Source organism: Podarcis raffonei, chromosome 12 (genome assembly GCF_027172205.1).
Source record: "Podarcis raffonei isolate rPodRaf1 chromosome 12, rPodRaf1.pri, whole genome shotgun sequence".
NCBI lineage: Eukaryota > Metazoa > Chordata > Lepidosauria > Squamata > Lacertidae > Podarcis > Podarcis raffonei.
Window position 1 is genome coordinate 57,104,404 of NC_070613.1, and position 248,503 is coordinate 57,352,906.

Here is a 248,503-nt window from a genome sequence, read left to right on the forward strand (position 1 = left end):
TATTTTGCTTTGGAAACTGTGTGTCCCTTTGCATTAGTGCCCACACTCCAATTTTAAGTCCTAGGAGGAAGCAGGATTAAGTATCCTCAGAACCTTTTTCTTAAGTGTATTTCTGTGAATGAACAGTTAACATTGGAAGCAGCCCAGAGGATGGTCCATTAGTTCAGTAAAACGAATACTTATCAGTGTTGTGAAGGGTGAAGCTGCATTATTCTATTTGTGGGAATACAGCAATGGAGCCCCATGTTGTTCAAACCACTGATCAAAGCTTGACCTGGAAGCTTTTGATGGACCCACCGTCCAATTTGCCCTGTTGTCAGAAGCCATGCTTACTGGTCAGTTAGAGGTCCATGGGCACTCTGCCATCCAAGCACTTTTCTCAGCTGATCCAATCCAGTTATCTCTGGTTCTCAGTCCAGCTTTCATGTACTAACAGAACTCCCCTTTCTGCAAATGGCGGCCCATTAGAATTTGCTTTCATTTGTATGGTTGTGTGTGGGGACACTACCATGTACTTATATGGAACTGTTCTCTCTCATAGCGTTGAGGGACAGTTGGCACGCTCATGAGCTCTCTGTGTTCATCAGGACATGCATGGGGTTCTGGGCTGGGGTTACCCTCTGCAACCCATAATTTCACAGTCGTTGAGGCTCAGAACTTGACAATGATTATTTATAATGAAATTTGCAGCTTTCAATATTACCATTAAAAAAATAAAGATGGAAGCTGAGAACTTAAATACAAATGAAGTTTTTATTGACATTGTAAGAAACATTTTATTCCTCAGTACAAAAGGGCTAAGTGGTTCTGAAAGCCTAAGTACAGTTGATATGTACACAGTGCTAAGTTCCTTCAAGCTGATCTAAGGCTTGGAGAACATCAGATCATAAATGCAGATTTATCAAATGAAGACCACTAAGATCTGTCACATCTGAACACTATTCCTATTGTATGTAAATGTATTTACACATTTTTCTTTAAAAAAAGAGATTACACTTTTTATAAAAGTAAAAAAAAAAGTCGAGGTGAAAAAATGAACATGAGGTTTTTTAAAAAAATCTTACAAATATGCAGGCTGACAAAAGCGAACTTTCTCAAAGACGGCATTCGATTCCTATTGGACAATAACACATGAATGCCTAAGATTCACAAGACAATGTTCAGGCAGTTTTATTAACAGTGGTATGTGCTGTTATTGTAAGAGCAGCCTTACAGCTAAATTTGGCACTATTCCCCCCGCTGCTTTTAACCAAAACAACTCAAAATAAGGCACATCCATTGCAGGAATAGAAACACAGTTTTTTCATGGAAAAGGTCAAAGTGTATCGATTGAAGGAGGCCTAACCCATGACTTATCCAACATCATCTTAGAATTACTGGGAAAGGAAATCACATTTAAGACAGAAATAACAAAAGCTCAGAAACTAACCTTTATTACATAGTACCATATCAAGACCTTTCTTCAGCAGAGATAGAAATCTAAACTGCAGCTCTGATGCAGAAGTCCATAGAGTTGGGTTCCAACCCATTCTATAATGTTCCTTACAGCACAATCCTAGCCGTATTTACTTAGAAGTAAAGTTCCTTTGTTTGTTCCTTTGTACCTGCTTGTAATTGACAATGCAAAAGGATAACACAGATGGGGAGAGAAAGGTCCATGGAAGAAAAGTTAAACTGACGGGTATATGTATGTTTCTTGTTATGGTCAACAGAATGCCTTTAAGAATAAACTCTGGTCGTTACTGTTCTTTGCGCTGAAATAGATTAGGCTTCTGTGGTAGAAAGCAAGGATTTTTAGCAGTGCTTACCTTCCCTAGTTAAGGTTGCTGCTGTTCAGAACTTAGGAGTGAATTCAGGCAAGTGGGTTTCCCACTTCATCTCAGGGGCACCAAGCTGTCTTACAGAAGACATATGCTGGTCACCATTTAGACATGCTAAATTCTGGCTTATTTGGGGATGAAGTCTGAAAAATGATTTTTCCCTATGAACCTGTGGCCGAAGTGATCCTGAAGGACTGTGGCAGTTAGAATAGCCTCTAGAACAAATATAAAGTGTGGCATTTACATTATTAAGTAGGATAACTGGCACGCGAGAAGCCTCTTACTGTGCTTCTGAAAGATTCTCAAATTTAATGCATAACAAGGAGGAAGTTCCCATAACTCTGGGACTGTTGAGATGACTTAATTGTCTTGACTTTGACTGGGATAAAGAGGGGAGTTTCAAAAATCCCCATATACACAGTTTTGAAGTGTCCCTCCCCACAATATAGCCGAAGCTAAATTTAGGAAGTGGCCTTTGACAGGAGTGCAAGAAATTGCAGTTAAAAACCAAACAATCCAACATGAGCCAAGCAGCATATCATGTTATCTCTTGCTTCCAGTCTTTGTGCACAGGGGCCATTTTGTGACTTGGTGATGGGTTGTGTAAGATACAGTTGGGGCAGACAATGATCCAGAAATTCACCCTGTCAGGTTTTGCTTTCTAAGTCCTGTAGTATTTTTGGAGGGGAGGTGGCGGTAATGATAAGGGTCGTAATTATTACAGACTTTCAGAAGGCTCTGCTGATGGAATGGGCACCTATCTTCAAGCCTAAAGCCTTAGGCTGCTGCTTACTCCAGTCCATCTTACTAACTACTTAGGAATGATGTTATTGCAGTCGCACCCAGCATAAGCAAAGAATATGAACATCTAACCTCCAGCTTGGGTCTCTCTCTGACAATACTTCCAGGGTGGGAACTGCTACTGTGAGCAGGAAAGGCTACACTGCTTAGTTACAGGAGCATGTTTGCATGTGGAAGTTTCCAGGCTCAATCCATGCATCTCCTGATAAAAGGTCCCTGCTGAGACTCTAGACATGGCAGTGGGAAGATCTGTCCATTTTGGTTTCTCCCACTTTCTCCTATTTTAAGTTCAGTTCTCTACATTTCCATGTTAGTTGTGATTTACATTCCTCATCAATATTCACCAGCATTTTTAGTATGGGTGTCTGCTAATATACACATTTTCCCACACAGTTTTGCCTAATGTAGACACTTTTGCAAACACTTTGGGGTCTTATTTGCACTAATATGTGCATTTCTATGCACTCTTTATCCTAGTAAATGCAGTTTTTGTATACGTTACTTGGCTGGAGAACTGCACATGAACATTTTGAGAAGTGTGAATTTTGAAAGATGGCTTTGACTTGTTTTGGAAAGTGCAAGTAAGACTAAGTTTTCCTGTAAACAAAAACAGAACCATACTCCCCCCCAGCCTTACCCTGGAGTGCTTAGATCATAGTGGGCCAGACAGAGGAATAGTATGACTTGATGTAAGGTATGTGCTCCTTTGACAACTGCACCAGTAAATTTGGGAAATACATGGGCAATGCTGGTAATGAGAGGGCTGGGTTGCAGTCTCCTTGCACAAGTCCTAAATGTTCCACTATTACTATAGTGGTTCAGGAGGGACACACATTGCAGTAGCCTTGGTTACCCTGAAGGCAACCTTGGAAGAGTAGAAAAGATTAGCCTCTCCAAGTGATCCACTGCTAGAATTTAACTTCACACACAAGTACATTCTATAAGGAAACATTCCTCCAAACAGGACTTCAATGGTCAAAAACATTACAATAATTTTGGTTTCAATTGTTTTATAGGATGTTTGTGTTGATTGTTCTTCTAAGCTCAGAAACATGATAATGAATAGATGGCAAATTAACTTCAGTACTCCCAATTCTATGGAGAACCTCTACATCAGCAACTTTCAGGAATGTGTGATACTGAAGATGAGATTCTGCACACAATGTTAAGTTGTTTTGCAATGTTACAGACAACATGTGGAGGGTCATCATGTACCAGTGTTGGTTGGTGGCCTCAGTGTGTATACAATTGGACTGGTTTAATTAAAAACACAGCGGTTCAGGCTCTATTGGTAAAGAAACAACCAGGTGGGTTCAAATCATGGTACTATAATATTGCCCGAGCCCAAAGCGTAAGAAATCTGGTGCAGTAATAACAGCACATTGTAATTTTGACATGATTAAGGGTTGAAGAAGTAGTGCAGCTGTTTAGTTCCAGAAAAATGGGCCTTTTGGAATTTCATCAGCCTAGAGTTGGAGCAACAGGAAAAATAAAGTCCTGATAAAACTCAAGAGGTGCAAAGAAATCTCTAGAGTAACTTCTCTAGAAATCTCTAGAGAGAGATTCTGCTTTTCACAAACCAATTCTTCACTTATACAATGGACCGTTAAGAAACAGAGTGGGCTACTACACAGAATACAAACATAAGAGCCACAATCCAACAGAGCTAACTTGAGCTCATTTAAATGTATGGATGTAATTGTGCTTGCTGTTGTGTAGCATTGTGCAACAAGACTAGAGAAGTAACCAAGATGGCAGTGAAAAATGAACAGGTCAGGGATATGTAAATTGAACTCTAGATGGTAGGCCAACTCAATCTCCACAAACAGCTTAAGAATGCTATGAAGATTTTATAAACATTATGTAAAAAATAATGTAGTGTGAATAGCAACTTCTACATTTGGGATAGACCACCACTGATGGATATTGGTGGAAGAGCTATCAGAATAGCTGTTACTGGGTGAAATGTTCTTGTAGTACTGAACTTATTGACAGATTCCCTATCCCAAAGGGAACCCTTATTTTTCCGGGGGGGGGGATGATAAAATACACATTATGCACAAAATGATGTGATGTTCTGTATGTTCTGTCTGTGGATTGAACCTTCTTATCAAGGACTAGCGCCTCTCATTTTGTTCTGTTGTTTTGCTTTGTTCTCGCCTTCTTCTGTATCACACCATCCTACTTGTATGGCTCATTTGTGCTTGAAGTTTCCGGCCCCATGGCTTAGGGTGGTGAGGCAGTGGAAGGCTGATAGGGATATATAGTTGGAAATGGTGACATTCTTGCCCCTTTCTATGAATGAAGCTTTGGCCGTATCACCAAGCCAATGATAGAAGACATTTACAGCACCACTGGAAGGCAGTTATTGTTAAATGGAATTATAGTAAACAAGAACTAAACATTTTGAATATTATAGCTTGAGCTTTTAAACCACTTAGATCTATGCATATTGCACTGAAGTGAATGCCAACAATCTGAACTAAACCTTGCTTAAAAGTGCAACTTGTGTTTACATTTATGTCTCAGACAAGCAGACTTATAATAGCACTCGCATAGATATTGATTTATTTTCATACACGCACATGTTCAAGTTACTCCCCATTTTGTAACAAAAAATGTGAGGCTTACTCATTATGCAATGGAGGTTTTGGAAACTGAAGCCAATTTTTGACATAAAAATGGGCAGTCATTATTTTCTTTTTTAACCAACTTATTTTTATTGGAATATGCTTCAGAGTTATTTATTTATATGGTATTTTGTCTCTCCGCAGTCCAAAGCAGTGGTTTTCAAGCTGCATTCTGGAGAACCCTAAAATTTGTTAGATGCACTTCTACACGTTCTTAAGTGAAAACATCAGTAATGACAGACTTGTTCATTATCACTGACACACACACCCCACGCAGTATGTAGCCAATGTGGTCTTGGGCGGTTCCTCAGCTCAAGTAGGGCCATGATGAGACCCAGCAGGCCAAGGCAGCACTCTGCATCAACTGACTGTGCAGTCTAGAACATGACTGAGAAGATTTGCCTCAGGCAAAGCATTATGCGGAGAGAGAGGTCCTTGAATGCAGAAAACTTGAAAACCACTGGTGTAGAGCAATAGACGTGACAACTCAAACCATTACACGTGGGTTTTTTTGAATAAGTTAGTTGCTTTAAACCATTCACCCATTCCTCTTGACAGGGTTTGCGTGATCAGTGCTAAGAGGATGGAACCCCAAACTTCAATATATATATGTGCTCCTGGTAATGTTGTGTCTACACGTTAGAACCCGGCTGTATAAGAACTCCAGCAACAACCATATAGGATTGTTATTTCCTTTTGAGTTACAGGAAGAGGCAATGCCATTTTATCAGACCTTCCTCAAAGATAAACCAGCATGCACATCACACATTTACATTGGCTTACAATTACAAAAAATATATAAACAAACAATAAAATAAAAAAGAAGCATATAAACATTGGAAAAAAGGGGGACTGTGGGTGTAACAATACTGATTCAGAACTGAAACGGAAGACAGTTTCTCCCTAGAACACTTTAGGGTTTTTCAGAGTCCTTATTCCATAAAAGGAATATACTTGAAACACATCCCATTTAGGTGAGATGAGACTGCTAAAGTACTTAAAGCAACTAAAAAAAATGAATTACTTTTTAAAAAAATCTTTCATCTCCTAAGTTGTGTATGTCTATTGCATAACAGCAAGAAACTTGCTTTCTTCTGCAAGTGAGGTCAACAAAGAATTCATGTCCCCAATGGCCATGTTGTTTGTGCTTATGGGCATGGCTGGGAATGTAAGAGACGCTCGGGGAGTGGTGAGGCGGGAGGAGTTGCGGGAGAGGTTCTGAATGATGCTGGGACTCAGGGCTCCTGAAATTAAGCTGGCATGGTCACCATCATCTATGATAGCATCAAAATCAATCTGCACGCTTTCGAGGCTGCTGGTGTCAATGCTGTCAACGGTGCTCGTTACCTGGTTGGCTCCTGGGGAGAGAAGCTCTGACGAAGTAGCATCACTGGCCCCCTGAAGCAGGCAGTTAGCTTCTGAAAGAGGGAAAGCACCTGTTTTCAGAGCTTGCTGGCTAAACCCTGTGGTTTGGTCATACAACTGACCAGAGTAATTCTGCATATTAGAGCAGAACTGCTGTGACTGACCTTGGGATTCTACTTTGATGCCATTGACCCTGTGTGGCTGGTTGGCATCCCTTATGTGTCCTTGGGGCTGCACCAAGTTATTCCTTGACGTGTTTTGTCGCCTGCCACCCCAGTAGTTGGCACAGGGCTGGTACCCTTTTGCCATCACCAGACCTGATGGCTGGATCCCAGCATTGTGAGACAGTGGACAACTTTGTGGCCCTTGATAAAGGGTGGGTTGTGAGGGAGCTGAAACTTGCTCTATCATCATTTTATGGGAATGATTGACTTCTTGGCAGTAGATATCATCGGTTGACTGATTATGAAGGTACTCCTGGGCAACCACATTTCTGCCCTGCATCCTGCTAATTACATTGGGAGACTGCTCCTCTGATACTGCAGTGCAGCCAAAATTCTGCTGGTTTCCATTATTTGGCATGAAATTATTTCCCAGCTTTTGCCCTTGAATCACAATGTCATAGGTATTGCCCACTGGTTGTCTGCCAATACTTTCACCATACAGCTGTGCCTTATTTGACTGAAGGTGGTAAGAATGACTGGTGTCACTGTTGTTCATGACCATATTCTGCTGTAAACTGCAGGAGCCATTGTTGTCTAGAAGATGCTGATAGCCATTTTGCTGGGACACAGCATTTCTCTCCAGCCCATGGTGCTGCTGTTGGACGACCATGTTGTTATAGAGGCCTAAGGTTTGAGTGTGCTGGATCAGGGACCGTTGCCCACATTTTAATTTTGACGGAGACAAGTCGGAACTTCCTGAGCTTACTTCATTCCACTGAATTGGCAGGTCGTTTTTACTGGCCTCAGAGTTTGGTGGAGGAGACTGGTCAAAGTTGTTGCCGTACCCCAATGCTGAATTGTGATGCACTTTGTTGTGATCTAGTCCACCATTCGGCAGGTGGTTGTATGCGCCCTGATTCTGAGAATTCAAATATTGGACCACGTCGTCCGGTAGGAGATCCTCATCATTCAGACTGCCATCTGCTTCCATTGTAGCAGCTTCCATGGCCACATTCTCAGAGATACTAGGAGGACAAGGGGAACAGTTGCGGAACAAGCCACCATCAGAACGGGTGTAGTTCTGAAGGATGAAGTTACGCCTTTCCATAGATGGAGGCAAAACAGGAGGGTTAAAGCTATTGAGACTGTTGAAACGCTGGACTCTGGGAAAGGAAAGGTTATCGGAAACTGGTCTCACAGGGTCACTGGCTCTCCTTGTGCTGTTCCCCAACACATCATGGGGCAGTATGTGTCGCCTGTTGTAATTGTTTGTCCCACCATCACTACATCTTCGGGGAGAATTCATTGGGGGCAGTGGTGACATTCCAGACTCCCTACAGTCACCCAATAGTGCCATTTTTGTTTTCAAGCTCATCCTCTCCATATTAGGGAGTGGTGTGGGTGGGGGTCCACCAGTAGCTGCTGCATATTTTGCTTTCAGACGGTATTGCTGGGCGGGGGTCAGGCTGAGAAGACCTGGCAAGCCATCGCACTGGCTGGCTTCACTGGATCGCCGAGAGGCATCAGTTGAAATGGGGTCGTAGGAATCAGTAACACTGATGTTCTGGAGCCTCCCCTCGCCTTGGGAAACATCACTGGACCTCCGACTAGAGAAGCAAGGTGAAATCCCAGAGGATCTGCGGCTGCTCATGTAGGCTGAGCTGATGGTGCTGGTGTTGCTGTCCCTTCTGTTCAGCATGTTGAGCACAGTAATGTCCATGTTTGTGAGTTCATTTTTATTGGCTAGAATAGTCATGTTTCCTCCAATGCTGCAGCTGCTGCTTGAATAAGTACCTGGGGAGGGGGATAAAGAGAGAAGAAAAGACTCCAGGTTGATCAGGTGAAATAAATAAATGGTACAAAATGTGCTACAGGCGTTTCCAAGAAAATGCCATTATATTTCCAAAATGTTGATGATGGGGCCAACAAGACTTTTGGATTCAGGCACACAAAGAATAATGTTGCAAGATGAAAGAAAGCTGAAGGCATTGCCCAGACACTGGCCGCAACGCAACACAGAATGAACGATGCTGCCTGGTGCTGTGGACAAGTTCCCACTGAGGTTTACAGTGCTTCTTCAGTTGGTAGCTCACACAACTGAAGTCCACAATGCTGTTCTATACAAAAATTAAAAGACCTTCCAAGAGAAAAAAGCATGTTAAGAGTAGCACGACTACAACCCTAGAACTAGGTAAGAACTGGGTCTATGTTGGCTGGTCTCTCTCGTCTCTAGCAGGACTCCACTGACTGGATCTGTGAAAATACGCAGTCTTTTTTAAAAATGTAGATTACAGTCTTAATCAAACCATAGTGAAAGCCAAAATTGCAAAATATACAATTCCATAAATTATCTGGGATAATTTGAAAGTCATTCTTCAATATCTTTTGCATGACATTCCAAACAACATTATAAAATAAGCAATTATAATAATTTCTTTTCTTTTCTGTAGTTCCCTTTATTGGAATGAACTTAAACCAGAAACAAGAAATACCACAGATGTTTTGCATGGGTGGCTGCAGTTGAAAGAGTTTTGCAACAAAGTTGAAGGAAATAATCTTTGGGCAAAAATGGTGATGAGACCTGCGATGGACTCTGGGTATGTTTTGTTTCCCAGCTCCATTCACATCTGTCACCTACATTAACACATACTTTGGACTAAACACAAGAATTCTACCATACCATCTTTCAATAAAATATTAATAATAAGAATCTTACCACCTTCCCTATGAGCAGGAAATTAGGTTGCAATCCTATACATGCTGATCTGTGAGTAAGCACCACTGAACTCATAAGGTCTGAGTAGACATGCATAGGCTTAGAGCAGAGGTTTTCAACCTTTTTGGGTCCATGGCTCCCTTGACCAACTACATTCTTTCTGCGGCACCCCTGGGGGCCCAGGAGCCCAGTTATGTCACCCCTGGCCTGCAGAGCCGGCAGCCCCTCACCCCTTTTGGAACACCCTTCCTTGGGGAGTGTTCCCTCAGCCTCCTTTCTTCTCACCTCTCTGGGAGTCCTTTGGGCAGCTGCAACTGCCACCTCTGCTCTCTGAGCTGCCCCCCCCTCAAAGAGAGCTGCCCCACAGGGGCCTGGGAAGCACCCCCTGCCGAGCCCCAGAGGCACCATTTGCCTGGGCTGCTGCAACCAACAGCTGTGGGAGCCTTCGGGAGGCAGAGACATGAGAGGGCATGAGAGGCCAGAGTAGCCCTGTGGAACCCCTGACGATCATTCAAGATACCCAGGGTGCCACAGCACCCTGGGTGAAAACCACTGGCTTAGAGTATAAGGGTCTAACATGATTAAACAAATCTTATTCAATTGATCAACTGCTCTACCTACTTTAAATAATATACTTATTTAAAATTTGCATTTGAGTAGAACAACAGTTCTGAAGCAAGAAGCATACTTTGCTTTCAGAAACTGGATAACTGTGCTGCACCCGCATCATCTTAAAACAGTCATTCCACCTGTGAGAAAGAAAAGGAGGAACTATCTCTTTTAGGAGGTTTTTTTGCAGGTTTTATTTATAACAACAGTAATCTTTTCTTAATCACTGACTTAGTGCAGCACCTTTTAGTAGAGTATCTTGAATCAATTAATGTTCTAAATTGGTTGCATTCTTAGCAAAAACTGTATTCTGCATGGAAGAGCATTCAAAAAAGTGATATCCACTTGTGGTTTGAAATGCTGTATCCCAACTAAAGTTCCATGGCATAATTACATGGTGATCATGTTGTTCAGCTTTGACCTTGTGTGGTGTAGTGGTTAAGAGCGGTGGACTCATAATCTGGTGAATCGAGTTCATGTCTCCGCTCCTCCACATGCAGCTGCTGGGTGACCTTGGGCCAGACACACTTCTCTGAAGTCTCTCAGCCTCACTCACCTCACAGAGTGTTTGTTGTGGGGGAGGAAGGAAAGAATGTTAGCCGCTTTGAGACTCCTTCAGGTAGTGATAAAGCGGGATATCAAATCCAAACTCTTCAAATCCAAACTCTTCTTACTTGATAATTTTAGTCAGGGAAGGGCCTATCAACACTTCATGATTTGGTACTCTCAAATTAGAATGAGCATGCACTTTATTTAGTTGCATTATAATGGCAAAAGCACTAAAGAAACCCTGTGCAGGGTTGGGGGTTTTTTTCGGGGGGGGGGATAAAGTGTCAATGGATTCTAAAGGGGATTCATTGATTCATTATTTTATCTTATTATTTAGAGAACTTATATACCACTTAATTCCAATCTTCTTTAAGTGGTGTACATGGAATATAATACAATGAAAATAAAATTCAGTTAAAACTATAAAATCAGAATCCAGTTAAAATGTCTGCTGGGACAACAAGAAGAAGAAGAAAAAGAAGCATTTTGTAGGCAGACCAGAAGTTCAACAGGGGTGGGGGGTGGGACTCTGTGACCTCAACAGGAAGGATGTGCCATAAAATTCGGCTCACAATACTGAACACACATGGTGTACTGGAGCCATGCATCCATACCATGGGGAACACGGACAGTGACTCCACCAAACATCTCAGTAACTAGGCAGGGACCAGGCGGTCTTTGAGGTATCCTGAACCCAGTAATGTATGGGCAGTCAGTGCTGGCAACAGTCTGTCCCCATCAATGGTCCAGCTGCAGATTACATTAAATGAGCATGTCTTACCATTTCCTATGAGAGGCGGCAAAGTTGGGGCTTTGGAATGTGGAATGGGGTTCAGTCTTGGAAGCACTCCACTGATTTGTTTCAACCTTTCCAGCTTAACTTGCTCCATCCATTTGGTCTCTGTCATATTCCTCCTGGTCTGCAAGCCAAGTGCTGTGGTTGCTGTGGAAATGGTAGAGTCCATGATAGGGGTTTCATCTATGACACTGAGGTCTCCTACACTACCTCGACTGGTCAGATTAAGCTCGGTCCCATTGTTGGAATAGGTGCTGATGGGGGACTGCTCGCTGCTGCATGTAGACTGACCACCAGGGCTTGGCTGAGATGTCTGTTTGGAGGAGAAAAGATATGGGGGGGGGGGGAGAGGGAAACCAGTTAGAAACAGAATGCACCTAAGATCCACCATGCTTAGAGAAAGGCAAGGCAGAACTCGGAACTGTGTTTATTTCTCTGCCATCTTGCAAGGTACCTGTTATTTATTTAAATGAGGTACCTTGCAAGACGGCTGAGAAATAAACACAATTTCATTATTAAGAAAAGCCTTACTAGGTCAGAGTCATGCTGAGGCAAGTACAGGATGCTACCAAGGACTCTCATCTTACCAAACCACTTTAAGCTTCTGAAATCTAAGGTTAGGGCATGCTCTTCAAAAGAGTGTGTGCATTCTTCTGATGTTGGGCTTGTGCTTCTGGAGTAACATCCTTCTCCCACATCAGACGAAATGCTTAAAAAAAAGCTACTGAAAATGAGAGGGGTCTCGTGGCACAGCTGGAAAACATTCCCTTTGTGAGTTCAATACATTGGAGATGCTGAAAATAGCTCTTTAATTCCCGGCCAAAATGATCATCTGCAGCTGAATGGCACCAATATATGTATAGCCCCATCTCCATGGAGTTAGCCAGGTGCTAGTGTTATAAAGTTAATATTCAGAAGGGTCTGGCTCTCATTGCAGTGCACATCCTTAGTACTGTGCACTGGCCAATACAGTGGTACCTCGGGTTACATACGCTTCAGGTTACAGACTCCGCTAACCCAGAAAAAGTACCTCGGGTTAAGAACTTTGCTTCAGGGCAAGAACAGAAATCGGGCTCTGGCGGTGGCGCAACAGCACCAGGAGGTCCCATTAGCTAAAGTGGTGCTTCAGGTTAAGAACAGACCTCTGGAATGAATTAAGTACATAACCAGAGGTACCACTGTACAGTAAATAAAACAAAGCTGCTCTCAAAACATGGATTTGTACACGAAAAGCCTTCATCATGCCATCGGAAATATCCCACAGAGCAGCAATGACCATCACTAGATCAATACCAGCTTGCAGCTAAAGTATTACTCACTGCAACCATTTCCGTGAAACTTCCCTTCCACTGTGCCTCAAAGAAGAATTTACTTTTCCTGAAAATTCTGATGAGAATTATGGTTTTCTACCATGATAGTTTTTCTGCTGCCATGTTGACCTGTCACAGTTAAACATATCCGCTGCCCTGGAGAAGCTCATAGATATGCTTCCTAAGGTTTATTTTACTGCAGCGATATTCAGACTGCTTAAGAACAACACTGCAGTGTTTGCCATGTATTCAACAACCTCACCTAAAAGAGATCTTAGAGAGAGAAGCAGAGCAGTGCTTTTAGATGATGTTTCTTTTTAGAGGATGTTTCTAAATGTTTCTAGATGTTAATAAGATGGATGCGTATCAAGCAGATATTACCAAAATAACTTCATTAAAATCACTATTGTAATTTAACCTGAAATAATAATAATGATGATGATAATTATAATAATAATAAAAAATCATACAATCATAGAACTACAGAGCTAGAAGAAATCCTGAGGGTCATCTAGTCAAAACCCCTGCAAATAAATAAATAAATTTCCATAACAAGGCAAAGCAAAGGAAAAACAGGATTCATACCTAGGAAATATCTACATGTGAAATAAACAGACCTCTGGCTGTGTTGAGTTTGCTAACTGTCAGGGGGTGGGGCGGGTGCTATTGAATCGCCATATCTTAAAATAGAGCTTTCCAAACTTTCATGTCGGTGACACACTTTTTAGACATGCATCATTTCGCGACACAGTAATTCTGTTTTACTAGAAAAAGGGAGGTTAAACTAACACCTTATAAGAGATACGGACACACTGCGCAACACACCTGCACACGACACACTAACGTGTCACAACACACAGTTTGGAAAGCTCTGCCTTAAAATATTTACAAATAGTCAAAAAATAAATTCCAATCTAAGCTGTGATTTAGTTTGATTGTACCGCTTAAGCCACACAAAATGTGTGTTACTGGTTTTCGTTTTGTTTTCCTAATCAAATATTTCAATGCAAATAGTAACTATGGCTGTTGGGGAAATGTGTTTATATTTTTATTTTTATGCTACTCTGAAATTCTTTTAGAAATGTATATAGTATGTAAAATTAATACATCATGCCTTAAAAGTTTTGCTTGTTATGCAAGTCAAATAAACATGGTAAGGCTGTGATACATACTTACCTGGGAGTAAACTCTACTGAACTCAGTAGGACTTCTAGGACATTATAGTATCACATGGAAGTCAGATTCCAATAGACTTTGGGCACTGGAAAACTTCCCAGAAAACAGTGTGATTTAAAATTTTCTGGGAAATCCACATCACTGGCCATATACTTGCAAGTCTATCTTTGTAGCCTCAAGGCTAACTGCTGTTATTATTTTAATGAAAGGTGAATTTTGTGCCACATTGGACACAATTTCTGTGCTCCAGCAGAGTTGCAGTGTACACAGAACCCTGATTAAGGCATGCAAAATCATTTTGCTCTCAAGAACAGCCTCCTATATCAGCTTTTGATCTCCATGGGAAAAAATCTCAGCGATTTTAACAAAAAGACCTCCCGTTAAGTGAGCAATGAGCATGCAAGTGTTTTCAGGATCACCGGCAACACAAAATTATCTAGTTTTTGTGACATTATTAGTAATGTGTTGTGGACATTCAGCTGAAAACCCCAGTAGCAATGTTTAAATTAATTAATTCACCAGGGAAGCATCACTGGGGCAGTTACTGTTTCATGCTAGCTGAACAAAGACATTTGAGAGTCAGAAGCCTGTTCTTGTAGCTGACTAATTGCTCACAGCAGACACGTTCATTCACAAAACAGAGAGTGGTCACGGATGTGTATGTGAACACGTACACGTCTATTTAAAATTGCCATAATTCCAGTTGTACTACATGCCATTTGTTATGAAATGCCAATGGATGCGTTTGATGGAATGTTCCTGGGCAGCAAGCAAATGGTTTTCAAAAGTAGCATTGAAGGAATTGAGAAGAAGTTAAAATCCCCTCACCTTATTACCCACTGTCCTTAGGAAGTTAGAACAAGTCATTTAAGAGCATTAGATAGAAGAAATACCAGATTAGTACAATTAGAAAAGTCATACAACATGGTCAAGTCATAATTTATTCAACTATTTTAGCACCTAATTTTGATTAACATTTATTAAGCTCAATGTTATAAGTAAATTTTATTTTCTGCATGGTTCTTATAATCTTTGTTCTCCCTTTCCCCCCAAAGTCACTCAATTCAACCACATTGCTGAAATATTAACTAGGCTAGGAAATACTTCTGACACACCTGAAACACAGAAGGAACTTAAAATTTAGTCACTTGAGTCCAATTTCTGACCTGGGTCCAGGATTTTAAATACAAACATGGAGCTCCCCAATAGAGACTTTCCACCCCCCCCCCGGCAAGGTGTTGATACCTTTGCACAGCCAGGTCTACTCTCCCCTTGAAAAATATGGGGGATTTTTACATGTAGGATATCAGTGTGTGTATCTGAGTGCTCAACAGATTTCTAGACTGAGCAAATCAACATGGCACATTTTATTAAAAGTCATATTGGATATATTTTCCAATTTGGGAATCTCAAATTTGAAGTCTTGATCTACTTACATTGAATTGGTAAACCTATGACTTCACATAGAAAAATCATGATTGAACACTCCTCCATCCCAAAAATTGTCTCCACAGAGAAAATGAGATGTCAAGGAGAAGGTTTCTTTCACACAAACTTTCTGTGTGCAGGAATTTTTTTGTGGAGGTGCATTCAGTTATGAAAGCCGACCACACCTACAAACTGATGTGCTACACCCAGGTAAAGGTTTACCAACACCGTGAGAACTAGGTTGTGCAGATTATTTCCATTTTGACCCACGAACTCAGTGTTTTGACTTGATATTTAAGAATTTGAAATCAGAATTCTTCACAATTCATTCCACTTAAACATTAATAAACATTGTTGCAACTTTATTTGGTGATTAGCCCTTTCTCCACACATTTATGAATTTGAAAGAACTAAATTTAAACCAGATTACCACAAAATACATGAATGTGGGGGAAGTTCTCCTGTGCAATTACCATCAAAATGAATGGTGATAACGTTCCCTTCAATGGAACTTGCACAGGAGAGCTTCCTGCAGGATTGTGCCCTAAATAAAGCCTCATTTATCAGAATGGCACCGTGCGAAGAACCGGATCATCCAAACTTCAGACAACAGAGGTGCAATTTATTCAGGGTTATAATGGCACTGAATATCACAATATACATCTGGTAAATCTTGACCACAAGTCATTTTTAATATCAACGGAGTAACACATGCGAGTTCTGTTATGCCAACTTAAGTGTGAATGGATTTTAAATTTCCTGTTTTTTGTGGTGGTTAAATGGCATTTTGAGTCAAGATGCAAAGCATGTAAGTATTCAGCCTATCTAATCTACAAATAGCTTCACACTGTTTGATTTCCAAACGTTTCATTATATTAGAGCTGCCAGATATAATTTATTTCCATTCGTAACAGGTTATTGTAAAGAAAAGCAACCAAAGGCTTAAGAGTTGCAGTATTTCATAACCAATGAACCCCCCGCAACCTGAAAGGGAAAGGGAGATGGGGAGAAAGCACAAGATGTTGCATACCATGGGCTTCTCGGACTTGACCGCTTTCACTTGGAGGCATTCTTCACGCTTTGAGGTAGTGTTGCTGAGGTCTTTTTGCTCACCAATCGCGCCCTGAGTCTGGTGGCCTGGGGATCTTGTCTGAGAATGGCTGCCTTGGTCTCTCGGGGGTGGGTGCCTTGGGTGGATGTCTCCACGCTGCTTCTTGGTGACATGCGCTTCAGGACCATGCACCGTTTTCACATGCTTCCGGAGAGAACTAGGGTCTGTGTAGCGCTTTGTGCACCCTGGTATCTTGCAGACATAGGGTTTCTGCAAGTGGAAAGAAATGTCAGTATTGGTTATGAGTTCTTCCATGGAGCATTTAACAATGCTATGCAGTATACTACTGCTACATTCAGAGGCCACAGGCTGTGGATGTTATCTTTCAGCCAATGGCTGATGGGTTCTGAAGTGCCTTGTGCTTGTGGACAGGTCTGCAAGTTTAGACTCATAAGAGTGAAGCAGAATTAACAGAGGTTAAATCCAAGCTCTCTAATCTTGATACTATGGTGCCTCAGTGTGCTTTCCTATGAAATCAGTTCCTGATGGGCCACTTGTATGGAAATTCATCTGGGAGACTGCCAATTCTGTAGTTCTTTTGGCAGGAGAGTACCAAAGCAATATGGTACTCTACTGTGTATGACGCTGAGCTCCTTTCAAAGTACAATGTACATGCTTTGAATATGTGGAAGGGCTTTGGGGAAAACAACACAAATCCTTGAATCACTTCTGCACAGTTCTCATTCTCTACTCTGATTACTTTATCTTGATATTCACTAGGCTCTTAAGAGAATACTGAACGCCAAAGGGATTCCAATCTCACTTAACACTGTCAGTGACTAACCAGCAGGTGTCACTAGTAAACAGCACTGCAAGTCTCTGGGATTCTTCTTGTATGACATTTTTCCTTTGTTAATTCAATATATCTTATGATACACGAAGAGGAAAATAACATGTATATCATGTGACGTGGGTCCGTGTTTATTTTCCTATGGGGGAAAAATATGAAGTGGCCCTTAGGGGTATAAAATACCTCTAATCTTGAATGAGCATTGAATTGTTTCAAGTCCAGAAAACATTGTACACCTCAACTAAGTTCAAAAGAATTATGAAAGTAGTTCTGTGAGCCTAAGGGGAACTTTAGAGGAACAGCCCCCCAGCAGCAGTTTCAAAAGCAGCTTGTGATGTGGCATGGGATCAGCTTTGGCAAGATACAGTGGTACCTTGCAAGACGAATGCCTCGCAAGACAAAAAACTCGCTAGACGAAAGGGTTTTTTGTTTTTTGAGCTGCTTCACAAGACGATTTTCCCTATGGGCTTGCTTCGCAAGACGGAAACGTCTTGCAAGTTTGTTTCCTTTTTCTTAACACCGTTAATACAGTTGCGACTTGACTTCGAGGAGCAACTCATAGAACGCGGTGTGGTAGCCTTTTTTGAGGTTTTTTAAGACTTTGGTGATTTTTGAAGCTTTTCAGAAACTTTCCCGACACCGTGCTTCGCAAGACGAAAAAAATCGCAAGACAACAAAACTCGCGGAACGAATTAATTTCGTCTTGCGAGGCACCACTGTAAGTAAACTTTTCCGCTGGACTGGAGCAGGGCCTGCCTGCCCATGAGGCTGACTGAGGTAGCAAGTCTCAAGTGGCCGAATCCAAAGTGTGGGCGCCCCCATTCCCCCTAGAGAAGTGGGAGCAGCTTCCGATGAGATCTCGTGGACCTCTTGCAAAACTTTGCCGGAAGGTGCAGCCACATAATCAATCCTCAGTCCGCAAAATGGGATGAGCTGCCCGTGGACGAGAGCAAGTCCTTAAGTTGGTCCCCGTCCATATTTCAATTTGTTTATTTACTTAGGATTACTCATATGACCCAGTGCTTTGTTCTATTGTACTGGCACACGGAAGTGGCCAAATGCACTACAGAAATATTGTAAGATTTATAAACAGAGGGTTGTATCTAATGGTGGATTTGCAAGTCAGGACACCCAATTCTCCACCAGTTTCCTTCATGTTTACTGCTCCCACCCAGCTCCTGTAATGAAGCCCCCATCAGGGTAGTACAGCAATATGAAGAAGCAAGGGCTGTCCTTCGAAGTAAGCCGTGCTTTTTGTCTGTTGTGAGGCTTTGCTTTATGTGTTTTTGGCATCAGTTTTGAAGTGACAAAGGTGTAGACAAGAGGGCAAGCAAGCCATGGCACAAAGGAAGTTTGTGCCACCCTTCACACAACTTTTCTTATAGAATAAGAGGTTGCCTGGGTCGGCTGCGTTGCGCAGGATGTTTCTCTGGGTATGGCAGAACACAGGCCATTGTTTGTGGCACATCAGCTGAAGCGTATCCATTAGACATAGCGGTGATCTTAATAACAAGTACTTGAAATACGCTGAATAGAAATCAAGGAACTTTCTTTCAAGCAACCTTTGCTTTTTAAATATGCCTTTTAAAAACATACTGTTAAAATGATTTATGACCTTCAAAATGTATGCAATGTACTAGTTTTGCATCTTCAAAGTTGTGGGGTGTTTCTTCTTGGTATATATTCTACAATAAATTCTTTTGACAGGATTATGTCTGTGCATGGTTGGGGGATTTTACAGCCCATGTGCTTCCTTACCTCATTGGAATGAGTTCTGTTTTGGTGCTTGGCACGATCAGACGCATTTGAGAATGCTTTGTTGCAGCCCTCATGCTCACAGACATATGGTTTCTCTCCAGTGTGAGATCTCAAGTGAGTTTTCAAGTTTTCTAGCCTGGAGTAGGCCTTTGTACAACCTTCAAACTGCAGACGACATGCAAATATGGATTATTCTGAGCACTTGGTGTTACAGAAAGTAGAGACTGCGAGGGTGGAGGATAAGCCAATGAAATAGCACCACATCAAAGGGAGAGCAGCTTTCCAGGATCTAGCCATAATAGCAATGTGTTCAAGATTTCTTTCTTTTGTTTTGTTGAGCCCATCATAATCCCTGGTTAAAAGTATGTAAGATAAAAGCCTAGCTTGCATCAATATACAGGGAAGGGTTGTTTAGACAATGTAATGCAATTCTGTCTGCCTTCCTTTGCATGCTTACCTGGGAGTAAGCCCCATTTAATAAAGTGAGACTTACTTCTGCCTAACATGAACTGAATCAGGCTGAAAGTCCTTAATTTTCATTTTTTGCTTGTTTGGTTATAGTTCAGCACTCAGTATCTAAATGGAAAAAGTGATCAGAAGAGTCTGAACAACCAAAAAGCAAGTTTCCTAGGCAGTGAATTCTTACGTAATTCACTGTCACAAGGCTTGCTGATGGTAAAGCTAAACTGGCTTTGCTGAAGTATGTGGATTAATCCATGGAAGACAGCTCCATTTATTTATTAGAAATATTTATAATCTGCTAAATATCCCAATAAAACCATAAAAATATACACCACAATAAAAACTAAATGTAAAAACTAAAATGTAAAGACCAGATAGAACTGTTCTTAAAAAATCTCATCTAAAAAAAAACCTTTTAAAAAAAATCAGTTGCAATAGCTGGTTCTATATCTAAAGCCTCTGGACACCAGTTGACACACCATGTCTTCAGCTGGTTTTATGAAATGTAATCAAAAGGACAGAATTCTGACAGTCTTTAATAGAGAAGATGCTGTTTTTCTCCATCAACCAGTACTGCAGAGTGCATTTTAAATATAGGTGGCACGTGGATTTTAAAAAGTCATTTACAATATTCCCTTTCAACTTAAATCTCAAATGCCATTTTGTTGCACACAAGTTCAGAGAGATCTTCTGAACTTCCTTTGCAGCCTGCTCAGCCATGCTGAATGTCATTGAACATCTGGCTGTGCCACTGCCCACCTTTCTGGCACAGGGATGGGTGACTTGTCAGGATGATGCCTAATAATCAGGGATGGTGAAAGCTGTAGTCCAGCGACAACTGATTAGCCACTCCACTTTAAGATCACATAAGATTAAGTTAAATATCATTGGTTCCAGCACTGATTTCGCTGCTGTGCATAGTGCCACATTCTAGGCAGTAGTGTTTCACGAGGCAGCAAAACCTGCCAAAATCACGTTTGCGCAAAAGGGAAATGGAAACAACTCCATGGGGCCATTGGTTTGATTTGGGGCTGTTGACTCACAGTGCATTTGTGTGGCTTTTCTCCCGTGTGCCTCCTCATGTGTACCACCAGCATGTACTGAGCCTTGAATGGCTTCTGCTCTCGAGAACAATCCAGCCATCGACATACAAACTCCTTCTTCTCACCATGTATGTGATCGTTGTTGATATGCTGTATGGATACAAAGAACATTAACGTCACTTTCTGTCAATTCTTCATATATGCTTAGAAACATCAGGTCAAGTAAGTCTAACTGACCTGGAAGCAGAACAACACAATGATACTTTTGTGTACAGAATGGCCTTCATATTAACAAATAAGTTACACCTACTTCTGTAAGCCCATCAGTCTCGATGAAAGCCAACTGGTTTTCTATAAGCAGAAGAGTACCAGGAAATCCATTACTTTGGATAATTTCTAAGTGAATGTCTTTTTTTCACAAAGTTTCTCTGAGAGCCTCTTTCTTCTTCTGAATATTCTAAGTTGATCAGAGTTAAGTGTGTGAAAGTGACACAACGTTGGGAACTGCCATATGTAGCAGCTATCTGGCTATTATTTAATGTTCTAACATAATTTAATTTATTTTTCCTGATAGTTGCTGATGTACTTTATACCACATCACCTGCTATGGCATAAGTCCTCTATTCCAATTAAGTAATTCACATAAAATTTAACAGGTTAAATTAAATTCAACATGAGCTGACTGGCAGGATCAGACCCATATTGTTTTTGAAGTAACTGATATGTTTCAAAGGGTTCCAGATAAAAAACGGAATTTATCAACCCACTGTATTTTAAATAAAGCTGACATTCATACTGCTACATTTCCCATGAAATGATTGCAACGATTACACAATAGCCTGACTGTGTGAAAACAAACCACTATCATCAATAGTCTTCGTATCATGTGAATGCTGCATTTGGAAAACAACAATGGAGAAACTTGGTAGAACATGTGCTTAAATTGCCCCTAAATAAATAAATATATATATATATATATATATCTCGCTTCTCGGCCTTTTCGCTAAGATCAAGTGTAGTATATGAAATAAACTATGAAGATCAAACATTCAAAAGGAAAACAATATGAGAGTGCAGTAACAAAAATCATAGCAATAGTCCAAAGCTGTTTACATATATTATATTGCAATTCTTACAACAATCTTGTAAGAAAAGTTGGTGTAAAAGTTGGAGACCTCCTGGTACCTGATGGTCTCTTGGTCTGTCTTTAAAACTCAACTGTTCAGTGTTTTTTCTTCTCAAGGTGGCCAAAATGGCAACCTCAGTATGTTCTAAACAGCCTAGGGCCAGCATAAATCAGGGAGCACCTTCTTCTGTACAGCTCCCATGGCTCTTTAGATGTTGGCAAAAACACCCTGAGAGGGAGCAGGGCTGCAGCTTCTTTCTGGCGGAATCATTATGGAAGGCCCTCCCTAGATGGAGTGGGTCAGGTCCCAGGTCATTATTTTTTAATTGCCTCTACTCCCCCCCCCCCAAAAGCTTTTCCTCTGGGCAGATCTGTGCTGATTTAAATGGTTGCATGGCTTCCTGACTGCATGGATTTTAAAAACCACACTGTGATGTGTGCTTTATAGATTATTTGGAGTTAGGAGTACGGAGTTGTTTTCTTTTGTTTCATAAACTGCTGTGGGTGTTGTATGAATGGCAGAGAATGTGGCATAAATATTGACATAAATAAACATTCACATAAACAAACAAGAACACAATCACCACTTAGCCACTAGGTGGCTTCCTAGTTCAAGTTTGATATCAGACCCAAAAAGTTGGGCGGGAACAGTTAGTTCACTTAATACCTTCTCCCTAAGTAGCTCATGGAAAGTCAGTAGTTCATATTTGGCCACAGAAATATAGCCAACCAAACAGGCTTGCTGATCTTCACAATCATATGGCATCCCTGTGGCAAACAGATGTAAGCTCCTTATAAGAGACAACTTTTTTTATTACCATTTGTTCTGTGTGTGTGTGTTTTAAGTTACAATGGCACACACGGCATATGAACTGAACAGATGTGCTGGACTGAGTACAGCATGTAATCTTTAAGAGTTTCTACTTCAAGTGCATATCTCTGTAGTCCATTTATATTACATGGGCCTGCACTGAGAGTGTACAGATGGCAATATTTTGAAAGTGAATCAGGGCAGTATGGAGAGGTTTATGTGCTTTCCCATTTCCTGAAAGAAAAAGAAGTGACCGCAAAAAACCTCAATTTATTAAATGAACAGCTCAGCACACCTGATTTGTGTGTGTGTGTAAATTATGAAAAAGAAAGAACAGTCCTGTCCTCATCAGAATAAAGGAACAAAGTAAGATAATAGAATCATAGCATTGTAGAGTTGGAAGGGACCCTGAGGGTCATCTAGTCCAACCCCTCGCAATGCTGGAATCTCAACTAAAGCATCCCTTACAGATGGCAATCCAACCTCTGCTTAAAAACCTCCAAGGAAGGAGAGTCCACAACAGAAGTCATCCTACAGGGAGACCAAAGCAGTTTTGTGCCAAAACCAAGCCTAAGCCCTGACGAAAATGGATCTGGAAAATCTAGTTTCCTCCCAGAGAGGCTGGTTCTTTTCTGTGACCACCTGCTCAAGAACTTTGCCCAAGAAGAAGAGATTGGTAATCGGCCCGTAATAACTTAGATCCTCCAAATCCAGGGAGGGTTTCTTGAGGAATGATTTTACCACTACCTCCTTCATGCAGGCAGCCAACACCCCTTCTCGAAACGATGTATTAATCACCTCCCTGACACAGCTGGACCAGTGACATGTTGGGACAAACCCCATGGCAGTCATGAAGTCCTGAGCCACCCCGGAGCCAGCTGCCTCAGTGCGGATGTTAAAGTCCCCCCAAAACTAGCAGTCTGGGAGGGAGTGTGTATGTTTAATTGTTTAGACGCTTATTGTTAAATAGTTTTGGGATGTTTCATGGAAGGGAAGTAAATAAAACAGTCTTCATGAAATGATCAATATTCATCCTGAAGCTGCCTTTCTCAAAACTAGCTTGAGAACCATGTCCTCTAGAGGAAAGCCAAATGTTCACAAGCTTCTGTTTTCACTGCAAAACCTGCCCTTTCTGGGAGTAGGAAAATGCAACTTGTTTAATTAATTAATTAATTTCATGAAATTTTATACACTGCTTGATTGTAAAACACCTTAAAGTGGTTTACAGAAAGATAAAACAATAAAACTGAGAAACCAGACTTTAAAACATAATAAAGTTACAATACTAATTGAAATTCACTCCAACTTTCTAAAGCATCTAGGTGGGCTTCTCTAAATAGATAGGTTTTTAGCAGGCACTGAAAAGAGTGCAGCAAAGCACCTGTTTGATCTCAAAATGCAGGGAGTTCCAAAGTGAAGGAGCTACCACACGAAGCAATCCAAGTTCTCACGATGTGGAACGGGCATTCTGTGGCATCTGTGGCAGTGCCAGTTCTGCTGATTGAAGCAGTCCACGTGGGCGCTTGCGGGGTGAGGCAATCTCATAGACCTTGTTCCCACCTCACTCATTTTCCCAGCACCCACAAAACGAGTCCTCGGTGCTCATCATGAATTAACTTAATCTTACTTCCTTTCACATCTTCTATTTCTGCAAGGCTGACACCAGCTTTCTCCTAAGTTTAGATCTCTTCCTTTCCTCTCTGATATCTGCCCTTGTTCTTTTAAAAAGCAAATATATATGAGTGCACAGCACTCACATAGAAAAGCAATTGTGTTAGTAAGAATGAAGCTGTTTATCTATTTTATTATGCGTACGCTTTTTAGCCAAGATTGGCTGCACAATTTCAACACAATTAAAATCCAAGATACAACATACAATGCTAGAGGTGTCTCTGTGCTGGAAGAAGAGTGGGACTATTTACACCTCACAATCTTAGCTTCAGTTTTTGTTTTTTCCTTTTGCATTTTGCGTTGCTCTTACCAGATCCAGCTTGGCTATCCCTTCTCTTTAATTAAAACCACTTGCTGAATCTTCAATTTAAAAAAACACACCATAGGGTCAGTATTCTGATGTCTGCAGCAAGATCTACTGCAGTTTTTTCAAAGCGATGAAAGAAGTTACACAGAGTTGCCACAAATAGTATACAACGCTTCATTTAAATCCCATTTATGGGATTGTGATTTGAACAAATGCCAAAAAGGGATGAGTTAACTGGCTAAACTGTGCAGGCAGTCTAAAGGGAGCTTCAAGTATTAAACACACATATTACATGAACACTCTTATATACGCAACCAAAGCCTTGACAACTGAAGCTGAGAATCTTTTCAACTTTGACATCACAAGCACTATTACCGATTCACCACATTAGCCATAGACTAAGGATAGCTGCCAACCTTTCCCTTTTCTTGCGAGGAATCCTATTCAGAATAAAGGAATTTCCCTTAAAAAAGGGAAACATTGACAGCTCTGAGACTAAGCTCCACAGGATTGAATTCCTCCAAGGTTTGACTCAGAGTGTTATCCCCACCAGATCTCATGGTCAAGCTCTCTCCTCACTGTCCGTGTGTTGTAACTGAGAACAACTCTTGGTTACAGCCTGTAGTTACTGAGGTGAGCTTAACCTTGAGTCCTCATTTGGACGACTTGCTAAGCCAAACCTTAGCTTACCTCAGCATAGTGCAGCAATAAAAAGAGCTCCTCTCCAGGGGCCAGAAGATGCAATGTGGTCTTAGTGAATACTAGAATGTTAAGTTCTCTGGCATCAGAAACCAAACATAGAACCAAACAGAAGATTATCAGGTAGCAAAAAGCCTTTGCATTGGCCAGGCCTGTATCAGTACGTACCATGATCTTTGCCCAGCTAACACAGCAGTACTTTCTTCCTGCCACACACCTGCCTCTAGTTTAAGCTCTTTTTCTGTCTTGGTACAGGGGTGAGTTAGCTCAAATGGCAGAGTGTTGGATCAGTCATGTGAGAGGTAACAGGATCACTGTCTACATTCTCCAGCCATCCTCCCTCCTCTTCCTTTAGCAGGGGCTAAACACTTCCCAGATTCACTTCCTGGCATCTGCGGTTAAAAGCATCAGGAGATGGGACCCAGTAGACAATACTGGGTGAGATGGAGAAATAGGCTAACCTGGTATAAGGAAACAGCCTATGACTCCTCTGGCTCCAGCTCAATCCCTAGCACAAATAAAGGTAAGGTAAAGGTAAAGGACGGTTAAGTCCAGTCAAAGGCGACTATGGGGTTGCGGCGCTCATCATGCTTTCAGGCCTATAGGTGAGTGATCATGAATACAAACATATGCACAGTACACTAGATGCCTGTGACCTTTCCAACCCTTTGGGTAGATTTGTATATATTGGGCATTTGTATGCAACACTGTCCCAAGCATATAAACTCCTGATGCCTGGTCCCAGTCCCCACCATACAAAACACATTACTGAAGGCCCAGGTGTCTAAATTGGGCCAAGGTCTACTATAATCATTTTGCTGAACAAAAACCAGCAAGCAGCATCTAGGAACATTTCCCCCAACAACCACCTATACTGCATTTGGACAGCCATTACCTATATGCATGGACCTAAAGAGATCCTAGATGCATTTACAGCTGACATTTTGTTCTGCAACAACCTGCAATGTGTTATCCTATATTCTGATTCTATTCTCCTTGCGCTGTTGCTTATGCAACCAAAATGGCAACAGCTAAGCATAAGAGGGAGGTATCAACAGACTCAGGGTAACCATGAGGTTTTCAGACGTATCAAAAGAATCTTAAAAAGGAAATCGCTAAGGGGCAACAAGGAGGAGGGCACATGCTCAGAACCCACAGAATTCTGGCTGACTGTTGAGAGAACTGGAAGTCAGGGGGGAATGAAAAGGACTGCCCATTCACTTGTTCTCCAGCCTGCCAGCCCTGCCTCTTGCTCCATTGGCAGCCAACTCTCATCTGTTCAATCACTCTCTGCAACCTCCTGCTTGGGAATGGAGAACTTTGGTGGTGGTGGCTGGACCTTCAGACACGCAAGCAGACAGCATTTTGTTGTGAGGCTCCTCATGCAGTCTGGTTCCCTTTCTGTTTCCCTTTCTACAATTTGAGAGCTACCTTTCTGGAAAGAGCATGTATAAAAGAATGAAGTTGCCACAAATAACATGCCATATTTCAAACAACATAAAACTTGCAACAGAATTCCCTTGAAAACGTTCCAAAGTCTGTGATCTACTTCCAGGTTCTTTTATTCCGATAATTACCTTTGGATTTTTCATGGTGTTTTTGACTCCCTTGGTCTCCGCTATGGGAGAGAATGGCTAGATTTTAGTCTGCAAAAACAAAGAGCCTTCTGAAATAAGAGTATTATGTAAAACAGAAGCTTTAGTACAGAGCATAATAAGGATTTAGAGAGTTTCAATTTATAATGTTTTTAACCTTATTATACCCATGAAATGTCACATTCCAGGGACTAGATGAGGATTTTTTCCTCCTAACAAAATTTAATTTTGTGCCTTATGATTATTGGGGGAGGGAGGGTGTGTGGATTCTTTTGTATGTACTACACAGCTCATCATGTTTGTTGCCTCTTTGGGGCAAAAATACCCTAATGAAGCTGACTGACAATAGGTTCAAGAAAGTCTAAAGGAAGTACTTCTCAAAACACCGTCAGGCTTATAGAATTTGCAGCCAGTTAAAAAAACAAAACATTTTAAAGAGGATTCAACAAATTCACAGAGAATATGCTATTTGACATTTGTCAGACCCATGAAGGGTGCACAGCTCCGAATACAAGATGCAGGAGACTTTCCCTAAACATCTAACCTGTCATTTCTGGAAGCAGTGCTGGGCTGGATGAAGCTTTGGTCTGGTCTAATAAGGAAATTCTAGCCTATTAAGCAAAACCAGTGCTGGGAACAAACTAGTTTGAACCAGTTCAAAAATCTCTGAAAGCAGTTCCCATAATTGCCTTATAAGCGGAACGTGAACTTTCATTTGGGAATGGAACTTTGAACAATTTCTAGTTCATTTTCACGTTCAATTCTTTCACATTCAGCAAATATTTAAACACGGAAAATACAGACCATTCCTTTATTAATTTATTTAAAAACCGTTTATATACTGCCAGCTGATATAAATAATCAAGAGCAGAAGCCACAGCTAGTGCCTAGTGCAGCAGCTAGACTGCTGGGAGCACATGGCTGACAGCAAGGGCCATCTTTGTCAGAACATCTGCACTGGCTGCCCAGGTGCTACTGGGCCAGGTTCAAGGTCCCTGTAATAATACAAAAGCCATAGACAACTTGGTTCAGTAAGTGCTGCCTGGACTTACAATATATCATCTGGATCACTGAGCACTGATGGTTGCCTCCCATGTTACAGAGGCCTGACTGCTTTCAGCTACCAGTCATGTGGTGTCTCCAGGCTCATGCTGAGGAATACTCGTCCAGCACAGATTTGGAAAACATACTTGGCTGTTAAATTCCAGCCATCTCCTGTAGAGTTTTTTTTAATGCTGACAGGCCTATTCAGTTGTTTAAATTCTCTTAGGATTTGTCAGTCATTTTAATGATTCTTTTGTATTGTTTTATGGTATTTTAAATCTCATTGTATTTATATATGTGGTTACTCAGAACGCAAGGGAGAAACATGCTAAGAGGAAGGCACGCTTGGCAAATCTACACCGCGATTAACTGCCGCCCGGGAACCAATGTCCCCACTGTGGAAGGACATGTGGGTCCAGAATTGGCTTCCAGTCACTTATGGACTCATTGTTAAAACTGTGTTTATGGAAGACAATCTTACTCGGCTACGAGTGATCACCAAAGATCAGTTGGCAGTATATAAATATTTTGCATTTCTGTACACATCCACCCTCAGTGATTTATGTGATGAGCTAACATGATGCATGGTCTGGAAACCAAGTCTTATGAAGAACTGTTGAGCCTGGTATGTTTAGCCTGGAAAAGAGAAGACTGAGAGGAGATGTGATAACCATCTTCAAATATCTGAAGGGCTGTCACATGGAAGATGGAGCAAGCTTGCTTTTTACTGCCCTGGAGGGTAGGACAAGAACCAATGGGTTGGCTACAAGAAAGGAGATTCCAACTAAACATACAGAAAAACATTCCGATGCTAAGAGCTGTGGAATGGACTCCCTTGCGGGCTCTCCTTCCTTGGAGGTTTTTAAGCAGAAGTTGGATAGCAATCTGTCATGGATGTTTTAGTTGAGATTCCTGCATTGCATAGGGTTGGACTGAATGATCCTCAGGGTCCCTTTCAACAATTCTGTGATAATGTCCTCACACAAGCATACATTCAGAACACAAACTCAACTTACAATACTGAAAACTGTGGTGGCTCCGTGTTTGTGGAATGCTCTCCCCAAGAAGGCTTGCTTGGCACCCTCATTACATATCTTCCGGCGCCAGGAGGAAACGTTTCTCTTCAACCAGGTGTTGGGCAGATAAACATTCTATGGCCTTTTAAATGTGTGTGTGGGAAGGGGTTATTGGCTTGGTTTGCTTTTGTTTTATTTGTGTTTTGTGCTTTCATTTTGTATTTTTATGTTGTGAACCACCCTGTGATCTTCGCATGAAGGGGGTATGCATGTTTAATAAACAACAACAGACTAATTTAAGGGTGGAGAACCTATGGCCCTCCAGAAGTTGCTACATTACACCTCTCATCATCCATGACCACTGGGAATGCTGGCCGGGGCCAAAGGCTCTCCAACTCCCCTAACTCAGAAGCGGGCAAATCCCTGTATGCCCATCCAGTAATAATCTATTACTACAACTTTCACACTGCATAAACATGGAGTTGTGTGTGGCTGAAACAATGACATAAGGATTTAAGCCATTCTCGGGTTGTTAGGAGGCATCAGTCTTTACAAATCCATAAGGTGCCATAATATCTTAAGCTCCTTCAAATACTCAGGGATAAGCAGGGCCTATTTATTAGCACATTGTGAAAAGCAAGCACTACGGCATATCCATGCTTACGCATGCTTGGTCTGGCACTCTTCCTCATTTTCTGTGTATTAATTTTAACTACAGTACTTCCATAAACAGACCGGGCAGTTGATTTCACAGTCTGAGATACAAAAACAGTATTATACATCCCAGAAGCTGGTAAGTAGTTGATAAACCTTTGGATAACCACAGATGGCTGATCTAAATGATCAAATAAATCAGGTAATAAGAACTTCCTGGGAATGTTACACTTCAATATGTACAGTACAGGTACCTCTCACCTTCTGCAAGTTTAACTTGTGTGCATTCACTTGGCAAAAAAAATAAATTATTTTTAAAGAGGGGGTTGAAATGGGGGAGGGTGTCAGGGGGGGGAAGATTTTGAGAATCCCGCCTGCCATGTGTTTTCACGATATGCAATTTTGAATTTATGTGCTAACTCCAAAATGTAACCCCAGCATAAATTGAGAGTCACCTGTACTTCAATTGCATGTCTGAATATCCCCCCCCCCAATGTCAAAATATTCCTGACTGCAGGTTCCTTTTCCATGAAAAGGGTTCTGCTCCACTATTTCCCCTGACATGTGTCTCTTCTATGTGCAGAAACTTTTTGACTTAGAGAAAAAAATCAAATATGAAACAATCCACTTATATCCTAAAACAGTACAGCCCCCAAAGAGAGAGATAACATGGTATTTCTGCGTTTGGTACTTAGACTTACACTGATGGAAGCTATCAGCAAATTATGATATTTTGGAAATGTTAATGTCATGAATAATGAGTTCTTCCGCAAAGGGTAGAACACTGCACAAAGACCTCTTGCTTGAAGTCCTCATTTCTCTACCAGCAGTCCTGTCTCACCTTATTCAGTCCTTCCTTGCTGTCTAGCCTCCTCCATCTTCATTCCCCAACCCATGAATCTTTGAAGGTCAGGCCACTTAGATGACTCAGCAGGGCAGGGATGGGGAACATGTGGTCCTCCAGATGCTGTCGGACTACAACTCCCATGATCCCCTGCCCCTGGTCACAATGGGAATTGTAGTCCTGCAATGTCTGGAGGACAAGAGCCACACATTCCCCATCCCTGCAGTGAAGGATGGAGCAAAGCAGCAGTCAAGAAGTCGCTTCCAAAACACTGGCCCCAGATAAACTACCCCCCCCCCCAAGTAGGCAACCTGAGCAGTAAAATTGGCCTGTGGGTCATGAGCATTTTTTGCTGTGATGCATAGACCTTCGCACTGGAGTAAAAGGGTAAATCTGAGTGTGGTATTTTTCTTACTGGCGCCCCTTCAGTTTGCTGAAGTCAGCATTAATTTGGGCCATATGATGCCTGCTAACATTTTAGTAAAGTGAAGTAAATAAGAGAAGCAGATTAGCAGCTTGCATGACTCTTTTTTGAGGGATCTGAATACAGAAGTCCAAAATTCTCTTGATAAAATTTTGCTACTCTTTTGGCTTCCCTTGAAATTCTTTGGGCGTTTCTTTTGAGCTCCCCCCGCCCAAAAAAATGCTGAGATGTTTCACCCGGCAGGAATTGCCAAAGCAGCTTTGAATTTTGATGGCAGCTGTGTCTATGGTAGAAAGAAGGGAAGGGAAAGGTACTACCAGATGTGCTTTGAATAGGACCCTAAAATTACTCCCTGCATAAATCTTCCATAGAATTCAACATATTGGCCTTATATTTTTTTAAAAATGTAGCATATTGAATCCTTAACTTTAATATGCTCAATAGACACATATTAAATATAGAATAATTTTCTATAGATTATGGGCACGGAGGGTAGCTAAATAAAAAATAAACAAACTGTTTCAGTGTATCTGAATAAGTGTGCATACACATGAAAGCTCATACCAATAACTAACTTAGTTGGTCTCTCAGGTGCTATTGGAAGGAATTTTTTAATTTTTTATTTCATTTTATTTCGACTATGGCAGACCAACACAGCTACCTACCTATAACTGTTTCAAACTACTAAGTGGCCTGGCCATCAATAGCTGGATGCTTTCTTATATGGAACAACTGCAGGCCTTTATCTCTGTCTGCACATCTCATCATAAAATGAAAACATGCTAATGTACACATCAGCAGTGATTGGTCTTCCTTTGGCTCCAATGCTCCCGCAGAGCGCAGATTATTGTTCTTCACCTCACCATGTTTAAAATACCCTTACTTAATCCACTGCTACCATTAATGTCTCAAAGGGATGGCCTATTAATCAATCCTATTGGTGTTTTCATCACCCATCAATAGGTTAACCATGTCTACCATAGACATTTTAATGCTAAAGACAGAAAAGTCCCCAAGGATGCATCAATTGTTGGCCACTGTACAAAGAAAACACTGTATTCTCTGCCGAGGCTCTTTCTGTAGCAATTTAAACACAGTGAGGCAGACACAATATCCTGGAGAGGAAAACCTGCCTTATTACATTCCTGACCCACGAGAAAGGACCTACCCTTAGGACATACGCTCAATCCACTGGGGAGCTGCAGAGAGGAAGTCATCTAATCTTAAAAATAAAGACAGTCGTTCCTTTTAATCTCTGATAAATTATATACAGTATTTATACATGCAAAATAAATGCATTTTTCTGGCTGAGCCTGAAAGGGATTCCTATAACTAGATTTTAAGTCTCTGGGTGTTTGCGCAGGCTTTGAGAGCTTGCTAGTAGAGTATTGAAAGACTGGAAGGTTTTCATTCCAGTAAGATCACGTTGCTTAACTTGAGATACACGTCTACATGGAAAAGTACTGAAAGTCTGCTAATAGCAAAGCAGTAGGCCAGAAAGGCAGCAATTGTCACAGGAAGTGGGGCCTGAAACAAAAGTCCTCATGGTCTAAGGCCAGGACCTGGCCAAGTAAGCTACTTAGGACAACTCCATGTGCTCTGGCCCCAGAGAACTCTTCAGGCAAGAAGAGAGGTGGTTCTGCAAGACTGGCACTTGTGTCCAGCAGGCAGCGTGAGGTACCTGGATTGGCCAGGGCATGCATAAATACTAAAAATGTGGCTTTGCTATCTTTGGCGAGTCAATAGTATAGAAATCCCAAACCCCATGTTCCAATACCTGACTTTGTGGAACCCGGGTTAGAGAATAAACATTCCAGGTCTGGCTACTGGTCTGGCCACCCAACCAGTCATATCCATCACAATGGCACGGATGCTTGAACTGGCTTGTTGCTTTTGCTCTTCCCCAATCTCCTCTGCACAATCTGAAACTAAAGACACCCCAACCCACCCCTCTCTGAGAGCAGGATGTTATGCTGCTTTGTTATTAGCTCAAGGGCTAACAGAGGAAGCTGACATTTTAATGACTTCTGCGGAAATCGTCCTGAATTTCAAGTTTTCAGCAGTGGGCCAAAGTACTAAGTCAGAGTTTCCACACAACAAGGAGGCTCAAGGGGTGCAGTTCAGAGAGAGTAAAGTACACCTAGCCTTGAGTGGTTTCCAAACTTTGTAATTCCTTGGCTTGAATGTAACCACTTGTAATCCTCACCTCATCATGCCCCCCCCCCTACCCCTCATTGCTGTAGTATCACTTCAGGGATAGAAACCTCCCACTCACCACCAGAGGTAAGTTAACAGCTGTAAGTTAAGTGGGTGGGCAGTCAGGTGGGGGGGGGTGCTGATGGGTGGAAGGGAGCCTGGACACCAGGAGTTATGGAGTTAGGACTGGAATCACAGTTACCATGTTTTTCGCTTTATAAGACGCACTTTTTCCCTCCTAAAAAGTAAGGGGAAATGTGTGTGCGTCTTATGGAGCGAATGCAGGCTGCGCAGCTATCCCAGAAGCCAGAACAGCGACAGGGATCACTGCGCAGCGCTCCCTCTTGCTGTTCTGGCTTCTGGCTTAGCCCCTCTGTCCCTTCCCCCACCTCCCGGAAAAGCGCGCAAGAGCAGCGCTCCCTTTCAAGGGTCACACGGAGCGTTTGTGCGGCTCTTGGGGGCTTTTCCCCAAGGAGGGAGAAGGGCAGCCCGTCAGTGACTTTTCCTCGGGGAAAAGCCTGCAAGCGCCGCACACACACTCCACACGGCTCATGAAAGGGAGCGCTGAGCAGAGCCTGGGATGCATACAGGCTCTGCTCAGCGCTCCCTTTAAAGAATACTTTTTTTCTTGCATTCCCCCTCTAAAAACTAGGTGCGTCTTATGGTCAGGTGCATCTTATGGGGTGAAAAATACGGTAACTCATTCACTAATTCTCCCCCTCATTCCAGCTCTCCCACCCCCAGCAGCCTGGATTTCTGTGTGCTTCTCTGTCCCTGCTCACTTGAACCTAACTTTGCATGCCAAGCCTCTTAATCATCTTCTCTGTTCAACTTTAGAAATCTGTGATAGTTTACCGGCTCCTTTGTTAAACTTGCTGTGAGGAAAAAGACTTGATACTCTAGCTGAGGCCTATGTGCCGGTGAACACAGGTTTACCAGAAAACACAAGGGGAAAAACAGAGGTTTCATTTCTGAGTCAGAACTTGGATTTTATCACACAGACAAAATACAATTAATTGTAAAAAATAAATAAAAATATTTCCCTGTGTGTCTTCTTTTTCAAAGTGGTACCCAAGTGCTAATGATAACCTTTGTTGCAGTGTCATACCACATGATTCTATAGCCCATGGCCCATTAAATGAATAGCTCCTTCCATCATCCACTGGTAATACTGAGGACTGGTTCATGTATGCCATTTGATTTTTCTATATTTGATGACTGGAAGAGGAACATATGAAAGGACTTCAGTGAAAAACACTGTGTTGTAGGTGCTATTAAGCAATATGGACTTCCGCATCCAATAAGAGTGTGTGAATTCTGGCTTTCATGGTGCAGTCCCCAAGTGATGGAGCATGTGTATATGAACCAGTTGTTAGTTCCCAATACCCATTTTGAGAGCAGTTGTGTAGCACCATAATGAACAAGACAAACCTGGGACAGAGAGGAATAAATGGGAGCAGGGCCCTTTACCATCTGCCTGTATTTGAATTTCTCAAAGGCCTTTTCAGCTTGATGGGGAAGGTTGTGTCAGTGCAATACCTTTCACGTATTGTGTTAGCAACTCTACTGAATAGGAATGGCATTAATAGGGAACTGAGCTAAACAATTCTGCCACACTTGCCAAACTAATGAATGCTGCCGCAAACATGCTGATCACTGCAGTCAGAGGATCGTCAGATATGAGATTTCTTCTCTATTGGTCAAATTAGTATTAACGTACATCTTTGAATAGCTACAGCGTGTTGACTAAAAATAAAACAGATTTTCTGCTGCTCCAGTTTCACAATATAAATTCAATTTCTTTGGTATGTGGTAATGTACCCTAGGAATAAATTGCAGCCAAAAAGTTGAAGGTGGGGGTGGGGTGGGGGGTGCCATGGAAATGAATACACAAAATCGTAACATACTGCCTAAACTACGGAACTTTTTACTGTAAATATACAATACTTTTAAAGAATTTGCTCTGCAGTACAACACTGAGTTTTGGAAACAGCGCAGAAGTAAGGTTTCTACCAGCAGGCTCTTTGAGTTAAAATGTAACTCTATATTCCAACTGCTTTATATCATTTTATATTAGAAGAGACAAACTACTTAATCTCATGAGCCAACATATAACGTGGTTTGATGGAACAAAGCAGGGAAACTGAGCAAATTCTGTTTCTAAATAAGAATGTGAAACTTTCCAAACTCCCACATTTATCCAAATCAACATCCACATGGCTTAGCGGAAAGTTCTTCACAGCACAAAATAGCAAGCAAGAAGACCAACCAGATACTAAACTGTGCAGGATGCTGTCCGCCTGCCCCTTTATGTACACTCAGGTAGCCATGTTCTGTGGGACCATGAATGAAGCCTCATGATCAGGAGAGCATTTGGATTCACACGCAACTTGCAGGTTCAGACCTGTTAGAAAAGAGGCCTGGTGGAGGCTTCTTCCTGCCACTCCAAATAGACAATACTGATCAAGATGGAACACTGGCCAGACATCTCTAATGCAGCATTCATGTATCTGTTCATTTGGAGTGAGGATCTGTCCTCCTCTGTCCATGCTTACTACTCTGCCAGGATAAGGAGTGGCAATTGTCTGGCTGAAGTTAAGAGTCTGCGAGTGGCGGAAAAGTGCAGTGCCCATCAGCAGTTTCCTGCACTAGCAGGGTGTTGGACCAGGTGACCTTTGAGGCACAAGGTGACCTTCCAACTTTATGATTGTCTAGGCTTGCCATTTGTTAAGTTGGAATAGAACTTAAGCATGTAAACTCCAATGTGTCTACGCCCAAACTGAAGAGTCATATCCCAGACTGTACACAGGTTAAGGACTGCACTTAAAATAATGAGTAACAACCATAACTATCATTACTACTCCTACTACGATCTGCTCTTTGTCGTAAGGTCCCAAGGAGGGTTGCAACAATGAAAATATACAATACTGAAATCAGTTTAAACAATTGCAGCTGGAATAATAGGGTGGATACACACACACACACCAAGTGTTAAAAAGCTGGGGTAGAGAGGTGCATCTTCTGCAAGGAGGTGACACACAGGTGTTTGTAGGCAGTGAAAGGTTGGATGAAGACCAAGAAACTGAAAGTGAACCCTGAAAAGACAGAGGTGTTATGTGTTCCAAGTTCAGGAGGTGGGGGAACCGCCTGTTCCAGACAGGGCTGCAAGGAGAATGTTCATAACTTGGAGGTACTCCTGGATCCAACATTGACCCTTGAGGCCAAGGTAGGCTCAGTGGCTAGGAGTGCCTATTTCAAACTACTGTTGGTTCGCCAGCTATGGCCCCTTCTGGACAGAGATTACTTGGCCACTGCATTCCATGCTCTGGTAACTTCCAGATTGCATTATTGCAACGCACTCTACATGGGGCCACCACTGAAGGTGACTCAGAAACGTCATCTGGTTCAAAATGCAATGACCAGATTTCTGGCTGGAGTTGCCTTTAGAACTCACATAACCCCTGTTCTAAAACGCCTGTGTTGGCACTCATATTAGTATTACAAATGCTAAGTTAGCTGGCAAACTAGTCATAGCTGAAAACAAACACTTCACTGACAATACTGGATCCAGGAGTACAGCCAAGTTAAGGCCCTGTTCTTTCCAGGGAAGGCAACCTTTCTACCACTCAGACCCAAGAACTTGGAAGTCTAACACCTCTTTCTCTTACCAGGATTCAGAGGAGATTTACTAGCCCATTTGCAGGCCACCCTGCTTCCATGCACCAGTCTAGCACCTAAAACACCTTTTTTGATTCAGATCGAATGGAGAGAGAGAGCTGAGCATCACTGGCTTATGGATGACACCTCACTCTAAATCTCCTGGTGATGAGCTCCCAGTGGCTTCAAATTGACGTTAAATAGGATGGGGTGAAAGATGGAACCCTACAGGATGTCACAGAACAATTCCAATGATGCAGAGCAAAAATCAGAAGCTCGGTTGAACAGAAGTACATGATGCTGATATTACACATGCAGCTAACTAAGTTCGACTAGAGTTCAGAGCAGAATAAACTATATGACTTCAGACTGCAGGGTGGGTTTCAAATTCTTGAATGCTCCTTTGCATTAAAAAGCAAAGCATAGAGTGTGGCTGTGTTAGATCCTGATTTCTTTCTGGTTTGCATTTTTTAATTAATTAATTTTTCTTCTTAAAAACAAATGGGAACACTAAACAAATCGGATCATCACCATCATCGTCTGAAATGGCATAGCTCAAAGTTCAACTGCATCTGTAGATCAGACCTGTGTAATTCAAGGCCCCAACAATATAGGACAGAGCTTTCCAAACTATTCATGTCAGTGACACACATTTTAGACATGCGTCATTTCGCAACACAGTAATTCAGTTTCACTAGCAAACTGGAGGTTAAACGAACCCCTTTCCAGCTCTGGGAGGAGCGGGGGAGCATTCGTGTGACACACCAACACACTGCAGCCGACACACTAACATGTCGCGACACAGTTTGGAAAGCTCTGCTATCGCATGTGGTCTGGTTTAAAATCTGCTCCTGGAATTCTTAATGCTTCAGTATTTGAAGATTTATACTGACCTGAAATTATGTAGCCAATCCAAACTGAAAGAGAGCAACAGTGAAAGCAGCACTTAGGCAATTGTATGTATATACATCAATGAATGTAGAAGGAATTCAAGAAGAGAAGGGCAAGTGTGGAGTCTCATGGGCTCTGAAAAGTGCAAGGCGGGGGGAACTAATGAATGGATGGACATAGCTCAGCTGCTTAATCTTCTTCCATCTGAAAATTTAGCGTTTTCTTACCTGCCACTTCATTTCCTACTACTGTTCTGTCTTTTAGTGCTTTCTTGACACATGTAGGAAAGGGTAAAAGCTAATGAGTGTGGGTGTCAGCACAATATAAATTACTACGAAGGGAAAACTTGATGCATGGCTCAGGATCTGAAAGTGGAACGTCCGCCATTGTTTGCGATTATGGATCACATCACAATCTAATAGCAATTTTTATTTAATCAATAATTTCCATGCTGAACAGACAGGCCTGTTACAGAGGATCGACAAGCAGGTACTGATAACAACAAGGCTCGTTATTAATCTTTACCCTGCCAGCTTATCAGCCAAACTACTGTAAAAACCACAACCAAGATGGATTTAGAAACAAGATTCCCCCCACCTCGCCTCCACTTCATACTCTGCTGTTTTTCAGGTACCTAATGTTTCATACTTTATACACAAAATATATTTTGAGGAACCTGAGGCTTGAATTACATAGAAAGGCAATTCATATTAGGCAATTTCACAAATCAGTGGGAACTAGCCCAATGCTCAGTACCATTATAGGCTAATAAATCATACTTTCTCTTTGAGATGTCAATCGCCAAAGCCCTTTGTAAAAATGTTGGCATCTGTAATTCAGCAAAGCCTTTTCATCTTGAAATAAGATGCTCTAGACTGATAACAAGAATAATCCTCTCTTGATCAAAAAAAAAATCTGCATTTTACCAATTAAAGCTGCTGCCAGAAGCCAAATGGGGCAGCACTGAGACTCCACTGAAGTTTATCTCTGCTAAACACAAGGAGGAATACAGTTAAAGCTTTGTTTCATTTTCAGCCTGACTACTTTATCTCACTCTAAGAACTGCAGCATCTTGGCCCTGGTGATACCACAAGAATGGGATACGCAGACCTCATACCTACAAGCCACCGCGGCTCCCCACTCCTGACAAAGACACCACCCATTCATTTTCAAGATTAGACACCCGACACCTTGAAGAAAAGTCACAGCAGCCCGCAAGTTACCAAAAAAGGGGAAAATGCTGGATTTATTACACCCTGATAAAAAGATCAGATGCATCCTTCTATTAAAAGGCTGTACAAACAAAGGGCACAAGAAAGCTAAAGAAAACAAATTTCCACACACACACCCTGCCAAAAGTACAATGTGAACTTCAGGGTCAAACGTGCCTAAGCAATTTGAAATAAATACACATATAAGCTCAGTGTACTATATTAATAACTTTAAAAAACCCTGTTGGATCAGACCAAAAGTCCATTTAACCAAATGTTCTGTTTCCAACCATGGCCAGCAGCAGGGAAGAAGGCAACCATCATCTCAAACTGCCTAATTCCCTTAACTGGTATTCAGAGGTATACTGATTCTGATCTGAAGATTACATTTAGTTATAGTTACATTCATATCATCTGTGAATTCATGTATTTTTAAAGCAATCTACATTTATGGCCATCATTGTGCCCCGTGGAACTGAATTTTCTAAGTTAGTTATACACTGTATGAAGCAATACATTATTTGCCTGTTCTGAACCTTTTATTGTTTGTTGTTGTTGTTGTTTGCACTGGGCAACTCTCTGAGATCCAATGATTTTTTACTTCCTGTCCTTCATACCCTTTGTAATTTTATAAACTTGAATCAGGCATAGTGCCATTTTAAAAAATAGGATGCTGTGCATCAGCAGTGCACCGTGAAATATAGGAACCATGTATTATAGGCAAGTCCTGGACATTTGGACTGAAATGACTGGAACTTATTGCACTCCTCCCTCTACATTTTAATGGGGCTTGTGCAGACTTTGCCAGAAGATTGCGCCCTAAACAGTTATTTACCCAAGCAGAACTAACACATCCACGAGGTATGAGGCAACGAAGTACCTATGTGTACAAAATACTGAACTTGCAACTTTGTGTACCAACTTTTTAGCAGTGATGACTGCAATTTGGCCCTTCAGAGCAGAACATTCTTAGGGCTCTTTGCCAATTCAAAGGCATGGGAGTTAACATTAGTATATGAAGAAGACCAACCCTTCATAACAAAAAGGAGCACTTATATACTTATCCAGACATTTTGCTTACTCCATCCTGCGATCTCAGCCTCAGTAATGATACTTTTAGCTAAAACCAACTAGAAGACAAACAGTAATTGTTCTTTTCAAGATGAAGCATGTGGGAGAAGTTTTCTTACCACACCCTGTCAACTGAACTGCACGGAAAAGAAATTTGGCTGAACGATAAATATTACGATTAAAAGAACATAGGAGCAGCATAGGTCTGGATGAAATATGCTCTTGGTTAGGTCAGGTGTCATCTTAAACTAGTGATGCTCAAGGAATATGATGCATACGTATTCCAAAAAAGTAAACTTACCCATATGTAAGTAGGAATATCACACTTCTCTGAATTTTTAAGAGATGGTCTGAGGGCTGCATTAAAAAAACCCCAGTCTTGTTTTACAGGTAATACCTACTCCAAAGCAGCTCGAAGGCCTGTCTAAGGTTGTGACCGCTGTGCGCACAATTAAGGTGGCTCTGCAAATGCCCTCAGAAACGAAGAGACCTGACAGAATGCTGTCCTCCATCTGAGGAAAAGATGACTGACACAACAGCCAAGTGGCGACAACCATATTCTGTGCAGTATTTCCAGGAGGAATTTATTTATTGTTTAAAAAAACTACATTCCCCCATTACAAAATTCCAGGGTGGGTTACAACAAATATATAAAACAAGATATTAAAAGAACATCTACAGCATGTTTCACATCCTGTTGGCTCCTAAGGATGTTGTGTTCCCATTTTAAATGTGCACACAGTGGTTGTGGCGTTTAGCATGGGATTTTTAGCTGTTTTGAGTGTTATTATGGGTAAAACAAGACTGATTTTTTTTAATGGCAGCCCTAGGATGACGTCATAATACTAAGTACAAATTTATGGTTGTTTGGGATGGATTTTATAAACCACCAAAAACCCTGTATGGAAACAGAATGGAAAAGGCTTAGGAAGGAACGCATATGGAAGTGACAAGAGACTAGAAACAGACAGACTCATTTGCCCTTATTTTAAACCACTTCTGAGGGCACACTTGTCCATACAAAGGTGGGTGCTTCATAGATACTGTAATAAGCGATGCTCAGGTATCATTTGGAATCCTGGTTCAGTTGAAAAACTCCTCTGCAGGCAATACTTCCAAGGGGCATACTGATACTATATCTGCACGTGACGGAGAAAGTCTCATTATTACCCAATGAAAATTCAACGCAGTTTTCTGATGGATTCTGTGCTACCTGATGAAACAGACTTTTCTTCACTATTTTTGGAATTATATGGCTCCTTTTAAAAATCATTATAGGAAAGATGGAGTAAAAAGAGTAGATGATAAAGAATGCTGAACTAGCTATATATTGTTTTATAGCATTTAATTACAATAGTTCAGTTTTCCTGTTGATGAGGTACAAATTTTGATAACGAAACTAAAGCTATCGCAAGAGAAATTTTTACACGTAAAATTGCAAATGCATACTTAGAAGATTTGCAATTTTCTACTTATGAGGGGGAAAAGAGTTTTACCCAGTGCCACACTAAATTTGAGAATGTCCTATCTGATATACAGTTTTTCTCACACCTTCTCTTTCATTAATCATGTTCTACACAGGAGTGTTCAGAATAAGGTTCAACTCCTAAGTGATGCCAGGTGTGTAAAATAAATTTACATGTGTGGGGTTCTATTTGACCACATTACATTTAAACTGGATTAAACAACATTTGCCTATCAGCGTGGCAGGCGCACAGACCATGAATTCATGACCATCTCACACTGCGTACGTAAGAACATGTCCCCCTGCACAGGGAAGTTTATTTTATATGCACCGAGAAGCAGCAATACAACTGGAAGATGCTGAATTTGGAAGGAAACACCCAGTCCGTTTTGACCTGTGCAGCCAATTTTTGAGCAGACACCTGAAAACACCCAGAGCAAAGCCAGCTGCAGAGGTCTCACCTAAAAAAAAATAATCCACTACTGAAGCAACTGATAAGAAAGTCAAGCTTCTTCATACACCCACAAATGGGTGGGTGGGAGAGATTAGCTTGTAAATTCATCTCAAATCTCACTATACACCCCTCCCCCGAGTAAAAGAAGAGACACCAGTAACTGTGGAATTGCACCAGCAGAAGAGCACCAAAATGGAACAAAGCCCACCAGAGTCACGCTTAGGAGAAAGATGCAAAACTTCAATGGGAGGAAGCTTGCAGGGCGGGGTTTTTATTCAATACCAATGGGAGCATTTCCACTGACAACTGATCTTTTTATATTGTTCCCCCCATGAGCGGCAGAACTCGGCAGTGGTTGCGCTAGATGTCTCTCAAGGCCCCGAAAGGCACATTCCCTTTACAAGCACATTCTGGGCTTGCCTTACTGAGAAAGATGCATCCTGAAAGGGGACAGGGAAAGTGCCAGGAGTTGCTGGCGTCGTCATGGGCTGCACATGCAAAACAGCTGCAGAGCAACCATGAGGCGCGTCTGGAATTACTTACCCTGGAGACCAAGAACACTTACGCAGTTACTTTTGATGAGGGTTAGAGGTCTGCGATGCAATTTTCTTGTATATATTTTAACAGAAACATTCCACATTATAGTTCAGTGTGTGGAAGGGAAGACGGAGAGGGAGACACACACAAAAGGGGGGGGCGCAAACATTTGCCTTCAAGTTATGGATGAAACACTGAGGCACGTATGGTTGGGGTTTGGTTTTTTTTTACTAATCCTGATAGGGTGATTTTGGGAACCAATCTTGGCAAATTTAAAATCCAAGACGCTTCGCCTTCTTCTTGGAGCTGATGAAAGGATCGGTGCCTCATTCATGACGGTTGTTGTCTGGGACTACGTGGATGACTACAGAATCCAGAATAGGAAGTGGAAATGCAGACACACTAACATATACACGCTGGTCCCACTTTCTGAACATAACACATTATTGAGAAAAGGTTCATTAGGCAAGCATTTGCATAACGAGCCAACAATTTCTATTGTTTTCTATGGGAGAAATCCCAATAAATTCCTGACAGCCTGGTAAAACAAGAGGACAGAAGGACCATTGTGTTTAATTTGTATCTACACCGGCATGATCCAGTCACCCTCCCCAGATCTTCCACCTCTGACCTAAGCTACTGCCCTCTTCCTGGCAGTGGTCCGGTCCCTTTGATGCCAGTTTTTGGACCATCCCCTCCCCCCCCCCCCCGGAGCTGGCCAGCGAGTCAGTGGTGCTGCTGTGTGAGCTTGCAAGGGCTGCTCCTCCACTGGTGCAGCCACTGCCTGCTTCTTCCTCCTCCTGCCCAGGCACTGTGAAGCTGCCTCCTTGGTTGTCAAGATGGACGCTGAGCCGCTGCTGCCCCTGGGTGGAAAAGCAATGGAAAGTACATTGGAGCCAAGCCTGTCTGGCAACTGGGGTGGTGTGGATGAAGAAGAGGACAAGGGGGGCTTGGGCTTCCTCCTTGGCATCGCCCTCGCTGCTTCCAGGGCAGTGGCAGCAGGTCTTGTCATTGCAGCAGTGGCCGGAGGAGGAACAGCTGGTGGTGCTGCCAGTTTGGACCTCGCAGGTCAGAGGTGGAAGAAGGTCTGAGGGAGGGTAACTTTGTCATGCCAATGTAGGTATATAGTAGGAAAATGTTGGCCTTTCTTTCAAAATAAAATGCAGCATTAAGGAAAGCTGTTCTCACAGGTCTGGCTGCTCGGATATCTGAGTCAGCCATTTGTGTAATGAGGACTTGGGTACAAATTCCCCATGTTCAGATAAGTGAATTTTCACATAATGAGAGTTCAGAGAGTGGGACCTGCACATACTTCAAAATCTTGAGAAGGCAATTCCCCGTTGCTACTTTCTGTAATGTTTATTTCTCCTATATATCCCAAATTTGTTAAATGTGCAGGCCTCTGAAAATAATCCATATAGCTATAGTAGACTGAGTGCTCCATCCTGGTAGTCCTATAGGCGGTAAACCAAGCTACTGAGGATCCTGGAAGGGGCATTGCTGGTGGTCTGGTAGCAATTTAATAGAAGTTGTCTGGTGGGTGGGAATGCATCATGCTGGGAGTCACCAGCAAAGGCATGCAAACTAGTAATTCTACTATCCCTAAAAGGATTCTCCAGCAGCAGATGCTATTTGGTTGGTATTACCATCAGCACATTTCAATTTCACAGAATACAACGAATGCAGAAAAAGCACATGCATGCTCACATGCTCATCCTGTGTCTGTTATGCACAGAAGATGGTCAGTTAACCCCATGTAATCCCCTAGAGTGAATGAACAGAATAATCATTGAAGCAGCCTCCTGTTTCTAGTTTATGAAAGGCCATCTTTGCTGGTGATAACAGGGAGGATGTGAATCAGGATCACTGTTCCAGGCCCCACACTTAACTGGTGGGCCCCACCTGGAAGAAGCTCCCCCCCCCCCCCGGCAGTACTTAACAAGGTGGCCAAGGGCATCCACTGCAGTCTGGCGGGCCCCGTTGGCTGTGAACATCTTGAGAGCTGTGTGGGCACAAGACGGCCATCTGCAACATCCCCTGTGACCTTCAAGGTGCTTCGAGCGGCAGCCAACAATGAATCACTGCTATTGGGGCTGGCTGGCAGGTAGGGCTGGCAAGGAGGAGGAACAGAAACAACATTTGTTTCCCCTTTCATTTGTTTCCACTGGATTGGGGGGGGGACCCCACAAAATGGCTTATGAAAATAAATGGCACTAGCTCTGGCTGCTTGGAGGAGGAGGAGGAGAATGGAGGAAAGAATGACCTCAATAAGACCCCCACCCTCTGAAGGGAATCATACCCCCTAGTTATACTTTCAGTGGGGACCAGAATGTCTGAGCAGGAGCAAGGCCCTTTCAGTTCAGTGAGGCTTACCCATAAGTAACAAAAAGCCGAGGTAACAAAAATCTGCTTGCACTACGAACCATTCCAGAACCTATTCAAGTGTGGATTCATCACCCAGAATTAAATTAATTAGTATTTCACTCGAAAAGCACTGAAGTTTTCAGACATCTGTGACGGGAGTTCAGGGGTAAGATGTGGAGCGGAGGGCTTCTCACTAAGAACAACTGGCGTGCTTTCAAAGTGATCTAGCATGAGAAATGAAGTCCCTGAGAATAAAAATGAGGGCCTGGGATGTTTAGTCCAGTACACTTCCAGTCCTACGTCTTTATGCCCCTATTCTTTAATGAGTTGTTTTGTAAAAAGTTGGAATGTGTGAGTGAATTGTGGGAAAGATTTTTCTTCCTATGTGTTCCTTAAAATTCTGCCTCCCCCCCCCCCCCCGTCTTTAAATGATGTGTAGATTGATTTCAAAGAAATTAAGCACTTCCTCTGTTTGTTAATGCTGGGGAAGAGAAGGATTGCAACCTCAATTTAATTTAATTTATGAGGAAGGAACTATGTGGTGATTGATGAATGGGGGTAAATTAATTGAAGAGAAACTGATGGTTACAGATACAAATGCACTCATTTTGCATTGTATTTTATCAGAGGTTCCTCACTGAGGAGATCAGCAACCCCAAACCCACTTCTCTGAAAAGACAGTTCCTCAGCACCACCACCTTCCTGTGAAACATGCAGCAGCTGGTGGGGGGGAGCACTAGCAGTGTCCCAGAGCGCACTCCCAGTTTTGAAAATCTCAAGTTCATTTCCCAGCAGACATTCGAGGGTTTCAGATTGTGAGCCGGGGGGGGGGGGAGAGATGGAAAAGTACTGGCTTAGCACAAGGCACCATAAATGCCACAAAGAGCCGACACTGTAACCAGATAACTACGATTCACAATACAGTGAGTGTTAAATAAACAAGTTGCATGCACACAATATTTATGTACATCCAATGTAATTTTTTAGGTTCATTTTTGGTTCTCAACTGTGAGGTGCCTCACTTCCGATCTTAATGAAACAAGAACTGTAAGAGTCTTTCGTGACCACTTCCAACTGTTATTTTCCATGAGTCTTGATGGGGTTGGAAGGTGGAAATCCTGTGAGTACAATATGGATAGCTTTGCACTTTCCATTACAGTGGTACCTTGGGTTACAGACGCTTCAGGTTACAGACTCTGCTAACCCAAATATAGCACCTCAGGTTAAGAACTTTACTTCAGGATGAGAATAGAAATCGTGTGGCAGCGGCGGTGCAGGAGGCCCCATTAGCTAAAGTGGTACCTCAGGTTAAGAACAGTTTCAGGTTAAGAACAGACCTCCAGAACAAATTAAGTTCTTAACCCGAGATACCACTGTATTGTATTCAACATTGGTTGAGATCCTTTGTTTATGGGCTATTTGGTTTTTAGCTCCTCCCTGTTTAATGCATGCAGAGGACTCAGTGGTGTCTTTCTGCCCGCCAGCACAACAAAAATCAGGATTCTGAGGCTGAAACTAAACAACTGTCACTAGATGCTCAGATAGAGAATGGTGCCTTTTCCAGCTCCAGCTGGTTAACCAGCTATGATTCCTTTCAGACAGAGATGATTTGGCCAATGTAGTCTATGCTCTGGTAACCACCAGATCAGACTACTGCAACATGCTCTTTGTGGGGCTGCCCTTGAAGATGACACAGAACCTTCAGTTGGTCCAAAATGTAGCAACCCGATTACTGCTTGGGGTTCCATTTAGATCTTATGTACCCATTGTTTTAAAACAGCCGCCTTGGTTGCCACTTCATTTCCGGGCCCAATTCAAGGTGTCCACATAGAATCATAGAATCTTCCAACTCTTAAGATTCAATGAGTACACCACTGTTGTATTGTTGGTTGATGTTGCCCTGTTGGTACAAGTTTCCTCACAATAAAGCTGAGCTGATTGGTCATGAATCCACAGACCCTGACCCTCACAGACACCATCGCTTGACCCCAATGCACCGAAGACACTAAGCACCTCCTATTCCACAATGCCCAGCAAATGGTCCAGGGAGCACAGCAGGTGAAACCTGCATCAAGGAGAAACACTTGCATTAGGCAGGGTGTTGACCCTTTAAGCAATTACTCACTTAACATAAAGATATACCATATTTTTCCGCCCCCATGTATAAGACGCCCCCTATTTTGGGGGACTCCGATTTGGGGACTGCCCACTCTGCACTATCTGTGTATAAGACGAGCCCAGATTTTGAACATTATTTTAGAGTAAAAAAACATAGTCTTATACATGGAAAAGCATGGTAAATTGGGGCAAAAACCTGCTCTCAGCTAATCAGGCAGCAAACTTTTGACAATAAATATATTTTATTAACACCTGCAGCATCTTAAAGCACTCTCATAAAAAACCCTGCACCATCTTAAAGCACTCTCACGTTTTCTCCCATAGGAGTCAATGCTTCTTCTAAGATGTTGGCTTGTATCCAATGCTGCTGTCGCATTAGTTGAACAAATGTCTGCTCACACAACAGGACTTTCTCTTCCTTTTCTCCCCGCTAGAAACCACTAACCATGCACCCTAAAAAAATCTGCTCCTGGTTGGGTGGCTCTCTGGCCTGGAACAGCTTCTTGGGGCGCACGGAAGGCTGCAGGAGGGAAGAGATGTCCCACTGTCTGAGCAAAAGTCTGTTCTACTTGCACAGTAGCAGTGTTGTCTACAAACTTATGTCTGTTACAGGACACCATCTAAAAAACAAGGAAGTATGTCTCATTTCAGCACTATTGCACTTACCCAAATTCAAATTTAAATCAATTGATTAACCAAGTATCTCATTAAAGCTCACGACTGATTAGCTAAGGTTTCTTTAATTGGAATAACAGTCCTAAGCTGGCAACCTAATGACAAACTTTAGAATTTACGTGCGTATATGTGAACACACAGTTCACAGTTGATATGGGTGCATATGAAAATCTTCATGCACTTCCCATTGAACTTCATGGATGTGTCTGATGTGGACAGAAAGGTGTCTCATCATCCCAAATCACTAGCTTCATGCAACAAACGACAATCAGAGCTGGGTTGGGGCCACTCTGTCTCTCTGATGAAGGCAAGTTGGAAAATTAAAGCCTTAAAATCTGTGAGTTTGGATTTGTAATTATTGCTCTTCTGGTCTTTGCTACTATGCAATCAAACTTTCATCAAAGAAAGGAATTTTCTGCCACAAAATCAATAGGAAAGCATCAAGAAAAATAAATCTAATTTCTTTGAATTATGTATCTTCAAGTGTATTTTAAATAAAGAACAGTTATCACTAAGCCTTCATAGGAACAGTAAAGAAATACAGCACTGTTTCAAATTTCTGACTGCCATTGTATTCATACATAACAGTAACTTCAGTCTTTTTCCTTCTGGGGGCAATTTTCCTAAACAAACACTTATCTTGATGCCTAACTTAATCAATCTCTAGTAATTTGTATAATCTAACAGATAGCTGCAGAAAAAAACAAAACTGAGGTTCAACGAAAAGCAGACTAAGGGAAGGGGTGGAATATACAGCATCTTATTAGCTTCTGGGCACAGAAGTGAATTTATCACACACTTAAAACTAACGTGCTCAGCCCAATTATAATATCTTGTGGGCAAAGAAATTAATTAAAGAGTAGAATGATTAAGGGCCCAGCAGCAAACCAAGTTTGAAAAATAAATAAGGTCTTTTTGTTAGGGTTTTCTCAAAAGAAAGAAAGAAAGAAAGAAAGAAAGAAAGAAAGAAAGAAAGAAAGAAAGAAATTCAACTGGTAATATAAGTAGGTAATCTTTTTAGGGGTTCCGTGCATTGTAAATGAGACTGGCAGGAAACCCAGCAGTCCAGGTCATAGTTCTGCTCTCCAACTTTGTGATTTGCTAATGTGAAACACATGCATCCCTTTTGCACAAAGTTCAAATAACCCTGGAATTCCAAGAGTGTAGCTCAGTGACTGAACCAGAACAAGGGCAGAACTTGTCAGGATTTAAGAGCTTTCAGCAAAGCCCTTCAATTGCAGTCAGCACCCCATTCCTTAGAAGGATATCAATTATAGATAGTGAGTTGCTTTAGCAAGGGGAGTCAGTGCTGTCAGACACTAGATAGACAACCATGAAGAATCATGAATCTTTCTATTAACTGTAAAGGAGAGGGAGGCTGGTGGCAGGGGCGGGGGTGGTGGTAGAGGGAAAGGATGGATAGGTGCTATAAATAAGGCAGACCCTCTGAATAGTTTAACACACTGCCTGTTAGAGCATGCATCACAAACGTTTTAAGAAATTTCAGTTCTAAACAGCACATGGAACTTGAAAATTCGCTCCAACTAATGAAAATTGCTACAGCGTCAAAAACTACCTAAGTGGTTTGTATTGGTCTGTATATTTATTTTGTTTATCCACTCACAGGATGGGACAGTCTGGATATGAACTGGAAATTGGTGGCTCCACGCTGCATTTTTAAATGCTGTTTAAGAATCTTGAGACAGCAATGAATAAAAGTATCATTTCCTTCCGCCTAGGATGACCACTGCCAGCTATGTGACCTTTAACATCTAAGCTATGGCATTACCTGAAATGCTACTGAAAGATTCCGGTAACAGCAGGAAAAAATGACAACATCACAGCATATGCTATTGGCATGGTATTCAGCACTGAGATGGCCGTTGGCACATCCCACTTATTTGCTGGTGCAGCAAACTCTAAAGCTGTGATTTTCAAAACTTTTGTCCTTGCAGAAACCTTCATATATTTGGTCACCTGCTGCAGAACACTTGGAGATTGGGGAAGCCAGGGAAGCACCCATAAGCACCCACTAAATTTGTAGAGTGCACTGATTAGGCCCACGGAAAGAACGTACTAGAAGAGTAGAAGTTGGTCTGCTATTATCATGCTTTATATCAAAGAAAGCCTTATGAGCTTCCATGGAACACAGTTCGAAAACAACTGCTCTAGTGAGTTTGACTGCTCTAGGAGACTTTGACACTCCCTTCTTGGGGAAATACGTTTCCATTGGTCATTGATGGTCTTTCAGAGCCAGCTAAAAACCTATTTATTTACTTGGGGCTTTAGGTGTCCCAGGGGCCAAACTGTAATCATTTTAATGCTTGTGTGCTTAGCTATTTACTGTTCTTGTGGATCATTTTGCAATGGTGTTCTAATGTTATTAGACCTCCCTACCCTGGGCTCCTGTATGGAAGGGCAGTGCAGCAATCAGATAAATAAGTGTGACATGCTACAGCACTGGTCTGTGACTTGTGGGCCGTGGCCTGATCCAAGGTGGGTCACAACCACCATGCAAATTTATAGTAGAACATTAAGAAGTGGGTCTCCGAATGCATGTTTGAGTTAAAAGTGGGTCCTGGGTTTGAAAATGTTGAAGATACCTGTGCTCTAGTGAACAAAACATGATGTAATGTCATTGACTTTAATAGGCTCACACTCATGTAGGACTTGCCTCTCTGATTTGTAGAAGAAAGGAAGGTACTTGGAAGAGGAATCTAGAGCAGAGAAACAGCAGGCAGGGAAAGGGTTGTGCACTTTGCCCTTGATAGACTAGCAGGGCTGCAAGGAGGATAAAATGGCAGCAACTCTAGCCACACACTGAGCTCTTGTAGCTTGGAAAAGAAAGTTACAAATGGAATAAAATAGATCTCTGTAAAAAAACACCTTACTTGTCTATAAATCTCTATGAATCTAAGGTGCTGCTTTCAGTTCTTTGGAAGAAAGTACAGGAGGCAAACAGAACAAACTGACACATTCCAGCAAGCCAGGTAAACAAATGTCATTTTTTGAGATAAAAAGTATTATATTACTTGACTTCTATGTTATATAAAATTCACCTAATGCTTTTGACGAATGAGTGAATAACACCTGAGGCCACATAAATATCACTTAGTTCTTATGTAACTCTCACCTGGAAACTCTGATTATATACTGCATGTTACAGTGACTTTTGGTAAAATGTTGACATGCCTATGAAATCACCTATACTCTATGGCTTGCTTGCTGAGCATTCAAAAACCCTGAGACACAGTAGTGAACAGTGACAGTTGGCTAAAGTGGGGAAATTATGTTTGAACATTTTTTTAAAGAAACACCTGGGTTGTCAACTTTCAAGTGTGAATGTCATCTTTTACATACTTTTGGATGTCACTTGTAATGTAGATATCATAGGAGGTGTGTTAAGGAAGCAGAAACAATAAGATTCATTAATACATATTTACTTTTAAGTAGCTAGTATTAACTCTCCTGCCACTAATGCTATTGGGTTTTGCCTTCATCCAAGGGAACTACAATAACACAATGTACTCTTATTCTACCAAGTAATCCACTTCAGCTTACACACACAACAGAAAATTGATACATAAAATGCACCACAAATCCTTTAGGGTTGGGGGGGGCGTTTCTCAGTCTCCCCTTTCTATTGTTACAGTCCCATTTGAAAGGGAGGGGAATCAAACTTGGCAAGAGGTTAATAATAACTCATGTCCAGCTTACTATTACTCAATAACTATCAAAGCCTCTGATTCAAAATAGTATTTTGTGGCTTACAGGATCAGAGCCATTACACTCTCTATTGAAGACTTTATTGAATTTTACACTAAGCTTTAGCTGACTGAACAGGTCAAACGCTATAGCTCAGAGTTTTGCTTTATTCGCAGAAACAAACTCCTCTCCAGTCGGCAATGCTGTTTGCAAAGAAACTTGACTCAGCAAAGGGTCACAGAACTTGCCCCTGCAGAAAAGGTCACATACTTTTCAAAACCAGCTCCTGAATGCCATTAACTTACATGCACTAGCTGCTCCTGCGTGTCAAACTCTCGCGAACAGCCTTCCCAATGGCAGTTTGTCTCGTAGACCACTTCAGGCTCCTGCTTGCTTTCATCTTTGTCCCCTTCTTCTTTAACTAACGTCATTCCTTCAGGTGGCTCCTGGGGGAGTGGGGATGAAGACAAGAGGGAAAGGGTGTAAGAAAGAGGGGCAGAAACCCCTAGCTTCAAAAGTACCAGAAGGGTGTGGGAAGGAAACCTCATTCACTGCCTTTCAGCAAAACCCCAAAGCCCAGAGTTAATCGTGTAAAGCAAAGAATGAGAAATGGACAATTTCTGCACAGCTGTGTCATGTGCTCCCTAACTATTTTGAGAAAACCCAAAGATATGTGGCTCTGCTGTGTCCTATGGACTTTCCATTTGCTTCTAAGACGTTTGGCTAAGGTCCTGTCTGTCATGGGTGCAAAGCCTAAGTTCTCAACTTGTAAATGAGGATGGCAAAAGACAGAATTGTTTGGGAAACCAGTGGGATATGGAGATGCTGTTAACCAGTCCAAGCCTGATTGATTGGGAGGACCATAAATCAAGCCACAATTTTAAACAGGGCAGTCCTCTCAGGCGCAGGTGCCATAAGAACGGTGGTCAACAATCATCAGCAAAATGCAGGTGTTAGCCAGGCAGCATGGTGTTCAGGTGGCTGGTCAAAAATGGATTACATCCTCTGAGTCATGGCCTTTGAACTACCTGGAAACTGCAACCTTTCCACAGCAGATGTTCATTTTACCATGACTGAGCGACTTTGGAGTTTCCTTACCTATACGTTTTTTTGGTCCTTCCTTTCTAACAATGAAAACAAGAAGACTTATTGTAGTGATTCATGATTGCACACACATATGCAGCCACACAAAAGGAGAGCAGTCATTTTATATCATTTTAGTATTATGGACTGCTATGCATCAGGGTGTAAAACTTCAGCATTCAACTCTTCTTAGACAGAGAAATACGTTGAGTTAGCAAAGCTGACGGGGAAGATCCGGAATCAGCGTGACGAACTGTTTCAAAAGGACTGGAGCAAATTTATATTATATATGAAAGAGTATTGTAAACATCTGAAAACGTTTGTAGCTTTGAGTTGAAATGTTTTGTAATGACAAGATAAGGAACTGATTTACAAGGGGAAATATAAAAATAAGAGAGAAGGTGAAAAAGTGGTTATAGAAATGCTAAGATTAAAGTAAATATATATGGAAGTCAGGAAGAGGGGTGGGAGGAGGTCGATGCTCTGGTAAGAGCGAGGTTTGAGTTTATTGATGTATGTATGGATATTGTGATCACAAAAATTGAAAATGTAATAAAAATTATTTTTTTAAAAAAATAGACAGAGAAACAATTTTATATGTGTGAAATTCAATGCATAGCCAAGCAGGTTAGGGGTTGTTGGCAAACATCTGTCTTGAGAGACAATGAAGAATGCCTCCAGGGTGAAATCAAACCGCTGCATTAGCAGCACCAACGTGACCTCCCCAGGGCACAAGCCTGGGCAGTGTGTATAGAGATGCTGGGCTGCCCAGGCGACAAGACCCCCCCCCCCCGACCTCATTGATGTGGTCCAAAACAAAAGCAGGAAGGAAAGGAAAATACATTTGACAGCAGCTTGGCTGCAGGAGTTGCCAGAAGGAGGTGCACAAGGCACCATCCAACTGCCTTAGGGACTCCACTCCAGGTTTGTTTACTCTTCAGCCTTTTCTTCTCCCAAAGATATCCCACAAGGCAGTGGAGGTTTAGGAGCAGAGTTTTCCTAGGTGGGCTACCTTCCCAGCTTGATGAGCCCCATCTGACCCTCACTTCCCTCTACAGCATGTGCAGAAATCACCTTCTTGACCACTGAACCCACCATTGGTCTCATCTGTTCAATCTGCCAGAACTTGTTTTTGCATGCAGGGGAAATCCCTAACTCATCAAGGTTTGAGACCCATTGACAACCCTCACTGGGTTTAGCTGTTCCCAGGGTGTGGTCGCTGTTGCATTCTGACAGCTTCCAGAAGTCACAGGTGAAAGCTGAGTGCAGGGTGGGGACCAAATGTGGACAACCTACACCAGAAGAAGCATGATTTTCGCCTCCCCCCCATACTCCTCCTCCCATAACACCCCAGGATTAGGGCTAGGTACACGGTATGTACATTGAGGCCATAGCCTCAGAGCCAAAATGTGCCAATAATTTGTGGATGATGAATAGCTAAGAGAAAAGGGGTATTTGTGGACCCTCGTTGTTTTACCTGCAGGCTTCCTGCACCTGGGCTGGGGAGGTCGTCATCTGGTTTTATCTTTGAACGCTTGTTATGCATCGGGTCACCTGTGCTGCTCACTGCAGACTCGCTCGTGGGTTTGCTCTGCTGTACATATTTACGTCCCAAAAGATACAAACACATGATTTCAAACAGATACAAGCAGACCCTTCTGAGCAGATTTATTTGGACAATTTCCAGAATATTTGCCTCTTTAGCAAAAACAACCAAGTCTCATAGCACCTTAAAGACCAACAAATTTATTATAGCATAAATTTTATACAGATGATTTAATCAGATGATAACATGTCTTTCGGGGGGGTGTATGTGTATATATACACACACACACACAGAGGTATATAGACATACAGGCATGGGCATGTGTGTGTGTCTTAGAGGTGTGTATTAGGTTTGTGTACTTCCCAAACCACAAGGCCCATAGCGATGAGTCAGGTGAGGTTTTCATATACATAAGTTAAATTGCCCTCTTAGCCAGGCATCTTGTACGTGGCCACTTTGCTTACAAACCAGGATCAGCAGGGGGAGTTTTGCCACTAACTTCTGTGGGATATGAATTGTACTCATTTTACTTTACTTATTACCGCTTCCTGCACCCTTTGCTTGAACATTCTAAAACTGTCAGATCCAAAACACAGAAACTGAAATATTTATAAGGGATGGAAAGCACTCTATCAATCTGAAACCATGATACACTCTGGGTAATTTATAACAAAAGATTGCATATACTGCTGCCCCAAGGTACTTGTTAGCCAATCTGCTCAGTGGCTGTGGTGATTAATCGCTAACATGACAATGTGGTTGGCTTACAAAAAAGACCCAAACAAATTAGCAGGGTGTAAAACCTTCTCTTCTATATTCCCTTACCTGTGTGGATTCCGATGGGCCTGAACTGATCTGGACAGGATTCAAGACGCTCGGAATGCCAGGGATAGGCCTCTGCGTAGGAAAGGTTGGCGCAGGATGGATAAGTGGAGGGCTGTGTCCGAAGGCCGAGCCCAGGCTCTGCTGACGACTGAGGATTTGTTGGTGCATCTGTTGAAGGGACACCGGGGTGGGAGGGTAGGCGAAACTCAGAGCAGGGCTGCATTGCGGGGAAGGGAAAGGGGAGTAAGTAACATTAGCCACAGAATCAAGCAAAGACACGTGACATTTTGGCAACTTCAAAACATGGTTGAGGATCAATAGTTGTTCCAAACCATGGACTCAGCTATACAGCTGCAAATAAAACATTTCAAGTGTGCTTTAAGTGCAATATACAATGTGACACTAGATGGCGGGCCTTATGGAAAATTCGATGTATTTTTGAGATGATTTTTTAAAAAGCATTTTCAGAACACTGTTTTATATGTGTGTAGATTCCTAAAAAAATGTTGAAATATACATTTATAAAGAAACCAGAGGCCTTTCTTCTTGGAATAACAGGTTCGGAATTGCCCAAGAAAGATGTTAATCTATTTTTGTATGCCGCAACTGTGGCTCGTATTTTGTTAGCTAAAAAGTGGAAAACTCAAGAATTACCAACAGTAGAAGAATGGCAGATGAAGATGATGGATTGTATGGAGCTAGCCGATCTAACCGGAAGAGTCCGCGACCAGAAGGAGGAGGAACATCAAGAAGAATGGAAGAAATTTAATGATTATTTAGTTAAATTTGTTAAGCTAAAATAACTGGAAATAGCGTCTAGATACTTAAAGGGCTTAGGATTGTATTTATGTTAACTGATAAAATAATATGTTTAATACAAGAAGGAGAAGATTTAAAGATGTTAAGGGTATTAAAATTGGGATTTGGAAAACTGTTATAAGGATATGCAATGAAATTCAACTAAGGGGAAACGAGGAAGTCGTTTTACAAAGCAAATAACTGTTATTTTCAATAAGGTTATGATTTATGTTTGTTATGTTTTGTTTGTTTTATGTTTTTGTTTGTCACTGATATTGTAAAAATTAATAAATTTTTTGCATATATATATATATATATATATATATATATATATATATATATATATATATAAATAAAAATATATATAAAGGTAAAGGTACCCCTGCCCGTACGGGCCAGTCTTGACAGACTCTGGGGTTGTGCGCCCATCTCACTCAAGAGGCCGGGGGCTAGCGCTGTCCGGAGACACTTTCGCGTCACGTGGCCAGTGTGACAAGCTGCATCTGGTGAGCCAGCGCAGCACACGGAAACGCCGTTTACCTTCCCGCCAGTAAGCGGTCCCTATTTATCTACTTGCACCTGGGGGTGCTTTCGAACTGCTAGGTTGGCAGGCGCTGGGACCGAGCAGCGGGAGCGCACCCCGCCGCGGGGATTCGAACCGCCGACCTTTCGATCGGCAAGCCCTAGGCGCTGAGGCTTTTACCCACAGCGCCACCCGCGTCCATATATATATATATGTAGATTCCACCCATGAAACCACAGCTTCCCAGTTTGGATGAAACAGGAAAAATGTAGTTAATTAAAAACTCCCTGGGTTTAACTGCAGTGCACCAAGAAAGGTAGAGGAGATGATCTTTGCATGCAAGAAAGAGGCTCATGCATATCATGATGTTTTAACTGAAATATGACATTTGTTTACCTAGTTTCATGACGAAATACAGTTTGGCTGCTGAATGACACTCTTTTGGTAGATGCAAACATATATACAAAAACACTATATATGTCAATTAGTAAACACAAATAAGTTATTCAATATCAAGAACAATGTAGCTTTGATACTGATGGAAAATACTGATTTTTGGCAACTAATTATTGACTGGGCAAGTGCCAATTGCTCTGATGCTCCTTCACCTCCCTCCATTCACGCCATTCCTCTCTCTCCTCTCTCCACAATGACTGCTATGATAACTGAATACAGTTACATTTCTCCCTCTTCTACTAAGGTCACAGCCCTAAACCATTTCCACCATGTCAGTCTCATTAAATGCAGTGGGACAAGTTCCAGGGAATGTTTGTGGGGTTTCAGTGTAGCGTGTTTGGCTGAGGATGCAGTCAGCCAAGCAAGTTCTACTCCTCTCAGCCTTGATGGGCTGCTACTCATTTAGGGTTGGGAGACAGAATCAGGGCCTGAGCAATGCAGGAAGTCAGTTTACCACTACAACAGCTGCCTGCGTAGCTCAGAGTCTTACTAGCATTAAAGGGACTTAAATACCAATAAAGGGATCTTATTCCTGCAGCAGAAGTTAGGAGAAGGTGGGTCGTGCAAGGAGTGCTAGATCAGCTGCTGCTTCTCTACCAAATTTTTGATTCTATTAATCCAAAAGAAATAGGCCTCTATCTTTGGATTCATGTCCATGGTTTGAGGCAAGTTATGATTTCATTTATTCATACATCCCATATACAATAATGGTCCCTCCATATACTGGGCATGCATGATTTCCTCAACTAGAATAAAGCCTGAACACTTTCTGTTATGGGCACTCTGTTATTCCAGACCAAATTAATATTCCCTAAATAAAAAAGACTTTCCTCTCTAAGGGGAAATAAAATCTTACATTTGTGTGCATGACCTCCTTCCTTCCCCCAACAATGTCATCTGATAAGCACGTCCTACCTCGGTGCCATCTTGCCCAAGTGTCTGGGGTATGAAAAATATGCAGAATAACCTGGTTTGCTTCATACAGTATGTATTCTCCTACAAAGGAGGGTAGCAGGGATGGAGAACCTGTAGCCTTTCAGGTGCTGTTGACCTGCAACTCCCGCATTCAGGGCCACTGGCCATGCTGATGGGGGATGATAGCTGGAATCCAACAATATTTGGAGGGCCACAGATTCCCCATTCCTGTTCCGCAGAATTTAAGATTCCAAGTGATGACAGACTTCAGATACCATCTGTATGTAGCTGTGCTGCTGTATTATAGAAAGCAACGCTCAAGTTTCCTATTTTCCTATTAAACTGGAATCACTGTGAAATACATCCCCTTGAGAGACTGTGTGTTGCAGTGACTAGCATGGGGAATAACTGGGTTCAAATCCCCGCTTAGTCATGGGTCTCATTGGATAATTTTGCGAAAGTCACCATTTCCCCGACCCATCTCACAGGATAGGAAGAAGCAGAAAAGGAGTCCCAAACAATTTTAGTAGGAAACATCAGATTTCCCTTAGTAAAGAGATTCCTCAAAACATGCTGGGAACCAACTCTGTCTGTGCAACTGTATTATTTTACTCCTTGCTTTTTCAACAGTTGCATCTGATCCTCTCTACCGTGTTGTTGTGGGTGTGTAGACTATGTGTGGGTGGGTGTGCATGCCCCCCGACCTCGTTGGGGGAAATTTTTTTTAAAAATGTAATGTATGTATTTGTTTGTTTTTTAAATGACTTAATTTGGATCTATTTGTCCCTAAAATCATATTAGTGGTGTTTTTTTACAAGAGGGTTAAAATGATAGAACATAGGCATGCATGAGTTTGTATAGTATATTAATGAACCAAAGAGAGTAGTTGTACCACTCCAATCTCAGGTTTCTGAAAGGGAGTGTGTGTGTGTGTGTGTGTGTGTGTGTGTGTGTGAAATCATTGTGTTCCGTGATGAATGGCTTGTACACTGAAGAATAAATTGAACAAACTGGCATAGAGCTCAGTGAACATGAAATCAGCTATTAGAAGAAAGCTTGTGAACAAATTCTGAAGCTGATATGCATCTTTTGATTAATGTCCTATCAATCATCCATAGAGGCTACCTTAGCTAAGTCGCGCTGTAATCATTCATGGTTGCTTACAGGGAACATAGGCAAGGACTAAGGGCCTGCAATAACTGAATATTATTACCAATTTCCCTCTGACTCTTACAGTGAACAATTACTGTTTGGGGGACATTTCTGCCTCCTTTTATTAAAAAGATACAATGTGGAATGAAAAGGAAGTTCCTCAAAGGCTTCTAAAAATTTCCCTAGTATTTTTAAATTGGCAAACTATTACAACTGGGAGATCTTCACAGCAATAACAGTAACCTATTCGCATCGAACCTCCTCTTGCCACCTCTTTATGAGCTGTAGTCAATTGGAAAAAGTGCATAGTCAGGAGCGAGAACTGTTCTTTAGAAGAAATTCAAATTCTTTCACCTATTTCAGAGTAATGTTTTCAGCTAATGTGCTTAATCATAACAATAATTATTATGGCAGACTCTAAATTTGCATTAAACCCACCACTGACATTACAATGCACTTTGATTCCTGCAAATATGATACGTGTGCACATTTTTGTAGGCAATTAAATAAATTACAGTAATTTATTAAATTTAAAAAAGACCATTGGATCTTAATTTTGATGGTAAGCCACTGGCAAAAAAAACTTGCAATGCTCCATTATATTTTTCAGAGGCTTTGATCCAATCTGTTCATTTCTACATTACAAGACCTAGAGAGCGGTTTCCCAGTACCATTTTGCCAGAGCATGGCTGTTTAGGCTGGAGCATACTCTGGGAAATACAGTAGAGTAATGAAGTGATGACAGGTATTAGCATGCATAATGGGCTTTAATAGACATTTATTGTTGTTTAACTGGAAGGGGGAGCAGGGCTTTCCCACCGGAATATTTCTACATTGAGGCTCATTGATCACTAATTTCAGAGGGGAAAGAGGTTAATCCATCAGTTTCTGCAACCAAACGGCACTGATAGAAATTCTTTAGGTGACATTCTGGATGGTCTGAGCTTTCCATCTTTGCAAACAAATGAGTGATATGACAAGCATGGTGTTCAAAACACATTTAACCAATTGATTTTCTCTCCCCCTTGTAATAAGATCTAGAGACATATGAAAGAGTGGACCGTGAGCCAAGATTAAAGAAATTGCTTCACACAGAGGAACATAACACTGCAAGATTATCAATAAAACTACTGTAAAACACCATGTCATCCATTCTTTTTCTTTATCTAAAGTTTGTTATTGCAATAAATAGCTGTTATTGAACAGTTTGCCTTTTCCTACAGCTTTTCCAAATTTTAGTACAGGCAGGTTTCAATCTACTCTTAAAAAATACTGAGCAAACCATTTTTGTTATTGTGCTTTCTCTTTGCTTTCGCAGAAGTGACTAACTTGCAATATTCCTACAAGTCATAACGGGAGGCAGGCATAGTTTTTCTCAGGTGCAAAATGGAATGCAACAATATGCAGTGGGATCCTAAACTTGCTTACTCAGAAATAAATCCCACCAAGATCAATGGGACTTATTCCTTAAGCAAGCTAACACTGCAGCCTTATGGCTGCAAACCTCTGTGTTTAAACCCCAATTGGTATTTAATACTGAATTTTAAATTGTTGTAACTTGCCCTGGGACCCACTGGTGAAGGGAAGGTAATAAATATAATAAAATAACAACAAAAACAATATATCTGCAGAGACCAGGCAGCCCATGTTTTTGGAGTACAACTCCCACCATCCCTGACTGTTGGCCGTGCTGGATGGGCTGATAAGAGTTGGGCACAAGTAACCTCTGAAGGCATTCCATTGGCTACACTAATGCGTGTAAGAGCGTGTTTGTGTAGGGCGCTGTTGTTTGATGCTAAGGAGCAAAGAGGGCCTGTGGATCAGCAATGCAGAACTGAACTGCAAAGCCATTATAGGGCTAGTCCAGATACAGTGATTTCTATGGCCAGTACCCATACAGCATTGGCCCAGGTGTAAAGACCACTCACATCTGTATAGCAAGAGAAGGTGATAGTAAATAAACCTGTCCAGTCTTGACTAGCTAGCAAAAAGAGTATTTCACACACAGCCCATTTCAATTCCCAGGGTTTCTTGTGGAAAACCTGAGAATTAGAGCAGTTTATGCTTATAACACAAATGGATTTGAAATGCCAGGCTCACCTCATGTACCATATTGAGCGGGTTTCGAATAAAAAAAGTCTACAATGGCTGAGTATATGCAAATTTGTGTTTTCTCTCTTCTTTCTTTTGGAATGAAGTGCCTACAGATGCTTGTGCCACAGGGTGGTCTGCTACAATAGACCAAATGCCCCATTGCCCAGGGAACTTCTTCACTCAAGTTTTTTCTCCCTTAAAAATGGGTTTTGGGGAGGGGGTGGGAAAAGACCCCCCCCAATGCAAGAATGGGGCTCCACAGAACTAGGAATTTTCATGGAGGCTCTGTCTCATAATTTATGCTGCTCTTTCACAACATGAACACTCCAGGTAATATGCACTAGAGAAGAGTTAGGTGGCTATTGTTCTCCATGGGGCTAATTCTGTTGGATTGCGGAGAAGTTCTATGTACAGCAAAACCAGGAAGGCAAACACACCCACCCTTATTAATCTGCCCTTATGTTTGTTCCACATTTTACAGTGTGTTTCTAAAACTCTGCAAGAAGAGGAACAGACCAGGGGTTTTAAAAACTTAGGGAGAACACCATTAATGTGTTTGTGTTCAACTTTAACGAAAAACAACTCAGTTTTTTATTCCATTTCCAATATTGTAACAGATTTCAGAAGGAATGTGCCAGCATGGACTGGCTTTATATTTTATTCCTTTTTTCATTTCCCGTGAACTCTCTGCTCCTACGGCTGCAACCTTCTTTGCCTCTAATCCCCGTTCTCTAAAATTTTAAAACTGGAGGTAAAACAGGTCAGCAAATTACATTTCGATTACATGAGGGCATCATATTTTATGGAACTGACTTCAAGAAGAAGAAAAGCAGACCTTATAATCAAAACCAAACATTGTGGCTATTTTGTGGCTGTCCTCCTAAGTAGGTCACATTGTTGCTGGTCACAGTTGTGGAATTTACCTCAAAACAGCTGTTGTTAATTGTTAAGATATACAGTATTCTCTTTCGTGCACATTTGTCAAAACAGTTCATAACCGATATACAAGCCCCGGTTTTAAGAAAACTGTGAGAGCGCCAAAAAAGATCCATAAAATCTGGCTGTTGGAAAATGGCTGTTGGAAATGAAGAACCTCTCTCTGATTTTCATGTCTCAGTCATTCCCTTCAATTTCTACAGCATAGTAAGGTTGGGTGGGAAATTTTCTTTGATGGAAACTGCCATGCAAACTACCATGGCATTTTTATATCCTTTGATAAATTGCTCAGGTTTCCCTCACCAAATTCTCCTTGACAAGTTGCAATTTATTTAAATTAACATTTATTTTAAAATTTAGGTGGCGAGCCACCACCATATAGTTTGAAGTCTTTTCAATTTCAGTTGTACATGAGAACTATATGACATGTACCTGAGAGCTTAGTTGTGTTATTGTTACTTCTGACTTCCTCTCTGCTCTCTTAGTTGCAAAAGAAGATTCCACATAGCATGGGGTGTTGTTTGAGAAACCCAGCTCCAAGGGGCCCAAGGACACATGAAAGTATTTGTGCAGGTTTCTTAACCAGTGCCAGTGGGTACATAACTGTGCACAAAATTTCATTCCTCAAAAGCTTAGAGGCCCTGGTCCAGTGGTTCTCAAACTTCTTTTTCTGGGCCATACTTTCAGTATAAAAATGTGCTCGTGCCACACCAATTTTTTTATTGATAAGAAATACAGTGGAAAACAAAAAGTAACAACTCCTGGCATTGCTTGATTTATAACGCAGAACACAGCTACTTTATGATCATGGGACATCCAGAAAGTATTAAACAATGCAGCTACATAAGAGCAGGAATCACTCCCAAAAACGTAATTATAAATGTACCTTAAGTATCTATGCAAACTCAATGAGATGTGTGAGATGGCTTTTGCTCATTTATATTAGGTCTAATTTGAGACAAGCTCTTATCTCCTCATCAACATAAAGAAGCTTTTCTCTTTTCTGATCTTTCACATTTGTCAAAGTTGAAAATCCCTGATTACAGCAATATGTCGTGGAGAACTGTAGAAGAATGCCAGGGCTTTTGAATATCTATCCATATTCTGCATATGTGTGTGACACACACACACACACACTACAGTGAAATGTTTAAATGTTTCTTTGTCCTTGAATCTTTTTTTAAAAAAAGATATTTATTAAGATTTTCCAAGTTAATACAATGAAGAAAAAAGAATCAAAAAGAAAAAAGAAAAAAAAGATACCAAAAGGTAGAAAAATACAAAAAAAGTTAAAAACACATAAAGTTCACAATAATTATTTCCCATTGACATATTTCCCCGACCTCCTCCTACCTCCCCTTTTTGTATTCCAGTTCAATTAATAGTTCAGCAAATCCTTATCAATAATTCTTAACCTAATTCCACACCTTTTTTTTCCCCTATCCCTCAAAACATTACAGCTGCAAACCACTTAAATTCTATCCGACATCATTCTAACATTCATTAATTTTACAATATTTCTGTAAATAGTCCTTAAATTTCTTCCAATCTTCTTCCGCCGGCTCTTCTCCCTGGTCACGGATTCTGCTAGTCATTTCTGCCAATCCCATATAGTCGATCATCTTCAACTGCCATTCTTCCAGGGTGGGTAAATCCTGAGTCTTCCAATACTTTGCAATAAGTATTCTTGCTGCTGTTGTAGCATACATAAAGAAAGTTCTATCCTTCTTTAACACCAGTTGGCCGACTATGCCCAGAAGAAAGGCCTCTGGTTTCTTCAGGAAGGTATATTTAAATACCTTTTTCAATTCATTATAAATCATTTCCCAGAAAGCCTTAATCCTTGGGCACGTCCACCAAAAGTGAAAGAATGTACCTTCATTTTCTTTACATTTCCAGCATTTATTATCGGGCAAATGATAAATTTTTGCCAGCTTGACTGGGGTCATGTACCACCTGTATATCATTTTGATAATATTCTCTCTTAAGGCATTACATGCCGTAAATTTCATACCTGTGGTCCACAACTGTTCCCAGTCAGCCATCATAATGTTATGTCCAACATCTTGTGCCCATTTAATCATAGCAGATTTAACCGTCTCATCCTGAGTATTCCATTTCAGCAGCAAGTTATAAATCTTTGACAAAATCTTAGTTTTAGGTTCTAACAATTCTGTTTCCAATTTTGATTTTTCCACCTGGAAGCCGATTTTCTTATCCAAATTATATGCCTCCATTATCTGATAATAATGAAGCCAATCTCACACTTTGTTCTTTAGTTTCTCAAAACTCTGCAATTTCAGTCTATGTCCTTCTTGTTCCAAAATTTCCCAATATTTCGGCCATTTGGCCTCCATATTGAGCTTTTTCTGTGCTTTCGCTTCCATTGGTGACAACCACCTTGGGGTTTTATTTTCCAATAAATCCTTATATCTAATCCAAACATTAAACAATGCTCTCCTGACCATATGGTTTTTAAATGCTTTATGTGCTTTAACCTGCCTCTTTAATACTCTGGTTTCTCTTCAGATCGTATAAATCTTTCGCCTTTGTCCTTGAATCTTTCCACCACACTTGCCATCCTCTTCTGCCACACCAGGCTGGCGCGTCACACCCTTTGGAGAACCACTGCCCTTGTTCAAGAAGCCTCAGAAATAAAAACCACCTGCAAACCAAAGCCGAGTGAGGGGCAGCTCCAATGGCCTAAGGGCTGCTTTCGTTTTCCTTAACCAGCGCTAGCAACTGCCTGCCTCTTGTGTGCTGACTGCTGAACTGCAACCAGCAGAGCTGTCTTAGCAAGGGAAAGGAATCGGCTGTGAAGTTGACATGAATGCTCATTTGTTGTCGAGGTGCATCATGATCCTCATCCAGTCACCATTCAAGTTGATGGATGCACAAGGTGTATATGTTCTCTAGCCACATGCAGCAAAACGTTAAACCGGGATCAGCATCATAATGTTTTGTTTCATCTGCCCATCCTGCTGAATTCTGGTCTAATAGTTTTCCAAATGCCACGGCAGCATCAGCCAAGCAGAGGTTCTAGTTGGATAAATTTTATTTCTTTGCGTTTTTAGATAAATGCGTTGTTTTATTCAGCTGCTTCATTTGACAAATGCCTACCAGTTTGTAACATTTGTTTCATTTCAACAAATTTATTTAGAGGCATTCTGCATAGCATCGATATATTTAATATATAGCTCTGAAATGTGCTTTGTTCTATTATATATGCAATATTTATGCTGGCAGTCTCCTACTAAACTATTAACAAAAATTGTATACTCTTGACTCATCATGTTTGCACTGTGTTTAACACTCAGAATATTTTTACTCCTGAAGTCTTAAGTGTTCTTTATCTAACTTCCATTGGATGAACTTGATGTTTTCTACTTTATTTAAATTTGCCTTTCATTGCACTTCCATTGTAGTTTTCTTACTGAATAAGAGACAATAATGGTTTCTTTACAATTTCCACCAGTGCTTACCCATTATCTGTTTTATTTTATCTTTTATAACAAACTGTATTTCTCTTCCTGAAAAAGAGCATTGCTATACATAAACCATTGTTAACACAGGTTGTTGGTGCAGTACTGAAGACGGATGAACTTTCGTCATTTCAAAATTATAACCACTAGAATCTCCTTAAAGCAGAAGTTTTTAGAGATTATAATTTTGAAATGACAGAAGCACTTTTATTAGTTTTCCCTGCCTCCCTGAAGGAGTTGGTGGTGACGCCATGCCAGTTTTCTCTGTTGATTTTCTTCCCTTACTCAACAAGTTGCTAGATAACATTGAGTATTTAGACCTATTTTAATCTGACTTTCAGACTAGTTTTAGAACAGAAGCCACTTTGGTTGTTCTAGCGGACAATTTTCACTGGGAGACAGGTAAAGCATGCCCTGTTTACTTGGGCTTTTTATAATTAAGTTTTGGTGGTTAAATTTAATTTATTGTAGGATTTGGCTTGGCTTAACAATACAGTCATACCTTGGTTTTTGAACAGCTTAGTTCTCGAATGTTTTGGCTCCCAAACACCACAAACCTGGAAGTGACTGTTCCAGTTTGCAAACTATTTGTGGAAGCTGAACGTCCAACGGGGCGTCCGCGGCTTCCGATTGGCTGCAGAAGCTGCACTTTGGTTTCCGAATGTTTTGGAAGTTGAACGGACCTCTGGAACTGATTCCGTTTGACTTCCAAGGTACGACTGTACTACTCACCTGGTCTGATCTGCAAATATGGTTTATTGCATGCTGATATATTTAACTGCTGCTTTTTATTTATTTGTATATTGGTATGCTCTTATATAAAGAGTGTTTTTAAAATTTGTAATGCTCTAATGGAATTTTGTTGGGGTGTTAGGGGAGGGGCAGTATCTCTGGTGGGGGACATCGCATACTCTTTCTGGGTGCCTCATCCACCAGGCAGGCATAGCATCATATTGTATAAGGCTGAGCAAGCATCACTGCTGGTGATCATCACTGGCCACCTGCAGCTGAGACACACAGTCAGAAGGTTCACATATCACAGCTCTTTTGAGATCTGTCACACTCGGACAGGGGATGACACTTTTGAATGATCCCCCATGTGAATAACCAGGAGAGCATTCATACGTGCGAAGTGAGATGCACAGGTCAACCTATACACAGAATTCATCTCATGAAGCTTAGTTTGGAGCATCTATGAAATCTCAAATCTTCAAATGAACAAAAACAATGGGTTGATATGGCATTATTTAAGGCTTATGGGGGGAATCTGATGCTGGGAGACATCTGGTTCTTTTTTATGCTCTTTGTATTTTTAAATGGCTACAATAACTTAATCCAGCCCTTCTGTCTGTTTATATATTTTGCATTCCTTATTTCTAGGGCAAAGTATTACTAAATATGTAGAGCTTGTGTAAAATTCTGCATATTCAATGAGTGGAAACCTTTGCTGAAAAGCAATACAAATCACACAGCGATGATACAAATCGCACAGTCTCTTGCCCCCCAAGTCTCAGAAGTACTGCTGACCTGTTGCTTCTTGGGTAGCTGAGGGAATGCAAGACTTTCTAAAGCCTTAAAAGTGGGGGGGGGGGTTGCATAGCTCCATCTGGTATGGAAGATTTGAAAGAAAATGTACAAGGAGAACTCAAAGAGCTCATGGAAAACTACTGTTTTCAATGCTAGTACAAGTGCAACCAAATACTTTTGGGCTCAACAACATTTCAACCCAAAATAGTAGGAATAATTAGGGGAAAGCCCATTACTCGGAGCTCTACGGCATATAAATATTGTTCAGTATTATAAATTACTCATTAAAGGCATAAATTAAGAAATGTATGTGCCCATCCTATTGTAATACTGTGATGAGTCACCCTTCTGTAACGTGTGACCCACCCTTTCCCACTCAAACCTAAGGTGGCAAATCTGAGCTTCCGTTATCGGAATAGGAAAGAAAAGATAAAATTGGTTTGTTGCTGTTCAATATTCCCCACAAGATTCCCCACAATAACTGTAGAGTTGGAAGGGACTCCAAGGGTCCTCTAGTCCAACCCCCTGCAATGCAGGAATCTCAACTAAAGCACCCATGGCAGATGGTCATCCAACATCTGCTTAAAAACCTTCAGTGAAGGAGAGTCCGCCACCTTCCAAGGAAGCCCGTTCCACTGTCCTTCCTGATAGAATCTCCTTTTTTGTAACTTAAAGCCAATATTTGGGCCTACCCTCCGGAGCAGGAAAAACAAGCTTGTTCCATCTTCCATGTGACAGTCCTTTAGCTCCTAGATAGATTGTTCCCTTGCTGCTTTTTCCACCTTCTGGGAAATGAAACTGACATTTTATTAAGCCACTACATTGCCCAATTAAGAGTGGATCTGCACCCTTTGGTATGGTTGCCAAATCAGATTCAGAGGGCTAACGTACCTTTAAGGATTGCATAGAAGAGAATTTCGCCAGTATGGCTTACTGCATCACTGTAGCAATGGGATGCAGAAAGGTTTATTTGGTAAAACTCTTGATATCTTTAATGCAGCATTTCTAGTTACAGAAGTCCTTGTGCCATCCACACCTCAAGGAGTTAGAAATTGGTGCAATTCATTAAAAGTGGCCCAATTTCCTATCAGCTTTCCTATACATGCACAGTATACTAACACATGATGGGGTCTCTCTCTGTGTGTGTCCAACTCCCACAGTCCTTTTTATAGTTGGGACAATTTGATTTTTTGGTATCATTTTGATTCTTATTCCAACTATGTATTGCTACACATTAAGTGCATATAGATCAAATGGCATTTTAAAAAACCACAGTTACTGAAAGAATTCATCTGGTAATACAGTCATTTTATTTTATTTTTGTAGTTTTTCACATTTAGGAACAACTCAGTTATCCATGAGCAACACCTTGTGTGCTAAACCCATTTACTTGAGAGTAAGTCCCATTGGTTTCACTGGGATTCCAATGAAGGGCATAAGCCTGAGAAACATAGCAAAGGACTTGGGCCTATGCTCTTGCAATAGGAAGCTGCCCCTCAGCTTGTGTATCTGAAGAAGTGTGCATGCACACGAAAGCTCATACCAAGAACTAACTTAGTTGGTCTTTAAGGTGCTACTGGAAGAAAAAAAAAATTTGTTTTGACTATGGCAGACCAACACAGCTACCTATCTGTAACCTCAGCTTCATGGTTTTCTAGAATATAAATATCCAAGAAAGGTAAACTAATTTCTTCATGTAAATTGAGTCACTCTCAATAACACAAGTCAATTGTAGCAATCCCCCCCTTATAAACAGCTGATTAGGAAAGCAAAGCAAACCAAGCTGGTTTTTCTTTCCCTGCATCCAACCCCTTCAGGAGTGAGTGTTCTAGTTCTTCCTCCTGCTGTTTAAACTTGCCTCAACCTCTCGGCCCCCAACTGCTTAATCTCTTCCCAACTTTGTTTAGCTTAATCTGAGCCAAGAAGCAAAGTGAAAGAAACTAGATATTGCAAAAATCAGCCTGCAATTAACAAGACCTTATTAATGTCACATTTCTGCTCAGGTAGCCCAAAATGGGTCAAGATATAAGAAAAAAGTGATAGTTATTTTCTGAGCTTGATCCTAGGAAAAGTACATTGGAAATAAACACAGTGAGGTTGGTTCCATGTGTCATGTGTATCTTCACCTTGAGAATGGTTTTATGTCTACCTCAAAAAAGTCAACAGAACATGTGTGACTCGTGCAAAATCTTAGCTCACACTGCCTGTGCAATATGCGAAGGGGATGTGTGTGAATTTCACCTGCACTGACACACATGACACAAGCATGTGGAAATCCTTCACTTTTCAGATAGAAAGAATGAAGACACACAAATCATCCATACATCCAACAAATCAATAAATCTGACTTCAGGAATCACAAGAGAGAGAAGCCAGTAGGAGAACACTTCAGTCTCCCAGGACATTCAATACAGGATCTCAAAGCAGCTGTCTTATTACAAAAGAATTGCAGAAATAGACTTGAAAGAGAAGTTGCTGAATTACAACTTATTACTAAACTGAAAGCTATGGAGAGACCTGGCCTGAACAGAGATATTGGGTTCTTGTCTCGTTACATATGCTAAAGCTATTTTTGGTCACCTGCATACTGTCCCTTGCTTTTTCCTGTAGGACTAATTGCAGTCGTCAACAGGTTTACCATACCCATTGAGTCAATTACCCATCTCCTACTACCCTTCTGAGAAAAACCCCACCCACTCTCCCACTATATATAAGGGTCTCGTGACTTCTGTTTCTCAGTATCTGAAGAAGTGTGCATGCACACAAAAGCTTATACCTAGTTGGTCTCTAAGGTGCTACTGGACAATTTTATTTATTTATTTATCTCGACTGCGTCAGACCAACACAGCTACCTACCTGAATCAAAACATGAGGATCATGCATAAAGGTTGTAACTTAACAATATTAAATGAGCATATGGTCAAGTACAGGACATATTTAGATTAACCATAATCTACGGATGGTTATCTACGGATGGTTATTGAATCTATCTTAACCAGATTCCACCACATATTATGCTGTACCATATTTCCAGCAAAGATTCCAAACTGAAATAATTTTGGGGCTGAATTTCAGAACAGCCCTTTTGGAATTTCCTCCCAGGAAACTAAGAGAAAAAGAATTGGAAAGAGCAGTTTATTTCTTCCACCCCATTTTTAAAATTCGTTATGAAATTGTGCAATAGAACAATTTAAAACAAGAGGGATGCATTTTATACACACACACATAATCAAACATAGTTTAGCTCTATGTGATAACCAGGCCATTGCAACAAGTGATTTTAGTGGGTTTTGCAGATCAAGTTTTCCACTCCAGCAGCCTCCCAACATCCTTATATTTCACCAAAACTATGACCTCCAAAGCAGTTAGTAAGCGGTACATGCTGTTGAACTGAGGGCCACATGCATCCGTGCAAACATAACCAGAAAAGGGTTGCACAACTAGAATGCTCTTCAAAAGTTGTGCCCAAAGCATTTTATCCAAACACCTTTGCTTGCTGTGGGTCTTTTGTTTTTCTGGAAAGCTGTGCTATACTAAATGCACCTCAGAAATCAGCTTTTCAAAACTGCAACTTCATTTAGAAATTTTAATTTAATTTCCTTTTGATGGGACACGATAAAGAGTGGTTAATAAAAGTATCTAAAACACCAAATAAGGCGTTTCACTCTTGCACGATTTATATACATCAATCATCCCTGTATGTTGTCAGCCCTTACCTTATTGCACTTGCAGATAAATGGCCGTAGGAACCACTTGCTGAAGAACTGCTACGGGAATTGTTGAGAATTGTGACCAAGGAGTTTGGAGATGTCCGGATCATGGTCTGAAGGTCAAAGCTATGATCAGACAGAGGCGATAGGGACAGTGTTCGCTTTCGGCTTGGTCTAGATGGCAGCCTGGGACTTGGAAACCTGGCGCCTGTTATGTAAACAAAAACAATTATCTACCCAAGTACCTGAGCCTCTTTATTTATTACTACTGGCTATGGATATAAAGAGTCGCCACAGCAGTACGACGTGCTTTTGACAAGCCCACTCTTTCCACTTATGATCTACTGGCTACGATTTAAGAAAATTAGGAAGAAAAATTTATCTTTCCATTGCTTACCTCAGGGGAGCTCTGTTTATTAATGTGCAAGCAAAATGATAAATTGCTAAACAAAAGGAAAAGACTTTTATGTGTTATCCTTCTCATTTCTGGTGATTTATGAATCTGATGGCTGCTTAGACATTCACATCATTAATTCACTAGAAGCAAGGAGACGGAGTGGTTCAAATCTGAGCTACCGGCGAACCCAAAGCCCTACCACATTAATGAAAAAAGCCAACAAGGACTTCTAAAACACAAATGGAGATCAAGATTCTGTTTTCAGTTTGTTCATAATTTCTGTTTGAACAATGCTGAATTCAAGATAAGCGTGAATAAAATAATATCCTTTTTAAAGCATTTAGGACATATCTATCTCACCTTTGCTCCCAGGAGCTCCCAGTGGTTTTAAAGTTTCCCAGCAACAGGCTGGGAGAGTGATTTTCCCCAAGCCATGGCCAAGCCCAAACGGACAGACTGGGGACCTTTTTCAGCCCAAGGGCATGGGCGGTTTTCCAGGCGCCACATAGCAGGGATGGAAACAGTCAAATCAAGCAAAGCAATGGGTGTGTTTGCTTCATTCCAGCCACACAAAAGCCAGAAGACCATTCCTTGCCCAGCTCCCCCCTCATCCCCATCTGCATTATCTCAGTCCAGTGACACATTCCAGTCAGGCAGAATCACTCAGAGAGGGAGCAGAGTAGGGCTGGTGACAAGGCATGACCTATGGCGAGTCCTGGGAGTCTAACAGAGTCTCCTGGAGGGGCACATTCACTGCCCCAGATCTGGCATTTTGTAGCTATGCTTTAAACACTATTTTCACACCAGCTCTTTCATTGATTTGTGAACAGCTCTTTCACTATTTATTCACGTGACTGGGCTTATCAGCTGTAAGGCTTCATTACACAATTTGTAAAACACCTCTGGCATTTTATTATCCACCATTTGAAAAGTGGATATGAAACTATTTTGCAGGTTTTTAAAATTAAAGCTTGGAAGTTCTCAGAGCAACTGCAGTGGAATTCCCTTTCCACTAATAAATGCAGGTTATGATCCAGCCAAGGGATTTTATGTCCAGTTTCGTGGGGAAGATTGAAGGATGCAGTTAACCCTTGAGGGTCTGCATTTACATTTGTCTGACACGCCCAAAGTGGCATATCTATTCTACCAACCACCTTGGTAATGCTTTTCATTCAAGGGATTCAAAATCCCCACTTTAATGTTCTACTTTTTCCACTCTTCACTAGTATTTCTACTAATACTACTCCTCTCCTTACCTCAAGAAAAGAAGACTAGTCCTATTGGTTGGAACACACAACACACACCCACACCCCAGCCCAGTATGCTGCCTCTAATGATGTCTGGACCAAGAAGACTGTGGGGCGGCGATTGCATAAACATGACAGAGCACCAACAAAGTGCTGAGTCTCCTGATCTCCCCCTGCTGTGCATTTGTTCAAAGTCTTAAACTTGGTATTTGAATGCTTGCTTTATTGCTTCTATCACTACATGATCTGATCTCTAGTTACGTTCCCATCTGCACCTCATTTTGGGACTCTCTTTGGCCATAACCCCACAGATAAGGCTGCCAGCAAGAGTGTCAGTTATCTGCCATCTGGACTGTGGTTCTCTTCTTGCTTCTTCTACATCTGTATAACCAGCAGGCCTCCATGTTGTTCCAATCTTGCTCCGGATACCGCGTTGACGAGTCAGCATTTAAAAGTGAATGTAAAGATTTTTTTATTCCTCAGGCTCCTTATAATTTAACCTTTTTCATCTCTATTTTACAGGCCTGGCGGTTACTGTGTGCTTGTCTGCTACTTCAATTCAATACAGCGCTTTGATACTTGAGAATGGCGGTGTTTTTTATTTGCCTTAGATTTAAAAAGTTATTAAAGCTTACAACTAAAGGCCATCTAATTAAGGACACAAAGAAGTGCAGAAGCGACATTTAAATAGTTTCTTTTTAAATAGACAACGAACGAGGAAGATGCCAACACTGCCATGCAGTGCCAGCGAGCGCAACAGTCTCCAGCGAGCACCCAGTGGCAGTAGGGTGATCATGTCTGATGCCGATTTATTTAACCCATTTACATCCCACCCTTCCTTCAAGGGACTCAAGGGGGGCACACTTCTCCCCCCCTTTTTATCCTCACAATAACCCTGTGAGGTAGGTTAGGCTGAGAGTGAATGACTGATGCAAGGCTGCCCAGTGAGCTTCATGGCTGAGTGAGATTCGAACCCTGCTCTCCCAGGTCATAGTCTGACACTCTCTAACCACTAGACCACACTGGCTCCCTACTTCACTGAACACCAGACGTTCAGGGCTCTGAGCATTCTTAGGGGTGATGCTATGTTTTGTTTCAATCAGGTATGTATCATTTTGGAATGGTATGAATACAGAAATCGGAAGGGTGTATGTGTTTAAAATGCCATAGTTCATTTAAGCGTATTGACCTTAACCCTAAAATAAATGCTTCCTATTGTGAATATAACTAGATGAGTTCCATGTGAACTAAGAAGCATTTGTAAGGAACCTTTGACTTCTGGGTTAGGAGCTGCACCAAGCATCTGGGGCAAACCTCTCACAAAATAACAATTTTCTTGATAAAAAGTTGGAGAGATTGATCTGTTCCATCCTAGGCATGAAGGCCACTGCCGCTAGCATTATTCTTCCTTACAGCATGGCTTATAAGGCTGGAAATGAACTGGGGCCAACCCAAAATTCATCAGTGGTTCTAGCATGCTCAGTGGGAACACTACACATGCAGAAGCATGAAAGACTATATAAATTTAAAGATTTGGGGTTTTTTTATTTAAAAAACACACCTAGCCGAAGAAGCAACATTGAGGTCCAAGGACTTAAGGAATGGTGGTGGCTGTTGAACCGAGAAAGACAGAGAGGTTCTAAAGGAATCATAAACCAGGTAAATTTTAACTATACAACTGAGAACAGCTAAGACACAGCATGATACGGGATTAGTTTGGGGAGCAGAATGGAAAATTTTGGGGGGGGGGTGGCAGGAAGAATGGAAATGGGCCCGCCCCAGCTCCTAACAGATTATACTATGTGTTCATGGTTGGTGGACCATAAGATGATTATACTGGAATTGATTATGCTGAACTTAAATGTTTGGTGGAAGTGTGTCACAAGGTTAAAAAACTCACCCACCCCCAGCACTATATAGCAACATACACCCTTAAAGCAACACACACCCTTACACACCTTCCTATTTTGATATAAAATGCTGAGGTTCTGGGTTGAAGTTCTAGAAATAACACTGCAACTTTTTGTTGCAGATACTACTTGTTACTATTACTGGTAACAAGTACCAGGCGCTACACCAACTGTCTTCCATTGCCATCTGATTTCCCCTCTACCTCGCCTTCCTCAGCCTCTGCATCCATCTTTGCTGTTGCTTCAGACCCCGACCTCAGACCTTTGCCTCCTCCTCCTCTTCTTATTCAGAGGCTATTAAGAAGGGTAAGTTGATGGCTGGGTGGGTTAATGCCAGCCAAAATTTCTGTCTATGTCATTATCTGCCTTTGCTTCACCTTTCTTTATCTTTACACACTTTTCCTGCTATACAGTGGTACCTCGGGTTACAGACGCTTCAGGTTACAGACTCCGCTAACGCAGAAATAGTACCTCGGGTTAAGAACTTTGCTTCAGGATGAGAACAGAAATCGTGTTCCAGCGGCGCGGCAGCAGCAGCAGCAGGAGGCCCCATTAGCTAAAGTGGTGCTTCAGGTTAAGAACAGTTTCAGGTTAAGAACGGACCTCCAGAACGAATTAAGTACTTAACCCGAGGTACCACTGTAGTAGGAAAGGAAACTTTTTCCTGGCAGCTAGAGCTCAAATTTTTAGCATGCAAAGAGTTAAGGTGGCAGTGGATAGCTGACAACAGTGTCCTGGCTGATGGTGTTGCAAAATAAACTTCTTGTTCACTGTGGTGTCGCTCCTTAATGATGTTCCAAGAGGACTGTGCATCTGGATGAAGCTGGGGCTTCACCCTTCCCACTTTCCTGCCCCTCTCAGATTTCTTCGGGTTATCTTTCCTGTCCACAATGATGAAGCAGCTCAGGACAGACAGATTTATATATGGGCACCTGGAACATTCTTAAAGAAGATTACTAATACTAATTTACGTATCTGCAGCATCAAAAAGAGACCAGTCCCTGCCACGAGGCACTCACAATCCTAATTTTGGTGATCAACAGGGGTTATCCAAGATCAGCAGGGAGTATCCAAGAGGCTGGCCCACAGTAATCTGAAAACATATAATTAGGAAAACTACCAAATGCAATTTTTCTTGACAAAATGACGCAGAATGCATCTGACTTGTAAGACAGCACTGCACAGCACTGACTGTAGAACTTAGCTATGAAATGCAAACATGGGCATTCTCGTTGCTGTTTTTAGCATCTTAATCTTGGCTTCTTGCTAATTGTTTTGTTTTTCCTTTTCTCATCTAAAATTCTGACAAGGAAGAAAGGAGTTTCTTTGGCATGATGAATGGTAGGACATTCAGATTCCTATTTAATGACAATTAATTTACTGTACACCCATGCAAGTTAAGATAGTTTTAATTAGTTTTTACAAAGTAAAAGGCTAGCTTCATCCTCTGTTTAGATAAAAGAACCTATTGCCTGACTAAACAAATTCTCATCAAATAGGGAAGGTGAGGCTATATGACCTTCCCACGATTCACTCTTAATTTAATTCAATATTTACGGTTTAAAAACAAGCAATTTGCATAATGCTGCTGTGCATTTGTGTACGTTTTTAATACAGGAAACAGTCCTTAATAACAATATAAAGAGTTGATGCTGTAATGAAGCTCAAGTAAATGGTATCGCCTTAAGAAGCATCCCAAACTAAAGTCTACACTCAGCGAAAAGAGAGGGAGAAGGAGCAAAGCACTGCACACTGACCTCCCTGCCTGGCCCAGTTCCTACCACTAGGCTCTCTGACAGCAGTCACTAATCACTCTGCTGCAGAAGGAGGGGGAAAAGAAATCGTCTTGAGTCATATTTTCTTTTCTGCTGCTCCAGAGAAGCGGACACGGAGCAATGGATCCAAACTACAAGAAAGAAGATTCCACCTAAACATTAGGAAGAACTTCCTGACAGTAAGAGCTGTTCGACAGTGGAATTTGCTGCCAAGGAGTGTGGTGGAGTCTCCTTCTTTGGAGGTCTTTAAGCAGAGGCTTGACAACCATATGTCAGGAGTGCTCTGATGGTATTTCCTGCTTGGCAGGGGGTTGGACTCGATGGCCCTAGTGGTCTCTTCCAACTCTATGATTCTATGATTCATATGCACATTTAGGCACACAGGTGTATAGCGAAGTCCATCCAGTTATAAAAAGTGCTCTTTAACATGATATTTCAAATGATGTCTTCAGGAGCTGCAAATTGTATATGTACAGATGCTTGAAAGAGAGAAACTAAGGGGCCTGGACATCTCCTTTGCGCAGAGTTCCTGTACATAAGACTGCCCTCCTTCACACACAGACCTTTTGAACACGTCCCCTGCCCTGGATAAAGCATGGGCATTAAGACATTTGTCCTGCTGTGATGGATAGGAGGATGGTACATTAGCATCTTTGCACACATTCAGAGATGCCCCTTTATTGCCGCGGAGAGGGATTGGGCAATTAGACTCCATAACACGCGTGGATTCGATTCCTAATGACAGCTTTGTATCATGAGCTTGATAAGCACAAGAGACCAAAACCATATTCAGGCATTCCAAATCCCTCATGCAGTGAAGGAGAGCAAGGATGCGCAGGCTAGCTCTGCTTCCTCCCTGTCCCTTCCATGAGCTAGAGGGATCAGTTCAGCAGCAAGGAACCTTTCCTACTCAGGTAGCTCCCCTGCACAATTAAGATGCTCCAGGGTTCTAACACACTGGGAAGCTGCACAGGTAGAGAAGGCTCCCTGCTTTAGAAGTTATACCTCCAACTCATAAACCTAAGAATGCCAGAATGGTCCATCCAGTCCACCATCTTGTTCTCACTGTGGCCAACCAGATCCCTGTGGGAAGCAGCAAGCTTCTGGCTGTCCCTGTGGATTCACTTGGAAGGCACCAAGGGCTAAGTCTATTCAGTGCACGCAACAGTTGCCTTGGTAAGTGCCACCTCAGCTGTCACTGACACGTGCCTAATGAAACATAGCAAACAAAGCAAACTAGCTACCCAGAAGCTATTAACATGAATTGTATTGAATCTGGATGTAATCCCAGTCCTTCCTTCCTTCCTTCCCTCCTTCCTTATGGCATTTGTATGCCGTTCTTCTGAAGCTCAAAGCAGTTTTCTCAGAACTGAAACAGTATTTTCAAGCAATATAAAATACGTAATACACGAGAACTTATTGTTATTAGGCACAGATGAGCTCCTGGCTTGTGTATCTCCTCCTTTGCCTTCCCTTTGGAGCACACGTGCCTTCAAGTAGCCCTTTGAAAGGTGTGGGAGGGGCTGGAATCTCTCGTTATACTGACATATATATAACAAAACCATCTGCAATGCAGACCGATAGTAGCAACGCAGACTGCCTTGCCATCTCCCAAATCCTACAAAGTGGTTTTCTGTGAATCTCAGCAATACCCATATATTATAGTTGGTTTATCTTTGTATGAACTTGTCTAGTACCACTTCCTTCAAAATAAGAGTTAAGTATCGTATTCATCATCAGCCATTAGCAGCAAAGCAATTATAACTAAATATAAACAGACCAAATTATACTTGGATCTTCTCCATGGACTGAATGAAACAGTGTTATTTTCAGTTCCAAAAACGTATCTAATTCACGTGTGTCTTCTTTTAGCTCCATAACGGTTTTGGTGATACCTGGGTCAGTCTTCAGTGGCAACTCTAAAGATGAGCCAGCTCTTATGGCAGCAGAATGCCCATATGGTTTCTCAACCCTTTCCAACTCCAGGAGTTGAGAGCAATTACATTGTAAGGATATGCCTAAGATGTCGTAAGTATACATGTAAAAATGTATGACAGTGACATGGACCCTTCAGAGAGCAGAAATGGCTGTAACTCTCTGCACAAACTCAATAGCAAGTCCACTGGCCTATCTGTGCTAGCTTCTATGCAATGTGTAAAATGATACAGAACTTTAAAAATAATGTTTACAAGGAAAATGAATAATGGCACAAATAACAACTATTTAAATGCTACAAAATTGCCTTTGGGAAAAATTCACTTTGTCAGTAAAAAATGAATTTGGCAAACAGCAAACTGAAGAACGTTTTGTATTTTCCAATCGAGCCACAAATAAAAATGGCTTTTTGTGGATTTCCCTTTTCAAGACTTTGCCAAATCTATATCTTTACTTTTGAAGGGTCACAATTCTACATACAGCAAACGTTTTTACATGAGAGTAAGATCAAAAATGTTTGGGAACTCTTTTATGATTCCAGGAATGGCTCTACCCACCTATGGTAGCAGGTGCTGGGAGGTATAGGGCAGCACTGAGCTGCTGAAGAACAGATCTTTGTGTGTGATATGGCCTGCCCAGCACCCCGTCTGATAACCTGGGGCCCTCAGGTGTGGTGAAGGATGCAGTCCCCTCACCAGTGCTGAAGTAAGATTCCGTTGCCAGTCCTGTATATGGAATGGGAGAGCTGTCATCTTGCGCAGCAAAAGGTCTTGGGCCAGCAGTAGCTGTTGCAGACAAACACCTCCATGCAGACAATTCACGTCTGGGTGTTTCTGTCTGTAAAAGCTCCCCACCCTCTGTTGTCTTCTTCAGCAGCAGTGCCTGCGGTGGGGTGGAGCCACAGAACCACCCTCCCAACATTGGTGTAGATGTTGCTTATCTGGAGGTGGTAGCAAGGAGGGCAGTTGCAAGGTTGGGGTCATGTGGGTGCACCACTGTGGCCACCAGTTCACCCACACAGCCCCACGCTGGTCACTGTCCTGCCACACCCCAGCCACGTCTAAGTAAGCAGCAGCAAAGCCAATGTCAGGAGGGAGGCTCTGTCCTAACAGACATGCCACTGTTAGGACTTCTCCTCTGCAAAAATTCAGAATGTAAGTTCTTCTGAGACAGACTTCCCCCCTTCTTTCCTGGGGGAGCGGCTCACCGTTCATGAAACCTTGTAGAGTGTAATACTGTAGTAGTATTGACAATGTCATAGATTCAGGGGCCAAGAGAAAGAAAAGTGGGAAGAATCATTGCAGGCATGTGATGATGGGTCTCTCACTGGTTATTTTGGATCACAGACTAATATGCTGCCACTACGAATGAAAATAGTGGTCACCCCAAAATCCTTTCTGTTTAAACCCCCAGACCAGGACTTTTCAGCCTTTTCAGACCCAGAGCCCCTATGGGCCTTTGGGGGCTCATTTCTTAACCTTTTCCCATGTATTTTGCATGGCAGAAGAGCTCCCGTGGTCTCAAACCAGCAGCTGAAGGCCCGTACTCTGAGACAATATTAACAGGTCTCGTGTCTCCACTGACAACAGCTCCATCCCATCATTCAAATTATTTGCCGATCCGGCGTTTTCACCGAGTTCATAATTTTCAATTCACCTCTTTGGTAGCAACATCACTTACTATCCATAGCATGAAGATATTCCATATGAAGAGCGCTGGCTCCTGCCGTGGCAGCTGATGGAAGGATGTCGGCATATGGGCTGCGCTGCCCTGCCAGGAGAGCCATCTGATGGTAATATTCAGCGGGACTAACTCCAGCATGCGGAGCTAAAAACAGGACATAAAAAGCTTCATTAAATGACATGTGGCAAACAGGATGCAGAGTTTCATTTTCTTCTTTCTCTTGCCTATAATGATAGCAATTTGTGTGGTTCCCCCCCCCCCTTTAATATCATGCAAGCTGTGATAAGGTATTTGTTTTCAAAACACCCTGCAAAGTGGTAATGTGAAGAATTCACCAATATGTTTGCTGGCACACAGTCAGGTTGGGATCCAAAGAAGGTTAGTGGCTGTATATATTTATATTTCTCCCACCATTTTTTCCTGGCAGGGTCTCAAAGTGGCTTAGTGATAAAATAAGAATAGCTAAAAACATTGAAAAATCATTAAAAAGCAATTAAACATTAAAAGAATTAAAACTTACAAAAAACATACACTCACAACAAAAACAGCATGGCACTAGCCCCCTCATTAAAAGCCGTCAGTTCCCAAAAGCCCGTTGGCAGAAGGACAACAAGGAGGGAGCCAGTCTAGCCTCCCTAGGGTAGGAGAATAGTTCCAGGTCCTTTTGGCATTTAGGTCCTTTTGAAATCTATTTGAAAAGTTAGCTGTGTCTAATTTGTTTCCCACTGATTTCAGAAGGACCTAAGTGGATCTTGCTCTGGATCAAACACAGTACTTTTATTGCTATATGCATTTGTAAAATGAATTTCAATGGAGTGAATAGCAGAAGTGGGAACGAATGTCCTTCAGCTTGTTACTGAAAAGTTGGAATAGCAAGTTTCACCCTGGCTGGGCAGCAGCAAGAGGTACCACTGGCATCTGCAGCCTTGCCGCTCACCCAAGCTAGGTCAGAAGGTCAGGCAAATCCCAGACAGACTCAATGCTAGCCTGGATCTGGTGTAGTGATCATGCCCAATGTCCTCACCTGACGGCTGATGGGCCAACTTGGGATCCAGTGAAACCCAGGCTGGCTCAGTCCTTCCCTCTCCTGCTCCATTTGGAGACTTCCCATAGGCCACTATTGGTGGGAGTCCCACTAGCAGAACTTCCACACACCTGTACATTTGGTGCTGGAGGAGTGGTGCTGGCACCAATTGGGAGGCAGAGACTGGTGGAGTGGTTGAAGCCCCAACCGCCACATGCACAATGAATCGGGATTTCAGCTTCCTGCCTTAGGCACAAACTAAGGTGGTCTACTAAGGGTGTCAAAAAGGATGCCACTTACAAGAAAGAAGGTGTCTGGAAAGAATGGAGCTGAGCGAAAAGCAGTTTCTGAGCAGGAGGCTAAAGAGGCAAACCTCAGGGCAATTTTAAATGTGGCTTGTCTCTTTAGGAATCAGAACTGGTTCAACAAAAAGAGCAAGCGACGTTCCGAGTGTGTGCACAGTTCTTCCTCATACACAGCCCTTCTTTGGACCCCAGCCTATGTCATTGTGAGATTATGCCTTAACATTATGAAAGTAAATCTATAGAAAATCCAGTTTTCAGAATTTTATACTTATACTTAGGAATGAAAAGCAAACTAAGAATGTTTAATGTATTTTTGAATTACTAGTTGGATTTTCAGCATAAAACCCTTCTTATACCACTTCACCATCCATAAAATGTTGGAGAAAAACAGTGGGGCAAAAATCCTTCCAGGAAATCATTGATTTTAAAGTTTTACAGTATTAGACAACAGCAGTATCTTTCCAGACACACTTAAAATACTTCCTGAGCTTTCTGACATAAGTGTCTGGGTTAACTAACAATAACATTAGCTGAAAACTTTAAAAGGCAAGTCTGGCGAACCTGCAAGGGCATGAAATGAGCACATAAAGATAAATTACACTACTGGCATTCTTTTCCCTGAAAGATGCTTTGCTTCTGAAACGAAGAAACGCCTTCACTTTCCTTTCTTGCTCAAAGAACAGAGTGGGTAAGAAGTTAGCTTTACTGAGCAGGGTGATTTACAGAATTAGTGTAGTAAGAGCTAGCTGAATTCTGTAGTGAGGTGCTTTTCAAACAATGCTTCCCAGAGTTCCACAGCAAGCAGCTCAGAGAAGAAGAAGAAGAAGAAGAAGAAGAAGAAGAAGAAGAAGAGGAGGAGGAGGAGGAGGAGGAGGAGGAGGAGTTTGGATTTGATATCCCGCTTTATCACTCCCCTAGGAGTCTCAAAGCAGCTAACATTCTCCTTTCCCTTCCTCCCCCACAATAAACACTCTGTGAGGTGAGTGGCACTAAGAGACTTCATAGAAGTGTGACTAGCCCAAGGTCACCCAGTAGCTGCATGTGGAGGAGCGGGGAAGCGAACCTGGTTCACCAGATTACGAGTCCACCGCTCTTAACCACTATACCACACTGGCTCTCTTGAAAAGACAGATTGCCCATGACTACCAATCTTCCCTGCAATCCATAGCCTCAGGGAAGGGGCAACTGTGTTCTTCTGATCATAGGGGAAACCTAAACTGATTGCCTTAAAGGCAATGATCAGGAGATGGTGAAAAAGGAAACCAGCATGCAACTTGCTAAACTTCATTATTTGGAAAGTTAAGTTTTGTAGTACTGGAGTTATTTCTCTTCATTTTCACCTGGGACATAGAAAATGTCTTTTTTAATTTGGTTGCCCAACATGTACACATTTGATCCCCAGCATCTCCAAGCAGGCCAGTGAAGGACCTTTGCTGAAGCTCTGGAGAGCAGCTGCCAGTCAAGGTACGCAAAGTGTGGGGAACTTTTGGCCCTGCAGGTGTTGCTGAACTGCAACTCCCATCAGCCTAGCAAGTATGTCCAATGGCCAGGGAGGATGGGAATTGTAGACTAGCAACACCGGGAGTGTCAAAGGTTCCCCACACCTGGTGTAGACAAACCGAGCTAGGTTCCTAATGGCAATTCTTACAAAAATTATTAGAAATTACATACTTGCTATATAAATATAAAGCTGTAGATCAAGGGAGATCTAGAGACCAACAATATATAACTGATATCCAAATAGGATTTTTCAACAAATACCAAGGTACTGACATACACACACGCCCTATAAGTTTTGAGGAATTAACTAAATGTTTTAGACGAAAAGCTAAACTTTCTTTTTCACTATTACAAATGCCCTGCATATGTAATATAAATTCTGATTGACAACAGGTCATTAAAATTTATTCTCATAAGAACAAGCACCCATAAGTAATGGATTATCTGTAAAGGTATATGTTCTTATATGTGAGGATTAATTAGTTACGGTATTATCCATTTGGGCAGCGAGAACAGCTCATTTTTCAAATTCAGCTAAAGGCAGACTGTCGGTTTTGTAAATCTGCCATTTTCATATGTGGTGGGAAGCACTTTTCCCTTAATTAAAATAGTATTCTAATTGTCTTCCATACACACTAGCTAGCTAATTTGACCCATTATAGCTCAATTTAGCAGCAATTACCATTTTAAATACTCAAATTACAGTATTATTACTGTACAGTTAACAGAGCCCAGCATACATATTCCCCCCCCCCCCGTTACTCAGATGAAATACCTACCTTGGTTTTCTTTTCTCTCCACAGGAATTTTAGATGTTCCTACATTAGCATTATTTTATAACATTAACTTTGGGTGGGTTCACACAATCATTCTTTTTCTATTTTCCTCAACATCAGTAAACTTTTTCAGTCAGTTAAGAATGTTTATTCTAGATTTCTTGGTCTTGCGAATGGCTCAGGACGTGGCCAAATCATGAACTATCCAAGGTGGCCCTTTCTGAACATGCTAGCACACAGCTTGCATATATGTCACAGAGCAAGCTGGTCTGTAAATCCCACAGTTCAAAGTTGGAGTTAACTTTTTATTAGTGAAACACAATCTTTACAGCCTTGGCTGAGTTTCGGGCCTAATGAGCACAGTTGCTCATGCCCCGTAGGTCCTACACTATGAAATCCGTTGTGTGACTAAAAGCAGTCTAGGTCTCCTCCTCTTCAGGACTTCTTGCAAGAAGAAGAAGAAGAGGAGGAGTTTGGATTTGATATCCCGCCTTTCACTCCCCTTCAGGAGTCTCAAAGCGGCTCACATTCTCCTTTCCCTTCCTCCCCCACAACAAACACTCTGTGAGGTGAGTGGGGCTGAGAGACTTCAGAGAAGTGTGACTGGCCCAAGGTCACCCAGCAGCTGCATGTGGAGGAGCGGAGACGCGAACCCGGTTCCCCAGATTACGAGACTACCACTCTTAACCACTACACCACACTGGCTCTCAATTGGAGCAAGCAATTGGAGACGCTGCCTGCATGCAGACTGTCTTTGCTCCTCCTGTTTCATACTTCTTCTGGAAGTCAGGGCAGGGAGAGGAGCTTGTCATAGCAGCGGTGGGGGGCACCCGTGACTCTTCGCTAGCCTGACTCATATCTGCCTCTTGACCTCCCTCCTCGCCTGCTTCAGCTTCTGCCTCTGATTCTGAACTTCTCTCTGCCACAGACTCTCCCAACTCACTGAGCCCTGTTATCCCTTCAGCTTCTGACACCTCCACTTCCCTGTCTTCTCCCTCTGACCACTCATCGTTGTCCCACCACTATTGCCCAGGCTTTGAGCCTTCTTCGCTTGGTGATTCCCCAGCTGGTTCCTCCCACCATTCCTTGCGTCTAACCAGTCCGTGACAATATATATGGACCTGCAACTGGAAGGAGGGTTGCACCACACAGCAGGAGACAAAAAGGCAAAACCAGCTGGGGAGCAGCAGATGCATATACTTTTTATATGAAATTATTAAATGTTTCTGGAGTTTTGTTACATTTATGTAATTTTCGTAGCTGCCCCTGATGATGAACACATGTTTTAGAACATGTGAAATTTGCAAAACAGGTTTGCAAAAAAATCTTTCTTGCATTCACTTGTGCTGCTTTTCCCATCAATCTGCATATATGTGAAACCATTCTCAAGGCTGGATTTCTGTATTCTTATCTAAGCATGGGTTGGGTGAAAAGTACAACTCATAATTATAAAATCCAAACCTTGAAAGCAAGGCTAATTGATTCAGATAAATAAAACGGTGCTGATAAAATGGCCCCTCTCTAGTTTAAAGCTGGCTTAATATTAAGATGGTTCAACTAAAAGCAATGGGGAAAACTAGTTTACAACTAACTTGTTCCACTGCTTTCAATGGAAACTAGCAATGACTAACTTTAGATGGATTAAGATAATTTATGCTTTTAAACATAAAGAAACTCTTGGTTTATAACTCTGAATTCAAGGGGATCTGTCTTCATAATGTTTTGCCTACCAAAAATTTGGCACGAATTACATTTTTTTCCAAATTAAATTTAATACAAACAATCACAGTCCCATGGAATGAAGACAAAACGTTTGTCTCCTTTTAAAAAGTTCTGGGAAGAGACTATGGCTAAATGCCACAAACTGATTCCAATACATTGTATTGCTATCTTGCCTATTTTACACTGGGGTAAGCAAGAAGAAAGGCAGTCCATGGCGGCAGGAGTTAGAAGCAATAAATTTATTTCCTTATTTAAAATTTCAAACAAGATGGTACCTTTAGTTGATGTTTCAATGAAATGTACAAATGACCAGCTATAGGCTGATGAAGTATTGAAACATTTATGACATAATAAATGTTTGACAAACCTGCTGCAGCTGATTGGAAGGAGCTGGAGAGATCCTTTGACAAGATTAATGTAACTGCTGCCAAAATGAGAGCAAACAGGAAGCCGGTCTGAAACTCACCATCTGTAGGGCTGAGGCCCCGAGCCGCTGAGATCATAGACAGAGAAGGGCTGCTGTGCAGTGATCGGATATAGTCCATGTAAGGGTTAATGTAGGGGTGAGGGGGGCTAAAGGGAGATTCTGATGCTGAAGCAGGGTTCCTGTGGGGGGATATTCTGATGAACGGCAATTCCGAATATGTTGGGCTACCGGATAGAGCAGAAGGCCTAGAAGAGAAAGAGAACAAAATATACAATATGTTTGGTGTGTTTGTTTAAAAAAAATATATAGCATACCCTCACTTAAAGTTAACTGTTATCCACAACGAAGATCAATTCACACAACGTTGAATCCAGACTAAGCTGGTTGAAATCAATGGGACCTGAGTTGGGTTGTGACTAATTTGTCCCGAAGATTGTCTATGGGACCCAAGTTCAACTAGTTGACTCAAGGCATATTTCCCATTGCACAGATAGAAAAGCTGTAGGAAATATGTTTTTCCTTCTCCTTTGAAAGTGCTAGCAAGTGTGTCACCAACACTTTTAAATGAAAAAGCTGTTTGTCACCCTGCACCCTACAACCTCAAATATCATGCATCCTGCAAGGAATATGACAAGTATATTATGTCGTCTGTATGATTAACGACAGTTACAAATACAGTGGTACCTTGGTTTAAGAACAGCCCTGTTTACGAACTATTCGGTATACGAACTCTGCAAAACCAGAAGTAGTGTTCCAGTTAGCGAACTTTACCTCAGTCTACAAATGGAAGCTGAATGGTGGAAGGGCACCAGTGGCGGGAGGCCTCATTAGGGAAAGCGTGCCTCCGTTTAAGAACGGCTTTGGTTTAAGAACGGACTTACGGAACAGATTAGGTTTGTAAACTGAGGTACCACTGTACACAACACTTATGCCCAGTCGCATCCAAGAGGAACATAGGAAGCTGGCTGGTACGGAAATGGATCATTGATCCATCTAGCTCAGCACTGTATACACTGAGTGACAGCAGCTCTCTGGGATTCAAACAGAAGTCCCTTCCAGCTCTACCTGGAGGCGCTGAGGACTGAACTGCCACCCTTTTGCATGCAACCCATATGCTCTACCAGCATATTAGAGACAGCAACATTAATGGTGGCTGTTGCGATCAGGCCAGGATCACCTCAGTAATTACAGATCACAGATTTGATTATTCTGCGTAGTAATGCAGTTTACATATGCTTAACTCACATAGAAAAACAAAATTAAAGTATTCACTAGCAGTGTGAGAGGAGCCCCAGTAGCCTGTAGAAGAGAAATGCCTTCCTGAGGGAGCAGAGCTTGCTTTACCTTGACCCTTCTGAGCTACCAGTCCCAACATGTAGAGCAGGTATCCCCAAACTCAGCCCTCCAGCTGTTTGGGGACTACAGTTCCCATCATCCCTGACCACTGGTCCTGTTAGCTTGGGATGATGGGAGTTGTAGCCCCAAAACAGCTGGAGGGCCGAGTATGGGGGTGACTGATGTAGAGCCTTTGGATGGAGTCTCTCCCCCACCCCACCCTGTGCTTCTTTTTTAGTGGAACATTCCGGAATGGAGTACCATTCACCTCTGCTCAGGCTGCCACCGCTGCCTGCTAGCCAGAGGAGGTGCCTCCTTTACCCCATGTCAGGGCTTACGTAAAATAAAAATAAAAAAGCTGGGGAGGGAAGGAAGGAGTGGTAGAGTTATCCTTGCACGCTCAGGTTGCTGCTGCTAATGCCGGTGGCGGGTGCCTCCTTCAGCAGGGGGAGTGGGCGAGTTTCTCAGCCCTGCTCCAAGGGGCCCAAACCAATAATAGCAGTGTTGCACAACTCCTTTTCTTTTTGTGCCTCAAAAGGACTCTGAGGCACACAGTCTATGGGTCAGATGCTCACCAGGCTAGGTGCCAACCTTTAGCTTCCTGGTCTGAGCCCTGAAGTCACTGGCAGATATGTGCACTGGGCAGCTATGTAACATTTGCTCATCAGGGCAGTAATGGAACAGGACTGCATTGCAAGGGGAAAGATGGCAGCCATCTCCACTCCATCAAATTTCACCTAAGAGGAGGCATTCCATCAGGATGCAGCAGAGGGAGAGAAGGGGAGCACAATAATTCAATCAGATCAGTGGAGACATCAGCTCCATTTGGCATCTCCTCTCTCAGAACTGAATTCACTCCAGCTAGTCATTAGAAGAAATACTATGCAACTTTAAGAAACGGCGGCCGAAACTGCTTTTTTCCTTCCCTTCTAATTCTTTTTTCCTTTGTGTTGCATATTACATAACTGGATATTTTAAGTCTGTTGATTGGAACATTTTGTTTTTATTGATGGAATATAATCCGCTTTTCCGTTGAAGGGCAGAGCAAAAACTGTTTAAATTATTATGACAGTAATACAATTATTACCTTTTTCCTTGGCTTGCTAGCCCATCCTTATTGCAACTGTCCTGCTTCAATTAGGAACAAATTATATCCAGCTGATCCTGAGTTTGCTAACTATTACAAGACAGCTTTTGAGGATGCTTTTTTGATTGGGCAATTTCACAACCAGCCGACAATAGATCAAAGATGCGCCATATGTTTGTTTTTCTTCAACAGGGCAAAGCAAACCATTGTGGAGCCAGACTGACAATCCAGTAATTTAATTAACCACACAATGATTGCCAGGTGAAATGGGACATTTTTAACAGCAAACATGGAACTGTGAGAAAGCAAGAAAGAAGCCCTAAACCCAGGTGCTGCCCAAACGTAATGAGGAAGATTTCGAGAAGGAAACCACCTGCCTGGCGATGGCCCCTGACATGATACTTCAGTGACGGGATACTCTGGGATGCCAGCAAATGGAAAGCTGTACAGAGAAGCCATTTTATTAGGCTGCCTGTCTCAGCCAACTTGCTTGCTCTTTGGCAAAGGCTTGTCATTAAGCTTGTCACGAACGTGCAGCACCCCAACTGGCTGACCTCAGCTAAACGGTTTTTGGCCCAGTTTTCCCCAATTAATTTAGGACAGACACAGTAGAGTCACAGGCAGCAGCCAAGAGAACCACCAAGGGCAGCAAGTTCTTTTGATGTTGCTGACTTTAAGTATTATTTCTAAGGAAAAGAAAATAAGTACAAGTTTGAAAAGAAACTGAAGAGTCCCAAAGTGGGTTTCTCACCACTCAACAAGCAAACTGACTGCATTAAGGATGAGTTTTCTTCAACTCCCATTCGGGAAAAAAGCATTATATTCATTTTTACAGCTTCCACAAAACTAGGTTTGTACCAAAGTAAAACAAAATAAAATACGAGTTCTATCTGAAGGTATAGTAGCTAGAAGAGGCAAAAATGAAATCCATTAGTTCATAACCCAACCTGGTAGAGTCATTCACCTGGTCATCTATAGTGAGTTAGACTTTCTTCCAGGCAGCTGGACAGAGCAGCTTTTGTAAACTTGCTAAAATGATCAGGCAGGAAATTTGTATGACCCATTGACATATGGTCTTGCTTTCTTTAGAGCAGAAAGCACCAGACTCAATGTTATGTTTGTGAAATGTAACGGTTATAAACTAAAAGGTTGAAACAAAAAGGTTAAGAAAAAATACCGTATTTTACTTGAATCTAATGCTCAACTTTTTTGGCCAAATTACGTCGCAAAAATTAAGGTGTGTATTAGATTTGATGGCACATTTACACTCGCCAGCAAACACTATTTTTGGTTTCAGGGTCCTGAAAATTTAGGTGCGCATTAGATTCGATGGTGCATTAGACTCAGGTAAATGGCAATTATAACCTGCACCTTGAATTTGTTCATTAAATAAATAAATAAACAAACAAATTTCTATACCGCCCTTCATCTGAGGATCACAGGGCAATTTACAATATAAAGACACAACAATACATAACATAGTAACAAACAAAAACAAAAAACTTCCAATTTCTGAAGTATCCCCTCACACGACCCCATCCCATAATGTGTGGAACGCAGGGGGTCTGGAATAGTGAGGAGGAATGTTGGCAAGCATCGCTCCTCTCAGGTCTTGCTGTCCCCCCTCTGTGGTTAAAAGCTAGCTCTTCCTCTTATTGGGGAGCAAAGCTCTATAATTTCCTATCAAAAACTCCTTTCAACAGAGGAAGAGAATCTATTTTAACACCATAGCTCTCTGACAGCCTCAACCTACCCTGCAGATCAGTCTAGGCGATTGGGACCACCGTTTGTAAATAAAGATGCTTCATTAAAAGGATTTCGCTAAAGAAATAATTCAAGTAATTGAGCCAAGTCAAGACAGGAAGTCAACCACGATACAAGCAAGCACTAACTAAAACTGTAGGTTACTGAAACGCTTTATACATGGAGCTGCTTCTGAAGACGGTGCAGAATTCAGCAGCCAGATTGCTTCACTGGGGCAAGGAGGTTTGAGCAGATAACGCCGAACCTGGCCTGGCTGCTGATTAGTTTCTGGGCCCAATTCAAAGTACTGGTTTTGACCTATAAAGCCTTAAATGGTTCAGGACTGCAATACCTCAAGGACTGCCTCTTTCCATATGAGCCGACCTGGACCCTGCGCTCTCCGTTTGAGGCTCTTCTTTGTGTGACCCCTCCAAGAGAGGTGGGGAGGATGGCAACACGAGAATGGGCCTATTCTGTGAGGGAATGATCTCCCCAAGGAGGCTTGCCTGGCACCTTCATTCCGTCTCTTTAGGTGCAAAGCGAAAACATTCCTCTTCTCCCAGGCCTTTGGCTAATTAAACAATATATGGCCTTTAGAACTGGTGCAGGGTGGTGGTTATTGTTATGTTTGTTATTATGCTATGTCTTTTTTCTGTTTTTATACAGTAAACTGCCCTGTGATCCTTGGAAGAAGGGCAGTACAGTGGTACCTCAGGTTACATACACTTCAGGTTACATACGCTTCAGGTTACAGACTCCACTAACCCAGAAATACTACCTCGGGTTAAGAACTTTGCTTCAGGATAAGAACATAAATTGTGCAGTAGCGGTGTGGCGGCAGTGAGAGGCCCCATTAGCTAAAGTGGTGCTTCAGGTTAACAACAGTTTCAGGTTAAGAACGGACCTCCGGAAGGAATTAAGTACTTAACCCGAGGTACCACTGTATATAAATTTAATAAAAACTTTTGTGTCAGAGACCTATTCCCATATACCTGTCCCTGTATCGCTGGATGCTGCCATATCAAGCCACCTACTTGTGAAGACTTCCGCACATGAGATTTATCCTGACATTGTGTCTATGCAACATGCAAGAACTTCTTAAGGGGCCAGCTGTCACTTGAGCATCATGTAAACAGCAACTAGGAAGAATTATACTGAAAAACTCTTTGGATAGATTTGTATAGGAGCAGCCACTGAAATGTGCCAATCACACCAGAAGAGTGAAGCAGATGTAATTCTAGCAGTTTATGATGTCCTGGCAAAAGGGTTAAAGAAGCCAAACTGTAAGGCAGCAACTATGAGAGGGGCATCATCCAACCAAAACACAAACATATGAATTGCCCTGACTCAACTCTTGTAATAAAATCAGTGTGACTTGAAAGCACCGAAATTTTGGCACATTACTGATACTGAAACTTAATAGGCCTAACGCTATATGATGTCTGGATAGGAGATGATATATGTAAATGCACACATATGTAAATGATTCTGAGTAATTCGTGTCTATTAATTCTTTCCAATCACTCAGCCGCAAATTATATGGTGTCAAAGGCTCAAATGTCTTCTGCAGTGAGCTCAAAAGAACTGACATAATTCACACTTGCCCCCTCCAGTGGGCTAAACTTTGAAACTATTTATCCAATTCACCATGACTCAATCACAACAATATCAGGGTTGAAAAGCTTCTTTGTTAACCAGTTCAAGAAAGGCACCTTATATGACAGAATATATGTTGAAATTAGTGCATATGTGCGATGCGTTTTTCTGAAATATGTGTGTTCATTGTTTTCTCCTGCTGACACCTCTTGCTGGATTTAAGCAGCCTGTCAAGACTACATTAGTGTGCAGATATCCATATAACACCACCCCACCACCCCCAAAAAGGGAAGGTCAAAGAAATGTCTCTAACCTTCTCTCACTCCTAACTAAGCTAACGTAATATGCATTTGTTTAAGATGCCCTCTTGTTTCATTGATGCACTGAGAGAAAGAAAAAAATTCTACCCCAACCAGTTTTGGAAGACGCCCTGGCCGCTATCTGAGCAACTGATGAGCTGCATGTGGTCATTAAGAGTCCTCTGCTCTGAAATCGCACCCTGGATGGCGATAGGGTCTGCCTGGACGCTGATTGATTAGAAGAAAGCAGAACTATGTAGCCATGCAAACACACACACACAAACACAAACACACACAGCTACACTAAGCCACATATTTAAATGCTAAAGACCCTTTCACCGTTGACTTCACAACCATTAGAAGCTTCCAAATTAACAGCATTTCTCATATCCAGGTCTCTGCATTTTATCTTCTTTATTCTTTCAAATCCTGAAATTGCTTGGATAAGAGTTGAGGCTTTTTTTTTTTTAATACATACATTTCTAAGAGCAGCCTGAACTTTTAGGGGAAATTGAAGAGGCTTTCTGTCAACTACAGCTAAATCCTGCCTTTCTATATCAAAACCCCTTGCTAGAAAATTACTGTGCAGATGATAAGGCTGAAAGATATAATAAAAAGTGACTCTACTCAATTTACACTGCAATATTGGTATGACTGAATATTTTTCATTCAGGTGACTGATAAAATCACTAAACTGTATTGGAGATAAATAAAGGAGGCTTCTGTCAAGAATAAACACCATTAATCATAAAGTCTCACCCTCAAGAGTGGCTGTGCTCTGCCTCTGCACAAATACACCCTTGCAAGTGGCATGAAACTACTTCCTCTTCTCCCCCTTGTTTGCTTAGGGAATCTGCACGCTTGTTCTTTCTGGTGTACATATCCCGCTTCCCCACCTGCCGGTGTCTGGGGTACTAATCTGCAGACATACATGTTTGTTTGTTTTTGCAATGGGCTCATCTAAGCATCGTGTGTGTGTTATTGTTATCTGCAACTGACTTAATTGTGCTTCATGCTCATGATCAAAAGAAAACACCTCTTTCTAAGATGTATGACAGAGACCTGAATAACTGTAGCATCCCAAATGCAAATTTTTCATTCTAACTGGCAAAATGGCGCATCAGTTTGCAAATGTATTTGCTTCTATTCTCTTCTATTCTATATCGCTTAATGCCAAGGTGGCTTCTAAGCAGTTTATATCCAAGGCTGAACAAGAGTTATTCAAAGCTTTCCAATTTTCCCCAATGTTCTCCATTTAAATTGTCTATGACCTTATATGTGAGTTGTCATCAGGTTTCACTTCCACCATGTTTGGTGCCCCTAACTCCCCCCCCCCCAAAAAAACGAACAAATGCACCCATGACATTATATCAGAATGTTAAGATGCAAAGCACAGTCCTCTCAATTACTTTATTCTAGGAATCAACAATCAGGGGACTTCAGTTTAAATGAACTGCTACAGAAGCCTTTTTAATCTATTTATCTCCATGTCTAAAATATATTTACAACAATATTCACATTATGTCAACTTTGCTTCACTGTGTCCTTGAACCCTCACACCTAATTGCCCAGGTGACCCAGAAATTCAAGCCTGTTGATGTTGTGAATCTTCTAGAAGTATAAAAGCCAACACACAAGATTTATCATTCTAGAATGACCAAAATTGAAGACAGTGGTGGAGTTCTGAAAGGGTGGGACTAAACTGCTCTGTGATCCTCAGATGAAGGTCACTGTTTCAGAAAGCAAATTTAACATCCATTTCAGTCGTGTCCTTAAATGCACCATGTAAGTGGGTGAAGTTGCTATTCACTCCCTTTTCTTTAACTTCAATGAACTTTCTCAGTGTATCGTTGCAATTCTTCCTAACATTAATTTATCTCAATCCACATCTATGCAGAACACATTCTTGCTGATGAACGGCGTCATGGCACTTTGCTCCTGGAGGAGGCAGAAATATGGAGTAGCCTTCCGCTGTAACTGCTGTTTTCAAGTGGCTGGGCAGGGGGGGGGTGTAAGAGTTGGTGGAGCTACTAGCCTGGTGAATCCCTTCACAATAATGGGTTTGCAGAGACCCTGTCTTAAGTTAACTGATCTAAAGTCTCTCTAGCTCGGAGGGAAATAAGTAAAATCAGTCTACAACCCATTCCTAAAGCAAATGGTGGTTCAAGAAATTCACATGCTATTAAAATGGAGTAAAGTAGAGCCCTGTGCACTAATGAGGTTTAAAAATGTACTTAGGTCTTCATGTGCAAGACACTTAACAAGCTGTTCGCTTCCTTGGCACAGACCAATAGAGAGCTGGAGTTGAGGCATAATCATGCAGGCAGCAACCAAATCGACTGGAAGAATTAGGAGACTTGCGGCCCCCGAGGAATGCAATTCATGCGGAAAAGCAGTTGCCAGAGTGAGGCTAGGGAACCGCGTGGGAAGAAAACAAAATAAACAGTCCAACAAAGAAAACAAAGCCTCTGCAATAAGGGCTTTTCCAGTGCTTGAGTACACTGAAACTTCAGAGGGTGCCTAAGACAAAACCCCCATCAAACGCAAACCTCTCTGTGAGCAAAGACACCAGCAAAATGATGTCCTAGGTCAAAAAAGAGCCACAAAAATTCCTCAAGGTATTTTTGTTTAAAGCTTGTGTGTGTGTGTGTGTGTGTGTGTGTGTGTGTGTGTGTGGGTGCACAAGAGCCAGATGGAGCACAGATAACCCAACAGTGAGCCATTGTTATACTATAAGCAAGCTGAAGTCAAGTCTTGATAATTACTTCTGGTTTTTCTTTTTTCTGTCCTTCATATATCATGTAAAAATGACACCAGCAGACGAGTGAAGGATCTAGCTGGTCCTGACCACGTATCACAAAGGCAAAAAAGTGTATGCATGCATGTGCTATACAAACTTTAGACTCAATCCTAATTCTCTCAGGCAAAATTCTGATGACACTTAATTTCAGGTTTTGCCCCTATTGGTGTTTGTGTAGGATGCTTTAGATAAGACGGTATGGACAGATTGAGCTAAAAGAAAATAATAAAACACTGAAGCCAGCTTAATAACAGTTCCTCAGGTAATACTTTTGACTGGCAGGAAATGTTAACCAACAATTGTCAAAGCAAAGACTTTTGGCGTCAGCCCACAAACAGCAGTATATCAGCTCCCCAACAAGTAGATCTGCTTTGATCCATTTGTATTTTGTGTTTCTTTAAAAGATTTGGATATTATCTCCACTGCATTGCCCCCTTAAGTGCATTACTAAATCCTCTTCTCCCTCTGTACCATTGATAATTAAGAAGCAGCAGTAGCTATCCTTTGAAAATGCCAGAGTGGTTATTATTTCAACAGGTTTCAACCTCTCTGGCTTGCCCTATGTACTCTTGGCAGCTATGAAGGACTTCTTTATCCTGGCTAGCTGCCTACAAAGGCTCTCAGATTACCCTCCATGTTCTCAATGTCTGCTTTGTGATTCTAACATATTTTCAATCATTAAAAGGAAAAAAAATCCATTCCATTTCAAACACCTAAAATAAGTCATGTTCGCAATATTAAGCAACAACCCTCTGGGACTTCTGTTTTAATTACGATTTTACATGCTGTAACGTGAGCTTGTGAATTAAAGGAAAATAAATGAGAGAGGGTGACTGTAAATTTTTAAGGCAAATTCACTTCTCAAAACAGTAAATGTATCACTGACCGTATGTTTGCTGCTAAGATTCTGAAAGTGTGAATAATGCTGTGGTTTAAAAATATCATTTACAGGTTCGTAATTGTCCTTAATAATGGCTGGTAATGTTAATTATCCTGCATGCTTTTCATTTCTGCCCTGGAAATTCAAAACTAACATGCACTATACCATGCTACAGATTAGCAACTGTGTTGACTATCAGCAGCATCCCTATTAAACGTTGTTATGCAGACACAAAATGTATGTCAAATGTGTTTTAAAGTCACTGGTGACTCCACCCATCACCTTTCTGTTTAAGCATTGGGATCAGGGCCGGGTTTCTGTATAGTTTAAGTAGGCTGCAGCCTGGGGCCTCTAAATCTAGAGGGCCTCCCCAGTGAGTAGTCTCCCCTCTCCCCAAATTGCAAACCCAAGACCGTGTGAGGGCAGGGCAACTCGGGCCCAGCAAATATGAGACTCGGGGCCAGCCAGTGGGACCCAATTTGAAACACTGGGGCCCAACTTGAAGATTTTTTGTGGGGCCCTAGTTCACAGCCAGATTCTGCAAAATCTTAAGAGCTATAAATAAAACCCATCTAGATTGCCTTGGTGTGGGGGGGCCCCTAGGAGCGGCCCGCAGGATCCAATTTGGCCCAATTGCTCCAATTGCCTTTTGAAAGTGACAAACTTAGACAAACAAATTTTGACGAAGTTTTGGATGATTTTTGCTATGAGGAAGGCTAGAAAAAAACATTTGTAGCCTTACTTTATTTGATAGTTGTAGCTTACTTCTTAATATGTATTTTAAATCTGACTGTTTAATGAGAACATAAAGTAGATTCTAAAAGTGCCATACTGTCGGGTAATCATGATCATATTGTTTACACCTCTCAGGCAATATAATTTGTAAACTCAAGGTTTTTTAAAAAGTACATTACAATTTCATTTTCCTAAAAAGTAATGCTTATTCCACAAAAGGTTTACAAAGTTCAGTTACTGCAAAAGTTTTTCAGTGTTAATTTTAACATTCACGCATTTTTTAAAATCACCATGGTATTTAACAATAACATCTTATGTCCTTTAGAGGAGAAAATGGTGAGTTGCAAAAATTTTAAATACCCGTCATCATCCTTGGCTTCACTCAGTTTTGTTTATAACACTCTTCCATTTTCTTCTAGTCGTGAGGGTGGGGGGTTGGGGGGGCTCACAAGTGGAGCAGTCTAGGGCCGCTCTTCATCGAAATCCAGCCCTGATTAGGATGTCCTGCTATGCATCGTACAGTCAGTCCACGTTAGTGTCATGAGCCTACTCATTTGATCACCCTGTGCTAAAGGCCAATTGACTCGAGAAAAATGGGTGTGGGGGCTAAAGTCTAAGGCAAGAGGGTGACCAGTAAGGAGCAGCTTCAAAGCATCACCAGCTTTGCTAGGAGACGCTTGTAGGAGCTGCCCCTGAAACAATTGGGGAGAAAGCCAACGCCAATGGCCCACAGGGAGCCCCATGAGAAGAAATGTTTGCCTCTCCTCCCAGTTTCCCCAGAGCCATGGTTTGCTGGAGGGCTGATATGAAGAGCGACCCCTACCAAAGCTCCGACAGTGGTGGGGAGAGACCATGCCACTGGGCTAACTGACCCTGCTAGGAAGGTGGGGTTTGGCCTCCAGCTCCAGTTTTCCCAGCAGGGAGGTCTTCTCCAGCTCCAATTAATCTAGTTGGTGAAGAATTTGTGGATTTTCAATGCTGGCCTCTCCTCTGAGGTGAGCATTACCAAGTTCCTGATGCTCATTTCCATGCCTGAACCCAGTGAAGTATCCTGGCGCCTCTAGTTTGAATTTGGGAGAGTTTTGTCTTTTCTTAGTGAGAGGGTGACGTGCACTAATCAGAATGGATGAGCATTGTGTTGAAGGATGGTTGAGGAAGACATTACTTTCGTTTCACAGACGATATATGTACATTAGTGTCACTTTCACAAAGGTATGATTTATCTTTATCCTCACACAGACCATTGCTGTGCAACATGGACATTTTGATATTCGTCTTGAACAATTAAAAAACAACAACAACCTTAAGTTTGTAATTTTTAGTTCTCTTTAAAAACAATAAAAACCAAGAGTGTAAATTTTAGTCATCTTTGAAGCAAGACTTAACAAGAATGGAAGTACAGTATTATACTTTTTTTAAAAGGTCTGTCCCTCTTCCACTGCCTCACAGGCCAGCGCAACAGGTTTGACAGCAGCCTCTATAGAGCTGCCTTCCTTCCAGTTCACTGAATTTGAATACCTCAGTCAATATCTGCTCACTGCCTAATAATGCTGACTGCAGCACAAAGAAAAGCACAGGAACTTTGTTCAAGAAACTCCAGAAGCAAAAAATATCCCACTTGTTCATTCTTTGCCACAGATAGGTCAATGATGTCCTGAATTTTATATAGAACATAAATATTGAAGCACACTCAGTTCAACATTACGGTATTTTATCCAACAAGTGTACTAATCATCCCTCCACATTTCAAACTTTATATAATCACGAGGACTACACTGAAAGGGCAATTAGGCTCCACACCCCACCTATGGGAGCTATATATTATGGGGGTCATCTCTGTGGTAGCACCAATTGTTTAACTCCCTTTGATGTCTGCCTGGCGCCAACGGTGGTTTCTCTTTAGTGCCAGTTTAAGACCTGGTTGTTTCTCGGAGATTTAAGAATTGTAGTTTATCAGCATAGTCCACCATTTTGTTTTTTAAGATTATGGTAATCATTGCTTTATCTGCTCTGTTTTATTGGTGGTACTGTTCTCTGCCCTGAGAACAATTTGATATACATTCTTCAGTACTTTCTACATGGCCCTCAAATCTTTTGAAGAAGGGCGGTTAAGAAATATTTTAAATAAAATACTTCAGTATGTATGCATTTCATTTTTGGGGAGGGGTATTAATAGCTGCCTATTATATTATATTTAGGATTTTTTGTGTAACTGTGAAAGTCAGTGGGCTATTTAAGGTAGAAGAGGATTTTATGGCTTTATTTTGATTTGTTACGTCTTTGACATTTTGATTTGTGAACTGCTCTGGGCTTTTCCAAATTAAGCACTCTATAAAAATTAAGCTACTTTTTTGGGGGGGGATGAAGAAGTGGTTCAGCTGCAAATTTCAAATTCTAAAAGTGGCCTAACGCTCCACCCACACAGACCTTTTTTCTCTAAGCCTGTGCCTGGATTTCATCCGGCATGCTGTGCAGCTGAAGTCAGATGAATCTCAGAGAGTTGATGCAGACGACTCAGGCAAGCAAACAGGGGGAAGTGCTGTCTTGAAAGCCCCACTCAGGCATGGAACTCACAGGGCGGCCTCAGTTCTCTACAAAATGAAACAGTCTAGTACCTGCTGGCCTGACCAGCTTGAAGGAAGGCTGATTTGGCCTCAGGTCCAATGTATTCTGCCCTTAAGGAAATCCCTTGCCTTACATATCAGGCTGCCCCTATTTGCTCTATCCGAGGAAGCTGAAATCCCACCTTAAGGGGAAGCACGCACTGGGTTACTTGCAAGTTTTTCACAGACCCCCTCATTGAGTCTCAGGAACACAAACTAATTTTTGACCAGTTTTGCAGATATATTTCCAAATGAAGATTGATGAATTCCAGATAGAAGGATCCACATACAGTGCCAAAAAGGTCACTAAATCTATACAAAACTCCCATTGAGTTTTATAAATGATGCAATATCACTCCATACCTAAAGCAGGAGACCACAGCTCTGGTCTAGACTCCAGGCTTCCTCTTTCCTGGCTTGTAAGAGGCCAGTTACTGGAAAAACTCTTTCCAGCTGACTTTCCAGTCCTAGAGTAAGATGCATAGTGATGTACATCTGATCCAGCAAAACATCTTCTAAGCTACACTCAACACATAATGCCTAACACTTTCTAAGAACCATTTTCTTTCTCTTACTGAGGGTTCCATGCTAGTCTTTTCTCTGTTTAGTACTACTGTACTTCTTCTGGAGGCATCAGTATCAGAAACAGGATTTCATTCCATGTATTACACCAATGGCCCCATGTAGCCATAGTATGTCCAAGGTAAGAAGGGCCTGTTTGCCTCTTTTGCCTTCACAGAATCATAGAGTTGTAGAGTTGGGAGGGACCCCAGGGTCATCTAGCCCAACCCCCTGCAATGGAGGATTCACAGCTAAAGCACCCCTAACAGATGGCCATCCAATCTCTGCTTAGAAACCTCCAAGGAAGGAGAATCCATCACTTCCCAAGGCTGTCTTCTCCACTGCCTAACAGCTCTTACTGTCAGAAAGTTCTTCCTGATGTTTACTCGGAATCTGACTCAATATATCTTAGAAACAAAATCTACAGTCCACTTAGACCCTACGAATTATCTGCTCCCTCTGGAGAGACAGCGGGGGAGGGGGTTTGGGAATTTCCTCTTACACCATTCTGCTAGCAGACGCCTTTCCATCACAGGCATTCACTTTTTGATACCGCACTTTCTAAGTTAATCCCTGCATGGACAATGCAGAACAGCACAACTGCACTGAGAGCCCTGCGAAGCAAATGTTATGCAAAATAAAAGTGATCGTTATTTTAAGTATGTAGAAATACATCTTGCAATGGATATAGTTTAACAGTGTGTTGTACTGTATGCTAATAAAGTATACCAAAGGGACATAGATCCTATCCTAGACCTCTGGAATTTAACAGTGGAAGAACTTTTCTGTACATGCAGGTCTCGCTATCCGAACACAAGGCGTTCTCAGGAAATCGTTTGTTAGACAAGCATTTGCCTAATGAGTCAACAATTTCCACTGATTCCTGATTTCCAAGCACAGAATGTTGACCCCCCCCCCCCAGTGATGGAAACCCTTCAAAACCCTGCAAAAGAAGCAGGGGTCATGCTAATCTTCTCTGTATTGTTCCAATTTTAGTATATGGACTGCCGGGGCGAGCACAAAAACAAGGAAGGAAAAATGCTCTTTTATTTGTCGGATCTTCCTCTCTTCCCTCCCACCATGTTTTCTGTACTACACACAGCGCTGGTTGTTTGAATATCTGAATCTTTGGTGCATATAAGCAAGGTTTGGGCACTAATTCCTTGTATTTGGATAAGTGAATTTTCATAAACGAGCATTTGGGTAGCAGGACTTGCGTGTACTATGAGTTCTATTATACAGCCCCAATTTCTTTTGCCAAAGAAACAAAAATGTATATAATAGACTAAATAACAAACTGAAACCAGCCCAGAAATAGGGTTTGTTTATTAGACAGATGGGATAGCAGTCCCAATTCACTGCTTGCTAACATTGTGCTCCATGTCCCATTGTTCTATATTCTGCTCAATACAGTGTTCATTCTAAAGATGCATTATATGATCAAGGTAGTGCGAATCACATGGCTGGTTTATGACTGTCATGGCTACATCTCTCTGCGTGGAATGTCTACATATTCATTGCAAACCCAATATTCAATCCTGCTGCTCACAGGTAGCCATGTATTTGAGGTTGCCTACAGCCATTTCATTGTGGACAGCAAGGTTGTAACAAATGAAATTCCCTGGAGATGCTACAGGTGTTTCGTTTTAAATGTATTCATTTTATTGAAAGCTATTTTATCAAAATTGTCTAATGCCAAATGCAAACTAACATGGACATAATTTACTTCTAAGCAACTAAAACTATTTTGAATATTAAGCTCTGAGCATTACTTGTATTTAAGGCATTCAAATATTTTATGTACATGCAATCAGCCAGTGGTAAGTAGCTGTTATTTATAACAACAGAAGAAGACTGTAATTTACACAGGGCTAAACTGGGAAATAAAATAGCTGAAGGAGTTAACTGTTAAGGCCAATGAAATTAGAATTGAAAAATACACTATCTTTTTTTTGCTTTCTTCCACCCTGTTACATTTAATCTAATTAAATCTAACCCATAGTTTCTGCATTATTTCTTCCATGATCAAAGAAATGTGGAATATAAATTTAATAAAATAAATATTAAAACATAACTATAACTAAGAAAACAATCTGTTTGCTTCCTGCATGTGCAGTACTGCACACATACAAAAGTTGCAATTCTGCACTCACTTACTTGAGAGTAAGCTCCAATAAGCATAGTGGGACTTCTGCATGTTTGCAAACACAGAACTGCATTGCACAGAAGGAAGTGGTTAACAGTTCTCTGTAGAGTCCTGTAAGAAACTTCTATACATTGGCATTGCACCCATGGTAGAACTGGATCATTCCAAACTTACTTATTTTGCAGGATGTTGGGGCTGCAAAGGTTCAGCTGGTGCATATTACTGATGTAGAGTAAGTTAGTCTATTTGTGCTACTAATATAATTGTGCTTTAAATTTATTTTGTTTTATAGCTGTTGTTTTTAGAGCTGCTACAGATGTTGTGAAATTGTTTCTTATTGCAGATTGCCATGAGCCCACAGGAAGGCAGGATATAAATGTTTTAAATAAAACAAGCTGTTTTAATAGTACTCATCCCAAAACAGAAACGTGTCTTGTTTTTAGAAGGCAAGACACGCACAAATTCTAATGCTCTTTAAATGCTGCTACTGAAAAACAGTTTAAGTTTTACGTTTATTCATGCTAAGCTGTAAATTGAAGATGTACAATAGGAATACTAAGAAATCTAAACAAGTCCTAACAAACAGGTTTCATTAACTCAAAGTGACACATTTCAGTACATATTCATAAGGTTGGGGAGGGGGTTATTATCTGGCTGTAATTGCAGTTGTTCTAACACCTAATAAGCTATGGTTGGAAAAACAAAGGCAGGTTAATTTGTGATTTCCTCTACTCATTTGGAGGCAAATTAAGTGTCAAACAGCTAATACGGAACATATTTCATTTTATGAGATTCTAATTTAATTCTGCACCATATCGTTGATGCCTTAATATGGGGTGGTTTATCTGAAAGAGGAGTAATTTATAAACCTTTTTTCAACGGAATCTTTAATGATAGGATATGATAGCATAATTATAGCAGTGGCTGCTTGTCCTAAAGTACACCACAGCATCTGACAGCAATTCCATTGCCAAGCCAAGCCTTTATTCTGAAGGGCTTCTTGACTCTCTTGTGTATGCAATTTTGCTCCAGAGTTAAATGGGATAAATAATTTCTGTCCTCAAGTAATTAAAGTAACTTGCTAAGATACCATTTATCTTTCTCAATGGGAACATCTATTAAGAAAACCCCTTGTTCCATTTTTCTTTTCTTTTACTCTTGTCCGCTTCTGAATCCCCAGAAATGCGAAGGCTTTATTTATTTCTTCACCCGGTTTCACTGACAATAATGCTTACCATCCATTCAAGGAAGAAAGAGAGAAAGAAGCTGGCTAAGTAACAATTAACTTGGGAGAAGGACCAAAAAATGGTACGTAGCCGACACAAAGAATTTCGTAGCACAACTACCAATCAAGCCTTGTTTGCCTAACCTCCTGCTCTATCACTGAACACAAGACAAAATGCCAAGGCCTCCCTCCAAAAAACTCCAGCTCCGTTCTCTACATAGAATTTCTCCCACCTGCCACTTTTATTTCCCCTTTCTCAGCAGAAGAATCAGAGAAGGGTTTCAAATGCTAACCAGGAGTGGTTTGATGTCATGGACTGGCTGGATGTCAAGGAATGGGGAGAGGCACCAGCTAGGGAACCCCAAGGGAAGAAGACTCAGAGCCAGGGAATGGGGGGATGGAATGACAACGAGTGGACTGGGAGGAGGAGGTGTCGGAAGCAGAAGAGGAGACAGGGTTTAGTGAGCAGGAAGAGGCTGTGGCAGAGGGCAGTTCAGAAGCAGAGGCTGTCTACTTACTGCAGAAGTAGTAGTAAGTAGACAGAAAATGGTATTTCGACCTTGACAGAAGATGCAAAAAGTCTTGCTGGGGTTATATCCAATGCTAATCCTACTCAGAGAAGCGGGACACGGGTGGTGCTGTGGTCTAAACCACTGAGCCTCTTGGGCTTGCTGATCAGAAGATCGGCGGTTCAAATCCCCGTGACAGTGTGTGCTCCCGTTGCTCTGTCCCAGCTCCTGCCAATCTAGCAGTTCTAAAGCATGCCAGTGTAAGTAGATAAAAAGGTACCACTGCAGCAGGAAGGTAAATTGCGTTTCCACGTGCTCTGGCTTCTGTCACAGTGTTCCGTTGTGCCAGAAGCAGTTTAGTCATGCCAGCCACATGACCCGGAAAGCTGTGCACAAACACCGGCTCCCTCGGCCTGAAGCGAGATGAGCGCCACACCCCATAGTCGCCTTTGACTGGACTTAACTGTCCAGGAGTCCTTTACCTTTACCCTTACTCAAAGAAGACCACTGAAATTGATGAGTCTTAAGTTAGCCTGGCCCATTAACTCCAACTGGTCTGCTCTGAGTAGGACGAGAATTGGGTACAACCCTCCTTTCCCTTTTACTTCTGATGTGTGTTTATTGTGATTTTTACGAGGGAAAATAATTAACTTTCAAACAAAGATAGAAGATCTTTTAGGCCAATGCATACATTCAGCAGAATAAAATGTTAAGGCTTTTCTTGGAACGCACCACTGTAAGGAAAAGCAATCTGAACATCCTCTGTTCCAAATAAAACTTCCCTGCACATAGAAGAACAGCATGTGAGATAAAAGGCTGAACACTTCTCCTTGAGATGCTAATTTGCTTTCTAGAAAGGAGTTTTTTCAATGGGGAAATATTAAAAAATGTTATCTCCCACCTTCACTCTGAAAGGGTACATCCCAACAAAAGCTTTACTGTTAGATTGAATGTCTGAATGTCTCAGAGATGAATAGAACCTAACAAGTCACACCCAAGCTGGAGGACAATGTTAAGCGTAACATGAAAGCCACATAACACATTCGCTTTGGTCTGAAGACCTAAGAAGAGTCTGCAACCCTCGACTATGGATTAAGTCCCACTGAACTCAACAGGACTTATTTCTGAAGTAAACATGATTAGTTAGGCTCGTGTTGTAAGGTTAAGAAAAGGCACAGCAATCCATAGGCCTTCTTTCCAAGCCAGTTCTGCATGCTATTATTCTCATGGAGTGTTGAATTTTCAGCAATGAGTGCACAGGGGTGTCCTCAAAAAGAAAAAGGAAAAGCCTTTGAGCTAGTTTAATTCAGACCATTCAAATGCATTTTACTGCACAACCGAGTACAATCCAAATAATAACAGATGCAAATAACCTCAATGGAAAAATAAATCACAGTTCCTGGAAGTCTTCTCTCCCCTCCCACTACTCCAACTGTAAATACAGGGTCCCCCGCTTTTCAAGCCCAAGGAAGAATGCAACACAGATTTATTGCTAGCCTTCAGGCCAATTTCTTCTGAAATTACAATTTGGCTAATAAGAGACTGGTCCAAAATAACTGCTGGTAAAATATTGTGTATGTTCTTGGGCATACAGTTAGGATTGTTAATATCAATTAATTCTGCTCACAGAAGACGACTTGTTTTAAAACAAATTCATTTTTTCCCTGCAGTATATATGTAATTACACAGCTGTAACTAATAGCCATGGAGAAGCAATCTGCCATCTAAACAACTAGCATTATTCTTCAAAGTATTACTTGTGCTTTTCTTCCTTTATTTCCACACTGTGAGAGAGATTATTAGAGATGATTAAATGTATATATCAAGCCTTTTAGCAAAGGACTGAAACCACTTTGTGGATTTGGGTTTTTATGGATTATAGTAGTTCTTCTAGATTTTATAGTTGAAAAGAAGACACTGGAAACCCCCCCCCGCCCTTCCCTTCTATGTTGACATACCTTTCCCATCCATAATAAAGCAGTGTTTGATTTTGAATAAAGGCTCCCCCCCCCATACATGCTTTCACTAGTATTTTTTTGTTAACTTAGTGTAAACTGCCACACTTGCAATTTTGTTTGGATTACAAATCCATCAATCAAATGACTGGGTGTACATGCATGCAACAATTGTAGACTATGACAATCTACCCCCCCCCAAAAAAAAAATCATCCCCTTTCATAGCAGTCACTTGTGAAAAGCTTTTGACACCATGGGATATTTTTAGCAAGAAAGAATTCCAACCTAATCCAAAAACTGAAAAGGGAAAAAAAAGCTTCCAGGAGGGGGACACGCCAGTCCCAGTTTCTATAGTGATATTTTACAGTGTTTGGTACTTTTTAATTTAGTATTTATAGAATGACAACTCATAGAATAAATGTCAACAAAATATATAGGTAATAGTTGGTAGCTACCTATTATAAGTTTCACTGCTAAGGCAGTAGGATTGTTTTGCTTCAGTGAACCCACAGACAGATAAACCCCAGGCATTCCAAGAGTAAATCTTGCCCTTTTGCTGCACCACAAAACCTTTCCAAAGGTACAATAGAACATTTAAGCACCTCAGTTTGCAAATCAGCAAGCACCTTCAGGGATGCACACTTTCTCTCTCATTCCCTCTCTAGCTTTTCTTTGTCTGCCTTAACCATAATGTATTTCTTGCAACATGCAACACTGCAGACGATGGATTCTGTTAATCAGGTTGGCCTCTCTTACTCAGGGGTTCCAATAGGTTTGCAAACCCAGTTTAGAAGGGAACCTATTTAGCATTAGTCGTATTTAGCATCAGTGCAGAAGCCATGCTAAGGTAAATCCATGGGAATGAGAAAGGGGAAACATGATGCTAAAATTGGACCCAGCATTGTATCTGCACAACTCAAAAACTCAGGAGCTGTTTACCCAGCAAGGCAGAGCCACAGCAACAGCCTTCCAGAAGCAGCATTGTGGCTGTTTATCAGGAAGGGCTGTGATGATCAGGGCCGGACCGTCCATGAGGCGAACTGAGGCAGCTGCCTTGGACAGTGGAATCCAAGGGACACTGCTGCAGAAGTGAGAATAAATAGCTTCTGGGTTCCTGTGAAATCTTGTGGGGCTCTCAAAGTCTTGCTGGAACCCAGAAGCAGTTGCATTGCAACCCCAGTAAACAAAGCTTTGGTGGGGATGGGCACAGGGTGTCTCAGGTGGCAAAACAGGACAGCCACCCTGGTGCTGATGCCCTGATGGAGCCAACTCAACATTCCCATGAGTGAGTCCATATAACCTTGACCTCACTGCCACCTTGGCTCCACCCCATCAGGCAGGCGGCTCCTGTAAAACACATGCAGCTTTCCCTGTTTTTTTCTGGTAGCACAGATAGGAAAGCCATGACACTCCAAAACCTCCTGGTGGCATGATATCTTGAGTCCATTGCGGGGAATTATACACGTGTGTGTGTGTGTGTAATCATGCTTCAGTCCAGCCAAGTCTGACACTAATTTGGCTACCCTGCTCCTAGCAATCCCAATTTCTCGGATGCTTTGCAAAACGAAGTAGAAATGAAATACAGATAGGAACCAGAGTCAAAAAAGGCATGTCATAAGAAAAATTGTTTAGCTTTCGTGTGGATTCTTCCAGTCATGTGAAAGGCACTGAATCAACACCACAAAGTTATCACGTCATCTGGAGCCAATTTCCATTACACATAGAAGGTGGTAGCATAAGAGCACCTCTAAACATGCATAGTGTGTCCTCATTGCAGTCAACCCACCCACATTTAGAGAAGGAGGGCACTGCTTTTAAACTATGGGGAAACCTCTTAAAGGGGTCTGCTAAGGGAAGCTGGTCTCCTACTGCTATAGGTTGCTCAAGCAGCACAAAAGATGCAATGACCTATGATGTTTTTCTTCAGCTGTTCTTTAGTAAGCCAAGGTGCTGCAAGAGTTCATACTTACACATGTAGCGGAGGAATGGGAGATGGTTCGTAATGATAACGCCCTTCATGGTGTCTTGCGTCAATTGGAACGGGAGGGTGGAATGCTGGGAAAAGGTGAGGCGGATCTGAAAAAAAGAAACATGGGTTTCCAAATCTCATTGTTATTGTACCTTAGCAGTATATAATATTTAAAAGATCCAATAAACAAGTTTGTGTGTACACACTGCCAAAAACCCCCAAAGAAATATGTAAGAAACCTGCACCCAGGCAGCCCCAAACACTGTGAAAAGAAAATATGAGTTGTATCTACACGGATAATACGAATTATGAACATTTGCATATTTTCTCTTATTTTGCACTGTTAAACTATTTTGCCTAATTCTGCTAATCGTGGGGAAAGATAAGGATCTCTGCAAGGCATGGAAGCTCTACCCTCTGGCCTGCGGTTGGCATCCGTCTGTCTCGGGAACCAATGGATGAGTGAGCCTTTGGGGGTCAAACTTCTGGCCACCGAAAACCTCACTGAGCAATCCTGTTGGCTTTTCTGGTTTCGAAGTGCAGTGCCCATACACTACCAAGCATGGCTTAGGAACACAGCAAGAGGCCTTGTAGCTAGCCAGACTATTTGTCCATCTAGCCCAATTTATTCTACATTGGCTGGCAGTGGCAGAAGTGGCTCCTTTATATCACTTGCTACGTATTTCTGTCTGGCTAGAGGTGCCAGGTACGGAACCGGAGACCTTCTGCTATGCAAAGCATGAGCTCTACCACTGAGCTACGGCCTATCACAAGCAGCCACAAGGCTTAAAAAAAGAAAAGAAAGAATACAGAGATTCTCAGAGAATCACACCACATTTTGAAATTTTCCACACCCCTGAAGACACAAACCTGCCAAGAAGCACGAAGAGGCACACAGCAACAATAATATTGCACAGCGCTGAATATACCTTTGCATTTACATGAACCTAAGCCAAATGTGTAAGATACAGAGTTTGGCTCATCCAATTTGCTTGGCACACATGAATATTCATGTCTTAATTTTAATATTCTCTTTTCATCACTTTAATGGAAAATTACATAAAGAAGTCTTTAATAAATAATTGCAGTGCGCATATGTGAAGTGTCAGATCAAAGAGATCAGCTAGCCTTTCATAAGCACACCCCAATATTTATTATTATTAAAGTATTTGTAAAAATATAGTGTAGCAAAGTCCATTGCAAAGCACTACTGGAGCTGCCCCCCCCCCCCACATACCACCCTAGTAACGTTTCATAAATGAAGTGCATGATGCAACATCATCAGGATTAGTGTTTCTCCACCCCCTGCAAACAGCAGACAATTAACTGGAGGGGGGGAGGAAATGTTTACTTCACTGCGTCCTGTGTTTATTCCACCACATGTTAGTGTGGCGAAATATGGAGAAGCTGCAGCCACATTATCTCTCATAACGTCTCGTTGGCCACAATTTGTTGCAGTGTCTTGGGTGAAATGACAGAGCCTGTGCAAATCCAGGAACATTTCCTCCTCTTTCCATTCTCCCTCACATGCTCACAACAGCATTAGTGGAATGCAGAAGACACTGAGGTTTCACTTGGAAGCCCTTCCCCCAGCCTCCCATATGAAGCTGTAAGAAGCAAATATGCAATGGCCCAAAAAGAACATGCAAACCAGAACTTGGGTCACAATAGAGAAAGGCTGAAAAATCCCCGATGTAAGTACACTATTTAAAACAAAAGACAGCTGTTTATAGTACGCAAAACAGATAATAATTCATTCCTAATGGATAAAGTGTTTATTACTACTACTACTACTAGGGACGTGGGTGGCGCTGTGGGTTAAACCACAGAGCCTAGGACTTGCCAATCAGAAGGTCGGCGGTTCGAATCCCACAATGGGGTGAGCTCCCGTTGCTCGGTCCCTGCTCCTGCCAACCTAGCAGTTCGAAAGCACATCAAAGTGCAAGTAGATAAATAGGTACCGCTGCGGCGGGAAGGTAAATGGCGTTTCCGTGCACTGCTCTGGTTCGCCAGAAGCGGCTTAGTCCTGCTGCCCACATGACCCAGAAGCTGTATGCTGGCTCCCTCGGCCAATAAAGTGAGATGAGCACCGCAACCCCAGAGTCGGTCACAACTGGACCTAATGGGTCAGGGGTCCTTTTACCTTTTACTACTACTACTATACTGCCCTTCATCAAAAGTTCTCAGGGCGGTTCCCAACATGTGGAAATCTAACGAGTAAGCTCCTCAGACACCATCCACATGAACAGAGACCTCATATAAGTTCACATATATCAGATCATATTCAGATCACAGTTGCCATCAAAAAAACTTTAGATTCTGACTCTTAAATTGCTTTCTTACCAGCAAGTCTGAATTGATCCTGAACCTTGGGGAACTGTAATGGATTGCTAATGTAAACGACAAAGTACCACTTAAAACAATAATTTCTAGCGCCTCAACTTCTGCCCTCCCTCTTAAACACAAAGATATAGGCCTTGATTCGTATGGGAAAGTTCTCTGCAGCCCCCACCAACGTCCACAAGGCTTAGCATGAATTATAGGGGCTCACAGAGGCACAGAGCTGACACACATTTCAGTTCATGTGGAGCAACCTCCGTGACAAACAGCGAGTCTTACTTAAGAACTTGCATTTGGATTCTCCAGTAGAAAACATTAACCATAAATGCTGTGATACCTCATAAAAAATTGTTTGTATTCATCTCCTCCAAGACAAACATCCCTTCACACTGCTTGAGACCCAGGCTGCCAAGATCGTATTTCTGAAACAGGCACATTAAACAGCTTTCGGTGTGGGTTTCTGTGGAGTGAGGAAATCCTTAAAAAGCGGCCAATTCCTTTGCACCTATCCTGAAATAATGCCACCAATTCTACCCACATTTTATCTTCTTTGTTAAGAGACATGTTGGAGCATATAGAAGGTGAAAGCTGCCTGTGGTACAAAGGCAAAATCCTAAAATGTTTATATTGACTAGAGCTTCAACACAACAAACCCTGAGCCTGTTCCAGATGCAGAATTCCTATTTGATACCAGCTCAACTAAAGAATCCATTCACTTAAGCCAGGGGTAGGCAGCCTAAGATCCGTGGGCCGGCCCAATCGCCTTCTCAATCCAGCCCGCGGACAGTCCAGGAATCAGCGTGTTTTTAGAATGTGTCCTTTTAATTAAAATGCATCTCTGGGTTATTTATGGGGCATAGGAATTTGTTCATTTTTTTCTTCAAAATATAGTCCGCCCCCCCACACGGTCTGAGGGACGGTGGACCGGCCCACGGCTGAAAAAGGTTGCTGACCCCTGACTTAAGCCTAACTAATAGGGAGCATCCATAACTCAGCGGTAGGACCACATGCATTGAATCCAAAAGGCTTGGAGCACAATCCCCCAGATACTTTCAGATGACCCTTACTTACAAAGAAGCATCAATCCTAGCAGCCTGATGTATATTCTTCATGTGTAGATGAATGAGGACCATATGACTAAATTCCTACATGGAAGGCACTTTCAGGATCACGCCTGCTGATAGTTAGCTTTCTGTACACAACTGCAAAGCCCCTGTGTTTTCACATTTACTCATACAAGAAAATGCAGTTTGTGAAACAATGCAAGTGCTCTTAAGCATCTAAGGGCATGCAATAGTATTATATGCAATTTAAATTCTGTAATATTATGTCGCAAGAAACTTGATCATGAATTTAAAGAGCACCCTTTTGTGAGTCCTCTTGCATTAAGCTCCTCACCGGTTCTTAATTGCACCTTGTTCGCAGTTTCCATTGTGTGGGGAGGGCAGAGACAAAGTAGTCAATCACTGTAACAGAGCTGTCTACAGCCACCGGCATGATGAGGAGAAATCCGAAAAACTGGCATTCACCATAATTATCCAGCTCAGAGTTTATTCCTTACACATGAGCAATACAGCTGTGGAACATCATATCTCAAGCAGGATGTATGCTAAGTTGCTGCACTCTAGCCATCTCTTGTTACAACCCTTGACAAAATACCACATGGTGATTTTTCCAAAGTCAAGCTAAAACTGCTGAAGCAGAATAAAGTGCCACTAAACCTGGCTACCCCCTATTTATCATACAATTTCCTGACTGATGGTTTCACAAACCAGCTGCTAAGTGCTGTGTACTCTACTGCCAAAAAAGTAACATGTGAAATGGGAGAAAGGGGGGGATAATGTACTCAACCATTGAAATCAATTGCACCAAAGGAATTGAAACTCCACACAGCTCACAGGTAAGCAGTAAATTCTACATGCCTGTGGGTGCAAAGGGAGGTGGATAGAAACGCTTTGAATATTCATACAGAAATCTTCTTCAAATACTTATTTGAAAGAGCCCCTACAGAGAGAACTTGACTTGAACCAGACTGGGGGCCCTATAAATATGTAACTGGTGTGTGTATGTGATTTATCTATGTATGGCTTTTATAGCTGCCAGCTTGGTTTCCTGTTGGCTCACTCCTCCTAATACAATATTTTTCTTATTATATAGTCTTACCAGAAAAGGAAAGGGCATCAGACCTTAAATTGACATCTGCCTCATCTACCTTCACTCTAACCAATATTTCCCCAGTGAAGAAATATACTAAGGATTGTCTGATCCCCAAAGTGCCAGAGGAGGAAAATATATGAATAGCGCCTATGGAAGTGGAGTCCTCTTAAATGAAAGTCAGTGTATAGGGCTACACTGGAAATATACAGGACTAACTAATCCAAACAGTGGGATATAAGTTTTTCTTTAATGGTCATGCTACGATAACACAAATGAGCTGGAACCCATCAACAGTTTCTGAGCAGTTTCTTTTTTCAAAATTAAGGACTACGTTATTCCCAAGCTACGGACAATGCAGAGCAATACTGGCAATGAGAGGCTTCTATGACCTTTCCTATTTCTCTAAAAGGCCAATGACTCTAGTTCTCCAGGGTGTTTCAGGAGCACAACTTCAAAAGTATACACAAGGGCCAGGGGGTTGCTGAGAACTGTGTCAGACATGGAAGCGTTTCTCCTGAACACCACCACCACCACCTTCTTCTTCTTCTTCTTCTTCTTCTTCTTCTTCTCCTTCTTCTTCTTCTTCTTCTTCTTCCTTCTTCGAAGGGATTCCTCCCCACCCCAACTATGGGGAACCTTCAGTCATGTAAGCCTCCACCTGCAGCAGTACTACAATTCAAACACAGGTATACTAGTGATAAGGATGCCCGATATTTGTGAGCACAGAGAAAAGTACTAGCCATACCTTCCAGGAGCTGCTGAATCAAGAAGAAACAAACCCAGCTACTGCTCCAGGTGAGGAAACCACAGTTAACTCTGCCATCAAGCCCTCAAAATCTTTGGCTCCAAAGCCCAAGGACAGACCTCTTCTTTCAGCTATCACCTTTCTTTTCTGTCTTGATTTTGTCTCCGGCAGTTGAGCAGTGGTTTGGGAGAGGGGTTTTTTCTGTGGTTTTTTTCTTTCTTAAAGTGAAAGGCATCTGTTCCCTTCCTCAAACAAGATATTCCCCTTGGGCTTGAAAGCAAAACTTTTCATTCTGCCTTCATAATGAATAAAACAGAATCTCCTGTGAAACTTTAATGATAATAACATTTCTATTAAAATATCAAAGCAAATGCAATCTTCTTGGGAGGCTTGCTGAACTGAGGGCATGGTTAATACAGACCAACAGGAGTCCTCTGACAGGCATTAAAGGTTTTCCAGTATCTTTCTTATTTATCACTTGTCTACCTGCATATGTGTAATCAACATTTTGCATCAATGTGAAGTCTCTGCTAAGCCAGTGCGATACCCATTCCTGGAGCATTACTTCCCTCCTTTGAAATAAGAAATGCAGAATATGAACACACTGAAGATGTACCATTAGTGCATAACTCAGCAATTCTGCTTCATGATCTTAGAATATCAGTTCTCATAAAGGCTTTGTCCTATTGGTCTCTTGTTCAATTGGTCTGGTAAATTCACATAATGCTTTATAAACTATGTGCATGGTCCTAGGGAACAGCTGACTAACTTCAGCCACATCTAATTTTTCATTCTAGCATGAAAAACAAACAAAAAGGAAATAAAGAGAAAGGCAATTAATATTCAGTTTCTTCTCTTGACGATGAAGTATTTTTCAGGGAGTGATGGGGAGGATACATACTGCTACATCTGTCAGTGAAAGTTAGGCTGCCCAGTGTTAGGGTGAAGGTCATGCCAGTGTAGGAAGGGTAGCCTGGAGTGGGGGCTGGCTGTGGGCATCTTGCCAAAGAATGATGATTGCAGTTTTGCTTTTCCCCATAGAGTAGAAAGCAGCCTTTCGGCTATATGTGAGAAAATAAGAGGTGTGCCCCGGGAGGGGCTCATCAGAGGAAACATGCCCCTTACCTATGCCCATAAAGATGCCAGTGTGCACAGCTTTTGCCACTGTCTGAACTGTGCCCCCAACTCCAGGCTGTAATTGGGGACCTATGGTATGGGGCAAGGGAATATTGTTTGTGCCCTCTCTACTCCAGATTGCAGCCCATTTTGACCTTATGTCAAGTCAAGTCAAGTAACCTTTATTGGCGTCACATAAGAACATTCAGAATACATTTAAAATAGATAGGCCGGTCAATGACAATCTCGTCATTGACTTTATGTGCAATAAACACACTAGCTATCCATTGGGCTGTAGAAGCAGTTGGGCAAAAACGTGTTCCTGCTATTAATACTCATGACTCGAGTGCAGCTTTCCCCAACTTGGTACCCTCCAGACATTTGAGACAACAACCTTCCATTATCTCTGATGGTTGGCCATGCAAGCTGGGGCTGGTGGGAGTGTAGGCCAAAGCATCTGGGGGATACTAGGATGGAGATGACTATTATAATGTTTGAGACAGGTTTCCCCTCCATTTTCATTTTGTCTCAGAGAGGTGTGGGTTCCTTCTCTTTCTGCCTCAGAAGCCAATTAGTTCTACGCACTTCTGCTCCTCTCCTTTAGACTCAGCAAAACAGTCAACAGAAACAGTTGACTATGATCTCCATGTACAAGGCAAGCAGGATGTCAACTAAATAATGCCAAAAGTGAACAGTGCCATGAAACAAAAGCCCTGGCAAGCAGAAACAAACGTCTGCATTGGTCTTCTGTCCCTGAAATTTCAAAAAAGTAGTAGGTTCTGACGGCTACAGTCTGGCTGAAGCCACAGCACACCTGGAACCTGAGCTGGAGACCCTCCAGGTCTAGATTTGGGTGCAACTACTAATTGCCTTAGCCTGGTCCTGGTGGGGGCCTCGAGGAGATGTCCCCAGGGGTGGACAACCTTTTAAAACAAAAAGAAAGAAAGAAAAGATTGCACTGTGTTTGACGGAGTCCCCTTATTTCTCATTTTGTTTCACTCATTACACTTCTGTGCAGAGTTTCCAGAGCTCGTTCCGAGCAATACATTGTTCCAGCTGGAATTCCCCACTTGGCAAAGCAAAGCAGCGGGACCAAGTATTACACACACTTGGTGTCTGTTTTGCCACCTTTGTGTTTATGTAAACCAAAACACCTTGTGGGAACATACTTTATTTGTTTTCGGTGGTTCCCCAACAATCTGGGTGCCAAATGCTTGGAGAATCAGCTATCTGAGCTGGAAGGAAAAAAAAGCTGGAAACATTTTCAACAACTGGCAGCCACTGAAAGCTCCTTAGCAGGCCAGATTTGCTGCAGGTATTGGCTAAATAGCTGCTGGCTGGCTTTCAGCTAGAGCACTTTATTGCTTTCCACAGTCATTGCAACTCCACTGTGTACAGATTTAAAGACCTATGTTTAAAAAAAGAAAAACCCAGTATTTTAGTAGTCCTATTATTACCTGTTAATAAGCAAGCATGTTAAAATTCCCCTATCAGTGTCAATTGGCTCCCAGAAGTTAATATTATTTACTTAGTGATCGCCTAGAATTTACTAAGAGCTGTAAAACAAATTTAGGGAGAGGCTGCAGCCCCAGATGGAGGATTAAAGGTGTCACTAAGGGTGGAAAACTGGACAGATCTGAGCCATTTCCCCATTGAAATGGACAGGAAATGAGCAAGAGGATGGCAGGGCACAGTTTTCATTCATGCCAATGAGTTCCCAGTAGACTGTGCTCCACGTTACTTAGTGGTAAGCAGAGCGTGTCACTTGGATTGTCTGCTTTTGGCAACTAAATGCCTTGGGCTGGCTTTGAACTTCAGGATAATTCCGTGTTACGGCTCAAAATCCGAAGGGATGGAATTGTGTGGTTATTAATATAAAAGGTAGTTGTGTTGGCCAATAAGAAAACTTCCGAATTCCATATTAGGGCAACAATGCCTTTATTATAGCAACTAAAACGTCACAAAAAACCACTATTTTCATGACTAGCTTGTCTCTACTGTTAAGTTACCTCACATGGAGAATGGCCTAGCCAAACTGGGAGGAGAATGTTTTCACACCCCAGCAAAGAAGTTCAGCCTTCATCTTTCCCCATGAAGAGGCAGGCTAGATGAAAATGCATCTTCCCAAACATGCTCCGCGATGCCTCGCCAGGATTACTTTGCAAGATAACTGCATGGCCAGATACCGAACTATGGCCAATAAGAGAATCCAAGTCTTTTGCTCGTGTTCGGTGATAAGAAAGATGCAAACAGACTCTTATGATCCCTGAATGTCCTTAACTGGCTCCACACACTAGACAGCCCTGGTTTGTTTTTCCATATATCATCAGGTCCAAGTGGTTATTGAAGACGCACAAGAAGATGGTGGTAAAGGAAACTATTTACTTCCTGTCAATAATGTGTTTTAATAAAAATGCATCCCTAGGATGCTTTTTTAAAACAAAACAAAACTGTATTTCTTGAGTAAGAGGGGGAAAGCATTGTCAACATGAAAAGTGCAGGGATACACAACACAATACATATCGTTCTCTCTTTCTCATATATATATGTGTGTGTGTGTGTGTGTGTGTGTGCGCATGCGTGTGCGTGCGTGTATATATGAGAGGCCAAAGAAATTTGCTAGCTATGGAGTACAGTTTCCACTTAAGCTCTGCTCTTGGCAACTGGTATAACACCCCTTTCAAATTATCTACAGTTCTACATCACAAATACATGTGTATAAACTCAAGAAAACAAAACAGAAACAAATGGCACACTCTGGTCCTGTCACAATGTTATTTGGAATTGGAGTCTTTTCCTGGAATGCATGGAGATCTTGTTTTGCCACAGGCCCTTTTTTATAACTTCTGGGTCGTTGTGGTGTTCTTTAACAAACTTAATAATGTGCTCTCTGCAAGAAAATGACAAATTGGACTCTGCCAGAAACTGACAAAAGAACCCCCTTCCTCTGCTACTTCAAATGCTCTGTCGCAAGTGAAAAAGCAATTTATCTCTCTCCCCAGCCCAAACAACCATTCTGGGCTGCATTTTCCGCTCCTCTAAGTTCCCTGCACATTGGTGTTTACACCATGGATAAAGCTCACACCCAAACAAGCAAACAAACAAATTCAAGAAAAGCGAGGCAAAAACAGTTTCATCTCTAGGTTCCAGCTGTGTGCTTTAATCCAGCTGCTCTGGACTCCTGCCTGGCTGCTTACATGTTGATGGGATCTTCCTACAGTCACATCTTTTTCCTTCTGTGGTGGTAGCAATAAAATACATAACACCAGGAAAGTTTATACTACTGCATATAAATCAGCCCTAACGCACAGAAATTTTCAGCTCCCAAAATGCATTCATAGCTTTCCAGAATAATGAGAAAATGGAATTCTCTAAAAACCAGAGTTCCTGATTTGGATGATTTATTAAGACTGAAATCAGAGAGCATGACCTCAACTAAATTCTGTCACACAGAATTCAAGCATTTTTGCTTTCACAACTGGGGCTAATGTGTCCCCTGTAGCCAATGTGGGCAATTCTGCACATATAATATACCCTAATTCACCTGTATACGTTGGTAAAAGAAACTAACATACATTATGCATAAACACATCCTTTGCAAATACTGCGACTATGCGGGTGAAGATGTATCCAAAAACAGACATAGCATGTCCCAATCTACATGTTAGCACACTCTGGGAAAGTTTTGAAATTTAAGAACATTCTGGAATTATTAAATCATATAATTCAGATGGAAGGAGTGATGGGCACTGGTTCAGATGGCTTTTAAAGCACTGGTTTCCAAAGGATTATACAAATTTATAGAGGACAGGCCTGTCAACTGCCGATAGCTAAATGGAATCTGAGATTCATAGGTAGCATTGCTGAGGATCAGGCAACTGAGGATAAACAATGGAAGAGGTTGCTGTCTTCCACCTGGAGGCATTTGCTTGGCCAGTACTGCAAACAGGATGCTGAACTAGGTGGAATTCTTGGTTTGATCAAATAGGGCTCTTTTATATTCAAATAAAACTCTTGAAACTAATTTCCTAGACCTGCCCTAAGCACCTACGACGTGGCGGTCGTAGAGCACAACTTGCAACTCGCCAAACCAAATGCAGCACACCAACCATGTACGATAGCCCACCAGAGACTCAACGGACATCCTGCTTTTACTGCCATCTGCAGAATACAAAAACAAGATAGCTGCCACACATCTTACAGGCCTGTGTGTAGTTTGGTAGGTCGCAACAAAGCACAAAATGTACTCTTAGAGTGGTACTAGTGGGACATTATACAAGTGTTGCAGATACGTTTGTGGCCTGCCTCACACTCAACAACTGCAAAGTAGAAGTAACTTCAAGAGGCATCTAAAGTGGCTGATTTGTATATCAAGCTCACCCATGTGCAGTGAACCCACCTTGCAGACTAGCCCCCATCACAAGTCCTCTCCACTAGCCCCAAGCCAGCTCATGGGGTTTGTTACTGCTCTTATTTCCATTTTCCATTCCCTATTTCCATTTTAACCTAAAGTTGCCACAGGGATGCTCATCAGCTCATTGGTCAGGAAATGTGAAACGTTGGCGTATGCACATGGTCCCTGGAAGGTTCCCCATGAGGAAATGCAACCTTTGGGCTGAAAAAGGTTCCCTCACCCCTGCAATAAGTCCCATCAGCTGCTGATAGAGTTGTACTCTGAAGCAATGAGCCACTTTGGAACCTCATGTTTTATGTTCTGATCTATTTTCTAATATTTTTAACAATTCTATATGTTTGTAAACTTGATTGTATGCCACCTACAGATTGCCCTGTGTTAGGCAAAAAAATACAATAAAGTAATTAATCATTAGTAAAAACATAATTTTCACCTCTCTTTTTTCTTGTTTGCCTCCCACAGTGCTGAAAGGCTTGTGCCTGGAATTATGCAACAATGCAGTCCTACACATGTCTACTCAGAAGTAAGTCCCATACAGTAAAATGGAATTTACTCCCAGGTATGTGAGCATAAGGATAGGATTGCAGCCACATCCTGCAGTTCTATTTTTGCCATTTAAATGGTCATTACTGACATAAACCCACAACTTCCCAATCTGGCATCTCCTTCAATATGCAGTTTACTGTCTGCCAAATCATTAAAGAAAATTATAACCAAGCACAGATCACTTTTCCAGACCTAAATCTCATTCTTTTACTATGTGTGTACATTCCTCTGAGCATAAGCTTATGACTATTTTCCTTTTCCATCATTCTGATCTTTCTTTCCAGATAAGATGCCTTTAGTACTATACCAAATTCTGAACAAATGCCACATATTTTACTCCTTCTACATCATTCATTTTGCCCAAAAGTTTTGTAAATCTTTCCAAAGAGTGATTTAGTTATTTAATACTGACTTGCTCTTGCTCTTTCAAGTATATTTTTACATATAGTGTTCCCTAATAACTTTGTTACATTACTACAGACTATTTTGAGTTCTACCAAACCATATTTGCCAAAATCTCTCTTCCTTCTTTGAGGGTTAATTTTTCCAGTCCTTTCTTACCTCTCTAGTAGGTTCACACATTTCAGAAATAGTTATCGCACACCCATTTTCCCATGCTTATAACAAGAAGCTAATGCTGCTATCACACTGCAGTTACTTTTGCTGCCAGCGTTGGTGCTGTGAACTGCAGGGTCACTCTTCCACCATTGTTCAAGCAGGAGAGTCCATGCAAACCTTCATAGAAACCCCTTCTAAAATGCCTGGGTTGGTAACTTTTAAGGGGGTATTTAATGCACACCCTTCCTTAAATGAAAAGGGCTGTACATAAGAATATCTTGTTAAAAAGGGAGGAAGGGCTGCATCATTTTAGCATAGGATTCCATGGAAATCGCTAATAAAATGAAGAAAAAAACTTTGCCTTTTACCATCACCTTAAAAAGGTAAAGGTAAAGCACCCCTGACAGGTCCAGTCACGAATGACTCAGGGGTTGCGGCGCTCATCTCGCTTTACTGGCCAAGGGAACCAACGTTTGTCTGCAGACAGTTTTTCCGGGTCATGTGGCCAGCATGACTAAGCTGCTTCTGGCGAACCAGAGCAGCGCACGGAAACGCCGTTTACCTTCCTGCCAGAGCTGTATCTATTTATCTACTTGCACTTTGATGTGCTTTCGAACTGCTAGGTTGGCAGGAGCTGGGACCGAGCAACGGGAGCTCACTCTGTCATGGGGATTCGAACTGCCAGCTTCCAATTGGCAAGTCCTAGGCTTTGTGGTTTAACCCACAGCGCCACCAGCATCCCTCTTACATCATCACCTTACATCATTGTAATATCATGCGATTGGCATGTGTGCAGCTCCACTCATCTGTCAAATTTGGCCCATGAGGCCAATCCAGATAAGGATCTGGGCTGTGGACTCAACAAGGCTCCCCTACCCTAGTCTAAGGTAAATTTGATGAGCACTAAGGGGAGTCAGTGGAGTTTGGAGAGCAATGCTAGCAGGGCACAGTCCCTAGTAAGCCTGTCTTTATATTAAGCTTTTCACAGTTACAAATTCAAAGAATAATAATTGTGCCTTGGAAATACATTAATGCCTCATGATTTTTTTTATCTGAATTTGCATGCCATGACAGTCAGCTTTGTAACTGCAAATGGTAATACCAAAATATGAGATGGTAGGATAATAGATGCAAGAATCACTCATGCATCTTCTTACAAATGTAAGGAAAGCCTTCCTGGATCAGAGAGAGCACAGGCCTCTCTAGCGTCACAATAGCCATCCAGATGCCTCCACAAAGTACACAAGCAGGACAAGAAGGCACCGTATTTTTCACCCCATAGGGCCCCCAGAACAGGCAGCTCTCCGCAAGCCGTGGGAGCCCAGCGCGAAGCCGCGCCGGGCTTCCACGGCTTGCGGAGAGCTGTGTGAAGCTCGAAGCCTGGGGCGTGCTGAGCTCAGCTCGCCCCAGGCTTCGGGATGCAGGCACCTCTCCGCAAGCCGTGGGAGCCCAGCGCGAAATCGCGCCAGGCTCCCAAGGCTTGCGGAGTGCTGCGCGAAGCCCGGGGCGCACTCTGCTTTGCGCCCCGGGTTTTGGGATGCAGACTGCTATCCGCAAGCCTAGGGAGCCCGGCAGGAACTCCCGCGGGCTTCCCAGGCTTGCGGATAGCTTCCTGAAGCCTGGAGAGCGAGAGGGGTCGGTGCGCACCGACCCCTCTCGCTCTCCAAGCTTCAGCGAAAGCCTGCATTCGCCCCATAGGACGCACACACATTTCCCCTTCATTTTTGGACGGGAAAAAGTGTGTCCTTTAGGGTGAAAAATACGGTAATAGCTTTCTCCCACTGTTGCTCCCCAGCAACTGGTATTCAGATAAATTACCTGGTGGTAATGGAACCTGGTAATAACACAGATATGCAACAGACACTTCCAACTTATGGAACTGACATAGGTTAGGTGAAATTGGTTCATCACTGACTTGTACACTACAAGATTTGGTCTAGTGATTTCACCTCTGCTATTCCGGCTTATAAAGTAACACAGGTCCTAGCTTCAGATGGAGAGAGGCAGTCCTTGCGGTATTGCGGTCCAGAGCTGTTTAAGGCTTTATAGGTCAAAACTAGCATCTGGAGTGTTTCACAGCATTCCTTTAGAGCACAAAGACATACTGCTTTGTGGACCATTCCCCACTCCCCACCAGAATATGTAGTTTATCACAAGAGATGTTGGGAGGTGGATTATCTAGACCCATTTTTGTTTGCTTTCATGTCTGTTTCTGCCCCTGAAGCAGCCTTGGTTGCCCTGAAAGTTGACCTCTACTGGGACACAAATGGAAAGTGCATCTGTTGACTTTCATTCATCTCTTGGAGGCTTTTGATACCACTGCCCATAATATCTTGCAGAATCTGCTTTCTTGTAAGAGTTGGAGGTACAGCGATAAGGTGCTTCACATCAACTTGCAGGGATGGTTGCTGCAGTAGAGGAGTTCTTGCTCAACCCCATGGCATTTGTGTTCTGGGGTCCCACAATGTTCCATCTTGTCACCCATGCTCTTTAGCAACTACATGAAGACGCTGAGTGAAGTCATCAGGGTATTTGGACAGCAGTTCCATCAGTGTGCTGAAGACATCCAGGTCTATTTCTCTTTGTCCTATGAGTCAGATGAGGCAGTGCAAGTGCTTGGAAGCTGTGATGTGCTGGATGAGGGTAGGTGGCTCCTAGATGGTGGAATTGGAGGGGGGAAGCCTGTTTTATATGGAGATAGCAGGTGTCTAGTTAGGGGATACTTCTTGATGTAGAACTATCAGCAGAGACACAGGTAATGTCAGTGGCTCAGTGTCTTTTTACAAATCTTGCTGGTTCACCAGCTACAGCCTTTCCTGGCCAGAGATAACCTGGCCAGAGTGATCCATACTCTGTCTCCAGTGGTTGTTGTTGTTTTGTTGTTGTTGTTGGTTTACATACATTATACACACATCCAAACACACACACACACACACACACACACACACACTGTTGATAAAAATAAACACAAAGTAATTCACAAAACAAATATCATCTATCTTCAAACATAAGAAGATGATGGTCTAAAATAATCTCTAATTTGGGGTTGGGCTATTGTAATGTACTATGTGTGAGGCTGCCTTTAAAAACAACCTGAAAACTGAAACTGGTGAAGAATGTAGATTGTCTGGTGCAACTAGCAGGCATCATGTAACACCAATCTTCAAAGAACTTCACTGGTTACCAATGTGCTTCCTCCAGGAGGTGTTCTCAAGGTGCTAGTGCTGACCTGTAGGGCCCTAAATGACTTGGGGCTTAATTCTTGGGACCTAAAGGGGCACCTCTCCCCCTGTGTCAGCATGCTGGATGTCTCAGATCTGATGAAGAGGCCTTTCTCGTGATCCTTTTATCTTGGGGATGGGAGGCAACTGGTTTCCCCACCATTTCAGTATTTCATTCCCCACCGAGTCAAGAAGGAAATGGGACAGCGAGGGGGCTTGAGAGGTAAGCTTACATCCATATGGAAAAATGCTTTGACACAAAGGTTGGAGGTTAAAAGTTTAAATGCTCATGACAGAGATGACAGCATTCCCTTTTTGGTCAGTAACTTCAAAGAGAATGTCTTTTCTTAATGCCACTATTGTAGCTTTTTGAAAACCCACTGAAATTCTAGTGTGTTTGTTGCACACTAAAAGCATTTTTTTAAAGGACTCCTTGTTGCATTTGTTTCACAACTGCATACAAAGCACAGATGAAGACTTATTTTAAAAACCTACTGAAAATCTAGTTAAGTCTATTGCATGAGTATAGGTACTCTTTCTTCATATGATATATTTAGCAACATATTTTAAATTAACCCCCTTAATAGTAAACGTCCGGTCTCAAAATCACACAAAAGGCTATATGCTATTTTTTTCCTAATTTGAACGGCACTTGAAAAGAATTATTATTAAGTTATCCAAACTTTCTCCAGCCCCAAGTATATAGTACACACACACACACACACACACAGAGAGAGAGAGAGAGAGAGAGACACACATTGTCAATACAGAATTGAACAGCAACCCTCTTGGTAATAATTGCCGCAGGAAATTCCAGTATCTATTGTTTACGGTCCGTTCCCCGATCTCTACAGGAACATCTGGAAAGTCTGTCTAAGGCCATTAATGGAGAGTGTTGAAATGTGAGGGTAACTATGCCCTACAGCCACAGAAGGCGCTGTAACCTTCCAAACTCTTTTGTTGCAGCCGGGGCAGATGAAGGCGTCTGGTTGTGCTGCTGCAGATGCCCCGTGGCGTTTCTTCTCTCTGCGCTCCTCCCAGTGCTCATTCCTCCTCTGGTCACTGCTGTGGATGCACAACCTGACTGTCTCCAGGCACTGCGGTCGTCTGCAAGGGATTCTCACATGGGAGGGTTGATCCTGCCAGCCTTCATGTCATGTTTGCAGACATCTTTGTAACACAGAGTTGGTCCGCCGAGGAGCCTGGTGACTGAATCCAGCTCCCCAAAGAGCCCATCCTTGGGGATCCTGCCATCTTCCCTTCTGTGGACATGTGAGGGGGGAAATGGCTGTTTTTGGTAGGGCTCGTGACATTTAAATCCTTGTTTTAAACCATAGAAATGATGGAGGTTTTTCGTGGTGGCCCTGCCGTTCTGGGCACAGCACTGAAGAATCCCCAATATGAAGAACATTTGGTGATGGTGATTTAATTTCTTAGATGTATTAAAAATACAACAAACAACTTGAACAAAAATATTACAAGAATGCACAGTTACATATAAAACAGTTACATTAATGCAAAGTTACTAGTATATATACATTCTTACAAGGCGGCTTGTAAGGAACTGTGGCAGTTATCTGTTTATTATTATTTAAACAGTTCCCTTAACTGCTCTTCCCTGAGGTAAGCTGTGGCCAAATTGTTTTCCTTCCCTTCCCCAAGCAGATATGCAGGGGGCATATTTGAACAGTGCTATAGTTTACTTTAGGGCCTATTTAAATACCTTCTGCCATATATTTCAAACAAACAGTTCACTTCATTAGAAAGGCAAACAGTTTAGCCTTAGACTACTAGCACTTGAGAAGAACCACACTGGGCAGACAAAACCTTCTGCCCTGTGTAAACACTGCCTTGTCTTCAGCTCTAAGCTGCAACCATGTGGAACTTCACTTCAAAAAGCCTTTTTACAAATACTTCACACATCCATTTGTTGAGTAAGTGATAACCCTGAAGAGATTATCTGCAGGGGCTGAAATCCTCTGCTGATTATCAGTGCTTTTATGTGAGCTAAGAAAGGAAATCGGGACAGTTCACTCTCATATATTAGCTGGATGCAGAACAATAAAATTAGTGGCATTACAAGGACATGGAATGGATTAATCTACAAAAGAATTGCATAGGTCTTATAGAAAGGAAAAGTACTAGTGTGGACATTAGTTCCTGGTCTTCAATTAGGAAATATTATGGACTTGGTCAAAAGCTAGTTTTTCTGGTCGACAGCGACACACTGGTTGAACCATTCTCTAACTAGAATCTTAAAAAGCCTCAAGTTAAGCAAGTCCTCATATGCTAACTTTCAAAGCATGTTACCTACATGGTCAACAACCTACAAACCCCAAGTAACATTGCCTTAAGAGTTTCAAATCTTGTGATTTCCAAGTCCATTTTACAATTTGCCTAATTCCATGCTTTTTAAAGCAGTAAGAAACTCAAGGCTTTTTTAAAATAACTGCAAAACAAAACAAAGAGAGAGAACAAACACAACAAGTCCAGCTTCTTGCTGCTCTGCATCCACCACATAAATGCAAAACAGCATACAAATCATATTAACTATATGTATCTAAAAATGAAAATCAGCCATGGCCCAGCAGACCATGACGTATTTTCAAGTCTCCAACTCCAGGGCTCAGCCTCACTTCTGCAGGCCCCACTATTTCCTCCAGGGGAAATCTGCTGTTTACCATCTCAGTTTACAGAAGCAAACTAACAAAAAATATTAGATCCATAAAGTCAATTAAACAAGCAATTCCCCCCCACAAAAAAACCTGTAAATAGTTTGTTCCCCCCCCCCGCCCCCCAAACTGGGCTGCTATCCTTGAGTGGCAGATACACTGCTGGTTTGACCCCTTCTCTAACTAAGATCTTCCTTGCAGTCATTCCAGAGCCTGCTCTTCTTCACGGCCCTTCAAGACACCATATTCACTGCTTTTTTGTTTGCTTATTTCAAAATCATTAATACAGTTCACAATTCACAAAATATCTTCCCCCAGGAAAAAAGCAGAAAATTGGCAATCAGGATAAAATTGCAGTTAAATAAAAACGTATTAATACCTGAGAAAGGAACCTAAGCTGACAATATTTCAGTTAGAAAATACAACCAAACAAGTGGGGGGGGGAGGAAGGTCTATTTGCACCCTAAACAGACACGCAGGCCTCCTACTGACACTTTTGGGAGTTCCAGTTGCCTACCAAAAAGAGAATTCACTCTTAAGAGAGCACAGCATTTCAAAAAGAGTGAACTTGCTGTCACTCCCTGCTGCTTCTACCGCTTTCTGTCAGAGATGGAGAAAAGTTTTGATCAAAATATCAGTACTTGTAGCTGGAAGACTTTTTGGTAGACGTAACTGGTCATTTTCATAGTGTCAAAGTCTATTGATCTGAAGAGAGTTGTTGCCCAAACCTTAAAACACAGAAAAACTTGAAGACAGTCCAAAAGCATAAACAAATGAGCTTTGATAGTCTTCCAGTTCTGCTAGAGTGAGTTCAAGTTTGCAGGTGCATGCCCACCAGCAAAATATTCAAAAATAAAAATGTAACAATAAATAGTGTCTCACACTGTTATATTTCCCCCACAGTTTGGTTTTGTATTAGTAATAAAAAATGAGCTACAATATTTCCATCTATTACAAGATGAACCTCAAATTCCCTTCCAGCTCTACAATTCTATGATTCTATGAAATAGTTCATGTTCTGGAATGTGCAGATAAATGCATTCATGATATTTTAAATCATTGTGCCCTATCCTGGGACCTCAGGGTGAAAGGCAGGTAAAACAAAACAAAACAACAACAACAACTTCTATGCACATAATAACTGGGATGCATTTGCACTAAAGAAAAAATTCCAAAAGTAGGAAACCCAGGTGTATGCTATCAGGTAAAAGCTGTGGAATTTCCTATAAAAACTCATATGAGTGGGACCTCAATCATTTCCCAGTCACTGGTAGTACCTAATTACAAGGGCAAAGCCATGATTTATGTATGTGGATGCTCCTGACAAAGAATGCCATATCGTGGCCAATGTAAAAAGGGAAAAGGAAGAAGGAAAAGTGAAATACCACAAGAATGCTGAAACTGCACTGAAGCCAATGGGGGGGGCAGTGATAGCATTTATGATCAGCATTTATGATCCCCGCTTGTTGCTGGACTGGTTACAGACCTGCCAGGCAGTGAATGCACAGGGGGAGGCGCCGAGGACGGGTAGCAAAGAGAGAAAAGAAAGTGGCACTTGAATCCTAGATAAAGAGAATGAGGGAAGTTGGCTGCTTGCCAGGATCATTTTTCTGAATGGAAGGGTATGAAATAGACACTTCCTTAGATTTCCGGGGAGGAAAGCCACAACCTGAACATCAGGAAAGCGACTTCACAGATATATTACTTGGCCATTTTTCATACTCTTTATTCATATTCATAGAATTATTATTTATTTCCCATAGGTTCTTTTAGAAATGGGTGGGGGAAGAGAACAAAGCCATAATATCCTGAAGGCATTCCATCTTTATACACAGTGATAAATAATTTGCACCAGCATCTTTCTCTGCAATATTAGAATACGGTAATTGTAAAACAGGGTAACATCATGATTTGGGAGAGAGTACATTGTTGGCACCCTTTATCCTAAAGCGCTGGTTGCCTAAGTATTAGCAGGCCTAGTATTTGGGTTTGGGCCACAAAATGTTCATGTATTTAAAAGAATAGTGCAAGTCCTTTTCAGTGAAACTCTTATCTTGAGTTATTTTCACATGTGACATTTTCCACATGTGTAAACAAATGAAAAAGTTAACTGGCAAAAGGTGCATTCAGATTTGTTAATTTGTCTTTAGCTTTCACCAGTGATACACTCTGTATTGAAAAGTGTGCTTAATATCACTTGAGAAAACTCCCCTCAGTTCCACTTTCATGTTCAGATTCCATTTTACTCTAATTATGCAGCATGAAGCCGCCTGGATATATAACGTACACAGGGGAATCAAGAACAGAAATGTGTAGAAATCTAGACATCCCAGGAAAAGTCTGGGAATCACGCACGCCTCACTGGGAAATGCTGAATGAATTGGATGTAATGCAGTCCGGATTCACATGGGCACAACCTGAACAGTTCCAGAAATCAGATAGGTATTTTCTCTCCTCTATTTGGCCTTCATTATCAGTCATATCTTACCCATGAGGAGATGCCACAGCTCTGTGGCAGCAGGCAGATTTCACTGCAAGCGTCAATCCCTGTCATAACCAGTTGAAAACAATCACAGACAGAAGATCTCAGAAAAACCTGTGCTTGAGAGCCTGGGAAGCAGCACGGGCTAGATTGGGATGCAGAAATTTTACAGCTCAAGGGCCACCCTGTTGTTGTTGTTGTTGTTGTTGTTTATTTGATTTATATACCGTCCCGTATCAAAAGATCCAAGGGTGGTGTACAACATTAAGATCACATTACCGTATATGGAGCACAATAATAAAAGCATAATAAAATGCATAATGATCAGACAACCATAATAACAGTCTCCCCCCACTCTTAAAAGGCCATAGTTTATTTAATGGCCAAAGGCCTGAGTAAAGAAGAATGTTTTTGCCTGGCGCCTAGATGAATGCAATGAAGCTACCAAGCGAGCCTCTTTGGGGAGAGCATTCCACAGATTGGGAGCCCCCACCCAAAAGGCCTGCTCTTGTGTTGCCACCCTCCGAAACTCTTGGGAAAGAAGGACATGGAGAAGACCCTCCATTCCTTTACCAAGGCAAGACAACGGCTGAGCACATCCACTGCCATACTCGCAGGTGTAAAAGAGAAGTAGAGCTGTGCGTCACCAGCACACTCTAAAACTCTGGATGACTCCACTCAGCAGCTTCATATAGATATTAAACAACATGGGGGCCCTAAGGGACCCCGCATTGAAGCCCCTATGGTTCTGAAAAACAGCCCCCAAGCATCACCCTCTGAAGACAACCATCCTAGTAGGACCAGAACTACTGCAAAGCAATGCCACCCACCCACAACTCAGATAGTCTCTGCATGAGGATACAGGGATCAATGGTACTGAAAGCTGCCAAGAGGTCAAGGAGGATTAACAGACACCATCATATAAGGATTGACGGACATCATCATATAAGGCGGCCAGGGCAGTTTCTTTGCCAAAACCAGGCCAAAACCCCGCTTGAAATGGATCCAGAAAATCAGTCTCCTCCAAGAGACTTTGTGGGCAACATTTCAGATGTTGCATGCCACTAGTGGATAAGGCCTGAGGTGAAAGGGGGCAGAACAAGAGGCAAGAATGGGTGGGTCAATGGATGTGACTCTACATCATGGATAGGCAAACTAAGGCCCGGGGGCCGGATCCAGCCCAATCGTCTTCTAAATCAGCATGTTTGAGTAGAATGTGTCCTTTTATTTAAAATGCATCTCTGGGTTATTTGTGGAGCCCGCCTGGTGTTTTTACATGAGTAGGATGTGTGTTTTTATTTAACATGCATCTCTGGGTTATTTGTGGGGCGCAGAAATTCGTTTTCTTTCTTTTCCCCCAAAATATAGTCCGGCCCCCCACAAGGTCTGAGGGACAGTGGACCGGCCCCCTTCTGAAAAAGTTTGCTGACCCCTGCTCTACGTTGTCACACAAAAGCCAGACACTTCCACAGATTCCTACACAGATATTTCCATCCTTTATCCAGGTAAGCAAGAGGCATTGTCTCAGTTCAATGACACATTCAAGGCAATGAACATTTGGCCTCTTGCTGCCGCTGCACCGCCGGCACATGATTTCTGTCCTCATCCTAGGGCAAAGTTCTCAACCCGAGGTAATTCTTCCAGGTTAGCCGAGTTTGTAACCTGAAGTGTTTGTAAACTAAGGTGTTTGCAACTCGAGGTACCACTGTATCTCTTAAGAGTGGCAAATGACACTATTTAGCGGGAAGAAAATCCAATGGAAATGCTCATTATTACATTTTTTATATGGCTGTTTATTTGTATAAATTTTACCATTTTACATATGGATATTTCATGATGGCCTATATTTGTAACAGGGACGCGGGTGGCGCTGTGGGTTAAACCACAGAGCCTAGGACTTGCCGATCAGAAGGTTGGCGGTTCGAATCCCCGTGACGGGGTGAGCTCCCGTTGCTCAGTCCCAGCTCCTGCCAACCTAGCAGTTCGAAAGCACGTCAGAGTGCAAGTAGATAAATAGGTACCGCTCCGGCAGGATGGTAAACGGCGTTTCCGTGCGCTGCTCTGTTTCACCAGAAGCGGCTTAGTCATGCTGGCCACACGACCCAGAAGCTGTATGCCGGCTCCCTTGGCCAATAAAGCGAGATGAGCGCTGCGACCCCAGAGTCGTTCACGACTGGACCTAATGGTCAGGGGTCCCTTTACCCTTTACCTTGATATTTGTAATGCCTAATTAAGTTTGGCGAAGGAAGGAAGGAAGGAAGGAAGTACATACATTCCAGGCAGTCAAAAACACTGGAGGAGAGTATGGAGCAAGGACAGTGAAGGGTTTGGCCTGGGCAGAGACCTGAGGGCCAGACAGAGAAGCTAGAGGGTCATATCAGAACCCTGGGCCTGGTTATCCCAATGCCTGGTCTGGATGGATGTTTATACAAGGCAGCTTCATAGGGTCAGGATTAAATCCAGAGGTTGCCCATGAGTCATAAGCTCTACAAAGTCCCCTTATATGGAATCCAACATCAAGCCTGGTATTGTTTTCACTCTGATCAGCTGAAGCTCTCCAGGAGCATTTGTGATGGGAAGAAGCAGAGACAGTAAAGGTAAAATATTCACTTAAGGCTTTTGTTTTGATGCTCCATTCAGGCAGGACAGCCTTCATCTCACTCCTCAAAGGGCACTGCATCAGATGTCTCAACTAGCATTTGTTTCAAGTTTACAACTGCCAAAGATATATCAGCTAAAGCTCATTTCAAAATAATTTGGGAAGTTCCTCCTCAGAAAAAATAATTCAGGCACGGGGGGGCGGGGGGGCGGCCAAGCAGTTTAGCTAAAACTGGAGCATTTCCCTGGAGTGTTTGCACATTTTTATTTCAAATATATTTTATGGCAGATGACATTCAAACAAACATAACCAAGTATCACTGAAAATGAATGTTCACTATAACAAATCAAGTACAAAAAAAAAGTTTACTTACAGTACTTTATAGAATTCAAAGCAGGGGCCGAATCTGGGGGAGAAAAACACACAGAACATTACAATATTTTCAAAGAAACCTTGGCACCTAATTCATTAAAGAGGCATCGTGATTTTTGAATGCATTTATTTCCATCAGTTATTGGCTTCATCTGCAAAACTGATATTTAGTTCAGGACACCAGCTTCCTAAACTGCCACTCTTTTGCACCAGTGAAATCAGTTTACATCTTTTCTTACATGCATCGCTGTTGTGCTAGAAAACAAATGAGAACAGGAGGAGCCGTTTTAAAAGCCAATGACTTATCCATATATAATGAGTACTGTACTTTCCTCTCCCTTAGTAACTAGGATGGGGTGGGGGGAGCTAAGAAAGTACCGCCTTCTCTTCCCTATTGCAAAAAGTAGGATATACCTACTACACAGCCACCTCTTCAGGGTCTTGCAGAATGATCCTAAACTTTACTATACTGCACTATCCTAAATTTATTCACAGAATTTAAATGGCAGCCTAGGACTGCCACCTTAGTCTAGCTCCAACCTATAATGTGCAGTGCATTCTTATGGGTGTCTTTTCAAAAGTAAGTCCATTTGAGTTTCGTGAGACTTAATCCCAGATAAGTGAGTATAGATAGGATTGTAACTTTAGGATGATGCCACATATTGCACAACAACAGATCTGGGCTTGGACCAGGTGCCAACTCAAGAAGAGGTCATGACGTGCTGTAATTTACACATTATAAATAAATAAATAAGCAATTTAAATAAATAAATGTTTTTTTCAAACACATTTGTTTTCTGCAGTTTTTTGCACATGTCTGTAAAGCTTCTTTGTGAAGCAGCCTGATTCTGATCAGAAAGAAAAGGCAACTGAATTAAGAGCAGAAGGAGAAGTAAAGAGAAAAATCAATAGTTGCTTTCAAATATTTTCTAATTACTGGGAAATTTAGCCTTCATATTTATTTAAGGGTGAAATGCTGATCAAGTTAAAATTAATCAGAAAGTTCCAAGTGACAGCAGCACAGGGCTGAGATTTCACACTAAAGTAGTAACAAGATTTTTGAACCCTTTTTTCTCACTGATGTCCAACTCTGGGCTCATGAACCTACTTTTCTCCAATAAAGAAGGTTAACTGTGAACAACTTATTTAGAAATGGCAGGACACTTATCCTTTTCCATTCATAACCTACTTATCATAATACTTAGTCCAAGAAGGAAGCGGGCTCTCTTCTGTATTTATTTTTCAATTCAATCAACTCAAAGTGCATTTTGTAAGTCTCTCCCCTCACCCTGTTCAATTCCAAGTGCTTCCAACTAACCTGGACACAGCATGGGTTGTGTCTGCAGCTACCAGCAATTACACCTGCAGTTAAAATTTTGGATACTAGATTCTGCTCCCTGACTAAATCATGCAAATTTACATAATAATTCTTATTCTGCATGTTTTATTCTGGTTTGGCTAACCGTGGGGTGAGGCAATGAGCTATGCAGGGCACTAAAACCTGCCTTCCACAGGCCATATTCTGCCCAAGGACTGGCAGCTATCACCTTGCCCACAGATCTCCACCTCTAGTACCTGTTGGAACATTTATTTTTGAGGCTGCAAAGGCACCAGGACAAGACCATCCTCCAGACATTTTACAGAGTGACACTTTCTTCACAGTTGTTCGATCTTACTAATAATTTTGGTACTCAGCTATATATACTCAAATACAACATTCCAACAATTTTGAATGGTGTGCATGTATAAAATTTGGTCTTTTTAAAAATATAGAAATGGGAGCCCTGAAAGGACTGATATAGTTTTATCTGTGAACTTCAGACTAGAGAAGTACAAAGAAACAATTTACACGTGATGTTTAAAACAAAGCTCATACCAGAAACATACCTGTCCTACTTAATACTTCCAATTATGCACCAAATAAGTGTCAAGGTTTCACAGAACACAATCTTGCATATTTGAAGGGCACACTTTAATGCATGGCTTTCCTGTCAGCCTTACAGAGGCACCCAAACGATACACACAGAACTGCATGACAGAACCTTTCAGTCGACAAGCAGTTTTACATGTTATCATCAAGCGTCTCAGGTAACTGCATGGAGAAGAAAGGTTCGCCAGTGACATCACTCAGATGCTAATTGAAACCTCCATAAACAACAAACACCTCAGGATCTGACACTGCGTGAGCTTTCCTCGGATAAGCAACTTTGTATGGCAACAGGCTGCAGTTGCAAGAGATTTTCAAGCATTCAGAAACATTAGCAGCAATGAAAAAGCTTATAAGGATAAATGATTTCAGAGACTTAGAAATGATGCATTTTGATTGCTGAGTCCCAAGACTGGGTGGATTCTGTCCCCAACGACAGCTAAACCACAGTTATGGCAATGTTTCTCTATAAGGGCACGTGCAAGTTCTCATCAGGCGCGCAACGAAGGCATTCTGCTAGGGGCAACAACTGATACAGGTCTTTAGAGAGTTCAGAGAGCTTCACATACACAGCTGCCTTTAAAGCAGTTCAATATTATTATTTTCATATGAAGTTGTTGGTTTTAAAAACTGTGTGCAGCCACTTTGAAGTCTATTGAAAAGCAATATGCACATTTTAAAAACAGGTCATTAAATAAGCGCTGCTGGGTCAAGGAGCAAAGGTTTGCCTAAGAGAAACACCTAGTGAGTTAACGCCTGCGGATAAGCAATTGTATCTCCTCTTATCCAAGGGTTTTTTGAATACATACTATTTGATATTTTCTACTTGTCATTCCAATCATATGACTCCTTTGTGCTGCTCTCTTCAATGGCTCCTTCTCACTTTAGGTCTCCCATTTAAGATTCTTGCACTTACTTTCAAATATCTCCAGGGTCTTGCCCCTTTATATCTATCTTTTCTTCTGCTCAGTCTCTCTGTTCTTCCTTGGACCTTCACTCCGTATAGACAAGCCTTCTAGATCAGCCATGTTTATCCTCTCCGTTTCCTGTCTAAATTCCTTTTCCATTTCCCATCACCCAGGATCAAACTCTTTTCATGTTGTTTTTTTAAAAAATTAAAATATCTCCTTATAAAATATCTGGTCACTTTGTTTTATCCTGGCTGACTTTAAAAAAGACAACTATTTCTACTTTTCTTTCCCTTTCCTCCTAATGTGTTTCTTATCCCTATAATGCAAGACTGTGCATAAGGTTGGTGTTACTTTTAAAGTCTAGCAATTTGAGGCAGAATCACCACAGCTTGGATCCTAATTTCCCTTCCATGAACAAAACACATTATTTCTGACATAGGAATTCCCTCCCTCCCCTCTGCAACTGCCCCATGCCCCCCATCCTCAAGATCTGCTGGAGGGTTTAGGGAAGCTTTGGAAATGGGGCGGGAGATGTTGCGGGAGCTGCAGGTGCAAGGAAGAGTCAGAACAAACTGCACTTCCTAGAAACAGCTTAGAGCAGGGGTCAGCAAACGTTTTCAGCAGGGGGCCGGTCCACCGTCCCTCAGACCTTGGGGGGGGGGGCTGGACTATATTTTGGAGAGAGAGAAGTGAACGAATTCCTGTGCCCCGCAAATAACCCAGAGATGCATTTTAAATAAAAGGGCACATTCTACTCATGTAAAAACACGCTGATTCCTGGACCGTCTGCAGACTGGATTTAGAAGGCGACTGGGCCGGATCCAGCCCCCGGGCCTTAGTTTGCCTACCCATGGCTTAGAAGAACTATTATTTCTTCCATTATTTTGATTATGAGGGTGATGGTGATGAGAACAACAACTCCAATAATAACAGAATCATAGAGTTGTAGAGTTGGAAATGAACCCCAAGGGTCAAGCAGTCCAACCCTCTGCCATGCAGGAATCTCAGCTAAAGCATCCATTACAGAAGACTGCCCAACCTCTGCTTAAAAACCTCCAAGTGAGACCATTCCACTGCCCAAAAACTCTTACTATCAGAAAGCTTTTCCTGATGTTTAGTCAAAATCTCCGTTCTTGTAACTTGAAGCCACTGGTGCCAGAGCAGGAGAAAACAAGCTTGTTCCCTCATCCATGTGACAGCCCTTGAGATATTTGAAGATGGCTATCATATTTCCTCTCAGTCTCCTCTTTTCCAGGCTGGACATATGCAGCTCCTTCAACCGTTCTTCATTAGGCTTGGTTTCCTGACCCTTTATCATCCTGGTTTCCCTCCTCTGCACACATGCCAGTTGGTCAATATTCTTAAACTGTGGTGCCCAGAATTGTACACAGTAATCTAGCTGTGGTCTGACCGAGGCAGAAGAGAGTGGTACTATTACTTATTTTTGAGAAATCCTTGCTGGGTCTTAGTAATCACAACATCCTTAATAAAAGTAAGTCAACAAATGTTCTCTGCCGTTTGATTTTTTTAGGTCCATAGTAAACATATTCAGTTCCTTTCCTCATGCGATCTAGATTTTTTGTCATGTTTTCAGCTTACCCATGAGAAATGTGTGACTGCCACTGAAAATGGCAGCCCAGTATTACTTCCTTTGTCCTCTGGAGATATCTGGCAACACGAAACACACAATATGGCCTCAAGATCTTTTGGGTTTCCCTGCCCCAGTGGTGAAGAGAGGATAAGGAAACTCAGAGGAATTATTATGCTTCACATTTTGTATTACCAGACAGCAGCAAGAGAGGGAAGAGTGGGGTTGCCATTTTCAGCATCAACCTTGCAACTCTCACAACATTTTGTTCTGGGTCTCAATTTCACGTTTAAGAGGGAAGAAGCGTAGAATATTTGATTAGCTCAGATGTGTTCCCACTGACACCAAAGGTTCCTGTCATTCTTATGCGCTTAGCCAAGAAGCCCCAAGAAGAAAACATGAAAAAAGGCCCTGGAGATGCATTTGTGTACATGTTGCTGGGTATCTAGAGAGCCTAATCCTCTTATCTCTTGTTCCCATGTAATTCCTCTGGTTTTAGAAAAGTATTAGGACTGGAGAGTTTTTCTGGTAGACATGAAGGAGCTGCTCATGGTCTGCAATTTCATTTTATTCCCAAGAATGCTGAAACCTAAAATTCCCAGCCATTATGGACAAACTATACAGAACTACGTCCTGTGTGGTTAGGCTACTTTGGGGCTGAGAACTAATTAACTAAAGAGATAATCAGTTCCAGGCCAACAAACACAAGTTGCATATATTCTTTACTTCAGAGGGGAGACTGTATGCCGTTACAGAGCTACAGTTTCGGGTAAGCAGTTAAGAGCTTGAAAGGATATTTAAGACTTCTTTCATTTATGCATATAAGCTTTCAAGTTTTTTAAAAAATGGATGTTAAGTACAATATGAACTGCTATTTGCTATGTCCCTAGACTTGGTCTCCTAACGCAACCATTCATCAAAATACAACATGTTTTTTGCCTGACAGGAGTGTCTTGTTCAATCAAAGGAAAACTACTGACAATCTTTTAAATATCCAATTCTAAACAATACCTACAGCAAGAGGCCTGATTTTGATTTATTGAATAATTTGTCTAGAAAACACCTGTAGTCGCAACTACATTACGTGCAATCACTTCCATTTCTTTGTTGCACACATTCAAAAAAATACCAAAATAAAAATTGACAGCATAGTTACACTGCTCTGTTCCAGCACTACACAATGGATATTAAATTGTGTGTGCTTAAACCATGGGTTACATATCACATTTCATTGATTTTCATAAACAGCAAGACTCATCCACCAATGGCTACCAAAAGAATGTAAAAACACATTTTTTAAAATCCTGATTAGGGAATAACAGAAAAATGTGTATCAGTCTTCTGTTTCCACTACATTTCTAACACAAATGCTTCACAAATTGTTATGCAGCAATTTGTGCACAGTTAGTTCTTTCTTTAATCAAGAAATCTGCCTGATTTTGAGCTTATTTCCCAAAGGCTAGGAGTGAAGGTTATTCCATTAGGCCTTTGGGGAGTAGCAATCTAATACGTTTCTGAATTATTCCAGACTGAGCTGAGCTGAACATGAGAACAAAGCCTGGATTCCACTGCAAGAGAAGACCAGCCCAACTCCCAGCTGGGAAGATTTAGGGAGAGATTTATATACATACAAACACTGGAGAAATTTTCCAAGTAATTGCGTGTATTTGCCCACTGTTGCCAGAGACTGTAAACTAATGCTTATTAAAACACACCAGCAAGGTGCTGCATTTGTTATCCATCTCCCAGGTTCTTCACGCAGGTCATTAGAAAAAAATCTCATTTGCCTCCATACTTTATTTCTTCACAGTGCAAGACAAAGAAGTGGAAGACCAAGAAAGATGAAATGGAATTCAGTAAGTTACTTAGCAAAGGTAAAGGGACCCCTGACCATTAGGTCCAGTCATGGACAACTCTGGGGTTCATTAGGTGGGGACCATTAAGTGCAGCGCACGGAAACACCTTTTACCTTCCCGCCAGAGCGGTACCTATTTATCTACTTGCACTTTGACGTACTAGGTTGGCAGGAGCAGGGACCGAGCAACGGGAGCTCACTCCGTTGTGGGGATTCAAACCGCCGACCTTCTGATCGGCAAGCCCTAGGCTCTGTGGTTTACCCCAAAGCGCCACCCACGTTACTTAGTGTCTAGTATATATTAAGACAACAGTCCACTTACAAAACAACACATCTGAGTTGATCAGAAATGCATTACACGGGCGCTTGCTCTTCGGCATCAAGTTCCTACCAATTCTTCTCTATACAGTTCTGAAGATGGGACAGGAGTCTCCCTTTTACATTCATCTCTCAATCCAGCATCCAAAATATACTTTCTGACCTCGCGTTGGGCAACATACACATGACGGCATTAATATGGTAGTTCTACCCTTGGCTTGTAGGTCCCTCACACTTAAACTGTAAGGTTATTTCCCCTTGGGCTGAAAGCCGAGTCACCAAGACAAGGATAAAGGTAAAGGTAAAGGACTCCTGACAGTTTTAGCATAGGATTCCATGGAAATCGCTAATAAAATGAAGGAAAAAACCTTTGCCTTTTAGCATCACCTTAAAAAGGTAAAAGTAAAAGACCTCTGACAGTTAAGTCCAGTCGCGAACGACTCTGGGGTTGCGGTGCTCATCTCGCTTTACAGGCCGAGGGAAACGACGTTTATCAACAGACAGTTTTTCTGGGCCATGTGGCCAGCATGACTATACCACTTCTGGTGAAATCAGAGCAGTGCACAGAAATGCCGTTTACCTTCCCGCCGGAGCGGTACCTATTAATCTACTTGCACTTTGACGGGCTTCTGAACTGCTAAGTTGGCAGGAGCAGGGACCGAGCAACGGGAGCTCACCCCGTCGCAGGGATTCGTACCGCTGACCTTCTGATCAGCAAGCCCTAGACTCAGTGGTTTAGACCACAGCGCCACCCGCGTCCCTCAAGACAAGGGTAAAGGTAAAGGGACCCCTGACCATTAGGTCCAGTCGTGGCCGACTCTGGGGTTGCGGCGCTCATCTCGCTTTATTGGCCTAGGGAGCCGGCGTACAGCTTCCAGGTCATGTGGCCAGAATGACTAAGCTGCTTCTGGCGAACCAGAGCAGCGTACCCCATCGCGGGGATTCGAACCGCCGACCTTCTGATTGACAAGTCTTCTCCATCACAAAAATCTGTAGAAGCACCAAAGTTATTGAAATTTGCTACAATATTTTATATGTTGCATGCATATTAATGATAACAAGAGACAACTGTTGGAGATGATTAACAGATTATCAAAATGTTCACTCTGTAAGCCCAGGATATGAAGAGTAGAAATATAATTTGGATTTCTAATTTTGTCTACAGTGTTTACAATGTGTTCCGAATGTTTTATAGCAAATGCTTCTGAAATCCTGCTTAAACAGTAAGGAGCAAATGTCTTCTGACACATTTTCAACAATATACTGTTTTAAGGCAAATAAATGAAGTGATAGTAATCTGGCACCCAAACAACTCAAGAGGACGTCAGACTTCCTTTTCTTTCTTTAACAATATTCCTACTATTGTAACTAAGGGAAAATTCAAAAGCAGTTTGTGACGTACATGGGGATCAAAGAAAAAAGGGAATAAAATTCACTGGACTAATACCAGTTCCTTTTTGACCCCAAGCACCTATTTGGATCCTACTCATGATGAATTAGTGCAAGTTGGTGGCAGAAATTGATTAACTCAATTTTTTTTTAAGTCTGACTAAAAATGCACAAAAATAATACTATTCTACTCAGTAACAGGAATGCTTTGAATTATTTAAAATATGGAAAAGTTATGACTTTTTTAGGGTGGGTATTGCCCACAAATCCTTTCTGTACATATTGTAAACCACATTGACCTTCTTATATTTTAAGTGTTGTTGTGTTTGTTTGGAGCTAAAATTACATTTGCTGCACAGTGATGATGTATGAATTCCTTTATGCCTTGTTAATGAGGCAGGATAATATGTTCACCTCTTCACAGCCAATCCTAAAGCACAGAATGGCTTTCACAAATAGAGACAGCATTATTCTGTGCAAGGAAAGACGGATGCACCCATTCTATTACACTAGCTTTATGACCAGTTCTCTCTACATATTACGCTTCAAATTTCTATCCCATCATGAAACCAACCCTTTAAGACTCTCAGGTTATGAGTAGCTGAAATTACTCTAGGAATATGTGTAGGACAGTCATCCTTAGTCCTGTTTCCCCCCACCCCCCCATCACCACTGGTTTCTGCTCCATCTAATAGTTTGCACATATACCAGTGTTGAAGTTGCTAAAACACTATTTCAGCAGCAGTAGCACTATTCAGTTAGTTTACAACTCTGTAGATCCTAGCGGATCTCAGATGCAGCAGTCCTCACTGTCCATACTGACAACTTTTCTAGCGTAGCGATCCAAAGGAGCAGGTCTTAGGTAACTAATATAACAAAGAACTTCCACCTGGTTTCATTTTTAAATGTCGCTGCCTAGTAAAAGGCAATTCCATCAGAACACTTGGAGAACAAACAAACAAATTAAATAGACACTCAATTATTTGCAACATTGAACAAACACTGCATTTTCATCAAAGTCAGCAAGCCCCATGTGAATATTCCATGTGGTTTTTTTTTCTTACACATGCACAATGAATAAGGAAATAACTTATAACTGGTCAGATCCAGCAAAAGAGATCCAAATGTACAGAAGGTGGTTTTGGCACACAGATTCCCTTGATGCACAGAAAAATCAAACTCGCAGTTTGGATGTAGATGCACACTTGCAATGTGATGTGCAGCAATTGAAAGAAAAACATCCAATACAACTCTCATGTGAACTGCAAGTTGTAGACAGAGATATAGTTAGCAATGTGGATGCACATTTCAATCCACTGCCTTGGGCATCTAATTATACATAACAGTTGAGTGTAACTACATGGGGACTGAGACAACTGTGTGCTTTAAAAACTATTCTAACATTAAATCCAGTCCTGAACATGCTCGGTCAGAAAACATATTTAATACTGCAGTCATATAGCTTCATAGTTTTGTGGTCTTCAATTGCCCAGGCATGATATAGAAGGACAGAAAGTGGAAAGAAAACAAAAAACCTGCCAAAAGCAGCAGGCTAAGTAAGTCCAGTTACCGGAAGCCACCAATTTACTGCTAATGGTTTGGTGACCATTCAAGCTGTGCTCAACAACAAAACCCTCAGTAAAAGCCAAAGAGGGAAGCAGAAAGGCCAAGATGATTGAGATTTAACTTTCTATCACATACCAATAATATGGGAGAGACAAAGGGAGGAGGCGAAGAGAAGAATGGACAATAATAATGTTTTGTGCAGGTGGTGCCAAGATCCCCGCACTGGTCCTTCAGACCAATCCATTCCCGTGTGAACCTGAGAGATGATTAATCCTTAAGGACCACTGTAATGAGACCTTTAAAGGCTCAAGACCAGCAGCCCATCCCAAGCATGGCAGCAGCCTGCTCCCAGAAGTCTTCTCTAGCAGAGTTACATCAAAGCAAACAGGGACCAGATAGCAGGATTCCCTGAGAATCCCTTATCTCAGCATTAGCGGATGCTTCTCCTCTGATTGTCTTGAACTGCCACCTGTCCCAGGCATCTTTGAAGGCAACGCTAAGTCTGTGATGGATCTGACCTCCTTGAGCTGAGATTCTTTTATGTCTTTCTTCATTTTCTGCTCTGTTACATTCCTTCTCTGCAATGCACACTACATGAAACAAAGGGAGTTCTCAGTCCTTGACTCACTGTCCCCAGCTATTTGAAAGCAGAAGGGAGGAGGGGGGGAACAATGTTCAGGATTATACTCCATCTGCAATGTGGAGTTGTCCTCCAGAGACAAGCCTCTTATTTTTGAGAGTTCTAACTAGATGGCTTTTACACAACGGCGACTTGAAAATAGGGGGTTCAGTATTGTTAGGCGCCAAGATGAGAAGGCTGCATGTCAGAGATAACTTAAAAACAAAAAGATTCATGCTATAGAGATATATTAAGAATCACATTAAAGGAAAAATAACCAAGTAGCAAGCCACATGGCTATCATTAAATAATTAAAGGAACTGTATACAACCCTCCTTCACTACATGCAAATATCCGTAATGCTTGTGCCTATCTATTATTTAAAATTTTACAGGAGAAAGGATTTCATTTTAAGTTAAAATTAGGTAGGAAGCCCAAGGCATTAGCAAAGGTGCCCTGGGATTGATGCTAATTGCTACTGATATTTCTAAATTCAAAAATCTTCTCAACCACCAGTTCTGGTCACAAAGAGTTACATAAGAAACTTACATAAAAATTGTCTTTTTACAAAACATAGCATATGTCGATTTCATTGAATGATGAGAAAAGGTAAAACATGTGTTCCTCATTCATTTTTTTCATTCTTCTCATTTTATGCAGTTTAATCAAATTCTCTCCTCTGTTCCCAATTCCAAATCTTAACTCACCTGTATCTGATTAGGACCTGCTCCCTTGACAAAGGCTCGATTCTCACAATAAAATCTCTGTTTCAGAGCAGGTCTCCAAATCATAGCTTGTCTGGAAAACATTAACCATAGTTGCCAGCTTGCACACAACAGGAAGCTATGGTTCCTTGCAACTTCCAGGGTTACACACTCATGCAAGAGGAGAAACAAACCAGGAGAAAACTCGTGCACATCCTGTTTTATTAAGCCATGGTTTCATTGTGTGGACTTGGCCTACGTAGCAGTGATATCAAAGTAATCAAAGCCGTCACTAAGGCCCAACTGAAAACCTGAAGGCCTCCACCCCCATCGTCTCCACCCCCATCGTTCAGCCTAGACACTGAGGTCCAGCTTCAAGGGTCTTCTGGCGGTTCCCTCCCTGCAAGAAGTGAGGTTACAGGGAACGAAGAAGAGGGCCTTCTCGGTAGTGGTGCCTGCCCTGTGGAACGCCCTCCCATCACATGTCAAGGAAATGAACAACTATCTTACTTATAAAAGACATCTGAAGGCAGTCTTGTATAGAAAAGTTTTTAACATTTGATGTTTTATCATGTTTTTCATATTCTGTTGGGAGCTGCCCAGAGTGGCTGGGGAAACCCAGCCAGATGGGTGGGGTATAAATAATATTATTATTAAATTATTATTATTATTATAGTAAGAAATTGGCCATGGTACTAGCAGGTGAGCTCAAGCACAACCTTCTCCCACCTCTTTACTGAATTCACACCTAGGGCCATTGGGATGCAACATCCCTACTCTCCCAGGAACAGCACCATGGCAAGGTGAAGACCAGCCTAGCTCCAGCTATGAAAAGTTGCAGGAACCCTGCACCTCCTTCCCCACCCCTCAGCCTCGGAAAGACTTGGCTCCAGCTGCCACCTGTCCTAGAGAAAACCACTTCGCCACTGCAGAAGAAAACTTTGTCACTGGCTTAATGAACATGGGGTAAGGGTAGCTTTATGTATTGGTATTGTTTCAATTCGCTGTAAACCACCTTGGAGATTATTTGATCAGAAGTTGCCTGGCGCAATCTTTAAAATAAACTAACAAGAAACAATTTGGCACTGGTTGTTTCAAAATCAGCATACTGAGTTAAAAAACCAGAACACTGCAGTTCTGATGTGTCGGATTAGGTGCAAGGAAAGCTGTGTGAGCATCAGGGGAATTGAGGAGAATTTCAAAGCAAAGTTCCTGGTTCACACTGTAAGCCACTGTTACCCCAGATCTCAATTCAAACCTGTAAAGATATATTTTTAAGCTTATCTTTAACAAAATGGCCACATCAAGCCACAAACCCTAACTTACTAAGTGGTCTGAAGGATTAAGAAAATAAACTAAAGAATGTTTCATCCAAATGTTATGGTTTTTTTACACAATTAAAATTTCCCATGAATTAAGGAGGGGAGAAGATCAAAATCATGGTGATTTTCCCATCACAAAAATTTATATTATGCCAAATATGCATATGGTATGGAGGTGATGGCAGACTGCAGCCAAACAAAAGAGTCTGTGTGTGCAAAATTGTCATACATAACAAATCTACACATGTTTCATGCTTCTTACTATACAACATTGGTTTCTGTGTAAGCAATGGGTTGGTTGAGCCAAAGGCATTGTGGAATAACTCCACAGTTTGGCACTGTCTACTTGTAAACTGTTTTGTGTTACAAAATCTCTCTTGAACACTGAGACAGTAGAATAAAATTTGGTGCATATGTTCAGAATATTACTCTAGTATTCAAATCTAAACACCAGAAGAATTCTTTTCAAGGAAGGAGAAGTTATAGCATACTGGAACGGATCCCCCCTTGAGCACTGAGACAACGCCAGAGCCTGACTTAGGGCGGCGCAGACGGTTCCTCTGCGCAGGGTGCCAAACCAAGGGGACACAAAATGATGGTGATAAAACCTTTGTTTATATGAGTACCTACTGAAAGTAATAATAATGTGAAGCTTCAGTGGACCTAATGAGAAGATCCATAAAAAAGCAACTGCATCCAAAGGAATTATTGAGAAAAAAAGAAATATTTAAGGGGGGTGGCACCAAATTTTCTCCTTGCTCAGGGTGGGTGCCATATTACCAAAGTCTACCCTGACACCACAATGGTATTTGCTTGACACATTAACAATCTAATTCTTCATCTGAAGAAATCAGTTGAAGTGGTTGAGTCAGTGTTTGCAACTGATAAATGAATTGAGTCCTGAACTAGCCAAACATATATTTATTTTTGTATCCTGATTCCCAGACATATTTTCAAGAAGAGCAGAAAGTTGCAAAATCACAAAATATTTTCTGGTGACCATGTATTCAGTTATTTAATTTTAGTTGCGCTAGCTAAATTATATTCAATAAATAAAATATATTAATTAAATAACTTCGGGGGTGGGATAGCTATTAGTGATGAAAAGACAATAGTCACAAATTGGCCCAACATACCCAGAAAAAAGAAGAGAAGGGACCTAGTCCAACATCTGCCCTATAGATACTTCATAAGCACGTATGCCTGAATTAATTAACCTGTATCATCCACACTGTAGGTTGCTATAAACAAAGCAGCAGAAAGAATACAGACCATGCTGGCACATGTATGCTTGTAAGACAAAAAATAACTTCAAGGCACATTAATATATTGTTTAAATCAGCCTTGAATGTAAGGCAAAAAAAGTAATGCAATGTTATTACTTAACCAATGGCTGAAGTTTATTAACTCTCTGGTAGGACCTCAGCAAATTTAGTATCTCCAGACTTTCTGGTATCCGAAAAGGGTGTTGAAAACTAATTAGAACGAATTAGAAATTAGTTTGTGCTTGAATCTTTGCAACTTTTTCAAGACTTTGAACAGTGAAAACCACAATTAATTGCAGATTGGAACAGTGCATAAGGATGAGGCTAAATGCAGCATTAAAATTCTCATAGTATGGCTGGCTAGTAGTCAACATATAAATAAGACAAAAAGACATTGAAGAGCCAGAAGATTTCAATTTTTCATTGTGATTTTGTAATTTTGAAATTTGTTCCCTTGCAGAAACACTTTTAACAGTCAAAATGATCATCCAATTCAACTACTCTAAAGGGCTCCAATACACTTTTAAAAAGTCAAATGTGAAATCTGAAGGGGGGGGTGTCCATGTGTGTGTGTGCGTGTGCGTGTGTGTCAAACAAAATGGTCCAACAAACCCAATGAGACATACCGAAGTAAAACATTCTTACTGGTTGCTGCTTTAAGAGCCTCAGTCATGCAATGTCACATCCCATTCGCAAGGAAACAAATCAAGTTAAATGGGAACACACTAATCAACATAGAGGCGGCCTCTTGGGAGCAAATACAAGCCTGAAGATTAATTAAGATGTTTGAAAATGTAAATATAATATGGGACCAAAAAGTCCCTACTTGTTTAGTTTCTAAGGATGCTCACAGATGGAGTGTGTTTTGGATATCAGCATATCTGACATTCACATGCCACATGGGACTGTACTAATTCTTGTCGTGATCCCCACTATTTCAAATGGCAGACTGGGGAATCCATTGTTTCATCCACAAAGGATAACAGTCTAAAAGGTGATTGCTTGGGGATTGTTGGGCACAAGCTCACACAGCACAGCAGCTTTGCAGTGTTTTTCCAATACTGTTTCCATAATTTACTGTTTAATGGACAATCAGCAAAGTAAAAGCTGCCTCAAGTTGCTTTCTAATATCTGTTTTTCTCAGCTTGACAGAGTGGTTTGTGACATTCTGGATGCCAAAGTTCTTAAGGACCTTTTGATGAGAAATTATCTTCAGAAAATTTCAGGACAGATTCAAATGGAAATGGTCTGTTTGTGTGAGTGATATTACAGAAACTCTCAGGTCATAACACTGAAGCACACTTTTGCTAAGATTTGGGCTTCAAACTTGAGTATGGCATTGTTCCTAGAAGTAGATGATTTACATGATTAAAGAAAGTAGCTTAAAGTTAGGCATCATGGAAAACGTGGGAAGGCTGCAGAAAATGGAAGCCCCCAATTTCCCCCCTCTCTCCTTGAATTGTAACAGGCAGAACATATCCACAAATTTAACACCCCTGGGCCAAGTTGCTGGTTGTGACTTGCAAGAAAATACATGTGATAACATCACATCATATGATGAGAAGAAGAAGAAGAAGAAGAAGAAGAAGAAGAAGAAGAAGAAGAAGAAGAAGAAGAAGAAGAATTTATTGGTTTCCCCAGCCACTCTGGGCGGCTTTCAACAGAACATTAAAAACAGAAGAAAAAACCTTCAAACATTAAAAACTTTCCTAAACAGGGCCGCCTTCAGATGTCTTCCAAAAGTTGGATACGAATTAAGTTCTTAACCCGAGGTACCACTGTAGTTGTTTATTCCATTGACATCTGATGGAAAGGCATTCCACAGGGCGGGTGCCACTACCGAGAAGGCCCTCTGCCTGGTTCCCTGTAACTTGGCTTCTCGCAGTGGGGGAACCGCCAGAAGGCCCTCGGCGTTGACTTCAGTCTGAACAATGGAGGTGGAGATGCTCCTTCAGGTATATTGGGCCGAGGCCGTTTAGGGCTTTAAAGGTCAGCACCAACACTTTGAACTGTGCTCAGAAATGTACTGGGAGCCAATGTAGGTCTTTCAAGACCAGTGTTATATGGTCTTGGCGGCCACTCCCAGTCACCAGTATAGCTGCCGCATTCTGGATTAGTTGTAGTTCAACTAATTAGTTGTAGGTCACCTTCAAAGGTAGAGTGCATTGCAGTAGTCAAAGCGGAAGATAACTAGAGCCGCACCACTCTGGCGAGACAGTCTGCGGGTTGGTAGGGTCTCAGCTGGCCTACCAGATGGAGCTGGTAGACAGCCGCCCTGGACACAGAATTGACCTGTGCCTCCATGAACAGCTGTGAGTACAAAATGACTCCCAGGCTGCGCACCTGGTCCTTCAGGGGCACAGTTACCCCATTCAGGACCAGGGAATCCTCCACACCCGCCCGCCTCCTATTCCCCAAAAACAGTACTTCTGTCTTGTCAGGATTCAACCTCAATCTGTTAGCCCCCATCCATCCTCCAACCACCTCCAGACACTCACACAGGACCTTCACCACCTTCACTGGTTCTGATTTAAAAGAGAGGTAGAGCTGGGTATCATCCGCATACTGATGAACACCCAGCCCAAACCCCCTGTTGATCTCTCCCAGTGGCTTCATATAGATATTAAAAAGCCTGGGGGAGAGGACGGAACCCTGAGGCACCCCACAGGTGAGAGCCCAGGGGTCTGAACACTCATCCCCCAACACCACTTTCCAGACATGGCCCAGGAGAAAGGAGCGAAACCACTGTATGACAGTGCCTCCAGCTCCCAGCTCCTCTGGATTGTGCAGAAGGATGTCATGGTCAATGGTATCAAAGGCTGCTGAGAAATCCAGCAGAACTAGGAAACAGCTTTCACCTTTGTCCCTAGCCCACCAGAGATCATCAACCAGTGTGACCACGGCGGTTTCACTCCCATGATGAGGCCTGAATCCCGATTGGAAGGAATCCAAATGGTCCGCATCTTCCAGGCATGCTTGGAGTTGTTCCACGGTTGCTTAATCCACCTTGCCCAAGAATGGAAGATTTGAGACTGGGCAATAGTTGGCCATATTAGCCAGGTCTAAAGATGTTTCTTTAATAAGCGATTTAATGACTGCCTCTTTCAGTGGCTCTGGGAAGGCTCCCTCTCAGAGAGAAGCATTTACAACTCTGCAGAGCCCATCATCCAGCCCTTCCCGGCTCACTTTTATTAGCCAGGATGGGCAAGTATCAAGGAGTCAGGTGGCTGGTTTCACTCGTCCAAGCAGCCTGTCCGCATCCTTGGAGGTAACAGATTGGAATTGACCCCATGCTAGACAGATCCCATGACTAGACAGGACTCCAGCACTCTCCTGCCCCGGCCCTGCTCCCGCAGTGGAGTCTACCTCTTTCTGAATCTGAGCGACTTTATCTGCAAAAAAACTACAAAATCATTGCAGATCTTGTCGTTCTGTTAAACTACGAACCACCTGGAACCTCCTGCTGCTGTTTTCTGCAGATGCAATAGAGGCGGGGAAGAAGGTCCTCTTTGCTGTCGCTATCACCACTTGGTAGGCTCGACATTGAGCTCTAACCTGTGTCCAGTCTGATTCAGAATGAGTTTTCCGCCACCGGCACTCTAGCCATCTCAGCGTTTGTTTCATTGCCCTCAGATCCGTGGAAAACCACAGGGCTGTCCAGGCTCCATGCAATCGGAGAGGGCGCTTCGGAGCCAAACAGTCAACAGCCCTGGTTAACTCCACATTCCAGCGGGCCACCAGGGAATCAGCTGAAAGGCCATCAACATGGGATAAAGCATCCCCTACCACTCTCTGGATCCATTAAGTGGCGGGGGCAGACCATCCAAATTGGTCCCACCTCCCTGCAGAGGGGTAGGGTCACGGAGAAGTCCAGTTGCACCAGGAAGTGACCCGACCATGGCACTTCTTTTGTTTCACTTTTAGTTAGTGTCAGATCACCAACATCCGTAGAGGTAAACACCAAGTCTAAGGCATGTCCGCAGCTATGAGTTGGGCCAAACTTATTCAGGGACAGCCCCATGGAGGCCATGCTTTCCACGAAGTCCCGAGAGGCTCCTTGTAAGGTCGTGTCAGCATGATGTTAAAATCCCCTAGGACAACCAAACTAGGTGTCTCCAGGAGAACATCCGCCATGACCTGAAGCAGCTCGGGCAGGGAATCCTTGGTGCAGCAGGGAGGTCGGTACACCAAAAGGAATCCTGTACTGCCCCTATTGCTCAACTTCCATAACATGCACTCAAGAGAACTGGGTCTTCCCAATAGGACGCCTGGTGCAAACTAATCACTTCCTAAAAATCGCTGCAAACCGCCCCCCCCGCCGCCCATAAGAGAAACCTGGTGGACAAGCAGCGGCAAGAACAGGCCCATCTGCTTCATCCAACCAAGTCTCTGTTACACATGCCAGGTCAAGTCCTCCATCCATGATCAAGTCATGGATGGCAGTGGTCTTATGAATCATTGACCTGGCATTGCACAGCAGCACCTTCAGGTTGTGTGGGTATCCCTTGCTGATTCTAATATCTGTCCGGTCAGGACCAGACCTGGAGGCAGGGATAGTCCTCAAACAACGACTAAACCTGCCTCATGTAATGACATGGTCTGGTCTTAGCGTAACTCCTCCTCCTATCTGTGATCACTGAGATCGGTTGTCCCAGTGCACACCCCCCCCCCCTGTGTAACATGCCCCAGCCATTTTGTTGGCTGGGACCCACTCCCTGGCAGCCCTGACCCCTCCCCTTAAGAACAAAATAAAACCTTCCCAATAGGACGCCTGGTACAAGCTAATGACATCCTAAAAATCACTGCAAACCCCACCCCCACCCATATGTCTAGGAAAGCTTTTTCATGCACTTTCATTACTCGAAGCCCAAGTGGCTACAGCAGCTGGGAGAGCCTTTTTCAGCTTCATCTGGCATTGTGCCAACTCCTGGACAGGGATAGCCTGGTCCTTGTGATCTATGCACTAGTAGCTTCTAGACTGAATTGCTTTAACACAAGCTATGTGGAGGTTCCCTTAAGGATGGTCTGAAAGGTGCAACCGGTGCGACAAACAGGAAAGGAGGAGTGGAGCAGCCAAATTCTCTTCCCATTCATGCCCCTTCCTCCTGGAAATTCACCAGACTGCCTCTCTTCCCATCTTTTGATGGATGGCAAAGAGGGCTTTCTTATTCAAGTCTAATCAATGACCTGCTGTGTTTTATAACACTGCATCTTTCTTGCTACCAGTGTTTGAAATTAGCCAGGTGCCAGGCACATTACGCACCTATTGGCCACTTGTGACCAAGTGAAGATGCCCTGGGCCTAATATCTCCACCATTTAGAGGTGCCTGCCTGGGCATCCTTGGATCTGGACTGTTTTCACACACTAACGCCGCACCTTGTAGAATTCTATCAGTCATATTTTATCTGCACAATCAGAATGAATTTCAGGGACCAAAATGCTTTTTCTGTCCCGCCTGAGAAGAAGCTGTGAACAATATTATAGTTATTGTTGTAATTGTCTTTGCTTACACCAGCTCACTGCCCTGCTCACCGTTGTGAAGAATACTCTTACATTACGAATGGTCTGTCTCACCGTTAAGAAAAAGAGGTGGAAACAGGCCAATATATATGTGTCCTGTCCCTGGATCAAGTGACTTCTCTTCTTTAAGTTCTCAAAGTTCTTAACCTGGCTCAAGGTTGTCATCTAACTAGCCAAATGTTTAACTAATAATCAATCACAGTCAGTCCATCATTTAAAAAATAAGACTTTAGAGCCGTCTTGCACCAAAATGGAAACTAGACATTCCGATTTGGCAACTATAACCTTGGTTTAAGGAGCCATTTGGCGCCTAGCCTATATATTTGAGTTTCTAACACTGTTACTCTTTAAATAACTACTATTGCAAGCTACTTTTGAATAAAAAAGTGGGGTGTAAATATTAGCCTAATACAAAATCAGAAGCAACTGTTGCTCTGTTTCTTTATGTTGCCATGCATTTCAATGTGAATTACACAAGCCCAGAACTGAAGCCTAAAATAAGAAAGATGATATCAGAAATAATTGTTCATTCCTCTCTTTACATATCTTTCTAAATTTGCTCTATAGCAGGACTGCAAGGCTACAATCCTCTACCATTCCCTCCAATAGCCTACCTGGACAGTTGAGAAGCTGAACAGGGCCACCCAAAGGCAGAAGTTGCTACATTTATTCCCTAGGTATGCAAAACTACAGAAGTCTGTCAATTAATAGACTTGTCAATTAATGTAATAGTGGGGGGAATAAACTACCTAGCAAGAACCTGAAAGCCTACAAAGAATGCTGATAGCAGCTGGAGAGAGAGAGAGAGAGAGAGAGAGAGAGAGAGAGAGAAGAGCTGAACTAGACTGTGCAGGTCTATTAATTAAGCCCACATTTGACAGCAATTGAGACACAGAAGCCATTTGAAAACAACACACAGCCAAAACAAACAAACATGGAGGACGTGGTGAGAAAGAGAGTTGGCCAGCTCAAGCCTCCAACAGCTTGTAGTAGGTCATGGGCGGGGGGGGGGGAGTTGGAGAGGTGCAGGCAGCAAAGTTGTAAAGCTCTTCCTTTGCACCGAAATGATTCCCTCAATCGCCATCACTGTTCCCTCACCAACACAGAGCTATAACACCAAGTTTGGCAGCCCTATGCACTGCTTCATTATGCACTGCAGCAGGGGGAGGCCTCAGGGGGAAGGGGAAAAGGGTGCCCTTGGTCCCTTCCTCACTGCTGAAACCAACTTAAACAGGATTACAAGACTCCCATTATAAGCTGCCTGAAACGCTGAACAGGAAGAGGGTGGGACTACACTGCAACATTTTGCTGCAGATCCCACTTATCTATGGATGAGGTAGTAAAACTGTGCCTGAGACTGTATTGCTTTGGACTGCAGTTGAGGGTTCATGTGAGATGATGCTAATATGCACATCTTTCTCTCTCTTTCTATGCTATGTATGTATGTATGCATTTGATATTCTATGTATTTGATATTAAAGCAATTGCAATGTTTGTTGTTTTTTAATGCTGTTGCGATTATTGTGAGCCCCTTTGAGCTCAACATTTCTTGTTGGAAAAGCGAAATACATATATTAAATTAACAGCACAGCTTAGCTACCCCCACTTTACATATATCCAGGCTGGCCATCACTTGTAAAGATCAAAACCCAGTTCTTCTACAAGGTTCTACATGGCCACGGGTGCCATTTGAAGGCCATTCTTAACCTACGCAACCGCCCTTTTGCTGCTGCGTTCACACAGCAGTGATCTGTGGCCTGGAAGCAAGTTGCATTGGCACAATAACGATGTACACAACAGGCCAGCACATCTTTTTAAAACCCATTAAACAAGATGCCAGGCCGCATGGAACCCTGCACAGATAAGTGATTTCCATGCACTGAATGCCTTCCATAAATTGCCCCCAGCCTCCACTTGTGAACTTGCCAAGAATTACACACTGTGTGCTGATTGGGGTCTGTAACACGCACGGTAGACTTGTGAGAAGATATGGTAAGATGTCAATGGGTCAAAAGTGGTATTTGTCATGTCTACAGTATTTATGTTTCATTTCTACTTATTCAATCACTGCATTGTTACAAAAGAATCATTGTCAGGTTTTGTAGTCACATTCTGGCATTTCATACTGCTGGATTAAATTGAGCCATTTAATGTTTTCGCAGAAAACTACACTAAAACAAGTAATTTTTGGCTAGTCACCTAGGATCTGCATAGCAGGAACAATATCAAAGACACCGTACATATTAGTTGCTGGAAAGTCACCTGTTTTCTGAACTGTAGCTCATACTTGGTCAATGTTGACATCACCATGTGAAAACTCTTTGTCTTTAATCATGCTTAGTTATATACACGCACGTTCCAATGAAATCATTGCTGCTTGCATGAGAACAACCAGATTTAGGATTGCAGATTGTGACAACAAACTAACAAAAATTTTAAAATCACGTATTAATACTAGCACATAGGTTTTCTAGACTTTCAGGCTTTCAAAGTTTTTCATGGTAAATGCTCTCAAAGACTTTTCAAACTAGGGGGAACTTTAAAAGCATTTGAAAAGATTTGGTGTGGAAGAACTGAAAAGTAAAACAAAAAACAAAACATACCTCTGGCATGTTCACAAATCCACTGTGCACTAAGAGCACAGCCAGGATAAATAATATGAAAACCTCTGTGGCATCTAAACTTTTTCCTTGAATGCCAAAGAAAACTAGTGTCCCTTTTCTTATCCAACCTACATCTATATTATCAACTTCCATCTTTTATTGTCAGACTCTGTTTTAAAGACAGGCTATCCTGGTGAGACTTAACGTTTGTATGTAAGACACACTTTGATCTGTACCCTGATGAGTGAACATTCTCCTTTGCTGCTAACCCAACTAATGAAGGGATAAAATTAGCTTTTCTCCCCTGCACTCTCTTTACCACAAAAAACCCATGCACTAATCAGCTGTCCTCACTAATCAGTCATCTGGCTAATGACCTTTTGCCTCGAAACACTAACATTTCTGAATGAAGGAGTGGGGGGGGAGGAGTGTGGCAAGACCCTCAGTGGTCCTGTTTAAGGGGTCTTAAGTCTCTCATCTGGTATGAGAAACTGAAAGGTTAAATGGCAAGCACACACCCTGACTAGATGATAAATCTATAATCAAAAGGCACAGACCGACACCTCAAGATGTGCTTCATTAAAACACAGCTAAGTGATTTTCTCCCTCCTCTTTAAAAAACTAGAAACAGATGAAAAATTTGCTTGAAACTCCCCCATACTCTGCCTGCGGAGAAATCTGTTTGCACATCTGCGTCAAAGCGTCACTTGATTTTTTACTTTTTAGTATCAATGCCTGATGAGGAACTCCAAGGCTGAAACTCATTCATGTCCTCTCACTCTCTAGCTATATATTGCATCTGGGAGCAAAGCAGATGATCATGCCTGCAGCCTTATTTCAGCTGCTTGTGATACTGGTGATAAAAGATAAGACCACAAAGAATACTTGTCTAATTTTGCAAAATAGTTCATCACCCTGCTCCTTCTCTTAACATTTCTTCCTCCCCAACCCATCACCACACCCAAATTCTACTTTATCTGTAACAAAATGCAACTAGCAGCAACAGTTGGGCTGTTCTTCTTTGCAAAGGCTCCTGTGTGAGCCTCAGGGAAACGAGTGCTGTAACAGCAGGAGGTATCAAAACTCCATTAATTTCAATGGGATTTCTGGGGGGCTGTGCTTTTTGTTAACTTTAAGGGCATGCAGTTAACTGCTCTGGGGGACAGTTCCTTCTCTTTCTGACTCCCAGCTCCCCGCTCCTGCCAAGTTTCTCAATAAACAGAAGAACGTTTTTAAAATCTTATTAATGCAATCCTTCTCAAAACCATGTTGAATGCTATGGAAGGTGACCGTTCTGACTTTGCTTCCTAAAAAACAACTTTAATTAAATACTTACGGTAAGGAGGGTCCATATAGCCGTTCCTGGGGTCCATGGCAAAGACTGTCCCACGGTAAGGTACGGATGGTTCAGGAAGGTGGGGTATAGATCCATGTATCTCCTTCTTGATTAATGAGGCCCTTTCCTCGCTGGATGTCGAAGGCTCCTCGCTGATTTTACTGAGGCCTTGCCCGCCCTGTGGCTGCATTGTGATTGCGTTTCTTCTCTCTCTGTGATAGGTCTGTCCAGGACTTTCATCCTCTAGGGAGGGGAAAAAAGAGAGAGACAGAGGTTTGGGAGGGGGAAGAGAAATTTTAAGCTCAGCTGCTGCAAGCGATCAAAGTTTTTAAAGTTTCCTCTTCCGCTAAGCACGATCTGCGCCACAATATAAGTTCAGAGGACCAGAGGCACATGTGTGGTTATGAAAGATGTCCCTGGACGCAGGTTGAAGGAGGAGGGAGAGGGGAACGCAAGCCACTCAGTGCGAGTGGCAGTTGTGCAGTAGATCATCATCACCCCATTCGCTGATGCATTTACTAGAGGGGCCATTAATCGTGCAGAAATGGACACTGGCTTGCTATTTTCTTTCCTCTGGGACAAGAAGGCTTGGAAGTTTTGGCTGCTTGACCGGGAGGAAAAAAACAATTTGTCACGAATCGCAAAAAGATGAACTCTGCTAGCAGAAACTAAATCAAGTCTAGCCACCCACTGGTGCTTTGTATTGGCTAGCATGCTCCTTTATGCCTCCACAGATGAACTGCTGATAAGAGAAAGGCTCCTCGCCGTTAAACGGAGATCTCAGTTATTAAAATTAAGCCACAAAGGGCCCCTAAAAGACCTGGAGCCTCTGGTAATTACAGAGAGCATACCTGGGTGCAGAGAAGTACAACAGTCTGAACCAAAAGTTTAAAATGTTATCTATAGATCTGTTGCGTGTACACAACATGAACAGCATAGTCTATCTGAATCATCAAATGCACACATCTATTTGACATTTTTAACTTTTAGCTCTAATAACTGCACCCCAAATGCCCTAGAATAGCCCCTGAGGGAATGACAGAATCATGATAAGGAAGAGCAGGAGGAGAAGTGATTGCCAGACTTTCAGAGGTGTATGTATTTCAATGGAACTACAAATCTATTTGAGTGGTTGTTTTGATTCTTATGAGTGGTTTAGGATATTTTAATATACAATTATTAGTAGAATGTCAAAATGATTATGTACTTAAAAAAAGGCTCAGTCCAAGGTGTAGTTGTTCTTTCTCTTAGAAATACATTCATGAGCAATTCTTCAATACAACACATTTACCAATTTAGAAAACGTTAAGAAGCAGAAAGAACTGCATTATGATTGTTCACTTAGCCATAAAAATCCACACTGCAAAACTCAAGAGGGAGAAAAGAAAGAAATGTGAAGGGGAAGAGATTTATCTGCTGACTTGTACAACAACAGAAATTCCTGAGCACAACACAGATTTCTTAACCATGTCTCTAAGGAATCGGCTGAGGCAGCTGTTTTAGCTCATTCACCTGAATGAATAAGCAGGATGCACCTTTAAAACACAATGGCCTCTCTCTCACCTGACCTGTTCCTGAAGTGTCCCGTGAGCCAGTCTATGGACAACCAGCCACTCCATATACGAAGAGCGTTCTCTGGGATAAAACCAGGGGCCTGTAGCATCCCAAGAGGTGTCACCAGCCCAGCCCATGAAATTCACAACATAAAGGCTCTGAGCTGACATGGGGGTGGGGGCCCATGGAGGATTCTCTCAGATGAAGACCAATTAGGAAATGGGACAAATGAAATGTGCGTGCATTTAAATGAAAACAAGAATTTCTTTCATACCTGAGACAAGAAACCTGCCTCTCAAAATGCTTTCCAACCACCCACAGCACATCTCAGAGAAAAGCTTAAGGAAAGAGGATTAATGCAAGTGGGCAGCCATCATTTCTGTAAAATACTGTCCTGACCTGCAAAAGCTGTCTTCTAAAGTATTTCTGATGGTTCTGAATACTTTTTGTATCAACCCCAAGGAGCGGAGTTCAAATAATAGTTTTGGATATACACCTAAGATGTTTTAGACACATAACTAAAATGAAAAGTGTGAATGCAACAAATACATTTGCAAACATGTGCTGCCATACAGATACACTCAGGGAGCTGTGATAAGCTGCAGCTTCTGGGTGAGAGAACAACCTGTGGCAAAGCTGTGTTTAACTCTGTCGTGCATGAAATGGCCCCGACTCCCATTTATTTGTTCTGAATGGGTAAAATCAATCAAAATAAATTCAAAGTATGTGTAATAGCCAAAACTTCCAAACATAAAGTCCTCATATTGGAAGATTAAAGTATGCACACAAGCAAAAATAATGTTTCTGGCATATTGAGGAAACCAAATTGCCTAACGACATTTAAGCATCTTGTGTTTGGGAAAGAAAAAGGAGAGAAAGAGAAGTTGGGGAGAACTATGGGGTAGTTTTGTATCAATTGCACACTTTTACAACAACCTCGCAATCATGCTAAATACACTGCTGCAAAATGAATCAGGATGTCACTTTTATATAGGCTAATTCTGCATTACTTTAAATATTATAATGTAAAATTCTTTAAATTTATTTCAAATTTGTTCCACGTTGGGAGTAGCAATGGAAAGGATCTGTGACAAGTCCATTAAGTATTGCAACGTAGCTTAAGATGCTTGCAAACTTCATATTATAATACAAATTCAAGTTTCTTTTAAATTCCACTAGTTTTAAAGAAGACGGAACTCTGTATTTCACAGCATTTTGGGAAAGCCAGCCCTGGAGAGTAAAGCAAAATCCCATGGTTTCCCCTGCTATTTTGCTTCACTATGCACAGGTATTTGTTGCATATTCTTGATTGACATTTTGTAATCTACTATACAGTTAAATTAGTTGTGAACAGTGCAATTGCACTGAAATATCCCAAAAGACACTTGGAAACGAAACAGGTAGCTCTAACCCTGAACACTTTACTTCCAGTAAAACCTTTTATAATTATTTTCTCTTGCTGCCTACTGCAATCTTTTGAAGGTGCAGTGCAAACCCTATCTGTTAAAAGTATATCCCATTATTGTTTTGCTTCCAGCCACTTTATATAGACACATTTAGGCTGGAACACAAGATAAACAATCTGTGTGTTTAATTTACAAGTGTGAGAAATACTAGGATGTTTAGATATTAGATGTGATTAGGTCCAGTGCTGTTTCCTTAACAATGTAAAACATTGGGTCATAACTTGGCACTGATTTCATCTTGCCTGTAAGGCTGTGATCCTAAGACTTCCTTGGGAGTAAAGTCCAGCAGTGGATTTATTGTCAAATTAATCTGCTTGCAGATGGAGTGAAATTACACTGTACATTAAATATACCACCACAAAATACCATATGTGAGGGAGTTCAGCTTGTTTTGTTCTGTCCCTCGCAATATATTCAGGTGTTAAGTCACTTCTTAACTGTAATGGTTTTTAAAAAAGATGAGCCCCCTTAATGGATGAAACCTGAAGCCTTTACTATGTTGGTAAAAAAAAGAGCAAAATATATTTGATTTTAACAAAAATATGGCATTCTGTCAATAATACTTTTCTTTCACAAAAGTGACACCACTTACTGGTGATGCACAGGCAGCTACCAGCCCAAACCGCCTCTGCTCCCCCGCCCTCCTTTTGTGTAACACAACATTTTTGTATTAATGAGAAATTCCAACGAACAAACCGTTCGTTAAGAGTTTACTTCATGCCCCGCACTGCAAAGTTCCTTTTCAATGAGGGCAGATGAAAAACTTGACAGTACACACACTCCAGAATACAAATAGCCAAGTGGTTTGAAATTGCACTCTCTATACGCTGAAAGGAAAAACTTTCCGTGCAATAATTCTGCATGCTCTTATAACCACGGTAAAACCACTTCAGCAAGCCAAAAGGTGAAAGCTGTCTAATCTTGTTCTATTTCAGCTGAATTGTTCAATAAAATTTAAGAGTCAGTGCAGACAAGCTGCGCCAGGCCAAATTATTGACAGAAACAGACAGTCCACCATGGCAACAAGTGGAGGTCTATAACAAAAATGTAAGCAAACAAGCCACTTCTTCGGCAGCATCTGCCAATCGAGACTTGAAGCCAAAAACACAAAACTGTTACTGCTTGCTTTTTCCTGTGTTTAAGATGTTGTGTAGTCTGCCATCAAAAGACAAAAGTCTATTTTGCTTCCCCACCCCCAAAAGAGAAGTTGCAACAGGCCAAATACCACGAGAATGTCATAGGGCCAGATTCATTTAAGTTACAGGGTGGGTTTTTTTGTATTTGTAAACGCAGCATTATTTCACATATTTCTTCATGTTTATTCTAGGCTAGGACAAGAGAAATAATACAGCAATAACTTCAGTTTTATACCACTTTCCATCATTCCACTTGTACTCCCCCTCTGTTTCCAGGGATCAATCCAGGAAGCTGTTTAAAATACCAGGGATGTCCCAAAGCATATATATTTGACAGGGACTTTTTTCTATACCTGCAGGCTGGATTAAGAGAAGAGCACATGCAGAGTGTTTTTGCCACATCAACTCCCCTGAACATGAGGCAAAGCTAACATATCAAGTGAGCTAGAAACTTCGCAGTTTGAAGTGTTTGTTCTTTCAAGGAATATATTAAATGTATCATTTGTGTAAATTATATACAGCTGTTCAAACAGACCAAGAATTGGAGAATTTTACCAGCAGAGATATTCATCGCCAGAGCTATGCCTGCCCAACCCCCTTGAAAGTCTAAATTTTGCTTATCCCGCTTACAAGAGAAGGGAAGCACAGACACGTTTATGCACTAAAGTCAGCTTCTCCAATAAACTTTTCTGCTTCTTTAAAACATCATGGAAAACCCAATTTCAAACAACGAAAACTTCCTCATTTCCCCAAGGCACAGATTAAAAAATAAGTTCAAGAAGGTGTCTCAAGTTATTTGGCTGGGAGGGGACGCTCCAAAGTTCAAGTCAAATGAACAAGCCATCTACTAAGCCTTAGAGTACAGGATAATATATTTATTCACATTGTTGCATTGCAGGCACTTAAGGAGGCTGTTTTACCTGTATCTTTAAAAAACAGAAACAGACAAGGTACTTACAACTCAATCGAAAAGATCTTGGCTTGCTCTCTGGAACCTCTCATCTTGCCTGAAATTCTCTAGCTACTGGTGTGTGGACATTCCTCTCTCCTCACTTTTCCCCTCTTCTTCTCCCCCCCCCCCTGCCTCCCTCTCTCTCTCCCTCAGTCTCCCACCCTCTCTCTCAGAGGCAGCGCTTCTCCCATTAGAGGAATTAAAATTGGTTGGTGCCATGCTAAATTTAACAAGCTCATTAGTATTCTTCCTGTGTGCTTGGTAGTGAACTCTCCCTATTCAAGCTGCTCTCTCAAGCTGAGGGGTCAGGCGGCTAATCATTAAATCAAACTAATGTCACCCTATCACAATCAGCCCTAAGAGAAGGAGGGTTTATTATTTCAGTTTATGCTAAATAAACGGTTTTACAAACGGTCTTCGAGCAAGGTCAACAGCATCTTCAATTACAAGGCAAACTTAACAAGAGTTGCTATAAACCAAAGTGCTCCGTATTGACTTAAGCGCGAGCTCTGCTCCGCAGATTGCCACCGGCAGGCTTGTACAGGAATGCATATTGTAAATTTCTTCTTCATCATCATCTTCTTAAGGAAAGGGTAATCTTTTCTTTTGCCAGAATTGGTGACTTGCGTAGAGACTGCTCATTCACCTCTCCCCATCCAGCTTGCTGCTCAGCTCAATTCACCCCACACAAAGGCTGAAGACCAGACCTCAATGGACCGAGTGAAACATGTTCAAAACTAGGCTCTCTATTGTGACTGAATTTCTTAACATCTTTTCAAAAAACGGAGAATGCCTTGAGGCTAAAGGAAGAAACAGGCTAATGGTGAATTGGGAATACTGAGCAAATTTCAGAGCCCTTTCCTCCTAGCTTTTGAGGTTGAAAGCAAGCTCTATCCTTTCAAGTTTCAAAGTCCTTTTTCCTCCCGCAGTGTCACAGAAGGATTTGAAAAGAAGGTAATTGTGCTCACAGTCTCCCTGATCAGAGCTTACGTCCTATTTCTGGTATTTCGGAATACTTCTCGCAATAATGGTGCATATAGCTCAATCCCTTAACCGGCCTGCACTCAGCAATTGCTCATTAAATGAACAATTGCTGGTATAAAATGCCTTTTATGTTCAAGGTCTGGATATAAGATAAGCATTCTAGTTCTCTAAATTTAGTTTACTAAGGAAACTCACCATCATTAAATTATCCAAATGAAGGCAGAATAGCAGTCTCTCCTAGCAAAGTAGCACTTATGAGCGATGTTCATCCTTGCCTCCCCCACGCCCAAAGACTTCAGTGCTAAAATGCTTAATAGAATAATATACAACTAATGGGGAATAATTTTCCGGCATGTAAGAAGAGGTCTACATTTTGGAGACCAGGTACTTCACTTTTGAATTATGTAATAGAGCCATAGACCCCATTGACTGTGTGTCTGGCTTCCCATGTACTCTGATGACTCATTTTCGTCCCTTCTAAGAGTTTGCTGAAACTGACTGTAACTTTTCTTTCTGGTAGCAAAACGGACCTGTAGACCTTATAAACAAACTCTAGAGTGATTAGTGCCCCCTATCTTATACATGGAAATAAGATCTGTTGAAATCAATGGGGCTTATTTTCCAAGCAAGCATGCAAATGATCTGGCTGTAAAATTTGGTTTACTGTAAGAAGCAAAGTTTCTAGGAAGGCTTCTTCATTCTGGCCTTATGAATGTTTACCTTTTATGAAGATATTCTTAAACCAAGCGCTTTCAGAATATAGACACAAGAAGGCATTCACAAACTAGATTCCCAGCCCATCTTGAGCATATGAATAAAAATTATCACTGTGGGTTAGATAGCAAACATTGAACTTTATTTATATGAGGTGCTTGAGTATTGTACAAACATTTTGCACCTTACAGCCAGTCTATACTATCTGAACGAACAATATTAGAATGTATAGACGCATATTCTTCTTTGTAATGGATTTTCAACTTATCAGTAATTTCTAATACTTTTTTGGCACTCTGTGGATTGTAAATACACAATGCCTTCACTATCTTTTATTTTCACACCTTGATAATTCTAGGGGTGGGGAGCTTATATTTTGCTTTTCTTTCCCAGAACAGTTTTAAATAGTTGTGGCTATGAAAGAAAAATAGGGGAAATGTAGACTAAGAAACGAATGGGAGACATTCAGGCACTGAACCTGATCCTCATACTGACTGCTGTATGAGAACGGGGAATGATAGATATTCTTGCTGAATTTCAAGGAACAAGTTACATGTATACTAGCTTATAGTCATAATTTATCATAAGTGAGCAGGAACATGGCCACAGTGTCGGGGTGCAAATTAACATTATGCAGAGGAAAGGACCCCAAACTGAGTTAGAAACGTTTTATTGGATAATATATCCCCTGAATTTAATAGTCTCATGTACTGAACACATTGCATTTCCAGTTGTGCTCATTCTTTAATTTCACAAGTGTACAAAGAGGCTGAAATACTCTCCTACAATTGAACTCCCTTCTAGATCACATCTGCAACGCCTCCTCAATTTCTATCTTCAAATCTTTTTTTAAAGCCTATCTTTTTTCCGTGTAGCTTTTCCATAAGCTCCTTTTCTCCCAAGATTATCCAGCCCTTTAGGAGTCTTTACTGCAATTATAAATGTAACCTGTTTCTTTCATTCGGTGATACTCTCTCTACCAAAACCTAGATTGTCAGTCCCTTTCTGGCAAGACCCTTTCAAGATGTATTGTTTGTACAACACTAGGCACATCGCCAGGCCATTCAAAATAAATAAATCATAATACTTCATAGCAGAATGATTCTCAAGGGAAAGATTTTTGAGAATGTGTGATTGTTTTGTGGGTGGGTAGATGTGTAACAGAGAGAGAGAGAGAGGGAGGGGGAGACACAGAGAGAGAGAGAGAATATGTGGGCATGGTCTCAGGTATCCCCCCTTGTGAGGAACACCCCACATTCAGAAAAAGGTTCATGTTCATACATGTTCAAACATGCAGTAAACTTCTGATCACATCCACTCCTAGTCTCTACTAGTCTAAATGGCATATATATGGGTATTTTCTCAATGTGCACAATATTCAAACATTATTATGAGCTCACAGAGGTAGAGGGGATGGATAGGGGCAGAGAGTGCAGTCCTATTACCTTTAGATGTGTCCCAGTTTATCTTGTGTGTAAATGGACCTGGGGTTTCCTAGCACCTCTCCAGGGCTTGATGGACGCATGCCTTCTCACAGTGCACAGTTCCCTAAATTTGCTCCCACGTGGAGTGCACAGGTCAAATGGAATATGCCTCACAATGAGTGTGTACACTATTGCTGCCATTCAAGTTTGGGTTTGTTGGTTTTTTACAGTTCAAATATACACAGCATAATCAAGCTGAAAATTTCTGAACTCAGTGATCAACTGTTAAAGGATATTCTGAGAATTATGGGCCCTGAGAGAGCTTCACTACAAGGAACGGTGACATAGCAATCTTCAGACAGATTTTGAGTAGAATTAAAGGCAGCAAAGTAAATATGCAATATAATGCTCAAGCCCCACTGAAACTAGCAGGAGCTACACAAGAGAGCATACCCCTTGCCCATTCATAAGATGGGCTTCTTGTGCCAAAAGGTCTTAGCTTGTTGTTTTGTTGTTTTATTTCTATATTAAACCTGTATACCTTGCTTCATCTTAAGATCATAGAGCCATCCTTGCCTGCACCATAGCACCAAAACTTGACAAAGTTTGGATGACTGAAGAACTTTACTTTAAATCAATTATCTTCTAGAGCTGCAAAGCTTAACATATTTATTTAATGCTTATTAGGTGTTGTATTAAAAAAAATATTCCAGGCATCATATTGGATTTAAAGCCACAATAATACAATAAAAATCTGTGATAAGACAAAAAAATCCAATCAAGCATAAATACCCCAATTACAAAACCACAAGCAAAATACAATATAAATCACAGGACCTAAAAAGAAATAAAAGCAAACATCAAAATGCAGGAACTAAGACCACCAACCGTACCACAGGGAGTGAAGTATGATCTTAAAAGGCCTGGGAGAATAGGGAAATCTTTCTGGTGTTAGGCTAAAATACATTGCATAGCCTGGGGTGTGAGAGGAGACCCCCCAAAAAGGTCCTCTCTTACATTTGCAGAAGGGCCTCCATAGAGGACTTTAAATTATGGGCAAGTACATCTGGGAGCAGATGTTCCACCAGGTAGCAAATCCCAAGCCAGGTAGGATTTTATAGATCAAAATCAGTGCTGGAAATGAATCGAAAGCCAGTGCAGGTGAGAAATGATCAGCATGATGTATTCATAATGCTTTGTTAACACTCCAGTAGCCCACACTACTGTATTTTCTACCTGCTAAAGTTTCTGGACCATCTTCAAATGCAGCCTCGTGTACAATGCAGTACAATAATTCAAATGGGAGGACATCAAATCATAGAATCATAGAGTTGGAATAGACCACAAGGGCCATCGAGTCCAACCCCCTGCCAAGCAGGAAACACCATCAGAGCACTCCTGACATATGGTTGTCAAGCCTCTGCTTAAAGACCTCCAAAGAAGGAGACTCCACCACACTCCTTGGCAGCAAATTCCACTGTCAAACAGCTCTTACTGTCAGGAAGTTCTTCCTAATGTTTAGGTGGAATCTTCTTTCTTGTATTATGGATCACCAGCCATATTATCCACAGAGGTGCCAGATCTGCTTGTATGAACCCATATCTTACATGCATGTATTTGGAAAGTGCTAATTTGAGGGCTATGGCGACACTTCTTCTGAGTAGGGATGGAGAGGAATTCTCTTTGCTTCACATTTTAAATACAAAACTACCTAAGAGGCACATTCCAAAATAACACACAAGCCACAAAATACAGCTATCCTTCAACTCACACTACTCTGAATTTTGTGGTCCACTTCTTCAATCAAATAATGTGTAGAAAATGAATATATCTGGTGAAAGTGTACACAAAAATGCATGTATTAGTGAAAATGGCATAGAAAAACCCAAAAACTGGATTTGAAAGAAGAAAAATCTCAAAAAAGGACGCATAAAACCGAAGTTGAAAAGGGAAGTCAAGAGGGTTAACTCTCTCCAGGATGATTGGGGATTATTCAAAACTACAATAGTAGAAGCCCAGCAGTAATGTATACCATTAAAAGTTTCCACAAAGGCCACTAGGACACCAACATGCTTAATGAGCAGAGTCAAGGAAGAAGTTAGAAGCAAGAAGAGTTCCTTCTGCAAACGAAAGTCTTGCCCAAATGAAACAAAAAAGTGGGCCAAAAAGTGGCAAAAACAAAGTAAAGTAGACAATAAGAGAGGAAAAGAATTGATCAACATATCATGAAAAACATTAATACCAACAAAATAGTGTTTGAACACATTAGAAGCAGGGAACTAGCAATGGAGACAGACCCCTGGGCAAAAAGGAGTCAAAGGTGTGATAAGGGAAGAAAAATTGAGATTGCAGAGAAGATGAATTCTTTGAATTTGTCTTCACTTAGAAGAATGTAATGCAGATCCCTGTGCATGAATATTACAGGAAGAGAGGAACTGAGGCAAACAAAGGTGACAAAAGATGATATTCTAGGCCTTGCTGACAAAAGATGATATTCTAGGCCTTTCGTCCACCTCAGAGATGCTAAAGAATTCAAATGTGAAATTGCTGATCTCCTAAGAAAAACATGTAACATGTCACAAAGATCAGTTTTCATACGTGAAGACCAGGACATGGGCAATGTAACACCAGTTTTTAAAAATGGGATCCAAGGGCATCTAGGAAAGTACAGGCCAGGAAGCTTAATGCCTACTCTGGGAAAACCAAGCAGCTTTATTAAAGACATTACTCAGCATGCACAATAATAAGAGGCTGAAGAAGAACCAGCGTGGCTTCAAGAAAGGCAAGTCTCTCAAAACAACCTTTTAGAGTTATTTGAAAGTGTCAACAAGCATGTGGAGAGGGATAATCCAGAATGTGTTGCATACTTTCAAAAAGCAGAGTGAGTATAAGGACATTAAAATGGCAAATGCATTTCAATGTATGCAAATGAAAAGTTATGTACACTGGAGCAATTGAAAATAAAACTGCCAATATTATAAAGCCGTTAAACAAATTGATGGTGTGAACACACTTGGAATATTGTGTTCAGTTCTGGTGGCAATACCTCTAAAGGGGTATTGTGAGGGTGGAAAGGTTTCAGAGACAGGCAGCAAAAATGATCAATGGGATGGACCAACACCCTTGAGCAAAGGTTACAACATTTAAGGATTTCTACTTTAGGAAAAACTTGTTGGAAATGATAGTGTGTAAAACTATGCATGTGCAGAGAAGAGGAAACTCAAGTTCTATGTGTTCGTAATGGAACTGGAGGGTCAAATTCCTAAAATCTAGTGAAAGGTTGGGCTCTCTTCAATTAAAACCTCAACTCTGGATTTGAGACCATAATTCCTATTCAAAAGTTATTTTATATATGACATATATTGTAACAAGGTTACAATATTTGGTGTGTTATAATTTAGGAAAGAACTGGGGAGGGGAGAACATGACAGAGATATATACATTATGCATTAATACTGAGAAAGTGGGCAGAGAAAAGTGCTTCCCATACCAGAATCCAATCATCCAATAAGCAGCTCAATACTGGAAGATTCAGGACAGACAAAAGTAAGTATTTATCCACACAGTGCCTAGTGAAACTATGGAATTTGTTGCCACAATGTGATGGGCACAGTGTTAGAGGCTCAGATATATAAACTAGGCACCAAATGGCTCCTTAAACCAGGGTTACAGGCGCCAAAATGAAAGGCCCAGTTGCCATTTTGGAGCCAGACGACTTTTTGGTTCCTGAAATTCATTCTGGTTGTACAGATAAAATATAGTGGATAGAATTCCACATGTTGTGTGCGAAAACAGACAAGATGATCCCCAGACATGCACCTCCAGATGGTGGAGACGTCAGGCGCCATCCTGGCACCCAGGCATCTTCACTTGGTCGCAAGTGGCCGACAGCCAGATGCAAAATGTGCCTGGCAAATTTCGAACATTGGATGGTCACCAGCTTAGATAGATGTAAAAGGGCAATGGACAAATTCAGGGCAGAATAAGGTTATCAGTGACTAGTAGTCATGATGGTTGTCTTGTATCTCCAGTATGAGGCAATACACTTCTAAATAACAAATGCAGGAAAACATGATTGGGGAGAGTAAACCTGCTCTGTAGAAGGATCTCAGAAAGTATAGAACCTGTTCTAAACCAACTTTGCTTTCAAGGAGGCTTAACTCAGCCATCGTCTAGAAAACCATGTCTAGAAAGCCAAGAGGGGCAATTATCTGCCTGCATTCATTGGTCTTTGATTGAAAAACTGCATGGGGTATTTTTAACCCCACTAGGTTAATAATGGCTAAGACAAGAAAGCACCATAACAGCAAAAATCGGTTCTCATGGGATATTTTTTGGGATATTTAGAGTGAAAACTGTAAATGAGGGGTGGGAAATCTGTAGTCTATGAGTCTACTTAGGCCCAGAACAAGCCCCAGTTTGGCCTGCAAGGTTGTTTTTTCCAAACCACACCCACCTGCCCCACAAATGATGTCATGTGCAAGTAGCAGGTGGGGGTGTGGCTGTCAATGTGCTCCCAACTGCGCAGCAGCAAGAGAGGCTGATTGCCAGTGACAGCAAACCAACTGGAGCTTGAAGTCACCGCTGCTCAGCTGATAGGTGCTGATTTCAACCTGCATGGGATTGGCTGCTCTACCCAGCCAATCCTTAAGGGGGCTTGCAGAGAACAGGGCAGGGCTCTCTACAAGCCCCTTGATCACTGCAAAGAGTTCTGCTCAGTGTGAATGACCTGCTAATCTGTAGTGTTCCATAGCACCACACGGGGCTCACTGTGATGTCAGGCAGCTGACAGCCCACCAGTCAAAGTTGGCCTGAGAGGGCAAAGGGAGATACGGATCTGGCCCATCAGCCAGATTCAGTTCTCTGCCCCTGTTGCAAAGGTAAGAGACTAAAATCTGGAGACAGCGTTTACTGCTATGCAAGGGGACAATAAATTAGGAGAACTGTTCAGCAATGAACAGCAACACCTTGTTGATTCTAACCCTTTTCTTTTAAGAAGATGTCCCTGTAGCATTCTCTGGTTCGTTTTCAATGGCACCATGCTAACAGCTCAGAGGAAAGACAGAAGAAACGCATACAGTGGTACCTCGGGTTAAGTACTTAATTCGTTCCAGAGGTCCGTTCTTAACCTGAAACTGTTCTTAACCTGAAGACCACTTTAGCTAATGGGGCCTCCTGCTGCTGATGCGCTGCCAGAACACGATTTCTGTTCTCATCCTGAAGCAAAGTTCTTAACCCAAGGTAATATTTCTGGGTTAGCGGAGTCTGTAACCTGAAGCGTAGTAACCCAAGATACCACTGTAATTCCAGGATACATACAGAGTTTCAATTCAATTGAGCGTCTAACTAACAGTTGGGGCTTAAAGACATAGCCCATGAAAAATCTCCGCTAGATTTTTCTCTCCATGATATATTTGGGGGGGGGGGGAGAAATAAAGTTAGTTGCAGTTAGTAAATACCCTTAAGTTGCAATCACTTAAACACTCTTATCTCTTACAATAATGTAAGGATCTACCCTCCTTCAACTGTATAAAGGCTGGGCCTTCATTCACCTTTTTGTCCATCTCTCCTTATTTACCACTCACAGAAAGTTGAAAAGGGTGGGCGGGAACAGAGGTGACTGTACTCATCAAGTCCAGAGCAGCTGTGGAATAGAAAAACACGTCCCCTTTCACACCTTGAGGTTATCCACCTGGAGTTTGTGTCCTGTTATTTCACAGTAGGCACTGGATGAGTCACAGAATTCATCAGCCTTTCTTTAACACAGAGCCAATGAGCAGGAGGCATATTAACCATCTTTGGTAGTCTAGTCTCAGATAGAACCAGCGGGAGGAAAAGGTAATCAATAGTCAAAAGGGTAATCAAGGGTTAACAACGTGAGTTCTGCTGGATCAGTCCAAAGACCCAACAATTCAAGTATCCTGCTCACACAATGGTCAACCAGATGCGTAAGGCAAGCCCACAGCAGGACCCGGGCACAAGTCCACGCTCCCCACACATGCTCCCAACAACTGGTATTCAGAAGTGGAATTCCTCAAATACTGGAAACTGTACATTGTGACAAGTAACCACTGATGGATTAAAAATCCAAAAGGTTCTCAACAGCGATTATTTGATGAACAATGAAAGGAATTAAGAGTGGAGATGTATAAAATACTAAATTTAGGTGCTTTGGACAAGGCTGAGGCTGGAAATATATAGCCTTTGGGAAGGAATGCAAATGGTGATTTGCCAGACCAGAAGAGGGAAATGCTACAGTTGGAGGTGGCAGATTATTATTATTATTATTATTATTATTATTATTAATACCCCGCCCATCTGGCGGCTTCCAACAAAATATTAAAATACAATAGTCTATTAAACATTAAAAGCTTCCCTAAACAGGGCTGCCTTCAGATGCCTTCTAAAAGTCTGGTAGTTGTGAAGAGGATCTCTGCGCCAGAAGGTGTGAAACAGCTAGGTGCTGGGGCCGTGATGCGGGGGGGGGGGGGAGAATACATCAGAGGATAGACTGGGAGGTGTCCTGGGCTGGCAGAGATGGAGTTGAGAAGGAAAGGATTCTGCATGCAATTTGGATTGAGTTTAGAATAAAAAAACTACTAAGCCTCTTGCAATACTTTTGGAAGGAGAATGGAAACCACATTTTTAAAATAATAAGGACAAAAAACCATGGCCAACAGGAGATGGGATTGGAAGATATGGATTTGGATGTGAATTAATAAGTATGCAATAAATGAATTATGGATTATTGTCTTAAAACATAACCACAGCGAAGAAACTCTTGAGTGAATAAAGAACAAGATGTTTCTTAATATTGGAAAGAAAGTTATGATGTTGGACTGGAGGAAGACTATTGTTGACGTTTATGTATAATAAGAATTGGAGAAACTCTTTTGAACTTCTTGTCTTGACAGAAAATGAATGAACTGTGCCTAGCAGACACAGGAACATCTGGATATTACTCTGGGTTGAACAGTTGACTATTCTGAAGAACTCACAGACAGTGGGAAGTCCTTTCTACTCATTTCTTTTTCTTCCTTTCTTTGTCTTTCTTTTGCTTTTTACCCCTTTATTATTTCCTTTAACATTCTTATCTCTTTGTTTTCTTTCATCTTCCTTTTCCTTTCTGTTGTTTTTCTTTCTGTTCCGTTTCTGTTCCTGCCCTGGTCTGGCCTTTTGTATTTTCTGTGGTCCTCTACTCGGGGTTAAAGGTAAAGGTAAAGGACCCCTGACAGTTAAGTCCAGTCGCGAACGACTCTGGGGTTGCGGCGCTCATCTCACTTTACTGGCCGAGGGAGCCGGTGTACAGCTTCCAGGACATGTGGCCAGCAGGAATAAGCCGCTTCTGGCGAACCAGAGCAGCACACGGAAACACCGTTTACCTTCTCACTGGAGTGGTACTTATTTATCTACTTGCACTTTGACGTGCTTTCAAACTGCTAGGTTGGCAGGAGCAGGGACCCAGCAACGGGAGCTCACCCCGTCACGGCGCTCATCTCGCTTTACAGGCCGAGGGAAACGACGTTTGTCTACAGACAGTTTTTCTGGGCCATGTGGCCAGCATGACTATGCCACTTCTGGTGAAATCAGAGCAGTGCACGGAAATGCCGTTTACCTTCCCGCCGGAGCGGTACCTATTAATCTACTTGCACTTCGATGGGCTTTCGAACTGCTAGGTTGGCAGGAGCTGGGACCGAACAACGGGAACTCACCCCATCGTGGGGATTCAAACAGCCGACCTTCCGAACGGCAAGCCCTAGGCTCTGTGGTTTAACCCACAGCGCCACCCGCGTTAACTCCTTAACTCGGGGTTAAGGAGACGTTAACATATAGATGAAGGTGATGAGGGGCAGGGTAGAGAAGATCTCTCAAGGTGGGAGGATGGGGGAAGAAAGGGAAGCTTTCAGGTGAGAGCAGGGAGGGTTCACTTCTCTCGGTGTGGGACAAGATTCAGGTAGGTAGCCATGTTGGTCTGACGCAGTTGAAATAAATTAAAAAATTGTCCAGTAGCACCTTAGAGACCAACTAAGTTTGTTCTGGGTATAAGCTTTCGTGTGCAGTCATACTTCTTGCGAAAGAAGACTTTGTATACTTTTTTCTCTCTCTTCTTTGGTTTAGTTTGTTTTTTATTGTAATGGATTATGAAAAGTCTTAATAAAATCGTATTTTAAAAGGTTTTTTAAAAAACAATAAGATAGTTACGATTCTGATTAGGAATCTAAATGTGCTATGAGATTCCATCTATTAGTCAGTTGTTAGACTGTTAGTCACTGCTTATTCTGAGTGGGCTAATTAAGTCACATCAAACGAGCTACAATGAATTCCCAGGAAAGTTAAAAACAGTCTTTCTCATCCATCTAAATACTGTTTACTCCTATCTGTGGTAACAGACTCACTTTGCAAGGCAGATTTCTCTGGTGTGGTCCCATTGAGCCAAGACATTCACAAAATACAGCACTGATGTAAGCTTTCTAGATACCAAAGAGGATCTCCTAGTATTAAGGCATGTTGAATCTTTCAAATTCCAAAAATGAGGAGTGTTAAGTTGTAACATGACTTGGGAATTCAAAATATATTTTGGTTAAATTAGTATAATTCAGTTTTGCTTGGTAAGTGAAATGTGTGTTAAATTGCATAGAAACTATTAAAAATGTTTGCCAAGTACTTGCAGTTATATTATATTTTAGTATTATTTTTATTATTTGTTTGTTATTTAGCATTACTTGACATTTTCAGAAGATAAAATTCTTTGGTTTTCTGAACGCAGTTTATGTGCTTCTTCTTCAAATGTAGGCTTACCAAGCAAAATGTTATTTTTACCACAGTGGGAAGCTCGGTATTTACTATAACTTATGCATTGCCTTGAGCGGAAACAACAATTTTCAGGTGAAGCGGCTGAGGGGAAAGTCCATGTTTCACCTTTCCACCAATTTCAGAGAAACCAAAGGAGCCCATTAAACCTCAGATTAGCTCTACCACACCAACTTTTACAGGAGTTCATCCCACAAGTGGGAAACACCCAAGGGATTTAACATGTCCATGTGGTTGCAGGCCTTTAAATATTTACCCTAGCATTGTGGGATTAACCTGTAGAAAAAGTCGTCCATGACACCACTAGCATATCATTTAAAGGGAGTCAAAATCCAATCTGAGCAGGCACGAAAAAGAAGCTTATGGACAAGACTCATGTGGATATATAATCCCTGCACATAAATAGTTACAACTGCAGATTACAGAAGGGGTGTCATAAAACCTTAGTAAGATTCCTGGCAACAAAACAGAATTCACTTCTACCGAGCCTTTTAGCCCTGTGCAATCCTCACCTTTTGAGCAGATATCAGATGTGAACACAATCCCACCTATTTTTTACATCCCTTTGGCAATAATTGTCCTGAAAATGCAACAGAGGTCAAGGGTGTGTGGAACTGGTGTTTTTTAATGCAGTCAAATTCTGAGTTTCTTGACAGATGCAAACCACTGAGGAGATGGAGTGTGTGCGTTTTCTAATCATTTTAGTTTTCAGCATCTCTCTTACCAAATCTATAACTGGTTAAACAAGGGAGATTTTGAAAAACAATTCTGGAATGGGGTAGATGCTGACATAAAAACTGATAGTGAAAACACTTAGTACAGACAAAGATTTAGCACACAGACACCCCACAGGATCACACTCAAAAATCATACTCAAAGCCCAGAGAATTACGGGATATAGTCCTACCTGGAAGACATTTAACATGTATGGAAAATAATAGCTTACAGAAATGAAGCTACTAGGTGAACCCAAACTTTTTACTACTTCTGCATATGGTGTGGTCTTAAAATTTGGATGCCACGCCAAACCAATTTTAATTTTAATAATAAAGGGTACTTAGCTCTAACCTGGTCCACCATAGCAAAGATGGGGGGTTGCAATGGACTTCTGCAGTACAGTCACCCACCACCCTTAACTATGCTGTGGAACATAAATGTGGATAAAAGGGTCAATCTGGGTAAAAAAGAACCCAAAGGTTTTCAAACAACAATGCTGTGGAACATAACTATGCTGTGGAACATAAATGTGGATAAAAGGGTCAATCTGGGTAAAAAAGAACCCAAAGGTTTTCAAACAACAATGACATAATAAAGGTTGTTCAGCCTTATTTTTAATCACACTCATGTTTTATTAATTAAAGGTAATTTTGGTTGTTATAGCAATCTTTCAGGGTATTATGAATCACAAAAATTATATGCAATGCACATCTGGGGATGAATGGGCTGACACACAGAGCTTGTAATTAGGGATAAAGCATGTAATCTCCTAGGAAAAAGTTTTTGAAGAAGTTGAATTATAGCTTTAACTTTCAGTCTGAACGCATTTCCTGTGAGGACGTCAGGCCAGAATTTTGATTCAGGGCTCATATGTTTCAGTAACGTGGCTTTTTGAATGGGGGGGGGGTAGGAGGGACACTTCTGTATGCAAGTATGCAAATAAAGTTGTGATTTACTGGAATGTAACAGAAAGAGCATACAAAAATAGAGCTATGCAGCATATTAAAAACAGAAGAAGAACGCTTGGGACTATTCACAACCAGGAGAATGATGGAAATGGGAAATAAAATGAGGGAAAGGGGGCTGTGTCTCCCTCTATGGGGACCCCACCACTTACAAGCACTGCCCTGCCCTACAGGAGCAGATGGTGCTCACAGGGGCGATACCACCAGGCACACCTTCTATTCAGCCAGACTGCCATATCTTGTCAGGGTGTCCATCAACCTTCTCAGCGCTGCTTAGAAATGCTAGGGCAATGGTTCTCAAAGGGTGTGGTGCGCTATCCTGGCGTGGCAGGAGAGGGTGGCAAGTGTGGCAGGAAGGTTCAAGGACCATCAATATAATGTTTTGGTAAGGATTCATGTTCTTATGTAGCTTGTTTTATACTTTCTGGGTGCCCAATGACCATATTATAAAGTAGTTGAGTTCTGTGTCATAAATCAAGCACTGATAAGAGTTGTTTCCCTTTGTTTTCTTATCAATAAAAAAATTGGGAGTGATGCAAGCAGATTTTTATTCTGAAAGTGTGGCCTGGAGAAAAAAGTTTGAGAACCACTGTAATAGGGATTAAGTGGTATATAAATGTCGGAAGGAAGGAAGGAAGGAAGGAAGGAAGGAAGGAAGGAAGGAGGAAGGAAGGAAGGAAGGAAGGAAGGAAGGATGGAAGGAAATAACCTGCCAGCCATATTATGGTGTTCCCCAGTTCCCCAGTCTATGGTTGCAAGCAAAAAAACTTTATCATTGCATAATTATATAATTCATATACCCCCTTTTTTGGAGGGGGGTGTCCAATGTAAGTTACAGATTTTCACCAAAACAATACTTTTTAAAGTCTAGATTGCACATCATTATGCTCATTAGCAGTAATTGCATTTGTATCGAGAATCTAAATACCGTATTTTTCGCTCTATAGGACGCACCGGACCATAGGACACACCTTGTTTTAGAGGAGGAGAACAAGGAGAAAAAAAATCTCCCCCTTTCTGCTCAGCGCCCCTTCAGCAAAGCGGCAGAAGAAACGGAGCCCCTTTCATTTCTTCTCCCGCTTAGCTGAAGGGGTGCTGCGCAGCTCTCCCTCTCTGCTGAAGCCGGGAGAGTCTTGCTCTCCTGGCTTCAGCGAAAGGAACCTGAAGCCTGCGGAGCGCAGCGGAAACTCGCGCTGCGCTCTGCAGGCTCCAGGCGGCTATCCCTGAAGCCTGGAGAGCGAGAGGGGTCAGTGCACACCAACCCCTCTCACGCTCCAGCGAAAGCAACACAAAGCCTCCAGAGCGCGGAGGGAGCGCTCCCTCTGCGCTTCGGAGGCTTCGCATTGCTATCGCTGAAGCCAAGGAGCCTGCATTCGCTCCATAGGACGCACACACATTTCCCCTTAATTTTTGGAGGGGGGGAGTGCGTCCTATAGAGCGAAAAATACGGTATGTGCCCCCAAAACTGAAAAGAACTCATGTTTTCAAAACAAAAGAAGGTTTGATTTGATTCTTGACTGTTGTTTCACCATGAAATCTCCAGCATTTCTTGCCAATCTGACTTCCTGTGTCTGGTTTCTAGATTCTCTTTTTTAAAAAAGGTTAGGTGGAGACATTACCATCTCAATTTCATTTCAGATATCTAACAGTCGATTATTGCAAGGTGCAACTATGGTATACACCCCCCCACGAGACTTTATTACAAAGTTAAAATAATAATCCAGTAAGAAATATGAAATAAAATAAATAAAAAGAAAATAGGGGGGTACTGTACTACTGTGGAATATATATATATATATATATATATATATATATATATATATGGAAGCAAACAATTCTGGCAGTTTCAGGAAAAGCCTCTGGTATTTGTAGCTCAAGAATGCTATATGTATTTTTAAATTTATGTTATCAGAAGCCTCCATCTTCAATGCTGTGAAGACTCTATTTGCCATGGACTGATAAGTGAAGATGGGAGAATTTCAAAACTCATGTCAAGTAAGGATGCCAGAGGTTGGGGGGAGGCAAAGCTGAGAAGATGAGGGGACAGTTAAGAAAATTCTGCTGGGAAATCACAGAGCAGGTCACTACTTAAATAAGATTATAAATGCTCTCTCTATAGAACAAGGTATACTTGATCTATTATTTCCCCTAGGCAGGGCTTACTTTTGTATGTTTGTTTATATATGACATTGGGGCAAAAGGGTTATTATCAAGCACAGAACACACACTACAGTGTTTTCTCCAAATTCCTATGCAATTTCATAATTTGATATTGGTGTGTCTGCGATCAAAGTATCTCTCTCTCTCTCTCTCTCTCTCTCTCTCTCTCACACACACACACACACACACACACACACACACACAAACATTAATGAGAATTTACAAAGAATTTACAATACACATATATTGTGATCATAGCCCAATTCTTTATCAGGGCTTACTTACAAAAATAGGCCTGATCCTGTGGCTCTGAGAGACTCATGGGGCCTCTGAGCTGCACCCAATACTTTGCACATGCAAAGACTGCCATTGAGAAAAACTCTTTAAGAACTATCCATCTCTCACTGCACAGGCAGAGATTCCTCAGACTGAGGTCTTAGCAAAACAAAGACTCACAAAGCCTTCCACAACTCAAACATGCAGTCATTTCTAAATTTGCCCTCAGTGCACCCCACCCTCACCAGAAAAAATCTGCTTTGATTACTGGAAGCATCCAAGCCAGCTACACTTAATCTGACCCGACAATCATATGCCCAGAATGGAAGAGGGAAGTGGAGAGTTGAACTGTTCAAGCCAAGGTGCAACACAGGGGGCCCTTTACAAGGTGATAATATTTTGCCCTTTTTAATTTGGGGGTGAGAGGAGGTCCAGGGCAGGGGTGGAGAATATGACGGAGGTATGTGATTTATGCATGATCTGGAGAAAGTAGGTACAGATTTGTTTTCCTCCCCCTCTCTCATAATACTAGAACCCATGGTGAATATTGGAAGATTCATGACAGAAAAAATGAAGTACGGTGCATACTTAGAACTATGGAAACTTTCTACCGTAATATATAGTAATGGCCAGCAATTTGAGTAGCCTTGAGATGAGCTCTGAGCTCGTTCTCATGGTACCTCAGTTGCATGAGATGAGAACAGCTCCAGCAGTGTGGCTCCTTCCTGTACCAGTGATCCATGCGACAGTCACCTCCAGGCTTGACTACTGTAATTCGCTCTACGCGGGGCTGCCCTTGAAGCTGTCCCAGAAACTCCAGCGGGTGCAGAATGCTGCAGCGAGGCTCCTCACGGGGTCTCTGCCATGGGAGCATATTCATCCAGTGCTTTTGAAACTGCACTGGCTCCTGGTGGAGTACAGGGTCAGATTTAAGGTGCTGGTTTTGACCTTTAAAGCCCTTCACGGCCTAGGACCCTCGTACCTACGGGACCGCCTCTCCCGGTCTGCCCCACGGAGAGCCTCAAGGTCCATGAATAGCAACACCCTAGAGGTCCCGGGCCCTAAGGAAGTTAGATTGGCCTCAACCAGAGCCAGGGCCTTTTCAACACTGGCTCCGGGCTGGTGGAACGCTCTGCCTCATGAGACCAGGGCCCTGCAGGATCGGATTTCTTTCCGCAGGGCCTGTAAGACAGAGTTGTTCTGCCTGGCCTATGGCTTGGAGCCAATTTGATTCCCTCCCTCCCCCTCTTTCTTTTTTCTTTTCCTTCTCCTCCTGCCATGAGGCACTTTAATGAGGCATTTTAATATTTTAATGTTTCAATATTTTAATGTTGTATTTTAATTTTGTTTTAAGTTGTAATCATTCAGCTTGTTTTTATTATTGCTTGTTAGCCGCCCTGAGCCCGGCCTTGGCTGGGGAGGGCAGGGTATAAATAAAAAATTATTATTAGGCTGGAATGATACTGGTAGACATAGAAGCCATCTCCTAGGGGCCAAAGTTCCTTCCCCCCAATAAAATATTTGAGGGGGCCCAAGTTAATGGGCAAGTGCCATGTCAAGTGACTGATTGTGGAGGGTAGGGTCTACCTGCCCCCCCCAATATTTTATTGAAGTTGCCCCCCCCCCCGTTGGGTCCATCAGCTGCATCCATTAGAGCGCAGGCTTCTGGTGTTTCCATGCAGGAGTGCCATAGGGCACAACTAGCACGCTTTGGATGAAGTCAAAGGATGGAATCCTAGCCTACTTACCTGAGAACTTGCTTCTTCTTCTTTTTTAACTTATTTTTAATTAAAGATTTCTTGATTTACAAAATTATGTGCAACTTTTTTTCAAATTACATTTTCTACACAACAGAACTTGCTTCTGAATGCACATGCATAAGATTTCACTGAGCCTCTTTTCATTTATATTTCAACAGAATGTGCGGTCTCATAAATTCCATCCACATAACCAGGGTGGATTGGATTTAAATCAAATCAATCTAAGACTTGATTTAAATCCTTTTTTACAGAAAGATTCAACCTTGCTGGCATCCTCTTAATATTGACAACCGGAGGAAAGTTTCGTTTTTGGAATAATTAACTTTACAGTTATATCAAAAATTACTGATTAGGTTATGCTATTAGAAATACATAGACAGATAATTATGAAATTATTGTGAGGTTTAATAAGTTAACTATTTATATTTAGACAACTTTTCTGCTGTAATTTATTGAAAGGAGAAAAATAATCATTTCCTTAATAACAATTTAAACCATTTATTCAACTAAAACAATAACATTATAGTATATGTATCCATGTTTGTTAACTGATGTGCTTAAACTTTTTCTTTAAAAAAAAAACCCCTTAAGACTTGAGTTTTGGCACACATGAAAAACATTAAACAAATCCATATTTCCTGATGAATGGCCTTTGGACTAGAACAGGGGTCGGCAACCTAAGGCCCATGAGCCACAAGCGGCCCATGAGGGTTGTTTAACCGGCCCATGGACCCCCGCTGCCCACTTTGTCAGCTCCCGTGCGCCGCGCTAAACTGGTGTGGACAGAGCGGGACCACCTTCTGCGACACTGGCTGGCTTCCTATTGGCTGCAGGAAGCTCCTGCAGCCAATGGGAAGCTGCGCACACCTCCTCCGCGCCGGAAATAGCGTTTGCGCATGCATGCGTGCGTGTGTGCACACGCACTCCGGCCCACCACAGCATCTGCGGGACTGTGAACCAGCCCAAGCCATAAAAACTTTGCCGACCCCTGGACTAGAATGTAACTTAAAGAGAAAATCTTTAGAAATATTTTTCCTCCAAAAACATTTCATTTTAAAAATCCAGTTTAAATTTTAAAAATCTGATTTAAATAAAAAAAATCCAATTTAAATTTTAAAAATCTGATTTTAAAAATCATTCATTTTTATCTATCCTGCACATAACTGCTCATTGAACACAGTTAATTTTCCTCTTTTTGCTTTTTCCCTCCCATCTTCTCTGCAAATGGCCTTCTGTCTCTTTAACTATCATAAATCAGTGCTGTACAGACACCAAGCAAAACTTAGCAAACTACACCTCAATTTGACCAACAGTTTTCAAACAAGCGGAACTTTATTTTCTAGGCACAAAAAATAAAACCATGTTAATGGCCTCACATCATTTTATTGTATTACAATAAACGCCAGGCATGAACAAGCCAAAGGGGAAGCATTTTCAGGTCCCCCTGATTCCAGTGGGACACAGATTGAGCAAGGCTAACCATTGGCCTATGTAAATAATGCAGTTTGCTAACAACAGTGATCATACGGCAAGAACACACCTGATTCCTTAATTTCACTGAATCTAGTGCAGTGGGTGAATAGGATGTCAAAACAATAAACTATGTATGCCAACTATTCCTCATCTTACCATAGCTGTTAACAGTGTTTATCCCAACTCAAATGTTTACTTATTATCTTTGGATACAACTTGTTTGGACGGTTAAGCATCTGGTGCACGTTGATTGCTCAGCACTTCAGCAGAAACACAAGTTGGTTCATGGTAGCTATTAACATACGGCAAGGTAAGACAGCCCCACTCAGCAAAATCTCTGTTTGCATGAAATGCTTGAAATATATCTGCTATAACCCAACATAACTTCATTGGTTTGCTTTTTGCTTCTTATTTAACATCTGTGCTGGTGTTCCATAACTTCAGAAACTTTGTAAATTATTTTGTTAGAGGAAAATCAAGCTGGTACAAGTATTTCTCCGAAGAAACCAGTTATGTGACGGTAAGTGTCATGAATACTTTAAAGAAAGTTGGGATGTAAACTGTAATATAAATGAGCAAAGAACATTGTACCAAATACGCCAGCATGTACATACCCTGCATATGCAAGTCTGTACATAGTAGAATACTGTAAACTGCATATAATGAGATACTTATATAAAGATAGTAGGACCAACTGATTTGCATATAAGAGTGTTAAAATTCTCTGAACACCTGACCACCTGGAAAATTGTAATTTGGTACACATAGTCAAAAGCTCTCTTAAAATGCTCAGCCTAACCACAGGAGGGCAAAAAGCGTGGAAGGGGACAGGGCTCCACATGCCAGCAGCTCCACCTGAAACATCCACAAGCACGTCCCCAGCCCTGCCTCATCCACTGCTGACCTCTTCATGGAAGTCTGAAGTGGACTTTGGCCAAATGGACTCAAAAGCTCTCTTCAAATCTTTTCATGAAGGACAACATGTTAGGGCAGGGATGTCATCCATGCCCCCACCTCCTTGCACGGCCAAGTTAAAAATTAAGGAGGGCTGAAGCCATCTTGACTGCAAGGGAAGTCTGAACATGGGACCATATACTGTATAGCAATCAACAAAAAAGTATAAATGATAAACACAGAGTGCGCTTTATCTATGCACAATTGTATATGCAAGGAACTAAAATATTATTTTTTCCAAAAAGATCAAAACTGAGATTAAGCTTTCTTCACAACACACTACAAGCCAAAGCACTCAAGACAAGCCTGCATTCACACCTCTTGTCTAAAGTAGCAGTCACAAATATATATCTGAAAATGAGACTTCCCATTTCTCGTGTTTTGGCAATCCTTGGATTGGGAAGGGAGATTTCCTAGTGGCATGTTTCTACCTCAAATCTACAAAATACCATGTAACTTGGAAGCTTTCAACATCATTTATTTTGTGCTTTCAAATTAAGTGTGTAATAAAAACCATTCCATTTCCCATCTTCTTTGTTAGGCAGAATCTGTACTGATAATCAGATTTAAACCTCAAAACTTTTGCTTAGCTTCTTTATCATAACTTTCTTCAGAAATCCTGTATCACCTAGCAAATATTTCAAGGGTTGTTGTTTTTTAATATAAAAAAAGTTTGCTACAAATGGAAAACAAACACCTTAATATTCTGTCTGCAAGCTAGGCAATGCTTTAAAAGCAACAAAGCATGCAAACACAAATATGGGACACGGGGTTAAATAAAAAAGACTGGTGTTTTTTCTACCAAATTTTAAGCTGCGGAAATAATGCCTGTAGCTTATAAACATTGCCATATTCTATCTGCTATGGCATGCAGTGTCTATTGCTGCAAGCAATGATCCTTTCTGATTAACAGATTTAGAGCGGTGTCTTGACAATGCTGGCATGATCTGTGCCAACAGGTGTGTTGTTCATTAAGCTGAAGATATATAATTCTACTATTTATTTTCAACTAAGGAGCCTGAGGCATCCACTCATCACCTTATCTTGTTCCAACCAATACTGATTACTGTCATTAAGGACTATGGAAACTGAATAATTAAGGGGAAGAAGATCCAAAATGAAATCTTCCCCAGTTTCGTCATCCAGTTCTTCTCAGCTACTGATGGCAATGTGCCGCAAAACTATCCTCTGTACATGGTCGAACCCTGACCACTTACATGCTGGTAGCCTCTTTCCAAGGGCAACCAGAAAGAAAATACACACAAGAGATGAAAACTTAAGAACTGCAGCCTGTGTGAAGTTGATCAAACTCCCAGAAGTCTTTGCTGCAAACCCCCAGGCTTCCTACCTTCCATGGCTTCCTCTGCAGAGAAATTGTGGCAGATGCAGTTTGTCATGTAAGGTCTGCAGAGCTACGAAAGACACAGGAGCCATGTCCTCCTAGCCACCCTAATTGTTTCCCCACATGTCTGTACTTCTTCTGGTTCACCCTATTCCATGATGAAACAGACCCTCTATGAAGAAGACGCCTAGTATACCTCCAATCTCCATTTCTACAGCTCAGAGATGCTGAAACAGCAGGAGATCACAGCACCTACAAAGGGAACAGAGGGAGCTGCCGAATTCTCTAGTGACTCCCGAGCTGTGCAAGAGGAGGCTGCTCCTCCACAGAGGTCCAGGCAATGAGGCTGGATGCTTGTTCACCAAGGTAGCCCAGCCTGCAGGTGCTCTGGGTGCCTTGAACCCCTGAATCAGCCTTTTGACGGGACAACATTGGGCTTCCCCTGTGAGCCTTCAGCTGTTCTATGAGAAACAGAGTGATTCTGATTTGCAGATTCAGAAATGCTGCAGCAAGCAGAAGATGGCCACTTTGCCTTGCGCATAAGCTTCCCAAATGCATTTGACAGCCCAATATTAGAAACAGAATACAGGGCAAGTCAGAATTCTGGTAAAATCCTGCCACATGACAGTTCAAGGTAAAAAGAAAGATAACTAGAAGGAAGAGGCCCTGCTTTTATACCCCCCCCCAAAATGGAGATAGATAGATGATAGATAGATGATAGAGATAGATGAGATAGATAGATAGATATAGATGATAGATAGATAGATAGATAGATAGATAGATAGATGATAGATAGATGATAGATAGATAGATAGATAGATAGATAGATAGATAGATGATAGAGATAGATGATGATGATGATGATGATGATAGATAGATAGATAGATAGATGATAGATAGATAGATAGATAGATAGATAGATAGATAGATGATAGATAGATATAGATAGATGATAGATAGATGATGATAGATAGATAGATAGATAGATAGATAGATAGATAGATAGATGATGGACAGATAGATACATCTGCTCTGCCAGGATACCTTAACCCAAAAAAGTAGCTACCTGCTCCCAGCTTCCACCCAGCAGAACTCAGCTACAGACACTGGAGTTTTGTTTCTGATGTTTAACTGCAAGATTCTCTGTTAACAAGCTTGGTTGTGATTGCACAGGCAACCACTTTTGAGGTCAGGCAAGTTGAATTATTGAGGCAGTCTTAAGAAAACTTCCTTGTATGCTAACCGCAAACTTATTAAGCATCAGCAGGAAAAATATGTGGCAGTACCAGAGGAAACTGGAAAAGAGCCCTGGCTTTCTACCCCATGGCACGCACGCTCCAAAAGAAAAAAGAAAAAGAGCAGGGGAGGAAGACACTTCCTATAATGCCCTGAGCAATATTCCATATCAAGGGAGAGGAAAAACCTTGGCAGGCACTATCATGAAAAGCATTCAAAAGGGGACAAATGGCCTATGAAATGCTAAATTGTGTGGGACTAGATGTTAGTACAGAAAACAAAGAAAAGCAAAAGTGGTTCTGAGAGGAGTGGAGTATGGAAGAAGTCAAAAAGTCCTCCAGGAGGGCCCATAGCTTGAGGGCTTGACCACATATTTTTTGGACAAGGTTGTAGCCTAAGAAGCTGCCTTTTACGGGGTCAGAACCTCAACCCACCTTGACCCAGCACTGTCCATTTTGACCAGAAGTGGCTCTCCAAAGTCTCAAGCAGAGCACTGCTGCCTAACAGATTCCAAAGACTGAAATTCAAGATCTTCTTCATGAATTGTAAGATTCCAGAGTATATGGCAGCCTCACAGCTTCAGGGGCTCCTGGACAGGGCAGATTTTCCATACCCTTTTCAATCTGGCTTCTGGTCTGGTTATGGGATGGAGACTGCAATGAAATGAGAGTCAATAAAAGAAGAACTCTTGCTTTGTCAATGCTGCAAGAAGAGGCGACAGACCTATGAGAAGAAGAGACAAGAAGCAGCAGAGGTGCAAGGAGCTGAAAAGAGAGAGCAGATGAAGAAGGGAAAGGAAGGAAGGAGGATTGGGGAGAAAATGGGGGAAAGTGAACTCTTATCAACTGAAGGACCTAAGACAGAAACTACCAGCAACTGTTAACTGTTTAAGAAATTGACTGCTGTCAACTAGGCAGTAGTTTGGGGTTGGGTTGTTGTGAAGAGTTTAAACTGCCCATTGTTATAATTGTTCATTTACTGATGGCATTAAGCACTGGTAATCCATTCATTTTATGAGATGAAGTAGCATTTTTACATCCTTTGACTCCTGAGTGATTTCCATCTATGCTGCCCACATCCTAACAGCAAAACCAGCAAGCATTACAACAGCAAAAGTTCTGAATCAGTGCTCTAGTCAAAGCATGAGCCAGAAGCTGAAATTTAATCAAGAAACATGTTAGCTCTGTTGACTGAGAAGTCGGCTGACCCAGGAAAAGGGGCACATTCTGCACTACTCCTGTGCTTTGGAACTTCCTGGCTATTAAGGTTACGCAGACATCTCAGCCATAATGTTTTAGACACCTGTCTGCAAGCCAACTCACATATAATTTAGTCATAAATACTGGTTTTTAAAGTTTTAATGTGTTATTACTGATAATGATTTTATTTTGTTTCATTTATATCATTTAAAGGTAAAGGTAAAGGTACTCCTGCCCATATGGGCCAGTCATGTCCAACTCTAGGGTTGTGCGCCCATCTCGCTTAAGAGGCCGGGGGCCAGCGCTGTCCGGAGACACTTCCAGGTCACGTGACCAGCGTGACGAAGCTGCTCTGGCGAGCCAGCACCAGTGCAGCACACGGAAACGCCATTTACATTCCCGCTATAAAGCGGTACCTATTTATCTACTTGCACTTAGGGGTGCTTTCGAACTGCTAGGTGGGCAGGAGCTGGGACCGAAAGATGGGAGCTCACCCCGCCGCGGGGATTTGAACCGCCGACCATACGATTGGCAAGTCTTAGGCACTGAGGTTTTACCCACAGCGCCACCCGCGTCCCTGATTTATATCATTTAGGGGGTTTCTAATTAAGCATGTTATAATATTTCCCCAATATAAATAAATACTCGACAGGGTTACATTCCCCCTTAACAGTTAGGCCCAAAGCTTAGGTGTGCTCTTGGATTCTGAGCAGTTTCTTGATACTCCAGGTGGCAGCTGTGGCTGCAGAACACCTATTTTAGAAGTTTAGACTGCTTCCTGGTTGCTGCAATCCACACATTAGTCATACTCACACAGGACTATTGTAATGCGCTCTATATGGGGCTGCCTTTGAAATGCACTCTAAAAGTGCAATTAGTAACAGACTGCAGTCACCAATTTATTAACTGCATATATTAACTTTGCACAAATTACAGTGGCTCCTATTTGTCTCCTAGGCCCAACCCAGAAGGCTGATGTTGACCATTAAAGCCCTAAATAGACTCCTCACAATTCCTGAAGGAAGGCTATAGCTCAGTGGCAGAACACATCCTTTACATGCAAAAGGTCGCAGGTTGAATCCCTGGTGTCTCCAGGAAGGACTGGAATGAAAGACCTGAATGAAACCATAGAGAGCCATTGCTTGTCAATGTTGAGAGTACTCAGCTGGGAGGAATATATGCTCCTATATTCACATTAAGATCTTTCTTCTGCTCCATTTGCCCTCTTCATCCGACATAAGACAGGGCCTTCTTAGCAGTGGTTCCAAAGTTACAGAACTCGCTTCTTAAGACATATACACCAGGTTCCTTCCCTGCTATCATTCAGGCCGTTGGCCAAATCAGAACTTGTAGGTTCTGTGATTAATCTGGTTTTGTTCTGCATTTCCTACTGTTGAGATTTATGGTGTTTTAAAGTGTTGCTGCCAGGGTGGATTTGATTGAAATCTAATCGATTTAAATCACGATTTAAATCACTAGTCAGTAAGCCTTGATTTAAATCATTTTTTTACCGAAAGACTCATTCTTGCTGGTTAATATAAAATAATAATATTTACAACCAGATGAAGGTTTCATTTTGGGAATAATAAATTTTCAGAGTAGTTTTTACAATTCTATCAAAAATTACTGATTTGGTTATACTATTAGAAATACAGTCAGATAATTATGAAATTATTGTGAGGTTTAATAAGTTAACTGTTTATATGTGGACAACTTTTCTGCCGTACTTTACTGGAAGAAGAAAAATAATCATTTCCTTAATAACAATTTAAACCATTTATTTAACTAAAACAATAAAATTATAGCATATGTATCCATGTTTGTTAACTGATGCGGTTAAACAATTAAAAAAAAAACTTAGACTGAGTTTTAGCACACATGAAAAACTTTAAACAAATCCTTATTTCCTAACGAACAGCCTTTGGACTATAATGTAACTTAAATAGAAAACTATCTTTGGAAGATTTTCCCTCCAAAAGTATTTTATTTTAAAAATCCAATTTAGATAAAAAAATCTGATTTAAATTTTTAAATATTTGTTTATTTATTTATTTATTTTAAAAATCATTGATTTTTATCCACCCTGGTTGCTGCTAATTTTTATAATGTTTGGATAATTATCTAACTATTTCGTTTTGAATTTTAACCACTGCTAGCCAGTGCAATTTAACCCACTGTAACCCAGAATGGTCAACATTAACATGAACAAAATGTTTTCTGCTAAGTGCTGCTAAAAATACTTTTATTTTACGTATGAAGAAAACATGATGTGTGTTAAATATTCTGCATTCATCCGTGAGCCCCATGTAGACAATCTTAAGGAAGTGAGTTTATCTGTGCTAATAAATACAATTAGTCTTTGACAGACAAGCCAAAGGAAAACTTTAATCCTCACACCAGTGTAAAAGTAAGAGATTGAAGTGTGGATCTCAGTACACAAATGCGTTAAAATTTATCTTGGAATCAGGATGCTATACAAGAGTCTTGTTAACACTTCATTGAGAAAGATACCCAAGGCATTTAAAAAGAATACAAAGCATTCCCTAGGAAGGAGTCTCGTGTTTTTCACACCCAGGACTCACACTTACCCCAAGCTGCAACACCCAGGGGCCTTTTTTTTTTTTTGCAATATATTCTACCCTCTCTGCCACACTTCACCTTAGTTTTCTATTTTCCTCACTTCTATCTCTCTCTTACACTCATTCGTGTGAACACATACAGAGAAAACAACGGACGGAAGGAAGGAAGGAAGGAAGGAAGGAAGGAAGGAATTGTGATTGTACCCAAAGGAATTGTGATTGTTCCAACAGGTTGGACCATGATGCACTTATGGGTTTTGATTCTCTCAGATGAAGACTGCTCTGGGCTCCTTGGAAGGATACAATATGAAATAATTACCTTAGTTTGCCTTTTACATGTCAAAGAAGTTTGCCTTTTACATGTCAAAATGTAAAGACACAATATGCTTTTTAGGGGGTGAAAAATTCTTCAGTGAGGGGGTCTTAAAAATATGCTTTGGGTATGAGGAATTCATATCTGCTATTACTTTTTGTGACTGGACGACATTTAGCTTGGTAAGTCTACCAACTTAGGTTGGTAAGTCTACATTTGATGAAAAAGCACATAACTGCTTTCTGAAAATAAAAGAATTCTAATTTTACCTTTGGAAAATGTCAGGTAATGCTTGGCAATCATTTTTAATTATTTCTATGCAATTTTACATATGTTTTACTTACCAAGCAAAACAAAAGGTTAAAAATTGAACCAAAATATATTTTGAATTCCCAAGCCATGTTACACCTTTTTAGCACCCCTCATTTTTGGAATTTGAAAGCTAAAAAAATTCAACACACCCAAACAGTACACTGTTTTACCATACTGAAGAAGAAAGTGAGGACTGAGTTTTGTCTTTAAGAAATTCTTGTTGGAAACATTCTTAAGACCAGGATGACAAGGTACACAGAAGAAAGTAGCTCGTATATCTTTAACGCTTCCACAAAGAAAGCAGAAATGTCAGGTATTGTCTCCCCATTAGCTACACCTTCTACTCTTCTGCACAACTGTTAAAAGGTACTTCCGTGTGGTGACATTGCTACAACCTGGGGATAGAGCCAAACTTGGAGAAAAAACCTGATTGTTTCACTTTGCTACTTTGAGAGGCATTACAAGATTGTTACTGAAAATTATTTAATACACCAGGTATATTATTACTTTAGATGATATAGATAGATAGATAGATGATAGATGATAGATAGATGATAGATATTTGATAGATGGATAACAAAATAGGAAAGCTTTTGCTACATGTTCAGATAAGTCTTATTAAGAAATGGAGAGCTAAGTAACTCAAGATTTACATTGGATCTAGACTGAGTTTGTTCCACTGAAATCAGTAGTCTTAACTGCAGTCATGACTCAGTTTTCACTTAGGTCTCACTGTGATCGGGGTCTGGATCCAACTCATTATTTCTGGCAGCAGCCAGTTGCCCATTTAGCATGTCTAATTTGGCACATGGTTGAACATGATGCCAGAATTGCACCTCATAGTTTGTGTCTAAGTGTGCATAGTCCACCTGGTGTCAAACTCTGAGGAAAATCTGTACTCAAATATTGTTCTGCAAATACAACAATTAAAGTCCCATTACAATGATAAAGAATGGCTGTTGGGGGGAGCTCAGCCTGGGGGAACAAAAATCAGTGGCCTCTCTGTATGTTTATAAAGTGTTTGAATAAGCCATGTTGTTTGAATTATCTAATCACTCCATTATGCATCACCAGAGGCTACTAATTCTCACTCCATGCATAATCAGGAGGAGATAAAGGCAAGCCCTTGAGATAACAATCAACACTTTCCAATCACTAAGCACAAAAGGATCTTAGCTGGTACTTAGTACATGTGGGCTACAAAAGTATTGAAACTCGAAGCCTCATCTTCCTCCCCACCCTCCCTCTTTCCAAAGCATTTGCAGGAAGAATTAATGAAAGGGTACAAAATGTTTTTTAAAAAATTATGAACATTGTAAAAAAAAACAATCTCACCGAAATGACAGTCGGTATGCTCAGTTGTACTTAAAATAAAATGTTATGTTTTACAGCTGTCACTGAGAGGCTTATCTCCCCCCTCCCTTCCCCTCCTTCCAGGAATGTAATAATTTTGAGCAAAGGGCTCTATGAAGGATCTGGTAATTCCTTCCTCCCATTAGGTCTTTGTTTTGTTTTATGCAGTCTTCTAATTTAAGGAATGATGAATAACAGTCCTTGAATTCCTGAACCCAAGAGATTAGGCTATGGTGGAATATACAGGGAACATCAGGTCAAGTTCCAGAGAGATAGCCATGCTCATCTGTTGCAGCAAACACAACAGTGTACATTTAAAGCACTCTGCCATCATCATCCCAAAGAATGCAGGAAACTTTCATTTACCCCTCACAAGTACAATCTCTTGACAAACTACAGTTCCCAGGATTCTCTGAAGGAGGAAATGTGCTTTAAAGTGTCTGGATGCTGCCAGAGAGCCCTGTAACACCTTGAACAACAGATTTATCGTAGAATAAGCACCCATGGGTTGTGGCCTACTTCCCTAGATGCAGAAAAGAAGTTTATGCCTTAACAAATCTGTTTAGTCTTCAAGGTGCCTCGAGAGTTGATGAGGCCAAGTAAAAATCCATTTGCCACCTTTTAATACAGACGTTCTGGCACCCAGGACTCATAGCATCTGAGTATGTGCAAGTTCTTCTCCCACCTTTGAAGTGTGACCAAGGTTGCAATCCTACGCACAGCTACCTGAGAGTAAACTTGCTCACACAACAGAAAGAACTGCTTGGATTGAAATTTATCTGGTTTTATATCTTCCAATTCTTACAACAGTACAAGAAGCTATACTCATAGTATACTAAAATTCTCAATGGATGGAGATCCTAAAACATAAATGTTTCCGAAACGGAAGTATACCCCATGATTCTGAACTGGGAACGTAAAGCTTACAAGGCAATTAGAGCCACCGTCCCCTCCCTTTTCACTGAGACCTTTGCAATTTTCCTATGACACCTATTAATTTGGTATTAATTATTAAGATGTTTTGGATTCAGTTCCCAAATTATGTAAGTGGCCCATGTTCACTAAGATTTGGCTTTCTACTGGACACCTGCAAGACTGGAACAAACAGGTTTCTTAGGCAAAAACAAAAAGGACAAAAATGCCATACAGAAACCACCAGGAAGACGCCAAAGCAGGGCATACTGCAAAGCCCATTACACATTAAAAACCAAGCTGCCTGCCAAGGGGACAAGTATATGGCACAACTTTCCTGGGAACTTTACCATTTCAGATTTACTTTTTTGAATAATCTCTCATGTAATAAATGAAAAAAAATGCCCTCATGCTTTACACAACTGGTGTGCTGGGTAAAGAATTCTAGTCTAGCTTTTCCCAATATCCTAAGATGCTAGATTTAGCAAGTTATTTACACAGAGAACATGAAATCTCTTTGTCTGCATCATGAAGACTGCCTAAGCACTGTGGGACTATCCCTAAATATTAAGCAAAGAAGCTGTATACAGTACAATGGGGCTAACTTCTGAGCAGACATGCACACGATTGCAATGTAAATGACAATGAATGGCTTTATAAGACATCATCATCATCATCATTTATTACTTATACCCCACCCATCTAACAAAAAACCAGCAAAATGTCAAACATCATTTTTTCCCAATACAAGGGTGCATTCAGATGCCTTCAGAAAGTTGTGTAGCTGTTTATCTGATGGGAGGGTGTTCCACAGGGTGGGTGCCTCCACATATTTAACCAGTCAGGAAGCTTTGCAACATACAGTAATAGTTAACGCATATCCACAATACACAAGACCCTTATACATGCTGATTGAATTTACAATATGATTTCCCCTCCTGCTTAGATGGCAGTTCTCCACTGAACAAGTCAAATTAATTTATAACAAAAATCACTGAAGAGGAGCTAATCCAAAACCAGGTGTGCCCCCGCAACTCAAATTAATGAAAAATGCTATCACTACTCACTTATACCAGTTTACATGTGGCCTTCTTGGACTAATGAAGAGAGAAGAAATATCTGCCACTTGTAAAGTATTAAGCCAAATGCATATCCAATACCCTTTGAAAGCAGTTATGAAACACTTCTGTCAAAGGAGAATGCTATAATTTTCACAATGTCCAAAGTAACTGTTTCACTAAACTGAATGAAAGCCTGGGTGTATCCCCAGCTGCCACTCCACTCCCCTTCCTTCTGCCACTCAACCAACTTTATTCTTTTCTAAATATGCCAGAACAAAGAAAATATCCTACTCTAATAAGCATATAATCTCCAGTAAATATGGGGTTTCATTTACACTGCAGGTGCTGTTTCCAGATATTCAGTGAACGGCCTCTATTTCACTATACAGTGGTACCTCGGGTTACAAACACCTCAGGTTACAAACACTTCGGGTTACAGACTTACAGACTCTGCTAACCCGGAAGTAGTACCACGGGTTGAGAACTTTGCCCCAGGATGAGAACAGAAATCGCGCAGCAGTGGCGTGGCGGCGGCGGGAGGCCCCATTAGCTAAAGTGGTATCTCAGGTTAAGAACGGTTTCAGATTAAGAACAGATCTCTGGAACGAATTAAGTTCGTAACCAGACGTACCACTGTATTATTATTTATTACATTTGTTAGTTGCTTTATATTTTTTCAAAAGTCTCAAAGTGACTTAACAAGATAAAATACAAAGACAATTATAAGCCAGAAAATGTCAAATAATGTACAATAATAATAGCTATCTAAAACGATCATCCAATAACACAGTAAAAGGCGAGCATACCACAGATGCCAACTTACTGAATAAAGGCCTGAGTAATTAAAAAAATCTAAGTCTAGAGCCTAAAAACTGATAATGATGCCCCCAGGTGAGTTTCCTTTGTGAGAGCGTTCCACCACTGGGGAGCCAGCACAGAAATGACCCATTCTTATGTAGCCATCTTCCACAATTCAGTCAAATCTGGCTCACAGAGGTTTCTGGCTATGATCCCACCTTTTCTCCAAAGAGCTCCAGGTGGTGTGCATGGCTCTTCCCCTTCCTTTTTTACCCTCACAACAACCCTGTGAGGTAGATTACGCTGAGAGACAGTGACCTGCCCAGAGTCAGTTGATACTATGCAGTCCAGAGACCATGAACCATCAGTCTTGGAGACTGGCATCACCTGTGATGAGCTCTCGGCCCAGCTCCTTCATGAGAACCTCCACCTCCAAAATGCTGATCTCACTTCCTGCTTTCCAAGTAGTAGGAACTGGAACCCATTTGGACAATTCATGCACTCAACTTAGAAGGTGTGAGGCCAAGCTACTGGCTCCTTACATGATACAGTATTGCACAGCCAAGCTAGTTGTGCCCCATCTCAACAGTACTCAACAGACCGATGTCAAGGATGGGGCCAAGCTTGGCTACACAATAGGTAGTGCTGCTCCTACCTTTTAAGCAAGAGATCTCTCTGCAGGAGTAACACACGTGAAGGACACAATGTCAGGATTCCCTCAGTGACGGAAAGTGGCGCACCTACTTTTTTCTAAACAGGGCCAACACAAGTCCACAGCCCTCATTCCTATCTTGGATCCTAGTGTGGATCAGTAATAAAACAGCTTTACACTTTCATATTTAAAACTTGCAGGTAATCACAATAAATCCATGTAACGGAAGGAATGGGTTCTTTGTTCCCCTTCTGCAGCTGTTATGTTTCCCTAGATCACTGGAATGATTGGGTTTCCTTTCCTATCTCATGTTACATGGGCCTTGGCAGTGCCATTATCATTTTAACCTCACGTTCTCACTGGTTTATATTCATCAGCAACTCACTCTTCATACACGTTTAAAGTGGTATCTAGTTTTATTTATTAGACTTGCTGGGAAATATAAATATCAAGGTGTAAACTTGCTTTCTGCTTTTTAGCTGCTAAGGCAACACTCACCAGGAATCTTGCTTACTCCCTGGGGAGTGGGAAGCTTAAAAAAAAAAAAGCTTTATTATCATTCCAAAAAGAGAACACAAATTGCAAAACACAAGACATATTGTTTCAGTAGAGAACACATGCTACTTATAAACCAAGATGCAAGAGTAATTTATAAACACAGTTGCCACAAATGAAACCATTTGGGCATATTCATATTTGAACTTTAATTTGGTTGCTTTGATATCCTCCCCTTTTATGTTAATGAAAAACTATGGATGACCATGAAAAGGCAAATGAAGGTTGGAAAGGAGCACATCTCTCCTGCTCAGATGCCATCTATTGAGAATGTCATGCTTAGATTCCTACGATTCAGCACAGTCACATGGAAGGGATTTGCTTCTATGGATTCATTGCCTGATACACTGATGTTCCATGATCCCTCCTGAAACAGGATTAAATTATGCTTCAAAGAGCCTGAACCTCCAAGGATACTTCTAGGAGGGAACCTAGAAGATGATGCTTTTTTATTGATCCATGTTTTACATGAAGTAGATTTAACTTCATTTCCTAACTCTGCTTTGGCACCAAGTTAACCTTGGGCTGCTTACGTAGGCTTGCTTGTTGACTATGGCTTTAGATGCTGAATTACTGTTGCTGATGCTGATTTACAAAATGCGCCCCATATAAACTGATAAAGGGTGTGTTGGAAATATTTAATAGTTAATGAATTTTTAAAACCCACAATAAATATAATATAATAAATATAAGAGGCACACTGTGTCAACCAAATGCTGTGAGCAGGGCACAAAAACATCTGGGGTGTTCCCCCCAGTTTCCACACCTGTAATCCAACACTCACAATCCTGTATCCAAGGCCATAGCTATGAAGAAACAGGCCTGCAGAAATATTTCAAATCCCCCTCCTGTATTTAAAATCAAACCTTTAGCCCTTTAACTTAACAGAGATATTGGTGGAAATATGCAGGAGATATTCTATCCAGTTCTGACAGTAAGAGGTCAATCTGCTTTCAGTTTCATTGAACTGGCCAATGACTGCCAAGGTGCTGCAATGAGGACTTTGGGCATGATCCCTGGAACATGACCGCCTTGTAAATTGCAGGCTTACTGTAATGTTGTATGATTTCACCACTTTTTAACATTTCTTCCAGAATAATTTTAAAGACCGGCACTCTGCTTTCAAAAGCTGGACAAAGTTTACAAGTAATAACAAAGTAAGTTACATGTGCTGCATTTTCCTTTTCTTCTCTTACAGCACTCTTCTTTAAATTACTGCTACAAACATGTAAGGAAAAGGCAGGAAATCAGAAATCAAACACAGAACCCCTCTGAAATCAATCAGCCAAGTCATATTGGTGGCTTATCAAAAGAGGATCATTTGCATTATCAGTTATCTTTAGATACTTCACCCTGCTTATAACAGAGTTATCAATCCCATTCAGAGGCCAGTCCAAAAACTATAGAGAGAATGAAAAATAAACAAGCCCAAGGCAATTTTCTTTGCTGGCCAATGGTAAACCATAGGAAGTAACTTTAATCGCTGTTTACAGTTCTTCTCCAGTTTCCATCCAACTTTTGCTTCTTGTGCTTCTGTTCCATCTAAAAAGGGATTTTTCAGATGTTCTAATTTCCCATTCAAGATGCAATCAATCCCAATTCTAGGTGCGTCTAATCCAATTGTCATGGTATGTTCATGGGCCAGCACTAAAAGGGAAGGGGGGGGCTCTCTATATACTTTCAATGGACTCTACTGCAATCACAAGACTTGTCACCACCTGGTGTGAAATGCACAACACTAAAAGGGGGGGAGGAGGGAGAGAGAGAGAGAGAGAGAGAGAGAGAGAGAGAGAACGAGAACAGCACAGCCAGAAGGTTAGAGGAGAGAACTACCCTAGCAAATGTCAATAGAATACATACTCAATTATATTGGGAAGCCTGATTAAGTAATATTAACATTACTTCAGTGCATTCAGTAGGAGTTTATGTCTGAGCAAACACATTTAACTGCATATGATGTTAAAACTGAAAAATCCTGAAGTTTATCAGAGAAAATAATGAAATATTAAAGAGGAGGTTGGTCAGTCATTTTGCTGGGGTATTTTTATTGCTTTTTTGTATGCTGCTTTGAGAGTCCTTTAGAATGAAAAAGTGGTTTAGACAATTTTAATATAAACAAATAGAGATCTGCTATACATCAATTGGAACTGCAGAACACACATTGCTGGGATGTTTCACCAACACTGGCAAGTCAAACCAGCAAGCAAAGAAAATCAGTGAGCAAATTTCACTTTCACCTCAACCCGCCCCCCCAAACACAGGAACATAATAGGAGCTACCCTAGTACTCATGCTGTGTGTATGATTACTGAGATAACGCACAATAAATATTCTATATAAATTATAAGTACTTGTAGTAGTGTCAGTGTTTTGATTCTAGTGTGTTGTTGCATCTCTCCACTGGCCTCTGCCAGCTGAGGGGACGAGGGCAGCAGGTGGGGCAGGAAACAATCCCAAATTAGAGGCCCCAGCTTTGCCCAAGCAGGTGGTAAGCTATTGTCTGTGATCCTCTTGTAGTGGGGTAGGAGAAATAGGGGGGAAACCACATCTGGCAACCAATGTGCCCCTCTGGTTTCAGATAGTACATGGGTAAAGGTAAAGGGACCCCTGACCATTAGGTCCAGTCGTGACCGACTCTGGGGTTGTGGTGCTCATCTCGCTTTATTGGCCAAAGGAGCCGGTGTACAGCTTCTGGGTCATGTGGCCAGCATGACTAAGCCACTTCTGGCGAACCAGAGCAGCGCACGGAAACGCCATTTACCTTCCCACCAGAGCGGTACCTATTTATCTACTTGCACTTTGACGTGCTTTCAAACTGCTAGGTTGGCAGGAGCAGGGACCAAGCAACGGGAGCTCACCCCGTCACGGGGATTCGAACAGCCGACCTTCTGATCGGCAAGTCCTAGGCTCTGTGGTTTAACCCACAGCGCCACCTGCGTCCCTGTACATGGGTACATGGGTAGATGAGTCTAAAAAGCCTGGGACACATATTTTCACAGCCCTCTAGCAGCTGAGATGGCTCATTTACAGAAGTTATGGATTTAGTATTAACTCTGGAAGTGTTTATTTGATTCTGACCAAATGAAGGCTTAGTAGAGTTAAGACTAAATGCATGACCTCTGTTAAATGAGCCACCTCAGCTGCTAGAGGGCCGTGAAAATTTTTGTCCCAGACTTTTGAGACTCATCTACCCACGTACTATCTGAAACCAAAGCGGCACATTGGTTGCCAGATGTGAAATATATTGGCGTTATTTTATTCTACCCCACTACTATTGCCAGTAGCCAATGAGGAATTTTGGGTGAGACACTGGCTCCAAGCTCCACAGATCCTCCCCTTGAGTCCCTTAGCTAGACCTGCCTGGCATGGTACAAATGGGGGCGGGAGGAGAACCATCGCTACCCATTTTCCGCCCTGGCCTGTTGAAGATTACAGTCCATGCTGCCCTGGCCTATCATTGTATTGCTCTATTACCATCTTTGTACATAGTGCTTCACAAAGGACTGGTATGACAATTCTGCAATCCAAGAGGCTCGCAATCTAAAACAGATGCAGGGAAGCAACAGAGGACAAGGGGGAAGATGGAAGAATGAGTAGGAAGGGAAGAATATGGGATTAATTAATTATACAGACTTTGGGAATTGGACAAATAATCCCAAGGATTTCCAGAAAAGGTGGGTTTTGAGGAGACACTGAAAGGAAATAAGCAAGGTGGCTTCACAGAAGCTTTATAGGAAACAGTTTCTGGCATAAGAGGCAGGAAGCGACAATGGGCAGAGTCATTTCAGGGAGCAGGAAACCTTTTGATGGTGGGAGAGCTGGATGAGTGACATAGGAAGCATGTCTTATACTGTGTCAGACCAGTGGTCCACCTAGCTAAGTCTTGTCTACACACACCGACAGTGGCTCCCCCACTGGGGACATTGCCAGCTTGACCTGGAGATACCAGGGATCAAACCTGGGACCTTCTGCACACAAAGCGCATGCTGGCTAACCGAGTTATGACCCTTCCCTGTTATTGGGAAATAAGCACAGAGCAATAACGAGGGGCTTGAAAGTCCAAAAGGTCAAGATGTTTGTGCAGCATCTGTGAATGGACAGGATGGGATTTATGGAGGGGAGTAAAAAAGAGATGTCACTGCTGGATGTATGTGAACAGACAAAGATTAGGCAATGGAAGAACAGACAGAAGATTGTAGTAGTCAAGTTCTGGAAAGAAACAACAGTTCTCTGGAGGGACAGGGAGAATGGGTCAAATATTTGTAAAGTTATAAAGAGGAAAGCAACATGACTGAGTGAGTTGGTTGGGGCAAAGGAAAAAGAAGAATCAATGAGAAAACCAAGGCTTTATGCCCGATAAACAGGGTGGGTGGCAACACTGTCAACAAATGGATAACAAGACTGTGTGCGGAGATGCATAGAAGGAAAGATGAGAAGTTTAGCCTTAGATATATTGAGTTTGAGGCAACATAGATACATCCAAGCAAAAATATCAGCTAACCAGGGACAAAATAGAGAGAGAGAATACTAGAAGGCCAAGCCCAGAGCTTGTGGAGGAAAGGAAAGGAGAAAAGCGAGAGAAACTTCTGCAAGACTGCCAGCTGTGCCTCCGCCTGCATGGTTTATTTTGAAGGAGCCTCAGGTTTAATAACCCAAGTACCACAATGCTTTTATTTACTATATGTGGCTTTTTAATCTGGAATTAAAGCATTCCTTCCTACAAAGGTATGGCCAAACATCACCCTAGCATAATATTATAGCAATTCAACTTAAGTTTATAGTTACCTGTATTGAAAGAATTCTGCTTGTTGCCAATTTGTTTTTAGGCCAAACACAAGGTAGGTTACGAGCTTTAAAGTCCTAGAATGGTTGGTAACAGGTTGACCTTACTAATGGCTTTGATCTTCTTCTGGTATGGCTTTGCCTCAAAGGCCTATTCTGGGTACCAGTGAGGTACCAAGGAACATGGGATTCCCAGCTAGCTCCCCCCTGGTTATTCAGCAATAGGCTAAGAACTTGCCATTGTTCTCCATCAGCCTTTCTCAATCTAGGGCCCTCCAAATGTTTTGGGCTACAAATCCCACCAGTCCCAACTGGCTCAGCCATGCTGGCTGCGGCTGAAGGGAGTTGATCTAAAACATCAGGAGTGCACCATGTTAAGGAAAGCTGCCCTTAGGTCTTTAGGACATAAAACTATACACTTATACAGAGTCAGACCATTCGTTCAGAATGTAGAACCTCCAACTCATGTACCAAACTTGGCCCACAAAAGGCCCATTTTCCCAAACCCACACATACCTATTGATCAGTAGACCCACTCACCCCCATGGGGTCAGTTTTGGCACCCCCTGCCAATCACCCGACATTATCATGACATCCAGTGATGGGCAGGTGGGTAGCCCTATTGTTGTGTTCAGGTCCTGATTGCAGGCTTCCCACAAGAATCTGGTTGGCCACGGTGAGAACAGAATCCTGGACTAGATGAGCCACTAGCATGATCCTGCAGGCTTCTTATGTTCTTAACTCAAAACAAACCATGAAATACAGTCAAAAGCAGTCAAAAGCAGTAAGGCAGGTTGAAAGCACTCCAACTGAATATTCTATGCAACCTTCCAACAACAACAAAACTAAAAAAATATGCTTTACACTTTTAACATTTTTAATTGATATTTACAATGGGATTTTTTAAAAACAGCAACAACACTCTCGGGCCAACCATCAATTCAGTTTCAAGCAATGGTTGAAATCAAATCCGAATGGTAAACACTAGCTGATTTGAAGTGATAAGGAAAAGGTAGTCTTGCTAAATTCTCAAGAACTTCTGTTTCTAATCAGTCAGTCAAAGATCAGTGACATCATTAAAGCCTTTGATCACAGCTCCTCTTTCAAACTCAGAATGGGGGGGTGAATTGACCCCTGCGTGCTGTGAGGCACTTTCCTCCTCCTACGGTTCTATTCATAGTGAAATAAGAGACAGTACAAGCCGGTCACCAAATAATCTCAAATGTTTTCTAAAGGTATTCTGACCTTTTCCAAAACAATCAACATGCAATACAAAATACTCTAGAATCCTTGCAACCATTTTTTAAAAATGAATGAATGAATGAATGAATAAAATGGGTTTCATTTTCATTCATTGAGATCTGCTATTCCTGTGACTTTGTATTCCTTTCTTCTCCCTCTAGTTGAACCCTGTATATTGCCAAAGTATATTGCAAATGTGTACTGCATTATATATCTGAAAGGACTGCGTGCCAAACCAAGTGCATGCAGGAGGTCTTTGGGGGCTCACTGCCCTCCAACAGCACCACCACTTCTGAAGGGTATCTTCTAACACAGTGCTTCTTAACCCTTTCTGGGTCACAGACCCCTTTGAGAATCTGATGGAAGCTATGGACACCACCGCCTCCAGAAATTTGACATTAAAAAAATTGTTTTCAAAAAGACAATTTTCAAAGTAGTGGGAAGGAAATGGAAGGGGGGGTTAGGAATTTGCACCTTGTTCACAGACCCTCTGGAGCCCCAGGTTAAGGACCCCTGCTCCTAAGGCAAGCGGCAAGGAAGCCTGCTACACATATGCCCATCTCTGTTGCCTCTAAAGGAGTTATCTGGGTCACCAAAAATATCGTTCTCAATGAGAAGACAAATTTGTGTTTCACCTGTATCATTTCAGACTGCAGGTTGAGGCTGAATACAAAATAACAACTCTGTGCAGGTAATACAAGCATGTCAGGAACAGGATATGGCATGCTAGCTTTCTATGTGCAATGTTTTTTTCTTATATAGTTGAGCATTCAGTCACATAAGGCCCAATTAGGTGTAATACTTGCAAATGAATTGTATTAATTAGTTTAATCACAAACAATAATTATACATCTACAAATGGTAGATATTAACGCTTATATTTATACTGTAGTATTGCAAGCTTCCAAGGAAGATCTTTCTGTTTTGCGATCTGTGGCCCAAAATTTGAAAATTGCCCTCACAGGTGAGGGGGGAAAATGTAAACACATCTTTGGTGTTTTAAGTTTATCCTCTGGCTTCCTCCACTCCCAACCCCCCAATGTTTTTAATGAATCTAATTGAGTTTCTTGAATGGCAGCAAACTGCAGTTTATTATCTCCCTCATCAGGTGATCAATGATTTCATTAATAAGACAGATAACAAGACTGTCATATCATCGACACTGTTATGAAAGATGATCCTGGCATCCTGCTCCATTTTCCAAGGTCTGGGATTCTCTGTGGCAGCTCTGAATCCATTCAATATTTTCCACAGACAGAGAAAAGTGAAAATCCATTTTGAAACCAATTTCAATTAGGATCCAAAAGCTGTTATCACAGGTGCCGCAGAATGGGTCCGTAAGTGGAAATGTCGCCTATCCATTCTGAAATGAAACCTTATCAGAGGCTACAAAGATGGCTGAGGACAGCCTATCTGTAAATTACTTTTCACCCTGTGTTAACTCAACCCTAGTTCTGTCATATGGAAGCCTTTTCCATCCACTTGTTATAATCTAATGACTAACTAGGCTTTGCACCAGAACTACTTGTATTCCACCCTAGTCTCCCATGCAAACATGGTGACAAATGCAAATAAACCCAAAGGGTGCTGGACAAGCCAACATATTTAGTAAGAGCACTTAAAGCTCTCCTACCTCAGGGAGGGGGCAGCAGGGGGGAGGAACAGACTTTCATTCTGAAGTCTGTCTCCACCCATTGCATTCCTGGTGATTTTTCAATTGCAAACTCCAAGGCCCAGTTATTTCATTAATTCAGCACCCAAGTAGCGAGGCTTTTCTCTCACATCTTTCAGTCTCCTTTTAGAAAATTATCCCATGACGGAGGATTTATTCAGTCAAAGACCTCGGACTCTGAGAGGCAACAAAAGAATCAGGAGACTTTCTGGTCCACCTGCCTGGCGAATGATGAGGCAGGGAAAAGCCTCCCCTAGAGAAACCAATCAAACCATTGTGTGGCGCAGTCAGACCTTTTCAACTGTCAAGCCAGGAGAGCGGGAAAAGAGATGAAAGAACTCAGGATGAAGCTACCATTTACAGAACCATGTGGGAATGGTCTCCAAAGATTTAATAATTGGGATGGAACTCAACTTTCTGCAACTAAAGAGAGAAAGCATGTGCCTGAGAGGGAAAGAGGGAGAGGGAAAGGGGGGGGGACAGGGGGGCTCACGTGGGCTGAGAGACAAACTTTTGTGCAATATTTCCTGCAAGGAGAAAAAAAAACAAAGGGAGAAATCTTAGAAGAGCCACAACACTTTTGCAGATTTAAAATTGCACTGTTACTCTGAAATACAAATATTGCTGGTGTTGATCAATTAGATTTCCAACAACTTTCCCACTTCATACAACCCCTCACAATGCACACCCAATTTTTTAAAGCTCCCTCATTTTGAAACATTTTAAGTCCAGGCCGACATTTATCCTTTCACAACATTGTGTACTGAGGTTATCCTTATGCAAATTAGGAAAGGTTTCCAAAACTTAACAAATATGAATTAAAACTCTGATGATCACAACTGCACAGTTTCAAATGCACTGGCAATGAGACAATAAATAAATAAGCTTTCCTCCCACAAAAAGGAAGTGTATTAGTAAAGAAGCCTCATTATTCCTCTAACACATTTTGGCAAACATCTTAAGCATCACTATACATTAAAGCCCCACTAAGAACAGCACAAGGACTTCCTTCAGGGTAAACTTTTTTTGGATTTGGGTGAAAGTATTATTCCACCACATATGGGTGCCTACAGACCTATATAATTTGGGCACAGGAACATGCCAGGTCAGACTATCAGGCAGTAATCTTTTCCCATTACCTTCTGAAAGTGCCAGAGATTGATCCGGGGATCTTCTGTATACACAGCGTCCACCACAGACAACAGCTCTGACCCTCCCCTGAGTGGTGGGCCTGCCAAGAAGGGCAGCACCCACCACTGTCCTGTATGTCCAGCCTGCTCTCTCTCTCTCCGGCTGGGCTCAGGGAAAACGGTGTGCTTACAGCAGAAGCTGGCTGTGTGCAGTAGTCCTGATAGGTTGGAAATCTCCCTCCCATAATAACTCCCTCCTTGAAGCAGTTTTGCAAAAGTTAAAAACAAAACAAAAAACAGATCCTCTTTTGTTTTTAAAGGTGACAAAATATACTCCATTTATTAAAGGTAAAGGACCCCTGAGAGTTGTCTAGTCGTGAACAACTCTGGGGTTGCGGCGCTCATTTCATTCTATAGGCTGAGGGAGCTGGCGTTTGTCCACAGACAGCTTCCAGGTCATGTGGCCAGCATGACCAAGCCGCTTCTGGCGAACCAGAGCGCACGGAAATGCCGTTTACCTTCCCACCAGAGTGGTACCTATTTATCTACTTGCACATTTTTGGTGTGCCTTTGAACTGCTAGGTTGGCAGGAGCTGGGACTGAGAAATGGGAGCGCACCCTGTCACAGGGATTTGAACCGCCGACCTTCCGATCGGCAAACCCAAGGCTCAGTGGTTTACACCACAGCGCCAGCCGTGTCCCTGTCAATTTATTAAGCATGTGATCACATCTTTCTTTTTGTAAAAAATTTAAATGCATAAAGCTCGCCTGGGAAGAAGGGTAAGACAATCTAGTGAATCAATGTTCCATTTGTGCTAGCCAGTACACAGTTTGGGTAAGCCAAGCTCAAGCTGTGGAAGAAAAGGCCACAACAAATCCAAATTTGCATGTATGTTTGTACACACTCAGCACCTACTGGCAATGCTGCCTCAAAGTGGATGAGGGCCTTATACAGAGACATAAACGAGGAACCCGTGAATTGTCTTGCTCAGCCATGGGCCACAACTGTGATCTGTTCTTCCAACTTTCCTGACCACACAGATATTCTGGTCCTCATGCGCTGTAACTCAGTAACATTTCCTGACAACAGCGAATAGGACCACTGACTCTGCTGTCCTATGACTTGGAAGGGCTCCCATGTTTGCTTAGGCAATCTTCATGTAAACTGCCTAGCATAATAACTGAACTAGCCCCTTACTGCCTCCTCTGTTCTGAAGACACGCACACATATCTACTGTGCACAAATTTCACAACCCCTTTGAGGACAGTAGTGCTGCGGAGAATTACACAGAAGTTGTTACAGTGGTACCTCGGGTTAATAACTTAATTCGTTCTGGAGGTCTGTTCTTAACCTGAAAGTGTTCTTAACCTGCAACACCACTTTAGCTAATGGGGCCTCCCGCTGCCACCGCCACGCAATTTCTGTTCTCATCCTGAAGCACAAGTTCTTAACCCGAGGTACTACTTCTGGGTTAGCGGAGTCTGTAACCTGAAGTGTCTGTAACCTGAAGCATCTGTAACCCGAGGTACCACTGTACTTGATTAAGAAGAAAATACATTCTGAGACTGTGCTACTTAAAACCTAGACATGGTTCAGACTAGCTAGAGGTCCTGAATGCACCCAGAACCAATGAGTGTGTAGACAAGGGACTCAGACTTGGAGCTGGAAGACTTGGGTTAAAATTCTATTTCTGCCAGATTCAGTGTGTAGCTTTGAGCAAATAACAGACTTGATTTCTCATTTGTAATGTGGGGTATTACATTTGCAGGGCTGCAGAGATCAAAACACAATGGTCCTAAATCCAGCACAGAGACAAGAGCACTCCCGCACAATGAAACCAATGGATTTCAATGGGCTGTGGGCCATATAGTTTGCAGAGCTTGATTTATAGCCTTCAGGATTATACAAAGGGAAGGAAGAATTCTGCAAAGCACCCTGAACAAAAATACACAGAAAACTTCTTTTGGTAGAATGCAACTAATAAAAGTTGTGTGCCAATTACACTGCCATTAAACACTTTAACAAGTATTGACCAATTAAGTTGTTGAACAAGACTACACAGTTACAGAGTGAAATGCTATCATAACACAGGCCCACAAAAGGTTCAAAGTGCTTATTCTTGCGAACCATATCTGAGAGGAAAGAATGCTTAATGCTACAAGAACAACAACCCACTCCACTGACAAATATATTATTGCCATAATGCTTCCTATAGCAAGACTGAAGTAAAGCTTTGCTATCTTGGTGGTGCAGTGCTAAAACATCATTAAGAAAGTCTCACTTCTGGGATGGCTTCACCTGGATCGGTGTTAAATGGAAGCCAATCCCCTTGACACAGCATTACTAAGTCATTGAAACTTCAGCTGGTGACAGTGACCTTGCAGCAGAAAATCCCAAAAATTGTACACTTTGGACAGCGTGAGCTCAAAGTCCTGTAGTTCTGAGACTTGGGTTATGGTTGTCATAAAGAACAGAACTGTAAAGAACAGCTACAGGTTTGCCAGGAACCCCTAATATCCTCCCCTCAATGTCTACACAGCAACATTCTCCAAGTGGTCTGCTCTGAGTCACTGAGGTAACCCTACTGCTAGCATATGATGGCCCGGGTGGATTCTTTTAATACCTGCTAAACTATTGGTATTTGGTATCCTGGAACTATTCCCATATGCCAGAGTGGTGCTAGTTAGTATGTGCTGTTCAAGGCCAACAAGTAAGAAGGTGGTCATTCAGAAATAACTTGCCAAGCAGATGAGGAGCTGGAGCTTCCGTGGTCGTTCAGTGTCTCTTTGGGAAGCAGAGGGAGCAGAAAATGCCTTGCTCCAGGTACAAGTAAAAAAGGGCTCTCAACCACAATGGCATCTGTGCATGGAAGTGTATATTACTTTATGTTATTTACTGAAGGACAGAGTCTGAATTTTGCACAGCTATCTATCTATCTATCATCTATCTATCTATCTATCTATCTATCTATCTATCTATCTATCTATCATCTATCTATCTATCTATCTATCTATCTATAGCTCACACTAGATTTAAGCACAGAGCACCAAACCTCTACTTGGTTTCCTCCAAAACCATTTTCATTTCGCAGAATAAAGAAACCAGACAGCATTGGGTTGCTATAATTGAACAAGTGCTGCATAGCAGGGAAGTCCAAACGATGAACTGTTTCCACAAAATCGAGCCATTATCTTTTAAATGTCAAGCCAAAATACTACACACGGTTTGCATAATGCAGAATCATTTTATTTAAATCAAGATTACATACTTATTTTACCTTTTTTACCTGTACACTAAGGCCCATTAACTACAATGGACACACAGTTGCACAGAAGAACAAACCCTACCTATAGTCTCCTCTGCCACAGCACCAAGAACTTACAGAAACTGCTATGGGTCCTCACGTCACAATGTTCCTTTCTGCCTCCTTTCTGCAATGTCAGGGACAAAGCTAGGCTGCAGCAGACACGGCTGACATGCCATCAAAGGCCATTGCCTTTTTCAATAGCAGCCCTGTGTAGATCTGGTTCTGGTGTAAAGCAACTCACTTTTTGAAATTCAATATGCTGTAGCAATGCTGGTGAAGAGGTAAGCGATTGCGTATGTCTTATCACTACACAATGAACATAAATGTGTGGTGTAGGCATATAACTAGAAAAATGCACAAACCACTTCACCTAATTGCCACTCCTTTCCAAAAGAGAAAGAACCAATTGCTTGTGAGTACATACTGACAACATCCACAAAGCTGAATGTTTGGGCTGGCCCATCCTGAACTGCAGGGTTCTGTAGCTGGACCCATTGACATCACAGGCAAATATCTGATAACTAACAACCTCCTTTGAACTCTAGCTTCTCACCAGGACATCAAATATTTTACTTCAACTAGGAGTCAGGTTGTCCAACCCAAAAACAAAGGGGGCAATGTGATAATACCTTCCCCTCTTGTGTTCTGGACAGCAGGAATTCATTCATTCTCTCTCTCACACACACCCACATCCACACACAGAAAGAGAGAGAAAATACTATTTCTATGAAGCAAAGTTCCACCCAATATGTCTTTCTTTAAAAATCCTCAAAATGGCTCCTCTTCTAAAAAGACTAAAATAGACAACTGATATTCTTGCCCTTTTTCATCTATTCTGCCTGGTTTCCTGTTACTTCATCATAAAGACAGCAATTTCTGTTTTCTATCACGTTAAAGTGTGTTCTCAATAACTATCTGATTCTGATAAAGGTAGTCAAAGGCCACAACCTACATATGTTTTTAATTAGTCTTCTTTCTTTCTTTTTTCTTCCTTTAAGACAGAATAATAGGTTAATAAGGAATATCAGATTACACTAGAGACAGGTTCCTGGGTCAAAAACTAGACAAAACATACCCAACTGAATCTGTCTGTCAAACAACTGAAGAGCTTCTCTGCTAATACTTGCAGAATTTCCAACAGTTTAAATGGGGGGGGGCATGTCCTCAATCAGAACTACCGATATGGGTGCAACTCTGTTGATTAAGCTTTTATTTGTTATTTTAAAAGAACCAAGTCTGCAATTCTGGGACCAAAACAATGCATGAAAAGCATATAGAGGTTGTCAGCAAGACAGTGGAGTGGAGTGAAATGTCCCCCCCTCCCTGGTCCATGTATTTATGTTGTCTCACCATCTCAAGTAAGAGAAGAGATTTAAAGAGAGCAGAATCCCCACTAACACACGAGGATCACAATGCCAATGGAGACCTGCAAAACCCCAAATGCAAGTAATCTGTTATGTCCAGATCATAAAATTATTTAATGGAGTTAATCTTACTTATTTATAAATATGTTTTTATTAATTACACTGCTAAATATAAAATACATTTTTTAAAAAAGAAAGAAAACCCCAGTAACTGGCTCCGATTCCTCTTCTGCATCTTACACACTTCAGGCCATGTGGCATACAGGCTGCCGATTTCATAAACATGTGAAGCAGTCAAAAGAAATCGCTGAACCTTTGGCCAAACTTTGCGCCAGTGAATACAGAAACAGTAACACAATCATATAATCAACATTGTTATGCTCATACATAAAACAGCAACGTGTATTAAAATATGGCCATAACGATAGGCTGCACCCAGCTGAGTGGCCTGCCCGGCCATTCCTTCCCAGCTGGCCACGCCCTGCCTTCGTTTTCCTCGGCCCCTCGTCCCTCTCTCACCTGTTTGCTGCTTTCTTCTATCTGCACCTGCTGCTTTTAACCTGGTCAGCCTTACTCAGCTGTAGACCAAATTCATGCCCATCTCATCAATATACCTATAAAGTACAGCTGCCTTCGCCCCTTAGTAAAAGGAGTGTAGGTTGTTGTGCATGCAAATAGGTCTGAGATCTCAAGCTATTAAATCTCAAAAGAAGTGACCTGCTTCCTCTGACCGAAAGCTACAGGACTTCTGCTTGTAATTTATTCCATGGAAATCTCCCTCAACTTCATGGTTTGGTCACTCCCTGCTCTTGGGCAACTTTTCATCTGATCATTGTGCAAATTAAAAATAGCAAAAACAAAAAACAAAAAAACCAAGCGAATAATAGCAAGAGCAACAAGCTACAAAAAGTTCATTCAGATTTCAATACAAATGCAGCTTTAATGCTTTGCCATTACCCAACAGAGGCAATTAAAAAAATATTGTAAGCATGCTTTTATTTTTCCGCAAAAAGAGCAACGAATTCGTGTATGCCTGTTTTCAAACTTCTAACCAAGGCCAGTATTCACCCTTTTATAGAAGTTTCAGCCTAGAGCAGATTTTAATGGCAAAGTAACTGAAATTAAGATTTTATAATGGAAATGCTGGCAGCTCTTGAACACTTACGGTGCTATTTTAACTCAAGAGCTTAGCTTGTGGTTAGCCAAGCCCAATGCCAATAAGGGCATAAGATTTGACATTCCTAGGTTTTCAGGAAACTGGAACTCCAGGGTATTGGTGGGTTTATCTGCATGAGAAATCCACATATTCATAATACAAATTACTTGGAAGAATCTTGTGTGCCTGAACCCTACTTATACAGGCCGGGGTGTGTGTGTGCATGTGCTCTCAGACGTTTTGGAGAGTTTTGTCCTTCTGCGTCCCCAAATTCTGTGTTCCTGAGATTTTTAAGAGCTTTGAGAGAATGGTACAGAAGCTCATTCTCCAGCCTCTGTGCTATTTGATTTTCACTGGGGATTGTTTTTATTATTTACTGCCGCCTTTTTGTTGCATTTCTTAACAGTGATATAATGAACTTTTTTGTTATGATTTTCATCCATTATATTAGCTGCCTTGCATACTTACTTCTGAGTGGAGAGGGAGGCGATACAAACATTGAAATAAAATAAAGAAATTGTCTTGCTGGGTTGATCAATACACTTAATACAGGACATATTCCGTCTCCAACAAGGGACAGCCAGACACCTCTGGAAGCCCACAAGAATGGGATGAAGATTACCTTCCCTCACTTGTCCTCAGCACCTGGTCATCAGAGATATAGTGCCTCTGAACATGAAGATTCCATTAAACTCCAATGACTAACATCCATTGGTAGACGTATCCCCCTTGAATCATGCTTAAATCTTTTTAACACCATCTCAGCTAACAGCTATCACATCCCTTCAAATAGTTCTAAACTTCTTTTTAAAAAACTAAAAGAGGGAAGGTTACTGCATGATCAGAAGTTCTGCATAAACCCCAAGAATATTTCAGCTTGTTTCACCATACAGGCCTCTTAGTAAGTGGTAGAGCACCTAAAAAATGGCAGTATACTGACATCTGTCACTCAAGTAATATGTTACCCTGCAAAATCTGCAAATGTGTGTGCTGTCCTAAAAAAGAAAGACACTGTTTTCAAATCTGGACAGGTTTATGAGGTGATGCAGGTTCTGCTGAAAGATGCATGCAGGGACTTATTTGGCAAACATGCCAGTAGTCATTCAGAACAACCTCGCCTTGTTTCTTTGCTTTATTTAATCTATCAAAAGAGAAATCAGAAGCATTTTGTGTGACTAGGCCTTCCAGTAAATAGCTACAATTTGTTTGTTTTAATAATAAAAAGAGCCCTATATGTTTGCACAGGGCATATTTTATCAGCTGGCATAGATCTACACCAATACTGCAGAGGAGAAATTCAAATTAAACTGCAAGACAGACATTTCATTTATGTAAAATAAGTCACTCTTCGTCTGCCAACATTAGCTGCAGTAATTAAAGAACTGTGAAAATATGAAAGGAAATATTAATTTTCAGTCTTTGGAAATGCATAAAATACTGGTATCATTCTCTCTCCCTGCTCCTCAGCCCAGCATAGTTTTGCTTGATGGGAATCATGATTCAGGGCCCCTCCCAAATAGGCTGTTTATGGAACACTTGTTCCATGCACAAAATCCCCAAGGGTTCACATTTTGTCCTACTCAGGCTCCCAAGGACCCAATCCCATATGGGACCAATCCTATTCCATGAGGAAAGCAAAGGAATCCAGCACAGAAAGATAGTGGACCCTCAAATTCACCAGCAACATAGCATTGTCCTCATGGGCATGAATCCATGTCAGAGTGCCGCATGTGGTATTAAATCACCCAGGGCACATGCTTAAGACTCATTCACCCTGGCATGAGATCAACAGTACTTTGATATCAGGACTTTCCAAACTTAGCGCGTTTTTAATTGCCTAAATCAAAGCCACAATAAAGGTGACGTTTCCAATATTATATGTACCAATAAGGTGCCAGGCAGCTTCCAAATATAAGAAACAAAAGCTGTTCTCATGGATAGAAAAGATGGTATTTAATATTTTCTCTCTTTGGAATATAGTAACGCACCAAAAAGTAATAAAATGGTGACCTTATGTGAAAAACAAGTAAAAAAACTAGTGCCTAGTGGTCAACCTAATAAAGCTTTAGGTGGTTAATCCACAGATTGAACTGATTAACCATCTTCTGCTGTACATCAGAGATGGGCAGGTGGTAGATTAGGAGCTATCAGTATATCCCAGGGTGATTTGCAGTAGATCTACAAAGTTTTCTGACTCCCAATAGTCATAACAACAGGAAGGAAAATTGAAAGGGAGGGAATTAACTGCCATGCCAAATAATTTACCTCTCAGGCAAATTGTTCCTCAAGTGTAAAATAAAAGTATTTGTTGGTTGCCTTTCACCAGAACTTTGTGCAGCTTTGCTGGATAGCTCTGTGTTATTAGCAAGTCAGATGCAGATTTGTATTTCTACATTCAGGCTCGTGGGGGATAAGTGAGGCTACGCTCTAAGGCACCATTCTGTACTAGGCTCCATCCCCAGCTACTGTTTTGCAGTTGGCTTCTGTTAGTGGTCCTCAGTGTTCCAGCAAAACAATAAACAAATAAAGTATATCTCATAAACCTGAAGTCTGCCTGACCCTGCTATACATACCTACTCAGAATTAGGACCACTGAGTCTAAGCGTGCATACGATTGCAGCCTAAAGCCTTTTTATTAGCTATGAGGAAGATAATGTGGGCACACATCAGCAAAATCTTAAACACTTTTAGAGCCCATGAATTTTGGTGCAAGAGAGTTAGATTTTGTCTCAGCTTAAAGCAGAGCCATTACAGTAAATCCAAACAAACAGGATTGCATGATTAAAACTCAACTCCATTAATTTTCGCCCCACAAGCTAGAAAAATCCCAGATGTGTGATCATCCAGGCTGAGGACGGTGTGTATGGATTTCTCCCACATATAGAAAAGCGTGCAGCTGAAGGCTATGTGAAAGGAGAGAGGGGATTACTTACAAATACTAAGATAAGGACATAAGGCCAAATATCGCTGCATCAAACGCTGATCAAGGCCATCATCCTGTTTCCCACAGTGGTCAACCAGATACCTCAGGGACACTTAGAAGGAGGACATGAAGGAAACAGTTCTTCCCTGATACTCTTCCCCAGAAACAGGTATCCTGAGGCTCTAAGCCTGGAGGAAGGATACAGACATCAGAACTAGAGGCCACTGATAGCTACCAACTTACAAAGGCACAGAGGAACAGACTATTGCCATAGTTTGCGTTAATTCCATAGTTTAACTGAACACTGTGTAAAGAAGTACTTCCTTTAAGTCCTATCACCTGAATAACTTCATCATTTGGTTAACATTGGGGTGAGTCCCAAAACTTAAACACACAATTTGGCATTGCTGCAGGAAAAATGTCTCAAACACTTTTATACTAATAATGTTTTACTTGTATAAATCATTTTTCCTCTGAGAGTCTAGGGCTACTATATATGCATTAATAAATTCAAATTCACACCTCACCAAAGGTAATTAATATCCTTGTTAAACGCATTCCTGATTACACAGGTGTCCGACACAGCTATGGCACAGCGCACCCACCAAGACCTTTACTTATGCCTTCAGGCATGCGGCTGTGTAGCTGCTGTGGCCAATAGGTACCAGACTATATTCCTAAGGGAAAATCATACCCAACAGCCCTAAATCTTAGTTCATGTTAATCAAAATAACTATACTGGCCAAGATCCAAAGAACTGCTTAAACTCGCGCAAAATGGCTTGGCTCACTGTAATATTTTAAGGCTGCAAGCCTACACATACATTCCTGAGGCTTACTTCTGGGTAGACATGCTTAGCATTTCTCTGTTAGTGCGGCTGAAGGTCTCGGTCCAGAAACAATTCTTCTGTTCTGTACTCTGGCAGCTAGCTTTCCCATTTTACTAAGGGCTCTTTCACACGTTTTAGAAAGGACCGGCCGTGAGAGATTTGCCGGCCGTGAGAGATTGTCTCTTGCGTCCAAAGGAGGATTCCTCTGTGCAAACACATGGGGCCCACATGGCTGGGATCTGGGAGGGCTGGTCTGGAGAAAGGTCTGACAGCTAACAGGATCTCCAACATGATAAACGCCAGCTGTCTCTGTATGTGGGCGCATTCCTAAGAAATATTCATTACAAGAAATGGATGAGGTAAAATCATTCTGTGGTGACTTTACCTTAACGAAAAGCACCATGTGAACTTTCCCTCATTCAAGTTCCTATCAGACATATCTGTTTATTTCTTTCTGTACAAGTGCTCCATCCTTGTTTATTAACTTGACGCTGCAGGCTACTGTATCCTGGAGTTAGCATACTGCATGTGCATTTGGCAAAGTTTTAAAGTATGGTTGTGAATTTTTTTCAATTTTATTTTTGAAATTGTTTTGTAAACCACATTGAGGTTTCTTACAATCAAGCAGTATATGAATTTTATTGAATAAATAAATAGTGGCTTTGACTCCCCAATTCAAAATGCATCCCAGTCACTGGTGACTCAGGTAATAAACCATCGCTCTCTCAGTTCCAAACACCCCCCTGCCATTCCTACCTGCAATATCTAACTGACTTATCTTACAAGAATTGTAAGGATTACTGATAGAATGTATATAAACACTTTGAACACTCAGAATGCTCCGTGCAAATACTAAGAATTATTAGGAATGTATGCATGATACACCACCAAGCTTAGAAGTAACATACTCAAGATATATGAGTACAACTGGCTTTTCATTCCTAAATGCTTGGAGGCATGAAGCCCAGAAGAGCTCCTACACAGGTCACTGTGGAAGCAGAAAGCCCCCTTTAGTTTATTTAGAGCCACTTCTGGTGGTTTGGTGCATGCATAGGGATCATTCATGCATGAATGTGATTTATGTAAATAAAACTGAATCAAGCATACTTGATTCAAGTAGAAGAAAAATACAACACTGAACACGTTTCTTGAGAGCTTGCATATTTTCATTCTGTAGTTGCAAATAATGAACTAGGTCAGGCTTCCTCAACCTCGGCCCTCCAGATATTTTGAGACTACAATTCCCATCATCCCTGACCACTGGTCCTGCTGGCTAGGGATCATGGGAGTTGTAGGCCAAAAACATCTGGAGGGCCGAGGTTGAGGAAGACTGAACTAGGCCCACAAAGGTATGCCACACTAACTATTGTTCTCTAAAGTGCCACCGGACTTCTGTTACTTACGTTGTAAGTAGCACACATGGTATAACTGTCATTTGCTCCACTGCTCTGTGAACATGCCATGAAAGGAACAGGGGCCACCCGACCATCCACTGGTGCTACCAACATGACGTTCTGCACATCTGTAGGGCTTCAAAACATACAGCTTCCAATATACAGGAATGGAGCTTCAATGTGGCACGATGGGTCAGTGCATCTGACTGTTAATCAGAAGGTTGGTGGTTCAAGACCACCCAGGGATGACTATCAGCAGGATTCCTGCACTGGAAGGGGTTGGACTAAATGACCCTGACCAAGGGGGTGTTTCTGTGATATGTGACCATCACTGCTGGTCCACAGGACTGTCAAGGATCAATACAAAGGGTATGAGTTTCAGGTCCACCTTACTGTTCTCGAGAGACATCTAACCACCAGGATGAGAAGCACTGCTGTGTGTCATCTTACCAATTTCACACAGTGTAACTGCAGTACTGCATATCCATTGCATCAGCCACATATTTTTCAAGAAATCTTCCACAAGTTTTATTATTTGCATAAACCTTTGATTCAGTTGATACACAATATAAAAGACAGACAGGGATAGTACAAAACAAAACAAAAAACTGGTTCATTATCAGTCTCAAGTAAGCATTACAATATTGCACCATTCAGCAAGTAAGAAGAAGAATACATATTATTGTGGCATATTACAGGTGAGTGGAGGCACCCAACTTATCCTGTATGGTTTTAAATGATATTCAGAGATCTGATAGGTACCCTCAAGAAAATCATAGGACACTAGATCAGAGAGTGAGCTGCTACGTTTACTTCTAAAACTACACCTCCGACAGAAGTCATATTCTTTTTTCCTTCCTTTCTTCTTACTATTTTGTGAAGCAAAGGTGGTTCAGTCGCTACAACAGAGGTTTTGAACAATGACCTTAGTCTTTTTCAATTTAATCGGGAAGTGGGGGGAAAGGGAAAGCTTCGTCAGTGTGCATGTCAAATTACCAAGCGAGCAAAGGCACTCTAGAGGGAACCAAGTAAATTTCTGCAAACTATATATTTACATTTCTTTAAAAGAGCATGTTTTCTTTATAAGTTAACTGTTTCACAGTGAGTGGTTAAAGAAATCCATGAGCAGATTTTGAAGAGAGGATGTTTACAACGAGAGAAGAAAGAAAGAAAGAAAGAAAGAAAGAAAGAAAGAAAGACATTAATTTTTGACAAGGTCACTTTTGTCTCTCTTGCACTAACCAATTACAGTGGTACCTCGGGTTAAGTGCTTAATTCGTTCCGGAGGTCCATTCTTAACCTGAAACTGTACTTAACCTGAAGCACCACTTTAGCTAATGGGGCCTCCTGCTGCTGCCGCGCCGCCGGAGCGCGATTTCTGTTCTTATCCGGAAGCAAAATTCTTAACTCGAGGTAATATTTCTGGGTTAGCAGAGTCTGTAACCTGAAGCGTATTTAACCTGAAGCGTATGTAACCTGAGGTACCACTGTATCTAATTAGGGTAAACAATTTCCAACGTAAACCACAAGGCATTTGCATACTTTCCAAGCTAATCACAATTCTTTTCCAAAAAGCCACAACAGGAACTTCCATAATAAATAACATCACTATTTACAGTTCAAATTAGATAATTTGGAGAAAAATACAAGGTTTGGTACCAGAAAAGGGGTCTCTTTCTGTCTCTCTGTCTCTCTGTGTGTGTGTATATATGCGCACGTGCACATTTCCATTCCCATCTCCTCTGCCTGCTAGCTGGCTTTAGCCTTATCTCAGAATGAATGCTGAATCCAGGTGCAAAAGCTCAATTCACAAGGAATGCAGCACACATTAAATTACTGCAGGTTTGGCTGCTAGTAAATCCCTGCTGTTACTCACCATTGGATGTTGTGCTGGAGGCAACGGCTTTCTCACTGACATCTGTTCGAGTGGAGCATTTCACTATAGGATTCTCAACTTTTTTCTTCTCACCCGTGGTAGAGCTATGGGACTGGGCTTCCATGATGACTTCTCATTACTTCAGCTCTCTTCACACTAATACCTGAATAAAACAATAAAACCATAAAACTTCAAAACAGGAGCAGAAGGGGGTGAAGAGCCCAAACAAAAACTCAGCCACATTTCTCACCCAGAGGATGCTGTATATTGACACTAGTAAGCTACAGAACATATCACAAAGCTCAACAAATCTACTTTAATTTATCACTTTTGTACCTCATTCTTCCTCCAAGAAGCTAACAACCTTGGGAGGTAGTTGGGTTGCAAAAGTGTACAACTAGCACAAGATCAATAAGCTATCTTCATTTATTTCACTTAAGTTGCAATTCTAAAACTGTGGAAAGACCATTGGATATTGCGCATGTGCCACTCTGACGGTGGGGAAAGAGGTCTGTTGATAGAACGGCACCCGCACGGCCAGAAGCCCCCAGAAGCTCGGGGGGGGGAGAGAGAGAGTGTGTGTGTCCTACTGGCACTGAAGTCAAAACAGGGGGCTTCAGGGGGCTTCCAGGGGCAGCCAAGAAGACACAGAATTCTAAGTCCCCTCGTTCCCCCAACATGCCCCCCAAACAGGTCCTAAACTACACCAGCCCTGGAGCTGGAACAGTTTGTTTCCTCTCACGGATTGTCACAGAAGGGGAAAGCAAGGAACACCCCACCTACCATCTTGCAGTTGCTCCGCCACAGAATCTCCCCACCATCACAGACCCACCATCACAGACTCCCCACCATTCAGACCCACAACCAAGTTTTTGGTTGCACTTGGGGACAAACTTCTTAAATTTCTTCCATATATCTGAATAGTGATAGTGCTGCCGTTGTGACACAGTATTAGGCCCCATCCCATCTGATGAAGACCAGTAGCCAAGAAGACGACACAAGATGACTGGGTGGAGATTCAAACTCAGCTGCCCCAAAGCCATATCCAACACTAACTCTATTTTCTAATCCTCAATGTGCTACACAGAAACAAGTAACTTAAATCCATTAGAATTTATTTCCAAGCAGCATGGAAGGAACTCAAAATTTTACAGGAAGCTTGGTTATGTTCACAGACACACACACACACACACACACACATTGTGCCCAAAAGCAACTGAGATTTCTGGTAGAAAGCCAACACTTCCCTTCCACCAATGTCATCCTAGCCTGGAATTATACAGCAGGAGCTGAACTGATCATCCATGTGACTGTAAATCCAAATATTTAAACTTCAGCATTTACATCAGTCCAGTGAAACTGCAGTGAATTATATCTTCAAGGTTGATCATGTAAACAGTTCGTTTTGTCTATTTTAGAAATGTAACTCGGAAAAGGGTTATTAGTGCAGCACACCTGTGAAAAACCAGAGGGGGGTGGGGGAGCATGATTGCTAGTAACCATGGAATCTCTTTCTCTTAACAACCCTAAAATGAAAGCCACCAAAGGTAACAAATAATGTTTTCCTCCCTCTCACCATCTAGTTTTGGGGTCATTTGTTGCTGCTTGCCATTCATCCTTTTTAAATCTGCTCCTCCTTCTTCCTGGAGTTCCAGCATCCACACATTATAAATTCAGAGAATTCTCTGTGCAGCTGTGAAATAACAGCAAACCACCACCTATAGGTGGCTTACTGGGTGAGTACCAGGCAAGTGGGTCACTGTGGCTTCCCAAGAGGGGAAGGGAGGTTCATGTACTCCTGCTTCTGGATTTGCATCACACCAACCTGCCCTCCACCACATCCTCTCGGTAAGCAACACATGGCAATCTGTTCAAGTAAGCTTTACAAAACATAATCATGGGCTTGGAACCATTACAATATAGGAAAAACCTGAACATTACACCCTAACCATTCTACGCTGCCACCATGACATGTCGCTTGCTTTTAAAAAAAACGACAGCAAGCAACAAAATTAGCTGCATTTTAAGTCACAAATAGACACAGACACACAAGATGAAGGCTTGAGTTATACCACCCGACCTTCTAGGCCAACGGTGGGGAACATCTAGCCCATGGGCCTAAATAGGCCTGTCAGATCTCCCCATTTGTCCCTCAAGGCTATTTCAACCAAACCAGGCCCACCGGACCTCATACAGACCATAAAGGTGTGGCAGTGCTAAAAGGAAGTCTGCTAACTGGCAGCACCCACAAGTCACTGTGCATCTGGTTCTCAAGCTCCAACTATCAGCTGATGACCAGGGCTTGAGAAGCCTGCTGCATAGTTCTCCGCAAGACCCAATAATCATCTGGCGGTTGGCACTTTGCAGGCTTTGACTTTGCTTGCACAGTTCAATTTCGAACTATACAAGCAAAAATGGGTGGCCCCATCCACATGTCTAAATTGGCCCATGGTGGGAGGGGGAGATAAGGATCCAGCAGACTGCCCCAGTCCAGTTCCCTACCCAATCTAGGACTTGCACTAGTTTCCATCACTTTTCACTTTGAGGGATACAAATGTCTCTAATTATTATATCTTCTTCTGTGCCCTCAGCTCCTTGCAAATGAACTTTCGATGGCAGATTGGAATACGTCCTAGTCGGCTAGAGCCCTTCTGCATCTCCTTGCCAACTGGTCTACTCAAGAGTTCACACACCAAGCAGCAACAAAACAGCCTGGAGTACTTACTTTCCAATTTGAAGAGGATGGACTCCAACCTGAATGCAATTGTCATTGGCAGCACAACTCCATCTAGGAAATAGTTAATGTCTGCTCAGGTATCGTGCATCATGGGGGAAGTGAAACACTTAGAATCACAGAATCATAGAATTGGAGAGTTGGAAGAGACCCTGAGGATCATCTAGTCCAACTTCCTGCAATGCAGAAATCTGCAGCTGTGCCATACAGGGATTGAACCTGCAACCTTGGCTAATCAGTAATTCCCCAGGGACAGTGCCAGGATAAACAGCTGGTGCTGTTTATAATAATTGACATAATAAACTAGTCAGGAAAGCAAGTCACCCCATCTTCTGCCACATAAGGCAAGCGTGGCTACACTGGGATCCTTCCCTGGTTATCGGCTTAGATGATATCTCTGTCTGCTACAGCCGCATCCTTTCTGCTGGCTGATTCACCTCTTCTCTCACACATGCCTCAAGTCACAGCACAGATACATGCTGGAAAAGGCAAGAAGAATATGCAAACTATTTAATGCAAGAATTAATCAACACAAGTCCCCCCCCCCCACTTTTGAATGCTCCTCCACAGACAAAACTCCACACAAGTTTGTTTAAAAACAAAAACACCCTAGCATAATTGGAAGAGAAGTTTTAGATCAGTCTTTTCCAAAGCCTTACATTGACCTCTAGCTCCTGGCCAACCGGGACACCAGGGTAGATAAAAATCAATGATTTTGTAAAAAAAATTAAAAAATCCATTTTATTTATTTAAATCAGATTTTTTAATTTAAATTGGATTTTTTGAAATAACATGCTTTTGGAGAAAAACATCTTTCTAAGGATAGTTTTCTATTTATGTTACATTATAGTCCAAAGGCTATTCATCAGGAAATAAGAATTTGTTTTTAATTATGTAGCATGAGGCTTTATATGCAATGTTTAAAATTTTTGGTAAATGAATTCCATTAATCCATTCACAATGTCATGCTCTTCGAGAGGTTTGTGTAAGATTATTTGGGGCAGTTTTTCTAAGAAGAAGATATTATCACAGATGCTTGTTTTTGCAGTTCTCCAAAGTGTGAATTTGTGTCTGCAAAGATAACATGCCTTTTCTTCACAGGAAAAATGTTACAAAATAAACATACAGAGTTGAGGAAAAACCTTAATCCCATTGTGCCTTTGCAAATTTATATCAACCCCCTTACCTCTGAAATGCTAAGTTCCAAGAGGTTCAATGAATAGATGGTTTGGAGTGGAATAGATCTGCACAAGTAGCTAAGTGTGAAGCAGTAAAAATGAAAGTGCAACCTTGTGAGCAGAATACTCCACAAGTCTTGGGATCTTTGTGTAATAATAGTGCAAGTCAGTTGCATGTCTGTGCAACTCAGACTTGAGGCAAGTGCTGAAGGCTCTTCAGGGCTGGCAACCTCTTCCCAATCCCACTGGGTCCCAACAACTGCACTCACACTTAACTGTACAGAATAGGCACCTGAATGTAGACGCAAATCCATTGGGGTGGTGGAGGAAATAGTAAGTGGGATCTGTAAGTCCTTGGCGAGACCTTGAAGTGCTTGCCAGTCAACTAATAAGAGTTCACAGGTTCCAGGCCCTTCTTCCCAATTGTAAATATTAAGATTACACCAGCAAGAATGAGTCTTTCTGTTAAAAAAAAATGATTTAAATCAAGTCTTACTGACTAGTGATTTAAATCGTGATTTAAATCATGATTTAAATTGATATGATTTAAATCAAATCTACCCTGCGAGACACACACGTGAGGGCCAGAGAAAACGCATGCTTCCCTTGGTTTTATTTTGCATCTCTCTAGAGAGGCCAGCTGCACACTGAGAACCATTGTACTTACAAGTTCTGCTTAGTCTGATAATTGACACATGGACCACAAACTTTTTTATTAAGAAAAGCAGTGCTTTGCATTCATCTAGCTAGTTCAGTGCTTGAGGCAATTTACATTTATTAACAATAAATTAGGAATCTACCATGCAAATTAAAACTGGACCAGAACATGGAATTTTCACTATGGGAGGGAGTGAAACCTTAAATCCAGCTTTCTCCCAGCCTGTGCAGAGGGCTGAAGCAGTTAGGTCTTGGGGAAACAGTTATAGAAGCAAATTAGGGCTTTGACTTTAGTGTCAAATATTGGAACAATAAGGCAGGCTTCAAAGAAGAAAAATGCTATTGGTGAGTCGAAGTAGAGAAATGCCTGAGATCTGATGACCTCCAAAACCATTCACGTTTTCTCCCCCCCACCTGCCATCCTTGTCTATGACAGTAAAGAAACACAGTTTAAATGTTGTTATTTTATATGAGATAAAAAGAAATGCAAAGGGAGAACGAATTCTCCATGCACACACAAAGCATCTACACAATGTGAGAATATTGAGGGTTATCTCTGAGGCACCTGAAAGACACAGGTGGCACCACGAGCTTTGCCAAATGGGTTCACAGGATCACATCAACTGTACTGTACGCATCCGCAGTGGTTAAAAACCACTCTAAAACTGATTTAACTTTCACACCTTTCTCCAAAGAACCATGGAAACACTAGCATTTTGAGGCTTTATTTTATTTTTGTTTTACAATTCTGTTTATTTTATAGAACAATTTCTAGGCTTCTTTGGCTGGGATAATGAACTGCTCTACAAACCGCTGCCACAAAATGTAGGCATACTCTCTAATTCCTATCTCACCATTTCCACATTCAAAGATGCCACCAACAGCTATGCTGCAGCACATTCACAACACATATTTTCTGACAATGGCCAGTTATAGACAAAAGTTTGCCATCAAATCACCCAGCTCTTTAACTGGGAATGCTCAGCTGCACGTAGCTTGAGGATCAAGAAATCCAAAAGTTTACTTTATAAAACAGCTCACCTAACTTCCCCTTAAAAGGGAACTTCAATTTTCAAAGTTTGTCCAGTCTAATGTCACCTGTTTGATTGCATGAGACAGTTCGAATGAGTTGTGTACACTGCTGTTAAGCAGTGTGAAGTCTACCACTTTCTTTTATGAGTTCTTTCAACTTGCCTAAGAGAGTAGCCGTCATCAGGCTGGTGCTCACCAGAGGCTTTGGGCTACAACTCCATTTGCTAGGCAATAACCATTCCAGAATATAGGTGAGAGTTTGAACATTTCGAAAAATCACCCATATGAACAGAAGTCTGCACAGACAAAGCTTGTCTCCCATGGAGTTGGTTTTATATTTGTGTGTTTGTAATCATAAATCATACAGTCGTAGACTGTACAGTCCTGCAAAACATGAATCACATGACCGGTCTCACTACATCTCCCAACTATGAATCACTCATTTATTTTAGTAAGAGAATTTTTCCATAAGGCACCAGATTTTGTCAATTTCAAAAAAATTCCCCAGTTCCACATATACCTTAAATTTTAAGGCAACAACCTTTTAACTAAGTTGCCATTTCAGAGGTTACATATTCTCACGGATGAAATCAGATGACAGTGCCTTGAAATACACGAACCTGCTTCCCTGAATTTTTAGTCTTGATATTTAGACACATGGGATACCATGTATACCGGAGTTTATTCAGTCACTCAACAAAAATAACTCCGTTTCAGGCGTCCAGAATCTCTGCCAATGAGCAAAAAAAGGCATTGGTATTATCAATGAACTTTTGGGCAGTTTGCTCATTTAAAACCTATTAAATTTTCATTCCATTAAAATTGTTTGGGTAGTTAAAACATAGAATCATAGAGTTGGAAGGTGCCCTGAGGCTCATCTAGTCCAACCCCCTGCAATGCGGGAATCTCAAGATGCCGTCGCCCATCCAATTTGAAACCATAACAGACCCTGCTTAGCTTTGCACATGTGCTAGCAGTTTTGTTGCTGCACCACCAGTACTTTAAAACACATTAAGACTACTTTTAGCTAGGTTTTAGATTTTAACGTCAGTTTATAATATCTCTCACAGTATACTTGGTTTTCACTACCACAATATTACTTACTAGGAGCCAACATGACCCACCTCAGCTTCATAGGAATAGCTGTGGCTTGAACCACACTGCAGACACATAGGCAAAGGATAAGAGCATTTTGTCCACTGCCTTAGCAATGCTTTAGTGCCACCCCCCCCTTTTGCATTTGTATAGAACCACTCAGTTTCTAACCAGGTTTCTTGGCCCTGCTGCATATTTTGTAGCCCCTTAAAATAACTGGCAGGCCCAGGCAATGCTTCCTCCTCCAAGCGCCTCTCCTTCATCCAGAGCTTCAGTGCTGCCTTGTTAACCCAGGTAAATGGCGGGGAGGTGTTCTCTGACCACTCCAGAGCTCCGTGGGGGGTGGAGGGAGAGGCGGCGAAGCACAGCTTGGGATCCTTGTGCTCAAATCATACTCCCAAAAAGAATTTCAAATTCCATGCTCCATTTCATTATGAAAAGGTGTGATGAAGCTACTTGATTTGCTAAAAACATTCTGATCATCACGTCTAGATTTCAAAGAATTCAAAATGTTTAAATGAATGCAAAATTTTAAAGGGGCAAAAAGGATCTATGGGGCAGCAGGATAGGGAGCAATGTAGGGGTGTTTTGTTTTGTTAAAGCCCTTTAATACACAAACCCTCCAGTCACTGGGAGACCTGTTCAAAGTCCTCTCTTGGATGAGCTCTCAAAGGATATTATTACCTGCCATGGAAGCTGTCGTCTCTCTCCAAAAAAACAAAAAAAAAGGCTGCAGAAAACTCTTGACATTCCCCAGATACAACTGAGTGTGAACACACCTAAGGAGCAACTCATAAAGTATTCTGCCCTGAAAGTAAAAAATGTTTATCCTAAAGCAAGAATGTCAGAAACTGCTCAATGAAGGAACACGATAGATCTTACCTTATCCATAGCTACTCTTACCCTGAACCCAAGTAAACAGCAGAGGGAACTTATCCTCCCAACACTCCACCGTTAAAAAGAGAGGCACTTTAATATATTTCAGCATCTCAGTTCTCACACCAGTGAACAATGCCCTAACCCTGATCCAGATTGCTAGAAGGATCTGAAAAACTTGTATTATTGTCCAGAACCTCATCCTGCACCAATTTAAACGCAAACAGGGAATCTATTCTTTTCAGTAATGGCATACTGGACAACTATTCTATAATGCTGTGTTGTCAAGACCAACTTCTCCAAATCCAGCATGTGAAATGGCAGACTTTCCTCTGCATGGTGTTTTAGTGCTGATTTGCATGTATTTGCATGAAAGTGCAGTTCCAACAAGAAGCATCTACTCTCCCAAAGCTCAGATTGTTCACTTCCAGAGACCCAAGTCAAGGGGCTGAATGTGAAGAATGGCAAATATTTAGCAACTCACACTAACCAAAAAATGACAAGGCATCCAAAAGCCTTCCTAAAAGACAAAATGATACCAGAAAAGCAGAAATGATTGGAACACATACGTATCAGGATAATAGATATCTGAACAATCCTCCTCTTAAATGACAGTAGTAGTAAGTCTATCTGTTTTTCAAGGCTGCTGAAGTAATGATTATTTACATAATTAAGGAACCAAAAGCAAAGGTATTACCCCCCCATAACACATAATCTATCAGATTTTGCAGAATGATGGTGGGGAGGAAGATGACATTGCTTCTCTTCACATTTGAAATTTCGAATCAGCACCTCCCTGAAACTTCTTTCCTTCTTTCAATGCTACACGTGCATCTTTCAGAGTTAACCTTGCTTTTATTATTATTTTTAGATTTTTAAACAAAATTATCAACACAAGCACATATAAAATACAATAAAAATGATTTGTGTAATAAATGAGAATAAAAGCAAAAAAATAAAACACAGATACAGAGGGAAAGAAAAAACAGAGAACAGCTGGGGCGGGATTCTGTATTCAATTGTCACATATGATAAGAAAAAGTTGAGAGTTTATTGAGAACTGAATCCGAACCGTTATTTCAAAGACTGGGGCGCTAGGGTTTTAAGTTACTGTCCCTTGCCTACATATGCATGAGAATGATGGCAGCCAGGAGAAAAACGCACAACCCTGAACTTTCATAGGTAAAACAGAGGGATAAACATTCCTCTGTGAAAGCAAACAGTCATGGTCTTTTCCCATTCATCCATGCCTGATTCTTTTGCGATTTTCCCGCAGGCTTGAGCCCATTCAGCAAATTAATCTGAGCCCCACTTTCAAGCTAATCCCTCTCAGGCCAGCAACCTGCCTGCAGGTGCACTTCTGCTTCTCAAAGCGTCAACATGCAAGCTTGCACCACTTTGTGGTTACTGGAATGATGATACAGATAAGTTGTCAGACCACGATCTCTGAAAAAAGGAAAATGGGTGACTCATTTGAATGGATACAAAAATAATAAATCATGCAAAAAATGCTACTTGTTACATCCGTGTATTAATATACAGTTAAGGCATTTCATTCTGCACACATCTATAAGTTGTACTTTCAGGGATCCACAAATTTTGGCTTAAGGTGGCCATCGCTGACTCTGACCCTCTCCTATGGAGAATGTGTGTGGTAGCTTTAGAGCTTCTCCAAGTGCGGCAATGGGGCAAGCTACTGCCCTCCTCCCTAGCTCCAAGCTACATGAAAGGGGTGGTGTGGCAAGCTACTGGGACCTAGACACCCGGCCACATGCCCTCTTGATCCCTGTCCTGTGTGGCTTATTGCATCAGGCAGAGGGGGTTTGAGTGACTGGGCCCAGAGAAAGTGTAAGACTTCCTTGCATGGGGGGGGTGAGATCACTCCTAAAAAAAGCAGTCCTGGACTGCTGGGACAGGAGTAACTACTAACCACTTGCAAATTGGGGGGAAGATGGTAGCCAGATGTGGTGGGGCAGCTGCAAGCATTCTTAGACGACTCTGATTATTTAAATCCATTCCAACTGGGGTTCAGTCCTGCCCATGGAACTGAGTCACCCCTGGTTGACCTGATGGGTGCTCTTTACATCGAGAAGGACCGTGGCGGTGCATTCTTGCTCTCTACACCTTTCAATACCACTGACCATGGTATCCTCCAGGACAAATGGAATGGGAATTGACATTCTGCTACAGTGGTTCCGGTCCTCCCTATGAGACCGAGTCAAGAGAGTAACATTGGGAGAGTGCTTTTCAACCCCCTGGCAGTTAGGCTATGCAGTGCTGTGGAGCACTGTTTCATCCCTAATGCTATTGAACATCTATTTGAAGCCATGGGGAGCAGACACTAGGAGTCTGGGGACAAGGGGCCACCAGTACACTGATGACACTCAGCTCTGTTTCTCCATAACATCTAAACCAGGAAAGGCCAAGTGGGGCCTGGACCAGTGTCTGGATGAAGAGTTGGGATAGATGAGGGAAAATTAGCTGAGCTTGAATCCTGTCAAGGCAGAGACCCTGTGGATCAGTGGTTCCCATGGCCTTTAAACTGGTCCAATGCCTGCCCTAGACAGCACTGCACTTCCCTTGAAAGAGAAGATGCGATGTCTGGGGTGGGACTACTGGTATATACGGTAGCTTTGGATGGGTTTACTTGCAGGATCACTTTACCCCATGTGTGCCCACTCAACCACTTCAATCTGCAAAACTGGCACTGTTTGAGGTGCCACATACTACTCAGGCCACAGATGTAAGAAAATGATCTTAGTGTGGCAGCCCCTACACATTGGAACTCCCTGTGTCGGCTCTTTTTGGCACCCACTGAAAAGGTTTCTGCTTAGGGCAAGCCTATCCAGACACATGGATGCTAATATATTAAAATCTTAGTTACTGTTGATTTTAATGAATGCTGAATGTTTTTAATTGCCATCTGTTTTTAGTTATAATTTTAATATTTTTAGTTATAATTTTAATATTTTTGTAAACCGCTCAGAGCTTTTACTACTAGCATATATAAATTTATATAAATTTTGTTAAATAAATTTTGTTAAATAAAAAAAATGCATGTGGGTAAATAAAGCATGAATTTTGTGTGTTCAGAAATGCAGAAGAAAGCTGCCAAGGAGCCATGCCTACTCTTCCTCCTTTTGCACTTTTAGAAACAAGTCTTGGCTTTCTGTCTTGGCAAAATGCTGTGACCACACCAGGAATGAGGGATTGCTACCATTGAGAATATGTGCAAGCGTTCCTTTTGTATGCAACCCCAGAAGCACAAAACGTGATTTCATTTACAGAACTTCTTAGTACTGTATACAGAGTCATTTTCAGGCAAAAAGAGAGAGAAAACTCCATGTTATGTAAGTTCAAATGGCTAGCTAATGCACCTGTTACGGTGCACAAACAGGAGGGCAGGTATCTTTTTTCTTATGACACCTCAGCAGTTCTTGTGAGAAATGAGCCATGTGGACTATACATTCTCCATCAGCTGCTTGGACCAGTAAGAACGGTCTTGGCCTGAAGCATTCAGAAGTTGGCAAATTTCAGGAGTGCAGAAAAATGCAAGCCATCTGGCCAACCTCTAAGCTTAGATGAAATCCATCCCCTTTACTGATCTTCACTGACCCTACAAGGTTTCCAAGTAAGAAGGGCATTAAAAAATTCTTTTGAAGCACACTTTTCTGCATCTGTTGGTTTATTGTCTTTGCCCTTTTAACCGATCGCCTTCTTTCAAATTCCGATCTCCGTTTCCATTTGATGCCTTTGGAATTGTATTTCATTCATTAACAAGTGGTTTGCATCCACTGAGAAGAGCTGTCTGAAGCAACAGTGCTGCAGCATTCATCATCATTACATCAGCAGTAGGGAAAGTTTATGCTGATTGCTATCAGCATCTAGAGTGCCCTGATCAGTGTGCAAGCAAAGACAGGATGTTTAATTTTTTCAGAAATGACTCTGGGTATTTGGGGTGTTCATATGCACCACTTTGATCTATGCTAGTGGAGGCAATCTTCAGGGATCTGTCTCAACAGAGCAAAACCATGTAAAAGTGAAAAGACACAAGGGGTAGCATGTAGAACAATCAGAAAATTACAGCTTCTTTCAAGCATAAAGGGTCCTTTATCAGTTGTATCAAAATTTGCTACTCCACTCCTTGGGAATATTTAAGAATAAAGAAAGCTCCGTCGTTATCAGATCCATTCAGAACGCACACAAGACAATTTAAAACAAGTGCTATTTTATTTAGATTCATACAAGCTTGTGCTGGGCATGTTTAAAACCCAAAGCCCTCAAAAACATTTAACAATAATTTGTGCAGATCCACAGTGACATTTTCCTGAGAAGCAGAGGATGGTCCATAAACTATGACACAAGTTTAAAGACATTGAAAGTCCTCTGCTATGCGCTGCTCACAACTTATCGCTCCAGGACAAAGCTTGCCATGCCTGCAAATAAAAAGGTGTCACAGACACCACAAAGATTTTTAACTCCATTTATTAGGTGAAAACAGCAAGCTTTATCAACAAAGACATTCCACTTAAAGAGAGAAACATTTGTATACTTTCCTTAGCAATTTGGGTTTTTTCAAAATGTCGCACTATCCCCATGAAGCCAGTATCTGTGTGCTGCAATGCACACAACTAAAATAGGGTGCTGAATGGAGGAGGGGAAAGCAGATCAAGCACAGAAGGAAGCAGGGCTCAAAGAGAAGAGAGATGGAAGATGGAAGCTAAACTGGATATGAAAAGGAAAAAGTGACTGGCACAATGGCCTGGCCTGCATGACATGCTACATCAAAGCATGGCTTGTGGTGCAAAGATGCATGCTTCAGGAGAGATTGCAGCTGCTTTGCTGCTCCCAGTCATTCTGCTGAGCCCAAGCTACGGCTTGACTTAGCAAGACTTCTAAACCTGAGCTCATGGTTTGACGCTCTCGAGAATAACCACAAGCTGCAACCAAAGTATGCCCTAAGGTTTGCAGCTCATGGTTTTTCTGGGAGAGCTAAACCATGAGCCCAAGTTCAGGCAACTTGCCAAGCCAAACTATGGCTTAGCTCAGCACAGCAGTGGAACAAACGTAAAGGAGCAAAACAGCCATGTGCTCACAAATTTGCACAAAGACATTGTTGGGATTAGCATGATGTGCAAACCAAACCAATGAACAGCTTGACTTCGCATACAGCATACCCTGAAGAAAGCAGCAGGTGAAGCTGCTGTATGCCAAGTCAAGCTAGTGCTCCACCTAGTCTTATATGCAGTGCCGCGCCAAGGTTTCATGCAGATTCCAGTCTTGCAACCTGAGACCCTTTAACTGGAGATGCTATGGATTGAACCTAGAAGCTTCTAAAGAAAGCCAGGCTTGAGGAAGATCAAGGAGACCAGGGTTCAAATCACAGCCCACTAATTATTCTCATTGGGTGACCCTGGGCCAGTCACTACTTCTTAGCCAAATCTACTAGAATGAGTTCTTGTGAAGATAAAAGGGGGCAAGAAACTGCATATGCCACCCTGAGCTCCTCAGGGTAAGAAAGGGCTGCAGATGCAGCGAATGAATGAATAGAGCATGTTCTACCACTGAACTTTAAGTCCCGTCCCCCCAAGCACACTGGAGAGGAACATTGCATTTCAGCTAAAAACTCCCACCCTTCATTGTTGCACAACAATTTTTTTGAGTGAAAACTAGGGATAATGCATTTTTCCTCACAAGAATAACAACTCTATTCTTGACTTCAGACAAGAAATATTTTCCACAAACATCCATTTCTAATACAGCATTCTTCAAATACATTTCTGCATAGGAAGCACCTCAAAGCACTCCCCGCAGAAGAATCAGGGCCAACGTGCTGTCTTCTAAATACACATTGTATTCTAAAGCACAGGGAGGCAGAAGGTAGAGCTGCATCTACTGCTAGATCTCTGGGTGATTTGCAAGTATTTTTTTACTTCAAATTGTTTAACAACAGCAACAACAAAATGACTCCCCTCCTGCTGAAATATAGTGCTGAAATGAAGAAAGAGAAGGGTAACCAGGAATGGATTTGTGAGTGGAAGAATTGTGAGTTCTGTTCAGTTCTGCAACTCAGAATAAATTTGGGTCTCATAATTCCTTATTTTGATGTGTAAGTCCTTTGTACCAGGCTCTAACTGGTGGACCTCAGATTCTCGTAAAAAACAAATTAGATGTGCAAGCTGGTAGATGGCCCACTGTTGATTTAAGGCATGAAAATGCAAAGGCTGTAGGTCCCTGTTGACCTGACCTCATCTCCATGTAATGTGTGAAGTGGCCCTCAAAGCCTTTTAAAAAGAAAAAAGAAAGGAAAAAAGCTTCAAATCCCTGTTCAGACATGAATTAACTGGGTACCCCTGTTAAATCATCACCTTCCAGGTTCTATCAGTGTTATGGGAATAACAATGACTTACCTCACAGGGTAACTGGGAGTGATATTAGGATTACAGAGTGCTATGCGCTACCCCTTCCAGCTGCAATTAATTGCTAGATGAAAGCATTTTAGAGTCCTGTATATCTCTCTGAACCAGACAACAAGGAGATGAAGATTCACACAAACACACAGAAATTCTCCCTAATTTGTATCCTATCCCATAAATCTGAACTACCACAGATGGGATTGCCCCTGATATTAATAATCTAGATTTTCTTAATTGGGTATAATTTGCTGGAATTCTTTTAGTATAATTCATCTCTCCAGAAGATGGAGAAGTGAGAAATTTCTCAGTTAGTCATTACAGAAAAGTCTTAGAAGACTTCATTAGATGGAATCATTTCTGGATTCCAGGAAACTTCTATGGACCAAATTCCAGCCTGTGCCATCTCACAAGTTTTTATTAAACAATATCCCACAGACATCAAAACAGTGGTATAAATGATTTTTAATAAGCAGGAAAAGATGCTGTAAAGGCTACAAAAGCTGAAGCATTTGGGAATTTAAGAAGGAAATAAAAAGGTAACCAAGGGGAAGACATGAGAGGCTCATAAAAATACAAATGGTATGGCAATAATAAATAAATACCACAACCATTTTATCCATCTTTCATGATACTAAAGCATGGGAGGAGGAGTCATGCAATGAAAGCTGGCAATAAAGAATGCAATAGTTCTTCACACAACTTAGATTTCACTACACCAACATGCAGAGATGGCCAAATTCATTAACATAGACCTACCAATGGCTATTAGTAGGGACTTCCACATGCAGAGGCGGAGTAACTTTTAACAGGTGCTGGGAAACAAAACAAGGAAAAACCATCCTCCTCCTCCTCACACTTTAACTGGTGCTGAAAGGGCCACTTCAAAAAAGAGGGTGCCACCAGCTGATCGGCCCTGTCAGCAATCCCCATTTGCCAGGGAAGAATCGGGAATGCCCTTTTAGCTCCTGGTTTGTCCTTTGCAGCCCCGTTTTCACCTGCTGCACACCTGGAACTAGTTGTGACCAGCGCTGGGCCAGAGGCTCCTAGAGAAGAGAGTTGGACAGGCAGTGTAAGACAAAGGTTGCCAACGCGGCACCTGTGGGCGCCCCCACGCCCCACATACAAGGCCAAAAGCGTCACCCTCTCCCTCTGAAATCAGACTGGAAAGCTTTCCATTGCAGCTTAACTTAATGTGGCTTACAGGTAAAATAAGAACAGCTAAAAGCACAGAGGGAGGAAACAATCAATAAAAAACAATTAAACATTAACAGAATTAAAGCTATACAAGCATTCCCCCCCACACACACATTTAAGTGTGATCGACTTGCACACAACTGCATATATGTGTGGCACCAGGAAATAAATAAATAATTCTGTTCCAACCTGGAAATGGCAGGAAAGTCCTTGTGACTCGCGAGGAGACTTACACACACCCCACCGGCTTTGTTTAGGCTGCTCAGCCTCCCCACCTATGTGCAGGCCCCAGAGTTTTAATTCTAGTTATGGATACGTTCGGATAAGGTATTTTTGGTCTGGAGAGAGGGCGGCAGAGAGGATGTTTAAAGGTGCTTATAGGGCACTCCCCGTTTACGTGATTTCACTTACATGCATGAGGGCCAGGAACATAACCCTCACATAAGTGGGGGAGGTGGCTGTATATAAATATAAAAGCTCTATTAAAAGCATACAGATAATCACAGTAAAACAGCGCAGCACCTGCTCTCTCATGAAAAGCAGTCAGGTGCCAAAGCCAGTTGGAACCAGAAAGTCTTCCGTGGGAAGACAAGGAGGAGGGAGCCAGTCTGGCTTCTCTAGGGAGGGAGTTCCAGAGTCTGGGAGCAGCCAGCAAAAAGGCTTGGATGCAGTGAGTGTGAGGGTGAGTGTGTGGGTGTGAGGTGTCCACAACAGCTTGTCCCATTATAAAAGTACAGTGGTACCTCAGGTCACAAACACCTCAGGTTACAAACTCCGCTAATGAGTAGTACCTCAGGTTAAGAACTTTACCTCAGGATGAGAACATAAACCATTAGCTAAAGTGGTACCTCAGGTTAAGAACAGTTTCAGGTTAAGTACGGACCTCTGGAACGAATTAAGTATGTAACCAGAGGCACCACTGTATAAATAATAAACAAACTGGCCAAGCTGACCGAATTAAAATGAGCTAATGCTCCAATTCCATTTTGCAAATAAGCCCCTAAAAGTTTGTCATACATTTTTTTACTAGCCTGCCTACTCATACATACCTATGTAAGTTTAAGACAGTGAGTGACCTTCCCTGCTTAGTTGTCTGGTGGCAGGTAGTACTGTAGGCAAGCTTTCAAGTGGCTGTTTATGAGCCTAGCATAGCTCCTAACAGATGAAACTCAGCTCAGAGCAGCATCTGCTTCTAGGAAAGTCTCTTCATCTGGTTTTATAGTCTACTTGGTGCTTCTGCATTTGCTCATAGCTCACATACACTCTACTTCCACAGCACCAGAATAAAAAGAGACAGAGCCAAATACTTAATAGGAACTTTAATTTATTATTTCAAGAGCTGAAACTCAGCACTAAAATAAAAAAGTACTCTATTGCAGATTCTCATTTGAGACTCAGTTCCGTAATTCCTGCTGCAAGTAGAAATTCAACAACTGTTTGAGAACTCAGCATCCTGATATATTGTGTACATGCCACTGAAATCACTAGCAACTTGCCAACATGCAAAATGCAAGCTTGTGAGGTTGTGTGATCTGCATTCTTCTGCAAGTACAGCTGATCAGGGGAAGGAAATGAGAATCTCACAGAATTACATAGAACTGCAAAACAAAACCAGCCTAGTGGTAGTGGACTCTCCTTCACTGGAGGTTTTTAAGCAGAGGTTGGATGGGGATCCCTCCACTGTGATGGACTGTGCAGGACCACTGGAACCCCTTCCAACTCTACAATTCTTGAATTAGAGAGCCTTTAGATTCCTTCTGAATTACTTCTTCCAATTGTGTATCTCCTTCAAGTAAAAGAGAGCAACAAACAATGTCCCATAAATTCATAAATCTTGTATCTAATCAAAGTTGGGGGGAGAAGGCAGAGTGGGGAGGGAAGACACTCACTTGTCTGATCTCGTAAATTGCATTTGGCACTGATAGCACAGTGTACCTGACAACTACAGAAAACTGTTTTTGCACCTTCTAAATCATTGCAAGTTTACTGAAGAATCCAGAGAAACTAGTGCAAAGATCTGCTGTTTTGCTATACTGTAGTATATTCGTGAATTCCATTAGGAGAGAGGAAGGGGAGAGAAGAGAGAATTTGCCATAAGCATTTATGTAGGGAGGAAAAGAGGCACCCTATATTTCGGTAGGAAAAAGGATGGATGAAGTACATTTTTTATTCCAGGTCACCGTTCGCATTCCCCTGTGCAACATAAGCACATGCAGAAACCCTTTGAAGACGCATGCCTTTTATTCTATGGGTCACTCAGAAGCATGAGAATATGCCCCAGAAGAGGACAATCAGCATATCTTGCTGTGCTCATAGCAAGTCTGAAGACTTCTTCAACTGATTTTGTTATAAGCAATGGGAATGCTTGCGGTGAGGTTTTTTTGGTGAAAAGAGGTGACAGTGATAGAGGCCCTTTGGGGCTCTCCCCCGCCCCACAACAATAAAGAAAACACAATACCAGCAGTGTTGGGGGGGTTTCTCCCTTTTTTGCTTTGTGTCCTGCTTTCACCTGTTCAAACAACAACAACAACAACAACACTACAGCTGTAGGTTGGCACAGATACTCCCTTTTCCTATGCCGCTAACTGCCGAATCCCAGTGGCACAAGGACTTTATCATGGCTTATTTTCCATTCTCAATGATGTATTGTTTTATGGCATCAATCCCAATTGCAATGAAATTGCAATGAAATCAGCATCATGCAATGGAGCTGAATGAAGAATATAGCCACAAAAAGCAGTCTCTGGCATTCAGCGGCAATTTTAATACTATATGCATGAGCACTTATCGTTTCAATTTGGGTCATTTAAATAACAGGCCCCAGCACCCCACCTTTTACCAATCGAGATGTTACGCAAAGGCTTCTCGGAAGATCTTGTTAAGAGTCGTGGGGTTCAACTCCAGGAATTCTGTCTTTCACATTCTAAGCAAAGCCAGATGTTTCACCTTTCCAGTAAAAAGAATGACAAGCTTCATGCCCCAAGAAGAACTCCAATTGTAAATATGCACACTTTATAAAGCCCTTCCTTCCAACTTTTAAACTTCATTTCAGGCTTTGCACTTGTGTCTTGTTGTAAAACAGGTATCAGAACATTTTACCTCCCCCCCCCCTTCTTCCTGCAATGCCAGGGGAGAAGGGACTAGAAAGCAGCTGTTTTGCTGCAACAGAAGGTACTTTTGAATCCGCTCCCTAAGAATCACAAAATTCCATCTTCTCCTTCCTAGAATGCACATTTGTGAAAAACCTTACACATTTGAAAAGGTCAAGCCACACCATCCTACATGGCCAAGTTCATTACTGATTAAGTTAGGAAGGGTGCATAGGAGTGCAGAATAAACCCAAGCGATTTACATCAAAGAAATGGCACTCACTTCCAAGCAAGTGCATGGAAGGGCTGTGGTCTTAAGAAGACTTATTACTGCACCAAGTTCAACTTACTTTTGAGTAAGCATGTAGGCTAAAAACAATTACTGTTATTTTAATACTGAGACTAATTCTTAAAACAATGCTCACAATGGAATACAGTATTGAGCAACTATGAAACTCTTCAAAGAACACAGAAAGCCTCCGTTTAGCAATCTACTTGCACTCTGAAAATAGTGTAATGATTACGTATTGTTCATACCATAACAACGACGTCCTTAAGAAAAATCCTAACCCTTCCCACATCTACACACACCTCCAAGTCTCTGCAGAAAGCGAGACTCTGAAAGAAAGCAGGGGCTTAGAGAGCGAGCTGAGCGAGGAGGAGGCAGGGAGGGGACTTACCTCAAACCTAGCCAAGCGGAAATCAGTGCAGTAATTCTGCAAGTCGGCAGAGTGCACTTTGAGAGCTAGAGTAGTGTGAAGAAGTACTGCTGGGCAGCATTGCCTGAAGGCATTGCTAATACACTGATGACTAATGACTGGGCCAGGAAGACAATGAATTTGGGGGTTGAAAACTAAGAGAAACCAGGCAGTACCTTGACAAATGGGCTTTCACAATTTCATTCACTGAATAACCTTTAAGCACAAAATTGGCTCAACTTCCCTTGGGAATAACTTGACACATGTTGTTGAACAATGATATAGGTATTTTCCTTCTTTTAACAAGCCACTCTTACGCTAAATACATAAACATGATTACAACAGGGAATGAAACTTGGGAGTTAACTGTTCATCAGCTATGGAGAAACAAAAGATTTAGGATGAAAGGAACAGACAAAATTGCTCTTTCCCCATGTAGGAATAGGAAAAATATCCTTGGTTTCAAACTATGTGAATTATTACAATGGGGGGGGGGGGCCTTGCCTGCAATGGTAGAGCAGTCTGTTTGGCAAGGGGGAGAAGATGTACAAATTTCTCAGGACCCATCAAACAACCAGTAAGGAACAAAGATACTGAGATTTTGCCTAACCGCTGAAATTCCAACAGAAGTCTAATTTTTCTACAGACCAATCACCATTAACAAATAAATCAAGTTCCATGTAAAACTTTACAACGTTGTGCCCTCCCCCGACACGCCGGAGGACAGCAGCATCTCCCTTTAGAAAGAATGCTTTTTTGTTGCTGCTCCTTCAATGTAAATAGCCTTCCAATTTAAAAATAACAATTTGGGCTATTTTTACAGACAGAATAAAATATCTGAAGTGTCTCTAAATTAACAAGAGCCACTTACTTAGCCCAGACAGCATTGCCTTTAGCAGCTCCTAAAAACTTCAGAAAAATGAGATCTTAAAACAGGAAGCTCAGTAAGCTCATAAAACTGTTGTTGGAGCCAGGAACACATAGCATATTTAATCTGCAAACTGTGAGAGAGTCTACAATGATTTCAGCAAGATCTGAGGCATGCCCTCAAGGTTTGCTGGGATCTGGGATTAGGGAGTTGATAAGAACCTCAACTGCCCATGGACATGTTTTTCTTCTGCAGTTAAACACAAATGCAGAGAGACGTTTGACTGCTGCTTGGCGTTACTGCTCAAGTTATATAAAAGCTTTGCAGCTCCTTTTGCTGTCAATATATCAAAGTTGAAAAAAAATTCATCAAAGTGTGAAATTTCATTTAAAGTCTTTGCCAGTCTACAGCTCTATTTCACAGACCTATCAAATAAAAGTAAAGATAGGAAAATACACAGAGAAAACTTGAAAAAAAGTTTTACAGCATGCCCCCAATTTTTATTTTTTTGTTTTGTTTATTCCATCTCCCTTTATTTTATTTTTTTAAGCTGGAACAAATCAATTCCAATGTAGACAAGCAACAGAGCAAAGGAAGGTTGAAGGTGTATGTTTTGGAAATCCTGATTAAAAGGCTCTTTGAAATAATTATTAGAGCTGAGCCTTTTGTAAAACAAGAACAAAAGGTTTATTGAGTAAATTTAGCATCTCACTTCCTTACTGCAAACTGGTCAAATGAAATATGTCTTGACTTCTTAAAAAGAAAAAAATCAAATAAACTGAAGAATATGAGGAGCAGTCTTAGGAATGCCTTCTTCAAAGTATTTCTTTAGTTTAGGGGATTTACCACAATTGCATATATAGTAGAAAACTCTGACTTTTGAGATAATCTGCTATAGTCTAAAAGCATTAACATTCCATTACTAAGGTCTTCCTGAGGATTTCATGACTCATTGATTCACTCTTGCTCCGAGTCTGCTTCTTCTTAGTACATTACTGTCTCCTCACGCTGGAGTGCAGGCAACAATGGCCATTAAACCGTTTCCTTTCATAACTCTCTGGCCTCCCCCTTCCCAGTTTAATAAGCATCAGATGCTTTACTCTGAAGGGAAATTGTAGAAAAGTTTTCTAAAATGCCTTTAAACATCAAATAAACACCTTTGAAAAGCGTAAAACAAGACAGTGATGCATGCTAGTAATTACAAATGATTGCAAGTAAGAAAGAGATGACTTTAGTACTCTTAAAAGTCCTATAAAAGGTAATTAATAATTACAGCAAAGAAAGTCACCCTTACTCCATTGAAATAAATGAAAACTAGTTACTGCCTTCTATAGAACAAAGCTGGACCTCTCCCCACATGAATTTTAAACTTTTAAACTTTCAAAGCAAGTGCTCTGATTGTTGTCTTTGCAGCAGAACCAGAGTTCAACATTTTGCATATAGAAAATGTTGTCTCTGTCCAAATACATCTCACCCAAATGAAAAATAGCATATGAAAATAATGCAAGGTGCCTGGAACGTAACTACAAACCACTTATATTTCAAAAGACTTTGCCTTTCCTCAAACTTCTGTTTGGTGTTGGGTACAAGTTTTGCATTTTTAGTCAAGACAATATATGCAATGTCTTTTTTGGTTCAGTATTTCTTATGCAGATAAAAGCTTTAGCAAACAAAGTTTAACTGACGAACATGAGCAGTGATGCGACACAAAATTATGAACACATGCACACATACACCCCTGAAATACAGCTACTGTACTGACTCTCTAGCTTTGATTTTTTCCTTTGAAGAATTACATTACATCATCGTTCCATCTTTCCTGATTTCCAACACCCTGATCCTAAACATAATTGCTTCAAAGTATATTCTATCTAACTGATTTCATTGGAATTTATTTCCTAGTAAGGGTGTCTTACAAACACAGTGTAAGAAATCAAGTGAACTGCATTCTTCTACACAGACTTGCTTCATCTATAGTCCCATTGATCTCAGTAGGACCTGCTTCTGAGCAAACATGCAGAGAATTGGAGCTGTTTTGTTCTAGCAAAAGCTAACCAACTGCCTCTTACAGCCAATTTGATGTAATTTAATGTTTGTTTTAATAAGGCTGAAAAATAACCATCTACAAGTCATCTACCAGTATGTTGCAAGCAATATCTCGTAAATAAATTCTTGAAATACTTTATACAGTTTACACTGTTGAAGTCATTGATGGTTAGGTTTTTTTTAACAGATAACCTCAACTCAGCTACAATAAGGTGCTCAGAAGTATTTCAAATTTTCATAATTCTTTACATTTTAAACACTGCATCCTTCTTTCAAAATAATCTTTGAGATATGCAATTAATAAACTGTCAGATCCCAATTAATTTTTAATAAAGAGCCTAAAGGAAACAATTATAGGCATCGATCACTAACACACCATTCCAAATTGAGAATGCAACTGCATAAATGCACTGAACAGTTAAAGGCTACTTGTGAGTAATTTTAGGGTATAATCTAGACAGAGAAGACAACCCCTTCTTTCCTTCCTCATCTACTCCTCTCAAACACAAGCTTGGTTTCTCAGTGTTCATTTGCACCCAAGTATTTGTGTTGCCGTTTTGGAATCATATGGACACAGAGAAAGGCACAGAATGCCCTGATATAATTAAAAGAACCACATATTCAAAAGAGCTGGGAACAGATGAGTTTTTTTCTGTGACCCATACAAATAAAACCAAAATTGCAGGTTCAAACATCAAAATAGAAAAGGCCTGATTTTTTTTTAAAAAAAGTTTAATGCCTTCCAAAAAGAAGCAAGTTAACAACGTCTGCTGCCCAGCTAGCTAATGCTGACTTCTCTTAGTCCCCTGCATGCTAACTTGCCACCTATAACGTGGCCTTAAAAAGGCTCTGCTAGGCTGGGATGGAAATGGCCCATCATTTCAAACTGAACTGGCAGCTGGAAAATGTGGAACAGCTGGCAGAGAACAGCAAGAAAATGTTTTACATAAATATCTCTACATATAAACTGGCAAAAGGCCACAAACACCAGACCCCAAGGATGGAATCAACATGATACACCAGAGGATTGAAATAATTTGGGGTAGGGGGTTAGCTTTGTAAACCCTTTTCCCCACATGGTGCTTGCAGCCGCAAACCCCAAGTGGCAGCCCCCTCCCAATCACAAAAGCTGCAACTGTGAACAACCCAAAAGAAGAAGGGTTGCGCTGACATAACAACAACTTTCCAGGAGCCTTTTAGGGTCCCTTTGATGTGTTTACTTGCCCAAGAGTCTAATCCAAATTGCTTTGCCTGCCACTATTTACTCTGCCTCTTTTTCCAAGCTCCCTCTAGCCCTTTTCCAAGTTTGAGAAAGTTAACTGCTGGGTGTGATTCATATAGCTGTCCAGTCCTCGCCATCCAGAGAATGAAGTTTGGCAGAAGCAGCCAAAATGTAAGGAAAGGAGAAATCTGAACAACAGAAACATATTCAGATCCAGGGAGCATTTGGGTTGCACCTTGCCAGATTATTACAAAAGTGTCAGCTAACAATGGAAATTCAAGCATCTGTGCCAAAACCAGCTAACCAACCTTCAAGTTGCCACGGGACCCTTCTCTCATTCTGCAACAGTAAACTCTGAAAGTTTCGCTTTTAACTCACAGCTTTTTTAAAATTGGAAGCTTTGCTCCCATCTTCCTTCAACACCCCCTCCCTTTTTCCCAGGACCTTCCAAGCAAATGAATCACTCCAAAAAGAGAGAGAGAAGAGATTAAAAAGGCACCCTTCCTAACACTACAAATAACAGCAGAAGGTTGTGTACAGTACCACATCCGATCACTTGCTTCCACCCTTCCAGATGTGGCAAACTTCCAGCCACCACAGAAACTGCTGGCAAGAAAGTCAACGCTATTTCCACCCCGCTCTCTCTCTCTCTCTTTCCCTCCCGCCCCTTGGAAGAGGCCAAGAGCTCCTGGGAGCCTGCAAAATGTGCAGCAGTGCAACTGAGCTGCGGGACGTGAAGCCTCCCAATGCTCTCCGAGTGCAGAGAGCGAGAAGGGGGCGAGGAGAGGCCCACGCGCCGCGCGCTTTTGGCGCCTCCGCCAGCTCGAGCCGAGCCGGGCTCGCTCCGGGACAAGCCCCTGCAGGAGCGCCAGCCGAGCCACTCGCGAGCAAGCGCGCCCTGCCTTGGCAGCCTGGCCGGCTCCACTTCCCCCCGAACTCTCCATCCCGCCGGACTCGGAGGAGGGATCGAGGGCAGAAAAGGGAAGCTCTTCTCCCTCCCTCCCTCCCTCCCAGCCCCACTCCAACTTTCTTTTCCGCGCGGCCAGCGCACTGCAAGTTAAACAAAGAACTTTCCCCTCCTCTCTCTCTTTTTAGGCGCGCGCGCGCACCTCCAGCCACCCGCCCGAAAAGCACGGGCACTGCTTACCTGCTTCGGCTGGGGTGGGGAGCAGCCCGCGAGCTCCCCATAGGCGAAGATCGGGGCCTCGCCGGCTCCTCCGCGGCCAACTTAGCAGCGCCGCTCCCCGAGGATGAATGAGGGCATTTGGCTTCTGTTTTGGAGGGGCGGGCTGGGGAGGGGAGGAGCGGGAGGGCGCGGGGCTGTTTGGGGCTCTTGGGAGAGGTCTGCCTTCTCTTTACGCGCCCGGCGCTCGCCCTCCCGTGCGGGGGTTGCCTTCAGGCGCGCGCGCGCTTAGTTCTCTTTCTCCGCCGAGACCTTCCAGCGGTTCCTCGGCGCCCCCCCCCCCCCGCTGTAACCCGATCCCTTCTGAGTCACGGAGGAGCCCGGAGTGACATTTCTCCCGGTTCGACAACAACAACCGAAACAAGCCCGAAACAAGGAGGACAGTCCGCCGCCAATTCGCAAATCACAAACTTGCACGCAAAGGGAGGAAAAGGCGCTTCGGCCGCTGCCCCTTCCTCCTCCTCCTCCTCCTCCTCCTCCTCCCTTCCCTGGGCTGCGCTTTTCTCTTCTTTCTCTCCCCCTTCTCTGATTTCGTTCCTTTCTCTGCCTCTCGGTCCAGGGAAGAAGAAGGGGAAAGGAAAACATGCAACTCTCATAACTCACGTGTTCCGAAAAGTTGCCCCGAGTCTGCCGCTTCCTCTGCCTCCTCCCTTCTCTCCTCCAAGTTTGGCAGATGTTGCCGGGCTGTCCGGCTCAGCCCTCCGCCGCTGCCCCGCTCGCTCGCTCGCCCGCCCGCCTCCCTCCTCTCCTTCCCTCTCTCCTCCTCCTCCTCCCCCTCTGGGTGTTTGGGGGGAGGCGAGCTGCCGGGAGAAAGACAGACAGACAGACCCACGCCCAGCGATCCTGCTGGAGCGCAGCTCGCGCAACTTTCCTCCCTTTGCGCGCGCCTCTCCACGTGGAGCGGGGCTGGCACAAAAAGGGAGCCCTGCCTTCCCCGGGGATTCTGGAGCGCTTCAGGCGGCTCCGCCAGCCTCGGGGACGGGAGGGCCTCTCGGCCTTAAAGGCGACCAGAGCGAAGCAGCCTGGCCGAGGATGCAAAAGCCTAAAAAAGACCAGAAGGGCGCGAGGGGCGGGGGGCGGGAACCCGAGAGGCGCGCGCGGCGCTTAGGCCCCAGGCGAGCTGCCCGCCCGGGAGAGGAGATGCCGGGGGCCGGCAGGCTGCGGCACTTGGCCCCCGCTCGCCCCTTCCTTTCCCCCTCAGAGGCTGCTCCCACGGCTGGGAGGACGCGCCTGAGAAGCGGGGTGCCCTCGGGGAGGACCTTCTCCCTCAGGCGGTGGGGTGCCGTCTTCCCTTTCCCAGCCCAGAGGTGCCCCGTATCTGGGCCGCCTCTCGCAGACAAACCCTCCAGGCCTTCAACGTTAGGAGGCTCCCGCGTTTATGTTAAAAGAATGTCCATCGTAGGTGTTAAAAAAACACAGAGAGCAAAAAAGTTCGTGGGGATTCTCCAGATAGATAAGGACCTGCAGCGCACGGCTTGTCATCCCCGCTTTACCTTTGTGCTTATCTCCAGGCATTTCTCATTATGTACAAATATGTGGAGCTGAATTAAATTCCACTCTCTCTTTTTGGACCCTTGAATCTGTGCAGGCTTTGGCACGCCCGCTCTTCTCGGGAGCCAGCTTCTCCCACTGCTTTCTAAAGGCAGGGCTGGCCTGGTTCTCCCCACATTCACCACAACATTCTGCAGTGAGGTGGAGAGTTCAGGTGACAATGGCAGTGCAAGCACCCAAGGGAAGTCCAAATTTAACTCGGGCCATTTTATTCTCCATGGGAGATTTTGCATCGCACCAGATTCAAAGCTGTGCCTTTGGGGGCCTGGGCAGAAGAGCATTCAAGGCACAGAAGCAGCCAGGGGGGTCAGATTAGGCAACACACATCTAAAAAGCACCCCAGTGGGCTCTGCATTAATCCATGTGTGCTACATCCATGGGTGTATGGAGTGTTAGGGGAAGGGTACTACCCCACCAGAGGGTACTAACAGCCATGCTCCTCTGGGGTAGTTTGCTGACCTGTGTTCCCCACTATGCATTCAGCTGTCACCCAGAAACTCAGCTTGCAGCAGCTGAGAAGGGCTCCAAATGGCCAGCTAATCCAGGGTATTATTAGGGTAGCTGATGGGTCTCAAGCCCTCGGTGAGTTAAGGTCTTCCCCTGCATGTGTCCGGCAGACTGAGTGGACGAGCCCAATAGTGGCCCCAACAGTCAAGAAGGTGGTTTCTGCACGTGCTGCAGAGGGAAGTGAGGGGCAGGTGGGGCTCATCAACCTGAGAAGGGGGCCCATCTCGGAGAAAGAAAAGTCTGACCCTAAACCTCCACTGCCTTGAGGTTTGGAAGAAGAAAGGGCTAAGGAGTAAACCTGGGATCAGCAAACGTTTTCAGCAGGGGACCAGTCCACTCTCCCTCAGACCTTGTGGGGGGCCGGACTATTTTTTTTTGGGGGGGGGAAGAATTCCTATGCCCCACAAATAACCCAGAGATGCATTTTAAATAAAAGGACACATTCTTCTCATGTAAAAACACGCTGATTCCCAGACCATCCATGGGCCGGATTGAAAAGGCGATTGGGCCGGATCCGGCCCCCAGGCCTTAGTTTGCCTACCCATGGAGTAAACACTATATAAATCCAGAGTGGAGTCCCTAAGAGGGTTGGATGGCGCCTTGTACGCCTCCTTCTGGCAACTCCTGCAGCCAAGCTGGTGCCAAACGTCCTGCTCTGCTTCCCTTTGGACCACATCACTGAGGCTGAGACGCTTGTCGTCTGGGCAGCCCAGTCTGACTTCATGCCCAGAGCTGCACTCTCAAGACATCCATATATTTACTATTTGTTCCACGAGCTTTACTTACCACTTGATTGCAATAAAACCTCAAAGCAGTTAACAAAGATATAAGCTACAGTCAGGTTGTTTCAGCCAAAATAAAAGCACATAGGAAGCATTCTCTGCTTTGCCTGGCAGTGGCTCTCCAGGGTCTCAGGCAGTTGTCTTTCCACTCACCTGGTACCTGGCACTTTTACCTCTGGCAAGTACGCTACGTTGCCCCCACAATTGAGGGGCCGGGGCCGGGCGCTGTTCCATAATGGCTGAAGTGGGAATCAGGTGGTTGCAGGGGAGGGGCCATTCAGAATCACCCCAAGTGGATGCAGAGCCCAGGTGTATATAGGCAGCCCCCCGTTTTCACTCGTTTGATATGCGCACAACTATGTATACGCGTATCACGCCAAACCCAGAAGAGACTTGGAAACGTCATAAAGAGATCACTGAAATGTCACTAAAAGGGAAGAATGGGGTGTTTGCAGGCTTTTTCAATCGGTTTCAATTACTGCCACTTCACCAACGTGCAAAGTGCCTTGGAACATAACCCCACGTGAACGGAGGGGTGTCTGTAAGATGTTGCCACAGAATCATTATGGGTATTGATATCAGACCCAAAGAGTAATTTAGTTCAGGGCACATGCTATCTTTCCCCTGGTCAAAATGATCCTGGAGACCTTGAGATGAAGAATGAAATCATGGAAGCATCCAAAAGAGAAAATGTAATAATATGCCGCTTCAACTACACTCAGACTGGCTACATATGTGTTCCAGTCATGACAAAGAAGTAAAATTTCTAGTTACAGGTAGATAACCGTGTTGGTCTGCCATAGTCGAAACAAAATTTTTAAAAAAACCTTCCAGTAGCACCTTAAGAGACCAACTAAGTTTGTTATTGGTATGAGCTTTCGTGTGCATGCACACTTTGGTATCTGAAGAAGTGTGCATGCATACGAAAGCTCATACCAATAATAAAATTTCTAGACACCCTAAATGACTGTGCCCTAGAATAGTTGGTCATGCAACTGACCAGCTGGTGGCAACCCTGGACTTAAACCTGACTACCGTATGGAACCTGGTGCAAGATTGTTTAACCAACTGGGAGCAGTGACCAAAGTATTATTGAATTAAAAGTGCATGTAAATGGCAGCACATGGGACCTGGCAACCCAGCATAACTAAGAGTGGTATAAATCAAACGGTGTTTTAATGGCTTGTTTTCCTTCTGCCAGGTTTAGGCTGGTTCAGCTGGCAGGGGTCCTGCTTCAGAAGGGAGCTTGATTTAAACCAGCATAAATTATGCTGACTTTTAATATTTAGGACTATTCCCTTATATTGTAAATGCATCAGGATAGACATGCCATTTTTGCATATGTTATTCTCTAAAGCAGAAGTTTCCAAACTTATTTGGCCTACCGCCCCCTTTTCAGGAAAAAAATTACTCAGCACCCCCCTGGAAATCTACCTTCTTTTATTTGGAAAATAAAGTAATCACTACAACTTTAACTCTATGGCACATTAGTAAGGGTTATTACACAACAGATGGAACATGTACAAATGGTTTTTCAAAACTGGACGAGGAGGTGGACACCCCGATACACCCCGAGGGCACGGTTGGCGCTGCAATGGCCAAATAGGCAGGTAAGCAAGCTACAATCCAAATATTATTACATAAATAGGGTTTCTTTTCCATCACCAGGGAAATGACTTGGTTTCTCAGAGGTGGTGCAAGCTTCATGGAATAATGAGGTTCTTACCCATCTGTACAAGAGAAATGGTGATGACAAGATTATAAATCTTGTTCCTTCACAATGAGTTTTTGTGTACTTGCTACCATATTAAAGAAATCAAGTGAGTACAGTAGATTCAACTTGCCCTTTAATATCCTCTCCTAAACTGTATCTGGCCCCTCTATAATAATATCTGCTGAATTTAATCTTATTTTTACATTCCTCTTATTCCTTTTTCTAACCTAACCTATAACTTGTGGCTCAGTGGGTTCTGCCTGCATACAAAAATCTGCCCTTCTACCTCTACCTCTGTGATCTACAAGGATAGGTGAATCCAAGAAACCACCATTACTTATACCTTTTGACTACAAATACTTGTCCAAAGGAAAATGGATGAATAAATCCCCAAACCAGCAAAATAAATTTAGCACCCCTTCAACTCACATTTGTGCATCATTGTGCGCATCAGTACAACTGGATGTGTTTTCTATTGGATCACTGTCTGTCCAAACCAGCAGGCAGGGAGAGGGCATGGATTGTATTCACACGGCTTATGTTTTAAGTCGGATCCTGGGGGAAAGGCATTAGAATGCAGCATTTCCCAAGAAACTAAAGGATATATGGATTGAGGATAGCATCGTGAGTACACAGCTTCAGAAACCAGTGGAAGGAGTACACCAGATGCAGAGTAATGTGTACACAGCCTTAGTTCCACACAGAAAACCTCATAACTAGGGATGCAAGCACTAATTAATAGAACAGTCAACTAAAGCTTTGCAAAGCAGCAATCTTAATCTGTGGGTTTGTAAATAAAAAGCGTAATAAATTGGAAAAGAAACTATAAAGATGACCTTTCCTTCTAACAGTAATCAATATTTTTGATTATTACATTGTTAAGTTATTTTATACTTCATTAAGTACCTGAAATAGGCACTTTTGATAATATGCTAATATTATGTTTGCATGTGGGCATTTATTTAACTTTAATTTGTTAAAAAGTGGAAGGTTGTTATATTAAATATCCTGTCTGGATCATATTTAATGAATGACATTTATAATGATAATTAAATATTATTCTGCTGGTCACTACAGGAATATGTAATGCTGAGTTAGGTTAATTATTGGTCTGAGTGAACATGGCGACTCTCACATTCTTTTATTTCAGTTGCCTCTTTAACAAGTAACTTGCAGTATTCTGTAGCTTCTTTAATTTCCAACTATATTTATGAAACATAGCCCATAAAAAAAATAATACTGTGGCAATCTAAGCACAAGTGTTGCCAATTCTTAGGCCCATCATAAAAGCACAGTTGCTTTCAAACTTTGAAAACTGGCCACCCAGCATATTACAAATAGACCCACACGCCCAGGCAGTGGGATAGGAAGAATCTCTGCCACATCTTTCAAATACAATTTCCTCCTCTCTGCTATGAGCTTGGTATTATATTGTGCATGAGCCTCTTCAAGCTAACTCATATTCACTTTGTATCTGGGAGAGGCACCCAAACAGTATCAGATTAATCCAGTATGATATAAAGCTGGGTCGGTATCACCCATGTGCTGGAACTAAACAAACTATGCATTGTCCCTAATTTTCTGACTGGACACAAAACGGGTTGAATAACTTGGTTTTCTAAAACTGATTTTTCAGTGCCACAAGGCAACGGTGACTGGGGGAGTCAGGGATTAGGGTTGCCGGACATGTCCTCTTTTGGGGGGCCAGCATGCCTGTGCAGGAGGATTTTTGCATTTTATCGAAGTGTCCAGGTTTGGGTTTTTTAATTTTATTTTAGTGTTTTTTATTGGGTGGGGGTGTTTCCAGCAGCCGCCAGGCCTTGCATGGCCTCCCTTTGCTGATAGGGGCGCAGCTGAGCCACCAATCAAAGCTAGTGGAAGCTATTCCATGCACTTGAGCCTCAAGCGACTTCTTCAAAGGCAGTGTAACCTCATCCAGCGCAGGCGACTCCTCATCTATCCATTTTAGAGAACCATTCACTAACAATGCCCCAGTCTTCTCTAGTAAGCTTCAGTTTATTAGCTTTCACCCAGTCTATTACTGCGACGAGATGTCAAACTAATACAGTATTCCCCAAAGTGGGCAATACTGCCCCCCGGGGGGGGGGTGCTGGAACGATCCAGGAGGGCGGTAGTAACCTCAGCTGCAATTGGGCAGCACTGAATAAAAGAAAGGGGATGGAAGCATAAAAAAAGAGAAGAGAAGAAGTCATAGGTGGAAATATAGATACATAAAAGAATGCAAATTTGTCACTGCATCTTTCTGTTTCTTCGCTTAAAGAAGGTAGATTTTCAGAGGGTGCTAAGTATCCCCCCCCCCCAAAAAAAACGGAAGCAGTAGTTCAAATAAGTTTGGGAACCTCTGATCTAACACATCCACTGTCACACCTGAAGATGTAAAGGAGAAGTAGAGTTGTATGTCATCAGCATAGTGCTGACAATGTACTCCCAAACTCCAGGTGATCCTACTCAACAGCTTCATATCTATGTTGAACAGAACCCAGTGGAATGCCACATTGAAGACTCCATGGGGCTGAAGAACATTTCCCATCCAAATAGGAGCAGAAGCACTGCAAAGTGGGGCTGCCCATTCCCAAATTGGGCATCCACTCCAGAAAGATACCGTGGTCAAATAGTATCGAAAACAAGCAGGATGAGTAGAGACACACTCGCACTGTCTCCCTCCTGACAAAGACTATCATGGAGGATGACCAAGGCAATTTCCATGCCCAAACCGGCCTAAACGTTTGTGGGCTCTCCATGCGGTATAGCTGCTGCTTCCCAGCCAGGGTACATACCAGAGCAGTAGTTGAAAAATGCATCGTTGCATCCTTGCCAATTTTCAACAGAAAGCAGTGCCTATTGCCATGGATCCATCAAGTAATTAGACATGACTTCCTCCATGAGGAATAGTTTCATGCATCTGAACAGGTACCTAGTTAGTTGCTGAATGAGTTCCAAACTCAGAGTCTTTCATTAACCCATTGTTTTATTGACATCTATATTCATCTTTTGATTTTAACTTACAGGTATCATTCTCAAAAGTGGCACTCAAAGCATTCCACAGAACTTCAGAAAAACAAAATACCGTAAGAATACTGTAGAAAACAACATGCTAAAAAGCAATAATTGCTTTTAATCTAAAGTCAACACTGCATATATAATCAGCAAATTACACCCACATTTTAGACAAGCAGATTAATAGATGGCATCCACTTGCCAAGTTCTTCTTTTTGGGTATGTAAATTGCTTGTACCATGTCTTGATGGTAACACGGAAGTATTTTTCTGCCTGCCCATAATTACATCAATATTGATTTATAGTGGAATCACTAATCTTGTAAGACTGTTCCTTATACATGCCAAAACATGTTAAACCAGAACCTTAATTTTCTTTCTTTCTTTCTTTCTTTCTTTCTTTCTTTCTTTCTTTCTTTCTTTTTGTAAAATTATAGCTAGTGAGATTTTCCGAGAGCCAGATTAAAGAGAGGAGAAGATGGAGCACACCGGTGAGAGGAGGTATTCTGTTCTCTTCAGCAACTTCCATGCCAATTGCCATGACCATGTTTTTTTAGATGCAAAAAGCTAGTGTAAGGTTGTTGTGCAAAACAACTGGCCCCAGAAAGTGGGTGGGTATGCATTCCATTCTGTATTGCAAGATGGCTGAGAATGAGAGGGGGAAAGTGGCTGTTTTAAACAATGGAGGTTTGAATAAAGCAGGGATGGAGGAACGCTGAAAGGAAACAGAAGTGGTTTTAACAGTGTGTGCATGCAGATGGGGCTGCAGAATAGGAGAAACGTCAAGGCACTGAAATGTGTGCAAGGGAGAGTTAAGAAAAATAAAGGTGGATTTTACACACATATAAAAACTTTTTTTAAAAAAATGCTTTTTAAAAAAGCGTTTTAAAAAAATACATCGAATTTTCCACAAGGCTCACCATTGCCACCTAGTGTCATATTGTATATTGCACTTAAACACACTTAAAACCTTTTATTTGCAGCTTTATAGCTGAGTCCAAAGAGGAAGGAGAAGGAAAAGGGGTGGAGGTGAAAATGCGAAAAGGATTGCAAAAAGTAGGGAGTAGGATGCATAGGAATTGGGGGTGAAGATGAAATCCGGGGCATGAAAGGGTCTGCAGAATAGGAGAGGATGGGGGCTTCAAAACTGGGTGGAAGGTGAAAAGAATGCTTAACAGTTGAAATGTGTGAGAGGAGGACACAGGAGGCTGCCAGTGGGCTGGTTTACATGCAAAGTGGATTGCACAAAAAGAGGGGAAAGAGGAGGCCTGGAAAGTGGAGCAAATGGATGAAACGGGGGCTGCAGAACCAAAGAGAGAAGTGGTTTCAGAAACATTGAAAGTGAATTTAGTAGTTTACATGGGTTGAGAAAGGGAAGCTTTATGGAAATAACATGGGAAGAATGGCAGGGGTGGTGGTGAACACACTGAGTGGAGGTGCAGCTCCTAGTCTGGCATACAACTGAAGAAATTTCATGAAAAAATTGTATCCAAAAGAAATGTACTGTTGGGCCACCACATGCAGCAAAAAGTGTCTGCCTCCAGAAAACCCCTCCAAAGTATATTAGAAAGATCCGCATTCATTCCAGCAAGTTCAACAGGGGTAAATACCAGTGCAACACTGCTTTCATCCAGTGGTGAGCATGGGGGGGCATCACCCCAGGGACAGTTTTTTTGGGGGTGCATTCCTCGTGATGCCCTGTTGCGCCATGTGCTGTTGCATCCTTCTCACACTGCCCTCCAGCAGGAGGGTGCCTTGAGAAGGACGCAACAGCTCACAGCATCCTGTGACCACAGCACCATTTTTGCGGCTCTCGCAAAGTGGTGCTGGGCTCGCAGGGTGCCATGAATGCGCCCCTCAAAGCAGGGCTGTGAGGGCTGCACCAGCCACTGTTCAGTCAGCCAGTGGCCCCGCTTAGCTCCAGTGGGCAGGGATCACTCTGGCGGCATGGCCAACCCCCATGGCCCATGTACTAGCGGGGGAACGTTCCACCACTGCTTTCATCATGGATTATTTAATCCCAGGAGACATAACTCTAATTGCAGGCCTTCACCACAATGCTTGTGAAGTTTGTTAGTCTGGCTAATTGCTTTATAGGTTCTTCTTTTGGCCACAGCTACATTGTAGCATGCAGACTGTTGTAGCATGATATTCTTGCGAGGAAGCTAGTAAAATGTGGGTTGAACGAGATAACTGTCAGGTGGATTTGTAGCTAGTTGCTGACCCTACCCAAAAAGTATGACTCATAATTGGTTCCTCATTATGTTGGAAAAAGTGACAAGTGGGGCGCCTCAGGGATCTGGTCTGGACCCATTTTTGTTCAATGCCTTCATAAACGACTTGGATTAAGAAATTGAGGGGATGCTCATCAAATTTGCAGGTGAGACCAATCTGGGAGGAGTAGCTAATGCCACAGAAGACAAAATTTGGATTCAAAATTACTTTAGCAGATTGGAGAACCCAAACTAGCAAAATGAAGTTCAATCGGGACAGATATCAGGTTCTGCACTTGGGCAGAAGGAACCAGGTGCACAAATATAGGATGAGAGACACCTGACTTACTAGTAGTACATGTGAAAAGGACCTAGGGGTCTTGGTGGACCACAACCTTAACATGAGTTCACAGTGCGATGCAGCAGCAGCAGCAGCAGCAGCAAAAAAAAGCTAATGCTATTCTAGGCTGCATCAACAGATCAAGGGAAGTGTCCAGATCTAGGGAAGTAATAGTACCACTCTATTCTGCCTTGGTCAGACCACAGCTGGAATACTGTGTCCAATTCTGGGCCCCACAATTTAAGAAGGATGTTGACAAGCTAGAAAGTGTACAAAGAGAGCAACCAAGATGATCAAGTGTTTGGAAACTGGTTGTTATTGTTTTTACAGTGGTACCTCAAGTTAAGAACTTAATTCGTTCTGGAGGTCCGTTCTTAACCTGAAACTCTTCTTAACCTGCGGTACCACTTTAGCTAATGGGGCCTCCTGCTGCCGCTGCTGCGCGATTTCTGTTCTCATCCTGAAGCAAAGTTCTTAACCTGAGGCACTATTTTTGGGTTAGCGGAGTCTGTAACCTGAAGTGTCTGTAACCTGAGGTACCACTGTATCTGCTTCTGCTTTACGGCTTGCTGTTGAAATTGTGGGAGGAAGGCATGTTTGTACTATTTTGTGGTCCTGTCTTTTTTTCTGCTCTTTTGGGTTTGGCAGTTGTTTTGCATTATGCCATGCCCCCATGGGTGCCATTTTGTGACTGGTGCTCATGGCACTTACTTGAAATTCAAATTGTGCCCACTGTCCCAAATGATTAGCAACCATGGCTGAATTGCAATAAATGCTGTTTCCCACAAGATGTGCACCTCTGAGTTCTAGGTCTTTCTTCCCACCCCACCCCCCCACCCCTGCTCCTCTCTTTCCTTTTTACGAATCCCCTCCTTTTGGGGAAGTTTCCTCTTTTGAAGTCAAATGTGACTATAGTGGTACCTCGGGATGTGAACGGGATCCGTTCCGGAGCCCCGTTAGCATCCTGAATAGAATGTAAGACGCAACGGCGCGTGTGTGGGTCGCATTTTGCCGCTTCCACATATGCATGTGACATCATTTGGAGCGTCTGCGCATGCACAAGTGGCGAAACCCAGTAACTCCGTTACTTCTGGGTTGCCGTGGAGCGCAACCCGAAAGCGCTCAACCTGAAGCACATTCAACTTGAGGTATGACTGTACTGGATTTTCTTTGCAGTTGTCCATTTACATATACAGAGAATCTGATAGCATTCTGGTCACTATTTCCGATCTGTTCAGTGCTTGCATCTTGCACCAGTTCCTCAGCACCACTTCAGATTAAGTCCAGAGTCGCCTCCTCTCTGTCAGCTCCATGACCAACTGGTCTAGAGTGTCATTAGCACAACACAACCTGCAGATTAGTGAGTCTGGATCACTTGCACCCAGAAATCTGCATTGGCAAGGAGAGAATGACATTTTAATATTTCGTCCAGAATATTTGCATTCTGAATTGGTAATATTGTGGTTTTCTGGGAGAATGTGATCTCCAGTCAGGATGAAAAGTTTTACCTGATGAGAACAAGCCTTGGTACTCCTGTGTCAAACGACATCCCTCATGGCCTGGGAGAAGATGATTAGCACTTCTGTTTTGGTGCTCTCAGGTCCTGGAGGGCAGCAAATTTCCCCATTCTACACGAACATTTTTGTCGCTTTGCTATGAGCTTCATTCCCAGGGTGCCTGCGAAGTCTGGAGCAGACAGGTAAAGGATCTTTCAGGCAGCTGACCACCAACAAAAAATGGTTAGCACCAGAGTGCTGTACCACAATTTGTCTTTCAACTGAGCTTTGAAAAGAGCTGGAGGTTGCAGTATCCAGATGCCAAGAAGGCTTCAAAGCGGCTTGTTTGGACACTTAAGAATGCAGCGTTTGTTTGCCTAACCTCCTGGGATCTAGTTATAGCTTTTCAGGACAGGAAAAAACATATTGTTTTTAACCCCACTTCTGTAAACTCTAAATGAGGAAAAACACTTTTCAATCCCCCCCCCTTAGCAACGCTTTGTTTGTTATTTATTTTCATCCTGTATCTTTGGATGCTGTCCAAAGAAATTAATTAAACAATGATATATTTGTTTCTTGTTTCAGCCTCGTTCTTGGATTCCTGCTGTTGGGCGTTGCCCCTAATTAATCACATTTTCTTTGAAATCGCATTCTTAATGATCTATGCTTTTTCCCTCTGCTAAGTTTTGCTTAATGCTTTTTTTAAAAAAACACCCAACAACCCTGATTTAAATGCAAGTGTTTATCCCCAAATAGAGTCTTTATTGGACAAAGATAACACAAACTAACTTTTCTGCTACTCCACAGTCTGAGCTAATCGCTCAATAGCTTCTATGTTGTGTGTGTGTTTTTTTACTTCCA

At 41.9% G+C, this 248,503-nt stretch overlaps 1 protein-coding gene and 1 pseudogene across 6 annotated transcripts; both read right to left on the reverse strand.

The window, feature by feature from the left end:
* Window positions 1–4,650: 4,650 nt before the first annotated feature.
* On the reverse strand, window positions 4,651–236,746 carry GLI3 (GLI family zinc finger 3). 6 transcript variants are annotated; one of them, XM_053359302.1, is made up of 16 exons: window positions 236,626–236,746; window positions 211,735–211,897; window positions 152,402–152,644; window positions 129,479–129,511; window positions 106,257–106,362; window positions 84,851–85,056; window positions 79,055–79,201; window positions 70,117–70,318; window positions 54,518–54,734; window positions 53,624–53,740; window positions 51,369–51,509; window positions 20,529–20,678; window positions 19,024–19,188; window positions 16,395–16,685; window positions 11,436–11,763; window positions 4,651–8,574 (listed from the first exon to the last, which is right to left on the reverse strand). In XM_053359302.1, the coding sequence occupies exons 2-16, from the start codon at window positions 211,856–211,858 to the stop codon at window positions 6,314–6,316; spliced, it is 4,731 nt and encodes a 1,576-aa protein (XP_053215277.1). In that variant the 5' UTR covers window positions 211,859–211,897; window positions 236,626–236,746; the 3' UTR covers window positions 4,651–6,313. The 6 variants fall into 6 exon arrangements, with proteins under 6 accessions (XP_053215277.1, XP_053215278.1, XP_053215282.1 ...); XM_053359303.1 differs by lacking the exon at window positions 236,626–236,746 and adding an exon at window positions 235,383–235,403; XM_053359307.1 differs by lacking the exon at window positions 152,402–152,644.
* LOC128398587 (uncharacterized) lies at window positions 99,405–99,470 on the reverse strand (annotated as a pseudogene).
* Window positions 236,747–248,503: the final 11,757 nt, after the last annotated feature.

Excerpts from the sequence above, each read along its gene's own strand:
- GLI3 (XM_053359302.1), bottom strand. The coding sequence starts at position 211,858 with ATGGAAGCCCAGTCCCATAGCTCTACCACGGGTGAGAAGAAAAAAGTT. Across the intron at positions 129,512-152,401 it reads CTATATGGACCCTCCTTACC|ATTCGGCCCCTGCTTTGAAT; the intron begins GTAAGTATTTAA and ends TTTCTCCCCCAG. Across the intron at positions 79,202-84,850 it reads GGGCCTCAGCCCTACAGATG|CTCCGCATGCTGGAGTTAGT; the intron begins GTGAGTTTCAGA and ends TCCTGTTTTTAG.